At 42.9% G+C, this 274,334-nt stretch overlaps 7 protein-coding genes across 15 annotated transcripts; 3 read left to right on the top strand and 4 right to left on the bottom strand.

Moving 5' to 3' along the window:
• The first annotated feature begins 26,464 nt into the window (after positions 1–26,464).
• Positions 26,465–33,639, top strand: LOC121580900 (testicular spindle-associated protein SHCBP1L). 2 transcript variants are annotated; one of them, XM_041896066.2, is made up of 10 exons: positions 26,465–26,992; positions 27,130–27,279; positions 29,389–29,603; positions 29,697–29,750; positions 29,905–30,123; positions 30,223–30,328; positions 30,470–30,623; positions 30,780–31,030; positions 31,214–31,333; positions 33,323–33,639. In XM_041896066.2, exons 1-10 carry the CDS (start codon positions 26,603–26,605, stop codon positions 33,581–33,583), a joined length of 1,920 nt encoding a protein of 639 aa, XP_041752000.1. In that variant the 5' UTR covers positions 26,465–26,602; the 3' UTR covers positions 33,584–33,639. The 2 variants fall into 2 exon arrangements, with proteins under 2 accessions (XP_041752000.1, XP_041751999.1); XM_041896065.2 differs by having other exon boundaries at positions 26,466–26,992; positions 29,697–29,783.
• Positions 33,640–34,082: 443 nt separating this feature from the next.
• On the bottom strand, positions 34,083–50,661 carry LOC121580901 (ATP-dependent RNA helicase A protein). The gene is made up of 28 exons (XM_041896068.1): positions 50,567–50,661; positions 49,911–50,036; positions 49,667–49,807; positions 48,060–48,183; positions 47,809–47,969; positions 47,319–47,467; positions 45,881–45,927; positions 45,529–45,665; positions 45,270–45,359; positions 44,952–45,113; positions 44,700–44,777; positions 42,953–43,144; positions 42,569–42,710; positions 42,325–42,407; positions 41,960–42,116; positions 41,735–41,832; positions 41,403–41,616; positions 41,121–41,215; positions 40,950–41,023; positions 40,680–40,832; positions 37,841–38,001; positions 37,593–37,704; positions 37,275–37,436; positions 36,902–37,029; positions 35,822–36,051; positions 35,507–35,622; positions 35,191–35,391; positions 34,083–34,836 (listed from the first exon to the last, which is right to left on the bottom strand). The coding sequence occupies exons 2-28, from the start codon at positions 50,019–50,021 to the stop codon at positions 34,530–34,532; spliced, it is 3,825 nt and encodes a 1,274-aa protein (XP_041752002.1). The 5' UTR covers positions 50,022–50,036; positions 50,567–50,661; the 3' UTR covers positions 34,083–34,529.
• Positions 50,662–52,862: 2,201 nt separating this feature from the next.
• LOC121580902 (ras GTPase-activating protein nGAP-like) lies at positions 52,863–152,412 on the bottom strand. 6 transcript variants are annotated; one of them, XM_041896070.2, is made up of 18 exons: positions 151,654–152,412; positions 103,432–103,556; positions 101,215–101,323; positions 84,491–84,597; positions 81,008–81,120; positions 75,743–75,896; positions 75,457–75,555; positions 74,617–75,171; positions 74,225–74,369; positions 73,867–74,011; positions 73,133–73,369; positions 72,734–72,935; positions 70,071–70,270; positions 68,235–69,258; positions 67,912–68,055; positions 67,466–67,659; positions 67,055–67,142; positions 52,863–53,643 (listed from the first exon to the last, which is right to left on the bottom strand). In XM_041896070.2, exons 1-18 carry the CDS (start codon positions 151,778–151,780, stop codon positions 53,476–53,478), a joined length of 3,936 nt encoding a protein of 1,311 aa, XP_041752004.2. In that variant the 5' UTR covers positions 151,781–152,412; the 3' UTR covers positions 52,863–53,475. The 6 variants fall into 6 exon arrangements, with proteins under 6 accessions (XP_041752004.2, XP_041752006.2, XP_041752005.2 ...); XM_041896072.2 differs by having other exon boundaries at positions 70,071–70,249; XM_041896071.2 differs by having other exon boundaries at positions 84,491–84,594.
• A 700-nt stretch (positions 152,413–153,112) lies between these two features.
• LOC121580906 (ankyrin repeat domain-containing protein 45) lies at positions 153,113–155,742 on the bottom strand. 2 transcript variants are annotated; one of them, XM_041896080.1, is made up of 6 exons: positions 155,689–155,742; positions 154,370–154,561; positions 154,068–154,235; positions 153,731–153,825; positions 153,486–153,624; positions 153,113–153,283 (listed from the first exon to the last, which is right to left on the bottom strand). In XM_041896080.1, exons 2-6 carry the CDS (start codon positions 154,470–154,472, stop codon positions 153,252–153,254), a joined length of 537 nt encoding a protein of 178 aa, XP_041752014.1. In that variant the 5' UTR covers positions 154,473–154,561; positions 155,689–155,742; the 3' UTR covers positions 153,113–153,251. The 2 variants fall into 2 exon arrangements, with proteins under 2 accessions (XP_041752014.1, XP_041752013.1); XM_041896079.2 differs by lacking the exon at positions 155,689–155,742 and having other exon boundaries at positions 154,370–154,900.
• LOC121580903 (kelch-like protein 20) lies at positions 154,936–163,506 on the top strand. Of its 2 annotated transcripts, XM_041896076.2 has the most exons (11): positions 154,936–155,081; positions 155,710–155,774; positions 159,097–159,670; positions 160,163–160,321; positions 160,518–160,728; positions 160,933–161,116; positions 161,382–161,525; positions 161,642–161,775; positions 162,119–162,327; positions 162,492–162,598; positions 162,700–163,506. In XM_041896076.2, the coding sequence occupies exons 2-11, from the start codon at positions 155,752–155,754 to the stop codon at positions 162,782–162,784; spliced, it is 1,830 nt and encodes a 609-aa protein (XP_041752010.1). In that variant the 5' UTR covers positions 154,936–155,081; positions 155,710–155,751; the 3' UTR covers positions 162,785–163,506. The 2 variants fall into 2 exon arrangements, with proteins under 2 accessions (XP_041752010.1, XP_041752011.1); XM_041896077.2 differs by lacking the exon at positions 155,710–155,774 and having other exon boundaries at positions 154,937–155,081.
• Positions 163,507–165,137: 1,631 nt separating this feature from the next.
• On the bottom strand, positions 165,138–167,649 carry LOC121580905 (centromere protein L). The gene is made up of 5 exons (XM_041896078.2): positions 167,577–167,649; positions 166,849–167,017; positions 166,424–166,675; positions 165,777–166,322; positions 165,138–165,679 (listed from the first exon to the last, which is right to left on the bottom strand). The coding sequence occupies exons 1-5, from the start codon at positions 167,645–167,647 to the stop codon at positions 165,605–165,607; spliced, it is 1,113 nt and encodes a 370-aa protein (XP_041752012.1). The 5' UTR covers positions 167,648–167,649; the 3' UTR covers positions 165,138–165,604.
• Positions 167,650–167,733: 84 nt separating this feature from the next.
• On the top strand, positions 167,734–192,551 carry dars2 (aspartyl-tRNA synthetase 2, mitochondrial). The gene is made up of 17 exons (XM_041896082.1): positions 167,734–168,439; positions 168,575–168,674; positions 168,817–168,883; positions 169,026–169,127; positions 169,225–169,320; positions 169,437–169,560; positions 169,650–169,696; positions 169,844–169,950; positions 170,117–170,186; positions 170,412–170,591; positions 170,719–170,826; positions 176,397–176,459; positions 176,901–177,053; positions 181,099–181,317; positions 181,690–181,800; positions 191,390–191,465; positions 191,859–192,551. Exons 1-17 carry the CDS (start codon positions 168,256–168,258, stop codon positions 192,044–192,046), a joined length of 1,995 nt encoding a protein of 664 aa, XP_041752016.1. The 5' UTR covers positions 167,734–168,255; the 3' UTR covers positions 192,047–192,551.
• The last annotated feature ends 81,783 nt before the right edge of the window (positions 192,552–274,334 follow it).

Here is a 274,334-nt window from a genome sequence, read left to right as displayed (position 1 = left end):
TCGTCACCGGCTTACTAGCTACTGCCGATCCGATTCTCATCACTCCACTTTTCATGTCTTGTCTTGTCAATCACACACACCTGGTGCTCATTTCCGTAATTATTATGTGTATAAGTGTTCCCCTGGTCTTTGTGAGTGATTGTTTCATTGTGAGAGGTAGTAGCGCGTTTGAGCTACTCTTCCATTTGTTGTTGCCAAGGTGGAATATTTCCCTTGTGATAGTTTCGTTTTGACGCTGGGTGCGTTTTATTTATGTAAACTGAATAAACTCTGGACTTCGGTGTTTTACCTCCTGCGCCTGACTCCTTCATTCACACCTCGTCACACACTGTTGTTCCAATTAAGCCCAACATGCTCCTATTAAGCCCAGTTTGCATTGAAACATATAGTGTTGATATCCCTAATATTCAGTGAACATGAGCATAAATGTTTTTTGTTCAGATTTAAGTTGACTAAAACACAAACAAACTAGTTATGCATAATTTGCATCTAGCCATGGTGCCTTTACCAAGATTAGGAACAAAAAACCTCTGTATTCTCTCCAAGACGTTTGGAATGGACAGTTGGTCGTTGATGCGGACAGAAAATATTAAGAACAGGGTTGAGGGATATCAGGGATAGTGGTAGACAAAAATGCAAACAAATGAGGGACAAGAAGATGACTACTCATGCACTTTTGGGTGGGGGCATTTTCATATTGTTGTGTTTCATTCATCCTGGTGATTCTGTTTTTTAGTCCACCACCTGTATCTTTGTAATACAACAGTAGAGATGGAGATTTGAAACTGTCTTCAGATTTTAGGAAGACAAATTGAACTAATTAACAATAATAGCAATACAGCAAATGTGGATCAGCTTTCAGATAATTCATTGAAAGTTCTGTGTGTTATTGTCTTTTTTTTCTTCAACTAATCATGTCTTGATTGAAGTCTATGATTAGTTGAATAGTTGAATCAGGTTGACAAGAACAAAAGTCCACATTGATCTCTGTGGATATGATTGGACACCCCCTGTTATGAGTGCTATTTTCATGCTGAATAGTAATGATCAGTTTATTTTTTATAACTTTAGGGGAGATTAATATAATCAAATTTTACATAAGAAATGTCAGTTTGTAAGTTTTGAACATTTGGAAATGTATTCAAATGTATTAAGAGGTGGGCTTATTTGGAACACCTATGGGCTTAAAATGGGTACATTCGGTACCCTTTAAGCCCAGTCCAGACTCATCAAATATTTGTATGTCTTATTTTAAAAAATTGTAAGTAAAGTCCTAAAACTTCACGAGAGATTAATCTGTCAATTTATCTCCAAAATTGCCCAAAATTAGGGCAATATGTTAGAAATGTCTAAACTTAGATTTTGGTGGGCTTAATAGGTACACTTACCCTAATCAAAAAGGAGAGTTAGGAAACATATATTTTCAGTTGTAGGCCTAACCTATTATCTCATTGATTGCCCATAATTTTGTCAAATTAACATACTTGCACAATATGGTCACCAAATGGCATCAATGGCATCTCAATAGCAATGAATCTCAACCGTTATTTTGTAGCATTCTGTGCCATAAACTCTGTTATCGAAGTGTTTGTTTACCCTAACTTTTTCTTAGGCAGTGTGCAGCAGAGCCATCCCAAAACAAAATCTAGAGCTGCCCTTTAGAACCTAGATTTTCTATTGAAACCAAGTGAAGTCTAGTTTAAAAAAATACTAGTAAGCTAGAGATAAGCAGGAGGGTTATTTCGAAATACCCCGAAATGTTCCATGGGGGCATGCTTATAACTAACTATAAGTTAAGTATAACTATAAGAAATCTAAGATGTGTCAAATAAATGATATCCAGCTCAGTGCTAGCTAAGTGGCTAGATGTCATGATTAAGCTTCTTGGTTACAGCAGAGACATTCAATCTCCTCCTGGATCAAGATCCCTGTTGCCTAAATTGTTTTGTGCATCACTAGCGCCCCTTGTGTGCACATTCGGTAATACCGTATACCCTGATATGGTACAGAAACAGTATGATGCATGAAAATCTGGATCCTGCCCAACCCTATGCCTAAGTAATGGAAGGGGAAAACTGAACCGAAAGTAATGTTGATCTGCTGTAGGGTCAGGGAGCAAGGTTAAATATACTCTGCTCGGCAAGAGTCTGGTATGACATACCAAGAATAGAAGTGTGGATGTAGTCACCAGTACTGTAGGTAGGTAGTTGTACCACAGTGTACAATTTCACTGACTATCAGATGGAGACAAAAAATGTAGGGAGTTATTCTATATTTCAACACCCTGTGACCCCTAGCTAACTCAGAATGCAGCAATGTTAAAATATGTTATGTTGAATGATATTGACTTTGTACCTGATATGTTGGAAAAATAAGATAATATGAATTTAAGATGAAGTTGCAATTTTTGTCACATAGCACTGCACAACACAATGATAGTTATCATCAACTTACATAATGAAAACTTTAGTCAGTGCCCAACAAACCTATAATTGATTATCTCATTGCTCTAGGTGATCAAAATACCTCCCAAACTACATTTACAATCAATTAAAAAGCAATATGAACACATTCAATTGATCAAACGGTTTACTGCATTTGTGTTTGTGTTGGATTTAGTTTGAAACTCCAGTAGTTTGGGGTACTGTGAGTTCTCTTTTCTCACTGTGGCATGACCCTCTACTCTGCTTTCAGTGCTGATTGGATATATCAATTCTAAAATCAGCTAAAAATACTTAAAGTAGCCTATAAGTTATTTATGTTCCAGCTCTGATTGCAAACTAGGCTATCATGATGTCAATATAAATATAAAAGAAGCATGTCAGTGTGACTCATTTAAATATGTTGCTGGAGAGGTTCACTCAGTGTGTATTAAGGCTACTAGCAAACAAATGGGGGCCTGATCTACAACTTATTATCAAATCAAATCAAATTGTATTTGTCACATGCGCCGAATACAACAGGTGTAGACCTTACAGTGAAATGCTTACTTACAAGCCCTTAACCAACAATGCAGTTTTAAGAAAGAATACCCCAAAAAATCACTAAAGAATACAGTTTAAATAATATGAAATAAAAGTAACAAATAATTAAAGCGCAGCAGTAAAAATAACAATAGCGAGGCTATATACAGGGGGTACTGGTACCGGGTCAATGTGCGGGGGCACCGGTTAGTCGAGGTAATTGAGGTAATACAGTGAGGGAAAAAAGTATTTGATCCCCTGCTGATTTTGTATGTTTGTCCACTGACAAAGAAATGATCAGTCTATAATTTTAATGGTAGGTTTATTTGAACAGTGAGAGACAGAATAACAACAAAAAAATCCAGAAAATGTCACAGTTCCCTCAGCCAGAACCCAAAAGCAGACCAGGACAAGGAGAGTTGAACGAAGGTGAGGGTTTATTAGATACGACAAAAAGGTGCAGAATAATCCAGGGACAGAGCGGGCGGCGTGGTTGAGTAGTTGGGGGTGCAGTACTGGGTCCAGTGATGGCTCGGCAGCCGCCGACCATCAGGCAGAGGTGGGGTGAAGGTTCCGGACGTGTGACTGCAGGTGGAACAAAAACGGAGGTAAGAACACAAAAACTCAACAAAGTACAAAATAACAAAACTCACGCTAGAAAGCTCTACACTGATACACAGAACACCTACTGTTCATGGCTAACGATCCGGCAGGAACTGGATGTTTGGCCAGAGCCTAAAAAGGGTGATGATGAGGGCCAGGTGTGCAGATTGCTGACGGGATGCAGGTGCGGAAAACCAGAGAGCTCCCCGGAGCGTTCCCGAACCCTCGGGAAACTGGAGACTACGAACACAAAACACTAGTCCACAGACAGGACCCGACTCAGACTGCCGGAATCGTTACAGAAAAACGCATGTCAAAAATGTTATAAATTGATTTGCATTTTAATGAGGGAAATAAATATTTGACCCCCTCTCAATCAGAAAGATTTCTGGCTCCCAGGTGTCTTTTATACAGGTAACGAGCTGAGATTAGGAGCACACTCTTAAAGGGAGTGCTCCTAATCTCAGTTTGTTACCTGTATCAAAGACACCTGTCCACAGAAGCAATCAATCAATCAGATTCCAAACTCTCCACCATGGCCAAGACCAAAGAGCTCTCCAAGGATGTCAGGGACAAGATTGTAGACCTACACAAGGCTGGAAGACCATTGCCAAGCAGCTTGGTGAGAAGGTGACAACAGTTGGTGTGATTATTCGCAAAATGGAAGAAACACAAAATAACTTTCAATCTCCCTCGGCCTGGGAGTTGCAATGATCATGAGAACGGTGAGGAATCAGCCCAGAACTACACGGGAGGATCTTGTCAATGATCTCAAGGCAGCTGGGACCATAGTCACCAAGAAAACAATTGGTAACACACTACGCCGTGAAGGACTGAAATCCTGCAGCGCCCGCAAGGTCCCCCTGCTCAAGAAAGCACATATACAGGGCCGTCTGAAGTTTGCCAATGAACATCTGAATGATTCAGAGGACAACTGGGTGAAAGTGTTGTGGTCAGATGAGACCAAAATTGAGCTCTTTGGCATCAACTCAACTCGCCATGTTTGGAGGAGGAGGAATGCTGCCTATGACCCCAAGAACACCATCCCCACCGTCAAACATGGAGGTGGAAACATTATGCTTGGGGTGTTTTTTCTGCTAAGGGGACAGGACAACTTCACCGCATCAAAGGGACGATGGACAGGGCCATGTACCGTCAAATCTTGGGTGAGAACGTCCTTCCCTCAGCCAGGGCATTGAAAATGGGTCGTGGATGGGTATTCCAGCATGACAATGACCCAAAACACACGGCCAAGGCAACAAAGGAGTGGCTCAAGAAGAAGCACATTAAGGTCCTGGAGTGGCCTAGCCAGTCTCCAGACCTTAATCCCATAGAAAATCTGTGGAGGGAGCTTAAGGTTCGAGTTGCCAAACGTCAGCCTCGAAACCTTAATGACTTGGAGAAGATCTGCAAAGAGGAGTGGGACAAAATCCCTCCTGAGATGTGTGCAAACCTGGTGGCCAACTACAAGAAACGTCTGACCTCTGTGATTGCCAACAAGAGTTTTGCCACCAAGTACTAAGTCATGTTTTGCAGAGGGGTCAAGATGGATGCTCTCGATGGTGCAGCTGTAGAACCTTTTGAGGATCTGAGGACCGAAGCCAAATCTTTTCAGTCTCCTTAGGGGGAATAGGTTTTGTCGTGCCCTCTTCACGACTGTCTTGGTGTGCTTTGACCATGTTAGTTTGTTGGTGATGTGGACACCAAGGAACTTGAAGCTCTCAACCTGCTCCACTACAGCCCCGTCGATGAGAATGGGGACGTGCTCGGTCCTCTTCTTTTTCCTGTACTCCACAATCATCTCCTCTATTATAAACTGGGTGGTTCGAGCCCTGAATGCGGATTGGCATGGAATTATTACGTTGTCTTAACCTTTGTTAAGCTGAGCAAGATGGCGCCGACAGACATGGCAGCTCTGCTTCTAGCTCCTAAGCAACTTTGCAGTATTATTATTATATATTTTTACCCCCTTTACTCATATCCAATTGGTAGTTACAGTCTTGTCCCATTGCTGCAACTCCTGTACGGACTCGGAGAGGCGAAGGTCGAGAGCCGTGAGTCCTCCGAAACACAACCCCGCACTGCTTCTTGACACAATGCACGCTTAACCCGGAAGCCAGCCCCACTAATGTGTCGGAGTAAACACGGTACACCTGGCGACCGTATCAGCGTGCATGCGCCCGGCCCGCCACAGGAGTTGCTACAGCGCGATGGGACAAGGCCATCCCGGCCGGCCAAACCCTCCCCTAACCAGGACGACGCTAAGCCAATTGTGCGTCGCCTCATGGGTCTCCCGGTCGTGGCCGGCTGCGACACAGCCCAGATCTGTAGTAACGCAGCTTGCACTGCGATGCAGTGCCTTATACCGCTGCGCCACTCCGGAGGCCCAGTATCATTATTTTTTGTGTGTTATTTCTTACATTATTAGCCCAGAACGTTTTTTGTGTTATTACAGCCGGAAATAACTTTTGGATATCAGAGTGGCGGTAACTCACCAGCATTACGACCAGGAATACGACTTTCCCGAACTGGATCCTTTGTTCGTACCCCCCAAGGCAATTTAACTTATCCCAGAGGCTGCTCCAAGATGCCGCCAGGGAGAAGAGGTATTCAGAGTGGACTTCTAGTCCAACTCAGGAGGCGTGCACACCATCCACCGCTTCCGAGTATATTACTCTGGACAATAAAGTAGACGAGCTCAGGGCGAGTCTGTCCTTCCAGAGAGACATCAGGGACTGTAACATACTCTTTTTCACAGAATCATGGCTCTCTCGGGATATACTGTCCCCGTCCATACAGCCAGCTGGGTTCTCAGTACATCGCGCAGACAGGAATAAAGAACTCTCTGGGAAGATGAAAGGCGGTGGTGTATGTTTCATGACTAACTACTCATGGTGTGATTGTGATAACATACAGAAACTCAAGTCCTTTTGTTCACCCGACCTAGAATACCTCACAATCAAATGACGACCGTATTACCTCCCAAGAGAATTCTCTTCGGTTATAGTCACAGCCGTGTATATTCCCCCTCAAGCCGATACCACGACGGCCCTCAAGGAACTACACTGGACTTTATGCAAACTGGAAACCACATATCCTGAGGCCGCATTTATTGTAGCTGGGGATTTACCAAAGCAAATTTGAGGAAAACGCTACCGAAGTTCTATCAACACATTGACTGTAGTACTCGCTCTGGAAAAACACTCGATATCTGCTATTCCTCCCTTGTTTTGATCACGTGGACTGGGATATGTTCCTGGGTAGCCTCTGAGAATAACATTGACGTATACAGGGACACGGTGACTAAGTTCATCAGGAAGTGTATATGGGATGTTGTTCCCACGGTGACTATTAAAACCTACCCAAACCAGAAACCGTGGATAGATGACAGCATTCGCGCAAAACTGAAAGTGCGAACCACCGCATTTAACCATGGCAAGGTGACTGGGAATATGGTTGAATATAAATAGTGTAGTTATTCCCTCCATAAGGCAATCAAACAGGCAAAACGTCAGTACAGAGACAAAGTGGAGTCGCAATTAAACGGCTCAGACACGAGACGAATGTGGCAGACAATGTGGCAGACAATCACGGATTACAAAGGGAAAACCAGCCACGTTGCGGACGCCGACGTCTTGCTCCTGGACAAGCTAAACACCTTCTTCGCCCGCTTTGAGGATAACACAGTGCCACTGACGCTGCCCGCTTCCAAGGGCTGTGGGCTCTCGTTCTCTGTGGCCGACAAGAGTAAGATATTTAAGCGTGTTAACCCTCGCAAGGCTGCCGGCCCAGACGGCATCCCTAGCCGCGTCCTCAGAGCATGCGCCGACCAGCTGGCTTGAGTGTTTATGGACGTATTCAATCTCTCCCTATCCCAGTCTGCTGTCCCCACTTGCTTCAAGATGTTCACCATTGTTCCTGTACCCAAGAAAGCAAAGGTAACTGAACTAAATGACTATCGCCCCGTAACACTCACTTCTGTCATCAGAAGTTAAGGATCATATCACCTCTACCTTACCTGACACCCTAGACCCACGCAATTTGCATAACGCCCCAATAGAGCCACAGACGATGCAATCGCCATCGCACTGCACACTGCCCTATCCCATCTGGACAAGAGGAATACCTATGTAAGAATGCTGTTCATTGACTATAGCTCAGCCTTCAACACCATAATACCCTCCAAGATCACTATTAAGGACGGGGCCCTGGGTCTGAACCCCGCCCTGTGCAACTGGGTCCTGGACTTCCTTAAGGGCCGCCCCCAGGATGGTGAAGGTAGGAAACAACACCTCCACTTCGCTGATCCTCAACACAGGGGCCCCACAAAGGTGTGTGCTCAGCCCCCTCCTGTACTCCCTGTTCACCCACGATTGCGTGGCCACGCACACCTCCAACTCAATCATCAAGTTTGCAGACTACACAACAGTAGTTAACATGACCTTTATGAATTATGTTTTGATTACATAAATGCTTCAAATTTGACAAAAAGTGACATTAGCTGGTGAAGATTATCTCATAGAACTAAATGTATAAGATAAGCCTGTGTTTACCACAGACCTCATTTTCGGCATTTATCCAAAAACCCTATAAAAAAAACATTCATTTCCCCATAGGCTTTGGACAATGAGTCATGGTGTTCTAGCCTCCTTTAGATCAGTGGTTCTCAACTGGTTTTGCCTGGGGACCCAAAATTGACAATTACATTTTGTAATGTTGTATTGCAGCTTCCTTCTTGGGCAGGCTTCACTTGCAAAATAGACCTGTTTATTTATTATGCGCGCGCGCGCGTGTGTGTGTGTGTGGCCTATCAGTGGGACAACTGGGGGTGTTTCTTCAGTTTGATAAGTTTATTGAAGTCTGGGGTGATGGTTGACAGGGCAACTCGGAGGTCATGCTGGCTGTCCAGTTTGTTTCTGCTTTTAGTTTTCAGCACTGCCATAGCAGAGAAGCCACTTTCACACAGATAGGTAGTGCTGAACGGCAGCATGATTCTGATTGCATGGCAGGCGAGAGCAGGATACTCTCTCACTACGCTGCAGTAGAACTTTGGCAGTGTCATTTCCGGGAAGCGCATGCTCAGTCCGCGATCAGCTCCGCCAGCTGATCCTCTTCGTTGCCTGGCAACGTGACGCTTCCCATCTCCACTCGAAAGGGGTCCGGTATCCAGTCGTCTTGTCTCCTGTTCTCCTCTGGGAAGTAGTAGCAAAACTTTCCCTGCAGCTTAACAATTTGCTGTTTAACGTTTTTTTTCAGTGTGTATCCGTATGCTTTGTTGATCAGATTCTGAATCTCGAAATCAGCATTGGGAAACATGTCAATCCTCCTGTTAGAAACATGATTTGCCCAAACTGTAAACTTAATCTTGAAGACATCCACTTTGTCCCTCCGTTCAAATCGATTGTGCCCTCGTCTCTTTCTTTGACACATTGAGCGAATTCAGATTATCAAAAATATCTGCCAGGTAGGCAACCTTCGCGAGCCATTCCTCACAATCGAAATGTTCAGCCAGAGGTGACTTGTTTTCTCCGAAAGAAACGCAGCAATCTCCGCTTGAAGCTCATAAAAGCGACCCAACACTTTACCCCTAGAAAGCCATCGGACCTCTGCTCCCCATATCCCTTTAGAAGACCTGGAAACACCTGCTTTAAGTGGAACTCTTTTTGGTATAGTTGACACACTTGATCACATCCTGTAGAGTGGCGTGGAGCTCATGCACCATGTCCTTCGCTGCCAATACTTCCCTGTGTAGGAAGCAGTGGTTCCACGTCGCACTCGGTGCTTTCTCGAGGAACCGCTTTACTTCTCCGGAGTGCTTTCCTTTCATGGCAGCTGCCCCATCAGTGGTCACACCGTCGCACCCATCCCAGGCCAGTCCCACGGAGCCCAGGTACATATCCATTGTGTTAAAGACAGCCTCTGCAGTGGTGGTGGTGGGCAAATCAGCACTAAAAAGGAACTGCTCCTCGAAGTTATTATCACAGACGTGTCTGACATAGACCATTAGAATTGCATGGTTAGCCACATATGTGGATTCATCAAGCTGCAGTGCGTAATGGCCATGTGCACTGTGCACAAGATTTCAGTGCACATATCATTCACAGCAGGGAGTTTGAGATCCTCTGTGCTGGTGTGAGCTTTTTGCACATAGCAATGCGTTGGGCCACAAGATATGAAGCGCGAAGTGCCTTTTCTTGTAACGTGCATACGTTCTTCAATGAATCTTGTGAGGCCTCCAGATATTGACGTTTATTTTTATTTATTTTAAGTCAGCTGTCTTATCTTTGTGGCTTGGAAGCTTGGTGTCCAGATGCCTTTTCATTTTGGAGGGTTTCATGCTCTCATTAGCTAACAGCTCGTTGCATAGGATGCACAGCGGTCTACACTCACCCTGCCTGTCTTCTATATATGTAAAACCATATTGGGGGTCGTATTTTCTCTTCTTGACAGAGACCGGGGTTGTCTGCCTTGTTGTTGACATTGGAAGCAGCAGTAAATGAAGAGTGTCAAAGTCGCGTCAATTCAAATCTGGTATTAGGAACAAAAGAGGTCAACACGACTTCTAAGATATACTAGTTATTTTAATTAATGCAAAAACCTTCAATGGTAAATATGATGTTTCGTATATACGGGCTCTTTGAAATACCTCGCAGGGCATTATCAGAGAACTAACACATTGTTTCAGATTCAATACTCAAATACTCTGACAGAGGGAATTTCCCACTTCTCTGCTGGCCAATCAGAGTAAAGAACTGAGTGTGGTTTAAACTCTACTCAGCCAATCCGTTGGTTCAGGGGTTGGTCTCATCTCCTCGGCGCCATTTGTTGCACACTTCAGCCAGACACAAGATTATCATAACAACCTATCATAGTGAGAAGAGCCAGCTCCCTTAGACATCAATCCTACGTCCAAGGAAGGCTCATAGATCACAAAGAACCTGTCACGCCCTGGCTCTGGGGACACTGTTATGTTGAGCCAGGGTGTGTAATTCTATGTTTGTATTTCTATGTTGGCCTGAGTGACTCCCAATCAGAGGCAACGAGTGTCAGCTGGTTGTCTCTGATTGGGAGCCATATTTAACTGTCTGTCTTTCACTTTGTGTTTGTGGTTTCTTGTTCCTTTTGATTTGTGTTTGTATCGAAGGACTTCACGTTTCGTTTGTTGTTTTGTTACGTGTGATCATTAATTAAATAATATGTTCACCTTCAACGCTGCGCCTTGGTCTCTCCCTGACGATCGTGACAGAAGAAACCACCAAGATGTGACCAAGCAGCGTGTCCAGGAGCCATCGCCAGGGAGATCTCTAACAGATCTCCTTCGCCTCCTCGACTGGGTCAAGCCGGATGAGGAGGAGAGGGGCTTGACATTGTGGCAGAAGGGCAAACGGCTGGCGAGGGACATGGAGACCTTGGCCACGGGTAGGAGTGAAGCCCAGAAATTTTTTAGGGGGGGGCTAACGCCGTGGACGACGGGCCAGCAGGAGACCGCGTGCAGAGCGGCCCAGCGGATTGGCAGAGGAGGCCGCCAGGTTACGGGGCCACTGGTCGAAGAGGGGGTGGAAGATGTAGAGGCACGGCGAGAGGTACTGGCGTGTGTTGCCAGTCCGGTCGGCCTGTTCCTGATCCCCACGTAGGGCCAGTGGTGTGTGTTCCCAGTACGGTCCGGCCTGTTCCTGCCACTGCACCAAGTCTACGGTGCGCATCGCCAGCTCGGCCCGGCCCATTCCTGCTCCCCGCACCAAGTCAGTGGTGCGGTTGGCCAGCCCTGTCGGCCGTTCCTGCTCTCCGCACCAAGTCTGTGGTGCGCGTCGCCAGCCCAGTCCGGCCCATTCCTGCTCCCCGCACCAAGTCTGTGGTGCTTGGTCAGCCCTGTCCGGCCCGTTCCTGCTCTCCGCACCAAGTCTGTGGTGCGCGTCGCCAGCCCAGTCCGGCCCGTCCTGCTCTCCGCACCAAGTCTGTGGTGCGCCGCCAGCCCAGTCCGGCCCATTCCTGCTCCCGCACCAAGTCTGTGGTGCGTATCGTCAGCCCTGTCCGGCCCGCTCCTGCTCCCCACACCAAGCCAGTGGTGTGCGTCGTCAGTCCAGCACGGCCCGCGCCTGTTCCCCACACCAAGCCAGTGGTGTGCGTCGCCGGTCGACCGCACGGCCCGTGCCTGTTCCACTGGTGCCTGGTCCGGCACCGGTCAGATGCGCGTACGGAGCTAGAGCAATCCGCTCCATCAGTGTAGCGTCCAGCCCGGCCAGCGGGGCCAGACCGGACCAGGGGTACTTTGGGGGTTGGAGAGGGAGTGGGGATCAGGCCCGAGCCGGATCCGCCGCCAAGGCGGAGTGCCCACCGGTCCCTCCCCTGTGGTATTTAGTTGGCGCGGTCGGAGTCCGCGCCTTTAGGGGGGGGTACTGTCACGCCCTGGCTCTGGGGACACTGTTATGTTGAGCCAGGGTGTGTAATTCTATGTTTGTATTTCTATGTTGGCCTGAGTGACTCCCAATCAGAGGCAACGAGTGTCAGCTGGTTGTCTCTGATTGGGAGCCATATTTAACTGTCTGTCTTTCACTTTGTGTTTGTGGTTTCTTGTTCCTTTTGATTTGTGTTTGTATCGAAGGACTTCACGTTTCGTTTGTTGTTTTGTTACGTGTGATCATTAATTAAATAATATGTTCACCTTCAACGCTGCGCCTTGGTCTCTCCCTGACGATCGTGACAGAACCAGTATAGTCTAGCATTTGAAGACACATCCTTATCTAATTTTACCCCCTAAACCAGCTCTTCACATCAATCACAGCCTTGCCAGGTGTCACAGCCTACATTAGCCCAGTCAAGAATGCATTCTTTCTAAGTTAGTCATCCCATCAATTTAGGAGAATAATAAATCCCCAATAGTCCCCCTTTTCACACCTAATAAGGTGTGATTCAAAAAATAAGAAAACACAGATTGTCATTCATTATAATACAATACAAACAAAAAATCACACTTTTATTAATAGGTCATAATGATACTAAAAATAAAACCCTCAGTCCATCTACACCCCACTTGCAAATTGTTACCAGTCATCAAAGAACTTCAAACCATCACATAAGGAAAGACAAACATTCACATGATTAACTTGATTAATAAAGTATAAAACACAGGATTAATAGAACACAAAACATAAGACTATTAAAACACAAACAGAGAAGTATATTTTGGCCCCCTTTAGACACCGTCTAGTGTCACTCCACCAAGCCTGGTAGGTCATATCCTCCATTCCTAGGTTGGAGTCCAGGATTGGGCCATATCTCACCATCTGTTGGGAAATCACCTTCTCCATCTCCTTTCTCACCAAACCTCAGACACAGGAAATAAGACAACATCCACAAAGAACAAGTATACCCATAGAAGCTATAACTTCACCCAGAATAGTTACAACAATAGTTTTCCATTTACCAAATATGTTATCAAACCAACCGTTTATGGAGCTATCAATACCAGATCTCTCAGCCAGTTTGTTCGTCAGTGTAGCTTACTCCCTGAAGCTCTTTTGTCACGGACCCGTCCGGTGCTATATTGTTTGAGGATGAAAATACAGCACATAGATCCAAACAGAACACAAACTCCGCCCTCTCAGCCAAAAGCATATCTAAAGCTATTCTATTCTGCCTTGTCATTAAGATAGTTGCCGCTGTCTGCTCATCTAATCCCTTTATTGCATCACAAGTGTGGTTTATAAATCTTTGCTGGTTATAGTAAATATAATTTATCCAATCTACGTTTTTATTAATTGTTGACCACCAAATAATACTTAATTCAAACTCAGCTGCGATCTGATTCCTAGCTTTGAGTTTTTCTGGAACCTCTCGAGGTACTCCTATCCCATCAAAGGATCCTTTCATCAAAGGATCCCGGGAGGAGGTCCTACTTTCTACGTGACAACTCACCAGTCTCTGACACGTTTGATTATTTGCGTATGTAGGTGAGTTCACAATCAGTTATCACCACACAACCATCAGATGTCAGCACGGGCCTGGTTTTAGTTCCTAAAATCCTCTGGCTGCAACAAAGAGGAGAGATTAGTCATGGTCTCTTTCAGTTGTGATATTCTTTGTGTAGGAGCAGAGCTAAGATGCCCTACTATGTATCCTATCTTACTAGTCCTAGAAAAACAATTAGAATCCCCTGAGACTTCAAACGTAGGCAACCTAGGTCGGAATGACCTTGTTATCGGGGGATACAGATAGTTCAAGTTACTACAAGACTCTTTCACCACATTCCCAGGTGGCTTGCATGGAGGATAAACCTGTTTTTGCGTACTTCAGACTTTCAGACAGTACCTACCCTTCTATGGGTCGCACTGCCATTTCTGGTAATTCCCTACCCTCACAACACTACACCTGTCCCCAAACTGTGCACGGAGACCTACACATCCCCCACGCTCTCGACATGAGCAACTACATTGTCCCAGGATGTACACGGCAACACACATACAGTGATGTCCTCCCCTAAAGTCCCTAATCTTCCCCTTTCCCTACGTCTAGCTGTCTCCTATGCCTTCATAGACTGTGCTCAGGTATTATTTTATCAACTTGTTTTAGGTTAACTACTACTTTCGGCTGATCAGAAGGGTTTGAGTGTGTTAGGAATATGGCCCCCACAATCAGACAGCTACCTACCGTCAGAGACCTGTGAATCCCCACCCTCGCCCTGAGAACATGTCAGACGCCAACCCATTGCTTCACCTTCTACCAAACTCACACAGGGATGATCAGACAGGGTAAGGGAATCTTCGTTAAGGAGCCAACCCCCGAGCCCTAATGGTGATCGGATCTTTCTCCTAACTCTGTGTTTGTTCATCAGGTGTAACTGGGTTTACCTTTTTGCAGTGTGTGACATGCACCCAGATGGATCTAATAGGACTTGATAGGGCCCTTCCCAACAGGCCTGCTTCCAGTTTTTCTTCTTTTAGGGACTGGATCCACACCCAGTCTCCTGGTGAGATAGAGTGGGTCACCTTCTCCTTTAGTTCACCTGTGGGGCACAAAACCTCTGACATACGGGTGTGGTTAATAAACTATCTTCACACATACATGTTGAGCTCTCAATTTCTATTGTTGTTTTTTTATTTTTATTTAATCCTATCATTATTATTTAATCCTATCACTATTATTTAATCCTATCACTATTATTTAATCCTATCACTCCCCCTTTTTGACACATGATTTTGTCACGGTTTCGGCCGAGGCTGCCTCTCTCCCTTGCTCGGGCAGGCTTCGGCGTTCGTCGTCTCCGGAATACTAGCTGCCACCGTTGTATGTTTCTGTGTTCGTTTGCTTTTGTCTGATTGTTGTACACCTGTTATCGTTTAGTGTAATTAGTGTCCTATAAGTTCTCGTTGTGTTTGTCTAGTGTTGTGTGTGATTGTTTTACTGTCGTGCCGGTAGGCTGGATATTTACTGTTTGCTCGGTTGAGCTATTTTGCTCCTTAGTTTTGGAGTATTGTGTCGCACCTGTTTGTGCGCTTGTGTTTTCGCCTACGTGCGGAGCTTTTGCCTCAGGGCAGTTATTTCATGTTTGTTTGCTGTGCATCACTAAAGTCTGTTGGACTAACGTACTGCGTCCTGCGCCTGATTCCACCCACACCCACCTACATCTACCTTGACAGAATCACACACCATACTCGATGGAATCAGCAGGAGCCGCAGCAGCACAGGCGACGTTGGAGGACAGGGTCCGTGAGCAGAATGACCAGATCCTGCGGATGGGGTCCGCACTGCAGGAGGTGATCACCACCATCCGAGGCTGGGAGACCCGAGGGACTCCTCCACCGCCATCCTCCCTGCCCGCACCATCGGCCACTCAGCCCATTCCCGCTCCGGAACCCAGAGGAGTTCGACTCTCGCTCCCGAGGGCCTACGATGGGACCGCGGCCGGGTGTCAGGGATTCCTTCTCCAGGTGGAGCTGTACCTGGCCACCGTGCACCCGGCGCCTCGGGACACGAGAGTGTGTCCGCCCTGATCTCCTGCCTTTCCGGGAAGGCGTTGGAATGGGCCAACGCAGAGTGGAGGAGGATCGACGCTAACACCATCACCTACGACGAGTTCTCCCGCCGCTTCAGGGGCGGTGTTTGACCATCTCCCGGAGGGGAAAGCGGCGGGGGAGCGTCTGGTCGGCCTCAGGCAGGGGAAGAGGAGTGCCCAGGAGTTCGCCTTGGAGTTCCGTACCCTAGCGGCGGATGCAGGGTGGAATGAGCGGGCTCTCATTGATCACTACAGATGTAGTCTACGCGAGGACGTCCGTAGGGAGCTGGCCTGTAGGGACACCAGCCTCTCGTTCGACCAGTTGGTCGACATGTCCATCAGGCTGGATACCCTGCTAGCTACCCGCGGACGTTCGAGGGGGTCCGTCCATTTCACCCTCCAGCGCCTCCGAGCCGTGCCCCATGGAGCTCGGGGCGCTGGCGCTAGAGAGAGGAGGGGTCGAAGCTTACGAGGGGGTCCATCTCCTGCACCAACTGTGGTCGGGGAGGACACACCGCGGCTAGGTGCTGGGGATGGCCTCCTCGGGGAGAGGACGACAGGTCCCGCACTGGGGATTCCTTCCAGGTGAGTAGGCGCCCCACTCACCCAGAGCTCTCTGTTGCACATTTCTGTATATCTGTGCGTTTTCCACAGGTAGCACCTCATTCCCAGCATAAGGCGCTGGTAGATTCAGGCGCGGCTGGGAATTTTGTTGATAAGAAGTTTTGTTTAGCCTTAGGGATTCCCCTTCTCCCTGTGGACGTTCCCTTCCCCGTTCATGCCCTAGATAGCCGTCCGTTGGGTGCGGGCTTGATCAGGGAGGTCACTGCGCCACTTAGGATGTGTGCGCAGGGGGGTCATCAGGAGATGATCCAGCTATTTCTGATCGACTCGCCTGCGTATCTGGTGGTGCTGGGCATGCCCTGGTTGAGTACCCATAACCCATCGATTTCGTGGCAGGAGAGGGCTCTGATGGAGTGGTCTGCCCAGTGTGTGGGTCGATGTTTAGGCGTTTCCATAGGGGCTACCTCGGTGGAGAGTCCAAACCAGGTGCCCGCATTGCACGTTCCCCCTGAGTATGGGGATTTGGCTATTGTGTTCAGTAAGTCGAGGGCGACGCAGTTGCCTCCCCATAGGCAGGGAGATTGTGCGATAGACCTCCGGGCAGGAGCTGCGCTCCCACGGAGCCATGTGTATCCTCTGTCTCAGGAGGAGAAGAGAGCTATGGAGACGTACATAGACGAATCTCTGAGACAAGGATACATACGGTCTTCCACTTCCCCTGCGTCCTCGAGTTTCTTTTTTGTGAAGAAAAAGGATGGAGGATTACGCCCGTGCATTGATTACCGTGGTCTCAATCAGATCACGGTGAAGTACAGTTATCCACTCCCGCTGATTGCGACCATGACGGAGTCATTGCACGGGCGCGTTTCTTCACTAAATTAGATCTCAGGAGCGCATAACTAGAGCGCATTAGGGGGCGATGAATGGAAGACAGCCTTTAGTACCACCTCGGGCCATTACGAGTATCTTGTCATGCCATACGGGTTGATGAACGCTCCTTCAGTTTTCCAATCATTCGTGGATGAGATCTTCAGGGACATGCAGGGGCAGGGGGTGGTCGTGGTACATCGATGACATTCTCGTGTACTCACCTACCCGAGTCGAGCATGTGGCCCTGGTGCGCCGAGTGTTGCGGAGACTGTTGGAGCACGACCTGTATGTCAAGGCAGAGAAGTGTCTGTTCTTCCAGGAGTCGGTCTCCTTTTTGGGTTATCAGTTGTCTGCGTCAGGGGTGAAGATGGAGGTAGACCGGGTGTCAGCCGTGCGTAATTGGCAAACGCCAACTACTGTGAAGGAGGTGCAGCAGTTTTTGGGGTTTGCGAATTATTACCGGAGGTTTATCCGGGGGTTTTGGACAGGTGGCAGCTCCCATAACGTTCTCTTTTGAAGGGGGGTCCGGTGCGTCTGCAGTGGTCAGCCGAGGCGGACAGGGCGTTTGGGAGGCTGAAGGACCTGTTTACCTCGGCTCCGGTGCTGGCGCATCCGGATCCCTCTTTGCCATTTCAGGTAGAGGTGGACGCGTCAGAGGCCGGTATAGGAGCCGTGCTGTCGCAACGGTCCGGGCGCGCCACCTAAGCTCCGCCCCTGTGCCTTTTATTCCAAGAAGCTCAGTCCGGCGGAGCGAAACTATGACGTGGGGGACAGGGAGTTGTTAGCCGTGGTACAGGCCCTAAAGGTGTGGAGGCACTGGCTTGAGGGGGCTCAACACCCTTTCCTCATTTTGACGGACCACCGTAACCTGGAGTACATCCGGGCAGCGAGGAGGCTGAACCCTCGCCAGGCGAGGTGGAATATGTTTTTGACCCGTTTCACATTTAAGATCACGTACATCCCTGGGTCACAGAACGGTAAGGCAGACGCACTGTCTCGGCGGTATGACACGGAGGAGAGGTCCGTGGAGCCCACTCCCATACTGCCGGAGTCTTGTCTGGTGGCACCGGTAGTGTGGGAGGTCGATGCCGAACTCGAGCGGGCGTTACGCACCGACCCTAGTCCACCTCAATGCCCGGAGGGTCGGAAGTACGTTCCGCTCGAGGTTCGGGATCGTTTGATCTATTGGGCTCACACGTCACCCTCCTCTGGACACCCTGGTATCGGGCCGGACAGTGGACTGTCTTAGTACCAAGTACTGGTGGCCCACGTTGGCGAGGGATGTGAGGGTTTATGTTTCCTCCTGCTCGGTGTGCGCCCAGTGTAAGGCGCCTAGACATCTGCCTAGGGGTAAGTTACTACCCCTGCCCGTTCCACAACGACCATGGTCTCACCTCTCGGTGGATTTCCTCACTGACCTTCCTCCTTCACAGGGGAATACCACTATACTGGTCGTTGTGGACCGGTTTTCTAAGGCCTGTCGTTTGCTCCCTATGCCGGGCCTTCCTACTGCCCTGCAAACCGCCGAAGCACTATTCACCCATGTGTTCCGGCACTACGGGGTACCCGAGGATATTGTGTCTGATCGAGGTCCCCAATTTACCTCCAGAGTCTGGAGAGCTTTTATGGAGCAGTTGGGGGGTCTCGGTGAGCCTCACTCGGGTTACCACCCGGAGAGTAATGGGCAGGTGGAACGCGTGAACCAGGATGTGGGTAGGTTTCTTAGAACATACTGCCAGGACCGGCCGGAGGAGTGGGCAAGGTACGTTCCTGGGCCGAGATGGCCCAGAATTCCCTACGCCATTCCTCCACTAACCTAACCCCCTTTCAATGTGTGTTAGGTTACCAGCCGGTTCTGGCACCTTGGCAGCAGAGCCAGATCGAGGCTCCTGCGGTGGATGAGTGGGCGCGGCGCTCGGAGGAGACATGGAACGCTGCACACGTCCACCTGCAGCGGGCCCTCCGACGTCATAAGGCGAGCGCCGATCTCCACCGCAGTGAGGGACCGGTGTACGCACCTGGTGATCGAGTCTGGCTCTCTACCAGAAACCTGCCCCTCCGCCTGCCCTGTCGGAAACTGGGTCGGCGGTTTGTAGGGCCATTTAAAGTCCTGAGAAGGTTGAACGAGGTGTGTTACAAATTACAACTACCTGTTGAGTATAAGAGTATTAACCCCTCGTTCCATGTGTCTCTTCTCAGGCCGGTGGTAGCTGGCCCACTCCAAGAAAGTGAGATCAGGGAGACTCCTCCGCCCCCATTGGACATCGAGGGGGCACCGGCGTACTCCGTACGGTCCATCTTGGATTCGAGACGTCGGATGGGGGGTCTCCAATATCTAGTGGAGTGGGAGGGGTACGGCCCGGAGGAGCGGTGCTGGGTGCCGAGGGAGAGACATTTTGGACCCGTCTCTCTGACGGAATTCCATCGTGGGCACCCGACGCACCCTGCTCCGCGTCCTCCTGGTCGTCCCCGAGGCCGGAGTCGGCGCACGTCTGGAGCCGCGCGTCAAGGGGGGGGTACTGTCACGGTTTCGGCCGAGGCTGCCTCTCTCCCTTGCTCGGGCAGGCTTCGGCGTTCGTCGTCTCCGGAATACTAGCTGCCACCGTTGTATGTTTCTGTGTTCGTTTGCTTTTGTCTGATTGTTGTACACCTGTTATCGTTTAGTGTAATTAGTGTCCTATAAGTTCTCGTTGTGTTTGTCTAGTGTTGTGTGTGATTGTTTTACTGTCGTGCCGGTAGGCTGGATATTTACTGTTTGCTCGGTTGAGCTATTTTGCTCCTTAGTTTTGGAGTATTGTGTCGCACCTGTTTGTGCGCTTGTGTTTTCGCCTACGTGCGGAGCTTTTGCCTCAGGGCAGTTATTTCATGTTTGTTTGCTGTGCATCACTAAAGTCTGTTGGACTAACGTACTGCGTCCTGCGCCTGATTCCACCCACACCCACCTACATCTACCTTGACAGATTTGCCCATGTGTCAATATTACCACCTTTCTAAACCATTTCTTATGTAATTTATCATCCTATTGCCATGCCTTTCATTTTGGGGATTATCTTTTGCTTCTTTATTGCTCCTCCCACTTCCTTTTTCTTTTATGGCAGCTAAATCCAACTTTCATCCAGTTCAGAATCAATTAGTAATCCAATCAATCAATCTCTTATCTTGTAAAAACACTTATGTTTAGTTCAAACTCTGTTCTACCCAGGCTCTCCCGGGCTTGACCTGAAGACTAATTGTTGGACATGACAAGTCTATTTTTTAGGTCACCTAAGTCTTCTGTCTAGCAACAAAGAATAAAAATCTCTATGTTCATGATTAACCCAGTTATATCTAATTGCCCACCAAAAAACTTCATCATCTTTAAATCACTACCAATGTCATATCCCTCGTTACTCTCTACCATTTGGATAACATCCCTGATGTATGTATGCCTCCTTAAAGTTCCAAATGATTTTACCATGGGCTGCCATTGCCTTCCCATAGATAAGATCACTTAATTTACCCGTATGCAGTACATAATGGAGTATCCAAACTTTACAGCACTTTCTCATTACCAAAAAGCTCATCATTTTTTTTTTGTTTTAACGGTTTTGGCGCTTCAAATATAGCAGTTTTCCTGGATGAGTTTAACATTCGCCCCTCCTGTGTTATAGTGTATCCTAGGTAAATGACCTCGCTCTACCAAAGTTGAAGTTTCTTTTTGCTCACTTTGTGTCCCTGTTCTGCCAGGAAGGTTAACAATTGGATTGTATCCCTCTTACATCCCTCCTGAGTGGGATTAGCCAATAGAATAACATCTACATAAACTAACATTTGCTTCCTTCCCTATGTTCAAACTTTCCCAAATTCTTAGTTATAGCCTGGGCTAAGATTGTAAGACTTTCCGAGTAGCCTTGAGGCATCCTAGCCTAAGTCCATTTCCTTCCCTGAAAAGTAAAGCCAAACCACCCCTGACTATCCGGATGAACTTGGATACTAAAGAAAGCATTAGCTAAATCTATCACTGTAAAATAGGAGTTCTCTGGTTTCAATTGGTTCAGCAATGTATGTGGATCTGCTACACATGGAACTCTGGGAATGATATTTCCATTAAACTAACTGTAAGTCCATGACCATCCTCCAGTCGGCGCTAGGTGCCTCCTTTCTAACAGGAAATATTGGAGAGTTGCATTGTACCACATCTCCAAGAATTATCACCCCTCCCTTAAGTAAATGCTCAAATGTAGGTGTTATCCCTTTTATTGCTTCTGGTTTCATAGTATATTGCTTTTGGTATGGTCTATTATCGAATCGAGGAATCACTTGTACTGGAGCTACCCCCTTAATTAGTCCTACATCTGCTGTCCTTGTGACCATAATTTGAACGGAATTGCTTCTAACTCAGCCTCCTGTTCCTGAGTTAAGAAAATCTATTCCTGTCATCCGTTAAAACTTATCTCCAGATGGACACTGGGCTGGGTTTTTGCTCTCCAATTTAACTGTCTGCTATATCTCCCAGTGGAGTGGCCATACTGATCCCCATTTGGTGTATTCTGCCAGTCAGTAATGTTTTTCCCCTGTTTTATCCATTTACCTAGTGATAACCATTCCTCTGAATGTTCTTTCACTAGGGCAACATGGGGGCTCCACCTTTCTCTGTACAGCCTCTGGCTCTGTGAACCCATTTTAACCCAATTTGAAAAAACAACAATCACAAATAGCCAGGCCTCACTCAATTTGATAGCTCACTTTTATGACCTAAATACTGCCTAACTGAGATGAGCTAATCTCTTTCTCCTAGTTATAATCTAAAGATGGTAGTACACACAAAACATGATAGATATTCCCAGTCTTAACCCATCAATAATTGTTTGTATCATTCTAATTCCTCATATCTAATTCATTAAACCACTCAAAATTCCTCGAGTATACAATGATTATTTAATTGATTACCCTAACTCTGCTACATGTGATCTCATCTCAAATGATCCATTTATCAATTATTTATTCAACGCCCTAGGAAAATCTGTCTCCCCTTCTATTGTTCCTGTCTCCCCTGTAAATGTTATATTTGAGTTTTTAGCCAATACAATCACGGTTACATCAAATGTTCCCTCATTTAATGGTATTTTCTTCCTAATATAACTTCCCTAAATGAGATTAAATCCCCTGCCTTCCTCTACTATCCTTATATCATTATTGGATCAATGATAATAACTGTAATAACTATCAATAATAATTGTAATAACTATTTCACATTAAATCGTGTCTTTTTTCTGATAATGCTATAATTGTAGCCTATTCCATCACTTTACTTTAAAATATACGTTTATGTAACAAATCCATAACCCACTACAGGCTGGCGCTATTCCCCAGCACAACAGCCAATGCATACTTTCATCCTAACCAAAATAAATTATCGTTCTATAATCGTCCAATTATTTTGTATTTTTCCCGCTAACCCATTTCAGTTCGCTATTCAATTTATTTAACTGTTCTCTCTGATTAGGCCCTAATTAATAAAACAAATAGTTGCTATCGTTGGTCAGCATATGCTTAATGACATTCCTACCATCTGAACTATACTGTCTCTCACCCTCCCCTTGCTCCTTCGGGGAGAGCGCATGGTAACCTTATAACATATTTTCATAGACTTTTCTAGAATATTTCTATTTAAGCTATCTCATTTAACCTTTCACATTTCTCAATCCACATAGTAATCTAGGTATATAGCCCCACTGCGAAAGCTTTGTCTACTGTCCCTACCTGTGTTCGAACCAGGGACATCGCCAGTCACTCCACACCATCTGCGATGCTCTCAAAGTAACTACTCCCAGTTCATAGAGCAAGTGACGTCACCAAATGAAAATCGCAGTAGCTTTCACCTCAGCAAAAAACTCTCTCTCCTTTTGATTCCCTATTGTATAAGTTAGTTTTTCTATTTAACCCATAAACACGCTACAAATAGTCCATTCAACATTACCAAACCAAATACTCATCGTACCCATTCAATCAACACATCAGCCGTGGAATTTACACTCATAAATGCAGATTGTTACTCCATGCCTTGAAATGATAAATAGATTTCCACCAATAGTACCATTAATGATCTCATCTTACCCTCTGACACAAAATGAAGTTCCCTCACTGTACTACGTTAGCTCTACCATGATAATTAGTTCAGTTTAACCCTCTATTTGCTTTGTACTATATTATACATTACGTCTAAAACAACATTACTTATGGTCAGTTTATTCCAATCACATTATCCAACAACGCCACAATCTTAAACTCATATGGGGCGGCTGGCAGTTTAGTTACCAATAGCGCCGCGCCAACAACCGAGAGGTCGCCGGTTCCAATCCCCGAGCCGACCAGGCGAAAAATCTGCCGATGTGCCCTCGAGCAAGGCACTCAACCCCAATTGCTCCCATAAATCGCTCTGGACAAGAGCGTCTGCCAAATTACCAAAAATGCAAATGTAAATATTCTCTACTTTCTCACCCATGACGCACTTCTGCGTTCGGTGAGCAAGTTTAGAACATTCTCTCGTCAGATACCCACATGCGTTCCCAGCCAACTGCCAGTCTTTTCTGGCTCCAAAAGCCACACTTTCGCTCTCTCCAGCCCCTCCCCTCGCAACTCTACTTCTTTTTTGTCCAGGGGGTACAGGCTTTTTGAGGAGCTGTGAGGAGCTGTTTTCTCGTCCCAGCGCGCCTCCAATATTCCGCCGTTACTCAAAGTACTCCAGTCCATTTATTTAAATCAAATAATTCCCACCTAATTAGTTAAAGTTGGTGCACGTTTATAAACCGAATTATTTCGGTCTAATTGTTTAACCAGTATTTTGCACGGTCAAACATCAAACGTCAAATCAAATACTAATCCGAATTGCTTCGACACAACTATTCAAAAGCAGTATTATGCTATGTCAAACACCAAATGTTATATTTCAAATATATCAGTTCAAACGTTTTAGTTCAGTCACACTCATTCATCACTTTTCATTTCATGTTTTCGATTGTCACTGACGGGTTATATGGTTTGAGTAACCACAAATCCAAAATGTATTCCCAAATTATACCGTTTGAACAGCCACAAACGTCTTTTGTTTCCCAATTTGTTTTCTATCAAGGTATACAGGTTTATCATTCACACTTTTATGCATACGACAACACTCGCACTGTCTAACTTTTTATAGTACCTCCTATGGGTGTCTTTTGTTAACGTTTGCACAATTTAAACCTTATTTCCTATTTGTTATTCTCATTATTTACTGTTTTAAAATATTATTTGTATTCACAGCCAAAAATGGTACACAGTTAAGCGTAGTATACAGTTATCACACAGCAAAAATAGTACACAGTTATCGCCCTCACTCACAATACACAGTCATAATCCTATCATACAGTCAAATATGTCACGCAGTCATAAATGACACCCATGTCACACAGTCATAAATGACACACTTATATTCCACTCACAATCTATTTGGGCACACAGCCCCGTCTACTATCTTTAAAAAATACTCCGCTGAACCTAGCCATATCCTCGAAGTTATGGACCTTGCCAGTCGCTAGTATTTATCTAAAATTTTCCGAACCTAGCCGTATCTCAGTTACGGACCTTGCCGGTGTAATTCTTCGAACCTTAGTCGTACTGTCGTAGTTACGAACCTTGCCGATAGCAATTACTTAAACCAATTATTCCCTATATCTAAAATTTCCCGAACCTTAGCCGTATCCTCGTAGTTACGGACCTTGCCGGTGTAATTCTTCGAACCTAGTCGTACTGTCGTAGTTACGAACCTTGCCGATAGCAATTACTTAAACCAATTATTCCCTATATCTTCCGAACCTTAGCCGTATGTCGCAATTACGGACCTTGCCGGTAGATGTCAGCATTGTCTCCTGAACCTAGCCGTCTCTTAGCGGACCTTGCCGGTAGAATCAACACTCTCTGGTCCCATGGTTTTAAACATCACATTTAGCAAAGGTTTGCATGTCACAATATTGTGCTTATCTACTCATAATAGTTTCATAATTTAGTTCACTTACATCAGACAGGTGTTTCACAAAATTAATTTGGATAAAGCCAATGTGCAGATCTTTGGTTATTTAACAACAGGTATCTGCTTACCTTTTTAGAAGCCCGGGCAGTTTGTGAAACACACGGTTCGATGAAAGAGTTGACCAAATGGGCCGGACAGTATCCAGCGAAGTCCCTTCTACCAGATCACGTCGGGGTCACCAATTGTCAAAGTCGCGTCAATTCAAATCTGGTATTAGGAACAAAAGAGGTCAACACGACTTCTAAGATATACTAGTTATTTTAATTAATGCAAAAACCTTCAATGGTAAATATGATGTTTCGTATATACGGGCTCTTTGAAATACCTCGCAGGGCATTATCAGAGAACTAACACATTGTTTCAGATTCAATACTCAAATACTCTGACAGAGGGAATTTCCCACTTCTCTGCTGGCCAATCAGAGTAAAGAACTGAGTGTGGTTTAAACTCTACTCAGCCAATCCGTTGGTTCAGGGGTTGGTCTCATCTCCTCGGCGCCATTTGTTGCACACTTCAGCCAGACACAAGATTATCATAACAACCTATCATAGTGAGAAGAGCCAGCTCCATTAGACATCAATCCTACGTCCAAGGAAGGCTCATAGATCACAAAGAACCAGTATAGTCTAGCATTTGAAGACACATCCTTATCTAATTTTACCCCCTAAACCAGCTCTTCACATCAATCACAGCCTTGCCAGGTGTCACAGCCTACATTAGCCCAGTCAAGAATGCATTCTTTCTAAGTTAGTCATCCCATCAATTTAGGAGAATAATAAATCCCCAATAAGAGGGAGCTGCACATTTTAAAAAGTTGTCCATGATTTTACTCTGACAGCTAGCCTACATGAGTTAAATGACAGCTAACTATCCACATGTGCAATGCCTGTAGAACACGTCTGCATTGTTAGCTGTCAATCAAGCTAGCTGTATTGGATCAGTGTGTGTGTGTTGGGCGAGAACGTTATTGTATTGGTCAGTGAGTGTGTGCAGCGCGAAAACCCTCTGAGTCCGAACGTAGCTAGCCATTTCATCACTGCGGACGCGATGCACGTGTAAAGTCAGCAATAATAACCAATGCAGCGCACGCACGCCTGTGTGTAGCGGTAACGTTGTGTAAGGTCAGCAGCAATAAGCGGTGATATCCTTTCAAAATAAAAGTTTAAGTTAGGCGGTTACCTTTCAAAAATAATAATATTCTTATTTTGAATATATTATTGCCCGCGACTCCCTAGACCGTCTGTTTGCAATCGTCAAAATAGACGGTCTAGAAGGAAAATTGCAATTGACTCACGCTGATACCTGGCTTTATGAAAAAGTTAGCTTGTGAACTCAACTTATTCTGACTTGAGTGTTTTGTGATGGCGCAAGCTACTTCCTGCTGCACCTAGTAGCTCGCTCGTGAACCGTTTCGCGCTCAATTTTTCAAAACCTCAATCTGAACCAACCCTGGCTCGTGGTGCGGGGGAAAAGTCGTTGGTTTTTCGGGTCTTTAGCTAACGGTAAGCAAGCAAGCTAGCTTTATTTTAGAAAACAATCACTTTTATTAGCAAATCTTATACAATGGCAACTTGTGCCCCTGATAATTTTCCTCTTCTGGAAGATGTTCACGATGAAACAGCACAGAAAGCGAACGAGGAACATTTAAAAATGCCTGCCTCAAGTGAGATGGCCCATGAAAAGGCCCAGTCTCATATCAGCACCATTCCGAAAAGTGAGGTGCCAAACCGTGATGATGGTTCAACATCATTCTCTGCTGCTGACACACCTCAAATCGTAAGGAATAAAGTGCCTATGAGAAGGAAACTTTTGACCCCAAATCCTGACGGTGAAGAGCCATTTGATAATATAGAAGAGGCACAAGTCTTGCCACAAATCTTCATCTCCAACAATACATACACCTACGTTGAACGGGTTGCTCTGTTTTGCGATCATATTATTGGCCAGTGTTCGGTAAGTGGCTACAGCTAGCTGGCTAGTAATAACGTTCGCTAACTTTAGCTACCCAGCTAGCTAATTAATGAATAAACTGACAACCGAAGAAGTTCAGTCAAGTATGCTAACACATGTTTTATTTGCATGTTTAACAGGCAGAAGACGTAGATGAAGCTATAAGCTTCTACATAATAGAAAAACTTGCCAGCAAACGCTCCTGGACTGCAGTGTGGAAAACTTCCCCAGAAGTCCTGTTGGTAAACTGCGATATTGGGGACCTGCCATTCGTGGGTGTGCTTGTCGATGTAAGTTAGTGATTTAATTATGGTCCTTCCTATATGGAATCGTTCCACTCCCCACTCGGTTCCCCATTGAACGGACCCTTTTTTCAATTTTCGCCTAAAATGACATACCCAAATCTAACTGCCTGTAGCTCAGGACCTGAAACAAGGATATGCATATTCTTGATACCATTTGAAAGGAAACACTTAGAAGTTTGTGGAAATGTGAAATGAATGTAGGAGAATATAACACATTACATCTGGTAAAAGATAATAGAAAACCAAAAAACATGCGTTTTTTGTTTTTTTTCATCATCTTTGAAATGCAAGAGAAAGGCCACAATATAAAATTGCAGTTTAGGTGCAATTTAGATTTTGCCCACTAGATGGCAGCAGTGCAAAGTTTCAGATTGATCCAGTGAAGCGTTGCAATACTGGACTATTTTGTATCAAGTTTGCCCAAATGTGCCGAATTGGCCAATTGATACATTTTCAAGTACATAACTATAGAGAACATACATTTTGTATTAACATATCATTTTTGTAAGTTAACACACTCCCAGGAATGTCATACATGATGGATCATTAGCTTATACACTAACTTTCACACATCTAGATGGCCGGGCGGGGTGGGTGTGGAGCCAGAGACAGTAGGGGTTCAAACTGTAGAACACAGTTCCTACATTTTAATATAAAAATGGATTTTATCGAACAAAACTATGCTACATTTAATCTCTGGGACCCTTAGGATGACAAATCAGAGCAAGATTACTGAATGTAAGTACATTATTTACGTTCAGAGGTGAACGTATCAAACCAGTTGCCGTGATACATTTTCTGTTGCTGTGCACTCTCCTCAAACAATAGCATGGTATTTTTTCACTGTAATAGCTATTGTAAATTGGACAGTGCAGTTAGATTAACAAGAATGTAAGCTTTCTGCCCATATAAGACATGTCTATGTCCTGGAAAGTTTGCTGTTACTTACAACAGTCATGCTAATCACATTAGCGCACGTTAGCTCAACCGTCCCGTATACAGGACACCGATCCCGTAGAGGTTAAAAATGGTAACTTAAGTGTTAAGGCAAAGATTTTTATAACTAACCCAAGATAGACCACAGCCGGTCGTTTCCAACGGGAACAAATTAGTCATAGTGGGCAGAACAAGCAAGGAGGGGGGAAGAGCCCAGCCCAGCACAGCGTTGTAGCATGTATTTGCATGTTTCCGTTAGGGAACGCCTACTCTGAAGTGCGCATGTGCAATAACTCAATTCGCCCCTGCGCACATTCTAAACAACGCAATTTTTGTTTTACTTTGGCAAAGGGTAAAATCTACAAAACTTAGTCCACTCTGTTCGTAACAGATTCTAATTTTGGGAACAGAAAACCGTATTGAGATCAAATGTTACATCGATGAGAACTTTTGCCTAATGTCGGCCAAAATCCATCTCGCTCCATCTTCTCCCACTACTGGCCACTGGGCTTGCTCTCATCACCATATTTGGTAGTGAGTGGAAACACCAACCAGATGCTTCACACTTATACATCCAGTGAAATATCTGGCTCATTTTTCTATCTGTGGTTAAGGTTACATAAGTGTTATGGTTATGGTTAAGGTAAGGGTGTTTAGGGTGTCCCAGATAGCACTAACCTTGAATTACTGAAACTGCTAGTAGTTTTGTTGTTACATTCAGATACAATTTCAAATATTTAGATACAGGTGGCTCACCATAGAAATAGAATGAAAAGAACGGCTAATGGCTGCCTGGTATTGTGATGCAATAATTTCCATGGTAATGTAAAATGTTAATTCAAATTATGTTAACTGATGTGGCTCATGCAATGGAATGTATTTTTTGTAATGTCAGTTGAGTTGAATCAAATCAGCTTGCTCAGCAATCATTAGCTTACTAGTACCACAGGCACAGTTAACGTTATTTGTTTGACAGGGGCTCCCTCTAACATTAGCGTTTCAAACAAATACCGGTAGCTAGCTACATCTGTTAACAATGGCTCAAGAAGTTACCACTAAGCACACAGGTGTAGAACACGATACCATATCCCCAATTCTGCGATAATGGGGATGCAATGTGTCTGACCCTTTTCCTAAACCTGAACTTTGGCTGTCTAGGTCAACTGTACACCATGCGAAGGAAAAACCCTCCCTCTTCGAGTGTCCGTTTCTGTAGCAGAACCATATTCCTCAAACATTGCCAACCTACCAAGAGAGTTGGTTGAAGATGTGTTGCGGGAACATGACTACTCTGTGCCAATCTTGGATGTCTACCCCATACAAGGGTTGGGAGCTGACGTAGACAACATTGCAGAGTATCTGGAACATGCAAGGTGAATAACATGAGGGATCCCCTCCAAAACAATGTAAATCCAAATCTGATAAATCCAATTTATTCCAGATTTTGTCTTTATGCTTCCCTGCAGGTTTTTCTACGATTTCCTCTGGAGAGACTGGGATGATGAGGAGGAATGTGACGAGTACGCAGGACTCATTGAGAAACGCATACAGCTGTATGCATACCCTCCGTATTCCAGCAGAGCCAACCAAAAACAAGCCACAAAGATTAGATATGATGTTACCGCTGTGTTGAGAATGAAGTTCACCTGGACTATGCTGTGTATTTTTTTGCAGGTATTATGACATTCAGGATGGAACCATCCCTGGTCCAATCAGTGAGCGATACCGGAAGACCCTGGAGGAGTACCGAAGCAAACGACTGGACTTGACAAAGTTCCAGACCAAAATCCGTGGGGAGGCCTTACCAGGGGAGGCTGTGGAGTGCTGGAAAAAGTACTACGAAATGTCAATGCTCTGTGGGCTCCTGAAGTTCTGGGAAGACCTGCGACTCAGGTAAAATATGGTCTTTGGTCCTAGCTTCTCTCAACATCCAACTACCAATGCTGACATAGTGTAAAACAACTAGTGTTGCTGCTCAACTAATGTCTTTAGGAGCCATGGACCCTTCTATCCGAGGATCTACAAACGCAGAAAGGGACAGAGAACATCTGGAAGGATTGTGACACACATTGTTGCCCAGATAATGACAACAGACATGGTTGGTGTGCTGGGTCTGGTGTTATTCACTTCAGTCATGTAATTTCTTTTGGCAAAAAGTATGTTTTGTAACTTGATTTATTGCAGCTTATCTATCTCAGTTATTTCCAAACTTTGTATCTTTATTTCATTGTGACCACAGATCAAGAACTTCTCGCAGGACACTCTGATCCAGCAGCATGACAGTCTGTCAGCCGCTCTGGACTCCTGCTTCTCTGGTGACACGGTGGTGGTCTTCCCAGGAGAGTACCACGCAGTTGCACTGGCATCCCTCACAGACGACATCACAATAAAGGGTAAATACGACATTACTTTAGTTTACATTTATGGCCGTAATAAAATATCTGTATATCCATTAAAGGAAGTAAAGCTAACATTGTGTTAACACCTGACGACAAGTGATACTTAAATGTTAGTTGACCTTCATGCCTCAATGGTTCTATACTCTGCAGGAGAAGGAGAAAGGAAAGAGGTGGTGTTCTACTCTGACCCATCCCATGACAACTTTGTGGCGTCCAAAGCCTCCAAGGTGATGCTCATGAACCTGACATTGGTGCAGCATGGAACCTGTGATGGCATCGTTGTGGTGGAGTCGGGACAGTTGACCCTGGACAACTGCGTGTTGAAGTGTCAAGGCACAGGAGTGTGTGTCCTGACTGGAGCCTCTCTGGTCATGAAGAACTGTGAGATCTCTGGTGCAAAGGTAGAGTTGTCATTTTGAAAGATTGCCTTTGATTTGTATTTGAGTTACATGGCTTATCTGATTGTTGATATAGCCATGTAATTGTGTGGATGTAAATTAGGGGTAACATGCAAAATAGGACAGAAATGCTCTGAGACATCCTAGAAAATGAGCACAGATTTACTTGACATTGATGACTCTCAGGGGGCAGGGGTGGAGCTGTACCCTGGCAGCGTTGCAGAGCTGCATCGGAATGAAATCCATCACTGCAGCAACCAGCTGGCGAAAGACTCAAAAGGCTCACAGGGTGGAATCAATCTCAAGGTATAGTATACAGTACTTGCAGTTACAGCATTATGGCTATTCCATGTGAGGGGAATATATACAGTGGGGGAAAAAAGTATTTAGTCAGCCACCAATTGTGCAAGTTCTCCCACTTAAAAAGATGAGAGAGGCCTGTAATTTTCATCATAGGTACATGTCAACTATGACAGACAAATTGAGAAAAGAAATTCCAGAAAATCACATTGTAGGATTTGTAATGAATTTATTTGTAAGTTATGGTGGAAAATAAGTATTTGGTCACCTACAAACAAGCAAGATTTCTGGCTCTCACAGACCTGTAACTTCTTCTTTAAGAGGCTCCTCTGTCCTCCACTCGTTACCTGTATTAATGGCACCTGTTTGAACTTGTTATCAGTATAAAAGACACCTGTCCACAACCTTAAACAGTCACACTCCAAACTCCACTATGGCCAAGACCAAAGAGCTGTCAAAGGACACCAGAAACAAAATTGTAGACCTGCACCAGGCTGGGAAGACTGAATCTGCAATAGGTAAGCAGCTTGGTTTGAAGAAATCAACTGTGGGAGCAATTATTAGGAAATGGAAGACATACAAGACCACTGATAATCTCCCTCGATCTGGGGCTCCACGCAAGATCTCACCCCGTGGGGTCAAAATGATCACAAGAACGGTGAGCAAAAATCCCAGAACCACACGGGGGGACCTAGTGAATGACCTGCAGAGAGCTGGGACCAAAGTAACAAAGCCTACCATCAGTAACACACTACGCCGCCAGGGACTCAAATCCTGCAGTGCCAGACGTGTCCCCCTGCTTAAGCCAGTACATGTCCAGGCCCGTCTGAAGATTGCTAGAGTGCATTTGGATGATCCAGAAGAGGATTGGGAGAATGTCATATGGTCAGATGAAACCAAAATAGAACTTTTTGGTAAAAACTCAACTCGTCGTGTTTGAAGGACAAAGAATGCTGAGTTGCATCCAAAGAACACCATACCTACTGTGAAGCATGGGGGTGGAAACATCATGCTTTGGGGCTGTTTTTCTGCAAAGGGACCAGGACGACTGATCCGTATAAAGGAAAGAATGAATGGGGCCATGTATCGTGAGATTTTGAGTGAAAACCTCCTTCCATCAGCAAGGGCATTGAAGATGAAACGTGGCTGGGTCTTTCACATGACAATGATCCCAAACACACCGCCCAGGCAACAAAGGAGTGCCTTCGTAAGAAGCATTTCAAGGTCCTGGAGTGGCCTAGCCAGTCTCCAGATCTCAACCCCATAGAACATCTTTGGAGGGAGTTGAAAGTCCGTGTTGCCCAGCGACAGCCCCAAAACATCACTGCTCTAGAGGAGATCTGCATGGACGAATGGGCCAAAATACCAGCAACAGTGTGTGAAAACCTTGTGAAGACTTACAGAAAACGTTTGACCTGTGTCATTGCCAACAAAGGTTATATAACAAAGTATTGAGTAACTTTAGTTATTGACCAAATACTTGTTTTCCACCATAATTTGCAAATAAATTCATTAAAAATCCTACAATGTGATTTTCTGGATTTTTTTCCCTCATTTTGTCTGTCATAGTTGACGTGTACCTATGATGAAAATTACAGGCCTCTCATCTTTTTAAGTGGGAGAACTTGCACAATTGGTGGCTGACTAAATACTTTTTTCACCCACTGTATATACACTCAAATGTACAGGTGGAAATGTCACTGAATTCCATTGTGGTGACGTAGTGTGGATTCTGGGGAAGGAATCAACTTAAGCCTTTAAATCAAGGAGGAACCCTAGATTGTCAGCAGCCTGATAAATACATCTGTGACATCAGTGGCGTTGTAGTACGTATAATAAATGTGGCAGTGAAGCAGAGCCAGAGACCTAATTAAATAGGTGGCTGATGTTCGCTTCACCTTAAAAATAGTGAACAACCTCACTGTTATGTCGGTGTCAACTCAAGTAGAAAACCAAGGATAGATCGGTGACATGAAATGGGTTTTCTACTAACAGGTTCTCCCTCAGCCCCAGCTGAAGCTGACCGACAACCACATTCATAATAACCACGGGTTTGGAGTGACCATTCTTGTTCCTGACAATCTGTACAAAGCGAGTGAGGAGGACCTGGAGCAGACAGCCAGTGGGGACAAGAACGAGACAGATTATCTTTCCAAGGCCCTGCAGAAACTCAGTTTGGAGATCACCACAAACAAACTGGAGTCCAACACCAAGGGCGATATAGGCTTGCTGCGCAAAATGTGGGTGAATTCCTGAGTCTAGGATTGCAGCATAAATGTGTTGTACACAATAGGTAAAACAATTTGAAGTAACCAGACCTCTGACAATTTTATTGGACATAGCTGTTGCTCAGTATCTTGCTATGTAATATAATATATAATATGCCATTTAGCAGACGCTTTTATCCAAAGCGACTTACAGTCATGCGTGCATACATTTTTTGTGTATGGGTGGTCCCGGGGATCGAACCCACTACCTTGGCGTTACAAGCGCCATGCTCTACCAGCTGAGCTACAGAGGACCACATATGTAACATGCATTACTACTTCAGGCAGATTGATTTATGTTTCAAGTGTTGGATTATATTTGTGTTCATATTCATTTCAATGCACTTCAGAGAAAGATCCCAGCTTTTCTATGCACTGGCCCTATAAACAAACGTGCACTTTATATGAACATTTCAATAAAATGTGTTTTTCAAAATTAATTGTGCTCCTTATTGTACATTTACAGAGGAAATGCTAAGGAAATCAGGCAGTGTTGGAAAAAACATTTTATTGAATTTATTACTTAGTAATGGCAGGAAACATATTTGAGCTGTAAATCACTGACAAAATGAGGCTCATGACATGAAATATTTAAAAGGAAAAACCCCACCCCAAAACGCTTTTGGAATTTTACATTAACCAAAATCCAACGAGTCAGTCTACATAGATAATACAGAGAACAGATGATGTATACAGCAAATTACTATTTGTTTTATGGTGCTCAATACAAGTAGATTCAAATACACAATTTCTCTGTGGGCCAATAACCTTGATTTCAAGGGGAGGGTCACAAAAGGCTAAACTAAAACAAAACATTCTTACATAGACTCACTTGTCCTAATATTAGTCAAAAACACTCAACAAACGTCATGTTCCTAAAGGTCATATTATGCATTGTAATGCACAACATCTAAAAAGTTACACTTCAAAATGCCCTAATATCCCTGACCCCCTCTGTATCCACCACCCCTGTTCCCACCTCCATAACCACCACCACCACGGTATCCTCCACCACCACCTCGGTAACCTCCACCACCACCACCACCACCACCACCTCGGTAACCTCCACCACCACCACCTCGGTAACCTCCACCACCACCCCTGTATCCGCCGCCGCCCTGGTATCCTCCACCGCCTCTGTAACCTCCTCCTCCCCTGTATCCGGAGCCTCCTCCGCCCTGGTACCCTCCTCCACCTCCATCAAACCTGCCCATCTTGGGAGGACGTGGACCATCTCCAAAACTGATAAAGACAAGACATGTAAACCAGCTGTATTCTGTATTCAAAACACATTTCAGACATGGAATAAAAAATGAAAATACATTTCCAATGCTGTCCTATTACTCAGTGGAGTAGATTACTGTGCACAAATGTTGACAATCTACACAGAATAAGCTAATTCATTATTGCCACTACATGGCTTCACTACTACAAGTATGTACGGTTTGTCATGTTTATTGATGTTTAGTGGACTAAGGTTGATAGGGCTCTGGTCAAAAGCAGTGCACTATGTTGGGAATAGGGTGCCATTTGGAATGCACCCTAAATGTTCCCATCCCCCCAGAGCTGAGATGTCTAATCACGTGTTTATCTTACCGTTGATTGTTGACCATGAGGTTAAGCCCGGCTGCGGAAGGCTTGGAGATTTGGCGGATGATGTTGAGCATGCGCTCGTTTGTGGGGTCCAGCTGTTTGATGTACTCAGGGTCTTTGGTGACTTCCACAACAAGTGCCTCCATTCCAGCCCTCAAAGCAGCTATGCAGGCAGCCACATTATGCGGTATCTTCAGTTTGATCCTGTGAATACAAATGGTGGTTTTATCGGCTTGATCTCACGATTTTCATGCTCAATCTAAAACCCTTTTTAGTACTGTAGGTACACATGCAGGAAAAAAATAGTAGCTGCACTCACCAATCATCCAGTTCAATGATTTCCCCGTTTGATGTGATTTTCTTGGATGCAAACAAGATCAGCTGGAGTGGGCTGACTAGTGTCATTCCTTTGGCTGAGATAGCTCGAGTCCGGATCTGGTGGAAATAAAAAATTATACAATAATTGGCTGCTTGAAACTTGTACACCAATTTACAATTATTAATGATGATGATTTTTTTTATATCTGAACATATACAAATTTTAGCTCACACAAAAAAGAAAATGGTATACAACCTATGATACACCAGTATATTAATATTGTAGACATTGACTTCTTCTAATTTGAAATCGTACCTTTTCGCTAAAGACGAAGAACGGTGATGGGTAGGTCATGTCCTGGCTGCTGAAGGGGCAGTTGACGGAGCATTTATGGATGAGGGCATTGCGCCCCTCAGTGGTGAGAATCTTCCTCTTCTCCTTGTGGTAGCACACGTTGGGATAGGAGCCGTATGTCAGGAGAGAGATGACCACGTCAAGGTTGTTGTCGGGTCCAACGTTGTTGAACATCTGTGTCATCAAGCACTCTAATGAAAAGACAAACATTTTTTTTTACAATTTCAGATGTGATTGTATATTATGCAAACACTGCAATACTACTGGGTTGTTCACATGGAGTGCATCCCGAATGGCACCCTATTCCAGTGGTGGAAAAAGTACCCAATTGTCATACTTGAGTTAAATGAAAGATACCTTCATAGAAAATGACTCAAGTAAAAGTGAAAGTCACCCAGCAAAATACTACTTGAGTAAAAGTCTAAAAGTATTTGGTTTTAAATATACTTAAGTATAATAATAATAATATAATAATATGCCATTTAGCAGACGCTTTTATCCAAAGCGACTTACAGTCAGTATCAGAAGTAAATGTAATTGCTAAAATATACTTAAGTACCAAAAGTGGAAGTACTGTCTAAATAATTTCAAATTCCTTATATTAAGCAAACAAGTCTGCACAATTTTAATTTGTTTTATTATTTATGGCACACCAACACAGACATAATTTACAAACAAATCATGTGTTTAGTGAGTCCCCCAGATCAGAGGTAGTAGGGATGTCCAGAGATATTCTCTTAAGTGCATGAATTTGACCATTTTCCTGTCCTGCTAAGGATTCAAAATGTACTTTTGGGTGTCAGGGAACTGTATGGAGTAAAAAGTACATTATTTTCTTTAGGAATGTAGTGGAGTAAAAGTAAAAGTAGTCAAAAATATAAATAGTAAAGTACAGATACCCTAAAAAAAAACTACTTAAGTAGTACTTTAAAGTATTTTTACTTAAGTACTTTACACCACTGCCCTATTCCCAATAAAGTGCACTACTTTTGACCAGGTAGTGCACTATAGGGAGTCATTTGAGACGCAGACATAGTTTACCCTCAGGGAAGCCAGAGTTGATGAGGATCTCCTTCAGCTGCACTTTGGCCTCCCAGGTCATCCTCAGTGTGGACATGTTGAGCCTCTTGTGTTCACAGAATCTGGACTCTGCATCCTCACCTCCCATTCTACAATAAAAAGACAAGTTAACAAGCCGTCATAACCTTCATTTGCCAGGTAGTGAGAGGGAATAGGAGTGTATTCCAAAACAAAAATGGGTCATTCAGCTGACATCTCTTCCTACTGCAATGAATGGCATTACGGTGTTCAGTCTGCAATCGTATCAGACACAATTATCAGTTGCATCTGTTTAATTCTAATCCATGAGAGGGGATTGGTTGTTGTTGCATGTTTCTATGAAGCCTGGACTCACCTCACATCGTCCCAAGCCTGGAAGACTGACAGCAGTGCCACGTGGTCTGAGAAGCGGGTGCCAGCAAAGTTTCGGTGAACGTAGCCCAAGCGCTTGCCATCATTGATAAAGGGCTCTGGGAAGCAAGAGGCTGCTGAGATGGTGCACACCGCATCTCCAACACTAGAAAGCAGAGCAGAGACTACTTAAATGATTTCTCGTTGGAAATATAAAACAGTGTAGCGATATTTGTCAATATGGAACAGTATCTTAAGGAAGGATAGTAACTTAGGAAAGGATTTTACTAAATGCATGCATTATTTCTGATGCAGCACTCACTTGAATATGCAGCCCATAATCATCATCTTCCCCAGCCGCGGCTCGATTGGAAGCTTTGCAAGGATCCGACCGAGCGGAGTCAACTCGTCGTTTGTGTCCAAAGCGTCCAGTTCTAGTGAAATATATCAAGGAATCGTAAATGCCAACACTATTGAAGGTGGTTGGTAATGTTTACAACAATGGGGGACACTTCTAGAACACTAGAGGACAAAACAAATCTGTTAAGGTCAAAGCTAAAAACGACTAACCTCTCAGTGTGTGTTCAGCCTCTATAACCGCGTCCAGGGGAGGGGGCTCGATGGCCTTGGAAAGGAAATGGCCAATGGCTCCTAGTCTCAGCAGCTTGATGCTCAGGGCTACCTCGTGGAGAGGAGTACGGAATATCTCAGGGGTCATATGGGTCTCCAGTCTGGGATGAAGAAAAGGGTAGGCACAAAAGCACACATTCATCACTTCCCTAATTCAAATCAAACTCAGTTTTTCACATAAGAGTGAAAAAACAGGGTCCATATTCATATAGCATCTCAGAGTAGTAGTGTTGATCTAGGAACAGTTTTGCCTTTTGTATAATAATGAATACATTTACACGGACAGGGGGGACCTGATCCGAGATCAGCACTCATAATGTGAGAGGCTTTTTGAATACGGGCACAGCAGTATGGCATCTCTTCAACTCCAATGAAGGTTGCATAAAACATTTTAAGGTGAATATCCCCCTTAAATTAAGTGACAAATTAAAGCTAGAATCTTTAATTGAAGCAAACCATCACCCCACCCCGCCTGTGTTTTGGTAAAAAGCTGAGGGATGGGCCTGGAGAAATGTAACCACTCAAATTCATGGACAGAGCTATGGATGCATGGACTGACCATACATGATGTGAACATTATAGTTTTACCCATGTTTTGAGGCTATACAGTTAGGGTGGCCACATGACCCGGATTTTGTGGGACAGTCCTGCATTTTGGCCCTTGGACCCGCAACCAAACAATTATGTCCCGCATTTTATAAACAAATTCAAAACACCAGTAATTTAGAAAAAAAAGGTACATTTGTCCCGTATTTCAGACAGACATTCCAAGCTGTCTCTTGCAGTCCCCTTGCGCTTATGTAAAGATATACATCATAAGAATGTGGTACTGGTGATGTTAAACACTTCTCCAATCGTTGCTTAGATCTGATATTATGTACAACGCAAGACGCAACATACTAGGCAAATGTCATAAGCCTATCATCAACCAATTACATTTCTCCAATCCCGTCGGGCTAAATTCCAGCTAAACTTGGAGGACAGTTGCCTATAACTACTTACAAAAAGCGTGCTTCTGACAAAGAGCTACAAAGGTAAGTAAATAGCCGTATTAGAATAAAATATATAAGGTCATTTCGTCAAACTTGTGAGGCTCACAATGCTCACTAGTTGCTCATTCAACATATTTGCTGCTACTGGCTGAGACCAACCAGAAATGTTTCCATGGTAAAATATTCCCAGATTCTCATAAAACAGACATGTGGTCTCTCGTTTCTGCATCACCAAATTTTGGCCGAGGCAAAAGAGTAGGCTACGTGCACTTCAATTAGCTCCTTCGGTGCAGCAGGAGTAGGTCTGTAGTGCTGCTGGAACTCACCGGAGCGCCACTTCTCACAATGGTGCTCGTTTAGTAAAGTTAGAGCAACGCTTAATCAATATCTTGGAAGATCACATAATGATTCATTAGTATTCTACATAACAGAACCAAATACAATAGCATAGTATTATGTAACTGATACACCAAAAACACCACCTTAGTAATTTCTTATGAGATTTTAGGATGGTTAGCAGAGTAGTCCCCCAAAAATGATAATGTGCTCAAACTCAACAGCGTGCGCCAATAGGCTGAATTTACTTGGATTTAAACAAAATACAGGACAGCTATATAGTTTGTTAACACCGTCTGCTCAAATTCACAGGAAAAGTAATTGAAAAAGATCTAAATGCATATTCCCATGAAATGTATTGAGATCAAATGATAAGCATGCAGATGCAGTTTGGATGTTTCACTGGTAAAACGTGAAGAACATGGCAATCATCCTGTTGACCCGCATTTGGGCATTTTAAATGTGGTCACCCTTTTGTTAACATTTACATTGTTTACAAACATTGGAGTAAAACAAGTTGTATTTTGGGTTCTGATAGGGCACGACAGTTGAACTAAACTCATGAGGCATTTATAAGTTATATTCTGTTTTTAAATCAATGGGTGTATATCATTTATATGTCAGAAAATGTATGTAGCAACTAAGGATTCCAACTTTAATGGTGCCCGTGAGGTCCCTTAAGTGCTTCATTCAGTATGGATATCAACATAAACAGCATTTGTGGAGGTTAATGTTGCTTTTCTCTGCCCTGGTTGCAAAAGGAAAACATCAACCAGCTAGCTAGATATATAGCTAGCTACTTTGCTAAACAATCGAAGGTGCACAATCCATAGCTACAAAGCTAGCTAGCTACCTACTCCATGTTCAGTCAGTGAATCAGGCCATCTCCATGGTAACCAGATACTCTTTCTGCCATACATGCCTTCAAACTATAGTAAAACCTCTTAAGTATACCCTTACCTACGGAAAATGTTTGAGGGGCTCTATGCAACAACCTTAAACAATTCCTGTAGGTAAGGAAACATTTTCCCTTAAGGGAAATCCTTAAGGGAAACACTTAAAACTGCAATATGTAACTTTTTGGGCAACCCAACCAAACTCATAGAAATGTGAGTTATAGATCTGTCATTCTCATTGAAAGCAAGTCTACGAAGCGGTACATCTGTTCTATGTGCAATATTTCTATGTTTCCCGTTCTTAAGTTTGTTTTTGCATCTTTTACTTTTGTACACCAGCTTCGAACAGCTGAAAATACAATATTTTTGGTTATAGAAAATATATTTCACAGCGGTTTAGATGGTACAATGATTCTCTAGACTATACATTGCTTGTTTTGTCACATTAACTTAAATTAGACTAAACATTTGATTTTTAGCAACAAGGAAATGGCGGAGCGATTTCTGCATATTGCACCTTTAAGATGTTTTATGCAACGGGGCCCAGAGACTTACTTGTCGAAGCGTGCTCTGCTACACAGATGAAAGCAGAAGCCAGCCCGGACGCGGCCGGCCCGACCCTTCCTCTGCTCCAGGTTGGTCTTGGAGCCCCAGACCGTGGCGTAGTTGGTCATGTTGTTGTGAGACGTGAAAAGTTTCACTTTCTGCCTAAGAGAAAACACACCATAATGGGTGGTTATTAGTAGCTACACTCCCATGCAATGATAATGAATGTAACTCAAACAGATCATATAAAGTACAGTATATCAAGTGAGAAGCACTTACTTGCAAGAGTCGATGACATATACTACATCATTGATGGTAATACTGGTCTCTGCGATGTTTGTTGACAAGATCACCTGAAAAGGATCAAATATAAATAACAAAAATAATGATAACAGATAAGAAACATTATACACCTATACAGGAAAAACAGTAGGACCCTGACTGACTGACCTTGGTGATGTTTTCAGGCACAGGCTCAAATACCCTCCTCTGCTCCTCTCTGGGGATCTGAGAGTGGAGAGGCAGAATCAGGTACCGTTGACTCCCTGGGTGAAACAAAATTAATAGCAAGTAAATTTACTGGTGTCATTACAATTAAGACAGCATTTCTATGGCAGAAACTTGGGTGATTTAGGACTAAAATGAAAACAATGCTTTTGTTGATATCAACCCAAATTCTTTGACCAACAGTATTTCTATGGGAGAACAGTGATTAGTACTGAGACTACACACCAAAGTGTGGGTTCATCTCCAGGTGTTTCTGCATGGAGTAGATGAGGTTCCAGCCGGGCAGGAAGACAAGCACGGCCCCGGCCACCTGGAGGGTCTCGATGTACTTCAGCAGGGCCTCCACCAGCTCAAAGGGAGTCTCCTTCTCATTCATCTGGGCCATGGAGCGCTTAGTGTCTGGGGTGTACTCTGGCCCACATATCACATTACAGTTGGCCTGTGACAAACAAGAGGAAGAAACATATGCATAGACCACACTTCCGTAGAACAACAAACAGTGGTTCAATTAAATGGTTCTCTGTGCTTATGACTGAGGACAAAGTACTATCTCATACCTCTTCATCTCCTCCTTCCTCATCCTTGTCCTTCCTCTTTCTATCACTCGGAGGAGGAATGAAATGTGTCATCTGAATGCAATCTTCCAAAAAGTACTCTGGAAAAGATTGAAACTTTGTTGGAAACAACACCTTAGAGCTATCCATTACAAGCCCATAAACTGGATCATATAAAGGTTAGATGATTTAAGAAAGTTTGTGAGCTCCATTTGACTGTGCTCTTACCTTGTACTGGGAATGTGCGGCCGAACACCTCGATGACAGGGCAGTTGAAGAAGTACTCTCTGAACATGGTGGTGTCGATGGTGGCGGACATGAGGATGACGCGGACCTCTGGGTAGGTCTGGACCACATCCCTCAACACCACCATGAGGAAGTCAGTCTGTGAAGAGCAAAAAGTAAACAATTACTTAAGTACACCGAGGGATGATTTCCCAGACACAGATTAAGCCTAGTCCTGGACTACAAATCATTCTCAATTGAGATTCTCCATTGAGAGTACTTTTTAGTCCAGGGCTTAGCTCAATCTGTACTATCAGGATAACCTGCCCCTAAGGATTACGATTTGGGGGATCTTCAGATATACGCACATTGATGTCCCTCTCGTGGATTTCATCCACAATCACATGGCTGATCCCGCGAATACCTGCTTCCAGCTTCCGCAGTAACACACCTAGAAATAGAGCAATACACATCAAATTATGCTATAAATTATCAATACAATTTCATTTGTCTTCTGCTATTCTTAACCCGAGCTATTCTCATCCCCAGTTATATTAGCTACATAAAACACCTAAAGTATGAATGACAAACGAGAATAAGAGAGACACTTACCAACAGTGCAGAACATGATGCTGGCATGGGGTCGTGGGAGGATGGATTCAAAGCGGACGCTGTACCCACAGCTCTTACCGACATCCTCTCCTCTCTCGTAGGAAACACGCTCTGCCACAGACACTGCACTGATACGCCGGGGCTGAGGAAGAAGGGAAGGAGGTCACCGTGAAATAGCAGTCAGTCATTCAGCTATCTTCACTTTTATATTATATTTATCTTGTATGTAACAGTCCATGTCCTGGACCTGTGTTTCTGTTTGTAATGTTGTTTAACATTTACACAATGCCACAAACAACATTTCCCAAGGGGACAACAAAGTCATTATCTCATCACAAGCAAGGAAAATATTCAAATACATGAATATTTCATTTTGAGTCTTACCTGGGTTACAATAATGTTACATTCGGACGCCCTCCCACTCTTGATGAACTGATCCAGGATGTACTGAGGAACCTGGGTGGTTTTGCCACAGCCGGTTGCCCCTCGAATGATCACCACCGAGCTGCCCTGAACGGCAGTCATTATCGCCTCCTCAAACTTCTTCACTGGAAGCCCGTCTCGCTCCCCAATGACCTAGGAGACACATTTTTGCATGTCAGTCAGACATAACATAACACTGTCTCATGCAAAATTCTGATATTTTGCATGGCAATATGCAACGACTGTCCAAATTATCACTAATATGTGCCGCTGTGGGAAAAAGTTTGTTGACGTGTGGCTTGATTGAAGCATATTATGCGAGAAATGTGCAGTGATTGGTTGAAACCGCAAGCCCTCTTTTCGTACTGCGGTGATGGGTCAGATTTATGTGATAATATTGCAATGATTTGACTTATGTGGAAATAGTGTGTTGATTGGGAAAATTTGCAAGCCCTCGCAAAATATGTGGGTAATTGTTGATTTTGCACACAGAAAATGTGATCACAGAAACGCGGAATCCTGGAGGGACTGATAACAGGACATAATTTAACACAAAATCAAGATAATCGAGTGATTCCTCACGAAACCAGAACAAAAAAAATACAAAAAAAAAATCAGATTTCCACTACATTTTTTCAATAGCTTGGTCCTTTGGAGGCAGGATTGTTGACATATATTTTACATTTGTATCTAAAAGCATATTAATAAATTATTAATTGAAGTTGGAATATTTGTGACATTTTGGCCTTGCCCAGGCCGCCTCCTTTAAGAGTATTGGCATATCAAAGTTCCAGAGTGGGATCTCTGCTAGTTTTTAAGTTATGGCCCATTTTATACAGAGAAATTGGCATAGTAGGCAATGTAAACAACCACAGCCCTCCAATTACTTGTATCATTGCACATCCTGCAAATCACCAGCAAAGGGTGACCATTTTGAATCCATTTTCACATTCACTCTGTTGTAATGCTTACAAATTGGATAATAACTCTAAAAGTAACAGAGAGCCCACTCTGGAACTTTGATATGCCTGTAGAGTATATTATGCACAATAATAGTGAAACATTAGCCAAATCAGAAATGGTATATTTTCAGTATTCATGTTTATATTATTAAATATTCATAAATTAAAGCTGCAATATGTAACTTTTTGTGAGTTCTAGATCTGTCATTCTCATTGAAAGCAAATCTAAGAAGCGGTAGATCTGTTCTATGTGCGCTGTTTCTGTGTTTTCTATTCTTAAGTTTAGTTTTTGCATCTTTTACTTTCGGTTTTGCACACCAGCTTAAAACAAGCTGAAAATACAATATTTTTGGTTATAGAAAATATATTTCACCGGTTTAGATGGTACAATGATTATCTACAATATATTGCTTGTTTTGTCACAAACTGAAATTAGGCGACTTCTGCATATTGCACCTTTAAATGTAAGATTTTTGTGTAAATCAAAATACTAATATTACAGGGCAAGCGGTAAAGCTTCATGACACACATTTTTGCTTTGTAGCACCTACAAATGAAACATTATGGAGTCAATTATTTCTCAATTATGCTTTAAGATACAAATGTCAAATAAATGTCAACAATCCTACCTCCAAAGGACCATTCTATGGATTACATTTCATGAAAATCCCCAAAACCAGGGTCTGTTTTTGTCCTGGTTTCATGAGGAATCACTCAATCGCAGTTAAGTGAGGGCAACAACATACCTTCTGTAGGTTTTGATCTTGTTCCAATTGATAGGTCAGCTCCTGATGGAGGTCAGTGCTGATTTGCTCTGGGGTGCACTAGGGGGAAATGTAAATGATACTTTTAGATGGGATGGTGGGTCTACCATGACAAAATAGACTGCTTTAGTTTTGAGAAAGAAAGGACAGATTATGATGAGAATAACAGTAGAAAACAGATATATTGTTGCATTTCTTTTACCAAATGTACAGCTAGAAACAAGTCTGACTCACAAATGCTAGTGGTCCATCGTCTATATTGCTGCTGGTCCAGGGGTTCCAGTTGACTTGCGGAGGGGACCAGGGCACCACCCCGGCCAAGCTCTGTCTCTGAGAGGGCTCAAACACAGCCATCTTCCCTTGGACCAAGGACACTGGGGTACTTGGATCAGGTGGCTGGGGACAGGAAAAAGGTTTAACTCATATAATCCTCATATTCAACGTCACACTCATATCAATCACATACAGTACTTTGCTTTTCTGTGTAACAGGACAGATACTAATTGAAACTGTATATCGATTAATAAATGTCATCATATAAATTAGACTTACTGGAGGTGGAATTGCAACACCCAGTTCTTGGGCCATACTCTGCAGCTGATGTTGCAGATCATCCACCACATTCACCTCAAAAGCTTCCAACTGTGAAGACACCAAGGTTCAACCATAGGTTAAAAAGACTTGCTGCATACTTTGTTCTAACCTTGAAACATATGAAATAAGGTGAACAAACACAAAGCATACACCATTAAGACCCTGTCATTATTAAATCAATGTAATATATTTCTCAGCAGTAAAACACGTTACTTACAATTTCCCCCTCTTTCTTCTTAGTAATGCCAGAATAAGGCTCAATGACACCCAGATGGTAAAGTTGACGGACGATAGACAGCGCAGAGGACTGGGCCGCCAGCTTCTTGTTAGAGCCATGCTCACGGGCGATTATCTCTACAAAACAAATGAAAATGTATTTCTTACACTGCGTGTGAAGTCACATACTTGTTATCTCCAGAAAGCTACTAAACTAGGTTGTCATTGTTTACATTTTCTCCAGAATTTGGAAATATCAAATATTTCTGAGACTCATCTCCAAAATTGTAAACAAAGCATTTTACGTCTGACAGACAATTCAGTTTGTGTTGACTGAAAAAGTTGGTACTTACTTCTACCAAGCTGTCTTACAAATAACTGCATCTCAGCAATAAAGCTCCTAAAGTAGAAGCGAGAAAACACCATCATCCATAATGTTACTAAGCCTAATTCTCTTTCTATGAAAAATCTGAATTCAGAATGATGTATAACTGTCATGTTTTTACAGTTGATAAAACATGTATCAATCATTGGACCAACTGACCTCTGAGTTTGAGAAGCCTATTGTCCAGTCTGATGATAACCCTTTCCCTTGGGGGAGCCAGTATGTTATTCTGCCAGACTTCAATCAACAATCAACTTTATCACCTCAGCCACAGAATGCCCCATCCCTAGTGGAACAAGTGACACCAGAAATCAAAACCACACAATAATCTGTCCATTCCATCCCCCATTGTGGATGCAACCATATGACAACTTTAGTGCAGCCTAAAGGATGTCACATGTCTTGACAAGGTAGGTTGTGAATTCTGGCATCAACATCTCCACTACTTTTCATATTCATAATTACTGACAGAGTCCAGTTAAATTCAAATAGGATCAATATTGTACTAGTAAGGTATTAGTTGAGGTCAGAGATCATATAATTACTTTTGGGATTATAGGATCTCTATGGCTGAGGTATAAATAGCTCCAAAATGACTTGAGAAAAATTCACTGAGATCTCTCAGGTGTTAATCGCACACCCAGGAGGGCTCTGTCTCCATATAAGTCCAGCAGAAAAACATACAGTCCCCATAACTAATGTACAGGTAACTGCCAAAATAAAGGAAACACCAACATAAAATGTCTTAATAGGGCGTTGGGCCACGAGTCAACAGAACAGCTTCAATGTGCCTTGGCATAGATTCTACAAACGTCTGGAACTCTATTGGAGGGATGTGACACCAGTCTTCCTTGAGAAATTCCATAATTTGGTGTTTTGTTGATAGTGGTGGAAAACGCTGTCTCAGGCACCGCTCCAAAATCTCCAATAAGTGTTCAATTGGGTTGAGATCTGGTGACTGAGACACACACACACCCTTTAAACCTCCTATGCTCCTTTTCCAAAGTCACTGAGATCGCTTCTTCTTGCCATGGTAGCCAAAATAATGGGCAACTGGGCATTTTTATACATGACCCTAAGCATGATGGGATGTTAATTGCTTACTTAATTCAGGAACCACATCTGTGTGGAAGCACCTGCTTTCAATATACTTTGTATCCCTTATTTACTCAAGTGTTTACTATATTATGGCAGTTACCTGTATGTCTACAGGCAAGCTTTTGGTTTGTCATGAATGCTTTGGAGCAATATTCCTGATAAACTAGTATATAAATGAATCTATGGAAAATCTCATAATCACTAGCCTATTGGAACCAGCCTGGTCACTGCGTTCACCAGAGTTCAGGCTGGTTCCACCAGGCTAAGTGATCAACTTCCAGGCCGAAATATTTTCCCATCCTCCTGACCTGTTGTGGTCAGGCCCAACTTGGCTGTATTTGTAATCGGTTTGATTCTTCTCCTTCTGGAAAAACTGGTTCAGACGGGCCTTGGCGTTCTCTAAAGTCCAGTTGCCATGGAGTCCTGCGTTCAGATCTACCTCCTCAGACTCCAGAGTCTTGATGGGGAAAATAAACTCATCAAAGGTTAAAATCAGGCATTTTTTTTTGTCATTTAGCAGACGCTCTTATCCAGAGCGACTTACAGGAGCAATTAGGGTTAATTGCCTTGCTCAAGGGCACAGACAGATTTTTCACCTAGTCGGTTCGGGGATTAGAACCAGCGACCTTTCGGTTACTGGCACAACGCTCTTAACCACTAAGCTACCTGCCGCCCCATGCGTGAAGAACGTGAATTACTACAAATGCATTGCTTATATTAAATATAATTCAGCATAAATATAGCTAATGGATATGAAACAACAATGCCTTATAAAAATTGTGAATTGACAGGTCCTACCGCCTGTGCCTCTTGCTCATCTCTCTTTGAGTAGTAGTCCTTCAGATTGGCCCCACGATCCCACGGAGCATTGGTGTTTGCACCACCTCCGGAATAATTGCCGCCACCCCCCGAATATCCCAAACCAGTGACACCTGGGACTGGTCCAGAAGGTGCATTCACTGAAGCAAAAGTTAAACAACGAGATGAGTTATGACACCATGGGAATGGAATTAGAATAGGCTTAGAACATAACAAAATCAGCCTAGTACCTTGCTCAGCTTTCACAACCAGGTGAGGAGGGATAGGTCCACTTGGAGGAAGACTTCCAAAGCCAACATTGCCTCCACCACCACCTCCTCCACAGTCAGGCTCACTGAAGTCAGGTCCACTTGCCTGTTAATAGGAAAATTATTTTTAATACGGTAATAAAGTGTCCATCACCAAATGTTTTATCTTGGATCGTAAAAAGTATAGGTCGTTATCAATAAAATGTCACAATATGATTTGGCTGCTGGGGGGCAAAGAGATCCCCTGCTCCGGTAAAACCATTGACAACTTTGTGCTGTTCAAGGGATTGGTTAACTAGCCATATTGATGTGATCTGTTATCAGCTAGCTAGCCAGCTAATTTGTGGTCCATCAATCATTATACAACGGGTGGGTCTAACCCTGAATGCCGATTGGTTAAAACCACATTCCAGCCGGTGTCTATTCCACAAGTTACCATGGCTAAATCTTGTTCTTCTGGCTGCACTGTTTAACGTGACTGTAAATTAGCCGTAGTTGGCTAGCTAGCAAGCAAGGGATAAGAACGTTGCCAGCCAATATGGTAATGGCACATTTAGAACGAACGACTGGGTCGCATCCATAGATACAGAACAAAAATACTTAATGACTGGGTCGCGTCTCTGGTAACCGAACCGATAGAACGACCAGACGGCTTGGGTAGCAACCCTAGATTTGTGTCGGGACTACGTCTTGTGGAAGGATGAAATAGTAGTGATAAATTCGTCAAAATAAAGTTTTTAATGAAAATATGGCAATTATTATTTGAATATGTAGTTTACCCGTTGTATAAAAGTGATAATGCCCTCAAAGCCGGTGTTTGGAGGATATATTGGCACGTTTCTTTTTTTATATATCCTCCAAACACTAGCTTCGAGGGCATTACCACTTAAATGTAGCCTATCATGTCTGTCAGTAGCAATCATGACTAAACACTTAAAAACAATGTTGAAAAGGGGATAACGTTAGCTAACTTCACTAGGTAGGCTTACGTTGGTTGGAGAAAAATGTACATTAGGTCTACTTACCACTATGTTTAGCCAACTGTACAAAGTTTCTACCGGTAGTTTGCAAAGGAAACACTATCAGCCAAAAGTGCATCCATCGGCAAATGCGCCCTTCTGCTGCTCGATAGGCCGCGCCCACAAAGGACAGGAAATTAACCTAAACCACTCATACTTGTCAGGTATAGTTCACTTTTATTTTATATCACTCAAATATCCTATTAATGGTGGCCAATATTGAGATATCGTTAGGCTACGCTCACGTATTTGAATGTTACATGATCAATTGATTTTTACTGATAATGAGAAGTATGTAGTTACTTGCTGTATAACTGATGATAGTGCTAAATAGGGGCAATTGTTTTGGATGGAATAATCGGAAATGTGTAGTTCTGACTATGCTCTTCAAGAGGTGATGATAATATAACCAAATAGTTCACATTTATTTAACAATCCATAGAAAACGGCAAGAAGTTGTCAATGGTTTTAGCAGAGCTGGGGGTCTCCTTGTCCCCCAGCAGCCAAATCGAACGCTCTGCATTGTGACGTTTTATTGATAACCTATTGTGTGAAATTATAATAACTGACCCCAAGGGCTGGGACTTCCGCTGCATTCATTTCCCCAACTCGGACAAGATAATTGACAAAGTCTCTGGCAGCATTTGCCTGGGCATCCTTCTTATTGGTGGAGTTTCCCATTCCAGTGTAGTTGAATCCCTCAATACGAACCTTGGAAGAGGAATTACATGTATATTTTTTATATTTAAAAAGCTACTTCTGTTATTTACCTGATGCTTGCAGATGCAGACATATTTGAAACAATACAACTGACCTCACACAGAAACTTCTGTCGGTTTTTGTTTCCAGCGGCTCGAATGTCATAGTTGGGTGTTAGTTTCTTCTTCCCACACCAAGCATACAGGAAGTTCTTGATGTCCGCCATGGCGGATTTGTGGATCTGTTGGGTTCAGAGATTCATATAATTTTTCCAGAGCAACTGACTGGTATCTAGGATTCAATAACTTTGTTGGTTTAAACACCAGAAAAACCAAGCTCAGGATGTTAGCTTAGTTAACTAGGTCGTTTTTATTATTTTTTCTTAGCTAGCTAACGTTAACGCCGTGATCTGCTATTGGCAAGCTAAAGCTACATGAGCGTGGACGCTGGCTAAATGCAATATTTTAGAGGGATTTACAAGTCCTAACTGCCCGTAAATGTTACCTAAAATGCATGCAGTTAGCTAGCTAGGTCAGACAAATAAAATTATCTAGCTAGCCGGCTAGGCTTATGTTAGCTGAAAGATAGACAAGCTGCTAGCTAACTAGCTAATTCAGGTAGCTAGCTAGAAAGCAAACGTTAGCTCGTTTAGAAGCTCAATCTTCAGTTCTGTACCAGCCAATGTTGCAATGAAATTACGGACATGGCCAGCTAGCTAAATACACTTCACACAATTTAGTACACATTGTATTTGCACTTCGCTTATCTTACCCACTCGAGTTCCACCAGATACTTTTTCAAACGAGCCGGCTAGCAAATACGAACCATTCAGACCGCAGACATGATGGCACTGGGGCACGAGACGGTTAGGCCTGGACTCTGGGCGCATGCGTGGCTAGGACGCATTGGAGACAGCGAGCGCCCCCTGGCGGTAGGCCGATGTCTAGGTTCTGGGTGTCATGTAAAGATCCAACCAGGGGTACTAGGACCCCTGGGGGTACTTGGCCTATCCACAGGAGGTACTTGAGAAGACTCATGAGACCATAGACTTACTGTTAAAATACACACAAGGTGGTACTTAAGGGGTACTCCGGGCATAGCACAATTCAGTTGGTGGTACACTAACCGAAAAAGGTTGGGAGCCACTGCTCTAGTCTATGGAAATCCCAGACCTATGGCAACCGTACAACTGCACACAGTTTATGCTGGAACATTGTTAATGTGGGAGGCAACCCGTCTGCCTAGTGAGACTAGGCGTAAACCTGCCACTTTCCATCTGTCATTGAGGCCCTCTCATCAAGCTTACAAGTATGTTTCACATGCCCCGTTCTACTAACTGTGGTTCACTAATTAAGTCACATCTTCCAAAGTAAAAACAACAACCAAATAAGCTTTATAAGGGGGATAATTATGTAACTCCACAAAAATGTGTGTGCTTTAGCACTGTAGTTGAATTACAAACCATATACCATTCATATAAACGCAAAACATCCACAAAATTATAGGCAGCTTTTATTCTCCACAACATTCAACAATGGACAGATATGCAATCATTGACATAAACCAGTTCATTCAAGGGGAGGGGGACAACAGACTCTTTTAAACAGTAGTTATTGACATTAAATTGTACAAAGTCAGGAGGGTCTTCTTTTGGGATCTTGAAGGTTTGACAGTAAGCGGTACAGAAATAAATACAATTTGCTATTCTGTGGCAAGGTTGTGGATCGAGACGACTAATTTATGAAGATCCAGTAGGCCTTAAGAACCTGAACTCAAAGACCTATGGTTTCAGCTAACAATGGGCAAGCAGCAGTCCCAATATACAGTTGAAGTCGGAAGTTTACATTCACTTAGGTTGGAGTCATTAAAACTCGTTTTTCAACCACTCCACAAATGTCTTGTTAACAAACTATAGTTTTGGCAAGTCGGTTAGGACATCTACTTTGTGCATGACACAGGTAATTTTTCCAACAATTGTTTACAGACCGATTATTTAACTTATATCACAATTCCAGTGGGTCAGAAGTTTACATACACTAAATTGACTGTGCCTTTAAACAGCTTGGAAAATTCCAGAAAATGATGTCATGGCTTTAGAAGCTTCTGATAGGCTAATTTACATAATTTGAGTCAATTGGAGGTGTACCTGTGGATGTATTTCAAGGCCTTCAAACGCAGTGCCTCTTTGCTTGACATCATGGGAAAATCAAAAGAAATCAGCCAAGACCTCAGAAAACAATTGTAGACCTCCACAAGTCTGGTTAATCCTTGGGAGCAATTTCCAAATGCCTGAAGGTACCACGTTCATCTGTACAAACAATAGTACGCAAGTGTAAACACCATGGGACCACGCAGCCATCATACCGCTCAGGATGGAGACGCATTCTGTCTCTTAGAGATGAACGTACTTTGGTTCGAAAAGTGCAAATCAATCAAAGAACAACAGCAAAGGACCTTGTGAAGATGCTGGAGGAAACAGGTTCAAAAGTATCTATATCCACAGTAAAACGGGTCCTATATCAACATAACCTGAAAGGCCGCTCAGCAAGGAAGAAGCCACTGCTCCAAAACCGCCATAAAAAAGCCAGACTACGGTTTGCAACTGCACATGGGGACAAAGATCGTACTTTTTGGAGAAATGTCCTCTGGTCTGATGAAACAAAAATAGAACTGTTTGGCCATAATGACCATTGTTATGTTTGGAGGAAAAAGGGGGTGCTTGCAAGCCGAAGAACACCATCCCAACTGTGAAGCACGGGGGTGGCAGCATCATGCTGTGGGGGTGCTTTGCTGCAGGAGGGACTGGTGCACTTCACAAAATAGATGGCATCATGAGGAAGGAAAATTATGTGGATATATTGAAGCAACATCTCAAGACATCAGTCAGGAAGTTAAAACTTGGTCGCAAATGGGTCTTCCAAATGGACAATGACCCCAAGCATACTTCCAAAGTTGTGGCAAAATGGCTTAAGGACAACAAAGTCAAGGTATTGGAGTGGCCATCACAAAGCCCTGACCTCAATCCTATAGAAAATGTGGGCAGAATTGAAAAAGCGTGTGGATTAAATGTCAGGAATTGTGAAAAATTGAGTTTAAATGTATTTGGCTAAGGTGTATGTAAACCTCCGACTTCAACTGTACTCAAAATCAGCTAATCAAAACCAATTCAGCCCCTAGTTTAAGACAACAAAAACAGAAGTTAAAAAATATAAAAAAGTAGGGTTAGAATAACAGTGTGCATAAAACGGTTTTGGTTTATTTTGCCCTTCCACTCCTATCATGACTTCAGTATGTTTTTAGAGCTATAATTGCTCACTCTGTGCTTTTAGCTATTTATTTAAACAAACCCACTTTATGATATGTACATCTCCTCAATATATCATCTCTTAATTAGAGAATACTTAAAATATGTCTGCATATGGGAATAATAATGTCATTTATAAAACACCAAATCACTATTTAATGACAACAGTTGATCCCCGTTTTCATCTTCAAATGACCCGTCTTTCCAGTAGCATCTCTGTACACAACCAATACAAGATATAAGTTATATACATTAATATCTAGACATTCCATGTAGATGTAAAGTACGTACAGTCAAGAGAGACACAGGTCCTTGGTCTGTGTGCATGGAGAAAGTGTGACCATCATCACACCATCTCACGCTGTTCGACTAACAATCAGCAGCTGCTGTTTTTAAACTCTCCGTTCTCAGTGATCGACAGTTTTGTGGGGTTGGTTGGCGAGAGGCCGTTGCGCAGGTTCTGCATGCTATAGCGCTCCTTCACCTGTGTCAGGGCACTCATCAGCCGAGAGTTGGCTGCATCCAGAGAGCTTATCCTCTTCTCCTGGAGAAAAAGAGAGGATGGGAAGAGGGAGGGAGTGAGTGAGGAAAGCATTCACTTTACAGTGGAGAATAGATGAGCAGGGTAAGCTAAAGGATGACTACTACTCTGTAGATGGTGAAATTCAAGTCTGAAATATACCCATTTTTTGTTTAGCAGCCAAAATTATAGATAAAACTAAAAACTCATATCCAAGCATTGCGTCATGTTTGTTTAAAAAAAAGAACAATTTTAGATATCTATTCGTATACCATTCACAGAGCCTACATGTCAACAGTGGCATGGCTTTTAACAGAAAACTACTGCCAATGTATATTGTGTAAACACATGAGGATTATTTGTATTGAACTATCTTCAAAAAAAAATAACAACTGAAATCCCAGTTATATCCATAACCCTTGGACTGAACTGCCCTGTATGATATCCTTGAATGTTCCCCCTCATAGAAGTAGGAAAACGGACTCGGTTTGCCCTCCTTGTAATCAGCAACATAATAATTTTTTGTCTCTAGCCATGGGCAACCTCATCTAGCCAGGTCCTGGCACTGTTCCTGCAGAACTGGGGGAGAGGAGGGAAGGGGAGAAGGGTTTTGGGAGTGATGGTAGCTAAATTAAGAGGGCAGGGTGAAAAGCAGCCAAAGCTGGGGATAACAGATACATCATCTGCTAAGAGCGAACTCACAACACACAGTCCTGTAGAGACAGAAATAGTGAACACATCTGAATGTAACTGCTTCATAAATACCAGCCCTAATTCAAGACAGACTTTCTCATACTATAATATTGTTTATTTTTAACTATGAGAGCCACTGTCTGAGATTAGATTGACATCAGATATGGAGAAACATGAATTGTAGCAATAGGGGCGTAGTATACCTACAAAAGTAATGAACATGTATTAGATTATGTTCTATATTTATATTCTGACTGATTGGGAAATCAAAAATCTAATTTCAAAAGCAATACCAAACAACAACAACGACCTCTAGTCTGCACAGGAATAAGGACTTTTTTGGCAGGGAGGCAGGAATGGGTGTCAAGTGTGGTTGCTCTCATTCAAGGGTTGCCAGCATTTCCCAAAACCAGAGGACTGACTGGTTTACTTGCCTGCTTGGATTACCTCTGTTGCTTTATTGACCTGGAACTCAGTGGAACATAGTGATAGTGATAAAGTCAACAGGTTCTCTGCTCCAATGCAGAGCAAAATAACTTCATCCCCTTCCAAAGATTGAAAGGGGTTGGATTCCATGTGAATAGTCCTTACTTCATGTCAAGTCTATACTTTGAAAGTTAGTGGAAATTAGATCTCCCCTGACCAAAAGATAACATTGTAAAGAAAAAAGCAATGTCAAGAAGTCAAAGCATTTAAAATATTTATTTTGATAGTGAAATAATAGTTCCAATTAAATATAAATCCTCTTTCCCTGCTTGGTATTGAAAATCTGTTGACGTAAAGTCTTCTGAGGCAACGAGTTGAGATGACAGGCCTTTTAAAAGCACAAAAAGCGAGAGCAAAGATGCCTCTGGTGAGAATGTGAATGTCATTCAAGATTGCTCTGAAAAGCTGTCAAGGATATGACAAGGTAATCAACCCCAAATGTAAAAGGCCATCCACACTAAGGGTGATAACTATAACGATAAATTATACATAACTATAAAACATTGGCGAGCATCCACACTAAAGGAAAGTTTATTGTTTATCGTTCTGCAGTAGCCTACACCTGTCAATCAACTGATCAACACATCCTACTGCACGCTGTAAGGCCTATTAATAAGGTGGTAACACAGACCATTGATCAGTGCTTCAGGGTGTGTTCATTGTCATAGTGACAACTGCAAATAATACTTCAATGTACACTACCAGTCAAACGTTTGGACACACCTACTCATTCAAGGGTTTTTCTTTCTTTTTACGATTTTCTACATTGTAGAATAATAGTGAAGACATCAAAACTATGAAATAACACAATATCATGTAGTAAACAAAAAACTGTTAAACAAATCAAAGTATATTTTATATTTGAGAATCTTCAAAAAGCTACCCTTTGCCTTGATGACAGCTTTGCACACTCTTGGCATTCTCTCAACCAGCTTCACATGGAATGCTTTTCCAACAGTCTTGAAGGAGTTCCCACATATGCTGAGCACTTGTTGGCTGCTTTTCAGTCACTCTGCGGTCCGACTCATCCCAAACCATCTCAATTGAGTTGAGGTCGGGGGATTGTGGAGGCCAGGTCATCTGATGCAGCACTCCATCACTCTCCTTCTTGGTAAAATAGCCCTTACACAGCCTGGAGGTATGTTGTGTCATTGTCCTATTGAAAAACAAATGATAGTCCCACTAAGCCCAAACCACATGGGATGGCGTATGGCTGTAGAATGCTGTGGTAGCCATGCTGGTTAAGTGTGTCTTGAATTCTAAATAAATCACAGACAGTGTCACCAGCTAAGCACCTCCGCACCATAACACCTCCTCCTCCATGCTTCACGGTGGGAACCAAACATGCGGAGATCATCCGTTCACCTACTCTGCGTCTCACAAAGACACGGCGGTTGGAACCAAAAATCTCACATTTGGACTTATCAGACCAAAGGACATATTTCCACCAGTCTAATGTCCATTGCTCGTGTTTCTTGGCCCAAGCAACTCTTCTTCCAACTGTCCTTTAGTAGTGGTTTCTTTTCAGCAATTCGACCATGAAGGCCTGATTCACGCAGTCTCCTCTGAACAGTTGATGTTGAAATGTGTCTGTTACTTGAACTCTGTGAAGCATTTATTTGGGCTGCAATTTCTGAGGCTGGTAACTCTAATGAACGTATCCTCTGCAGCAGAGGTATCTCTGGGCCTGCCTTTCCTGTGGCGGTCCTCATGAGAGCCAGTTCCATCATAGCGCTTGATGGTTTTTGCGATTGCACTTGAAGAAACTTTAAAAGTTCTTGAAATGTTCCGTATTGACTGACCTTCATGTCTTAAAGTAATGATGGACTGTCGTTTCTCTTTGCTTATTTGAGCTGTTCTTGCCATAATATGGACTTGGTCTTTTACCAAATAGGGTTATCTTCTGTATACTACCTTGTCACAACACAACTGATTGCCTCAAACGTATTAAGGAGGAAAGAAATTCCACAAATTAACTTTTAACAAGGCACACCTGTTAATTGAAATGCATTCCAGGTGACTACTTCATGAAGCTGGAAAGCAGTCATCAAGGCAAAAGGTGGCTACTTTGAAGAATCTCAAATATAAAATATATTTTGATTTGTTTAACACTTTTTTGGTTACTACATGATTCCATATGTGTTATTTCATTGTTTTGATGTCTTCACTATTATTCTACAATGTAGAAAATAGTACAAATAAAGAAAAACCCTGGAATGAGTAGGTGTATCCAAACTTTTGACTGGTACTGTACAAACAATGACTACTTCTCATCTGCCCAGACCCGCATGCTCACACCCCCATCCCTAGTGCCTGCATTATTGTTTGCCACTTGGTCTTAAGTTGTACCAATATGTTTTTCTCGGTTGCCCATGCTATTTCAATATTTCAATAATTTGATATTTCCATTGTGTCTATGATGGCGGCTTGATTGACTTCCAAGTTTTTAGTAGAGATTTTTTCCAAATGAGTGATGAGAAAAGAATTGTCCAGACCATTAAGTATCTCATTATACCCCCATATGTCATGTCTTAAAATATGCAGATAGATTGTAATATAAGTTTATTTTGTAATACTTCTGACAGCCAACTGTCCAGCTCCGCCCACAACTTCAGAACTTTACAGCATTCCCAAAAAGCATGGATTATTGAGTCATTATTAGTTTAACACTTGAGACATGACTCTGCTGTTGTGCTGTACAATTTGTGCATTTTGTTCCTTGTATAATAAATTCTATAAATTAGTTTATACTGGATTAAGCATACATTTTCGTTAACTGTAATTTCGGTAGTTATGCTCCAACTTTCCCTCCATCTTATGCCAACATCAGTTCATTTGAAATCTTGTTTCCAATAATTTATATTTTTCTAAGAGATTGTCAGTTGGATATATATATATATATATATATATATATATATATATATATATATATATATATTTTTTGTCATTTAGCAGACGCTCTTATCCAGAGCGACTTACAGTTAGTGAGTGCATACATTTTTTTTATTTTTATACTGGTCCCCCGTGAGAATCGAACCCACAACGCTGGCGTTGCAAACGCCATGCTCTACCAACTGAGCTATGCCTTTAGTTTTCCATGTGGGCAAATGTATCGATTAATTCTGAAAAGCTATCCAAGGATTATTCCATAAGGTTGTGTTTCTAGGGAGTGATATTGGTTCTTGTAAAATACGTACAATTTTCTTCCATATCGCTATAGTGTTCTTAACTATGAAGTTGTTAATGTTCTTAGCTTTATCCTTTGAAAATAGACATGTAAAAAGATTCGGGGGATGAGCATGCACATCTTCAATATGAACCTATTGTTCCTCTTAAGTGCATTCAACTATATGGTCGCAAGTAAAAGCCTTGGGTAGCGAGTTGATACAATTCCAAGTCTGGAAGGTTAAAACCACCCTCAGACTTAGGAAGATGTAAAATGTTCCTTTTTATTCTATGCATTTTATTTTTCCATATAAAGTCTTATGATAGAGTATACTTTTTTAAAGAATGCCTTCGGTGGGGTAATTGGTATAACCGAAAATAGATACAAAACTTTGGCATCCATGCCATTTTAAAGAGGTTTATTCTACCTATAAGATTTATGGGAAGATTATTCCATTTAATTAAATCTGCTTTCATATTGTTGAGTAATGGAATAAAGTTATCTTTATATATTTGTTGTCACTTATTAAGCATCCTATAGCCATGCGGATAAGAGCGTTGGGCCAGTAACCCCAAAAAATATGTTGTTCTGCCCCTGAGCAAGGAAGTTAACCCACTGTTCCCCGGGCGCCGAAGACGTGGATGTCGATTAAGGCAGCCCTCCGCAACTCTCTGATTCAGAGGGGTTGGGTTAAATGCGGAAGACACATTTCAGTTGAATGCATTCAGTTGTACAACTGACCTGGTATCCACCTTTATTTAATATTTGTTGTGGTCCACTTAAAGGATTGCTGTAAATCATGAGTTATTATTTTTCCTATTGCAATTTTGTCATCCCCCCCATGTTAATTTTATAACCTGAGATTTTTGAAAATATTTTTAGCAAAGGGGGCAATGAGTTTTCAATATTGGTCAGGATTATCGGGAGATTTTCTGCAAAAAAGTTTACTTTATATTAGTGTTTACCAATACCTGTTACATTTGAGTCCTGTCTAATTCTTTCTGCAAGCGGTTCAATTGCCAGTGCAAACAGGAGAGGAGAGAGGACATCCCTGTCTTGTGCCCCCTTCTAATGCAATTTCATCAGATAATGTATTATTCATGTATATTTTTGCTTTAGGATATTTATAAATTTTTTGTATTACATTTATTATTTCAGCTGGAAAGTTTTGAATAGAAAAGACCATTCAAGACGATTGAAAGCCTTTTCGGCATCAACAGCCATTATTGATTAATCTATATCTTGTTTTTTGTCCCAAAATGTTGAATAGAATTCTATGGGAAAGCCATCCATTTCTGGTGCTTTTCTCAGTGTGAATGTTTTAACAGTATCTAATATTTATTCTTGGGCGATCTCTGTTTTTAATGATTATTTTTTTGTCCACTGATAGTTGCTTCAGAGTTGTTGAGTCTAAGAAGGCTATAGGATCCATCCCACTGTTTAATTCTGATTTGTATAAATCTTCCTAGAAACTTACAAAATGTGTAATTAATTGCATTGTTGTTTCTAATTATCGCCTTTGTATCTTTATCTTAAAAAATTATAACTGGTTTAGCATGTATTCGTTTGTGAGAGCTATTTACCAGGTTTACTTGCAATTAAGTAGTATGCTTTATTTTACATTTTACATTTTAGTCATTTAGCAGACACTCTTATCCAGAGCGACTTACAGTTAAGTGAGTGCATACATTTTTTCCCATGAGTTTAACCTATACAGTGGGGAAAAAAAGTATTTAGTCAGCCACCAATTGTGCAAGTTCTCCCACTTAAAAAGATGAGAGAGGCCTGTAATTTTCATCATAGGTACACGTCAACTATGACAGACAAAATGGGGAAAAAATTTCAGAAAATCACATTGTAGGATTTTTAATGAATTTATTTGCAAATTATGGTGGAAAATAAGTATTTGGTCAATAACATAAGTTTCTCAATACTTTGTTATATACCCTTTGTTGGCAATGACACAGGTCAAACGTTTTCTGTAAGTCTTCACAAGGTTTTCACACACTGTTGCTGGTATTTTGGCCCATTCCTCCATGCAGATCTCCTCTAGAGCAGTGATGTTTTGGGGCTGTCGCTGGGCAACACAGACTTTCAACTCCCTCCAAAGATTTTCTATGGGGTTGAGATCTTGAGACTGGCTAGGCCACTCCAGGACCTTGAAATGCTTCTTACGAAGCCACTCCTTCGTTGCCTGGGCGGTGTGTTTGGGATCATTGACATGCTGAAAGACCCAGCCACGTTTCATCTTCAATGCCCTTGCTGATGGAAGGAGGTTTTCACTCAAAATCTCACGATACATGGCCCCATTCATTCTTTCCTTTACAGGGATCAGTCGTCCTGGTCCCTTTGCAGAAAAACAGCCCCAAAGCATGATGTTTCCACCCCCATGCTTCACAGTAGGTATGGTGTTCTTTGGATGCAACTCATCATTCTTTGTCCTCCAAACACGACGAGTTGAGTTTTTACCAAAAAGTTCTATTTTGGTTTCATCTGACCATATGACATTCTCCCAATCCTCTTCTGGATAATCCAAATGCACTCTAGCAAACTTCAGACGGGCCTGGACATGTACTGGCTTAAGCAGGGGGACACATCTGGCACTGCAGGATTTGAGTCCCTGGCGGCGTAGTGTGTTACTGATGGTAGGCTTTGTTACTTTGGTCCCAGCTCTCTGCAGGTCATTCACTAGGTCCCCCCGTGTGGTTCTGGGATTTTTGCTCACCGTTCTTGTGATCATTTTGACCCCACAGGGTGAGATCTTGCGTGGAGCCCCAGATCGAGGGGAGATTATCAGTGGTCTTGTATTTCTTCCATTTCCTAATAATTGCTCCCACAGTTGATTTCTTCAAACCAAGCTGCTTACCTATTGCAGATTCAGTCTTCCCAGCCTGGTGCAGGTCTACAATTTTGTTTCTGGTGTCCTTTGACAGCTCTTTGGTCTTGGCCATAGTGGAGTTTGGAGTGTGACTGTTTGAGGTTGTGGACAGGTGTCTTTTATACTGATAACAAGTTCAAACAGGTGCCATTAATACAGGTAACGAGTGGAGGACAGAGGAGCCTCTTAAAGAAGAAGTTACAGGTCTGTGAGAGCCAGAAATCTTGGGTTGTTTGTAGGTGACCAAATACTTATTTTCCACCATAATTTGCAAATAAATTCATTAAAAATCCTACAATGTGATTTTCTGGATTTTTATTCCCATTTTGTCTGTCATATTTGATGTGTACCTATTATGAAAATTACAGGCCTCTCTCATCTTTTTAAGTGGGAGAACTTGCACAATTGGTGGCTGACTAAATACTTTTTTTCCCCACTGTAGTTGTTGGCTCTCTTCAGAAGTAAAATATTGTATTTCTGCTTAAGTTCAGACATTTTATTTCCTCTTTAACTTGTAAAGATTTTTTATGGGCTTTTTCTAAGATTGTGATTTATTTTTAGTTTACATATTTAATAAAATGTGGGTCCAGTAGATCCGCTCTGTTCATTCTCCAAATTCTGTCGCTAAATGTATTTTCTATTGATGTAATTAAGCATGATACCGGAGAATGATCCGATATCACTATATCATTAATTTTTGAATCCAGTAAATAATTGAGTACACTTTGGAAATAAAAATGTAGCCAGTTCTTGAATAACATTAATTACTTTGAGAAAAAAAGTATAGTCTTTTGTAGTTGGGAATAGTAATCTCAATTCAAGGTACAATTCAACATTAGAAAACGGCCTTCTTGGTCCATATGCTGGGATATAAGGGGAAATGGTGTATTCTTATTTATCAGTATGCCTACACTTCTGCTGTTACTACAGTAGGTGGCAGCGTAGGCCTCTCCAACCAAGCTCCTCTTAAAACAATTTATTTATTTATTATGTAACTCTGCTGACACTCATATGTTTTTTCCCCCCGCATCAGGGACCCGTGGACATTTCATGTGATAAGTTGGATTTTGTTGGTCTTTACTTGTATAGAATCAAACCTAACCTCATCTGTTCCGTCTGTCATTGAAGAACCAAGTAAAACATTTGAACAGAAATGACATGAGGGCGGTGGGCATTCCATATAATGGGAGGATTATAGTATAAATAAATAGTTATTGTATACATTACGTGTATAGAGTGTGTGGGCATGTGGGCTGAGCAGACATTTAACAAAATCAATAAAAATAAAACAAAGTACAGTGCATATTCGGAAAGTACTCAGACCCCTTCACTTTTTCCACTTTGTTAAGTTACAGCCTTATTCTAAAATTGATTTTTTTTTAATCTACACACAATACCTCATAATAACAAAGCGAAAACAGGTTTACCTTATTTACATTAGTATTCAGACCCTTTGCTATGAGACTCGAAATTGAGCTCCGGTGCATCCTGTTTCCATTGATCATCCTTGAGATGTTTCTACAACTTGATTGGAGTCCACCTGTGGTAAATTAAATTGATTGGACATGATTTGGAAAGGCACACACCTGTCTATATAAGATCCCACAGTTGACAGTGCATGCCAGAGCAAAAACCAAGCCATGAGGTCGAAGGAATTGTCCGTAGAGTTCCGAGACAGGATTGTGTTGAGGCACAGATCTAGGGAAGGGTACCAAAAAATTTCTGCAGCATTGAAGGTCCCCAAGAACACAGTGGCCGCCATCATTCTTAAATGGAAGACGTTTGGAACCACCAAGACTCTTCCTAGAGCTGGCCACCGGCCAAACTGAGCAATCGGGGGAGAACCGGCAGGGATGTTCTTGTCCCATCGCGCACTAGCGACTCCTGTTGCGGGCCGGGCGCAATGCACGCTGACATGGTCGCCAGGTGTACAGTGTTTCCTCCGACACATTGGTGCGGCTGGCTCTCCCGAGTCCGTACGGGAGTTGCAGCGATGGGACAAGACTGTAACTACCAATTAGATACCACGAAATTGGGGAGGAAAAAGGGGTAATAAAACAACACATTACAATAACCTGTTTTTGCTTTGTCATTATGGGGTATTGTGTGTAGATTGATGAGGGAAAAAAACGTTTTAATCCATTTTAGAATAAGGCTGTAAGGTAACAAAATGTGGAAAAAGTCAAGGGGGCAGAATACTTTCCGAATGCACTGTACATCTGTACTTGAGGCGCCATGCCTTTTTAGGGCTTTTTAGCTCAGACTCCTCTCCTAATGTACTAAAGACTGTGGATGCATACATTGTACATACATCCTTCCTTCTCTCTCTCCCAAACCAAATCCATCCCTCTCCACCACCCCTCCCAGTTCTCCCCTCCAAGCCAAGATTATCACTACCTTCCCTCCTTTACCCACCCAGGCCCAGCCTCAGTCTTTTTACCCCTACCTTCTTCTCATACACATCTACACCCCTCTATACATACACCACATACACCCCACGCCTCCAGCTTTCTCACTTTCTCCCGCCCTCCCACACATATCCACATTCCTCCATCCCTCACTCTCCCATTCATATGCAGACACATACCCACACATACTCCCCCTCACACCCACTCACATCCATAGAACCATTATTGACTTACATGCTATATATCCTCTTTTATATTGTCCTTTCAGTGTCGATGTATCTCATTGGCATCAGCTAATTCTATTGTTACTTCCTAGAGAAGAACATCTACTTGGGGACAACAGTCTAAATTGTATTGGGGGAGGGGGAAGGAATATTGTCTCAATTTACGATAAGCTGGTCGATAAATCAACTTTTTTAAACAACAGATTCTAACAGTTAATTTGTTTTGGTGAGCATTGAGAGCATTTGAACTATGTTTTCCTGGATATCCTTCAGTTGTTTGCTGCTCTCATTTGCGTCTCCAAGTTCTTTGTCTTTTCATCTAAGAGAAGCCATGGCTTGTTGGGTTCGAGTCTCAGCGTCGCTTTATTCACAGATTGGTTCACTGTTGTATATAACTGACCGCTCACTCTCTCCCGGTTACTTGGTGATATATTGATCTATCGATTTTAAATGCTTAATTTAAACTATATTGTCTGGTTTCTTCATATAACCACAGTCTTGTCGGAACAAAACGGAGCTACTCTTCCCATGCGTCCTATCGGTACGCGCATTTAAATGTAGCAATTCAACAGCAAACGCTATTTAGCCTGTGCATCTTTTACATCATGTCATTCCTTGCCTCGTTGCTGAAATGGTTTGCAAGTGATTTCCATTTTTCTAATGGTTGTCAATTCCTTTGGATCTTCTTTTTCACTGTGCTCATCTCTCAACCATTTGCAATGCATCAGTGCAACAATGTTATCACCACTGGCCAAAGTGGTCACACCCACGCACTCTCTCTTCTCAACTTTCCCAGACAGTTCATTTGTCCTAGGCCTATTTTACATTCGGCAATTAGCAAGAGCAAGCCTGCTTCTCTTCAAGAAAAGGCTATTAGGCGTTGAATTAAATAAGGCAAAAAATAAACGTCCTATAGCTTTCCTGGGATTTCAGGAGAAGAGGAATAGCGGAGAGGCTTGTGTATCCTATAGCCTATGGCCTATTGTGCACGGGAACAGCTGGGAGAGAGAGAGGCTAGAGTTGTGTAGCCAAAGTAAGAAGCAAAATATTAGCTAGATCTTAGGCAATTCATTAGCTAAATAGTAGGGCTATAAATATTAACCAGTCAAAGTGCAATGAAATGGCAGATCTGTGCGTTCCTCCAGGCTGCGCTCTGCAGTCCCCGGGCACGCAAAGCTCCCCTAACCGTTGCGTAAATTTCTGAAAAGTATGCACACGTACAAAAATATAGAAATGTATAAACTTGGCGCATGCCATATGCATGTTTCCCGTTATAAATCAGACCTGTCGGAAAACTGTGTGCGTGAACGAGCATTAAAACTCCACCTGGAAAATGCCTCCATTCATCTTTTATGGTGACAATAACGCCCTTTATTTGCTGTATCATTTGGAACTATTGCCATTAGGCCACGGCATGCAAAATACTAATTGTTGTTCAATATTTAGTTTAATCAATAGATTATTGGGTTTCTATGTCCTGCCTTGGTATATACAGTGGGGGAAAAAAGTATTTAGTCAGCCACCAATTGTGCAAGTTCTCCCACTTAAAAAGATGAGAGAGGCCTGTAATTTTCATCATAGGTACACGTCAACTATGACAGACAAATTGAGAAAAAAAAATCCAGAAAATCACATTGTAGGATTTTTAATGAATTTATTTGCAAATTATGGTGGAAAATAAGTATTTGGTCACCTACAAACAAGCAAGATTTCTGGCTCTCACAGACCTGTAACTTCTTCTTTAAGAGGCTCCTCTGTCCTCCACTCGTTACCTGTATTAATGGCACCTGTTTGAACTTGTTATCAGTATAAAAGATACCTGTCCACAACCTCAAACAGTCACACTCCAAACTCCACTATGGCCAAGACCAAAGAGCTGTCAAAGGACACCAGAAACAAAATTGTAGACCTGCACCAGGCTGGGAAGACTGAATCTGCAATAGGTAAGCAGCTTGGTTTGAAGAAATCAACTGTGGGAGCAATTATTAGGAAATGGAAGACATACAAGACCACTGATAATCTCCCCTCGATCTGGGGCTCCACGCAAGATCTCACCCCGTGGGGTCAAAATGATCACAAGAATGGTGAGCAAAAATCCCAGAACCACATGGGGGGACCTAGTGAATGACCTGCAGAGAGCTGGGACCAAAGTAACAAAGCCTACCATCAGTAACACACTACGCCGCCAGGGACTCAAATCCTGCAGTGTCAGACGTGTCCCCCTGCTTAAGCCAGTACACGTCCAGGCCCGTCTGAAGTTTGCTAGAGTGCATTTGGATGATCCAGAAGAGGATTGGGAGAATGTCATATGGTCAGATGAAACCAAAATAGAACTTTCTGGTAAAAACTCAACTCGTCGTGTTTGGAGGACAAAGAATACTGAGTTGCATCCAAAGAACACCATACCTACTGTGAAGCATGGGGGTGGAAACATCATGCTTTGGGGCTGTTTTTCTGCAAAGGGACCAGGACGACTGATCCGTGTAAAGGAAAGAATGAATGGGGCCATGTATCGTGAGATTTTGAGTGAAAACCTCCTTCCATCAGCAAGGGCATTGAAGATTAAACGTGGCTGGGTCTTTCAGCATGACAATGATCCCAAACACACCGCCCGGGCAACGAAGGAGTGGCTTCGTAAGAAGCATTTCAAGGTCCTGGAGTGGCCTAGCCAGTCTCCAGATCTCAACCCCATAGAAAATCTTTGGAGGGAGTTGAAAGTCTGTGTTGCCCAGCGACAGCCCCAAAACATCACTGCTCTAGAGGAGATCTGCATGGAGGAATGGGCCAAAATACCAGCAACAGTGTGTGAAAACCTTGAAGACTTACAGAAAACGTTTGACCTGTGTCATTGCCAACAAAGGGTATATAACAAAGTATTGAGAAACTTTTGTTATTGACCAAATACTTATTTTCCACCATAATTTGCAAATATATTCATAAAAAATCCTACAATGTGATTTTCTGGATTTTCTTTTCTCATTTTGTCTGTCATAGTTGACGTGTACCTATGATGAAAATTACAGGCCTCTCTCATCTTTTTAAGTGGGAGAACTTGCACAATTGGTGGCTGACTAAATACTTTTTTTCCCCACTGTACACTGAGTGTACAAAACATCCTGCCATGACAGACTGATCAGGTCACTCCAGGTGAAAGCTATGATCCCTTATTGATGTCACTTGTTAAATCCACTTCAATCAGTGTAGATGGGGAGGAGACAGGTTAAAGAAGGATTTTTAAGCCTTGAGACAATTGACACATGGCTTGTGCATAGGTGCCATTCAGAGGGTGAATGGGCGAGACAAAATATTTAAGTGCCTTTGAGCAGGGTATGATAGTAGGTTGTATCGTTGTAGTGTGAACACTCCTGTCCACTTGAATTAAAGCGATTTTGATTTTTTTATCGTTATAGTTAGCATTCTTGGTGTGGATGTCCCTTAAGACTGAATGAATGTTTCCATGGAGAATATAATATTATTCGTAAGGGGATGGAACTGAATGGATCTAAGCATTGTATTATTCAAACCCTTAGCCCTACATAGAGTACAGACAAAATATGTACAGTGTGTTCTGTTACTATACCTGTGCATCAATGATCTTCTGCTTGGCGTCTATGACAGCCTGCATCTCTGCATGGTCTCTCTTCAGCTCCTCCTCTACAGCCATTAACCTGTGAGTGACAGAGCATAGCCATCTCAGACGAATACACACCAAAAGGGGAGGACATAGCATGCCATTTGAGATGCAACCTATCTTTGATCAGAGCCCTGTGGACCCTAGTAAAAAGTAGTGCACTATATAGGGAATAGGGTGCCATTTGGGACACAACAATACAACACACTAGAAGCATGCCATTAAGCAGTCAATCTGTGATTTTGAAAATGTATTAATTATTTTGTTAGTTCGTTCATTCAATCAATCATTCATTCACAGGAATTATGACTGGAGCACAGGCTCCTTGTTGTAAGCAAAACCATGCCTAGTATTGCCTACCTGCAGATGATGCTCTTCATCTGGTTGTCCTTCTCCTCCTGCTGCCGCCGCAGCCTCTCCTCGCTGTCCTCCAGGCGGGCCTTGTACTCCATCAGCAGTTTCTGCATCTGCTGCTCCTGGGCCAGCAGACGTCTCTCGTACTCCTCCAGACACAGACTAGACACCCGCAGGCGCTCCTTCAGCTTGGAGATCTCCTGTTCATTCAGGAGGGAGAGAGGTGAGAGAGACAGAAAGAGACATGGAGGGAAAGAGAGAGCGAGAGAGTTGGAGGGGATGATCGTGTTAGTCATGCCTAAGACAAAGCCAACCTCTGTCTGCCTACACTGGCTTAGCAGGCTCATGTTTTGGACTTGGTAATGAAGAAGACAGCCAGCACTAGCAAATATACCTTTATAACTTGGCCATGTTTTGGCCATCATTGGCTGTGACTCTGGCTGTCTCTTTACCTTCTCGGCGTTCCTGCTGTCCTGGCTGCTCTGATCTGCTGGGGCCGCCTCCTCCTCCTCGTCTTCGTACTGGCCGTTATTCAGCACCCACGCTGCTGTCCTCTCTACCGGTGACATGGTGACTGGCTCTACTGGAGACGCCACCTGCACCACCACCATCACCACAGATACCGATATGTCAATCAAATCTACCCTGAGTGGCCAATATGACTGGCCACACATTATTTAGGAGACATTTGTCCTTGATAATAATAACATAATATATCAGGGTGTCGGAGCTGAGCTTGTGTATCTAAGTGTAGTTCTGTATGCCAGACCAGTACCTGCTGTGGTGTCCGCTGCTTGGCCACGCTCCTGACGGGGGGTACAGGGCTCTCCATGGAGCAGGTGGACTGCTGCCGTGAGTGGCTTCCAGTGCCTGCGCCTGGCTGGCCCTGGATGGGGATAGGCATGGGCTCCGTGTTGATGGAGCTGCTGCTGCGTAGAGAGGCGCTGTGGGGCAGGGAGCGGGGCGTCCGGGCCCCTGCACTCCCCCCGCTGCGGCTCTGCTGCTCCACCCTCACGATGTGGGCTGTGCCCGTGCTGTTCTGCCTGGGCACTGCCACAGCGTGGGCCCCTCCCTGGTTGTCCGGCAGGGTGTGGCGGCAAGGCGTGGAGCAGTCCTCGCTCTGCGTGCTCCGCTGGCTGAACTCCTCCAGGCTGCTATTGGATGGTACCCTGCCCCCCTTCCCCCCCTGGTTCCCGCCTCCGAACTCAACCTCCGAGTTGCTGTGGCTGCGGGAGCTATCGGTGCTCAGGTTCTCTGAGCTGGAGCCCGGCTGAAGGGAGTGCACTGAGTGGGAGTGGACCGAGTGTGTTGTGGAGTGTACTGCTGTGTGTTGTTGTTGTGGTTGTTGTGTCAGGTTGCTGAGGTGATAGACAGGATTTTGGAAAGAGAGGGGCTGGAGGCTCCTCTGCTGGCTGAGGGAGGGGTGCAGGGGCCGACGCACCTGGGGCGCGCTCTGGGGGAGGTTGTCCCGTAACGAGGGCTTTTGATGTAGGACTTGGTGTGACTGTGGGGTGGTAGCCTGGTGGGGGTGTCCGATAGAGGCCTGGGAGCCCACCCTGCTCAGCCTGGGTGGAGCCTCGTGGAGAGGGAGGGGTCCCTGGCCACTCTGGACCATGTGAGAGTCCTGGAGGTCCACCAGGGAGATGCTGCGTCCGTTGGGCAGAAGGTTCTCTCTCTCCTCCTTGTCCGAGAAGCTTATGCTGTGGGCGGATGACTGCTGGCCCAGGAGAGGGTTCTTCCCCCGGTGAAGGCCGTCTATAACATGCTCCTGGACTGGGGACTTGATGCTGCGAACCTCACTGCAAGACATGGACAGTAAACACACAACACATTAACAGAGTTCTGAAACCAAAGCTAGGACCAGTCCCAAATGGCATCCTATTCCCTATGTAGTTAACTACTTTAAACAGGGCCCATAGGGGCCTAGTCAAAATGAGTGCACTATATATGCCTAGGGCAGGGGTAGGCAACCCTGGTCCTGGAGTGCAGCAGCACTTCATGTTTTTAATTTAAGCTACCTGGAAGACCAGGTGTGTTGAATTTAGGCAATCACTGAACTGATCAAATAACTAAGTAGCTCAGTTTGGTGCCTAGTTGGAACAAAACCCTGCACTACCTGCAGCACTCCATGAACAGGGTTGCCTACCCCTGGCATAGGGTATAGAGTGCCATTTGGGACACACAAGGTGAAATGTAGGCTACCTTCTTTTCCTTTCAAGTTTAACTCAATGTTCCTTTAGCACCAATATTGACTCTGATTCACTTTAAAGCCGGAAAAACGTCCATCTCAGATTCCCTCATTATCTCTACAGCCGCTAAAAATAGGAAGTCTCTAGCTGCAGCTTTATTTAGAAAGATCCTAGCAGTGAGTCATCTCCCAAATCAATGCACCATAAAACAACCTATCCATATAAACTGCATGAACATATACCAACATCTCTCAACTTTATGTATGAAAGCTGAATCTCTAGATTAACTGGCACAAAATCACCAGACGAAACAGCCTTTGAAAAGAACTACAGCCAGAACTACACCACAGAATTAGACCATGCATGGCTGGGTGGTGATTGGCAATATGGTTGCAGCGGTTGTGACCATTTTGGAGCCCTACCTGTCGGCCGGATCTTCGAATATCCTCTGCAGGCCTGAGGAGACGCTGCCGCTGATGTTGTGTGAGGAGCTGTAGTCCTGGAAGCGTCGGAGCTGCTGCTGGATGGGTGTGGGGCTGGACAGAGAGCGGGCTATGTCCCCCAGGATGCGGGGCAGGGGGCCCAGCTTGGCTACGGTCGCCTGCAGGAAGGAATTTTCACCCTGGGTTGCACGTTACCATGACGAGGGGCAGCAGCACCAGGCCACGTCACCCAGCATTGTGGAATGAGGATGGCAGAAGGTTTGGAGGACAGAGGATTGGTGGGTTGGTTTGTTGGTTGGTTGGTTGGCAATGAGAAGCACCATAATGCATTGGTGTTGTCGGGACAGTGTAACCATGGAGACACAGTGTGTGTCGGGCGGAGTAGAAGGGTGGAGTGGAAAAGGAGGGAGGGGTGGGGGCGTAGAGGCAGAAAAAAATTGAGGAGAAAACATAAGGAAATGAATACATTTGGGGTAAAAAAATATAAAAACAACACATGCCACTAAATAACAGCCATTCCAAACACAGCAAACATGCATCAAGGGCAAACTAATGAAGAAGGTTGTGAGGTAAGAGTAAGATGTAAGGAGTATTGAAATGAATACTGTAAAAACCTAGGGTTCACAGAAGAATAAACATACAGTGCCTTCAGAAAGTATTCACATCCCTTGACTTTTTCTAAGTCAAAACTGTAACTAGGCCACACAGGAACATTCAACGTCATCTTGGTAAGCAACCAGTGTATATTTGGCCTTGTGTTTTAGGTCATTGTCCTGCTGAAAGGTGAATTTGTCTCCCAGTGTCTGTTGGAAAGCAGACTGAACCAAGTCCGTTTATTAATATCCTAAAAAACTCCCTAGTCCTTGCTGATGACAAGCATACCCATAACATTATGCAGCCACCCCCATGTTTGAAAATATGAAGAGTGGTACTCAGTGATGTGTTGTGTTGGATTTGCCCCAAACATAACGCTTTGTATTCAGGAAAAAAATAAAATGTATTTGCCACATTATTTGCAGTAATACTTTAGTGCCTTATTGCAAACAGTATGCATGTTTTGGAATATTTTTTACGTCTTTTCACTCTGTCATTTATGTTAGTATTGTGGAGTAACTACAATGTTGTTGATCCATCCTTAGTTATCTCCTATCACAGCCATTAAACTCTAACTGTTTTAAAATCACCATTGGCCTCATGGTGAAATCCCTGAGCAGTTTCCATCCTCTCCGGCAACTGAGTAAGGAAGGGTGCCTGTATCTTTGTAGTGACTGGTTGTAGTGATACACCATCCAAAGTGTAATTAATAACTGCACCATGCTCAAAGGAATATTAAATGTCTTTTTTTTTTTTTTTTTACCCATCTACCAATAGAACCATTGGAAAACCTCCCTGGTCTTTGTGGTTGAATCTGTGCTTGAAATTCACTGCTCGACTGAGGGACCTTACAGATCATTTGTATGTGTGGGGTACAGAGATGTGTTAGTCATGTAAAAATCATGTTAAACACTATTATTGCACACAAAGTGAGTCGTTAAGCACATTTTTTATCCTGAACTTATTTAGGCTTGCCATAACAAAGTGGTTGAATACTTATTGACTCAAGACATTTCAGCTTTTTTAAATTAATTTGTAAACTTTTCTAAAAACATAATTTCACTTTGACATTATGGGGTATTGTGTGTAGATCAGTGACAAAATCTCAATTTAATCCATTTTAAATTCAGGCTGTAACAACAAAATGTGTAAAACGTGTGAATACTTTCTGAAGGCACTGTAAACATGTAAAATAAACAAACATGCATTAATAAATAAATAAATAAATAAATAAACACAGGGTACAGTGTAGGAGCCTTGCAGGATTAAGGTTAGGGTGAGTGGTGGCCGGGTGCAGAGAATGAGTGGGTGACATTACCCTGCTTTAAAACTTCTAGACTCTACATTTTCATTTTTAGGGAACGTCATAGTGAAAAGCGGTAGGGGTAAAAACATCCTGGACTGTGTAATTAGTTTTCCTCTTCTCATAAAGTCACTAACCCTTTAGCCACGAGAGGCTTAATATGCAAGTCAAGTCAATGTGGTGTAAGCTGATTAGGAAGACTTTTGTCCTAACACCACTTGATATCATTAGATCATAGCTCAGTTATATGATTAAGACCCATTTACCCACATTTCATCCACAAAACCATTACAATCAGTATTTTTCAGAATCATAAATGTGTTATTTTAGATTAATAACCGCTATAAAACTCCCGTCCAAGCCTGCAAACAGTGGAAAAAAAAGATATTTGTCGTAATGATAGCACACATTCAGATGTGCAGACCCAAACCCACTACGCACCACTGCAAAGCATCATTTGCAGCAGAGCCTCTTAACAGATACCTACTAAGGGCCACAATTAGGAGCCTGAGCATGTCATTAAAGTACAACAAGCGTTACGCTTCAGGCTTACAGAAGATATAGTTGTGTCCCAAATGGCACCCTATTCCCTATATAGTGTGCAACTTTTGACCAGAGCCCTATGGGCCCTGGTCAAAAGTAGTGAACTATAAAGGGAATAGGGCACCATTTGCGACCCAAACTATGTTTTTGGAACATCTGTTAACAGACGTATCACTGCTGCCCACTCCAAGGTCTTCCTTACCTTGTCCAACTGGGACACCACATCCCACAGCAGCGAGTGGAGGACTGACAGCTCCCGGCCAAGGTCGATGTAACCTTCAAATCCCGGTGTATTGGAGATGGTCTCTGGGTTGGAGATCTCTGTGAGGAAACGCATCATACCTGCCCACTCGTGCTCCAGGAAGTCGTTCATAAATGCCATGTACTCCTCTTTGTTACCAAACCTTTGGACACAGACAACCAACATTGGTTTAACCTGCTTTCTACTCAGCTAGGATTGGCATCTTGTAAACTTGTAAAGGTGATCAAGTGAGTTCAGAGAAATTTAGTCCAGGGTGTGCACACAACCAACAATTAGGGTGCCATTTGAAACGCAGCCGTGATATTATCTACCACGCTACCAGTAAAGGGGTAAACCTACTTGGCGAAGTTAGCCAGGTTCTGAATGACCTTGGCGATGAGGGTGAGGGTACGGGAGGTGCGGTCATCGGGGTACTCCTGCATGAGGCTGAAGAGTGAGGGTGACATGATGGCGGGACAGAGGAAGCGGAGGAACAGGGAGGCGCTGATGAGGCGCTTGCTGATGTCCTGGTTCCCTCGGGACAGACACTGCTGCTTCCACGCTGCAAACACCTCCTTTAGCTCCCGCGGGAACACACTAGGGAGGCAGAAGAGAGAGTCAGGCTCCTTCTCAATTCATCCTCTCTCCTCACCTCGTTCTCAGAACGCATTGGAGAAGAAGGTCTGAGGGGACCCTCTCCTCCAATATGGTTGAGAAGGACGCCAGGAGATCGGATGCGAGGAATTCCAATAAGATTAATTGAGATCATAAACAGTTTCAGTCATCACAAACAGACACATACACCACCAGAAATAACCAGCAGGTGGCAGCATGCACTTTACATCATCACTATATTGAAGCCATGCCAGATGTATCACCCAACTCTATGACAATCTCTTTTAGAACAGCAAGACTAAGCAAGTCCCCAAAAATTGGAGTCATCAATGTTTACAGATATTCTTCTTTATTCACACAATGCTGTAGCTACCCATTTACAAGGAGCTAGAACTTTTGACTTGCCCTAAGTGGAGGCAAACCAAGGCCCTTTGGCTATATGTGACTTCAGGGTCAGAGTGCTGAGAGGCTGATCTCACCAGTAGGAGTTGATGATCTTGCAGAAGGCCAGCTCGCAGCACATCTTCAGGTTGCTCTGGTGCTCAGGGAGCTCACTGGCAGAACACTTCCCCGGGTCCACCTCACAGTTCTCATCTGACTCATACAGTGCTTTGATGAACTCTCCTACAGTATTCAGGAGAAAACACAGACTGGGTTGAAGAACAGTAATACGCCATGGACTAAGAACATGGAATAGTTTGCAAACCAGTCTACCGCAGTTGCACCGCTCTTTGCTACCAAATGTGACGCTGTCTTCAGAACTGCAAGTTGTAATGTTTACATTTGTGAGGTCTCCACTTTCTAAGGTCTCTTATATAATTAACCCTCCCCTCTCACCTAGTGCGTCATGCAGGTACTTCTGTCCCACCAGTTTGAGGAACTCCTCTATGGCCTTGGTGGCCAGCGTGTTCTCTCTGAAGATCAGGACATCGTGGTCTGCACACCGGTCCACCTCTGACATCACCAGATCTGTCAGGAAGTCCTGGGGTGGAGGAGGAGAGCGAACTTTGATTTACTGAGATTGCAATGTCTGCAGAGAAGGAAAAACTGCAGTACGGTACTTAATGTCCTAGAGGTGCTAATATGAATGTAGGCAAATAGATGGACACAACTGAATGGGATACCCCGAGGAAGTTATAGCCAGTAGAGGGAGGGAGGCACAGTGGGAGAGATGATGGAGAAGTAGTCTGTTCAGAGCAGAGATGGAGTTTCTAAAGTATAGGAATTACCTTGGCCCGTCCGGTGCTCTGTAAGATATGAACAAGGGCACAGGCCATCTCCTCCTTGTTCTTCACACTGATCACCGGCTCCAGAACAGAACACAGCATGGTGTAGTTGTTAGTGATGAACTCTGCAAACTCCTTATACTGCTCCATGGGCAGGATGGAGATGGTCTGGAAGCGGGACTTGATCCGGATCGACGGCCCTCCTCCTTTGCCCTTGCTGGTGGTGGGGGTGCTGACAGGGTACCACTTCTCCACAAACTGCCTCCCCGTCACCCCCCCGATGGGGATGTTGACCAGGCCCACGTAGTTGTTCTTGTCCTTCTTCTTCTTCTTGTCCACGTCCTTGTAGATGTGCACGGTGATGCTACGGACAGAAGGCAGGCTGTAGAACTCAAAGTGTTCCCCCCAGAACAGGCAGTCAGCCCGGGTCTTGCTGGTGGTGCGCGCGTATAGAACGTCATCCAGGCACAGTTCACAGAAATACTTCTTCTTTGGAGGCAGGTCCTTGGCCTCGATGATCCATAGCCGGAGGACGTTCTCTGCTCGTCGGCAGTTGTCCTGGGAAGACATCAAATGAGTATTGAATCCCAATGAGGGGGAACATTGACCCTTAATAACACAGTTATAACTAAACTGATATTGGTAAGAAAATGTAACTAAAAAACAAGAAGTGAAGAAGAGTGGGTCACCTTCAGAAAATATAGAGGGCATCAATATTTCTGTGTCCGAAATTGTACCCTATACCCTATATAGTGCACTAACCTTGACCAGATGGACCCTGGTCAAAAGTAGTGCACTATATAGGGAAAAGGGTGCCATTTGGGACACAGCCTGTGGTCTCACCTTGTTTGGCTGGACCGTCCTCCTCAGGTTCTCCATCCATTTGTCTCTCTCTGAGGCTGAGGAGCAGCTGAAACACTTACTGCCTCCTGAGTAGGTCACCTGGAGAGGACAGAGACAGAAGCATGATGAGCATAACTAAAGGCTTTTTAATGCATTACATCACCTAGGAGTCTATGGCTAGGCAGCAGGCAGCTAGCTGCCTTTGTATTGAGGCACAGCGAGCACTCATTAACAAGTATTATTATATTTACAATAGCTTTATCAAAGTAGTTGAACAAGATGTTACCTCGAAGCAGAACTCCTGTCCCAGTATGCTACTGTGGAGAGGCTTGACGTAAACATCTTCCTCCATTCCCAGATCCAGGGCTTCTACTGCACTTCCCGGGCTGAGCAGGGACTCGTGAGAACACGACTCCTTTAACTTAGGCAGCCCTCGGGATCTGGAAGACAGAAACATGGCATTTGGTTACGGTTTACATCATTACTTCTTAATTCAGAGCATTCACAGCATGGGAGACAATTCTGCTCTGAGGCGCTAAATCCCTAAATGTGTCAAAAGATGTTGGACTCCTCCGCTGACAAGTTGTACTCACCACAGATAAAAAATGGCCACTAGGAAGCTTTAAAACCAACACACTGCAAGTTGGAGGACCCTAAAAAATGTATACTGTGCATGTGATCCCAAAACACAACCAGCTGTTGTCTTTCTTTAAGACTGTCATTCAAGATTTATCCGCACTATTCCAGCAATCACTCACTAGAACATTCCAGGAAGCAGTAATACCTACGAAAAACAAATGAACAGCCAGTTGAAGGAATATCCCCAGAGCATCTCTCTATCTGGATCTCATTCCATTCCTTTTGGGACGGTTCTCTTCTCTTTTCAGTTCCAGTCCACTGTCCTTGGTTCTACTGCCTTTACCATTCAGTCTCAACTCCTTATCATTCTATTTCCATGAAACTGTAAAAAGTGAAGGAGGACCAGCATATACAAGGCCTTTCCAGCTTCCCTTTGTAACTACTTTTCATTTGATTCACAGGTGGTAAACAAGGACCTGGGCTGGCCCATCTGTCGGACCCTTGAGCCTGTTTCCATAGGAATGCCACTACAAGGAGACTTGACTCAAGTGCAGCAGCATGGGATGACGAAGGGATGTGCTGCTCTGCTCACAAACACCTCGGACAAAACTACCTGGGCTTTCCATCAGAGCACAACACTACAGGTAGGGGAGGGGAATGGAAGTCAACAGGTGTTGTTTAGCAAAGCATTCATTTTCAAAGTGCAACAATTATGAAATGCAACACTGCATGATAATTCAAAAATACATAACTAGGGCTGGGAAGATACCAGTATCGCAATACTTGTGAGTGTCGTGGCAAGGAAACAAAATACGAAGCGGATTTAACTTCTGTAGGAAAACAGCCCTAATGTTGGAAACAAACGTCATTATGTTGTCATCCAGAGTCATATTTATTTATTTTCCAAGCTATAGCAAACAAATATTTGACATACAGCAGGTTTTTAAAAGGACCAAAGAGTTAAGTCTGCTTCATGTTTTCATTTTTGCAATGGAAAAAATATAGCGACACTGCTATAATCACAGCCCTAATAATAACACAAAAATAGACCCTTACATAATAGCCAAATGGTAGGAAAGGGAAATGTTAGTCAAAGGATACAATCACTGACTGAATGTGTAGCAATGTAATGCATGCACAACACAAAATGCATAATATATAACAGTAGGCTTACATAATCGCCACATGTCAGATGACTTCTAAGAATCAGGGATCAAGAAATCTAATTCACTTTAGTGACGAGGACCATTTTGTTCGCTGCCATCCCCAAGGGGATGGACATATGTACAAGCATTATCACTTGGATAGATAGTAATTCCCATGGACTGATCATTGCAATTCGATTCAGATCTGTTGTCACTTTCAGCTGTTGGTAATTAAATTAAATTAAATTATAAATTGTTTAGAAGACAACTAAGTAGTCAGTAGCAGTGGTTAATACTAGATATTAATTGAAAGCAGTTAAAGTAGTTTATTCTGAATTACAGGGCACCCTCGAGTGTGAGTGAGAGTAAGAGATTCCAGACAATCAATGTTGTGTTTACGAGCTATCGAAGACAAAGAGACATTTTAGGAGGAAGTAGTCTGGAGGCATTATTGTAATAAAATAAAGCTGTATACCGTAATAAAAATAGATTTTGTCTGGTAAACTTTCAGAGAAGAGAGGCAAATATTAGTAATTATTTTAGGGCCACTTAGTTAGAAAAATCGAACACTTAAAAGAAGAGACATTCAAGGTCCTTCTGAGAGGCCCTTGAAACATGATGTGTGTGTCATTCTACATATAGTATGGTCATTGTTCACAATGAGGTAACAATGATCCTAAGAGGCCAAAGCCTTAATTGATTATGTTTGTCTTTTGAGGCATATGGAATTAAGGCGTCGTTATCCTGATACCATGCTGAGAAAACAAACTGTCTGTCTGTTGCTATTGGCCGCAATGGCCTGGCGAATAGTCTTCATGAATTATGTGGCCCATATGTCTGGGTTAAAGCATCATGGCCTACATACAACTATAAAACAACATCCTACCTACCTCACCAGCCAAGCATCATCACAATACCACTCTTCATTACTTATCAACTTATCTCCTTACAGGACAGTTCTTGCATAAAGATGACCCATACCTACTATGGTTGCATTCCAAATGGCACTCTATAATTCGCATTCCCATAGGGCTCTGGTCAAAAGTAGTGCACTATGTAGGGAATAGGGTCCTATTTGGAACACACACGATGTCTCAGATTTGCAACATTAGTATTTTTAGTTCCCCATATATAAAGGGATAACATTTTCTCCTCATTATCTTGCTTGTACGGTGTCACAACAAAGTTATCAACCAGGTAGTCTAGACTGATATTTTGAAGAACAGAAGCTTATAAGGGGATCATGCAAAAGCTCACACACAAGGGAGTGGGTGTGCTGATGCCTACCATTTGAACAAGTAATAGGAGTGCCAACGGAGGAGAGAGAAAGCAGACTCCTCTGTCCTCTTCTCTCAGTCTGCAGCCGCCTCACTAGTCACTAGCACACATCCATCCATTGTGCGTGCCTGTGTCTTCAGTCTGCTGCAGAGTGCATCTGTGCCCTCGTAATCTTTTGGCATCCGCCTTCTCAACATGCAACATGCCTCGCCAACTGAATTATGTAAACCCAGATTAAGGGTTTGGGAGGAAACAGATCTGCCCTCTCAATCCAGCAAAGGATTCCAAAGATGCATACAACAATGATACTGATGTGAATCATAACCTGATTATTTATTTAAATCTGTACCTGTGAGTCATAGTTTGCCTTTAAGTCGTAAACACATTGTGGGCGTACAGGTAATTTGTTGTGCTTTGAGCTGTCTCATTACACTGTTTAGAGAAAGATGCATTATGTTGAGAACAATCTGTGTTTTTATCAGCACATAAGTGGATAGCCGACATATTGAAATTCGTCGCAGAGCACTTGTGGTGAAAAAGTCAAAAAATTTATGTCCTCTCAGGGAGTCTAATCTTTTTAAAACGAGCTGCTGCCGTCATCCTCAAAGTCTTTTGAAAACTAATCAGGTTGCCTTTCTGAACGCCAGCCCTCACTATGTCCACTGCATTAGGATGGAAACCTGATACGTCCGCTGGGAGGAAGGAGAGGAACGTACTTAGCTCTGACCACACCACCGCTCCGCAGCTCCTTGAATTAACAAAATGCTATCTGATTATGAACTAGTAGTACTTTGAAGCAGAATCACATAGAATTCAACCTGGTATGATATTGCATGCTGTAATTTCTATAATTTAGCAGGTTCAGATGGGACAAAAACAGTGTAGTATTGTATGAAATAACAAAACATCACATTTTACAGCAGAGGAGACATGTCCCATCTACATCAAATAAAAACGAAAGATAGGATTGTCACCAATCAGATCATTATAAATGTAGCAAACAATGCCCTGGTCATTCAGCCCAGCATTCTGTAACCAGGAGGAGACATGCTGCCCACACAACTAGAATGAGTTCTATTTCTATGATGCTGCCCTCCCTACCTGAAGCGCAGTGACTTAGGTAGGTGGGCATTCCTGGCCCTCCTGAGGAGTGAAGAGGTGGCGCTGGTCGCCATGGCGGCCATGCTGATGCTGTAGTATGGTCCTTACTGGGAGTCACTGACGTTAGTTAACGATTGCAGAAAGAGGCTGCAGCTCATCCTCATGCCGACCATTATCCCCCAGTCCTGCTGGCTCTAATGCCTCTAAAGTCCACTTTCACTACTCCGCTGGCTCACAGGGCAGGCAGACGTCACCCACGTGGGCGTACTGCTGTACACAGTGACAGATGTCATGTCATCCCAGGGAAAGCTGACAGTACTATAAGCATGTAGCCTACCAGTTACCCGCTCAGCCACTAGCATAAAGATAGATACAGTACTTATCTCTATGGCCGCTAGCCTGTGTTCATCACTAACTCTGTAGGCTACAATCTGCACAGTACAGTCAGAGAGTGAGTGAGTGAGTATCTCTGTAATGGTACTGACTCTGCATATTCTGCCTGGCGCATGGAGCTGTATATGAACACGGGGTGACTCGGCCCACGCCAGGCAGCAGAGAGACCAGCATGGGGTGACCCCCCTCCTTAGAGCAGGGAGGAAGCCCGCCAGGCAGGGCCCCGCAGGGTGGAAGGAGGAGGGAGGAGGTGACAGGCACCCCCTCCACCTCCCCTCCCCTCCTCAAACCAATACTGTTCAGCAAACTCACTGGAGCATTGAGAACCCCAAACATATCAACATTAGCTATCCACTGTTCAGACCAACGAAAAGGAGGGTAGCACACTGTAACAAAGGATTACATCTGTCTTTGTCTTGGTCTCACATGTATGGATACAACAATGCCTAATTCTACTATTATATTGACTGCATGTGAGGGAGGGAAGAAAGCAGTCAGGCCTACAGTAATGCCATTATAGCACAGGTTTATAATCCTGGAATTAAAGACACATTTCTCGGAATAGCACTCAGGACTGATAATGGATGGGAACATAATGTAAGATGTGGGTATCTTCTTAAAAGGCTGTATAAATGCTGTATAAACCAGCACCTTGGTAATCAATCCCACGCAACAGACAGGGTATTACAGATGAATGTAGTAATTGCACTTTGTGATGCACACCACAATACAACACACACCACAGGAGAAACTCTCTCCATCCTTACTTCTGACTAGCCACCTCGCCCCCACTCGCCTCTCTACATCTCCATAATCATATATCTATTATCATCATCATGAAAGGACATCCATGGCCCATCAGCAATGAACCACATAAGGAAGACCAAGAGCATATACTTTTATGTGGTGAAAATGAATAACCAAATGAAGATCAGTAGCAGGAGCAGTCCCTCAGGCCTAAAGAGGCAGAATTAAGACAAGCCATGTGAACTGTAGATGCAGTTCCTTTGTATTGAAACATTTGAAATATGGAAGGAGATGAGTGAATAGCCTACCTGTCATTTTCTGAAGGTCTCAGGGAGGGCAGTCTGAAGCTGGTGTTGCGGTCCAGTTTGGTCTGACTCTTCGTCCGCTTTATGGATCCCTTCAGACGTTTGCTGAAAAACCCCTAAAAATGTACAACAGAATAAATTACCTTCAGGAGAACTTCTATACTCATAGACACACATTTGTTACTATGTCTGGCTGTGTGTCTACTGTGGGCACCAGCGGTTGTTGCGGCTAGTCTGTGTTTGTATTTGGAGAGGTGCTGTGGTAATGAGTGGCCAATGTGTCACACAGGTCATACTCTATCAGGTCAATTTCAAACTCATTTTTAACGAATGTTGTGTAATGTGTAGCCTACATAATTGCAAAATGACGTTGTGTACAACACTGTCCTTGTCTTAGACTTTTGTATGCTCATTTTGTGAATTAGTAGCTAGTGTGAGTGACCAGCTGACCACAATGAAGTTGGGGAATGAATTCCATTGTAATGCATTGTCATGCTCTGGTGAAACACGGGAAACTGAACAGAGTGTTGGTGGGTTGTGAAACAACCCCACTCAGACTGAATACTATGACGATGTCAGAAAGAGTAGACACATTGAAACCGATAGGGGACTTGAGTCAGAGCTGAGACAGAGACACCTTTAACCGCAGTATTAGTCATATCTAACACCCAATCACTTCCTTGAGCTTTTTCTGCTCATTTTACAGTAACAGTTGAGATATCAAATAAAATATGATCAGGATATATACAGTACGCAATTGTTGTTCTTTTTTTACTTAATTAAATGGTTGAAAAAATACATTAACAGATAAGCAGTATGTCAGAGGCAGTGGAAACGTGTCACTAATTTTGCCATTGTGTAACTTTGTCACTTTGACAGCAGAAGGAATTAGTCAGTGTCAGATATTGTATGTCTTGGAAAAGAAAATCTATTGTACTCCAACTACTGTATAATGCTTACCCTGTATGTTGATATAGGATATGGTAATGCAACACCGAGTGCATATTGTGACCTCTATGACGTTCAGAGAGTATTGCCAAGTCTGCACAGGGAAGCCATGTTACTTATTAGCAAAGCTGCAATAAACACTATGAAGTGCACTCCACTATATTAGGTGTTGAAACGCTCTGTAAAATGACTCACAATGATATACTGTACATGATTTGATGAGATGAGGCAGAGAGAGGCAGAGAGAGAGAGGCAGAGAGAGAGAGAGCAAGAAAGAGAGAGGCAGAGAGAGAGAGGCAGAGAGAGAGAGAGAGGCAGAGAGAGAGAGAGGCAGAGGCAGAGAGAGAGAAAAAGAGAGAGGCAGAGGCAGAGAGAGAGGCAGAAGAGAGAGAGAGAGAGAGAGAGAGAGAGAGGCAGAGAGGCAGAGAGAGAGTGAGAGGCAGAGAGAGAGGGGCAGAGAGAGAGGGGCAGAGAGAGAGAGAGGGACAGAGAGAGAGAGAGAGAGAGGGGCAGAGAGAGAGAGAGAGAGAGAGGGGCAGAGAGAGAGAGAGAGAGGGGCAGAGAGAGAGAGAGAGGCAGAGAGATAGGCAGAGAGAGTGAGAGGCAGAGAGAGTGAGGGGCAGAGAGAGAGAGGCAGAGAGGCGATAGAGAGAGAGAGAGAGAGGCAGAGAGAGAGAGGGGCAGAGAGAGAGAGAGGGGCAGAGAGAGAGGGAGGGGCAGAGAAAGAGAGAGGGGCAGAGAAAGAGAGAGAGGGGCAGAGAGAGAGAGGCAGAGAGAGAGAGGGGCAGAGAGAGAGAGGGGCAGAGAGAGAGAGAGGGGCAGAGAGAGAGAGAGAGGCAGAAAGGCGATAGAGAGAGAGCGAGAGCGCGAGAAGGAGAAAGAGCAAGAGGAGAAAGAGAGGGAGAGAGCGGTAGCGAGGGATTGTTGTACGTCCACAGAGAGGACGAGCACTGGAAGTCTTTGTCAGCTTTTCGACTTTCTCATTCACCTTGGCAGTGTGGAGGAGGTGTCTCAAACGGCTCATTTTCAGTCAGAGACAACAACAGCACAACCCTCTCCCCTCTGCTCCCCCGGGTGCCTGCATTTATAAAGCCTGTCATGTCAGCACAACCGGACAGCAGCCTTCACTTTGACTTGGTCCACAACCAGCATGAGGTTGGGGGATGTTAGTTTCCATCAAGTAGACAAACGCTAGGCTACTCCATAGTGAGGGCTGGGAGTGCCTGGGCCTGTATTCATAAAGTGTCTCAGAGTAGGAGTGCTGATCTTGGATCAGTGTTGCCTTTTAGATCATAATGAATAAGATGACATGGACCTGATTCCACCCGCACTCCCCACTCTGAGACCCAACCTGAACCTCTCTGACGTTCCAATATCGGTGCGCAGGTAAAATAGCTAGTCTAGAAACTGACAAACAAGGAGACAAACATGAGTCACCTATCTGATGCTACTACCCACTAGACCCTTTGGTGAATCTGAAACTATCAACATGTCATCGTCTATCTGTAACTAAATCTTCTAAACCCGTAACAAGAAGCCCTATAACATGCCAAAGGTACGAGTTTCAGTGATGCATGCCATGGCCCAATTCTTTTGGTTATAAATATCATCAAAAGCATGCGTCTGTGTATTCGCAGTCCTTTGAGGCACACTCCCACGTCGTCTCTGATTAGCAAGCAGAGGTTTTCTAAGATGTACATACCGCATCGTAACATACCGCATCATAACACTCTTACATTTACTTCACAACAATGTTATTGAGATGGTTATAGACTTCTAGTCTACCTCTGAAAATAAGAAGAATGCTGATGTATTCTAAGATAATCTATGGCAAGACACGGCTAGATAAGAGATCCTATAAATAGATCCTATAGGTAATTCTATGAATGAACCCTCCTCAGCCCAACACAATAATGACAAGTACTGCTTCACTTTGAGGAGGAGACCATACTGACATGAATCAGAATGTATAGTATGAGAGACAGGGTGGTATAACAAGGTTAAACTCCCTGGTGTATGACGGCTCCAATCAATGCTGACTGGGCTGCGTCCCAAAGGGCACCCTATTCCCTACATAGTGCACTACTTTTGACCAGGGTCCATAGAAGTAGTGCATTATATTTGGAATAGGGTGCCCTTTGGGACGCAGACCCAGAGTCTCCATTACGATGGGATAGGAAGACCATGTTTATAGCAGAGAGTTTTACACACTGACTGAGCAGCTGAAAGCCCATGGCCATCACTGGAGCTCTGGGGAGTTTTAACAGTGGAGATAAAGCCTAACCAACTGCAGGCTTGGCTCTGCTGTCTGCCAATGTGCTTCAAACTTGAGGAGATATCAAAGGAATAAAGTATGGATTGAAATCTTAATGGTGTGCTAATTGCTTTGAACATAACAATGACGGTACAAAGAGACTTAACATGTCTAATGTTTGTGTTTTTTAGAGGGGTTAGAATAAAGCAAAAGACACGTTTCTGTTGGACATCAGTGTACATTGGATAATAAACACATTTTTGAATCATAACAACAGAACTCACTGGTACTTTGAAGGGGGATGTGTTGGGTACGTCCAGCGATATGTTCTTCTCTGAACTCCCCAGGCCTGAGATACTCCGCCTCCTGGGGGACCTCTCAGCAGACACTTCTGTGGACAACAGAGAGAGAGAGGGGGAGAGAGAGAGAGAGGGAGAGGGGGGGGGCAGGGAGAGAGAGACATTATACATTAATAATTTTTTTAAACAGTTATATTAACAAGTACAGGTCAGAATATGAGATGGGGAGACTGATGAGCTACAGGAGGGAAAGTGAGTGATGGAACAGGGGATCGAACCGCTGCCTCCAGGGGTATATCTGGTCCTGGGGGCAGCAGTACTACCACTAGACCAGTCCCCAGCACGAGAGACATTAGTCAAAACAGATAGCTGCCTTGAAACCTGGACTGGTGGATGTTGAGTTCTATGAACACAGATGCTGCGACATTTGGGAGAAGGGAGCCAGAGTGATGTGTGTACATGTAGAGGACAGATAGAACACCCAGACAGAGACGGGCTGTATCAAGCAAGCAATTACCTCAGGCCACAGGCTGCCAAGAGTCTGTGTTGTTCCCCCAAAAGACAAGCTATGGCATTGAATGAATGCCACTAACTCAAGTAAATGGTTAATAGAACAACAAAAAATCCATCTCAGAATGCTATTCAGAGGGGTTTGTAATTCATTAACAATGAGGTTTCAGCTATAAAGTCACTGATTGTGATTCACTGTAATCCTCGTTGAACAGGCAGGCTGAAAAAAACAACATGACAATATGAATCTGTTTCTCTGTAGAAGCCAGTTATTTTTGGTCCGTTCTGACAAACTATTCTGTCTCTCTCTGTACGGTAAGGTTATGGCTTTCTGTGTCAAGGATGAGGATGGACCCCACCCACATTTATTCTTCCCTCCGGTGGTCTCAGTTTACAGCAGCAGGGCAGGGCCATTGTCATGGGACTCCAGCTGCTAGGCCCCAGTAAGCCTGGGTACTGGAGTGTCAGCTCAGCCAAGCCTCCTGGAGCAGTGCCCAGGCAGGTCAGGTTAGAGGCAGGAGGCAGGAGGCTGGAGCAGTCCCTCAACTGACAAAGACCCTCTAATTTCTCTAGTCCCTGGCTACGTCCCAAATGGCATCCTATTCCCCATGTAGTGCACTACTTTTGAGGGAATAGGGTGCCATATGTGACACAACCTTTACTTCCACAGCCAGTGCAGCTTCTGCTGCAGCTGCATACAAGACAAATGCCTGCCAGTGCCTTACCAATGTTGCACAGAGCAAGAATGCAAGCCACATCTTCCAAATACAGAAGTCTCAAACCATCCGTCACATTGAGATCCCTGGCCAATATCCAGAGAGCGATTGATTGGAAGCTAAGTTTAGCCCCATTTTAGAGCAGATTGACCCTGTGCAACATGAATGCTCTGTGAAAGAACGACCCAGAACCACTTGAAGTAAAATAACAAGTTCTAGCAGACAAGATAATGAACTGAGATAACCTCAAGACTAGAGCAACACGTGTCAGATTCCACGTTTCGATCAGGTTGTCCCTAAAGCTAGCCCTAACTGTAATCTATCCTTTATATTCAACTTAGGCACAAGTGAGACAGTATGCAGCAGTCAGCTTTATTCAAAAGGCTACTTTGCAAAGTGCTATATCAAGTTCACTCTCAGACACTGTCCTCTTGGCACCCCTGGCTGCAGCCTGGTCCGTCTTAAACGCTGCATGCATCATAATTCAGAAAGACTGAGCTCTCTGGCCGGGGGTGGCTTGGAGGGAGAGAGACACCCATCAAACGTCATGCACATCCTTACTGCATTATATCAACTATGGACACTGACAAACAGCACAAAGTAAAGATGATCAAAGAAGTTAGGCAAATATTCTGTTCAGTGTTTGTGAAAGACATGCTAGCAAACACATCATATGGAGCATTACACGTATACAGTACCCTAAATGAAAAGACGCTGTGCAAGCAGCAGTCCATACAGAGAAACTTCCAACATAATGGCTTTTTAACGATGGTGCTCTGCACACATGAGAATTAAGCATAAATAATCAACTTAATTCCAAAACAATAGACCCTAATTAGAGAAAAAAGACAGGAGAGTGAATCAGTACCTCGGTCACAGCTGTTCCCCATCATCTGAGGAGGAGATGGACAGGGTCAGCACCCGATTGGCTAAACACTGACCAGCACTATCAGCCAATGAGGCAAAGTCGTTTCCCTTTAACTGTCCATCTTCTGCAGTACTGCGAAGCCATCCCATTGATAATCACTCTGTCTTCGGAAATATTTAGTTTTGTTCCTGCAGTCTGGAATCCCACCTATTTCTCCCTGAACTGACACTCCATGCTTCTCCTGGTCTCCCCATCTCTCTTGTCCCACTCCGCTATCTATCTCCCTATACTCCTCCCTCTCTTCATCCCTCTCACTCTCTCCTCTCGCCAGCAATTCTTAACCTTCACTTCATTAGTCTCTCTCTCCTTTTTGGCATGCCAGCAGCGGAAGAGATTTTACCGCATTTATTCAATCAATTGCTGTAACTGCACTCCACCGTTCCTCTTAGCAGAATCGAACAGAACTGCAAGTACTTCCCTCTTCAGTCTTTCTCTCTCCTCTCTCTCTCGCTCTCTTTCTCCTTTTCGCTCTTTCTGTACCGAAACATCTGCCGGTGAAGCTACTGCAGCTGAACTGCTGGAACCACAGGACGCACAGGACAAATTTAGAGCCACGCTTTAAGGCTAATTACAAAATAATTTGCTGCCTTACTCGACTGATGTAGGACACAACTCTGGGGGCATCATCATGTATGAGAGAACGGAAGAGGGAGAGAATAGAGAGAGAATAGAGAGAGAGCGAGAGAGAGGAAGCGAGAGAGAGAGAGAAAGACAGAGGGAGAGGGACAGAGAGAGAGGCACAGAGCGCTAGAGCAAGCGATTGGAAACCCATAGGGGGGATGGGTAACGGAAGCTTGCAAGATGCTATTTAGGAGGATTATTTACATTTACATTTTAGTCATTTAGCAGACGTTCTTATCTAGAGTGACTTACAGTTAGTGAGTGCATACATTTTTCATACTGATTATACTGTAGATAAGATGTTAGGGTGTTCCTTTTGTTCCCAAACCAAAAATCGATTAACCCTCAAATATAAGACAATGCTTATCATTAGTCGGAAATGGCAATTTCCAAAATTTGAAGATGTTATTTTTTAAAGTTTATTTAAGCAGGAAAAGACCCTTGAGGTTAGAAACATCTTTTTTGAGGGGGACCTGGCAAGAGGTCAGCAGGAAGTAGTCAGCGTGTACACCTAACACAAGAGCACAATACAATACAATAAAAACAATCACAATGGTCAACAACATTATCCTCTATGAGAGCTTTAATTGAAAAAGCGATATGCTCTCCTCTAGTTTTAAAGTATTTTGCAGCTCGTTCCAAGACAAAGGAGCATTATAGGAGGCTTGCATGTAAACAACATCACCATAATATAGCACAGATAAAAAACAGTCCCTTGGACAAGGACTTTCCTTACTGACAGAGAAACACGATTTATTCCTGAAAAAAATGTCAACGTGCTGTTTGAAACTCAGCTTTTTATCTATCCAAATACAAAGATACTTATAAGAGGCCCTTTCAATTTGTTGACCATTTACAGTTAACATTTGCAAGTGACTCCATGTGTCTGCTTTAATGTTTGCCGCAAGCTACAGTGAATCACCACTGTCTGAAAATATAATCAGAAAATTAGAAATGTCCACTATTTAACTGCAAGAGCCAGACTTCTCCTTATGCACAGCAAAAAGATGAAAGACTGAGTTAATGTCCATTTATAAAGCTACTATGCAGCATTCCACACAGATACAACTCCAGACCCTTGCTAAAAAGCTGTTATTTGAACAATCCCTCATTAGTCCAATAACTCAGTGGTAAGAAATCTGCAGTGGTTGGGAGAGTCAACTATGAAAAACAACAACGAACACAACACAGATTTGTGGATCAGCAATCCCCGGTAACAGTGTTTGAACAGTGCAGCAGTGCCTTGTCCTCTACGTTAGAGCTTTAGTACATATTCAGCTGCATAATTCAGCTAGTGAAATCCTAAATTGTTGACTATGTGCATTGTGCAGCATGTGACCCAAGTTACCCAACACTGAAAGTTACTTAAACTGCAGAATTTTCCTCAGGGAATATCATTTCCATAGTCCTTATCATGCAGTAGCAGCAATGGTGTGGGCGTTGCGAGTTAAGTAAAAACCTGGGGCTGGGCTAAATTCAATAATAGCCCAAAGTGCTGCGAAATATGAATGATTGATGATCACCATCCATACTTCAGATATCGCAAGCACAATGAAGTGGTGAGTGGCCAAAGAAGAATTATGTTTTCAAGATATTTGAATCTTTATCCTTCAATCAAATGTATTTTGATCTATTGAAACCATATTATGTTCAATAGCATGTAGGCCTATGCTACATTGTGATTTCTTACCCCATCACGTTTGGAGATAATGGAGCACCTTGACGTAAAAACAGCATACAACTAGCCTACCATACCAGCTACATGCTAACAAGGACAATCTACGATCACTTTTGCCTTTTAGGTTATAGGCTAATGAATGGACAGGGGGGGACCTGATCCTAGATCTGCACTCCTACTCTGAGATGCTTTATGAATACAGGCCCAGATGATTAGGCTAGCGGCTACCTGGTATAAACAGTGTTCTGATAGAAATCTCCCAGTAAGCATCACTTCTAATTACAGTGGGGGCCTAATTTCCCCGCGTGGCAGGCTATGCATTTTAACCCCGCACTTATCTTTTAACAAGATATTGATTTCAGGAAGGCCTGCACCGAATCAATTGTTTAACTGGATTTTCAGGAACGGACGCAGCAGGGGGCAAGGCGTTTCAAATGGCACCCTATTCCCTATATAGTGCATTCATTTGGATGGGCCCTAGTCAAACGTAGTACACTATATAGGGAATAGAGCGCTATTTGGAATGGGACCATGTTGTCTGCAGGCCGCACGGTTCCCCACCAGACTGTCTGACGACTGCCTGCCTCACAGTCAGCTCCTGTAGACAGCCCTGAGTAGTGACCTTGACATACTGTGCTAGATAAAGGCTGCTGTGGCAAGACTGACAGCCAGTCAGCGAGGAAGGAATTGATACATCATTTGATAGAATGCCATTGTAACAATTTATTGTTAATTCATGATATTGTTTGGATAATGCTGAAAGAAAAACCTGAAATAACAGCACTGTCTACTGTAGAATGTTTTGGGTGATGAAAAATAAATGTAAAACATATCAGAGATTTAAATCAGGTGGAGTTGATGACAAAGTACCTAGCTATGTGCTATAGTACCCAAGTATAGTGTCTGTAGACAGGCAGCTATAGGGTTCATTTAGAAAGGATTACAGGGGCACATCCATATAAATTAATTTCTTACATAATCCTTACAGCGCAAACTAAGCACTGATCGTCAAAACATGTCGCAACAGGGAAAAAGCAAAACAATACGAACACCTGTTACACAAGTGACATGGTGGTGTAGGAATGAGCGTCTCTCACTGGTAAGATGTCACATGGCAATAGTGTGAAGAACGTGTGGAATGTGAAACACACCATCTGTTCATTCCCTGTCCAATCATAAACCAGAACAAACACACCTGCACCCTCAGGTCAGCACAGGGGCACATGGCGAAACAATGTTTGCCTTATGACAAGCAAAACCTAGATGTACAAATACAGTGTGAAGGGCTTTATACAAATACACTGAAATCTTTCATTAAGGTAAAGATAGGAGATGTGCCACTGTCTTTGTGCCACATAATAACCATTTTTTTCTTCAAACACTATATCTAGAATGATACAGGAATTACAAGATTGGGAAGTTCCAGAAAATATTATTTCAACCCAAAAACAAGTCCTGACATGTATCCATCTTATGAAGCCATCCTCATCAGAGACCATTGACACAGCCACTTGTTATGAATGGGTGCATCCAATGGGATGTATCCATTGTCCAACTGTAAACATTCTGTATCACAACAACTATTCAAGGAATCCCCATCAACCCATGGAGCCAGTTTTATGTCCAAGTAACACAGCAATGGTCTTGGTTTTATCTGTAATCATTGTTACATAATGGTTTCCATGCCCTGCCTATTTTCACATGAATGCTTTGTGGCCCCTACTGACACTTCTCTGTATTGACATTTTCTTCGATTTATTTTTGCCTGCATTCATTATGAATGTGAAAATATGTCCTTGTGGAAATGGTCACTCTGGTAACAAAATGCAGTAAACATCGGCTGTGAGCAGAGTAATTGACAGAAATGTCATTACAGAGAATTGTTTTCCCCCATGGAGAGAACGTAAGTAAAAGAGTTGACAGAGTTGACAGATTCTACGGGTTGTATACTTGCTATTTGGCAAATATAATTCATAATGATTATAAACAAACTTTTGATTATGGACAAGTGAAGTGAAATAATGAGATTGTCAACAACAACAAAAGCTGCAAAACGCAGCATCATATGATGCAAAATGCATCATACGGATCAGATTTCTGCATTTCGACAGTTACATATCTTGAAAACTTGATTGCTGACATGCAAAACATTTTGGGACTATATCAACAATGGACTAATGAAACAAATACCAAAAGATAGTTTTTGGGTGGAGTTTTCCTTTAATTGTTACCCAGAAATGATTTGATATGGATATAAATATGGCTGCATTTGGACCTTTAAGGTTGCCAGATAACAAACAATAACCTAGGTGTAGGATAATAGATCAATTAAATCATTTGACAGATTACATGACCAGAATATCACGTGTCTGTCAACATGCTACAAAGTAACAACAATGTTTCTACATTGTAGCCACATGATGTTATATTGTATCTTACAAGGTATTGATACCAACAGCGGCGTAGCCTAAACGTTTCTGACCAAACACTAGACAAATTGATTGAACATCCAAAACAAATTAATGTAGGTGTTGTTTTGAGTGGCCAAAAGTAACTGGTTGCGCATGGAAAAGTTCTCGACAGGGTCCTCCTGAGTAGTGGTGCGAGAGTTCTCACACGAATGCTCTTTATGTATTCTACAATTGTTTGGTAAGTAAAAAAATATTAAAACAACTTGAACTTACCCCATATGAATTCCATAGTTTACAATCCAGAAAACACATTCTGCAGAAAATCTACCAGGCAATTTCACAAGATCCTGGTGCTCGCTTAGGCTACCATCTCATCCTTGGCTGTTCTTTCGCCTCCCTTCAAGACATGCAGGAATGCAGAAAAGCCTGAGCCCAAGCCAGTCAACCCCACACAGCCTTTCTCTTCTCTATAAGTCTTTTGAAATTAGCACAACAATAGCAGCCCTTCCATCTGCGAGCTCACATACCGTTCTCAAGACGTGTGGAACTTCCCTGCCAGAGCAAAGCCTCTGCCCCCTCCATCGCCCAAGCAAAAAGGGTGTGTGCGGCATATGATCAGGAGATTATTTATGGTAGATTGTACAAAATTCGAAAACTTTTTCAGTCAGGAGAGTTGATGGGATCACATCCCAAGTTCTTTGCAGATTTGAATGGATATAAACTTGTCAACAACTGTCAACAACTTACTCCGCAGAAATGTCAAGTCAAAATGCCTCCATTCGAGCGTGAAAAGCTGTCCTATTCTGTAAACTTTCACACACATATCATAGCCTTAAAAAGCTTAAGACACAACGGTAGGATTGTCAAACGTTTGCCTGCCGACAGTACTTAGGCAACCCTGAACAGTGTTGGCAGTCAATCTCTTTTGTCTTCACACAGCAAAGACCTTGAAGTCGTCAGCCACTCAGCCTTGTTAAAATACTCCAAACCAGAAGGTGCCAGTAGCGTTGTTTGGCAATGCATGTATGTGTGTGTTGTTAATTCCAATGTTAGCTAGCTAGCTGTGCTAATGTTGCTATTTTGTAGAAAGTAATTGTTGTTCTAGCCAGATGCCCACAGCTAGATAACTACCTAGCAAGATAACAAGGATTTTTATTTGTTTATTCACTCACTTTACATAATCCCATACTGCCAGTGCCAGCCCTTAGCCAAATGTTTAGCTACCTAGCTAATGTTAGCATATTGTTAGCTAGCACAACATACTGTAGCTACAGTTGAAGTCAGAAGTTTACATACACTTAGGTTGGAGTCAATAAAACTTGTTTTTCAACCACTCCACACATTTCTTGTTAACAAACTACAGTTTTGGCAAGTCGGTTAGGACATCTACTTTGTGCATGATACAAGTAATTTTTCCAACAATTGTTTACAGACAGATTATTTAACTTATAATTCACCGTATCACAATTCCAGTGGGTCAGAAGTTTACATACACTAAATTGACTGTGCCTTTAAACAGCTTGGAAAATTCCAGAAAATGATGTCATGGCTTTAGAAGCTTCTGATAGGCTAATTGACATCATTTGAGTAAATTGGAGGTGTACCTGTGGATGTATTTCAAGGCCTACCTTCAAACTCAGCGACTCTTTGCTTGACATCATGGGAAAATCAAAGGAAATCAGCCAAGACCTCAGAAAAAAAATTGTAGACCTCCACAAGTCTGGTTCATCCTTGGGAGCAATTTCCAAACGCCTGAAGGTACCACGTTCATCTGTACAAACAATAGTACGCAAGTATAAACACCATGGGACCACACAGCCGTCATACCGCTCAGGAAGGAGATGCGTTCTGTCTCCTAGAGTTGAACGGACTTTGGTGCGAAAAGTGCAAATCAATCCCAAAACAACAGCAAAGGACCTTGTGAAGATGCTGGAGGAAACAGGTACAAATATATCTATATCCACAGTAAAACGAGTCCTATATCGACATAACCTGAAAGGCCGCTCAGCAAGGAAGAAGCCACTGCTCCAAAACCGCCATAAAAAGCCAGACTACGGTTTGCAACTGCACATGGGGACAAAGATCGTACTTTTTGGAGAAATGTCCTCTGGTCTGATGAAACAAAAATAGAACTGTTTGGCCATAATTGACCATCGTTATGTTTGGAGGAAAAGGGGAAGGCTTGCAAGCCGAAGAACACCATCCCAACCGTGAAGCACGGGGGTGGCAGCATCATGCTGTGGGGGTGCTTTGCTGCAGGAGGGACTGGTGCACTTCACAAAACGGATGGCATCATGAGGAAGGAAAATGATGTGGATATATTGAAGCAACATCTCAAGACATCAGTCAGGAAGTTAAAGCTTGGTCGCAAATGGGTCTTCCAAATGGACAATGACCCCAAGCATACTTCCAAATTTGTGGCAAAATGGCTTAAGGACAACAAAGTCAAGGTATTGGAGTGGCCATCACAAAAAAAAATTGTGGGCAGAACTGAAAAAGCGTGTGCGAGCAAGGAGGCCTACAATCCTGACTCAGTTACACCAGCTCTGTCAGGAGGAATGGGCCAAAATTCACCCAACTTATTGTGGAAGCTTGTGGAAGGCTACCCGAAACATTTGACCCAAGTTAAACAATTTAAAGGCAATGCTACCAAATACTAATTGAGTGTACAGTGGGGAGAACAAGTATTTGATACACTGCCGATTTTGCAGGTTTTCCTACTTACAAAGCATGTAGAGGTCTGTAATTTTTATCATAGGTACACTTCAACTGTGAGAGACGGAATCTAAAACAAACATCCAGAAAATCACATTGTATGATTTTTAAGTAATTAATGTGCATATTATTGCATGACATAAGTATTTGATACATCAGCAAAGCAGAACTTAATATTTGGTACAGAAACCTTTGTTTGCAATTACAGAGATTATACGTTTCCTGTAGGTCTTGACCAGGTTTGCACACACTGCAGCAGGGATTTTGGCCCACTCCTCGATACAGACCTTCTCCAGATCCTTCAGGTTTCGGGGCTGTCGCTGGGCAATACGGACTTTCAGCTCCCTCCAAAGATTTTCTATTGGGTTCAGGTCTGGAGACTGGCTAGGCCACTCCAGGACCTTGAGATGCTTCTTACAGAGCCACTCCTTAGTTGCCCTGGCTGTGTGTTTCGGGTCGTTGTCATGCTGGAAGAATCCAGCCACGACTCATCTTCAATGCTCTTACTGAGGGAAGGAGGTTGTTGGCCAAGATCTCGCGATACATGGCCCCATTCATCCTCCCCTCAATACGGTGCAGTCGTCCTGTCCCCTTTGCAGAAAAGCATCCCCAAAGAATGATGTTTCCACCTCCATGCTTCACGGTTGGAATGGTGTTCTTGGGGTTGTACTCATCCTTCTTCTTCCTCCAAACATGGCGAGTGGAGTTTAGACCAAAAAGCTATATTTTTGTCTCATCAGACCACATGACCTTCTCCCATTCCTCCTCTGGATCATCCAGATGGTCATTGGCAAACTTCAGACGGGCCTGGACATGCGCTGGCTTGAGCAGGGGGACCTTGCGTGCGCTGCAGGATTTTAATCCATGACGGCGTAGTGTGTTACTAATGGTTTTCTTTGAGACTGTGGTCCCAACTCTCTTCAGGTCATTGACCAGGTCCTGCCGTGTAGTTCTGGGCTGATCTCTCACCTTCCTCATGATTATTGATGCCCCACGAGGTGAGATCTTGCATGGAGCCCCAGACCGAGGGTGATTGACTGTCATCTTGAACTTCTTCCATTTTCTAATAATTGCGCCAACAGTTGTTGCCTTCTCACCAAGCTGCTTGCCTATTGTCCTGTAGCCCATCCCAGCCTTGTGCAGGTCTACAATGTTATCCCTGATGTCCTTACACAGCTCTCTGGTCTTGGCCATTGTGGAGAGGTTGGAGTCTGTTTGATTGAGTGTGTGGACAGGTGTCTTTTATACAGGTAACGAGTTCAAACAGGTGCAGTTAATACAGGTAATGAGTGGAGAACAGGAGGGCTTCTTAAAGAAAAACTAACAGGTCTGTGAGAGCCGGAATTCTTACTGGTTGGTAGGTGATCAAATACTTATGTCATGCAATAAAATGCAAATTAATTACTTAAAAATCATACAATGTAATTTGCTGGATTTTTGTTTTAGATTCCGTCTCTCACAGTTGAAGTGTACCTATGATAAAAATTACAGACCTCTACATGCTTTGTAAGTAGGAAAACCTGCAAAATCGGCAGTGTATCAAATACTTGTTCTCCCCACTGTATGTAAACTTCTGACCCACTGGGAATGTGATGAAAGAAATAAAAGCTGAAATAAATCATTCTCTCTACTATTATTCTGACATTTCACATTCTTAAAATAAAGTGGTGATCCTAACTGACCTAAAACAGGGAATTTTACTAGGATTAAATGTCAGGAATTGTGAAAAACTGAGTTTAAATGTATTTGGCTAAGGTGTATGTAAACTTCAGACTTCAACTGTATATAGCTAGCTAGCTAGCTAACTCGGCAGCTAACACAGGCAGCTGTTTCATGGAAACCAGCTAATTTATTGTGATTTAATTATAATGCCAATACTAGCTACAGTGGTTAGCTAGCTTGGAGGAAGTATTTAGTGTTGTGTGCATTGCGTCTGTGCACTTACCTAGCTACCATACCATAGCCTACATTGAATATGAAGTGTGACTGTCTCATCCGTGGATGTACGGAGAAAATGCTCTCTTTTTTCCTTTTTGTTGTCACTCCCCCACGTGGGGGTTCATGCTCTCTGATTTGCTCAAAGTCAAGTTGTTGGCCACTGCTGACCATTGCGATTCTACAAGTAGAAACGGTAGGTTCTTCAGTACCGGGTCGGGACACGCAGCAGGTACCGCTTTTGTTTTAGCAAGAGAAAGAACGGCCTCCCACTGTGATTAAGAACCTATCGGCAGTCTATCGGCAGTGAGATTCTCAGTGTTTAATGCTTTACATAACAGTCATCTCAGTGACGCAACAACCTCAGGTTTCAGCTGACCTAACAATTTTACAGGTGGAGTACCAAAAAAAACAGAAAAACATGTGGAAATGCTTTAATTCAAATACTCTTATATACACAAACAACAAAAAGGTGCAGTGTTTCATAACCTGTAAATTATTTGGTGTTAAGGCAGGGAAGTACCAGAAATGTTAATTACTTTTCTCTAATAATGCAATTCAGTGTCATGTGTCACAAAGCCTAGTCATCAAAACACTGCCAATGGTGGAGGAATAGAATAACATGGTGGAAAGGTATTTCACAGGTGTGAATGTATGCGACCTCTATAATGTCCCTTGTAAAATACAGTGGGGAAAAAAAGTATTTAGTCAGCCACCAATTGTGCAAGTTCTCCCACTTAAAAAGATGAGAGAGGCCTGCAATTTTCATCATAGGTACACGTCAACTATGACAGACAAAATGAGATTTTTTTTCCAGAAAATCACATTGTAGGATTTTTAATGAATTTATTTGCAAATTATGGTGGAAAATAAGTATTTGGTCAATAACAAAAGTTTCTCAATACTTTGTTATATACCCTTTGTTGGCAATGACACAGGTCAAACGTTTTCTGTAAGTCTTCACAAGGTTTTCACACACTGTTGCTGGTATTTTGGCCCATTCCTCCATGCAGATCTCCTCTAGAGCAGTGATGTTTTGGGGCTGTCGCTGGGCAACACGGACTTTCAACTCCCTCCAAATATTTTCTATGGGGTTGAGATCTGGAGACTGGCTAGGCCACTCCAGGACCTTGAAATGCTTCTTACAAAGCCACTCCTTCGTTGCCCGGGCGGTGTGTTTGGGAACATTGTCATGCTGAAAGACCCAGCCACGTTTCATCTTCAATGCCCTTGCTGATGGAAGGAGGTTTTCACTCAAAATCTCACGATACATGGCCCCATTCATTCTTTCCTTTACACGGATCAGTCGTCCCGGTCCCTTTGCAGAAAAACAGCCCCAAAGCATGATGTTTCCACCCCCATGCTTCACAGTAGGTATGGTGTTCTTTGGATGCAACTCAGCATTCTTTGTCCTTCAAACACGACGAGTTGAGTTTTTACCAAAAAGTTATATTTAGGTTTCATCTGACCATATGACATTCTCCCAATCCTCTTCTGGATCATCCAAATGCACTCTAGCAAACTTCAGACGGGCCTGGACATGTACTGGTTTAAGCAGGGGGACACGTCTGGCACTGCAGGATTTGAGTCCCTGGCGGCGTAGTGTGTTACTGTTGGTAGGCTTTGTTACTTTGGTCCCAGCTCTCTGCAGGTCATTTACTAGGTCCCCCCGTGTGGTTCTGGGATTTTTGCTCACCGTTCTTGTGATCATTTTGACCCCACGGGGTGAGATCTTGCGTGGAGCCCCAGATCGAGGGAGATTATCAGTGGTCTTGTATGTCTTCCATTTCCTAATAATTGCTCCCACAGTTGATTTCTTCAAACCAAGCTGCTTACCTATTGCAGATTCAGTCTTCCCAGCCTGGTGCAGGTCTACAATTGTGTTTCTGGTGTCCTTTGACAGATCTTTGGTCTTGGCCATAGTGGAGTTTGGAGTGTGACTGTTTGAGGTTGTGGACAGGTGTCTTTTATACTGATAACAAGTTCAAACAGGTGCCATTAATACAGGTAACGAGTGGAGGACAGAGGAGCCTCTTAAAGAAGAAGTTACAGGTCTGTGAGAGCCAGAAATCTTGCTTGTTTGTAGGTGACCAAATACTTATTTTCCACCGGCAGTGTATCAGAAATGTTCCATACTTCCTTCTCTCCAATTTTGTACACAAATTTGCTTATATCCCTTTTAGTTAGCATTTCTCCTCTGCCAAGATAATCCATCGACCTGACAGGTGTGGCATATCAAGAAGCTGATTAAACAGCATTATCATTACAGAGGTGCACCTTGTGCTGGGGACAATAAAAGGCCACTCTCAAATGTGCCATTTTATCACAAAACACAATGCCACAGATCTCTAAAGTTTTTAGGGAACGTACAACTGGCATGCTGAATGCAGGAATGTCCACCAGAGCTGTTGCCAGATAATGTAATGTTCATTTCTCTACCATAAGCCGTCTCCAACGTCGTTTTAGAGAATTTGGCAGTACATCCAACCGGCCTCACAACCGCAGACCACGTGTATGGTGTTGTGTGGGCAAGCGGTTTGCTGATGTCAACATTGTGAACAGAGTGCCCCGTGGTGGTGTCGTTATGGTATGGGCAGGCATAAGCTACAGACAACGAACAAAATTGAATTTTATCAATGCCAATTTGAATGCACAGAGATACAGTGACAAGATCCTGAGGCCCATTGTCATGCATTCATCTGCCACAATCACCTCCAGTTTGCTGCATGAGGCAAACTGGTTTTCTGAGCCACACTCCTACTTTTTTAAACGTATCTGTGACCAACAGATGCATATCTGTATTCCCAGTCATGTGAAATCCATAGATTAGGGCCTAATGAATTTATTTCAATTGACTGATTTCCTTATAAGAACTGTAACTCCGTAAAATCTTAGAAATTGTTGCATTTATATTTTTGTTCACTATATATACAGTGCATTTGGAAAGTAAGCAGGTTTTCATCAAGGATCTCTCTGTACTTTGTTCTGTTAATCTTCCCTCAATCCTGACTAGTTTCCCAGTCCCTGGCGCTGAAAATCATCCCCACAGCATGATGCTGCCACCACCATTCTTCACCGTGATGGTGGTGAAGCGTGATTCATCACTATAGAGAATGCGTTTCCACTGCTCCAGAGTCCAATGGCGATCTTAGGCTTGTGTGCGGCTGCTCGGCCATGGAAACCCATTTCATGAAGCTCCCGACGAACAGTTGTTGTGCGGACGTTGTTTCCAGAGGGTGTTGCAACTGAGGACAGACGATTTTTACACGCTACGTGCTTCAGCACTCGGCAGTCCCGTTCTGTGAGCTTGTGTGGCCTACCACTTCGCGGCTGAGCCGTTGTTGCTCCTAGACATTTCCACTTCACAATAACAGCACATACAGTTGACCGGGGCAGCTCTAGCAGGGTAGAAAATTGACGAACTGACTTGTTGGAAAGGTGGCATCCTATGACAGTGCCACGTTGAAAGTCACTGAGCTCTTCAGTAAGGCCATTCTACAGCCAACGTTTGTCTATGGAGATTGCATGGCTGTGTGCTCGATTTTATACACCTGTCAGCTAATAGCTGAATCCACTCATTTGAAGGGGTGTCCACATAGTTTTATACTTTCCATTAATCTCAGAAAGTTTCCTCCTCTCTTTTTTTGTTTGCTCTACATGTCAATCAAAATGATCGTTGAATGACCATAGAATCCCAGTATTGGCCTGAAACCTAGCATTGGAGGCACTTTTGTCAAAGAAGAGTATAGATTAACATATAAATAACCCCCTCTCCCCCATTTGAGGGCAGGACAGAGAACATTAAGAGGGTCATGAGAATGAATAACTCCCACAGTTACAGGGTCTGTGTCTCAAATGGCACCCTATGCCCTTATATACTGCATACTTTTGACCAGGGTTCTGGTCAAAAGTAGTGCAGTATATAGGGGATAGTGTGCCATTTGGGAGGCAGACCATGTCCGTCCTCATTCCTCTACACATCAGCTGCTGTCACAATACAACCAGCCCAAAGACCCCTTCCCTATTACCACTGACCCCCCAGCCCAGCCCAACCCAGCCCAGCACCCCTCCAGCCAGCAGCTGCACCCCCGCAGATTCCCTCAGTGAATGCCTTGGCTGGGAAAAGCCCAAGTCAAGGCACTGGGGTCAGCCATGCTACTCAGACCATGTGAGATGGATGGATAGAGGTTAGACACAGGGTGCTTTGTCTCCGTCTATACGTTCTCTAAGACACCTACACCACAGAACATCTCCCGGCCTACGGACGCCAGTAGTAGAACATCACCACTAACCGGCCAAAATGAAATGAAACCCTCACGAAAACAGATACAAGACATTTAACATAGTTATCACTCCATCCTGTTATTATTACAAGGTTACCCTCTGCTAATAACTTGTCATTTTGTTCCCTTTGGGAGCTTACAGCTGTTTTTCACGGACCAAGCAGGAAGAGGTCAGTAGCAGTCCACAGACTCATCATAAGAGAATTAAGTTATTTCAGTTGATAATAATGCTCCCTGCTACAGCTGTGTCATATTTTCAAAAAAGCTCTGCCGTGGTTATGTAACGGATGCTGCTAGCAGTTTTTTATCCACCCCACCGGTGCCTGTGCCATTGTTCTTCATACTTGCAGACTACTCCTTTGTCGCAGAGTATGTTTTACGAACTCAAGGAGGGATACGTAGATGGAGAACAATCACCACCATATCACCCATATCAGGAATTTCAAAGTTTCTCTATGGTCCTGAGCCATTGGAGATAAGATTTAAAAAAAGTCGTAGACTCGTTTAATTCTTGTTGCACCAGTTAGTAATGTTCAGATGAGTCTGTATGCATTAAAAAACCTATAAGAAGTCCTCAAACATAAGTGAATACCGCTCACTGCATACAAATCATCTAACATGTATTTATTTATATCAAGGCGGAAGGCTTCCATCTATAATGAACTTACTGTGTGCAGTATATCCTCTCATTAATGCTAACTGAAAATTAATCCAGTGGAAAAATATCTGCATCCCAAATGACACTGACTATTTAGTGAACTACTTCTGACCAGTGCCCAGTAGTGCACTAAATAGGGAATATGGTGCCATGTGGGAGACATCCAAAGTCTCCCTCTCCCATTAGTCAGTGCATTGTATAACAGATTGGTAACTGCAAGGCTCCTCTCCTTTCTAGTCTGTGGTGTGTCTTACCTAGCATAGAGGCGCCCTCTGCCTGGAACTCAGGGAACTGTCCCTCTGAAGGAACACTGACTGTCCTACGCAGGCTCCTGCCCTTCGACGACTCTGTAGGACCTGGCATCTGAGAATCACACAGAGGGGGAGACAGGAGGCACTGTTAGTACGGTCCGTGCTATCCGGGATCCTTGGGACATCCCTACCCCATTGAAGTTTACATTTAAAATAGCTAAGGTAAGGGTTATGGTTAGCGTAAGGGTAGAGACATCCCAAACATTCAAAATAGCACAGACGCTGTTAGTAGGGCATCATCAACAAATAATGTTTTTCTATTGCATGTACACTACTAGTCAAAAGTTTTAGAACACCTACTCATTCAAGCGTTTTTCTTTATTTTTTACTATTTTCTACATTGTAGAATAATAGTGAAGACATCAAAACTATGAAATAACACATATGGAATCATGTAGTAACCAAAAAAGTGTTAAACAAATAGCCACCCTTTGCCTTGATGACAGCTTTGCATACTCTTGGCATGCTCTCAACCAGCTTCACCTGGAATGCTTTTCCAACAGTCTTGAAGGAGTTCCCACATATGCTGAGCACTTGTTGGCTGCTTTTTCTTCACTCTGCGGTCCGACTCATCCCAAACCATCTCAATTTGGTTGAGGTCGGGGGATTGTGGAGGCCAGGTCATCTGATGCAGCACTCCATCACTCTCCTTCTTGGTCAAATAGCCCTTACACAGCCTGGGTCATTGTCCTGTTGAAAAACAAATTATACTCCCACTAAGCCCAAACCAGATGGGATGGTGTATTGCTGCAGAATGCTGTGGTAGCCATGCTGGTTAAGTGTGCCTTGAATTCTAAATAAATCACAGACAGTGTCACCAGCAAAGCACCCCCACACCATAACACCTCCTCCTCCATGCTTTACGGTGGGAAATACACATGCGGAGATCATCCGTTCACCCACACTGCGTCTCACAAAGACACGGCAGTTGGAACCAAAAATCTCCAATTTGGACTCCAGACCAAAGGACAAATTTCCATCGGTCTAATGTCCATTGCTCGTATTTCTTGGCCCAAGCAAGTCTCTTCTTCTTATTGGTGTCCTTTAGTAGTGGTTTCTTTGCAGCAATTCGACCATGAAGGCCTGATTCACACAGTCTCCTCTGAACAGTTGATGTTGAGATGTGTATGTTACTTGAACTCTGTGAAGCATTAATTTGGGCTACAATACCTGAGGCTGGTAACTAATGAACTTATCCTCTGCATCAGAGGTAACTCTGGGTCCTCCATTCCTGTGGCAGTCCTCATGAGAGCCAGTTTCATCATAGCGGTTGATGGTTTTTGCGACTGCACTTAAAGAAACGTTAAATGTTCCGTATTGACTGAGCTTCATGTCTTAAAGTAATGATGGACTGTCGTTTCTCTTTGCTTATTTGAGCTGTTCTTACCATAATGGAGAAATAGGGCTATCTTCTGTATACCTTGTCACAACACAACTGATTGGCTCAAACGCATTAAGAAGGAAATAAATTCCACAAATGAACTTTTAAGAAGGCACACCTGTTAATTGAAATGCATTTCAGGTGACTACCTCATGAAGCTGGTTGAGAGAATGCTGGTCCTCTGTAGCTCAGCTGGTAGAGCGCGGCGCTTGTAACGCCAAGGTAGTGGGTTCGATCCCCGGGACCACCCATACACAAAAAAAAATAATTATGCACGCATGACTGTAAGTCGCTTTGGATAAAAGCGTCTGCTAAATGGCATATTACTATTACTATTAAGAATGTGCAAAGCTGTCATCAAAGCAAAGGGTGGCTATTTGAAGAATCTCAAATATTAAATATATTTTGATTTGTTTAACACTTTTTTGGTTACTACATGATTACATATGTGTTATTTCATAGTTTTGATGTCTTCACTATTATTCTACAATGTAGAAAATAGTAAAAAAACAAAACAAACTTGAATGAGTAGGTGTTCTAAAACTTTTGACCGGTAGTGTATACTGAAACAGTAATAGTTTCCCAGTAGCTTAGGATAATTATCAGCCTGGTAAATATAGGATATTTAAGTCTGATCTTTAATTTAAAAAAATTCTGCACACTCAGAAGCCGGGATTGATTTTTAGAGATGCAAGGTGGAGCACCCTACAATCCACACCTTGCTTTGTCCCTCAAAGTGTGTGCGTGCGTAGGTGTAGTGGTAGGAGGAACTTCCTCACCTCTTCCTTGTTGAGCAGGATGAGCTGGCTATCAGTCAGGATGCAGTACTTCCTCTCCCACATACTGGTCTCGGAGTATGGCGACTGGCCGCAGGAAAAGCGGTGTGTGGGTGGTCCCTTCACATCTGCACAGAGGGGACAAGAGAGACACCTCAGAGGGACGAAGCAGGACAGAAGATCCCACGGTAAATGAGGAAAATGTGTTAAACAAGGAACGGGTTATAATGAACATTTCTCTTAACTCTTGAAACTTTATACACCACCTTTTGTATGCAATGATAGGAAGCCATAGTGAAGTGAACTGCTTTTTGCTAATGCCTCATTATGACTTTGATTAAAGTCAGCTAACCAAAAATAGATCATCACGAGACACAGCTGTATTGTTGATCCCACTGACAGAGAGGAATCAGCTTTAGGTAGGAAATTGAATTAACATCAACTCTGTTGAGCCCAGATAAAATAAGGTGAAGTCAACACAGCTCGTCTGTAGAGGGCAGAGTTGTCCTCTGCTAAGCACCAAACAATGGATTTCACTCTACTGCATGTTATTGAAAATACCTTCAATTACATCAGATATAGATTGTAAATATTGAATTAGAATAAAAGAGGGAGAAAATATTATCTACTGACATGCAAAACTGTGGAAGGTGAATCCCTTACCTTGTCATAAAACACAGCCTACTGTAACTAATCACATTAAAAAACATTGTTTAGTTTTTTAAACAATAACCACCAGTGACGTATGTGGCATTTAATTTCCTTGCCCAATAAATAACCATCATACTTGAAACCAAGCTTGATAGCCTACCTAATCTAGCAAAATAATTATATAAAAGTATGTGACATTACAAAGTACGCACTGCCTTGTGTCCATTAAACTGCCTCACTGCTCCTCCAGGATGTCTGGTGCAGGATGTGACCTTTTCCCTACTGGTGAGATGGTTCCGTCCCAAATGGTACACTATTCCCTATATAGTGCACTACTTTTGACCGGGGCCCATAGTGCTCTATATAGGGAATAGGGTGGCATTTGGGACGCAGACAATATTTTAGGATGTAACGGACATAGCAGGTTGAAGAGGTAATTGCAAGCCAAAGGGGGTGGGGGGTTGGGATAAAAAATTGATGTGTTGTATTCAAGATTCATCAACCCGCTGGGTGCATCTACCTGATGCTACAGGCTAGCTGTCTGGGTGGTGCATTGGTACAGAGTAGTTAGGAAGAAAGCAGATCACATAGGTCATGCCCACATGTCACTGAGCATTAGTGGAAAGTGCTATAGGTCTATTGGGGACCCTTCAGGTTTAATCAATCTCCGTGGACTAACAAGGTTGAGTCCAAAGGAGGCAGTATTCCCAGAGGTTTATTTACTATGCCGCAAGCGAGTCAGTCAATGTCTGCGTCCCAAATGGCACCCTATGCTGTTTCACAATCAATGTATTCATTGTTTATGTACAACATATGGGTAGGTGAGCTCAAATAAGACACCCTGTGCCAGTTGGCTAATTGACTGGGGTGGAGTGACTGAACAGCTCAGCTCCTTCTAAATCACTCCAACTTCCCATACAAAGATTACAGACGACGGGAACAAAATAATCCGGTGCAATTTATTACTCCTAATTTCTGACACTGAAATACAGGGACTTAAAGTTCTTTTTAAACAAGATAATCAACTAAGCTTGAGTGTGTCATCACTGGAACGTCTGTCATTAATCTTCAATGCTGAGAAGAATAGAACTGCATCCATGACGTTTTCCCCATCCCATGATAGCGCTGTACTGTGGAATGGTAGACTATACAGAGATGTAGGTGCAGAGTTAACAGGTATATTTCTGGATGCATATGAAATAATATACCACAAAGCTTCACTGCCTAAACACCCAAGAGAACGGAATCTTCTCACACCTGCTACTGTTGAAATGAAGCTAGCTACCGTGTGAAATTGACACATTTCTCAGGGGAATTCAAGGCCACAAAATAGCCTCTCCTAAGCAGGTGTAAAAATCGAATTGTAGTTTCTGTCTGTGTTTCTGAGAATATCCAACTACCACATCCACAGAAACCCATACACTTATCACTAAGTAATTACCAACAGTGTCTATTGAAGAGGAACAGGAACCATGTGTATGCCTCCAACTGAACAGATGACTTCAAATCTGTGCAGAAAAAAACTTTAAAAGATGTCATAGGTCTCCCGAGTGGCGCAGTGGTCTAAGGCACTGCATCGCAGTGCTAGCTGTGCCACTAGAGATCCTGGTTCGAATCCAGGCTCTGTCGTAGCCGGCCGCGACCGGGAGACCCATGGGGCGGCGCACAATTGGCCCAGCGTCATCCAGGGTAGGGGAGGGAATGGCCGGCAGGGATGTAGCTCAGTTGGTAGAGCATGGCGTTTGCAACGCCAGGGTTGTGGGTTCGTTTCCCACGGGGGGCCAGTATAAAAAATGATGTATGCACTCACTAACTGTAAGTCGCTCTGGATAAGAGCGTCTGCTAAATGACGTAAATGTAAATGTAAAATGTGACCATTTAGGCTAGTCAGAAGGCTGCTTTTACAAGTTCATCTGGTCTCAGGGAGGGTACGCCCCTGGCTATTCCCATTACATAACTCCTTCATGCTCGGCTGCAGAAGATTGTTTGCCTGGTTGGTTTAAGATCATTGGCTATCTAACCGTCATCATCCCGTTGTCAGGACTGAGGTCTTTGACTAGAGGCAGGGCAGGTCCTTCAGAGACTCAAACAGGTCTAATTTGATAAGATTTCATTTGCACTCATATAGCTGTAGAATACCCAATAAATATACATGAATTAAGCAACGTCAATGTGAACAACACCAGTCAAACTGTAGGCTAGCAAAGACAGATTTCAATTAAATGAAAAGGGCCGGTTTCCCAGACAAATACAGATTAGGCGCTAAACCTAGTCCTGGACTAAAAAGCACTTTCAATGAAGAATCTCCACAGCATGCTTTTTAGTCCAGGACTAGCCTAATCTGTGTGCGGGAAACCGGCCAGAAGGGTTTAACGCATTTGGGGTTTTATGAGGTGATTGGGACCTTGCACTGTGCGCAGTTTTGTAGGGTGCAACAAAGCAGTTTATTCAATGACAGGACAGGAAACACTATGTCCACCTCACTTAACATTCCCCCTGGAAACAAACAGTCAGAGGGCTTAAGGTCCTATATCTGTCTCAGACACTTTGACAGCTACAGTTGTTAGAACATTGAAAAGCATTAAAGGTCAAAGCCCCTGATTGTGTGTGTGTGCGTGTGTGTGTGTGTGTGTGTGTGTGTGTGTGGGGGGGTTGAGTCATTCAGTGCCAAATACTATGAGCCATGGTGAGCATGCCTCAGTCTGTGTGAATCACGTTTGGCACGATGCAGCACTCCGCTATCACACAAAGCTGTGATTGCTGCTTGGGCTGTGAGAGTCAGGAGAAAAGACATGGGGATAATGAATCAGAACAGCTCCACAGCTCACAGGGAGGGGATGCTTTTGGTTATTGAGTAATGAGGCTGTCACTGTGTGGGTGTCCTGGAGTTGAGCCCCCATACGGCCGTATGCTTGTTTGTGTGGCATATGGGTCTAAAAACAATTAGCAGCGAAGTCTTGCCAGCTGGAAGCTAAAGAACTTTGCCAGTTTGTGACCCGGTGGGGGTCAAAGCAAAGCACACAAATAGCAGCTACAGTGAGAGAAACGTAGGGCCCCTGTGTGTCTACTATACAGGTGTGAAAGACAGAAAGAGAACGAGAATGTGTGACTGGAACTAAGGCAACTGGCACTTGTGGCATCTATGAATACTCTGGTCAGGCCTCAGCCAGGCAGAGATGTACAGCAGCAGGCCCTGACCAGGCCCGTTCCACATGGCCAGGGAGAAATCCAACCCACCAGAGGCCTGTCTGGAATGTCTGGGAGCCAGGGTGAGGTTCTGCCACCTGTCCTGGATGGGGTTTCAGGGGCATGCTTTGGTTGCTAATCACTGCCAATATAGACTAGGTCCTCCTCTTAAACACACACACACACGCAGACGCAGACACAGACACACATGTAACACTTGTTCAAAGACGTCAACAAAACAATGTCCTTTATCTCAAGGGTGAATCACCACTCTGAATAACATAACAATTATAACGTGGGACATAAAACTACATTTTAGACTGCAACTTTGGGTAATAGCGTCATCAATTTCCCTCACTTAATACCCCCAGTGTTTGCCAGTTGTGTCCACACCCAGAGCCTCCGCTGCATAGGACAACAGAGGATGTTTTGTGTGCGGCAACAAGTCTTTAGCTCAAGCCCTACACAGACACATAGAACAACCTATACCTGTTTGTAAGCAATAGCCAGGTCACCATGGTAACCTGTAAATACAAGCAGCTCCTCCAATGACAATGGCCTGACATCCTTCATCCAGAAACCCTGGCCAAGAGGTGGGGAGAGAAAGGAAAGGGGGGGGTAGAACTGAGGTAAAAGACAAACCAGACACAGAAAGAAAGGGGTGTGATATTGAAACTGACCTACTGAACTGTACACGCCGTCTGTCACTACTGAAAAAAACCTCCCAACATCAGAATTGGGATATAACAATTAGGCTTTGGCGATATACCGTACACTGGGGTATTTCGAAATACCGACGGTATGATTTTCAATAACGTTTAAAAAATATATATAATAATTTTGCGGGGGTGAGTGCTACGCCACTGCTTATAACTATAAGAAATCTAAGATTTGTCATAAATTATATCCAGCTCAGGGCTCCAGCTATGCATTTTGTGGTCCTCTGTAGCTCAGCTGGTAGAGCACAGCGCTTGTAACGCCAAGGTAGTGGGTTTGATCCCCGGGACCACCCATACACAAAAAAACAAAAAAAATGTATGCACGCATGACTGTAAGTCGCTTTGGATAAAAGCGTCTGCTAAATGGCATATTATTATTATTATTATATTTGGTTAGCTAATTTACATTTACATTTTAGTCATTTAGCAGACGCTCTTATCCAGCGACTTACAGTTAGTGAGTGCATACATTGTTGTTGTTTTTTTCATTATATTTTTTTCATACTTGCTAGCTAAGTGGCTAGATGTCAAGATCAAGCTTCTTGGTTACAGCAGAGACATTCAATCCCCTCCTGGATCAAGATCCCTGTTACCTAAATTGTTTTGTGCGCCCCTTGTGTGCACATTCGGTAATACCGAATGTGGTACAGAAACGGAATGAACATCTGGATATTGCCCAACCCTAATAACAATAGTTGTATTGTTCTCCTCCTTAACTACCTAGGCTGAAACGGAGGCCTTTGTGTCCCAGAGGACAACAGCTAACTATTCAACAGCATCGCAAATTAGCAACCTTAAATGGCAGCTGGGGATTTAGGGGTTGAGCCTGACTGTCAAAAGGAGGAAATTACTGCAATTAACTGATTTGGAGCGTGATTGGAGATCTGTCTTTATCGAATTGTGTGGCATTCCAGCTGTACACCATGTGGGACCACAGAGAGGAGGTGACTCAGGGGGTTTGTTACAGTATGGAGGGCTATCCGTAATCACAGTAAGGTGTTCATCTCCCTCAGAGCCGCTGCTCCCTGAAGGGGGTAGGAAGACACTAGACAGACAAGGGCTCTTAAATGGCACCCTATTCCCTATGGGCCTTGGTCAAAAGTAGTGGACTATATAGGGAATAGGTTGGCATTTGGGACACACCCTTTACACTGCTGCTTTTCCCAAAAATAAATTGGATAAGGCAGCATGGGCCATAAATATCAATCATGCTTTATCTCTATGGCATAGGTTACAACAGACAGCAGCCTGGTTAATACTAGGCGAGCATATCTACTAGCTTCATGCAAATAATTTCCTTTTAGAGGAGACAAGTAATTCAAGACTGAGCTTTGTGGCCTTTGTTCTAGCCACAAATCCACCACTCCGTCACAGTCACTCATAGATAAGTAGAACCCAGTGCTTATCATCTATTACTTTGCAATAGTACCATTTTGAAATAATTTAAAACGATACAGAGGATATACAGCTCTGGAAAAAAGTAAGAGACCACTGCAAAATTATCAGTTTCTCTGGTTTTACTATTTATAGGTATGTGTTTGAGTAAAAATAAAAACAAAATTTCTCCCAAATTCCAAATAAAAAATATTGTCATTTAGAGCATTTATTTGCAGAAAATGACAACTGGTCAAAATAACAAAAAAGATGCAGTGTTATCACACCTCGAATAATGCAAAGAAAATAAGTTCATGTTCATTTTTAAACAACACAATACTAATGTTTTAACTTAGGAAGAGTTCAGAAATCAATATTTGGTGGAATAACCCTGATTTTCAATCACAGCTTTCATGCGTCATGGCATGCTCTCCACCAGTCTTTCACATTGATGTTGGGTGACTACGCCACTCCTGGCGCAGAAATTCAAGCAGCTCGGCTTTGTTTGATGGCTTGTGACCATCCAGCTTCCTCTTGATCACATTCCAGAAGTTTTCAATGGGGTTCAGGTCTGGAGATTGGGCTGGCCATTACAGGGTCTTGATCTGGTGGTCCTCCATCCACACCTTGATTGACCTGGCTGTGTGGCATGGCGCATTGTCCTGCTGGAAAAACCAAAAGGAAGCAAGTTTTCTTCCAGGACAACCTTGTACGTGGCTTGATTCATGCGTCCTTCACAAAGACAAATCTGCCCGATTCCAGCCTTGCTGAAGCACCCCCAGATCATCACCGATCCTCCACCAAATTTCACAGTGGGTGCGAGACACTATGGCTTGTAGGCCTCTCCAGGTCTCCGTCTAACCATTAGACGACCAGGTGTTGGGCAAAGCTGAAAATTGGACTCATCAGAGAAGATGACCTTACTCCAGTCCTCTACGGTCCAATCCTTATGGTCTTTTGCAAACCACAGCCTGGCTCTTCTTTGCTTCTCACTGATGAAGGGCTTTTTTCTAGCTTTGCACGACTTCAGCCCTGCCCCTAGGAGCCTGTTTCGAAATGTCCTCGCCGTGCACTTCACCCCAGCTGCCGTTTGCCATTCTTTTTGTAGGTCACTTGATGTCATCCTACGGTTGTTGAGTGACATTCGAATGAGTTGGCGGTCATCCCAGTCAGTAGAAAGTCGTTTTCGCCTTCTGCCGGTCTGTAGCTTTGTTGTCCCCAATATTTGCTGCTTGACCTTGTTCTTATGAACCGCCGTCTTTGACATTTTAAGGATGGAAGCAACCTGACGCTCACTGTATCCCTCTACCAGTAAAGCCAGAATTGAACCCTTCTTTTCCTCACTCAAAACTTTCCTTTTCAACTCCTTTGGCATTGTCAATAGTTATTTTTTGATTAATATTACTTTTGAGGTACTATTAGCACAGTTTTTTCCATCCAGCTGGTCCTATTGCAAGAGGATAGTGATGACCACAGCAGTGGTTTTTATACTTTTCCTCATTAAATAAGATTTGGTTCATGTGATCACCTAATCAGTACCTAATTCATTAGACTGAGGTGTGCCTGTGTTGGAATTCAACAGACACTGGAATGGAATGGCTGTCATACATGTAGAGATGCTGATTTAAGAAAAATGTGCAGTGGTCTCTTAATTTTTTCCACAGCTGTATATGTGAATGTATGACCATCTGAACATAAACAACTCATCTTGGCAAAGCAGTGGCACTCCATTTCTATCAGGCATGCATGAGTAAGGAAACATGACAGGAATCGGCTGGCTTAAATGCTGACATTCACAATCGAGATGGGCATGTACACCATACAATGTCCTAAAAATAAGTCTAATTCCATTCTATTAAATGCACAAATTAAAGCACATCGCTACAGGAGTGAGTGAAATTGTTTCACAAGCCCAGCCCACAGACATGCCTGGGTAATGTCCAGATTGAATTCCTATTTTTTCCCCCAATTTCATGATTACGATCTTGTCTCATCGCTGCAACTCCCCAACGGGCTCGGGAGTGGCGAAGGTCGAGTCATGCGTCCTCCGAAACATGACCCGCCAAGCCGCGCTTCTTAACACCCGCTCGCTTAACTCGGAAGCCAGCTGCACCAATGTGTCGGAGGAAACACCACTCAACTGACGACCGAAGTCAGCCTGCAGGCGCCCGGCCTGCCACAAGGAGTCGCTAGAGCGCGATGAGCCAATTAAAGCCCGCCCGGCCAAACCCTCCCCTAACCCGGACGACGTTGGGCCAATTGTGCGCCACCCTATGGGACTCCTGGTCACTACAACCCCAGGCTGTAGTGACGCCGCCACATTGCGATGCAGTGTCTTAGACCGCTGCGCCACTCGGGAGGTTGCTCTGATTTGAACAAAGCAAAATAATAATAATAATAATTTTTACAAAATTTAAACATACAAAAACATATCCCCCCTTATATTTCTGGTAAAATTCAAAACTCTATTGAGGAATTCGAAAGTTCTGAAGTTTATAAAATGTGAAGAAATGGGTAAAAAGGAAAACTGTTCTAAATTAGTCCTACTTAAGGGACAAGCATTTCTAGCAGTCCAAAAACACAGTCACACTCACAATTAATAATTTGTATTCAGTCTGTGTGTTTTCGGTATTTTGTATTATAAATGTTAGTGCAGGGCTATGTGGATAAAAGCTCTTTGACCATTTTGACATTGATGATAGCAAAGGGACATTTGAGAGGTTTCGATTCTCGAAAGACAAAACTTGTTGTGTAAACTTGCGAAATTATCACATCTGGAGCGCTACCTCCGGAGGTCACGCACAACATTCACCCGACAATTGTCCCACTCCGAGCAGGACAGTGTAGACAGAACTGTCTCTTTGATCTCAACACTCCTCCAGTATAAATAGTAATAGCAGAGCAATGTTTTTGAAACAGCTGAAATGTATAGACAGTTTCCTTATATTTGAGACTTGTTTTATTAAGTTTTTACCTGAAATTGCAGTAACAGCCTGTTAAAATCTTTTATTGTTGCAGTAGCAGCCGGCTGCACTGAGTTACAGTGGGGAGAACAAGTATTTGATACACTGCCGATTTTGCAGGTTTTCCTACTTACAAAGCATGTAGAGGTCTGTAATTTTTATCATAGGTACACTTCAACTGTGAGAGACGGAATCTAAATCAAAAATCCAGAAAATTAAATTGTATGATTTTTAAGTAATTAATTTGCATTTTATTGCATGACATAAGTATTTGATCACCTACCAACCAGTAAGAATTCCAGCTCTCACAGACCTGTTAGTTTTTCTTTAAGAAGCCCTCCTGTTCTCCACTCATTACCTGTATTAACTGCAGCTGTTTGAACTCGTTACCTGTATAAAAGACACCTGTCCACACACTCAATCAAACAGACTCCAACCTCTCCACAATGGCCAAGACCAGAGAGCTGTGTAAGGACATCAGGGATAAAATTGTAGACCTGCACAAGGCTGGGATGGGCTACAGGACAATAGGCAAGCAGCTTGGTGAGAAGGCAACAACTGTTGGCGCAATTATTAGAAAATGGAAGAAGTTCAAGATGACGGTCAATCACCCTCGGTCTGGGGCTCCATGCAAGATCTCACCTCGTGGGGCATCAATGATCATGAGGAAGGTGAGGGATCAGCCCAGAACTACACGGCAGGACCTGGTCAATGACCTGAAGAGAGCTGGGACCACAGTCTCAAAGAAAACTATTAGTAACACACTACGCAGTCATGGATTAAAATCCTGCAGCGCACGCAAGGTCCCCCTGCTCAAGCCAGCGCATGTCCAGGCCCGTCTGATGTTTGCCAATGACCATCTGGATGATCCAGAGGAGGAATGGGAGAAGGTCATGTGGTATGATGAGACAAAAATATAGCTTTTGGTCTAAACTCCACTCGCCGTGTTTGGAGGAAGAAGAAGGATGAGTACAACCCCAAGAAACACCATCCCAACCGTGAAGCATGGAGGTGGAAACATCATTATTTGGGGATGCTTTTCTGCAAAGGGGACAGGATGACTGCACCATATTGAGGGGAGGATGGATGGGGCCATGTATCGCAAGATCTTGGCCAACAACCTCCTTCCCTCAGTAAGAGCATTGATGATGGGTCGTGGCTGGGTCTTCCAGCATGACAACGACCCGAAACACACAGCCAGGGCAACTAAGGAGTGGCTCCGTAAGAAGCATCTCAAGGTCCTGGAGTGGCCTAGCTAGTATCCAGACCTGAACCCAATAGAAAATCTTTGGAGGGAGCTGAAAGTCCGTATTGCCCAGTGACAGCCCTGAAACCTGAAGGATCTGGAGAAGGTCTGTATGGAGGAGTGGGCCAAAATCGCTGCTGCAGTGTGTGCAAACCTGGTCAAGACCTAAAGGAAACGTATGATCTCTGTAATTGCAAACAAAGGTTTCTGTACCAAATATTAAGTTATGCTTTTCTGATGTATCAAATACTTACGTCATGCAATAAAATGCAAATTAATTACTTAAAAATCATACAATGTGATTTTCTGGATTTTTGTTTTAGATTCCGTCTCTCACAGTTGAAGTGTACCTATGATAAAAATTACAGACCTCTACATGCTTTGTAAGTAGGAAAACCTGCAAAATCGACAGTGTATCAAATACTTGTTCTCCCCACTGTACATAAAACTACGGAAGCCCATTCCCACCACCATAACAAAAAAATGACAGGTAATAGGCCCATCTACATTTTTAGATATGCAAGTCTAAATTTGGAGATACGCAAGTCAAAATGGTGAAATATGTTTTTTCATTTGTAACATTGTGTTGTGATTTCAGAGGTGGCACCATTGGTCCCAGAGTGGTGGGAGGGATTTGTTTTCCTGGGGCCTAGAGTTTCTCCTGATCCGGTAGGCTAACCTAACCAGGTAAAACTCTGGGTATGACATAGTAATAAATCAGCTGTAAAAAACAGTTTTATATGGGCTAAAATGGGACCAGATGTTTTCTAATCAGGTCATATGGTAAAAAATTAATAAAAGGAAAAACTCCTGGTCAAAGGGATGATGAAAACATTAAAAATACTTTCAAACAAATCATGAGGCGAATCAGTCTAAACAACAGTACTTTGTCCCTCTTTTCAATGCTTTTGTGTCAATAATCAAAAGTGCTGGGGCAAATGCCAGCTCGCCACACATTTGCCAGCGGCCCTGCTGTGCTGATCTCTGCAACGTGGATACATTTTACATTTTAGTCATTTAGATGGAAATCACCACACAATGCTACAAATGAAGAAACATAACCTACAGTGCCTTCAGAAAGTATTCATACCTGTTGACTTTTTCCACATTTTGATGTTTTACAGCCTGAATTTTAAATGGATTAAATTGAGTTTTTTTTGTAATTGGCCTACACACAATACCCCATGTCAAAGTGGAATTATGTTTTTAGAAATGTTTACAAATTAATTAAACGGAAATGTCTTGAGTCAATAAGTATTCAATCCCTTTGTTATGGCAAGCCTAAATAAGTTCAGGAGTAACACTGTGCTTAACCTCTTAAGGATCGGACCCTTTTATTCAATTTTCATCTAAAATGACAAACCCAAATCTAACTGCCTGTAGCTCAGGACCTGAAGCAAGGATATGCATATTCTTGATACCATTTGAAAGGAAAAACTTTGAAGTGTGTGGAAATGTGAAATTAATGTAGAAGAATATAACAGAATATAACACAAAAGAACATGCGTTTTCTATTTATTTTTTGGTTCCATCATCTTTGAAATGCAAGAGAAAGGCCACAATATAATAATGCAGTTTAGGCACAATTTAGATTTTGGCCACTAGATGGCAGCGGTGTGTGTGCAAAGTTCCAGATTGATCCAGTGAAGCATTGTAATACTGGACTATTTTGTATCAAGTCTGCCCAAATGTGCCGAATTGGTCAATTGATACATTTTCAAGTACATAACTATAGAGAACATACAAAAATGAAATGGTAATACAAAATGTAAGTTTACACACTCCCAGGAATGTCATACATGATGGATCATTAGCTTATATACTAACTTTCTAGATGGCCGGGCAGGGTGGGTGTGGAGCCAGAGACAGCAGGGGTTCAAACTGTAGAACCCAGTTCCTACATTTTAATATAATAATAGATTTTATCAAACAAAACTATGCTACATTTTATCTCTGGGACCCTTAGGATGACAAATCAGAGCAAGATTACTGAATGTAAGTACATTATTTACCTTCAGAGGTGAATGTATCAAACCAGTTGTCGTGATACGTTTTTTGTTGCTGTGCACTCTCCTCAAACAATAGCATGGTATGTGTTCACTGTAATAGCTACTGTAAATTGTACAGTGCAGTTAGATTAACAAGAATTTAAGCTTTCTGCCCATATAAGACATGTCTATGTCCTGGAAAGTTTGCGGTTACTTACAACAGTCATGCCTTTCACATTAGCGCACGTTAGCTCAACCGTCCCGTATACGAGACACCGATCCCGTAGAGGTCCCTCTGTGTGCAATAATAGTGTTTAACATGATTATTGAATGACTACCTCATCTCTGTACCCCACACATACAGATAATTGTAAGGTTCCTCAGTCGAGTAGTGAATTTGAAACCCAGATTCAACCACAAAAACCAGGGAGGTTTTTTCAATGCCTCGCAAAGAAGGGCTCCTATTGGTAGACTGGTAAAAATTGAATATCCCTTTGAGCATGGTGAAGTTATTAATTACACTTTGGATGGTGTATCAATACACCAAGTCACTACAAATATACAGGCATTCTTCTTAACTCAGTTGCCAGAAAGGAAGGAAACCGCTGAGGGATTTAATCATGAGGCCAATGGTGACTGCAGAAAATGTCGCAAAGCTCATTGCGAGCTCACAGAACAGCGCTCCGGGCAGCTGAGCGGAAATGGAAGAAAACTAAACTCCCTGCCGACCTGGCATCTTTTCACTCCCTCCTCTCTACATTTTCTTCATCTGTTTCTGCTGCTAAGGCCACTTTCTACCACTCTAAATTCCAAGCATCTGCCTCTAACCCTAGGAAGCTCTTTGCCACATTCTCCTCACTGCTGAATCCCCCCCCCCTCTCTGTGGATGACTTCGTCAACCACTTTGAAAAGAAGGTTGACGACATCCGATCCTCGTTTGTTAAGTCTAATGACACTGCTGGTCCTGCTCACACTGCCCTACCCTATGCTTTGACTTCTTTCTCCCCTCTCTCTCCAGATAAAATCTTGCGACTAGTGACTGCAGGCCGCCCAACAACCTGCCCGCTTGACCCCATCCCCTCCTCTCTTCTCCAGACCATCTCCGGTGACCTTCTCCCCTACCTCACCTCGCTGATCAACTCATCCTTGACCGCTGGCTATGTCCCTTCCGTCTTCAAGAGAGCGAGAGTTGCACCCCCTTCTCAAAAAAACCAACACTCGATCCCACTGATGTCAACAACTACAGACCAGTATCCCTTCTTTCTTTTCTTTCCAAAACTATTGAGTGTGCCGTCTTTAGCCAACTCTCTTGCTATCTCTCTCAGAATGACCTTCTTGATCCAAACCAGTCAGGTTTCAGGACTGGTCATTCAACTGAGACTGCTCTTCTCTGTGTCACGGAGGCTCTCCGCACTGCTAAAGCTAACTCTCTCTCCTCTGCTCTTGTCCTTCTAGACCTGTCTGCTGCCTTTGATACTGTGAACCATCAGATCCTCCTCTCCACCCTCTCCGAGCTGGGCATCTCCGGCGCGGCTCACTCCTGGATTGCGTCCTACCTGACCGGTCGCTCCTACCAAGTGGCGTGGCGAGAAGCTGTCTCCGCACCACGTGCTCTCACCACTGGTGTCCCCCAGGGCTCAGTTCTAGGCCCTCTCCTTTTCTCCCTATACACCAAGTCACTTGGCTCTGTCATATCCTCACATGGCCTCTCCTATCATTGCTACGCTGACGATACACAACTAATCTTCTCCTTTCCCCCTTCTGATAACCAGGTGGCGAATCGCATCTCTGCATGTCTGGCAGACATATCAGTATGGATGACGGATCACCACCTCAAGCTGAACCCTGGCAAGACGGAGCTGCTCTTCCTCCCGGGGAAGGACTGCCCGCTCCATGATCTCGCCATCACGGTTGACAACTCCGTTGTGTCCTCCTCCCAGAGTGCGAAGAGCCTTGGCGTGACCCTGGACAACACCCTGTCGTTCTCCGCTAACATCAAGGCGGTGACCCGATCCTGCAGGTTCATGCTCTACAACATTCGGAGAGTACGACCCTGCCTTACACAGGAAGCGGCACAGGTCCTAATCCAGGCACTTGTCATCTCCCGTCTGGATTACTGCAACTCGCTGTTGGCTGGGCTCCCTGCCTGTGCCATTAAACCCCTACAACTCATCCAGAATGCCGCAGCCCGTCTGGTGTCCAACCTTCCCAAGTTCTCTCAAGTCACCCCCCTCCTCCGCACACTCCACTGGCTTCCAGTTGAAGCTCGCATCCGTTACAAGACCATGGTGCTTGCCTACGGAGCTGTGAGGGGAACGGCACCTCCGTACCTTCAGGCTCTGATCAGTCCCTACACCCAAACGAGGGCATTGCGTTCATCCACCTCTGGCCTGCTGGCTCCCCTTCCTCTGCGGAAGCATAGTTCCCGCTCAGCCCAGTCAAAACTGTTCGCTGCTCTGGCACCCCAATGGTGGAACAAGCTCCCTCACGACGCCAGGACAGCGGAGTCACTCACCACCTTCCGGAGACATTTGAAACCCCACCTCTTTAAGGAATACCTGGGATAGGATAAAGTAATCCTTCTACCCCCCACCCCCCAAAAAAAATTTTAAAAAAAATAAAATAAAAATTTGGTAAAGTGGTTATCCCACTGGCTATAGGGTGAATGCACCAATTTGTAAGTCGCTCTGGATAAGAGCGTCTGCTAAATGACGTAAATGTAAATGTAAATGTAAAGCAATTAACTTTTTATCCTGGATACAGAGTGTTATGTTTGGGGCAAATTCAATACATTACTGAGTACCACCTTCCATATTTTCAAGCATAGTGGTGGCTGCATCATGTTATGGGTATGCTTGTAATTGTTAAGGACTGGGGAGTTTTTCAGGATATAAACAAAAACGGAATGGAGCTAGGCACAGGCAAAATCCTAGAGGAAAACCTGGTTCAGTCTGTTTTCCACCAGACACTGGGAGATGAATTCACCTTAAACACAAAGCCAAATCTACACTGGAGTTGCTTACCAAGAAGACAGTGAATGTTCCTGAGTGGCCAAGTTACAGTTTTCACATAAATCTGCTTGAAAATCTATGGAAAGACTTGAAAATAGTTGTCTAGCAATGATCAACAATCAATTTGAGAGCTTGAAGAATTTTGAAAAGAATAATGGGCAAATAAAGCTCGTAGAGTCTTACCCAGAAACACTCACTGCTATAATCACTGCCAAAGGTGATTCTAACATGAATTGACTCAGGGGTGCGAATATTTATTTAAATGAGATATCGGTATTTGGTTTTCATTTTCAATACATTTGCTAACATTTCGAAAAACATGTTTTCACTTTGTCATTATGGGGTAATGTATGCACTCACTAACTGTACGTCGCTCTGGATAAGAGCGTCTGCTAACTGACTAAAATGTAAAATGTATATGGGTGCAAAAAAACTACAATTTAATCCATTTTGAATTCAGATTGTAACACAACAAAATGTGGAATAAGTCAATGGGTATAAATACTTTCTGAAGGCATGTATGATCATTATGCATTGTATTTTTGGGCGGTGGGAATGGGCTTCCATATAAAACAGCTCAACATCTCAACTCCCAAGTGAATTATTGCCACGTTTTCAGTTGAAATTTGCTTTTACCACAGCCTAATGATGTGCATGATATTGATAAAAATAAGCATGGTTGTTGTAACGTTATAAGGTATGCCTACTGTACTTTTATATTTGTATTACAGGGATAATAGGTCATTTTTGATAGGCTAACGTTACTTGATGAAGACATGTTAGGTTTAGTTAGCAGTAGTTTTGCCTTGAAGATCAAATATAATGAGTGTACGGACGAGAAAATAAATCCTTTAATTGTCTGAACATGTTTGTGAATTGTTGCGCTATTCAAGACAAGAGTGTAATATGGTTTTGTTGCAATAATTAAGAGTGCTGGCCTAAATATAGTTTGCAATGCTTAGCCTCCTGGCTAGTGGCTTCTCTGACATTTACAGTACTTTTGAGCTGCGAAGCAAGAATGTCAACCGAACCCTCTCTTGGCTCATGACAATCCCGTCGCTAATGTGAATTGAAAAGTGTATGTACATATTATGTAAATTGAAATGTTTTCCTGATAGGGCTTATTCTCACGGAATAGAGTTTTGTTCCTGTGGCGAGCTCACTCCAGAACCCAATGACATTGTTAAAGATTTAAATAGGCTGCCATCAGTGAGGTTTCTCACATTTGGATGAGCTATTTTCTTGTTGCAAAAGGGTCAACCCTACGTACTAGGAGAATGGGAAGGGGTGGTGCCTCTGAGGTCAAACGGTTGTGATAATGGTTGCGTCCCAAATGGCAGCCTATTCCCAACATAGTTCACTACTTTCGACCGGGGCCCATAGGGCTTAAGTCAAAAGTAGTGTACTATATTGGGAAGATGGTGCCATTCGGGAATTAACCAATGTCATATCGTATCACTTCAAGCCTATAACCTACTAGAGCATGTGGGTTATCATTCATTGAAGAGGTGTGCAGACACACTCAAGCTTATCTCACGTAGCTATCAAAGACGTTGTTCATATCTGACAAACAAATGATTCCCTTTATTCAGGACATTGTTGCCAGACAGTGGTCCATGATAAGAGAAGTCCCTCTTAATACATACAGCCCCCCCTGCTCAAAGGCCTCACTCCGGCAGATGCCCCAAATGAAATTTGAAAGCCATAGTTGGTTTTCCCAGGACTGGCTCCAACGTTGGCCCAAGCTTTGAAAGGTTAATGAGTTCTTAGGTGCTGCTGCCACAATCTTTTTGTTAAAGCATGGTATATTTATTTGCAGAGTGGCATTTGCATACAAAAGGAGGGGTATGCAGTTTCCCCTCCGCATGCAGCAGGCTCTGCCTTTGTGAGGCTGCTGCTGTTCCTCCAACTGTGGCCCCCAGGTCAGCAACCACAACTTCACAGCACTCACAGAGCAACCAACCTTTAAATGGTAATATTTTTGGGCGGAAGATGCCCACAGCAATCTAATTTAGGTTCAACACATCACAGAACAGGCGGGCGGCACGAGACAAACTGAACGCTTTTAGTTCATGCACATGGATGCATACGGTTTCATTATCGTCCAATTAGCATGAGTTTTAATTTATTTTCATGAGAGGCCTCATCAGACTGCTTGTTGTAAGAAATGCAGGCAGGCCTGTACTGTGACTCTACAATGAGGAAGCCCACATGTTGTTTACTATACCAAGGAGAAGTAAAACATCAAATAGAGAGCACTTTCAGTTACAGGCTAGTACAACAGGCAGTAGGCTCCATGGAGGCTTCCTAACACGTACAATACCAGTCAAAGGTTTGGACAAACCTACTAATTCAAGTGTTTTTTGTTATTTTTACTATTGTGTAGTAACCAAAAAAAGTGTTAAACAAATCAAAATATATTTTATATTTGTGATTCTTCTAATAGCCACCCTTTGCCTTGATGACAACTTTGGCATTCTCTCAACCAACTTCACCTGGAATGCTTTTCCAACAGTCTTGAAGGAGTTCCCACATATGCTTAGCACTTGTTGGCTGCTTTTCCTTCACTCTGCCGTCCGACTCATCCCAAACCATCTCAATTGGGTTGAGGTCGGGAGATTGTGGAGGCCAGGTCATCTAATGTAGCACTCCATCACTCTCCTTCTTGGTAAAATAGCCATTACACAGCCTGGAGGTGTGTTGGGCCATTGTCCTGTTGAAAAACAAATGATTGTCCCACTAAGCCCAAACCACATGGGATGGCGTATAGCTATAGAATGCTGTGGTAGCCATGCTGGTTAAGTGTGCCTTGAATTCTAAATAAATCACAGACAATGTCACCAGCAAAGCACCCCACACCGTAACACCTCCTTCCTCCATGCTTTATGGTGGGAACTACACATGCGGAGATCATCCGTTCACCTGCACCGCGTCCCCTCTGAACAGTTGATGTTGAGATGTGTCTGTGACTTGAACACTGTAAAGCATTTATTTGGGCTGCAATTTCTGAGGCTGGTAACTCTAATGAACTTATCCTCTGCAGCAGAGGTAACTCTGGGTCTTCCATTCCTGTGGCGGTCCTCATGAGAGCCAGTTTCTTCATAGCGCTTGATGGTTTTTGCGACTGCACTTTCAAAGTTCTTGACAATTTCCGTATTGACTGACCATGTCTTAAAGTAATGATGGACTGTCGTTTCTCTTTGCTTATTTGAGCTGTTCTTGTCATAATATGGACTTGGTCTTTTACCAAATAGGGCTATCTTCTGTATACCAACCCTACATTGTCACAACACAACTGATTAGCTCAAACGCATTAAGGAAAGAAATTCCACAAATTAACTTTTAAGAAGGCACACCTGTTAATTGAAATGCAATCCAGGTGACAACCTCATGAAGCTGGTTGAGAGAATGCCAAGAGTGTCCAAAGCTGTCATCAAGGCAAAGGGTGGCTATTTGAAGAATCTCAAATATAAAATATATTTTGATTTGTTTAACACTTTTTTTGTTACTACATGATTCCATATGTGTTATTTCATAGTTTTGATGTCTTCACTAATATTCTACAATGTAAAAAATAGTACAAATAAAGAAAAACCTTTGAATGAGTAGGTCCAAACTTTTGACTGGTAGTGTGTGTGTATACAGTTGAAGTCGGAAGTTTACATACACACATTTCTTGTTAACAAACTATCGTTTTGGCAAGTTGGTTAGGAAATCTACTTTGTGCATGATACAAGTAATTTTCCAACAATTGTTTACAGACAGATTATTTCACTTATAATTCACTGTATCACAATTCTAGTGGGTCAGAAGTTTACATCCACTAATTGACTGTGCCTTTAAACAACTTTTCAGAAAATTTCAGAAAATGATGTCATGGCTTTAGAAGCTTCTGATAGGCTAATTGACATCAATTGAGTCAATTGGTGGTGTACCTGTGGATGTATTTCAAGGCCTACCTTCAAACTCAGTGCCTCATCATGGGAAAATCAAAAGAAATCAGCCAAGACCTCCACAAGCCTGGTTCATCCTTGGGAGCAATTCCCAAACACCTGAAGGTACCACGTTCATCTGTACAAACAATAGTACACATGTATAAACACCATGGGACCACGCAGCCATCATACTGCTGAGGAAGGAGACCCGTTCTGTCTCCTAGAGATGAACGAACTTTGGTGCGAAAAGTGCAAATAAATCCCAGAACAACAGCAAAGGACCTTGTGAAGATGCTGGAGGAAACAGGTACAAATATATTTATATCCACAGTAAAGCGAGTCCTATATCGACATAACCTGAAAGGCCGCTCAGCAAGGAAGAAGCCACTGCTCCAAAACCGCCATAAAAAAGCCAGACTACGGTTTGCAACTGCACATTAGGACAAAGATCTTACTTTTTGGAGAAATGTCCTCTGGTCTGATGAAACAAAAATAGAACTGTTTGTCCATAATGACCATCATTATGTTTGGAGGAAAAAGGGGAAGACTTGCAAGCCGAAGAACACCATCCCAACCGTGAAGCACGGGGTTGGCAGTATCATGCTGTGGGTGTGCCTTGCTGCAGGAGGGACTGGTGCACTTAACAAAATAGATGGCATCATGAGGAAGGGAAATTATGTGGATATATTGAAGCAACATCAGTCAGGAAGTTAAAGCTTGGTCGCAAATGGGTCTTCCAAATGGACAATGACCCCAGGCATACTACCAAAGTTGTGGCAAAATGGCTCAAGGACAACAAAGTCAAGGTATTGGAGTGGCCATCACAAAGCCCTGACCTCAATTCTATAGAACATTTGTGGGCAGAACTGAAAAAGCGTGTGCGAGCAAGGAGGCCTACAAACCTGACTCAGTTACACCAGCTCTTTAAGGAGGAATCGGCAAACATTCACCCAACTTATTGTGGGAAGCTTGTGGAAGGCTACCCGAAACGTTTGACCCAAGTTAAACAATTTAAAGGCAATGCTACCAAATACTAATTGAGTGTATGTAAACTTCTGACCCACTGGGAATGTGATGAAAAAAATAAAAGCTGAAATAAATCTCTCTCTACTATTCTTCTGACATTTCATATTCTTAAAATAAAGTGGTGATCCTAACTAACCTAAGACTAAGAATTAGTCCTAGGATTAAATGTCAGGAATTGTGAAAAACTGAGTTTAAATGTATTTGGCTAAGGTGTATGTAAACTTCCAACTTCAACTATATATACACACACACACACACACACACACACACACCTTATTTACATAAGTATTCAGATCCTTCTCTATAAGACTCAAAATTGAGCTCAGGTGCATCCTGTTTCCATTGATCATCCTTGAGATGTTTCTACAACTTGATTGGAGTCCACCTGTGGTAAATTCAATTGATTGGACATAATTTGTAAAGGCACACACCTGTCTATATAAAGGTCCCACAGTTGACAGTGCATGTCAGAGCAAAAACCAAGCCATGAGGTCGAAGGAATTGTCCGTAGAGCCCCAAGACAGGATTGTATCGAGGCACAGATCTGGGGAAGGGTACCAAAACATTTCTGCAGCATTGAAGGTCCCCAAGAACACAGTGGCCTCCATCATTCTGAAATGGAAGAAATTTGGAACCACCAAGACTCTTCCTAGAGCTGGTCGCCTGGTCAAACTGAGCAATCGGGGGAGAAGGGCCTTGGTCAGGGAGGTGACCAAGAACCCGATGGTCACTGACATAACTCTAGAGTTCCTCTGTGGAGATGGGAGAAACTTCCAGAAGGACAACCATCTCTGCAGCACTCCACCAATCAGGCCTTTATGGTAGAGTGGCCAGACGGAAGCCACTCCTCAGTAAAAGGCACATGACAGCCCGCTTGGAGTTGCCAAAAGGCACGTAAAGGACTCTCAGACCATGAGAAACAAGATTCTCTGGTCTGATGAAACCAAGATTGAACTCTTTGGGCTGAATGCCAAGCTTCACATCTGGAGGAAACCTGGCACCATCCCTACGGTGAAGCATGGTGGTGGCAGCATCATGCTGTGGGGATGTTTTTCAGCGGCAGGGACTGGGAGACTAGTCAGGATCGAGGGAAAGATGAACGGAGCAAAGTACAGAGAGATCCTTGATGAAAACCTGCTCCAGAGTGCTCAGGACCTCAGACTGGGGCGAAGGCTCACCTTCCAACAGGACAACGACCCTAAGCACACAGCCAAGACAACGCAGGAGTGGCTTCAGGACAAGTCTCTGAATGTCCTTCAGTGGCCCAGCCAGAGCCCCGACTTGAACCCGGTCGAACATCGCTGGAGAGACCTGAAAATAGCTGTGCAGCAACGCTCCTCATCCAACCTGACAGAGCTTGAGAGGATCTGCAGAGAAGAATGGGAGAAACTCCCCAAATACAGGTGTGCCAAGCTTGTAGCGTCACACCCAAGAAGAATGTTGAAAAAGTCAAGGGGTCTGAATACTTTCCAAATGCACTGTATAAACTCTTTTTTTAACAGGCAAAAACTGTAAATCCTATGTGAAAGCAGTACAACAAACAACACTCAACAAAACTATAAAAATGCAACAAGCAACAATTTCAAAGATTTGACTAAGTTAGAGTTCATATAAGGAAATCAGTCAATTGAAATAAATTAATTAGGCCCTAATCTATGGACTTCACATGACTGGGAATGACATGCATATGTTGATCACAGATACCTTTTTTTTTATTTTATTAGTAGGGGCGTGGATCAGAAAACCAGTCAGTATCTGGTGTGACCATCATTTGCCTCCTTAGCATAGATTTGATCAGGCTGTTGATTGTGGCGTGTGGAATGTTGCCCCACTGCTCTTCAACGGCTGTGCAAAGTTGCTGGATATTGGGGGAATGGAACACGCTGTCGTACACGTTGATCCATTGCATCCCAAACATGCTCAATGGGTGACATGTCTGGTGAGTATGCAGACATTTTCAGCTTCCGGGAATTGTGTACAGATCCTTGCGACATGGGGCCGTGCATTATCATGCTGAAACATGAGATGATGGCGGCGGGTGAATGGCACGACAATGGGCTAATCACGGTAACACTGTGCATTCAAATTGCGATCGATAAAATGAAATTATGTTTGTTGTCCGTAGTTTATGCCTGCCCATACCATACCGCCACCATGGGGAACTCATTCACATCAGCAAACCGCTCGCCCAGATGACGCCATACAGGCGGTCTGCCATCTGCCCGGTACAGTTGAAACCGGGATTCGTCCATGAACAGCACACTTCTCCAGCGTGCTAGCGGCCTTCAAAGGTGAGCATTTTCCCACTGAAGTCTGTTACGATGCCGAACAGATCAGATCAGGACCTGGTGAGAATGACGAGTACGCAGGTGAGCTTCCCTGAAACGGTTTCTGACAGTTTGTGCAGAAATTCTTCGGTTGTGCAAATCCACAGTTTCATCAGCTGTCCGGGTGACTGGTCTCAGATGATCCCGCAGGTGACGAAGCCAGATGTGGAGGTGCTGGGCTGGCGTGGTTACACCTGGGCTGCGGTTGTGAGGCCGGTTGGACGTACTGCCAAATTCTCTAAAACAACGTTGGAGGCCGCTTATGGTAGAGGAATTAACATTAAATTATCTGGCAACAGCCCTGGTGGGCATTCCTGCAGTCAGCATGCCAATTGCACGCTCCCTCAAAACTTGAGACATCTGTGGCATTGTATTGTGTGACAAAACTGCAAATTTTAGAGTGGCCTTTTATTGTCCCCAGCACAAGGTGCACCTGTGTAATGATCGCGCTGTTTAATCAACTTCTTGATATGCCACACCTGTCAGTTGGATGGATTATCTTGGCAAAGGAGAAATGCTCAGTAATTGGGATGTAAACAAATATGCGCACAAAATCTGAGAGAACTAAGCTTTTTGTGTGTATGGAACATTTCTGGGATCTTTTATTTCAGCTCATGAAACATGAGACCAACACTTTACATGTTGCGTTTGTATTTTTGTTAAGTTTAAATAAGTTACATGTACACAAGGAAGCCATTTTGTTACAGATTAAATTCTCCACTTGTTTTTTTGTTTTTTTTAAAGACTAGGTCTAGTGGCCTACACCTTCAGTCTCTTAAAAAGAGAAAATGTTTCTTATTACACCACAGTGAAGTGTGACTAATTACACAAAAGCCCATCACATTAGTGATCACCAAGTTCTAACCAACCCCCTCCCATATAACCAAACAAACCGTATAAAGAAATTGAGGGAACTAGGCTATCTGGCCCCAATGTTTCAGGAAAATGAAATAGCTTAGAATAATCTGACATTTCTGCTCTTGAATTACAGTTGGCATAAATGCATGCGTGACCTGAGCATACACACTGCAGATGTGCTATGAGGTGAAAGATATCAGGGACCATTTCCATTCATTTCAGCATGACAAACCACCAGGGCTATCATGGACTGCTCAGTTCTCATATACTGATGGGAAATAAAATACCATGGTACAGATCAGAAACGATCTAGCAATTTTCAGGCAAGAGATTTTTTTTCCTTTTCATGTTGGTTGCCAGGAATGGGGGAGAAAAAAATCTTTAATCATTTTCTGAGAATATTACACTTCAGATACTTTCTTTGGAAAATGCAATTAGCATAACTTAAAATAATGTTCACGCACCATGCTCTTTGGTTAAGCATTACAGGATTCAAGTCAATTAAATGGTGAATATCTGCTCCTTTATCGGAAAGGCTGCCCAAAGGCAGATCCCTTACAAGCAATTAGCAGCAGACTCCTCCCCACAGTACAAAAAGGCAAGATATGAAAATGCACAATAGTACACACTTGTTTTGCAGTAAATAATAGCAACAGAAACCTAAATTGGGCACTATAACTTGGTGCTAAGGCTGCAAGATATGGGCAAAATATTGGGATTGCGATTTCACTTGCAATATACTGTAGATCAAAACACTTGGGTGAACTGTTGGAATCATAGAAATAGAATGATTTCTTTTAAGAAGAAAGGAGGGAAGCTGTCATCAAGGCAAAGCTGTCATCAAGGCAAAGGGTGCTATTTGAAGAATCTCAAACATAAAATATATTTTGATTTGTTTAACACTTATTTGGTTACTACATGATTCCATATGTGTTATTTCATAGTTTTGATGTCTTCACTATTATTCTACAATGTAGAAAATAGTAAAAATAAAGAAAAACCCTTGAATGAGTAGGTGTTCTAAAACATTTGACCGGTAGTGTAAGCATTCAGACCCTTTACTCAGTACTTTGTTTTAGCACATTTGGCAGCGATTACAGCCTCAAGACTTCTTGGGTATGACGTTTTCATCAAGGATCTCTCTGTACTTTGCTCCGTTCATCTTTCCCTCGATCCTGACTAGTCACCCAGTCCCTGCCACTGAAAAACATCCCCACAGCATGATGCTGCCACCACGCTTCACCGTAGAGATGGTGCCAGATTTCCTCCAGATGTGACACTTGGCATTCAGCCCAAAGAGTTCAATCTTGGTTTAATCAGACCAGAGAATCTTGTTTATCATGGCCAGAGAGTCCTTTAGGTGCCTTTTGGCAACTCCAAGCGTGCTGTCATGTGACTTTTACTGAGGAGTGGCTTCCGTCTGGCCACTCTACCATAAAGGCTTGATTGGTAGGGTTCTGCAGAGATGGTTGTCCTTCTGGAAGGTTCTCCCATCTCCACAGAGGAACTCTGGAGCTCCGTCAGAGTGACCATCATGTTCTTGGTCACCTCCCTGAACAAGGCCCTTCTCCCCGATTGCTCAGTTTGGCCGGGCGACCAGCTCTAGGAAGAGTCTTGGTGGTTCCAAACTTCTTCCATTTAAGAATGATGGCGGCCACTGTGTTCTTGGGGAACTATAATGCTGCAGACATTTTTTGGTACCCTTCCCCAGATCTGTGCCTCGACACAATCCTGTCTTGGAGCTCTACGGACAATTCCTTCGACCTAATGGCTTGGTTTTTGCTCTGACATGCACTGTCAAATGTGGGACCTTTATATAGACAGGTATGTGCCTTTCCAAATCATGTCCAACAATTGAATTTACCAAAGGTGGACTCCAATCAAATTGTAGAAACATCTCAAGGATGATCAATGGAAACAGGATGCACCTGAGCTCAATTTCGAGTCTCATAGAAAAGGGTCTGAATACTTATGTAAATAAGGTATTTCTATTCTTTATTTTGTATAAATTTGCAAAATTTCTAAAAACCTGTTTTCCCTTTGTCATTATGGGGAATTGTGTGCAGATTGATGAGAACAACAAATAATTTAATCAAAAAAAATAATAATAATAAAAAAAAATAAAAAAATTGTACAAAAATAATAAATTAAAAAAATTTTTTTTTGAATAAGGCTGTAACTTAACAAAATGTGGAAAAAGGGTAGGGGTCTGAATACGTTCCGAATGCACTGTAAAATGGATATAACAGCGAGGAAGAGGAACTGCGCCGCTTGAGTGATGGGGGGCTTGGTGTGTGTGTGGTAAGCAGCTGCAAGAGAAGACGAAAAACAGAGTAAACTATAAAAACGGACGTTACATGCAGCGGAGGGGTGTTTCAAAATATTACATGCGATATGGATCTCTTGCGATATGGATATTGCCCATGTCAATATTGTGATTTCAATGTGAATTCAATTAATTGTGCAGCCCTACTTGGTGCAGCAGTTAGGTTATTTCAATTTCAAAAAAATTGCTAACCATTTTAAACGCTTTAGGTCATCTAATCATTTTGTTGCCTGTTACCCATGTAATGTATTGTACTTAATAAATAAACACATCACTCCAAATAAACTGTAGAGTAAACTCAAATGAGATGTGCCTTCAGAAGGAAGGTCTCTTACTACACTATTGTATGCAATAATTGCCATTCTAAAGAGGAGGATCATGGAGAGCGAGAGAGAGAGACAGAGAGCTCTCCTACCAGGCACTTGGTTCTCAGGGTCAGGCTCATCCTTGATGCTGAGAATCCTACTGATCCTCCGCGATATAGAGGAGAACAGGCCGTGGACAAAGGGGCCATTTTGTTCCTCCACGTCTGAGTGCACCTTCCTGACTGCAGTCTTCTCTGTGCTGCTGCCAGCCCCTGGCTCTGATACAGACCTGTGGTAGGGCATCAGGGAGCGCAGCGACCGCAGCCTCTCCTGTCCACTGTGCTGCTCCGCAGATCCAGTAGTACTGCTGGAGGTGGCTATCCTTCTGGGGAGACTCAATACCCTGAGGTGGATAGGTTCCAGTATGACATGATCTCTACTGTCCAACCTGGTCACCTTTGGTATTTTAGGTGTCACCCTGGCAGAGGTCCTCCAGTCGTACCCGTCCAGTGCCTGCTCTGGAGCGGACTGGGAGCGCTGCTTCAGCCAGGGCTTTCTGTAATGAGGCCAGTGGTAAGAACCATCCATGCCAAACTGAGACCGAGTAGGTCTCTGGCTTAAATGTCTGCTGTGGTCTGGAGACTTTCTCGGTAGACTCATTATCAAATCTAAACAATGAGTCGGTAGATCAAATCTTGTGTTAGCAAACACACAGATGAAGGCCAGCGAATGGCTGCTCAACCTGATGGTTGGTTGACAGCTTTGAGATCTTTTAACTTGCGTAGTAGTAATGCTCCAAACCCTTGAGTAGAAAATCTCTTAAAAAGGTAGACGACGGGTTCCAGTCCAACTATAGTTGAGTAGTGTCGAAGGTCTGAGATTTCAGTATCTTGCTAACTGGCTGATAGTAGCCTTCCTGGGAGGAAGTGGGGTGTCAGATGTATACGTAAGCTTCCTTAAGGCCTGTCCAATCAGATGCTACGATACTGTAGGCCTCAGGTTGTGGTTTTCCGTATTAACAGTTAAGATGTTTTATTTTTTAAGACCGGTATTGTGCTCTTGTTAAAAAATGGAAAGGACTTTGTTTGTCGTCATTACTGCCCCATGATACTCATATGAATTGTTCATAGACGTCACAAACACTCAAGGGGTAGGCGAGATTTCTCAATCATTGATGTGCCATTAAAATGTACATTGTGTAACTTACAATATCAACACAACAGTCTAGACAGCATAAATAGGCGACATATTACTGCAATCTGTGTGCTACAATAAAAACATTCTGTAATTTAAATGTCCTTCACACATTTAAAATTGAAGTGTGAAGAAAACCTCCAGAGGGGTTTTCAGTTGTGTGGCACAATTAACCAATGCTACACTTGAGAGTTAGAATAAAGAAAAAAAAAGATCATGCCTTTTGATCATGCCTTTTGAGGGGGCGGCAGGTAGCTTAGTGGTTAAGAGCGTTGTGCCAGTAACCGAAAGGTCGCTGGTTCTCTAATCCCCGAGCCAACTAGGTGAAACATCTGTCGATGTACCCTTGAGCAAGGCACTTAACTCTAATTGCTCCTGTAAGTCGCTCTGGATAAGAGCGTCTGCTAAATGCCTTAAATGTTTTGACATTTAAGTAATTTTAAAAAATGGAGAGGAGAATTAGTAAGTAATTTAGACAAAATTAATGATTGTCACATCACACATGGAGGGGGTGCCATTAACACCGGGGAACATAACAGTATGCATGATGAGGACGGTCTGTGTCAATGGCTGCTGAAGTACCACATGCTCATCAAGTAGAAAGCAAAAAGTGTAGCACTGACAATTCCACAGTGAAGTGGTCCTGGAAATTTAATGAAAGAACAATTTTTTGTTGAGCGGATGGTCAGGGGGCCGGAACATAATTACAAATAATTTGTAGACTGCAAATTGACCACAAGAAGCCCAAACAGATATCATATTTGACTAAAACATAATCATTTCAAACCTTGCTTATGTTTGTATACGATCACATACTGTACAGTGAGGGAAAAAAGTATTTGATCCCCTGCTGATTTTGTACGTTTGCCCACTGAAAAAGACATGATCAGTCTATAATTTTAATGGTAGGTTTATTTGAACAGTCAGAGACAGAATAACAACAAAAAAATCCAGAAAAACGCATGTCAAAAATGTTATAAATTTATTTGCATTTTAATGAGGGAATAAGTATTTGACCCCTCTGAAACATGACTTAAACATGACTTAGTACTTGGTGGCAAAACCCTTGTTGGCAATCACAGAGGTCAGACGTTTCTTGTAGTTGGCTACCAGGTTTGCACACATCTCAGGAGGGATTTTGTCCCACTCCTCTTTGCAGATTTTCTCCAAGTCATTAAGGTTTCGAGCCTGACGTTTGGCAACTCGAACCTTCAGCTACCTCCACAGATTTTCTATGGGATTAAGGTCTGGAGACTGGCTAGGCCACTCCAGGACCTTAATGTGCTTCTTCTTGAGCCACTCCTTTGTTGCCTTGGCCGTGTGTTTTGGGTCATTGTCATGCTGGAATACCCATCCACGACCCATTTTCAATGCCCTGGCTGAGGGAAGGAGGTTCTCACCCAAGATTTGATGGTACATGGCGCCGTCCATCGTCCCTTTGATGCGGTGAAGTTGTCCTGTCCCCTTAGCAGAAAAACACCCCCAAAGCATAATGTTTCCACCTCCATGTTTGACGGTGGGGATGGTGTTCTTGGGGTCATAGGCAGCATTCCTCCTCCTCCAAACACGGCGAGTTGATGCCAAAGAGCTCGATTTTGGTCTCATCTGACCACAACATTTTCAGCCAGTTCTCCTCTGAATCATTCAGATGTTCATTGGCAAATTTCAGACGGGCCTGTATATGTGCTTTCTTGAGCAGGGGGGACCTTGCGGACGCAGCAGTATTTCAGTCCTTCACGGCGTAGTGTGGTACCAATTGTTTTCTTGGTGACTATGGTCCCAGCTGCCTTGAGATCATTGACAAGATCCTCCCGTGTAGTTCTGGGCTGATTCCTCACCGTTCTCATGATCATTGCAACTCCACGAGGTAAGATCTTGCATGGAGCCCCAGGCCGAGGGAGATTGACAGTTCTTTTGTGTTTCTTCCATTTGCGAATAATCACACCAACTGTTGTCACCTTCTCACCAAGCTGCTTGGCGATGGTCTTGTAGCCCATTCCAGCCTTGTGTAGGTCTACAATCTTGTCCCTGACATCCTTGGAGAGCTCTTTGGTCTTGGCCATGGTGGAGAGTTTGGAATCTGATTGATTGATTGCTTCTGTGGACAGGTGTCTTTTATACAGGTAACAAGCTGAGATTAGGAGCACTCCCTTTAAGAGTGTGCTCCTATTCTCAGCTCGTTACCTGTATAAAAGACACCTGGGAGCCAGAAATCTTTCTGATTGAGAGGGGATCAAATACTTATTTCCCTCATTAAAATGCAAATCAATTTATAACATTTTTGACATGCGTTTTTCTAGATTTTGTTGTTGTTATTCTGTCTCTCACTGTTCAAATAAACCTACCATTAAAATTATAGACCGATCATTTCTTTGTCAGTGGGCAAATGTACAAAATCAGCAGGGGATCAAATACTTTTTTCCCTCACTGTATATCTCTTATGTGTGGGAAAACTTTAGAATAGATTCCCAAAATGTATTTGCTGGTGTTTTTACAGTCTTTTATGTCCAACAATAAAAATATATAAAATAATTGTATTTATTTTCTCATAAAAAGTTGTGTGTGTGGGGGGGGGGGGGGCAGATAAAATCAACCAAAAGTTAGGGAAGCCTGCTACAACTGAATGGCACGGTGTCATAAACATGTATGGGTCCTGCTGAATGCGGTGCCCTGGCTGGGCCCCAGTCCTCTGTGATCAGAGAGGAAATGGGAGAGTTGTCCCACTTGGGACTATGCTAGCTACATGCCATATCTACTCGTCTGCCTTGGTCATCAGTGCTTATTAGAGTGCACATCCTTATCAGGGGCAGGGATGGAGGGAGCCAGGGAGCACAACTTGAAAACAACCACAGCAAGAGTGAGGATCGAAACCATTGATAAGGATGCTTTAGTTTTAGAAGAAAGAAAAGCATGGCCATGTCCCAAATGGCACACTATTTCCTTAGTGCACTACTTTTGACCAGAGCCTTATGTGCCCTGGTCAAAAGTAGTGCACCATATAGGGAATAGGGTTGGGGCACGGAGTCCATGTGACCCACATGCTTGTGTTGTGCAATAAGGTGGTAGCTAGGTGGCATAGCTGAGCAACATTCACCATCATTCATCACATCTAGGTCAGTGCTGACTGCTGTGCTGAGAACCCAAAAGCCTTAGATGCAGAGCAGGGGAGTCCCACCAGGGATGTGTTCACAGCATGAATGTGAGAATTTTTCAGTCAGTGGCAAGAGACAGACAAGATGGAGTTTACAATTTCCTCACCACTGCTTCCTGTTTACTTGAGGGGGGAGGACCCAGCAGCCTCTCTGTCAGAGACCCCTGTGGTGTTACAGCCCCTCCTTCCCTGACAGTGATGGTCTGAGACTATCCTGTAGAAACAGCTTTGAACAACAGGACTGCAAATATATATAGGCTAGGCAGGCAGAAGAAAACTAAGAAAAGCGGCATGGGGTGGATTGAGCTGGAGAACAGTTTGGTATTTTTGGCCTATTTTATTAATGGTCTTTGCTTCCAAAGAAGTGATGGTCCTAAGTAATTAAATATACATACTGAACACAAATATAAATGCAACAATTTCAAAGATTTTACTGAATTACAGTTCATATATAGAAATCAGTCAATTGAAATGCATTTATTAAGGCCCTAATCTATGGATTTCACATGACTATTTCACATGTTGGTCACAGAACCCTTTAAAAATGTAACATTAAATTCTCTGGCAACAGCTCTGGTGGACATTCCTGCAGTGAGCATGCCAATTGCACGCTCCCTCAAAACTTGAGACATCTGTGGCATTGTGTTGTGTGACAAAACTGCAAATTTTAGAGTTACCTTTAATTGTCCCCAGCACAAGGTGCACCTGTGTAATGATAATGCTGTTTAATCAGCTTCTTGATATGCCACACCTGTCAGGTGGATGGATTGTCTTGGCAAAGGAGAAATGCTCACTAACAGGGATGTAAACAAATTTGTGCACAACTTTTGAGAGAAATAAGCTTTTGTGCGTATGGAACGTTTCTGGGATCTTTTATTTCAGCACATGAAACCAACACTTTACATGTTGCATTTATATTTTTGGTCAGTTTATATATACACTGAGTGTACAAAACATTAGGAACACCTTCCTAATATTGAGTTGCACACCCCTTTGCCCTCAGAACTGCCTCAATTCGTCGCCTCTACAAGGTATCGATAATGTTCAAATCAAATCAAATTTTATTGGCCACATGCGCCGAATACAACAGGTGCAGACATTACAGTGAAATGCTTACTTACAGCCCTTAACCAACAGTGCATTTATTTTTAATAAAAAAGTAAAATAAAACAACAAAAAAGTGTTGAGAAAAAAAGAGCAGAAGTAAAATAAAATAACAGTAGGGAGGCTATATATACAGGGGGGTACCGGTGCAGAGTCAATGTGCGGGGGCACCGGCTAGTTGAGGTAGTTGAAGTAATATGTACATGTGGGTAGAGTTAAAGTGACTATGCATAAATAATTAACAGAGTAGCAGCAGCGTAAAAATATGGGGTGGGGGGCAGTGCAAATAGTCCGGGTAGCCATGATTAGCTGTTCAGGAGTCTTATGGCTTGGGGGTAGAAGCTGTTGAGAAGTCTTTTGGACCTAGACTTGGCACTCCGGTACCGCTTGCTGTGCGGTAGCAGAGTGAACAGTCTATGACTAGGGTGGCTGGAGTCTTTGACAATTTTGAGGGCCTTCCTCTGACACCGCCTGGTATAGAGGTGCTGGATGGCAGGAAGCTTGGCCCCAGTGATGTACTGGGCCGTACGCACTACCCTCTGTAGTGCCTTGCGGTCGGAGGCCAAGCAGTTGCCATACCAGGCGGTGATGCAACCAGTCAGGATGCTCTCGATGGTGCAGCTGTAGAATTTTTGTCATCGGCAAACATAATGATGGTGTTGGAGTCGTGCCTGGCCATGCAGTCATGGGTGAACAGGGAGTACAGCAGGGGACTCCTGAGGGGGAATAGATTTTGTCGTGCCCTCTTCACGACTGTCTTGGTGTGTTTGGACCATGATAGTTCGTTGGTGATGTGGACACCAAGGAACTTGAAGCTCTCAACCTGTTCCACTACAGCCCCGTCGATGAGAATGGGGGCGTGCTCAGTCCACTTTTTTTTCTTTTTTTCCTGTAGTCCACAATCATCTCCTTTGTCTTGGTCACGTTGAGGGAGAGGTTGTCTTTTGTTCCACAGGGATGCTGGCCCAAGTAGACTCCAATGCTTCCCACAGTTGTGTCAAATTGGCTAGATGTCCTTTGGGTGGTGGACCATTCTTGATATCCACGAGAAACTGGTGAGCGTGAAAAACCCAGCAGCATTGCAGTTCTTGAAACACTCAAACCGGTGCACCTTGCACCTACTACCATACCCCGTTCAAAGGCACTTCAATCTTTTGTCTTGCCCATTCAACCTCTTAATGGCACACATACAAAATCCATGTCTCAATTGTCTCAAGGATTCTTTAACCTGTCTCCTCCCCTTCATCTACACTGATTGAAGTGGATTTAACAGGAGACATCAATAAGGTCACCTGGTCAGTCTGTCATGGAAAGCGCATAATGTTTTGTACACTCAGTGTATACAGTGGGGAGAACAAGTATTTGATACACTGCCGATTTTGCAGGTTTTCCTACTTACAAATCATGTAGAGGTCTGTAATTTTTTATCATAGGTACACTTCAACTGTGAGAGACGGAATCTAAAACAAAAATCCAGAAAATCACATTGTATGATTTTTAAGTAATTAATTTGCATTTTATTGCATGACATAAGTATTTGATCACCTACCAACCATTAAGAATTCCGGCTCTCACAGACCTGTTCGTTTTTCTTTAAGAAGCCCTCCTGTTCTCCACTCATTACCTGTATTAACTGCACCTGTTTGAACTCGTTACCTGTATAAAAGACACCTGTACGCACACTCAATCAAACAGACTCCAACCTCTCCACAATGGCCAAGACCAGAGAGCTGTGTAAGGACATCAGGGATAAAATTGTAGACCTGCACAAGGCTGGGATGAGCTACAGGAAATAGGCAAGCAGCTTGGTGAGACGGCAACAACTGTTGGCGCAATTATTAGAAAATGGAAGAAGTTCAAGATGACGGTCAATCACCCTCGGTCTGGGGCTCCATGCAAGATCTCACCTCGTGGGGCATCAATGATCATGAGGAAGGTGAGGGATCAGCCCAGAACTACACGGCAGGACCTGGTCAATGACCTGAAGAGAGCTGGGACCACAGTCTCAAAGAAAACCATTAGTAACACACTACGCCGTCATGGATTAAAATCCTGCAGCGCACGCAAGGTCCCCCTGCTCAAGCCAGCGCATGTCCAGGCCCGTCTGAAGTTTGCCAATGACCATCTGGATGATCCAGAGGAGGAATGGGAGAAGGTCATGTGGTCTGATGAGACAAAAATATAGCTTTTTGGTCTAAACTCCACTCGCCGTGTTTGGAGGAAGAAGAAGGATGGGTACAACCCCAAGAACACCATCCCAACCGTGAAGCATGGAGGTGGAAACATCATTCTTTGGTGATGCTTTTCTGCAAAGGGGACAGGACGACTGCACCGTATTGAGGGGAGGATGGATGGGGCCATGTATCGCGAGATCTTGGCCAACAACCTCCTTCCCTCAGTAAGAGCATTGAAGATGGGTCGTGGCTGGGTCTTCCAGCATGACAACGACCCAAAACACACAGCCAGGGCAACTAAGGAGTGGCTCCGTAAGAAGCATCTCAAGGTCCTGGAGTGGCCTAGCCAGTCTCCAGACCTGAACCCAATAGAACATCTTTGGAGGGAGCTGAAAGTCCGTATTGCCCAGCGACAGCCGAAGGATCTGGAGAAGGTCTGTATGGAGGAGTGGGCCAAAATCCCTGCTGCAGTGTGTGCAAACCTGGTCAAGACCTACAGGAAATGTATGATCTCTGTAATTGCAAACAAAGGTTTCTGTACCAAATATTAAGTTCTGCTTTTCTGATGTATCAAATACTTATGTCATGCAATAAAATGCAAATGAATTACTTAAAAATCATACAATGTGATTTTCTGGATTTTTAGATTCCGTCTCTCACAGTTGAAGTGTACCTATGATAAAAATTACAGACCTCTACATGCTTTGTAAGTAGGAAAACCTGCAAAATCGGCAGTGTATCAAATACTTGTTCTCCCCACTGTATATAGGCCTAGAGATAATCAAACACCTACCTTACAAGCTAATCACTTCATACACATAGGCTACAAGCACTTCTATTCACATCTGGAAGTCGTTTCCATGGAGTCACTAAATTTGCATAGGCTGGCAAAGGATGAGTGAAAATGTAAGCACAAAGAAGCATCACATCATCTTTTCAAGTTCTAAGTTAGTAGAGCCCACCCCAGACATAACCAACCTAGCAAGATATCTGTAATGGCAAGAGTGTTCAGAAGGCCCATGGTTTGGACAGCACATATTATAACCTCATTAACAACAACACCTGTGATATGAGTGAGAGAAATCATTCACCTCCACTGCTCAACACCACAGGGCAATGACAGGCATAAAAAAGAACCCCTCTAAATTGGTATAAGAGCAGTGACAGGAAGTTAATAGAATGGAAGTGAGGGAGAAAGAGAAGGGAATAAAAATAGAGGGAGGGACATAGTGAGACAGACATAGTGAGAGAAACATAGTGAGAGAGACAGAGGGGTAGAGTGAGAATCTCTAGTGCGAGCCAGAAACCTGTTATGTTGACAGTTGTTGCCTGATAACAGTAACAGACTGACTTACTATTCCAGTCCCATAACTCGTCTTCCGGAGGCTCTGGCTGCTGCCTCTCCCACTGTGATGTATGGGAACATAGTGTCTCCGATCCGGAGCACAGGAAAAATGACATTAGGCTGCTGGAATGGCTTTATCCAATGGCCACTTTGTCGTCATTATTCGTCCCTGTCCTGGCGGAAATCAGGACTGGACTCAGGACATAAGAGAGCATGAACACCCCCCTGATCTAAAAATATCACCATGCCATTAAGAGGGCAATAAATTATGAATAACAGGGGATAACGGAGGGTGGGGGTTATAGGGCCCTATAAAGTCTGTGGATTCACGGAATCCAGACATTAAAACAGAATTCAACAATATTTAAAGATATACTGAACTTAGTAGGAAATCAAATAAATGTATTGCATTTATTAGAAAATTCATTAATTTGCCCAAGATTATCATAAGAAATGAACAAAATGCATCAGTGAGTGATTCGTGTTTTCCTTCGACTTTCTGAAGAGGCAACGGCAATGCCCCCGTCTGTGTGTGCTCGTTTCTCTAGCACTATGTGTAGGCATTGGCGATGATGCTAATGTAATGACAACAGTCTTCTGGTAGTTGGAAAGGCATTCCCAAAAACCTTCCCAATTAAATGTTAACTACAAAGTAGCCTATACCTACCTGGCAGAATGATAAAACGGAAACCTGGGGGAAAAAAACTATGAAAAAAAGACCTGTGAAAAAACAGAACCAGGCAAAAAATAAAACAGATTTCATAGGGCCCTAGGTTTATGGGGACAAGGCCTTGAAAAATGACCCTCAAAATACAACAGCATCCGTGTTCCAAATGGCACCCTATTCCCTATTTAATGCACTATATAAGGAAATAGGGGACCGAACTATAACGCCCTGGGAACTGTGTCTGGCAGTGTTCAATGTTCCAGGGTTATGGTATTTGACACCCCAACCAGCCAAGAGCCATTCAGTTATTTCCCTTCATGAGGGGAAAAATGTCTTGATGTTCTTATAATAATCCTAAATAGTTTCGTATAAATGATTATCCCGCCACTGGAATTCAACAGCTAGGCTACACCAAAGGGACAACAAAACAAAAAATAAGTGGTCTGGGAAAAGCAACTCAATCGGTACACAAAACTAGCTGAAGTCATCCTCTTAACATATGAGCAGCCTTACGCTTTGAACACACCGACTGCGTCATTGCGTTTTGGTACACCAGAAGTACATTCATTTCCAATGGAACGCTGCGTTTGCTTGCAGCATTGCAGAGGCAGTTGCAGTGCGTTCTGTGTGGTGTATACGTTGGATTTTTCGAACGTATGTGTCAAACTGTATGCAGAAATGGTAGCAGAAGGTGAATGTTGAACTTTTGTTGCACACATATCTAGATTATGCTGCATACTATTTTGCGCAATGACAAAGTCGGTGTGTTCAAAGCGTTAGTTCCTAACCCACGTGTTTTTCCACTCACAGGGGGCCTGAAATAGACAAACGTTTATTTTTGTACAGCACAGGTTAGTTTCTTGTTTTGTTCCGGAGGGGATATCCTGACCCTGTCCCCCATCCCAACCCCCTCATGACAGCATGCCTGCCTCATGGAGCAAGCTGGGGTGGGATGGATGAAAACCAGGAAATTTCCATTTCCTACTCCGCTCTGCCGAGCAATTGTAATTTGGTTGGGCAAACAATGCTAGACGCAGGCTTAGGACTCGATTCAATCCGTATCCCGGAAGTTCAGTGCTATAGCGCGATTGAAATGTAAAGGTAATTTCCGACTGAGATGACATTTGCACCGTTTCCCATGAATGCAGTCTTTGCGAACGCGGGAACATTTCCTTTCAATTTATATTGCACTGTAGCGCTGAACTTCTGAGATTCGGATTGAATTGAGCCCCTAATCTCCCTCTTCTCCCATCACTCTTCTGTACTCACAAAAACCCATTTCAAACCCATTATGATGCTGTACAGCTGTTTGCGCCTCTTGTTTCTAGATAGCATAACTAATGCAGCATTGACCTTGGATTGGCAATGGAGAGAGGACTGATCTTCCAGTTCAGGGAGCATTTTTCTCCTTTGTTGAAGATGACCAATGAACCATGTCTCCTCTCTCCTAGAGAGAAGGGTTTCTATCCTCAGAATGACGCACAACTATGGTGTGAGGTTCATATCTAGCCTATTAGCGGCCTACCAATAAATCTTACAACTATATTATCTTATCAAATACAATTTTATATTCATGACATGAATTTGTAATGAGCGGAAGGAGGAGGGAACAAAGAAATAAGAGGTTCAGACAAAATTGGACAGGGTACTGAAAAAAACATGTTCATGATAGGGATCTAGTGCCCCTAAACTGATTAGGTCACAAGATGACAGATCCAATCCTCCATGTAGACACTAGGCCTATATATCCCTGTATGGTGTGTCATGTGTGAATAAGCTGAAAAAGACAAGGCAGACTCCCACAGGCCCAATCCAACATAAATCAGAAAACCTCTACGGCTGTCTGCAGCCTATCACTAAGCCCCATTTAACAGGCTCCTACCATACGATCAGAAGGTGCTCTAACACACTGGCAAATATCCTTAAGAGCTTCAGTTGCCAAGTTGCCTGCTGCTACTGAACAAACTGAATTGAGCCACCCTTCCCTACACTCCTGACCCTTAAGCAGGATTTTCAAAAGCCATTTCTTTCTGCCTCACTCTGTCTTGGCAAGCCTGCTTCGCCTTGCAGAGCACTGAGGGGTGATGTGCAATTGAAAAAACATTATCAGTAATTCTTTGCGTAGAGTGAAACAGTCAGGGTAAATAACTCACAAAGAGGAAACGTTTCCAGGCGGATTATATCATGTCATAATATTTAGCAGTGCCTGGGCTTGTAATTTTTTCAACAAAACATCCACAAAGTGGTGGAGAAGGAAGATGTGGATGCATGCTTAGCTACAATCTTCTTTCATCAGTAGTAGGATAGTTGAAGACTGACCATCCTTCTCATTCATGGGAGGCTTTGGGTCTGCTGGATGAAGCCATCTAGATGAGCTTGAGACTGGCCTGATTTTCAGGCACAGCCAGGTGATGTATTGTGTGGTGGTCCTAATAGCACTGACTTTGCTGATAACTACTTTATTGAGGAAAAATGCACTTAGTATGACTGAGATATGTGGTTGTCCCACCTAGCTATCTTAAAATGAATGCACTAACTCTAAGTCGCTCTGGATAGGAGTGTCTGCTAATTGACTAAAATGTCAAATGTCCTGAGAAGGCATGTCCCTTTGCCACCCTGATTCAACCTTAGCAGACCTTCTGTCTGCGTCCCAAATGGCAGTATGGCACCCTATTCGTTTTATAATGCACTACTTTTGACCAGGACCCATAGGGCTCTGGTCAAAAGTAGTGCAATATACTGTTTAAAGAATAGGGTGCCATTTGAGACGCACACCAGGAGGCTCCTCAGAGGGAAAGAGTGAGCAGGTGATATCAATATCATATGTCAATTGTATATCCACATTGCGGCAATATGATACCTTAGGTTTTAGGACACCAGGAAGTTGTTTTCAATTTAAAACGCACAGAATGGAGAGTGTGAGCAGGTAAAAGGTTGTTATTCAGTCACAGTCTTTTATAAGACCGGCTGTATTGAATGAAAGGTAAGGTCCAAGCCTATTCCATCTCTCCTGTGTCTGTTTCAACCACCTTTGGAACTGTGAGATGAATCAGGGCAAAGGAGAGGCTTCAGTGCAGTAGTTTGATTAGGTACATCCTGGAAGACTAAAGCTTATTTTGTACACTCTACACTAAACACAGCTCACATTGCAGCTTTACATAGAGGGATCTTTCATAACATTTTTACCTCAAGCAAACCCTAATGATCTACACCCGCATAGCCACATGACATCCATCATTGACGCAGACAGCACTGTGTTGCGTGTGACAAACAGGAACCTTCGAGTTTTCACTTGCATTGATGCCACTAGAGGACAAAGAAAAAAGGTGGTTCAGATGCAAATGGTGGATTTATCTAGGAAATGTGCAATGTAGCCCAGGTCTAGTCCAACTTACTGTAGGCCATGTTAATTTGATTTCAGAACTAAGACAAAAACATTTAGGCCTATCCTTCAAAGATCTGGAATTGGATCAAAAACAGGATGGGGACTTCCTGTGTTTTCAGGTAACGCCTGGAATCCCAGAATGTTGTCTTGCAGCCAATTAGTCTGTGTCGAAGGAAAGGGTGGAGGATCTGTAGATACCTGCCCTTATCTGCAGTCAAACACAGGGAGGCCGTCAACCACTGGTCTTCTATGAATAGGAATACAACTCTGTCTAAAAACAGAAGGCCATATGGGCAAATAGCTCCTCTATGGATAACATGAACTACTGAGGACAAACTATAGACTGACTACAAGCTGGCAGTAATGGGATTGGTTTACGAGTTCAATTTCATTCCCTCCATTTAGGCCATTGCCTAAACCGATAGAGTTTGGGTAGGTAAAAACAAGAAAGAAAAGGTATTGCTAGAAGACAGGGATTCTAAAATAAATCTGTGTTTAAACCTAAACTACAGCCTACTTCGTTCTTCCTCAAATGAGGCTTGGATGAATATGCCCTTCAATATCAGTTACTAACGGATAAACCCTTTCCTCTGTCTTCAGTCAACCTTTAATAGGCTTATGCACAATACCCTTTCTCTGGTTAATGCACCACAAATCCTTATTAACTAATCCTAATCCATATGGTGCTATGTTTGAGATTCAGGGAAGAACAGTTGGATGGACTCTTGCTTTTGAGTAACACAAACTAAACGCATAGGCCTAGAATCTGAAATCTAGGCTACTTTAACACCATTTGTTCCCATAACTGGAAATTGTCATTGTTCTTGTTCTGAGTGTTTACTAGCCTAATTGAAGAAATTGTAGACAACCGCTACAGTGACCCTGAGTGCCCTATGAGAGGCAGCCATGACAACCAGTCTTTCAGCCTGAATATAACTAAAATTGTCAGCTCAGCCCACAAGCAAGAACTAAGGCATAATCGTTCTACCATACCTTGCCATTCTGCCCATTCCACTGTGGCCAAACTCAGTCCAAGGGGTGGACGTTTTGGTTTTTGCCCTAATCATTCAGTTTGGATCATTTGAATCAGCTGTGTAGTGTTATGGCAAAAAACAGAACATGCACCGAGTTTGGGAAACGCTGGGCTAAACATTGGGTTCATTCAACAAAACACTATCAAAACAAATAGCCTAAAAGTCCAATTATTCCCCAGAATCACAGTTCTACAGCCGTCAACCAACTTAATCGAGAATGTAAAAAAAAATTGATAGCCTAGGTGACAAACTTTACTCAAAATGTAGGTTACTTGGCCTATGGTTACACTGGGATCAGCCGGTCTGCAACTTTATAGTTATTTCAGCGTTGGAACGCAGTGACGTTGGAACACTGGTGCCTGCTGTTCTGGAATCCTGGCCACTGAGGTCATTCACAGAGTTGTCTGCTTACATCACAGCTCCGGCGAGTCACTTGAAGCAGGCAGGGGAGAGAAGGGGAGTGGCAAACATCCTGAAAGTGCTGGGACTCAGAGACAGGGCTACTGCTGTCCATGGGCTACAGTACAATCACACTATTCATTATAGCTAGGCTAGTCACTAGCCAGCTCTAAAACCCAAGTTCTCCAGAGAAAAACAAACAAATCTAAAGCTCACCTACGTACTCAACTGTTGACACATTCAATTAGGGCTGTGATGGTAATTTAAAAACTGTAACTGACAGTTATGGATGAAGACCGCCATGAAAATAAAATAACCGTCAAAACCGTTTAAATAGGCCTACATTAAATGTTTTATTTGTATTTACTTTATTTTCATGTAGATAAACTTGAACTAATAGCGGGAGTGTTTACTAAGGATTATAACTTAGTCTGTCTACATCTCTTTTTTCCAACTGTCGTTCGATGCTCGAGCAGCTAATCCGCTAGATGCGTGGGGGTATAGAAACGCTAGCCTATAGGCTATGGCACCTCAGTAAAAAAAGAAATTGGGCTATGTGGACTTTCTTTTATACAATGCACGTTTTCATTGCTTGCTATTAAATAAATAAATAGTTATTCTTTTAAAAAAGGTTGGATGTGTCTGACTATTCATTAATTATTCAACAGCAGTCGACAAGGTTGTTCTGGCTCTTAGGCCTATAATGCACTAATGTGCCAAATGGCCAATGCAACAATCATATCCAACCTGGCATGGTATAATTTGATATGGAATCTTTCCTTAATTTATAGACTAATCAACAATGATATATAGGCTATGGACATGTTGCGTGTATTTGTTTCTATTTTTATGACTGTACATTTCATCTTCATACTATCGCACAGCTGTCTCTATCCCCTTCATACTTTGCTTTATCGTATAGCCTACTTTCAGAAAGGTAGGCCTAGGTTTTTAATATGTTTTAAGGAAAGGAGAAATATTTGCTCGTCTGACATACTCTGGTGGCTTTAATTGACTGGTCTTTTTACTGGGGCGTGCGTGTGTGAGTTGGCTGATTCTCTCTATAGGCCTATATGTCCATTCAGAACGTTTTCTAAAGTAGCCTGCCTGGACTCTCTCTCTTTAATAAGAATCAAATGCTCCTGATTTAATCTTGTAAAAGGCCTATTTTCAGTAAAGGCCCTTTCTCACCGAGTCCGTTATTTTAGTCCGAATAATTAGGAAGAAAAAATATTTATACGAGAACATGTCTTGTTTATGACGCAGGTTCACACCAACTGCGAAATATCATCCTGCCACAATCCGTCAATTATTTATTTGAAACAGGTTTGATTTTTGCGTCTGTTGACCAATCGAAATTATTACCTGGGACACTGCCACTGACAGGTCTGTGGGTTTGTTGTGTGAATTAATCTCTCTCTGCCAGTTTTTTACGTTTGCAATGCATCAGTGCAGCAATGTATCAATTCAGCCAATGTAATCACATCACACCAGAGCTAGGCTACACTTCACTCTCGCCATTCAAACTTCCACGCCAGTTCATTGCCAATGCTGTAGCCTATTTTATAGCCATTCAGCAAGCAAGCTGTTCATTGTATGTATGTATCCAGTACCAGTCAAAAGTTTGGACACACCTACTCACTCAAGGGTTTTTCTTTATTTTTACTATTTTCTACATTGTAGAATAATAGTGAAGACTTCGAAACTATGACATAACATATATATGGAATCATCTACTAACCAAAAAAAGTGTTAAACAAATCAAATTATGATTCTTCAAAGCAGCCACCCTTTGCCTTGATGACAGCTTTGCACACTCTTTGCATTCTCTCAACCAGCTTCACCTGGAATGCTTTTCCAACAGTCTTGAAGGAGTTCCCACATATGCTGAGCACTTGTTGGCTGCTTTTTCTTCACTCTGCGGTCCAACTCATCCCAAACCATCTCAATTGCACTCCTTCACTCTCCTTCTTGGTAAAATAGCCCTTACACAGCCTGAAGGTGTGTTGGGTCATTGTCCTGTTGAAAAACAAGTGATAGTCCCACTAAGCGCAAACCAGATGGGATGGCGTATCGCTGCAGAATGCTGTGCTAGCCATGCTGGTTAAGTGTGCCTTGAATTCTAAATAAATCACTGACAGTGTCACCAGCAAAGCACCCCCCACACCTCCTCCTCCATGCTTCGCGGTGGGAACCACACATGCAGAGATCATCCGTTCACCTACTCTGCGTCTCACAAAGACACGGCGGTTGGAACCAAAAATCTCACATTTGGACTCATCAGACCAAAGGACAGATTTCCACCGCACTAATGTCCATTGCTCATGTTTCTTGGCACAAGCAAGTCTCTTCTTATTATTGGTGTCCTTTAGTAGTGGTTTCTTTTCAACAATTCGACCATGAAGGCCTGATTCATGCAGTCTCCTCTGAACAGCTGATGTTGAGATGTGTCTGTTACTTGAACTCTGTGAAGCATTTATTTGGGCTGCAATCTGAGGTGCAGTTAACTCTAATGAATGTATCCTCTGCAGCAGAGGTAACTCTGGGTCTTCCTTTCCTGTGGTGGTCCTCATGAGAGCCAGTTTCATCATAGCCCTTGATGGTTTTTGAGACTGCACTTGAATAAATTTTAAAAGTTCTTGAAATTTTCCAGATTGACTGACCTTCATGTCTTAAATTAATAATGGACTGTTGTTTCTCTTTGCTTATTTGAGCTGTTCTTGCCATAATATGGACTTGGTACTTTACCAAATAGGACTATCTTCTGTATACCACCCCTACCTTGTCACAACACAACTGATTGGTTAAAACGTATTAACTTTTAACAAGGCACACCTGTTAATTGAAATGCATTCCGGGTGACTACCTCATGAAGCTGGTTGAGAGAATGCCAAGAGTGTGCAAAGCTGTCATCAAGGCAAAGGGTGGCTACTTTGAAGAATCTAAAATATATTTTGAATTGTTTAACACTTTTTTGATTACTACATGACTCCATATGTGTTATTTCACATATACCGGGCGGCAGGTAGCTTAGTGGGTAAGAGCGTTGTGCCAGTAACCGAAAGGTCGCTGGTTCTAATCCCCGAGCCGACTAGGTGAAAAATCTGTCGATGTGCCCTTAAGCAAGGCACTTAACCCTAATTGCGCCTGTAAGTCGCTCTGGATAAGAGCGTCTGCTAAATGACGTAAATGTAAAAAAAAAAATGTAAATGTTTTGATGTCTTCACTATTATTCTACAATGTAGACAATAGTAAAAAATAAAGAACAACCCTTGAATGAGTAGGTGTGTCCAAACTTTTGACTGGTACTGTATATAGGCTACTCGTTCAAGAGCTAGAGAGAGGGGGAAGAGATAGGCCAGTGAAGTTGTGTGAATTGTGCAAGAAGGGAACAGTGAAGAAGACAGAGAGATGTGTCAGTTAGAAGATCATTAATATATTAACGCATCATTCGTATAGCCTTTTTAATAGGCTACATATTATAGGCCCGCTAAAGTGAATCTAGGCGACCACCTGTGCTATAGGCAAACCTAAAAGTCCAAAAAATAAATATCAGATTGATGGGTCCTTTTAGGTGGGTGGGTGTGCGTGCATTAGTTCACTAATTCTCTATGTCCATTTAGAAGTTTCCTAAAATAGGCCTAGCCTGTCTGGACTCTTTAATCAGACAGAATAAAAAAAAACAGTGTCTTGTTGCAAGGTCAGCATATGTGCGAGGAATGACGACAGGTGCCAGTTTCCTCTCTTATTAAAAATGGGGTGCAATTAAATGAAACGTAGCCAAGCTCCTTTCATGATTCATCCTATAGGATGCATAGCTTATATCCTCAGATTTTCAGTCTAATGGTAATAGTGAAGTTGCAGAGAAAAGCCACGAGTTTCTTTTGAGTCTGATATGGCCAATCCTCCCCCCACCCCAACGGTTATGTCGGTGGCCGTGTACATTGGCCTGGCCAATTACCGTCACCACAAATTCCAAGACAATCACAGCCCGACTTTCAATTTGAAATAGAGGATGTCACTTTTTTAAGCAGGTTAGTGGTTTTTGTCATGAATCTTGTTCTGGAGGTAGCTCTGTAGTGGTCACTAGCTAGCACAGCCACAAAGTCATACAATCCGATTTTAAACCTAACCTTAACCACACTGCTAACCCTAACTCCTTAAATTAAGACAGTCAAATGTTTGTTTTCATGAATTTTTACAAAATAGGCAATTTTGACTTTGCAGCAGGCGTAAGTGGAAAATCGCTCAGTTCTGCCTCCAGAACAAGACTCATGACAATAAACATCAACCTGCCTTTTTTAAAGCCACAACGATTAAAACGATTATAGCCTAAGACTAAAATCTGTAATTTCTCAGACAACAACCCAATGTTGTTTGAGTCATTGAGGTATCTGCTGTTATCACTGACTCATCCTATCCACTGAACAGTGACACCCTCAAAGTATTTCATCACATTTCACATCATTCTCATAATCAGACGACACATCATCTAGGCCTATTCATGGGTTACTAAACATGTTGTTAACTGACCCCTTAACATCAACTTTCTTTCCCAGGATATTAACGAATACAACTAAAAATAGGCCTGGTAGAACATTCCCAGGATTCCCTCGAGAACAACTACAGCCTTAAAAAACAGAACTGTGCCGAGGTCAAAATGTTCAATTTTCATAAAGAAAACAGCTCTCTTCTGGTCACTCTTCAAGTAGGCAGCCATCTTGCATATTAACATGACACTGTGAACAACATCATTATGCTTCTGTTCTCCATTGTATCACTCCTGTCCTTTAAAGGTTCAGGGTCGTTCGATGTCATTTCAGCAAGCCATGACACCCACCATCTCAGATTGTTCTGAAATCCTTTCTGTAGTTAGAAACAGATAAGATTATCATTCCTGCAACATTATTTTGTTTAAATATAATTTGATCTCTGAGAAATTAAGCTAATTGATTGCACTCAAATTGGCCATTTTAATTTATAGGATTCATATAAATATTCAATAAATATAGTACCTAACATCCGATTTGGACCTAACTTGTTTCTAACAATAAGTAAGACATGAGGAATCCAAAGAAAATGCCAAAAGCCTCCCACGGACCTCCCACACCCCACACCAATCCCACCCCAACAACGAGCATACAGTTCTTTATGTCTGACAAATAGTATGGAGCTGCGGCTCAGAGTACTGTTCCTTCATTCTATGTGATGTATTCTCAGTGAATTTGGTGATTTTCTTTGTCCCCTGTTCATGGAAATTAGTCATTAAAGTTGTTAGGTTTATGTCCCATCCTCCATTCTGATATTACCAGGTTCTGAACACTAGATGGCGCTGTTCATGCTATTAGGTGATATATTTTTCTACATATTGGTTTCCTACCCTGTAAGCAGTTTATGGACAAGGTATGACAGCAACCCATGCTTTGATTTTGTTCACCTGACCACTTAACTTTTTTGCATTTGTGGCACAAATCCAATGCAAGTTAATGGTACTTTTATTAGCATTTTCGCACTTCATATCCAAATCATCATTGTTTTATACTTTAGGGTGATTTGGACATGAAGTGTGAAAATGTTAATATAGGTACCATTGACTTACACTGGATTTGTGTCACAAACGCTAGAAAGTTAGCATTCGAAACAGTGGACAACAAAACCAAAGCATGGATTTCTGTCATACCTTGTCCATAGACTGATTACAGGGTAAGGAAAGCAAAATGTCATTTTGTAATTTGGGTGAACTATCCCTTTATTTTTTACCTGGAACAGCACCATCTAGTGGTCAGAACCGGGTAATATCAGGATGTAGGATGGGACATAAACCTATCTTTAATGACTAATTTCTCTGAACAGGAGGAAAAAAACATCACCAAATTCACTGGATGAAGAAACAATACTCCGAGCTGCAGCTCCATACTACTTGTCAGACATAGAGAACTCGTTGTTGGGGTGGGATTGGCGTGGGGTGGGGGCGGATCCATAGGTGGCTTTTGACAATTTCTTTGGATTCCTCATGTCTAACTCATTGTTAGAACAAAAGTTTGGTCCAAATCAGATGTTAGGTACTATATTTATTGAATATTATATGAATCCTATCAATTAAAATGGCCACTTTGCAATCGACTATCTTAATTTCTCAGAGATAAAATTATATATTTCAATAAAATAAATGTTGCAGGAATGATAATCTTATCTGTTCCTAACAACAGAAACAATTTCAGAGCAATCTGAGATGGTGGGTGTCGAAATCCTCTTTCTTGTGCTTTTTGATGTGGAACGACCCTTCAATAATAATCTTTGAAAGAGGAGCAGCTAAAAAGCCTAGAAATCAATCCAATCTATACAGGTCATTACAGTTCCATTACCCAAAGCAGCTCTAGGGAGCTTATAGCATGACCAAGGAAATGCAAAGCCAATGCAGGCTTAGACTAATTGTGAAAAATAATTTATGGTTGCAAACGTCAAGAGAAAACGATACAGAATGGAATCCAAGCTTATCAAAATGCTATAAAAATACTATAAAAACATAGTAGCGGAAAGCAAAGGATGCTGTGTCTAATCACAATATTATTGAGCATCCCTTTCTATTCATTGAAGTGAGAGTGAGCTACCATGACAACAGACCCTGCCTATTGGCCCTGTGTGGCTCAGTTGGTAGAGCATAGCATTTGCAACGCCAGGGTTGTGGGTTCAATTCCCACGGGGGACCAATGAAAATGTATCCACTCACTACTGTAAGTCACTCTGGATAACAGCATCTGCTAAATGATTAAAATGTAAACGTAAACAAGACTACAGGATGCAGGCTACAGAGACACATTAGTTCAAATTTTGCTAGCAATTCTTAGATCAAACCCTGCCTGATGTAAAGCCATGCAATCAATAAATAGCATTGCAATTAATCAGGCCAGTAAATTAACACTGGCTGAGAGCAATTACATTATGCACTCATCTTCCTCTGATAACAAGTCACAACCATATTGCATAGTGGTGGTAATGCTCCAATCCTATTAGCTACATTTTCACTAGTGAGGAATGTCATTTTCAGAGGGTCAAAACGCCCATCCATCACCTTGTCAATTCCTACTGCTCCTCATCCAGACCCAACAATAGGATCTGACTTATTCATGTAGATACATAGTAAGGTGCCTGAAAATCCCCCACTACTGGTGGTAGCGGAGTGAATTGCTCCCTGATAATATAGAGGTGTTACTGTTTAATTAACAGCTCTTTCTGTAACTTCTGTGTGTAGTCTATGATGGGGCTTGGGAAATAAGCATGCAAAGTATTGGATATTAGGCTACTGCTCAGACCTATGATTTCATATGAATTGAAAGCATGTCAAGAAGAAGAAATGACCTTCGTGTATCTTTGGTTGTTGTCATATTTCATTTTTTGGACATATGATGCACATGGAATTCTGAATATGAGCCTTTCATGTGTTCTAGCCACTTGACAAAAATATGTCATTCAATCTCTCCATTATGGCTCACCTTAAACAAATATGAAATAAAGTAGGAAGTTAGATATATTTCTGTTGGGTGGCAAATATGTACCGGTGCAATGGCAAATACTCTAATTATACTTACTGTGATTTTGGCATGATCGAGCAAAGGTAGCAAATGTACATAATCGCACAAAAGGCTCAACCAATGATGTCACATTATATATGGGGTAAATTATGTCTATGGTTACTGGGAAGTAGATGCTTGTTCCCTCAAGCCATGTGCCATTTTTTCCAACCACGACACTGGTGCTCTTATTGCAACGTTGGAATTGGATATTGAGATGTCAAAATGCACCTCAGTGCACAATGCAATTAGAAAAGCAGCTTTGAAAATTGGCTGTCCATCTTACCATATACGCGCACCCATCCTTGTTGCTGACATAAAGAATCCCCTAGGATTCGGTCCACCAATGGATCCAAGGAAAGAAGTCCCCCACGAAGAGAATCCACGTCGCCTGTGACTGAGTCGGTCTGCATAGTAGAATCACCTTTCCAATAACTTCCAAGTAGAAACTGTGTCCAAAACGGAAAGTCCACGCGTAACGTTAATCCTCAAAGGGAAGCAATGACGTTAGCTACTTAATTTAACTGCTGGTGAGTTAGCTTTATGTCAAAACATTAAAGTTTAACCGGGCTAAGTTCGCTCACGTTTACTAGCTCACGCTAGCTATTTCATTGTTTGGTACCCCTAGCGTTCTAGCTAGTTAGACGAAAGCCCCCCTATCATGTTTTCTTTCAGACTACTGCGGGCTAGCAATCAAGGTTGTAGTGGTCTACTGGTAAAAATACAGTTTTTAGCTATGGATAGCTACACTGTTGACATTGTCGCCAACGGTCTTGTTCCCATATCCTCCTTACTCAGCAATCAGAGGGTAGAGTGCTGCTCCAATAGGACCACGCGCAGAAAAAGTCCCGAACGTCTAGTACGATCCCCTTGTTATTCCAAGCAAATGTGTAGGTAGCCAAATAATACGTTTGTGCGGCCGTGACGTCAATGATTCGCCCATTCTTGAATACTCGAACAGGTACTCACGAGGTAAGGTTTCTCTTCCCTCTTCCACGGGGGTCACATTTACTATCCAAACTTCCACTTCTATCGCATGCCAGCGCAAGAATTTTGGGATCCAGGAGAGAGCAGAGGATCACAGAGCGAATCGTTTACGCATGGGTTCAAAGCAAAGGGGTGTGCCCTGCTATGTCAGATTCCACATGAACAAGAGTAAGAACAATTATTTAGAAGCATCGATGATGTGCATATATTAGGTACATTTTTTTTATTTGTTATTAGAAATCTTTGAAGTATAGACTCCAGCAATGGCACACACTTGAATAGTATTAACATTGCAGATATAGGTCTGATGTAGGCTGCAATTGAATATATTTTTTGACTAATAAAAACATAATGGTGCAGCAACTAATTTTCAATTTGATACATTGAATTGATACCTAGCTAATTGTCTTATTTGATTACCATTTAAAATGTGCAAAGTTTTCTTCAAGTGCGTGAATTAAACTACCATACCTCAATGATGTTATTGCTAGTTTTATAATTGATATCATCAATAGATTACATATATACTACCTTTCAGCATGTCTTAAAATACTTGTTTATATCAATGATGTATATAAACCATTGGTTTATGTCTTTTCACTCAGACTTCTCTTAACACCAAACTGTGTACTATGTCTCCCCACTGTGGTAAGTATAGTTTTCTCAGTCTGTTGAGAATTCCACCTCAAAATCGTAACCCTGTCATCAACCCAGTCATCTGCTAACTTGCAAAGACAATGCACACATGATAAATGATGGTGGTTCTGATATTTTATTATTTAAAATATTTCGATAGTACATGCAATGGTTGACAAATTCCACTTTGGTTAGTTTAACCGTTTTAGACCTTCTCTGGAGCCTTTGTGAGCATATTTAATTGTGACACATTGTCTATCTTCAGTTTTTGCTTGCTTTAGCTGTGGCTTCAGCTGCAAATATAAATAAAAAGGCATCACTCTCAAGTCATAGATATTCAGTCAGTATACATACACACAATGTCAAAGTGGGTAGCATAGGTTTAGGATATTATACATCCAGGATGAATAGTGTGCTGTGTAGATAAGGAAAAGAAACAAAAGAGGTAGACTTGAATTACGATCCTGCACAAAATCATTTGATAGTCATACTCACGTTGAGTCGTGAGCTTGGACAGAATGGGATTAATAATGTCCTCAAGATGCCTCCTCTGCTCAATGAAGTCTTGGATAGATGGGTTCTTGGCATTCTGGATCCAATCCGACTTTACTGAGCAGGTGTTTGTACATATATTCTAAGTAGCGAGAAAAAATAACTTATTTTTTATAGTTGTAAAAAGGACAAGAGAGAGATATCTACTGGGAGTATAATAGTTTATAAAGTTGATGTAAGTGTGTTACCTTATCCTCCTTGTTGAGTTTCCCTTGAACCTTCTCTGGGTCAGCAATGGTGTCTCTCACATGTGTTACGTAGGACTGCAAGTCCTGCTTAGCCTCTGGAGTGAGTGAATAATTATGTTTTTACATGCAGCACATGCTATGAAAGGAAGTTTATCTCATCTCTCTCTCTCTCTCTCTCTCTCTCTCTCTCTCTCTCTCTCTCTCTCTCTCTCTCTCTCTCTCTCTCTCTCTCTCTCTCTCTCTCTCTCTCTCTCACACACACACACACACACACACACACTACCTCATCCAGAAGCCTATACAAGTGCCTGACTCTCATACTTTCAGTCTATCTCACCTGCCCAGGTAAGATATTCTGCACAATCCATTTTAGAATAACGGGAGGCAACTTCCATGGCCCTCTCCCTGCGGAAGTTCTTCGCCTGCATATCGGCACCAAGTTCCACCAAAGTTTTCACTGTCTCAAGCTGGCCCCAGAGGGCTGCACAATGCAGTGGGGAATAACCTGTATTTGAAAATCAAAATGACTCTTGATATTGTGTATTACTACTAGAGATGTGATCATTTAAAGTGTAACGTGTGTGTGTGTGCGTGCAGTAGTCTAGTTCGAATTATATGGTTGGAACTTGGAACACCTACCTCTTGCAGTACACTCGTTAACTTGAGCTCCATGCTTCAAAAGTTCCCGTACGGTGGTGCTTCTTCCAAGCATACATGCAGTGAAAAGTGCATTTCTACCCATCTCATCCTTTTCCCAGAACAAATCCTCTAGTGGCTCTTCGTTGCCAGAGTTGCACTCGTTTTCCAAATGTTTTTGTAGACCTTCGATATCTCCAGTCAAAGCATAGTGAAATACAGAATTTTCTTCAATTGACTGCATTGTTCTGGTATAGCGTAGTATACAACGGTTCATTGGCAAAGTAGTTTTGCTAGATACATAAATTACACGTATTGTTTCCATGGATACAAGGGTCACTCATTTTTCCTTCCCTGCTAACACAAATCCTTAAAAGGAAAGGAAAGGAAGACTACCTGTTTTGTCATTTGATTGGTGTGGAAAGTGTAACGTTATATGCACAAAAGAAAACCTGTAGAAAGTGTATATTCCCCACAAACATTTACTTATTCTTATGTTTTCCTGTGCAATGCGCACATCGGAACTATGTGCCAGTAGAACCAGCCAATAATCGTTCCGAGGGGGACCTTGCTGTGAAATACACAACAATGCAAATTTCCTGTTGATTGGAATTGTATGGAATGTCTAAAGAAATCGTAGCTTGCGATTCTGCAAGGTAGCTTTTGAAATATTGGCGATCTGTCACTTTGCTAGACGTTCGAATGGAAATATAAGGTAAATATTTGTTTTCGACCTGCATCGTTTCTTGATCCAGTAACGATAGCATTTCTCCATGGAAAAGATTTGTGGTTAGCTAACCTAGCCAGCCCGCGTTAGCTCTAGCGGGAAGCGGCTAGCTAACGTTAGCTGCTTTCCTGAAAGTTGGCTAGAGTAGGTAGCTTGCTAAATGCTAACATTTGATGTCTGCGAGATATCTTTTTCGTTTTTAGAATGAAATGCAGTCTGCTAGCTACATAACCCTCTAAATATAATAACTAGCTAGCTAGTAAGCGTCAGTTTTTCCAAGCTTAGTTTGTGGCTTTGTCTAACAGTAGCTTGTTTAGCTAGCTAGTTTGTTGGCTACAGTAGCTAGATTTCAATCTCATCTGTATCAACAGTACCTAGCTATTAGCCTATCGGCCTACTAGTTGGTCAGCTATCTACCAAGGCGTTAAGAATTGGGTACACATTTTTCTAGCTAGTTGTCTTAACTAGTCATTACTTGCATATCACGGTAACCTCAATATGGAAAACGCATTGCTTTCCCCCCCTGTATGTTACACTAGTAGTGGCTTGTGTGCTCTAACATCCCTCCCTATAATAAATTGGAACTTATCTCTACCTTGTTGTTCCACTCACAAAGGTTGGCAAAAAGTTGTGGGACCAAAGGTTGTTTTTCTTGTGCATGGACGGAAAGCCAATGCGCAGGTATGTGATGACCAGAGTTATTTTTTGTGTGGCTTGAATGTTTTTTTGTAATTTTTTTGTTAAAAATACATTTTCATCCTTTGACATCCAATGACAATTGTGTCCTGGTTTAGTTAATAATTCTTCATGACAAATTACAGAAATGTCAGTGTTTTTTAAAATGATTTATTATGTAGGCTAGGTTTGTTGTAAATTGTAAAATCAACATGTATAAGTAATGTAATATGATCGAAATGAATGGGGGTTGAGTTCTGTATGCTTCTATTATATAAGTGGAGTAGTTGTCCTCACCTATGACTTGGAAATGACCTCAAAGTTCTCGTTTGAATATTTGCTACTACCACCAAGATCCCCGCGATATGCAACTTTTCAGGGAAGTCAGGAACCAATATACACAATCAGTTAGGAAAGCAAAGGCTAGCTTTTTCAAACAGAAATTTGCATCCTGTAGCAAATTCCAAAAAGTTTTGGGACACTGTAAAGTCCATGGAAAATAAGAGCACCTCCTCCCAACTGCCCACTACACTGAGGCTAGGAAACACTATCACCACTGATAAATCTACAATAATCGAGAATCGACAATAAAGGGTCATCGCCCTCTTCAAAGGGGGTGACACTCTAGATCCAAACTGTTACAGACCTATATCCATCCTGCCCTGCCTTTCAAAAGTTTTTGAAAGCCAAGTTAACAAACAGATCACCGACCATTTCAAATCCCACCGTACCTTCTCCGCTATGCAATCCGGTTTCGAGCTGGTCATGGGTGCACCTCAGCCACGCTCAAGGTCCTAAACGATATTATAACCGCAAACGATAAAAGACAGTACTGCGCAGCCGTCTTCATCGACCTGGCCAAGGCTTTCGACTCTGTCAACCACCGCATTCTTATTGGCAGACTAAATAGCCTTGGTTTCTCTAATGACTGCCTCGCCTGGTTCACCAACTACTTCTCAGATAGAGTTCAATGTGTCAAATCGGAGGGCCTGTTGTCTGGACCTCTGGCCGTCTCTATGGGGGTGCCACAGGGTTCAATTCTCGGGCCGACTCTATTCTCTGTGTATATCAATGATGTCGCTCTTGCTGCTGGTGACGCTCGGATCCACCTCTATGCGGACGACACCATTTTGTATACATCTGGCCCTTCATTGGACACTGTGTTAACAAACCTCCAAACGAGCTTCAATGCCATACAACACTCCTTCCGTAGCCTCCAACTGCTCTTAAACACTAGTAAAACTAAATGCATGCTCTTCAACCGAACGCTGCTGGCACCCGCCCACCCGACTTGAATCACTACTCTCGGCGGGTCTGACCTAGAGTATGTGGACAACTACAAATACCTAGGTGTCTGGTTAGACTGTAAACTCTCCTTCCAGACTCACATTAAGCATCTCCAATCAAAAGTTAGATCTAGAATCGGCTTCCTATTCCGCAACAAAGCCTCCTTCACTCATGATGCCAAACATGCCCTCGTAAAACTGACTATCCTACCGATCCTTGACTTCGGCGATGTCATTTACAAAATAGCCTCCAAAACTCTACTTGGATGTAGTCTATCACAGTGCCATCCGTTTTGTCACCAAAGCCAAAACGGCTATAATACCCACCAAACCCACTGGCTCCAGGCCATCTATAAATCACTGCTAGCCAAATCCCCATCTTATCTTAGCTCACTGGTCACCATAGCAACACCCACCCGTAGTATGTGCTCCAGCAGGTATATCTCACTGGTCATCCCCAAAGCCAACACCTCCTTTGGCCGCCATTCCTTCCAGTTCTCTGCTGCCAATGACTGGAACGAACTGCAAAAATCTCTGAAGCTGGAGACTCTTATCTCCCTCACTAACTTTAAGCGTCAGTTGTCAGAGCAGCTTACCGATCACTGCACCTGTACACAGCCATTCTGAAATTAGCCCACCCACCCAACTACCTCATCCCCATATTGTTATTTATTTTGCTAATTTGCACCCCAGTATCTCTATTTGCACATCATCTTTTGCACATCTATCATTCCAGTGTTAATACGAAATTGTAACTATTTTGCATTATGGCCTATTTATTGCCTTACCTCCATAACTTACTACATTTGCACACACTGTATATATATTTTATGTTGTATTTTTGACTTTGTTTTGTTTACCCCATATGTAACTCTGTGTTGTTTTTATCGCACTTCTTTGCTTTATCTTGGCCAGGTCGCAGTTGTAAATGAGAACTTGTTCTCAACTGGCTTACCTGGTTAAATAAAGGTTAAATAAAAAATAAAAAAAGGTGTCTTGGGGTTGGTTAGCCAAGTCTTTCTCAACTCCACGATGTACATCACATCAATGGAGTTGAGCGGAAACGACTGTGGCCGGACTGAACCTCCGACTACATCAAGTTGCTGTCAGTCGATACTTATATATATTTTTATTCTTAAACCCTTGTGGTGTACCTATGTTTGTTCTCTGTAGCTGCGTGCCTTTCATTGTTTGCTGAAATCCATACTTTTTAATAAAACTTTCTTCAATTACAACCACCGGCTGTTTCCTCCTATCAACTGACAGCAACTCGATGTAGTCGGAGGTACACTCCGCCCACAGTCGTCGCAACCCAACTCCACAGAGATGAGAAACCCAGCTAGGGGTTGGTGAAACTGGGAGTGCTAGGCCTGTAGCCAGTATCACTTGCATTAATATCCAAACAGCTGTGGCCCCATGTTTCAAGGCCAATTTGAGTCTTTGTGGTTTGACAAGTTCATCCACGTAGAATCAACTTTCTTTTTAAAGAAGGATCTTATTTGGACCGGTAAGTATTGATGTACCTTGGACCTCCTGTAAAACTAGATTTGAAAGACAGTCCTCTTTTGTTCTGTGTAGTAGCCAATGCTCCCTTTACATTGTGTAGGAGGTCAGACAGTCTCCTGTTGCCACTGCAAATTGAGCTATAATTGGAAGAGCTGATTACTGTTTGGCAACAAGAATTGCTGAGGCAATTGCTCGGGGGGTAACAGATGCAAGCTGAAGAGGCCTTGAATTACACCGTAGACGATCGAAGTCATAGCCTAGTTAAAAGGGGATGTTTTTGTCTTGGTACTTGGTTCTTTCACATATAGACCTCAACTGTCCATAGTTCAGACATAGCTGATGTCTGTTTAGCTTAAGGAATTAGGCTATTATGTCAACTTTGATTCTGGCTCCCACCAATACCAACATTGACAGTACCAACAATACCAATTATTAACTTGAATTAGGTTTTGTGGTGGCAGTTTTTTGTGATAAATCAATGTTGAATTGTGGATGTTTATCCCTGATCTGTCTGGCTTTATGTGTCTGTTCTGCAGGGGTACGAGCGCACGCCCAGACAATACCGGAATGGACATCACCGCACGCTGCACACTGGGTGACCCCAACAAGCTCCCAGAGGGTGTGCCCCAGCCGGCACGCATGCCCTATGTGTCGGACAAGCACCCTCGCCAGACGTTAGAGGTCATCAATCTGCTACGCAAGCACAGGGAACTGTGTGATGTCGTGTTGGTGGTCGGCGCCAAAAAGATATATGCCCACCGGGTGATCCTGTCGGCCTGCAGCCCTTACTTCAGGGCCATGTTCACAGGCGAGCTGGCCGAGAGCCGGCAGACTGAGGTTGTGATCCGGGACATTGACGAGCGGGCCATGGAGCTTCTCATTGACTTTGCCTACACCTCGCAGGTTACTGTAGAGGAGGGCAACGTGCAGACGCTGCTGCCCGCCGCTTGTCTGTTACAGCTGGCCGAGATTCAGGAGGCTTGCTGCGAATTTCTCAAGCGTCAGTTGGACCCCTCCAATTGCCTGGGTATCCGTGCATTTGCTGACACCCACTCCTGCCGCGAGCTTCTGCGGATAGCTGACAAGTTTACACAGCACAACTTTCAAGAGGTAAGGTGGTCTCTCTTTTGCATACATATGATTCTCTGTGCACTCACTCTCTGAGGCACAATCTTTAATCTGTTTATTTGATCATTTAGAAAATGTCGCTTATCTTACCTCTCTGCTTATAAGAGGAACATTTTTGTTTTAGGATTAGTTTAGCTATTCAATTGAAAATCCACACTGGTTACCCTAATTTTAGCCCCACAGCCTGACAATAAAGTTAACCTAATCCCTTTTCTACATTGTGTCTTCTGTTTTCTTTACACACAGTTGAGTATTTCCATTAAGTTAAATCCCCATGTTATTTTTATCCTCAGGAAATAACTGCCATGGAACTTTCAGAATTTTCAAATGTGAATTAGATGCTGCTGCCAGTTTAACTTTACTGCCTTACCATGCATAATTCTATTGAGCACAGACCCTGTCTTTTTTTTGGCTTTTAACAGGTTTCAACTGATGAAAGGATGACTGAAGTCGTTTTGCTTACTTTGCCCTCAGGTGATGGAGAGTGAGGAGTTCATGCTGCTTCCAGCCAACCAGCTGATAGACATAATCTCCAGCGACGAATTGAATGTGCGAAGTGAAGAGCAGGTTTTCAACGCAGTCATGGCCTGGGTCAAGTACAGCATTCAGGAGCGCCGGCCACAGCTGCCACAGGTGATACCTGCAGTGTAAACACTTGATCAGTTCATAGTATGAGTTAGAATGTTATTTTCCATTACTCAATAAACTTTATACACATCTTTTAGTTTTAATTCAGAAAGGAAATGTAAGACATAAGACTAGCGACAGTGTAAAACCGAAAATGCTTGTGTGTTTGATCCTTGATTCAGGATATGTTTTCTGGTTGTAGGTTCTCCAGCACGTTCGTCTTCCTCTTCTGAGCCCTAAATTCCTGGTGGGAACGGTGGGATCAGACCCTCTCATCAAAAGTGATGAGGAGTGCAGAGACCTGGTTGATGAGGCAAAGAACTACCTCCTCTTGCCCCAAGAGCGACCTCTAATGCAAGGGCCAAGAACACGGCCCCGGAAGCCCATCCGGTGTGGAGAAGTGCTGTTTGCAGGTTAGTGTCTTAGAACTGTTTAACCTTACAGCATTCTTTCAGTACGTGTGTCTGATCACATCTGCTTTCAAAAGGTTTTCAAAATAACAGTCATGCCTAGTTTGGCCAACATAATGTCCATTGAATATACAAAATATTCCAAAGGGTAGGGTTAGAAGAGACAAAGTCCTACAAAGTGTTTTATTTCCTCTTTCATATTCGAAGTTGGAGGGTGGTGCAGTGGGGATGCCATTTCCAGTGTGGAGCGATACGACCCACAGACCAACGAGTGGCGCATGGTGGCTTCCATGAGTAAGAGGCGCTGTGGAGTGGGGGTCAGTGTCCTTGATGATCTTCTCTATGCAGTCGGCGGCCATGACGGGTCTTCATATCTCAACAGTGTGGAGAGGTTAGCATTTCCTTCCCTGTTTCTAAAACAATGTCCATATGTCACCATCTCGTTAATGTTTATTTATAGGGCCTCGTCCCAAATGGCACTCAGTCTCCTACTGTATATAGTGCACTACTTTTGACCAGGGTCCATAGGGTTCTGGTCAAAGTAGTGCACTATATAGGAAATATTGGAACACACGCCAGATCTTATCAAGAGGCTTATCTTCCTTTCATTGTTTAACCTCCTTATCTTACTGTACTGAACTCACTCTCCACAACAGGTATGACCCCAAGACCAATCAGTGGAGTAGTGATGTGGCTCCCACCAGCACGTGCAGGACCAGTGTGGGTGTGGCTGTCCTGGGAGGGTATCTGTACGCAGTAGGGGGCCAAGATGGAGTATCATGTCTCAACATTGTTGAAAGGTTACTATACAGTGTGTTCTATCATGCTGAGGCAAAGACAAATCATCTTGCATCCTAAAATATCACAGAAAGCTGACTCCTCTGAGTAATGTGACTGTATGCATTATCTGTTACAGATATGACCCCAAGGAGAACAAATGGACGCGCGTGGCCTCGATGAGCACCAGGCGCCTGGGTGTAGCCGTGGCTGTACTGGGGGGCTTCCTCTATGCAGTGGGAGGCTCTGATGGCACGTCCCCTCTCAATACAGGTACAGATGAATTACTTAGAAAACAGTACAGTAGCTTTCATTGGTCAGCATGTCACTAAAAGGGTGTATACTACTTTATTTATTTATACTTATAAGTCACATGAGAAGCTTCAGAGATCCTAGGAAAAGAGATCCTAGAATCACATAAATGTCCACAAAGTTCCCTACAGAGATCTGGATCGTATTAGTTAGGAGGGACTACCTGAACATGTCCAATAAGAAACACTTGTTATTGTTTTCTTGCTACGTTTTGCTACAGTGTACCCTAATGAATATGACCCTGCTCTAACCCCCCCCCCCCATCTTACCCATGCGTGTTTGCGTTGCTCTTTTGTGAGCACAGTGGAGAGGTACAATCCTCAAGAGAACCGATGGCACACTGTCTCTCCCATGGGCACCAGGAGGAAACACCTAGGCTGTGCAGTGTACCAAGACATGATCTACTCTGTAGGTGGTCGTGACGACACCACCGAGCTGAGCAGCGCTGAGCGCTACAACCCCAGGACCAACCAGTGGTCACCTGTTGTAGCCATGACTTCAAGGCGTAGTGGGGTCAGTCTGGATCTCTTACATTTGACTTTTGTTTGGTTTGGGTGCTTTATTTTAGGATAAGCATGCAAAGTGTTGGGATGAACTAGATGAAATTTGGAAGAATAGGAAATTAATCAAATGTTGCCTTTCACCTGTTGATGTTTGGAGCATTGGTTGTCTTGCAGGTTGGACTAGCGGTGGTAAATGGCCAGTTAATGGCCGTGGGCGGCTTTGACGGGACAACATATCTTAAAACAATAGAAGTCTATGATCCTGACGCTAACACATGGAGGTAGGTGACTGCATGTAGCAGGTTACTTAAGACGTATTACCCTAAGAGTGCTTGTGTTGAACCTGAGAGAACCTTTTATTCATTTTCTTCTCGTCCTCCAGACTCTACGGTGGAATGAACTACAGGCGACTTGGAGGAGGGGTTGGTGTTATCAAAATGACTCACTGTGAATCCCACATATGGTAACACCTCCAGTTTAAAGGCCTCACCGTCACTTGTGCCTCTGAAAGAAACAATGTTTATCATGCAAGGAAGGAAGACTGAGACTATACTAAATGTAACTCATCCACAGCCGTGTAATTGGCAAGCTAAGGAAATGTCTTGAGTGACTCTACAAGATGTCAAGTCTGGAAGGCTTCTCATCTAGTAGCCTATGGTTCATCGCTCTATTATGTACTTCCTGTATTATGACTTGACACGCCAAGGCCAAGAGGAACCAACTGAATAGGCCTGCATCAATCACATGAGGAACTATTATTTATGACATCACGGAGGCAAACACTTCATTTCCCCTTTTTCTGTTATTGAAATGGGATTCTGCAGCTGCACTTTAGGAGACAGTTCAGACTTGCTGTGTGACCTGTTATACTATACCAACGTTGAGTTTCCATTTAAATATTAAATGGGGCATGATGAAGAATCTTCAAAGAGAACTGTTGTTTAACTGAAAATGTAGGATGTGGTCGCATCGCTTCTCCTGATCCTCATCGTGAATAGTTGATGAACTTGTTAGGCAGTTGTTTGAATCTCCTCTAAATTGAATGCACTGTGATTATGATTATTGTCTAATATTTTTTCTATTTTTTAGCTGTTTTTATTAGAGGTGGACACTGAGCATAACCTGGAGTTCTACATTCACATCTGGGCGTCAATTGTAAAATTAAAATATAAAATTGTTGGTCGACTAAGTTGTTAGCACTGTGCTGCTTACACAATATTACACTGATTATACCAAGTATTAGGAACACCTTCCTAATATTGAGTTGCATCTCCCCCCCATACCCTGTTCAAGGGCACTTGAATGGCACACACAAAATCCATGTCTCAATTGTCTCAAGTCTTAAAAATCCCGTCTCCTCCCTTCAACTACACTGATTGAAGTGGATTTAACAAGTGACATCAATAAGGGGTTTCACCTAGCTTTCACCTGGATTCACCTGGTCAGTCTGTAATGGAATGAGCAGGTGTTCTTAATGTTTTATATACTCAGTGTATATAACTGATTCATACAAGATTGTTGTTGCCAATTTAAGGTTGTGTGACAGTGGATATTATTTTAGGAGCAACTCTTTGACACATCACTTGTGCTTTTAACATTATATGACACATTTCTGAGACAGTCTTGCACTTTAATCTATTATAGATTATTCTTGAGGAATGAGTTGCATTGCGGTTGATCTAAGACACAGTAAGGCATAATAAACCGGTTGATGTATTATGCATTTTAATCTCTTCATTGGTGAGCATTCAAAACATGGATGGACATTCAGTAATATGCTTCATTGAAAAAGGACTATCTTAACCTTATCAGAAATTCACTACTTTCATTTATCTACCTGCTCGGCCCTCATATTTAGCCTCACATTGAAGTGTTTTACCATTGTATTTTCAGGACAACCATGGCTACAAGCAGAACACAAAACAATTTGACATGAGCAGTTGCATTTATGAGTTTTATTCACAAATGTCAATCAAAACACAAGGTCCGCCAAGCAAAAACCGTACAGAAAATGAATTCATAAGATTGCTGATAGTATAGAAGTTGTTTTCTCAGTTGGAAATAAATATCCAACTATTCAGTGACAACTGTGTGAGCTTATTATAGACACTATGTCCTGGGATGTCCAATAATCTATGTAGAAGAACCTTTACCTTCTAACGACGCTTGTGTGGCTTGTGAGCAAAGAAGTGTTCATGTTTGTGGGTGTCTCAGCTTTTCATAGTGGGGTCATAAATTTGTAGCTCAAACTGTTCAGAATTTACAGACATCTTTGTGAGAACTATCTTCCTTGTCTCACAAACACTGCTACAGCTCAGCCGCTGTTAATCGCAGAAGAAATAGACGAATCCAATGCACAAACCCAGAAGTCTGTTTTAAAAGGGGTTATGGCACTAAAACACGCCAGCGTTACCGTGGGACTCAAAGCATTTTAATGTCTATATAAATCCCATGTTACCATTTGTCACTGCCATTGAGCATAAACATATTTGATCATGTGTTCTGCTGAAACTATCCCTATGCGTATGTATATCACCCAAATGTGTCATTCTGTTAGTGCTCACAAGTAATTATTAGCTTATACCGGTCATTCAGTGGTAGATCAAATGCTACCTTCTGAAAATGAATGTGTCCCTCTTTCACGCACAAGTATGGAAGCGTTTTGGGGGCAAATGTATATGAAGAAAGATGAGGGATGCTTTATTTCTGCTAAAGGTCTGAGATTTCTCTTTATGAGCTGTAAGCCTTGATAAAACACAGGGCATTTTACCGTTATTAACTGTTGTGGATTTGTCTGTGTACTGACAAAATAACCCATTCTGTTAATAAAAACCTTTTTTATTTCCAACTTTAATAAGCTCAAAAACAATCTGTATTTGAAAAGTATTTACAGGTTCTGTTAACCATTTAGGAAATTACTGCACAGGGATTACAAGGCTAGTTCTCTGGAAAACTAGACTTTGTTAGTTTGCATTTAGCCACCTGATTCACTGTACTGTATATCTGGATTATCTTCAGGAGAACTTCTGCCCAAGTTACTTGATGGCACTGGATTTACCATGTCTCAAACCTGATTATATAATCAATTATCACCCTTACACTTAAGCTTGTAGTGAATATCTATAGAGAACACAAGCAGCAAGAATGGTTATTTTGAAATGTATGCACTTGCCTTTCATACAATACAGCTACTTATGATATTTACAGGAACATAAGTGTAAAACGGTTTAATTTCATATGGACAGTAATTGTGGGGATTACATGTCTTTTACAAGCACAAATGTTGATTAGATGGGCATCTTCAGGAGGGCACATTCTGTCAGCAGCTGCAGGATGGTGGTGATGTAGGTAGGGCTTGCAATCTGTTAAGGAAAAGGGATCGCAGATATGTTTCAGTCATAACATTTCATTAGGATCTAAAGTTCTAGATACTTCTCCAGATGTGTGCATGATATCTACCTTGATTTTTCCACTATGGTGAGAAGAACCCAAAGCCGTGGAGACCTGCATCAGTGACCCAGCAGACAAGTCTATCCTGAAGTGCCTGAAGAAGTGTGACTGCAGCACTTTGATGAACCTGGTGACCTCCTCGATGCTGACATCTGTAATGTCATCCTGCCGCACGCTGTCCCATAGCTCCCAGGCATCTTGTGGGTGGATGGTGTACTTCACGTCCATAGGGGGTAGTGTTGGGAGAGTCCAGACCAGTTTCAGGTACTGGATGTTGATGGTGGGGTGGCACCCAGTCCACAGGGCTGCGAGCCACTGGAGGTTGGTAGAGTTGATACCAAGAGGGCCGAAACAACAGTCAAATGTCTTTTCAAACCAGGATTTGATCAACACTGTGAGAGACTCTGGTCCCCTGGTACAGAGCAAAGGCAAACTGACAAATTCCGATGGTAGTGATCGGAGATATTCCAAGTCACCGTTGACGCAGGTCAGCCAGCCACTCCACACAACCTTCTGAGCGTCATCTTTTGCAGCGAACGCTTGTTTGGAGAGAATCTGTGAGGAAGAGAACAACAGATGATGTTGAACACCAAAGTCGGATTTCACAGAAGAATATAGTATGTACTGTAAATTACATTTTGAGAAAAAACCCTTACCTGTATGAAAACCGTCTCCGCATCTTCATCCATCTCTGCCAACCCCAGGACCACCGAAAAATTGACCTTGAAGCCCAATTCCTGGCCAACTTCAATCGCCAGGCCCTGTTGCTTCTCTGATACAATGAAAGCTGATAGCTGCTTTGAGTAGTATTTCAACTGAGTGTGTCTGAAATGGTACAAAGGTGTGACGTACGACAGCTGCCATTCCTTCGTCACCAGGAGTGCCACTTGATCTGGGTCAACCTGTTTCTAGAGAGCAAAGAGAGAAGTCAGATGGATTCAAATATTACACACTCAAGGGATAATGTCTGAAAATATCAAGTAGGGCTAAGGATCAAGCCTACAGATTAGTCGTGTCAACTTTACACAATGATGTTGAAGAGTTGTGAATACAACCACAATTATTGGTTTTAGCTACTTACTGTGATATCACGTGATTTTGGAGTTCTTCTACTTCTTGGTGTTCTTAGAGCTGTCAGATGGCCTGATGTGTACTCAAGATTAGTTGCTTCAACACAGCTTTGCATGGATCTCCTGTAACTCTTACTCCTTCGTTGTGCCAAGACATTGTTGAGTGGGGTCTTTACAATGCTGTAAAGAACATATCATGTTCAATCAATTCACAGTTAGATTTAATATTTGGCTGTTTTGGCTTCCAGAGCCAATTCGCCCTTTAAACAGAACATGTGGTCCGTGGACTAACGAGTATGCCCTTTAGTCCAATATTGGGCTAGAGGCACCCATAGCTGTATGGATCTGTGCAAAACTGCTAAATTACAGTAAGTATATATTTTATTTGAAGGATTCTTTCTCGCTGATGAAAGATAAGGACCATTTGTTTCGAAAGCCGTATTGCACTTGATGATTATTAACGTTTCTAAACATTAAAACACAGCATTGGGATTGTAGTTCACATGGGCTAGTCGTGGGAGAAGCTAACCGCAGAAAACTGTAGTGTACAGAGAAGGCAGAATGCCGCCTAGAGTTTTCCAGAGCTAGTTTTGGCTAAGCAGCTGCTGTTTTGATTCGGTCTGGTTTCCTCGCCGACCAACAGCTTAGTTAGCTATCTTTTTTATAACGTTAACGTCGATAACAAAGCTGTCTAGCGATATTTATTAATAATAGATAAGCGATCGCAATAGTTTTGTACCTGTTCCGTTCCTCCATGACTGAAAAGAAAATAACAACAGGAAGTGGATTTTGAACATCGCGCTTTCCCATGATGCAACTGGAATCTTGATAAGGAAAAGTAGTCAATTACAGCATCATTCAACATTGACGTCAAATCTATGCGTCGAATCCTTTCATACACTTGAAGATTCAAAGGCTGTTCAATATATTGTATCTATCTACAAAGATTGTAATCGATCCTTTCGTAGTTTGACTACTTTGGTCAGAAATAGAACGCTCCTTCCCCGTCATGTGTTACACAAATTGAGCACAAAATCACTAATCTGTAAGCACAACGGATGGACACACTACAAGTAACAAACTGTCGATACCAAGTACATCCATACTTATTCAGACTTGTGCTTCCTACTTCAGCCTGAACGTGGACGAGGCATGGAAGGAATTAGAGGACGCTGGTGCAGCGAGTTTTAGCTACCTAACGCCGTCGTTTGGACCATATCGACATGATGCAACTAAAGTTAAATTTTTCACATCAAGATTGCCAGTCGCTTTGATCGGGCATAAATCGTATGAGGTTTATGTAGCTAGCACCCATATACAACAAGCAGCCAGCTTGCAATACATATCTTTACAAGGTTAGATAATAGCTAAGAGCTGGTTAGTTAGCTACAGTACTGTTAGCTAGCAAGCTATCTGAAATGGCCAATAAAAGCAGAGCATTGGCACAGAGGATGCTTCTCCTCTGTAGACAGGAGACCAAGGCATATTCACTATGGCGAAGGACAACAATTCCGATTGCATGCCAAGGACATCTGATCAAACCCAGCATTATGCATTTGAGATTTTCTCTCAATGTCAACAAACACTCAACGTGCACAACAGGTTTGTTACTACTGGGCTGGACCAAAAGAGTACAACGTGGGTGTCCAGGACCAGGATGGAAGAACACTACTCAACGAATAATTATGTCTATGCTTAATATAGAGCAGGCATAACACTAACTTTATGTCTCTCCAGGTTCTAGCAGCTTGTCCCTTCGGAGTCACACTTGTGGGGAACTACGGCCTGCTGATGTAGGAGATGAAGTCACTCTGTGTGGCTGGGTTCAATACCTGAGGTTTGACATGTTTCACTGTTTCAAGCACTTTATTCTTCTCACATACTGTTTCTATTCATATTTAAAGTAGCCTATATCATCACATGGAAATAATTGTATTGTGCTAATTCTAACAGTGTACACATGGTTTTGCTCCAATCAGACAGGATTTATTTCTTATCATGAGAGATTTCAGTGGCTTGGCACAAATTCTTATCCCTCAAGACGAGGTAAGACTGTTCTACACTTTTATTAATTATTCCAAAAACACTGCTGTATTTTGCATTTCTGTTATTGAAATTCCGATGTATATGTCATATATTTTAACGTTTCTATATATTGACTATATATTTATTTGTAATTTGTGCCTAGGCCAAACTTAATCTGAAAACAGCCTTGTGTGATTTACCACCTGAATCAGTAATCAAGGTGAAAGGCACAGTCAGGCTTCGACCAGATGGACAAGATAACAAGGTGAGACTGATGACAAGACAAGTGGCAGTAACATTTACCGTCAGTGTTATTGTGAATGACTCCATTCTGATATGTGTCGCAATTTTGTAAATTGAAGGAGATGCCCACAGGAGAGATTGAGGTTCTTGCAGAGAGTGTGGAGATTCTAAATGTCTGCCGTAAGCTGCCCTTTGAAATCAAAGATTTTGTGAAAGTGAGTATGTGATTAAATACATTATTTACGCATAATAACATCACACACAAAAAACTAACATATTTATTGTTAGCATTATTATTTCAGTATTGATGAGCTTTACTCTTTGTTTACAGAAATCTGAATCCCTTCGGATGCAGTATCGCTATCTGGACCTTCGTTCGTCACAAATGCAGTATAACTTGAGGCTGAGGTCCCAGCTAGTGATGAAGATGAGAGAGTACCTCTGCAATGTGCATGGTACGTGTCCTTGAGTTGCCTCTCCAGTTCCTATCCTACTGTACAGAAGTGTATTTGTTTTCATAATATGTTTGTTTCCATGATTCTAGGGTTTGTGGATGTTGAAACTCCCACCTTATTTAAGAGGACTCCAGGGGTAGGTCCTCTCCATTGTACTCCACACAACATTTTACTTTCTCCGAACACTATTTTGGAGAAATTATGTGTATTATAGAGTAGGAGCTCCTCTATGAAATTATTTATAAAGGAGTCAGTCCTCCCCTCATGTATTTGTATTTTCCAGGGTGCAAAGGAGTTTGTGGTGCCTTCAAGAGAACCTGGTCGATTTTACTCCCTGCCTCAGAGTCCTCAGCAGTTTAAACAGCTTCTCATGGTGGCTGGCATCGACAGGTAAACAAAATGCATCCGTTGCACTGAATAACCAGTTACATTGTTACACCTGATGCCCTGTGTCCATTGTTTCATAGATCAACAACTTTGGTTTTGAGCATATATTTTTTGTGAAAAAATGTTTTGCCTTTGAATTGTAACTCTCTAATGTACATTTATCTTGCAGGTACTTTCAAGTGGCCCGGTGCTACAGAGATGAAGGTTCCAAACCAGACAGACAGCCAGAATTTACCCAGGTAATGCAGTGATTAGCTCTGAGAAGAGACATGATCAACTATTTCTTAGGGCAGATAGAATAACTTTGGCAGATGAGTGTTGAACAGCTTTAATGGGGTTCTTAATTTGACACCCACACAGCTCACTCTGTTAAAGGTCGTCGCTGGAAACACACAAACACACAGATAATTCAAGTTTAATTCTGCCCTCATTCCTCTACAATGCCTCTTATCTATCCTCCCTAGGTGGACATTGAGATGTCCTTTGTGGATCAAGCTGGAATCCGAGGGTTGATTGAGGGCTTGGTCCAGTACTCCTGGCCCGTGGAGAAAGATCCTGTCTCCACACCCTTCCCCTGCATGACGTATGAAAAAGCAATGAAGGACTATGGAGTGGACAAGCCAGACACACGATTCGCCATGAAGGTTTGCTCAAAATACTTAGAAATTATTTTACATTTTGGGGGGTATTTTTAAATGCTACAATCTGATAGTGAAGTAAGAATATCCTGCTTCAGTGTTCTAATTTGAAATGTGTTTCCTACTTTTATAGCTCATGGACATCAGTAAAACATTCCACAACACAGAAATAGAGTTCCTTAAAGACGCCCTCAACCAACCAGGAGGCTGTATCCAGGCAATATGTGTCCCGGATGGAGCAGTAAGTACAGTTAAACAGAAATCAAGGATTCTGGTAGACTGTTCTAATAGATTTTGTTAGCCTATTACTTTTGTTAAGATTTGTGCATCAAATAAAGATTGTCTAACTTGTTGTGATATAGTGCCCATAGAAAGTCTATACCCCCTTTCAAAATGTTCACAGTTTGTTGTTTTATAGCCTCGAATTACAATGCATTAAAATAGTTTTTTCACCATTGATCTACACATCCTACCCCACAACTTCTAAGTGAAAACTATTCTCTTTTTTCTTGTTGAAAATCTATAAAAACTGAAATAGCTTGGTTGGAGAAGTGTCCACCCCCCTTGTAATAGCAATCCTAAATTAGCTCAGGTGTAACCAATCACCTTCAAAATCACACACCAAGTTAAGCAAACACTCAACCATGAGCACCAATGAGCTTTCAAAAGAACTCTGGGACAAAGTTGTGGAAAGGCACAGATCAGGGGATGGGTATAAAACATTTAAAAGGCCTTGAATATCCCTTGGTGCACGGTCAAGACGATTATTAAGAAGTGGAAGGTTTATGGCACCACCAAGACTCTGCCTAGATCAGGCCTTCCCTCCAAACTGGATGACAGAGCAAGTAGGAGACTGATCAGAGAGGCTAACAAGAGTCCAATGTCAACTTTGAAAGAACGACAGGCTTTTATGGCCAAGACTGGTCAAAGTATGCATGTGACAACAATATAACAAGTGCTCCACAAATGTGGCATGTATGGTAGGGTGGCAAGAAGGAAGCCATTACTCAAGAAATTTCACCTTGAATCCCATTTGAAGTATGCAAAAAAACATTTTGGAGTTTTGTGGACTGACAGAATTAAAATGGAACTTTTTGGCTTAAATGCAAAGCGTTACGTTTGGCGCAAACCCAACACGGCACATCACCCATAGAACACCATCCCTACTGTGAAGCATGGTGGTGGCAGAATCATGTTACGGGGATGTTTCCCATTGTCAGGGACTGGGAAAGAAGGGATGGTAGGGAAAATGAATGGAGAAATGTACAGAAAAGTCCTTGAGGAAAACCTGCTTCCCTCTGCAAGAATGCTGAAACTGGGACGGAAGTTAACATTTCAGCATGCCAACGACCAGAAGCACACAGCCAAAGCTACAGTGGAGTGGCTACGGTATGACAAGGTACATGTCCTTGAGTGGCCGAGTCAGAGCCCCCACCCAAATTCAATCAAAAATGTGTGGCATGACTTGAAGCTTGCTGTCCATCAACACTCCCCAAGGAACTTGACAGTGCTTAAACAGTTTTGTAAAAAAAAAATATTTTGGTATTTGTTATTTTATTAGGATCCCCATTAGCTGTTGTGAAGCAGCAGCTACTTTTCCTGGGGTCCACACAAAACATGAAACAGGACATAATACGGAACATTAATAGACAAGAACAGCTCAAGGACAGAACTACATATATAAAAAAATGGCACACATACACACAAAATATCTACGTCAAATAAGGGAGAGGCGTTGTGCCGTGAGGTGTTGCTTTATCTGTTTTTTGAAACCAGGTATGCTATTCATTTCAGCAATATGAGATGGGAGTTCCATGCAATAATGGCTTAATATACAGTGGGGAAAAAAAGTATTTAGTCAGCCACCAATTGTGCAAGTTCTCCCACTTAAAAAGATGAGAGTGGCCTGTAATTTTCATCATAGGTACACATCAACTATGACAGACAAAATGAGGAAAAAAAATCCAGAAAATCACATTGTAGGATTTTTTATGAATGTATTTGCAAATTATGGTGGAAAATAAGTACTTGGTCAATAACAAAAGTTTCTCAATACTTTGTTAAATACCCTTTGTTGGCAATGACACAGGTCAAACGTTTTCTGTAAGTCTTCACAAGGTTTTCACACACTGTTGCTGGTATTTTGGCCCATTCCTCCATGCAGATCTCCTCTAGAGCAGTGATGTTTTGGGGCTGTCGCTGGGCAACACAGACTTTCAACTCCCTCCAAAGATTTTCTATGGGGTTGAGATCTGGAGACTGGCTAGGCCACTCCAGGACCTTGAAATGCTTCTTACGAAGCCACTCCTTCGTTGCCCGGGCGGTGTGTTTGGGATCATTGTCATGCTGAAAGACCCAGCCACGTTTCATCTTCAATGCCCTTGCTGATGGAAGGAGGTTTTCACTCAAAATCCCACGATACATGGCCCCATTCATTCTTTCCTTTACACGGATCAGTCGTCCTGGTCCCTTTGCAGAAAAACAGCCCCAAAGCATGATGTTTCAACCCCCATGCTTCACAGTAGGTATGGTGTTCTTTGGATGCAACTCAGCATTCTTTGTCCTCCAAACACGACGAGTGGAGTTTTTACCAAAAAGTTATATTTTGGTTTCATCTGACCATATGACATTCTCCCAATCCTCTTCTGGATCATCCAAATGCACTCTAGCAAACTTCAGACGGGCCTGGACATGTACTGGCTTAAGCAGGGGGACACGTCTGGCACTGCAGGATTTGAGTCCCTGGCGGCGTAGTGTGTTACTGATGGTAGGCTTTGTTACTTTGGTCCCAGCTCTCTGCAGGTCATTCACTAGGTCCCCCTGTGTGGTTCTGGGATTTTTGCTCACCATTCTTGTGATCATTTTGACCCCACGGGGTGAGATCTTGCATGGAGCCCCAGATCGAGGGAGATTATCAGTGGTCTTGTATTTCTTCCATTTCCTAATAATTGCTCCCACAGTTGATTTCTTCAAACCAAGCTGCCTACCTATTGCAGATTCAGTCTTCCCAGCCTGGTGCAGGTCTACAATTTTGTTTCTGGTGTCCTTTGAGAGCTCTTTGGTCTTGGCCATAGTGGAGTTTGGAGTGTGACTGTTTGAGGTTGTGGACAGGTGTCTTTTATACTGATAACAAGTTCAAACAGGTGCCATTAATACAGGTAACAAGTGGAGGACAGAGGAGCCTCTTAAAGAAGAAGTTACAGGTCTGTGAGAGCCAGAAATCTTGCTTGTTTGTAGGTGACCAAATAATTATTTTCCACCATAATTAGCAAATGAATTCATTAAAAATCCTACAATGTGATTTTCTGGAATTTTTTTCCTCAATTTCTCTGTCATAGTTGACGTGTACCTATGATGAAAATTACAGGCCTCTCTCATCTTTTTAAGTGGGAGAACTTGCACAATTGGTGGCTGACTAAATACTTTTTTTCCCCACACTACCGGTCAAAAGTTTTAGAACACCTACTCATTCAAGGGTTTTTCATTATTTGTACTATTTTCTACATTGTAGAATAATAGTGAAGATATCAAAACTATGAAATAACACATATGGAATCATGTAGTAACCAAAAAGGTGTTAAACAAATAAAACTATATTTTATATTTGAGATTCTTCAAATAGCCACCCTTTGCCTTGATGACAGCTTTGCACACTCTTGGCATTCTCTCAATCAGCTTAACCTGAAATGCTTTTCCAACAGTCTTGAAGGAGTTCCCACATATGCTGAGCACTTGTTGGCTGCATTTCCTTCACTCTGCGGTCCGACTCATCCCAAACCGCTCAGTCGGGTGATTGTGGAGGCCAGGTCATCTGATGCAGCACTCCATCACTCTCCTTGGTAAAATAGCCCTTACACAGCCTGGAGGTGTGTTGGGTCATTGTCCTGTTAAAAAACAAATGATAGTCCCACTTAGCGCAAACCAGATGGGATGGCGTATCGCTGCAGAATGCTGTGGTAGCCATGCTGGTTAAGTGTGCCTTGAATTCTAAATAAATCACAGACAGTGTCACCAGCAAAGCACCGCACCATAACACCTCCTCCTCCATGCTTTACAGTGGGAAATACACATGCGGAGATAATCCGTTCACCCACATCGCGTCTCACAAAGACACGGCGGTTGGAACCAAAAATCTCAAATTTGGACTCCAGACCAAAGGACAAATTTCCACCGGTCTAATGTCCATTGCTTGTGTTCCTTGGCCCAAGCAAGTCTTTTCTTCTTATTGGTGTCCTTTAGTAGTGGTTTCTTTGCTGCAATTCGTCCATGAAGGCCTGATTCACACAGTCTGCTCTGAACAGTTGTTGTGGAGATGTGTCTGTTACTTGAACTCTGTGAAGCATTTATTTGGGCTGCAATTTCTGAGGCTGGTAACTCTAATGAACTTATCCTCTGCAGCAGAGGTAACTCTTCCATTCCTGTGCCGGTCCTCATGAGAGCCAGTTTCATCATAGCACTTGATGGTTTTTGTGACTGCACTTGAAGAAACTTTCAAAGTTCTTAATTTTCCGTATTGACTGACCTTCATGTCGTAAAGTAATGGACTGTCGTTTCTCTTTGCTTATTTGAGCTGTTCTTGCCATAATATGGACTTGGTCTTTTACCAAATAGGGCTATCTTCTGTATATCCCCCCTACCTTGTCACAGCACAACTGATTGGCTCAAACATATTAAGAAGGAAAGAAATTCCACAAATTAACTTTTAACAAGGCACACCTGTGAATTTAAATTGAAATGCATTCCAGGTGACTACCTCATGAAGCTGGTTGAGAGAATGCCAAGAGTGTGCAAAGCTGTCATCAAGGCAAAGGGTGGTTACTTTGAAGAATCTCAAATATAAAATATATTTTGATTTGTTTAACACTTTTTTTGGTTACTACATGATTCCATATGTGTTATTTCATAGTTTTGATGACTTCACTATTATTCTACAATGTAGAAAATAGTAAAAATAAAGAAAAACCCTTGAATGAGTAGGTGTTCTAAAACTTTTGACCGGTAGTGTAATACTGTACGCCTTCTTGAATTTGATCTGGATTTTGGGACTGTGAAATGACCCCTGGTGGCATATATATATATATATATTAATAATAAATAATATAATATGCCATTTAGCAGACGCTTTTATCCAAAGCGACTTACAGTCATGCGTGCATACATTTTTTTGTGTATGGGTGGTCCCGGGGATCGAACCCACTACCTTGGCGTTACAAGCGCCGTGCTCTACCAGCTGAGCTACAGAGGACCATGTCTAGTGGGGTAAGTGTGTGTGTCAGAGCCGTGTATAAGTTGACTATGTAAACAATTTGGAATTTTCAACACATTGTTTCTTTATAAAAATAAGTGATGCAGTCACTCTCCTCAACTCTTAGCCAGGAGAGACTGGCATGCATATTATTTATATTAGCCTTCTGATTACAATGAAGAGCAAGACGTGCCACTCGTTTCTGGGCCAGCTGCAGCTTAACTAGGTCTTTCTTTGCAGCATTTAACCACATGACTGGACAATAAGATAAGACAAAACTAGAGCCTGCAGGACATGCAGAAGTTGGCAGAGACCTAATCACAGCTGTAATTGCTGCCAAAGGTGCTTCCACCAAGCATTGACTCAGGGGGGTGGAGACTTATCCAATTTATGATATTTCAGTTTAGTATTTTAAATATTTATAATTTGTGTATGGTGGTAGATAAGTGGTGGGGATCCTTATTTAAATGCATGAAACTCTGAGGCACTGACACAACAAAATGTGAAAAGAGTTTAAGGGGGTATCGACATTTTATAGGACATATGTGTTCTTTATTTCACTCCAGAAACATTTGAAGAGCAAAGATCACGAATCCCTGAAACAAACTGCCAGGACCCAGTTCGGCCAGGTATGTAACCTCACGCTTTAAAACCCCCTGCTGCTTTTACAGTACACTCAGCAAAAGAAAACAGACTGTCTTCATGAATATTAATCTGGAATATGATCAATAAGCCAAGATGACTGAAGAAAATGTTGAACGAAGCACATGGTGTAATTGCCCTGAGGCGAGGGTAGACCTCACCAATCCTAGAGTTGTGCAATCCTGAAAATCTTGTAGGACCCCCTTTTTATAACGAAGTGAGATGATTGATAAACACACAACTAATTTGTGACTCCATTACGACTAATGATTTATTTGGTTTAGCAATTCATGGTTAGAGAGATATGAAAACCCGATGACTGCTTGGCATTCAAGTCTGTCGGCGCCATGCCCGGAGGCTAGCTGCATCAGAGGTATGCCAATTAAGCCTGGTATTTTTTTTGTGTCTTTTTTTTCTTTTTCTCCTAGGAAGTGAGTGTAGTTTTGGTGAAGGCAGATGGTGCATTGAAGTCTCCCCTCAACCGACTCATGCCTGCCTCAGCTAAACAGCAGCTGCTCCAGATGGCACAGGCCAGACCTGGGGACCTGCTGCTCATCTCTGCTGGGACGCAGGAATGTGTGGTGAGTTACAATCTGATTTGGTCACCCTGGCTGTGTCCCAAATGGCATCCTGCCTATATAGTGGACTACTATTGACCGGGGCCCAAACCGAAATCAGTAGCACAGTATAATTCATACACACAACACACTGCAAGGTTTGATTTGTCTTATTTTTCAGAATTAAAAGCTTGAAATGTTTTTATTTTTTCTCATGCGTCATTGGGCCTGGGTGCAGATGATATACCAAAAATGATGGTTGTTTTGTTCAAATGAAAAGGTCTTTCATATGCAGTGTCTTCGGAATGTATTCACACCCCTTGACTTGCTCCACATTTTGTTGTGTTGCAGCCTGAATTCAAAATGGATTATATTGAGATGTTATATTGAGAGGTATCACTGGCCTACACACAAACCCCATAATGTCAGTGGAATTATATTTTTATAATTTTTTACTCCTTAATTAATGAAAGCTGAAATTTTAGTCAATAGGTATTCAACTCTTTTGTTATGGCAAGCCAAAACAAGTTCATGAGTAAAAATGTGCTTAACAAGTCACATAAGTTGCATGGACTCACTGTGTGCAATAATAGTGTTTAACATGATTTTTGAATGACTACCTCATCTCTGTACCCCACACATAAAGTTATCTGCAAGGTCCCTCAGTCAAGCAATGAATTTCAAACACAGATTCAACGACAAAGACCAGGGGTGTTTTCCAATGCGTCGCAAAGAAGGGCACCTATTGGTAGATGGATAAACCATTTTTTACAAGCAGACATTAAACATCTCTTTGAGCATGGTAAAGTCATTAATTACAGTTTGGATGGTGGATTAATACACCCAGTCACTACAAAGATACATGCGTCCTTCCTAACTCAGTTGCCGGAGAGGAAGGAAACCGCTCAGGGATTTCACCATGAGGCCAATAGTGACTTTAAAACGGTTACAGAGTTTAATGGCTGTGATAGGAGAAAACTGAGGATGGATCAACAACATTGTATTTACTCCACAATACTAACATAAATGACAGCGTGAAAAGAAGTAAGTCTCTACAGAATAAAAATATTCCAAAACATGCATCCTGTTTGCAAGAAGGCACTAAAGTGAAACTGCAAAGAAATTGGCAAAGAAATTAACTTTATGTCCTAAATACAAAGTGTTATGTTTGGGGCAAATCCAACACAACACATCACTGAGTACCACTTCATATTTTCAAGCATGGTGGTAGCTGCATCATGTTATGGGTATGCTTGTCATCAGCAGGGACTAGGGTGTGTTTTTTAGGATAAAAATAAATAGAATAGAGCTAAGCACAGGCAATTTCCGAGAGGAAAACCTTGTTCAGTCTGCTTTCTAACAGACACTGGGAGTCAAATTCACCTTTCACCATGACAATAACCTAAAACACAAGGCCAAATATACACTGAAGTTGCTTACCAAGACGACATTGAATGTTCCTGAGTGGCCTAGTTACAGTTTTGACTTAAATCAGCTTGAAAATCTATGGCAAGACTTGAAAATGGCTGTTTAGCAATGATCAACAACCAACTTGACAGATTAAGAACTTTAAAAAGAATAATGTGCAAATATTGTACAATCCAGGTGTGGAAAGCTCTTATAGACTTACCCAGAAAGACTCACAGTTGTAATCGCTGCCAAGGGTAGTTTAACATGTATTGACTCAGGGATGTGAATACGTACAGTACCAGTCAAAAGTTTGGACACACCTACTCATTCAAGGGTTTTTCTATATTTTTACTATTTTCTACATGTAGAATAATAGTGAAGTCATCAAAACTATGAAATAACACATATGGAATCATGTAGTAACCAAAAAAGTGTTAAACAAATCAAAATATATTTTATATTTGAGATTCTTCAAATAGCCACCCTTTGCCTTGATGACAGCTTTGGACACTCTTGGCATTCTCTCATCCAGCTTCATGAGGTAGTCACCTGGAATGCATTTCAATTAACAGGTGTGCCTTGTTAAAAGTTAATTTGTGGAATTTATTTCCTTCTTAATGCGTTTGAGCCAATCAGTTGTGTTGTGACAAGGTAGGGGTGGTATACAGAAGATAGCCTTATTTGGTAAAAGACCAAGTCCATATTATGGCAAGAACAGCTCAAAGAAGCAAAGAGAAACGACAGTCCATCATTACTTTTAAGACATAAAGGTCAGTCAATCCGGAACATTTCAAGAACTTTTAAAGTTTCTTCAAGTGCAGTCGCAAAAACCATCAAGCGCTATGATGAAACTGGCTCTCATGAGGACCGGCACAAGAAAGGAAGACCCAGAGTTACCTCTGCTGCAGAGGATAAGTTCATTAGAGTTACCAGCCTCAGAACTTGCAGCCCAAATAAATACTTAATAGAGTTCAAGTAACAGACACATCTCAACATCAACTGCTCAGAGGAGACTGCGTGAATCAGGCCTTCATGGTCGAATTGCTGCAAAGAAACCACTACTAAAGGACACCAATAAGAAGAAAAGACTTGCTTGGGCCAAGAAACATGACCAATGGACATTAGACCGGTGGAAATCTGTCCTTTGGACTGATGAGTCCAAATTGGAGATTTTTGGTTCCAACTGCTGTGTCTTTGTGAGACGCAGTGTAGGTGAACGGATGATCTCCACATGTATACATTTTTACATTTACATTTTAGTCATTTAGCAGACGCTCTTATCCAGAGCGACTTACAGTTAGTGAGTGCATACATTATTTTTTATTTTTCATACTGGCCCCCCGTGGGAATCGAACCCACAACCCTGGCGTTGCAAACGCCATGCTCTACCAACTGAGCTACATCCCTGCCAGCCATTCCCTCCCCTACCCTGGATGACACTGGGCCAATTGTGCGCCGCCCCATGGGTCTCCCGGTCGCGGCCGGCTACGACAGAGCCTGGATTCGAACCGCGATGCAGTGCCTTAGACCACTGCGCCACTCGGGAGTATAGTTCCAACCGTGAAGCATGGAAGAGGAGGTGTGATGGTGTGGGGGTGCTTTGCTGGTGACACTGTCTGTGATCTATTTAGAATTCAAGGCACACTTAACCAGCATGGCTAGCACAGCATTCTGCAGTGATACGCCATCCCATCTGGTTTGGGCTTAGTGGGACTATCATTTGTTTTTCAACAGGACAATGACCCAACACACCTCCAGGCTGTGTAAGGGCTATTTTACCAAGAAAGACAGTGATGGAGTGCTACATCAGATGACCTGGTCTCCACAATCACCCGACCTCAACCCAATTGAGATGGTTTGGGATGAGTTAGACCGCAGAGTGAAGGAAAAGCAGCCAACAAGTGCTCAGCATATGTGGGAACTCCTTCAAGACTGTTGGAAAAGCATTCCAGGTTCCAGCTGGTTGAGAGAATGCCAAGAGTGTTTAAAGCTGTCATCAAGGCAAAGGGTGGCTACTTTGAAGAATCTCAAATATATATTTGGATATTTTTTTTTACACTTTTTTGGTTACTACATGATTCCATATGTGTTATGTCATAGTTTTGACGTCTTCGCTATTATTCTACACAGTAGAAAAAATAAAGTAAAAATAAAGAAAAACCCTTGAATGTGTAGGTGTGTCCAAACTTTTGACTGGTACTGTATGTAAATTAGATCATTCTACATTTTCTAAAAACATGTTTTCACTGTCATAATGGGATATTGTGTGTAGATGGTAGAGGGAAAAAATTAATTCAATCCATTTTGAATTCAGGCTGTAACACCACAAAATGTGGAATAAGTCAAGGGGTATGAATACTTTCTGAAGACACTGTAGCTGTGGAGCAATAGTGTACTTTTGTCTAAAGGATGTGGAAGGAATTGCAATCAAATGTCAGAATAGAAGAAAGCGAAGAGGTGTGTCAAATCCACCCATGCAATAGTCAATTGTCAGGCGTCAGAGGCTTTTGTGACCAAGTAGTTGAAAGCCAGTGCATTCTGAAAATAAACAATGTTTTTGACATGAACAACACAGAACAACCTTTTACATTGCTTTACGTCAGTTTTTCACGGTGAATGCAGCTTTCACTCTCCTGATTTCCATGATTTCCTCCCACAGCGCCCTTTGTTGGGCAAGTTGAGGCTTCAGTGTGCTGAACTCCTAGAGGGCTCCGGTGTGGCTGTTCGAGACCCCTCAGCGTTTCACTTTCTGTGGGTGGTAGACTTCCCACTGTTCCTGCCAAAAGAAGAGGACCCTGATCAGCTTGAGTCAGCCCACCATCCTTTCACTGCACCTCTCCTTGAGGATACTCATCTCCTGTATTCACAGCCTCACAAGGTTAGGGTCATATATAGTAGGAGGAGGGTTTTCTCCTTGGGCACATATTTATAGAGAAGAACCCTCTCATCAGCTTGTTTCTGTGCCCTTCCTTGCTGTTTGGTACAAATAGAAAACTCTTAAAGAAAGTGTTGTTGGACATAGCTGTCACTGTGCTATTTCCAACCTGGATGTGGTCCAAACAAGAAGTTTCGAAATTCAAAACGATGTATTCAAGTAAAACTAATAATAAAATGTATTTATTAGTGTAAACTACTCACCATAAATCAGTCTATCAATATAAACAAACTTTACATCAGAGTATCCTGTACTGTTACTTCCTATGCACTGAGACCATATCATTCATCTATTTCTCCTGTGTCAATATGGCAGGTACGTGGCCAGCATTATGACCTGGTCCTGAACGGGTGTGAGGTTGGAGGAGGATCCATTCGTATTCACAAGGCCTCTGATCAGCAGCATGTGTTGGAGACGATCCTCAAGGTAATGAACTTGGACTGGATAAGTAAGAGTACCAGAATACTGATTTCCCAAACACACAGTCATTTATATCAGGCTGAGGAGGATATGCAAGCACAGTTACCATTAGTATACCGTATTTCGAAAGGCGCTGCATTGGAAAGCAGACGTTTTACGGGCTCCTGACCAATTGTGCTCTTTTGTGTATTTTTTGGGGGCGCTGATCGTAACCTTTAGTACATAATGTTTCCGCCATCGTTTCCTATGACCGAAAAGAGCTTCTGGACATCAGAACAGCTATCACTAACCTCGATTTAGACGAGGAATTCAATGGGTCGGAGGCGAAAGACATATAGATTTTTCCGGACCAGGTCCAAATCCCTGACACTCGTTGGAGGAGGAGACGGCGCTATAGAGGCCGGCGCGTGTGCACCCTGATGAGTCTACAGCGGTGAGTGAATAAATCGCATCTACCATCTGTTCTATTGCCGAATGTGCAATCGCTGGAGAATAAACTGGATGAGCTCCGTTCGAGACTATCCTATCAAACGGGACATAAAGAACTGTAATATGCTATGCTTCTCAGAGTCATGGCTGAACAAGGACATGGATAATATACACTACATGACCAAAAGTATGTTGACACCTGCTTGTCGAACATCTCATTCCAAAATCATGGGCATTAATATGAGGTTGGTTAATCCTTTGCTGCTATAACAGCCTCCACTCTTCTGGAAAGGCTTTCCACTAGATGTAGGAACATTGCTGCGGGACTTGCTTCCATTCAGCCACGAGCATTCGTGAGGTTGGGCACTGATGTTGGGCGATTAGGCCTGGTTCGCAGTCCGCGTTCCAATTCATCCCAAAGGTGTTAGATGAGGTTGAGGTCAGAGCTCTGTGCAGGCCAGTTAAGCTCTTCCACACCGATCTCGACAAACCTGTATGGACCTCACTTTGTGCACGGGGGCATTGTCATGCAGGAAAGGGCTTTTGTTGCCACAAAGTTGGAAGCACAGAATCCTCTAGAATGTCATTGTATGGTGTAGCATTAATATTTCATTTCACTGGAACTAAGGTGCCTAGCTCGAACCATGAAAAACAGTCCCAGACCATTATTCCTACACCAAACTTTACAGTTGGCACTATGCATTTGGGCTGGAAGCGTTCTGCTGGCATCCGCCAAACTCAGATTTGTCAGTCGATCTGCCAGATGGTGAAGTGTGATTCATCACTCCAGAGAACGCGTTTCCACTGCTTCAGAGTCTGATGGCGGCGAGCTTCACACCACTCCAGCTGACGCCTTGGCATTGCGCATGGTGATCTTAGGCTTGTGTGTGGCTGCTCAGCCATGGAAACCCATTTCATGAAACTCCCGACAAATAGTTATTGTGCTGACGTTGCTTCCAGAGGCAGTTTGGAACTCAGTAGTGAGTGTTGCAACCGAGCATAGACAATTTTTACGCGCTTCAGCACTCAGCTGTCCCGTTCTGTGAGCTTGTGTGGCCTACCACTTCGCGGCTAAACCGTTGTTTCTCCTAGACGTTTCCACTTCACAATAACATAATTTACAGTTGGCCGGGTTAGCTCCAGCAAAGCTGAAATTTGACCAACTGACTTGTTGGAAAGGTGGCATCCTCTGACAGTGCCATGTTGAAAGTCATTGAGCTCTTCAGTAAGGCCATTATACTGCCAATGTTTGTCTATGGAGATTGCATGGCTGTGTGCTCGATTTTATACACCTGTCATCAACGGGTGTGGCTAAAAATAGCCGAATCCACTAATTTCAAGGGGTGTCCACATACTTTTGTATAGATAGTGTACATCTAGCTCCATCGGCAGGACAGAACGGCAGAGTCCGGTAAGATCGGGGGGGTGGGGTGTGTCTCTTTGTCAACAATAGCTGGTACACGATCTCTAATATTAAGAAAGTCTCGAGGTTCTACTTTCCTGATTTAGAATACCTCATGATAAGCTGTAGACCATACTATTTATCAAGAGAGTTTATCTGTATTTTTCGTAGCTGTCTATTTACCAGACCAAACTGGTGCTGGCACTAAGACTGCACTCAACGAGCTGTATAGAGCCATAAGCAAACAAGAAAATGCTTATCCAGAGGCAGCACTCCTGGTGGCCGGTGATTTTAATGCAGGAAAATTGAAATCTGTTTTACCTCATTTCTACCAGCATGTCACCTGTGCATTTGGCTCCATTTGGCTAATCTGACCATAACTCTATCCTCCTGATTCCTGCTTACAAGCAAAAACTCAAACAGGAAGTACCAGTGACGGGCTCAATACGGAAGTGGATGCTAAGCTACAGGACTATTTCGCTAGCACAGACTGGAATATGTTCCAGGATTCATCCGATGGCATTGAGGAGCTTGCCACATCAGTCACCGGCTTCATTAATAAGTACATTGACGACGTAGTCCCAACAGTGACCGTACGTACATATCCCCACCAGAAGCCATGGATTACCAACAACATCCGCACACTGAGCTAAAGGCTAGAGCTGCCACTTTCATGGAGCGGGACACTAATCCGGATGCTTATAAGAAATTCCGCTACGCCCTCCGACGAACCATCAAACAGGCAAAGCGTCAATACAGGACTAAGATCAAATCCTACTACACCGGCTCTGACGCTCGTTGAATGTGGCAGGGCTTGCAAACTATCACAGATTACAAAGGGAAACCTAGCTGAGAGCTGCCCAGTGACGCAAGCCTACCAGACGAGCTAAATGCCTTCTATGCTCGCTTTGAGGCAAGGAACACTGAACCATGCATGAGAGCACCAGCTGTTCCAGACGACTGTATGATCGCATTCTTCATAACCGATATGAGTAAGACCTTTAAACTGGTTAACATTCACAAGGCCGCAGGGCCAGACGGATTATCAGGACGCGTACTCGGCGCATGCGCTGACCAGCAGGTAAGTGTCTTCACTGACATTTTCAACCTGACTCAGTCTGTAATATCTACATGTTTCAAGCAGACCACCATAGTCCCTGTGCCCAAGAACGCCAAGATAACCTGTCTATATGACTACCGCCTCATAGCACTCACATCTGTAGCCATGGAATGCTTTGAAAGGCTGGTCATAGCTCACATCAACACCATCATTCCAGAAACCCTGAACCCACTCAAATTTCGCATATCGCCCCAACAGAGCCACAGATGACGCAATCTCTATTGCACTCCACACTGCCCTTTCCCACCTGGATAAATGATACACCTACGTGAGATTACTGTTCATTGACTACAGCTCAGTGTTCGACACCGTAGTGCCCTCCAAGATTATCACTAAGCTAAGGAGCCTGGGCCTGAACACCTTCCTCTGCAACTGGATCCTGGACATACTGACGGGCCGCCCCCCAGGTGGTGAGGGTAGGCAACAACATATCCGCAACACTGACCCTCAACACAGGGTCCCTCAGTGGTGCGTGCTCAGTCCCCTGCTGTACTCCCAGTTCACCCACAACTGCTTGGCCACGCATGATTCCAACATCATTAAGTTTGCAGACGACACGACGGTGGTTGGCCTGATCACAGACGACGAGGAGACAGCCTATAGGGAGGAGGTCAGAGACCTTGCAGGGTGGTTCCAGGACAAGAACCTCTCCCTCAACATGGGCAAGACAAAGGAGCTTATCATGGACTACAGGAAACTGAGGGCCGAACACGCCCCCATTCACATCGACAGGGCTGTAGTGGAGCGGGTCGAGAGCTTTAAGTTCCTCCGCATGCACACCACACCTCTACCCCCTCAGGAGGCTGAAAAGATTTGGATGTGCCCTCAGATCATCAAAAAGTTCTACAGCTCCACCATTGAGAGCATCTTGACTGGCTGCATCACCGCTTGGTATGGCAACTGTTCGGCATCTGAATGCAAGGCGCTACAGAGGGTAGTGTGTATGGCCCAGTACATCACTGGGGCTGAACTCCCTGCCATCCAGGAGCTCTATACCAGGCGGATTCAGAGGAAGGCTTAAAAATTGTCAAACTCTAGCCACCCAAGTCATAGACTGTTCTCTCTGCTACCGCACGGCAAGGAGTACCGGAGCGCAAGTCTGGGATCAAAAGGCTCCTGAACAGCTTCTATCCCCAAGCCGTAAGATTGCTGAACCACATTTTGTCTTGTTACAGCCTGAATTTAAAATGTATTAAATTGAGATATGTTGTCACTGGCCTACACGCAATACCCCATAATGTCAAAGTGAAACCTTTACACATTTATTAAAAATGAAAAGCTGAAAGTATTCAACCCCTTTGTTATGGCAAGCCTAAATAAGTTCAGGAGTAAAAATGTGCTTAACAAGTCACATAATAAGTTGCATGGACTCACTCTGTGTCCAATAATTTTAAAACAGGATTTTTGAATGACTACCTCATCTCTCTACCCCACACATACAATTATCTGTAAGGTCCTTCAGTCGAGCAGTGAATTTCAAACACAGATTCAACCACACAGACCAGGGAGGTTTTCCAATGCTTTGCAAAGAAGGGCACCTATTGGTAGATGGGTAAAAATAAAATAAAGCAGACATTGAATATTCCTTTGAGCATGGTGCAGTTATTATTTACACTTTGGATGGTGGATCAATACACCCAGTCACTACAAAGATACAGGTGTCCTTCATAACTCAGTTGCCTGTGAGAAAGGAAACCACTCAAGGATTTCACCATGAGGCCATTTGTGTCTTTAAAGCAGTTAGAGTTTTTAATGGCTATGATAGGAGAAAACTGAGGATGACTCAACATTAGATATTACTGCACTGTCGGAGCTAGAAGCACAAGCATTTTGCTACACCCGCTATAACATCTGCTAAACATGTATATGTGACAAATAACATTTGATTTGATTACTACCCTAATTGACAGAGTGAAAATAAGGAAGCCTGTACAGAATATAAATATTCCAAAACATGCATCCTGTTTGCAACAAGGCACTAAAGTAATACTGCAAAACATTTGGCAAAGCAATTAACTTTTTGTCCTGAATACAAGGTGTTATGATTGGGGCAAATCCCATACAACACATTGCTGAGTACCACTCTCCATATTTTCAAGCATAGTGGTGGCTGCATCATGTTATGGGTATGCTTGTAATCGTTAAGGACTGGGGAGTTTTTCAGTTTAAAAAAGAAACGGAATGAAGCTAAGCACAGGCAAAATCCTAGAGGAAAATCTGGTTCGGTCTGCTTTCCACCAGAAACTGGGAGATGAATTCACCTTTCAGCAGGACAATAACCTAAAACACAAGGGCAAATATACACTGGAGTTGCTTACCAAGAAGACGGTGAATGTTCCTGAGTGGCCGAGTTAGTTTTGACTTAAATCTGCTTGAAAATCTATGGCAAGACCTGAAAATGGTTGTCTAGCAATGATCAACAACCAATTTGACAGAGCTTTAAGAATTTTGAAAAAAGTAATGTTGCACAATCAATCAATCAATCACATTTATTTAAAAAGCCCTTTTTACATCAGCAGATGTCACAAAGTGCTATACAGAAACCCAGCCTAAAACCCCAAGGAGCAAGCAATGCAGATGTAGAAGCACGGTCACTAGGTAAAATTCCCTAGAAAGGCAGGAATCTAGGAAGAAACCTAGAGAGGAACCAGGCTCTGAGGGGTGGCCAGTCCTCTTCTGGCTGTGCCGGGTGGAGATTATAAGAGTACATGGCCATTAAGGCCAGATTGTTCTTCAAGATGTTCAAACCTTCATAGATGACCAGCAGGGTCAAATAATAATCACAGTGGTTGTAGAGGGTGCAACAGGTCAGTACCTCCAGGTGTGGCAAGCTCTTAGATACTTATCCAGAAAGACTCGCAACATATATTGACTCAGGGGGTTGAGGCACTGGGGTCTAAGGCACTGCATCGCAGGGCTCAAGGCTTCACTACAGACCCGGGTTCGATCCCAGGCTGTGTCACAGCCGGCCGTGACTGGGAGACCCATGAGGCGGCGCACAATTGGCCCAGCGTCGTCCTGGTCAGGGGAGGGTTTGGCCAGCTGGGATTTCCTTGTCCCATCGCGTTCTAGCGACTCCTTTTGGTGGCTAGCTTCCGGGTTAAGCGAGCAGTGTGTCAAGAAGCAGTGCGGCTTGGCAGGGTTGTGTTTCAGAGGACGCATGGCTCTCGACCTTCGCCTCTCCCGAGTCCGTAGGAGAGTTGCAGCGATGGGACAAGACTGTAACTACCAGTTGGATATCATGACATTGGGGAGAAAAAGGGGTTAAAGTACAAAAACTATATACAGTGCTATGAAAAAGTATTTGCCCCCTTTCTAATTTTCTCTACTTTTACATATTTGTGATACTGAATGTTATCAGAACCTAATATTAGATAAAGGGAACCATAAGTGAACAAATAACACAACAATTACATATTTATTTCATAAACAAAGTTATGCAACACCCAATTCCCCTGTGTGAAAAAGTTATTGCCCCCTTACACTCAATAACTGGTTGTGCCACCTTTAGCTGCAATGACTCCAACCAAATGCTTCCTGTAGTTGTTGATCAGTCTCTCACGTCGCTGTGGAGGAATTTTGGCCCATGCAGAACTGCTTTAACTCAGTGACGTGGGTTTTCAAGCATGAACTGCTCGTTTCAAGTCCTGCCACAACATCTCAATTGGGATTAGGTCTGGACTTTGACTAGGCCATTCCAAAACTTCAAATTTGTTGCTTTTTAGCAATTTTCCTGTAGACTAGATTGTGTGTTTTGGATCATTGTCTTGCTGCATGACCCAGCTGCGCTTCAGCTCACAGACGGATGGTCTGACATTCTCCTGTAGAATTCTCTGATACAGAGCAGAATTCATGGTTCCTTCTATTAAGGCAAGTCGTCCAGGTCCTGAGGCAGCAAAGCATACCCAAACCATCACACCACCACCACCATGCTTGACCTTTGGTATGATGTTCTTACTGTGGAATGCAGAGTTTGGTTTTCGCCAAAATCTGGTGGTCCTCCATCCACACATTGATTGACCTGGCTGTGTGGCATGGCACAATGTCAGAGCAAAAGGAAGCAAGTTTTCTTCCAGGACAACCTTGTACGTGGCTTGATTCATGCGTCCTTCACAAAGACAAATCTGTCCGCTTCCAGCCTTGCTGAAGCACCCCCAGATCATCACCGATCCTCCACCAAAATTCACAGTGGGTGCGAGACACTGTGGCTTGTAGGCCTCTCCAGGTCTCCGTCTAACCATTTAGACGACCAGGTGTTGGGCAAAGCTGAAAATTGGACTCATCAGAGAAGATGACCTTTCTACAGTCCAATCCTTATGGTCTTTTGCAAACCTCAGCCTGGCTCTTCTTTGCTTCTCATTGATGAAGTACTTTTTTCTAGCTTTGCACGACTTCAGCCCTGCCCCTAGGAGCCTGTTTTGAACCGTCCTCGCCGTGCACTTCACCCCAGCTGCCGTTGGCCATTCTTTTTGTAGGTCACTTGATGTCATCCTACGGTTGTTGAGTGACATTCGAATAAGTTGGCGTCATCCCGGTCAGTAGAGAGTCGTTTTCGCCCTCTGCCAGTCTGTAGCTTTGTTGTCCCCAATGTCTGCTGCTTGACCTTGTTCTTATGAACCGCCGTCTTTGACATTTTAAGGATGGAAGCAACCTGACACTCACTGTATCCTCTGCCAGTAAAGCCAGAATTGAACCCTTCTTTTCCTCACTCAAAACTTTCCTTTTCAACTCTTTTAGCATGGTCAATAGTTAATTTTTGATTAATATTACTTTTGAGGTACTATTAGCACTGTTTTTGCCATCCAGCTGGTCCTATTGCAAGAGGATAGTGATGACCACAGCAGTGTTTTTTATACTTTTCCTCGTTAAATAAGATTTGGTTCATGTGATCACCTAATCAGTACCTAATTCAGTAGAATGACGTGTGCCTGTGTTGGAATTCAACAGACACTGGAATGGAATGGCTGTCCTACATGTAGAGATGCTGATTTAAGAAAAATGTGCAGTGGTCTCTTAATTTTTTCCACAGATATATATATATATGTGTGTGTGTGTGTGTGTGTGTGTGTGTGTGTGTATATATATACAGTGAGGGAAAAACGTATTTGATCCCCTGCTGATTTTGTACGTTTGCCCACTGACAAAGACATGATCAGTCTATACTTTTAATGGTAGGTTCATTTGAACAGTGAGAGACAGAATAACAGAAGCAATCAATCAATCAGATTCCAAACTCTCCACCATGGCCAATACCAAAGAGCTCTCCAAGGATGTCAGGGACAAGATTGTAGACCTACACAAGGCTGGAATGGGCTACAAGATCATCGCCAAGCAGCTTGGTGAGAAGGTGACAACAGTTGGTGCGATTATTCGCAAATGGAAGAAACACAAAAAACGGTCGATCTCCCTCGGCCTGGGGCTCCATGCAAGATCTCACCTCGTGGAGTTGCAATGATCATGAGAACGGTGAGGAATCAGCCCAAAACTACACGGGAGGATCTTGTCAATGATCTCAAGGCAGCTGGGACCATAGTCACCAAGAAAACAATTGGTAACACACTATGCCGTGAAGGACTGAAATCCTGTAGCGCCCGCAATGTCCCCCTGCTCAAGAAAGCACATATACATGCCTGTCTGAAGTTTGCCAATGAACATCTGAATAATTCAGAGGAGAACTGGGTGAAAGTGTTGTTGTCAGATGAGACCAAAATGGAGCTCTTTGGCATCAACTCAACTCGCCGTGTTTGGAGGAGGAGGAATGCTGCCTATGACCCCAAGATCACCATCCCCACCGTCAAACATGGAGGTGGAAACATTCTGCTTTGGGGGTGTTTTTCTGCTAAGGGGACAGGACAACTTCACCGCATCAAAGGGACGATGGACGGGGCCATGTACCAACAAGGGTTTTGCCACCAAGTACTAAGTCATGTTTTGTAGAGGGGTCAAATACTTATTTCCCTCATTAAAATGCAAATCAATTTATAACATTTTTGACATGTGTTTTTCTGGATTTTTTTTTGTTATTCTGTCTCACTGTTCAAATAAACCTATCATTAAAATTATAGACTGATCTTTTCTTTGTCAGTGGGCAAACGTACAAAATCAGCAGGGGATCAAATACTTTTTTCCCTCACTGTACATACTGTATTACCTCAATTACCTTGTACCACTGCACATTGATCAGTACTGGTACTCCTTGTATATAGCCATGTTATTTTATTGTTACTATTTCCCTTTTTATTTAGCAAATATCTTTCTTACTTTTTAACTCTGCATTGTTGGGAATGGGCTCGTAATCAAGCATTTCACAGTGAAGTCTACACCTGTTGTATTCGGCGCATGTGACCAATAAAATGTGATTTGATTTAGTACCGAAATAAACAACTGATTAGGATCGGGAATCACAGTGCTCATATTGTTGCTGCCTCTAGCTGCAAGTTTCTGAGGTGCATGTTCTCCTAGCTTGCTGCAAGGTCAGTCTGTAATATTTATTATCACTGGTAATAAGACAGTATTTACTACTGTAGCTGTAGGATAGATTCTACTGTCATAATCCTTCCAGCTTAGCGATGAATAAAAAAGGGCAGACTTAGTGAATCCCTCTGTAGAGTTAGGAAACCCCCTGACTTTGTTCTGTCTTTCAGGAGGATCCATCTCTCCTTTCTCACCTGTTAGAGGCACTGGACTCTGGGGCTCCCCCTCATGGTGGGATTGCATTGGGTAAGTCAGCCATAATAACCATCATAACTGACACCAGACACACTCAGCTTTGCGTTTCTCATGCTTTCATATTTCACCATTTTGTTCTATGCCCCGTGTAGCTCAATTGGTAGTGCATGGCGCTTGCAACGCCAGGGTTGTGGGTTCGATTCCCACGGGGGGCCAGTATGAAAAAATTTATGAAAAATGTATGCACTCACTTAACTAAGTCGCTCTGGATAAGAGCGTCTGCTAAATGATTAAAATGTAAAATGTTCTAAAGAATCTTAGTAGTAGACTTAGTAGAACTAAGTAGGCCAGGCCCCTTGTCCTCCTGCAGCCAAATGTAATACCTCATTTGTGATTCATAATTTCTTTCCCCTGACTAAAATCCCTGGTTCATTTTTCCTCTAGGTTTGGACCGCCTTCTGTCTATTATCGTCGGAGCCCCCAGCATCAGAGACGTGATTGCCTTCCCCAAATCATTCAGGGGCCATGACCTGATGAGTCGTGCTCCAGATTTCGTCTCTGAAGACGAGCTGAAACCCTACCACATCTCTGTCAACTGGCCAGCAGGAGGCGAAGGGAACCAGGAGAAATAGACATTGCTGCTGCTGCTACACCTTTGTCCTGAAGCTGAGACTCTGACTCATATTACAGATGGATTTACATTGAGGAGATGCAGGACGACATAGTACCGTGACATATATGCGATTCTCCTGCTGACATGCTGTCACTTTAGGTTTGCTCGCATCGGTATAAATTCTGTGTCGGCCGAGTGGGGAAAGACTGTGGTTTCGGAGTTGGTATTCTCATTCCCGCGTCTCTGCAACTTAAACCCAGTTTACACCTTTGTCCTGAAGCTCAAACTCTGACTCGCATATTGATGTTTCCACTTGGCTCCAGTTTCCGGTTGAAGTCTTTTCCAGTTGGCTCCATTTCTCAAGTTGCACTTTTTTGCCAGTTTGTAGTTGTCCTCAGGGGATGCTCCTCTGCTAGCCAAAATATAGTCAGTATCGATGTGAGACTGTCCTGAAAGTGACATAATATATGTACACTGTAGACAGGAGACACTGTCACAAATAAATTGTCATGTTTTTTTTCTTATTTACTCTCATGCTACAAAGTACAATCCTGTATACGTGCTATATAATATGTTACTCAGACTTTGTGTGAAAACATAGAAATGTCCAATAGGCGGTAGCATTGTTCCATTTGATCTTGTACAATATTTTCCTCTCATACACCCTTATCTAGGACAGCATGACATTAACTGAAGCAATTAAGGTTACATACATTTCTCAAGGGTACTACAGTACCTTCTAGTACAGTAAGCCTCACATATGCTGAACCTTCAACCTACAGATCACCTTTTACAACGCTTACCACCTAGCTACTAAATCAATACAGTGTCAATCAGCTCAGATTTTCATTATTTTTTTCATTCATTCCCCTTCAGACTGCAGAGTTATTTTAGTGCCACGCTGATGTAACCTCTATGCCAGTGTAAACTGCCACTTTTACAATAACAGCTGCCTGCCCACGCCGCCTGCCTGCCACCTTCGCTAGGAGACAGTTGCTAACTCTGCCGGGTACCACACAGATGTTCTCATTAGTGCACAAACTACAGCCAACACTACAGCTTGTCCTGGATGCCATTTTGTCTGTCGTCTGAGGGGTTGAAGATGGTGCTGGTGGTAGAGTGAGGCTTTCCCCATGCCTTGGCAATTATAGAGTGAAGTTCAAAGACTAGTCTTTCTTTTTTAGTGGGATTTTTTTGCTGAGAGAGATGGCTGAGGATAGAAGGGCTTGCTTGTCTCTCCACAGTCAGTGTTGAGAGGGCAGTTAAAAGGACGAGAGCTGATGCAACCCTCAGAGCCAACCCACACTAGTTCCACATTGTGATGTAAAGGCTATACCTTTTCATGTCTGTGCAGTGCAGAGGAAAGCACTTGATGTAAAATGAACAGTATTGCAAGGGCTACTACTGACAGTAGGCACATTGTCTTGCTGCACATTTGTACAAAACGTTGAAGCTGTGAATTGTGAATTTATTCACAGTCACTGCCGTTCCAAATTAACTGTGGTCCATGTGTCAAACATAAAAGGACAAAGAGAGGACAATTATGTTTACCCACTGAAAAATGGTGTGAGCTTGCATGTTTAAAGTAACACTGCATAAGCATGACTGGGGCATAATTATAATGAATTCCAGAAGCTCAGCTACCATCGTTCTCAATTTAATGAGTCTCTGTATAATTCCAAACATTTTGTAATCTCTTGGGACAAGCGGTCTCAATAGTGTAACCCAGGTTGATGTGGTCTGGGGGGGTTTCTACCGGTATCTTGGAGACAAGCCCAGGGTTAATGAGCTCTCTGGCACTTCCTTTGTCCCTAATGGGCATTTGTTATGGAAAGCACTTGACCGAAAATAAACTGGATTTAGCATGCACAGTTAGATGTCTTGGCCATGAAGGGAAATTCCTGCAGAAAGAGGATTGCATTGTGTGATTTTATGCTACATCCTACTGTACATTTATTTTGACAGTTTGTGGATTCATTTTAATTAGGTTGTAATTAGTCTATAATGAATGTATTATCTTGTAGCCATGCTAAGCACATATCAGTATCAGTAATAATTGGGTTGTTCCATGAAAATATTGCCTTTTGCATCCATTTTGATATTTTAAGTAGAAATTGTGCACCAATATTGCATTTTAAAAGCCTGTTTATAAACTCAGCAAAAAAAGAAACGTCCCTTTTTCAGGACCCTGTCTTTCAAAGATAATTCGTAAACATCCAAATAACTTCACAGATCTTTATTGTAAAGCGTTTAAACACTGTTTCCCATGCTTGTTCAATGAACCATAAACAATTAATGAACATGCACCTGTGGAACGGTCGTTAAGACACTAACAGCTTACAGACGATAGGCAATTAAGGTCACAGTTATGAAAACTTAGGACACTAAAGAGGCCTTTCTACTGACTCTGAAAAACACCAAAAGAAAGATGCCCAGGGTCCCTGCTCATCTGTGTGAACGTGTCTTAGGCATGCTGCAAGGAAGCATGAGGACTGCAGATGTGGCCAGGGCAATAAATTGCAATGTCCGTACCGTGAGACGCCTAAGACAGCGCTACAGGGAGACGGGACGGACAGCTGATCGTCCTCGCGGTGGCAGACCACGTGTAACAACCCCTGCACAGGATCGATACATCCGAACATCACACCTGCGGGACAGGTACAGGATGGCAAGAACAACTGTCCGAGTTACACCAGGCACGCACAATCCCTCCATCAGTGCTCAGACTGTCCGCAATAGGCTGAGAGAGGCTGGACTGAGGTCTTGTAGGCCTGTTGTAAGGCAGTTCCTCACCAGACATCACCGGCAACAACGTCGCCTATGGGCACAAACCCACCGTCGCTGGACCAGACAGGACTGGCAAAAAGTGCTCTTCACTGACGAGTCGCGGTTTTGTCTCACCAGGGGTGATGGTCCGATTCGCGTTTATCGTCGAAGGAATGAGCGTTACACCGAGGCCTGTACTCTGGAGCGGAATCGATTTGGAGGTGGAGGGTCCGTCATGGTCTGGGGCGGTGTGTCACAGCATCATCGGACTGAGCTTGTTGTCATTGCAGGCAATCTCAACGCTGTGCGTTACAGGGAAGACCTCCTCCCTCATGTGGTACCCGTCCTGCAGGCTCATCCTGACATGGATTGTACAATATTTGCACATTATTCTTTTTAAAATTCTTCAAACTTCTGGTTGTCTTGCCATAGATCTTCAAGCCAATTTAAGTCAAAACTGTAACTCAGGAGCATTCAATGTCGTCTTGGTAAGCAACTCCAGTGTATATTTGACCTTCTGTTTTAGGTTACTGTCCTGCTGAAAGGTGAATTTGTCTCCCAGTGTCTGTTGGAAAGCAGACTGAAGCAGGTTTTCCTCTAGGATTTTGCCTGTGCTTATCTCTATTCCATTTATTTTTATCCTGAAAAGCTTCATATTCCTTGCCAATTACAAGAATACCCATAACATGATGCAGCCACCACCATTCTTAAAAATATGAAGGGCGGTACTGATGTGTTGTGTTGGATTTGCCCTAAACATCATAATGCTTTGTATTGAGGACATATTTTTGGCAGTTTTACTTAAGTGCCTTATTGCAAACAGGATGCATGTTTTGGAATATTTGTATTATGTACAGGCTTCCTTCTTTTCACGCTATCATTTAGGTTAGTATTGTGGAGTAACTACAATGTTGTTGATCCATCCTCAGTTTTCTCCTATCATAGCCATTAAACTCTGTAACTGTTTTAAAGTTACCATTGGCCTCATGGTGAAATCATTGAGTGGTTTCCTTCCTCTCCGGCAACTGAGTTAGGAAGGACACATGTATCTTTGTAGTGACTGGGTGTATTAATACACTACCCAAAGTGTAATTAATAACTTCACCATGCTCAAAGGGATATTCAATTTCTGCATTTGTTTTTTCTGCACCTAGCCCTTCTTTGCAAGCATTGGAAAACCTGCCTGGTCTTTGTGATCGAATCTGTTTGAAATTCACTGCTCGACTGAGGGACCTTACAGGTAATTGTATGTGTGGGGTACAGAGATGAGGCAGTCATTCAAAAATCATGTTAAACACTATTATTATACTCAGCGTGAGTCCATGCAACTTATAATGTGACTTGTTAAGCACATTTTGACTCAAGACAATCTCTAAAAACATAATTCCACTTTGACATTAAGGGGTATTGTGTGTAAGCCAGTGAACCACAATCTAAATTTAATCAATTGCATTGAAATTCAGGCTGTAACACAACAAAATATGGAAAAAGTCAAGGGGTGTGAATACTTTCTGAAGGTACTGTATAGTCCTTTTTTTATTTAACCTCTTGAGATGGGATTCTTTTTAACCAAATTACACTTCTCAAAAGGCACCAAATTGATGGAACAACCCAATAGCAAAGATTGTTTAAGCAATTTTATCTATAACATTTTCAGTATCCATTCCTTCAGAGATTGAGATTGTTCTCTCTCCTGCCATCCATCACAATGTTTTGAGGCTTAAATGATAGATTGTCTGTCATGTCAGTGGATGTCAGTTTCTGTCACAGTATGCTAAGTCCTCTCAAGCACAGTCACAGGAACTAGACGGCACCACGACGCTAATGTATTCTGTGGACAAATATAAACAAATTGAATATCTGGACATTATATTTACCAATGAGAACTGAGTTCCAGAGCAGTGGGTAATTCGTTGTGTGATGTGGGATTGGATCATTGATTAGGCATGGTTAGACACAGTGGAAAAGAATGGCAGCTTTTAAATCACCATGATGTAACCTGAAAGAGACATTGTATAATTGCAAGTCTATGTAGCAATTATAAGCAGTATAAGAACAGATCAGAGTAACTCAAATTGTGATTGTATCAAACTACTGATCTGAATATGCTTAGAGGTTGCTTAAATTCTAGGACCATTTACTTGGATGCTTCTGGAATAATCTGTAGTCATTCAATCTGTTTTGTGCATGTCCACCATTTAGTAATACTGTATGTGGTCCTCGGGGAGACAAAGAGCTATTTTAATGGTTACAAACATTCCCCAGGATGTCGGAATAGTAATGTGATCAAAACAGGAAATATGGCCGCAGAGGTAACTCTGGGTCTTCCATTCCTGTGGCGGTCCTCATGAGAGCCAGTTTCATCATGCCCCCCCCCTCCCCCACCACCACCTTGTCACAACACAACTGATTGGTTCAAACACATTAAGAAGGAAATCAATTCCACAAATTAACTTTTAACAAGGCACACCAGTTAATTGAAATGCATTCCAGGTGACTACCTCATGAAGCTGGTTGAGAGAATGCCAAGAGTGTGCAAAGCTGTCATCAAGGCAAAGGGTGGTTACTTTGAAGAATCTCAAATCTCAAATATATTTTGATTTGTTTAACACTTTTTTGGTTACTACATCATTCCATATGTGTTATTTCATAGTTTTGAATTAACACACATGTTATTTGTACTAAAGAATAGTACAAATAAAGAAAAACCCTTGAATGAGTAGGTGTGTCCAAACTTTTGACTGGTAGTGTAGATCTTTCATTATAATCTAGAGCAGGGGTTCCCAACCTTTTCCCCAAGGGTCCCCTTTTCACTATAGCCTATATTAAACACACCAGCTTTATTTTGTTTAATTTGAGGGACCTAGGAACATTTTGTTGTTTTGAAGCTAATTTCCTGCAATTCTTCCTAGTTTAACAAGACTCATGGCATCTTTTAGGTAGGCTATTTAATGATAATAGTAATAATAATAATGGATAAGAAAATAAAGTAGACCTGATTTCCCTAAATTATTCCGCTACCAAATACCGTATGTTTTATTGTTATAATTTATATGAACCCGCAATTAATTACACATATTCTCTTTTACAGAAAGTAAATAGATCCATTTATAGCGACAGAGTCGACTTTAGAAGGTCGTGGCTCAGCTTCTGAATGTCATAGACAAACCAAAGATATTCCCATGTGCATCAGTCGCATCTTCCTCTGGCATTTTACCGCTTGTTTCTAGCATAAAGCATCTCAGATTTAAAAAAAAAAATGTTACCCCTCAAATAAAGGAAGTTCCCCGCGCCTAGGTAGGGAACCCCAGAACTAGATGGTGTTATACATTTGTTTTATTTTATTGTGGGGAATATTCGTTTTTTGTCCTAGTTGAATGATAATAGTAACCTCTGTATCTTGTGGAAGAGATGTTTCAGACTGAAGTTGAAATAAATTAGCCATTGGCCTTTAGTGCACTGATTGATACTATTGTTAATATTTAACTCTTAGAATAATACAATGTTTTGCTTTCTGTCTCTCTTCTGAAGATTAAGGAGGAATGAAGAAAACAATTATGGCAAATACACATCAATACATGTCCTTTTCAAATGATAGAGTGAGTAATAAAACCCCCTTCATTCACTATACTCTAAATGTCTATTGATATCATGCAGATGGGTGGTACCCATTTCTCTCCTCTTTAAAATCTTTGTCCAAGATATTTCCCTGCCATTTAGGTGATGATTTATACTGTATGTCTCAGTTGACATTTTCTGTTTCCTTTTCTGAAAGAGGGCTGACAGTAATTGTATGGTATCCTATAGTATAAGTTGTCACATACAACCATTGACTGAGTGCAATGGAGCGCAAATATACCAATGATGCTGTTCTAGTGCAAGGTTTCTCTATTATCATTACGGCTATTGTTCTTATATACCCTGGGGACAGTATTACACCATATTACAAGCAATAACACTTAGTGCACTGGCTATATTAGATGTATTAAAATCTGCAAAGCATCATGGGATTGCTCTGCTATTTAGGCATCACATTGAGTAAATATAAAGCATGACATCCTGAGTCCCTTGTGCCAAGTGCTGTTAGGCAGCTTAATAATGCCAGCAGGTCTTAAGGCAAGCATCGATGCCACATTGTAATAATAAACTGAGCGTGGGCAGAGCAGGCAGGCAGGAACACATCAGTGATGACTTCCGAGGTCACCCTGTTTGTGGAGTTTCAAATCAATGTGTCTCAGTTTTCCACCTGGTTATACAATGCAGAAGTTTAGACACAACATCTGCCACTTTATATGTGAAATGTAAATCATCAAAGTGCTTTGAGAATAAATATTCTAGTTGAGAGGGCTGAGGTTTAGAATCAGTAAATGACAATTCCCATGGTTGGGTAACTGATGAATCATTGTCAACCATTGGAAATGCCTTGCATATCAAAACTTTAGGTTTTCAAGGCATTTTCAATAGTTGACAATGATTCATCAGTGTTAGCCTACCAATGGGAATTGTAATTTACTGACCTGAAGTGTCAGGCAACATTTGGATAAAAGCATGAAAAGGCATAGCCAAGTGGGGAGTTGTTAATATAGTGAACTGAATCATCTTTTGGCATAGACAAATGTTTATAATTCAAATCAAAGTTTATTGGTTGCTTACACAGTTTAGCAGATGTTGTAGCAGGTGAAGCGAAATGCATGTGTTACTAGCTCCTAACAGTGCAGTAAAAAATGTCAAACAAAATAATAATCAAATAATAGTACACAAATAATCATCAAGAAATCACAAATGTCAGCATGAATCTAGGTAACAACCCAAATAACACTTTCAGTGTTATTTGCTCATATACAGTACACCAAAATATATACTAAGAAGGAAATATATTAGATATACAGTGGGGAAAAAAAGTATTTAGTCAGCCACCAATTGTGCAAGTTCTCCCACTTAAAAAGATGAGAGAAGCCTGTCATTTTCATCATAGGTACACATCAACTATGACAGACAAAATGAGGGAAAAAAATCCAGAAAATCACATTGTAGGATTTTTTATGAATTTATTTGCAAATTATGGTGGAAAATAAGTATTTGGTCACCTACAAACAAGCAAGATTTCTGGCTCTCACAGACCTGTAACTTCTTCTTTAAGAGGCTCCTCTGTCCTCCACTCGTTACCTGTATTAATGGCACCTGTTTGAACTTGTTATCAGTATAAAGACACCTGTCCACAACCTCAAACAGTCACACTCCAAACTCCACTATGGCCAAGACCAAAGAGCTGTCAAAGGACACCAGAAACAAAATTGTAGACCTGCACCAGGCTGGAAAGACTGAATCTGCAATAGGTAAGCAGCTTGGTTTGAAGAAATCAACTGTGGGAGCAATTATTAGGAAATGGAAGACATACAAGACCACTGATAATCTCCCTCGATCTGGGGCTCCACGCAAGATCTCACCCCGTGGGGTCAAAATTATCACAAGAACGGTGACCAAAAATCCCAGAACCACACGGGGGAACCTAGTGAATGACCTGCAGAGAGCTGGGACCAAAGTAACAAAGCCTACCATCAGTAACACACTACGCCGCCAGGGACTTAAATCCTGCAGTGCCAGACGTGTCCCCTTGCTTAAGCCAGTACATGTCCAGGCCCGTCTGAAGTTTGCTAGAGTGCATTTGGATGATCCAGAAGAGGATTGGGAGAATGTCATATGGTCAGATGAAACCAAAATAGAACTTTTTGGTAAAAACTCAACTCGTCGTGTTTGGAGGACAAAGAATGCTGAGTTGCATCCAAAGAACACCATACCTACTGTGAAGCATGGGGGTGGAAACATCATGTTTTGGGGCTGTTTTTCTGCAAAGGGACCAGGACGACTGATCCGTGTAAAGGAAAGAATGAATGGGGCCATGTATCGTGAGATTTTGAGTGAAAACCTCCTTCCATCAGCAAGGGCATTGAAGATGAAACGTGGCTGGGTCTTTCAGCATGACAATGATCCCAAACACACCGCCCGGGCAATGAAGGAGTGGCTTCGTAAGAAGCATTTCAAGGTCCTGGAGTGGCCTAGCCAGTCTCCAGATCTCAACCCCATAGAAAATCTTTGGAGGGAGTTGAAAGTCTGTGTTGCTCAGCGACAGCCCCCAAAACATCACTGCTCTAGAGGAGATCTGCATGGAGGAATGGGCCAAAATACCAGCAACAGTGTGTGAAAACCTTGTGAAGACTTACAGAAAACGTTTGACCTGTGTCATTGCCAACAAAGGGTATATAACAAAGTATTGAGAAACTTTTGTTATTGACCAAATACTTATTTTCCACCATAATTTGCAAATAAATTCATTAAAAATCCTACAATGTGATTTTCTGGATTTTTTTCCCTCATTTTGTCTGTCATAGTTGACGTGTACCTATGATGAAAATTACAGGCCTCTCTCATCTTTTTAAGTGGGAGAACTTGCACAATTGGTGGCTGACTAAATACTTTTTTTCCCCACTGTATTAGAGTGAGCTATGTCATGAATCCAGTATATAAATACCAATACAGGCAGTGTGTATAACAAAATAAAATACAATGTACAGTAGTAGATATATTAGAATGAGCTACAGTGGGGGAAAAAAGTATTTAGTCAGCCACCAATTGTGCAAGTTCTCCCACTTAAAAAGACGAGAGAGGCCTGTAATTTTCATCATAGGTACACGTCAACTATGACAGACAAAATGAGATTTTTTTTTCCTGAAAATCACATTGTAGGATTTTTAATGAATTTATTTGCAAATTATGGTGGAAAATAAGTATTTGGTCAATAACAAAAGTTTCTCAATACTTTGTTATATACCCTTTGTTGGCAATGACACAGGTCAAACGTTTTCTGTAAGTCTTCACAAGGTTTTCACACACTGATGCTGGTATTTTGGCCCATTCCTCCATGCAGATCTCCTCTAGAGCAGTGATGTTTTGGGGCTGTCGCTGGGCAACACGGACTTTCAACTCCCTCCAAAGATTTTCTACGGTTGAGATCTGGAGACTGGCTAGGCCACTCCTTCGTTGCCCGGGCGGTGTGTTTGGGATCATTGTCATGCTGAAAGACCCAGCCACGTTTCATCTTCAATGCCCTTGCTGATGGAAGGAGGTTTTCACTCAAAATCTCACGATACATGGCCCCATTCATTCTTTCCTTTACACGGATCAGTCGTCCTGGTCTCTTTGCAGAAAAACAGCCCCAAAGCATGATGTTTCCACCCCCATGCTTCACAGTAGGTATGGTGTTCTTTGGATGCAACTCAGCATTCTTTGTCCTCCAAACACGACTGAGTTGAGTTTTTACCAAAAAGTTATATTTTGGTTTCATCTGACCATATGACATTCTCCCAATCCTCGTCTGGATCATCCAAATGCACTCTAGCAAACTTCAGACGGGCCTGGACATGTACTGGCTTAAGCAGGGGGACACGTCTGGCACTGCAGGATTTGAGTCCCTGGCGGCGTAGTGTGTTACTGATGGTAGGCTTTGTTACTTTGTTCCCAGCTCTCTGCAGGTCATTCACTAGGTCCCCCCGTGTGGTTCTGGGATTTTTGCTCACCGTTCTTGTGATCATTTTGACCCCACGGGGTGAGATCTTGCGTGGTGCCCCAGATCGAGGGAGATTATCAGTGGTCTATCATGTCTTCCATTTCCTAATAATTGCTCCCACAGTTGATTTCTTCAAACCAAGCTGCGTACCTATTGCAGATTCAGTCTTCCCAGCCTGGTGCAGGTCTACAATTTTGTTTCTGGTGTCCTTTGACAGCTCTTTGGTCTTGGCCATAGTGGAGTTTGGAGTGTGACTGTTTGAGGTTGTGGACAAGTGTCTTTTATACTGATAACAAGTTCAAACTTGTGCCATTAATACAGGTAACGAGTGGAGGACAGAGGAGCCTCTTAAAGAAGAAGTTACAGGTCTGTGAGAGCCAGAAATCTTGCTTGTTTGTAGGTGACCAAATACTTATTTTCCACCATAATTTGCAAATAAATTCATTAAAAATCCTACAATGTGATTTTCTGGATTTTTTTTTCTAAATTTGTCTGTCATAGTTGACGTGTACCTATGATGAAAATTACAGGCCTCTCTCATCTTTTTAAGTGGGAGAACTTGCACAATTGGTGGCTGACTAAATACTTTTCCCCCCCACTGTATGTGAAGAATACAGTATAATTCAGCGTTTCCCAAACTCGGTCCTCGGGACCCCAAGGGGTGCACTTTTGGTTTCTGCCCTAGCACTACACAGCCGATTCAAATAATCAACTAATCATCAAGCTTTGATTATTTAAATTTGCTGTGTAGTGCTAGGGCAAAAACCTAAACGAGCACCCAGGGGGGGCCAAGGACCGAGTTTGGGAAACCCTGCAGTATATCCTCCTAAGACCCAACAATTCATTTCTGTCCTCTCTAGTGTACATCAGCTCTAGGTCCGTATCTCTGAGGCCATACAGGCCACTGTATTAAGTCCTGGATTCCCTTTGAGAGGACATTCTGGGCTTTTCAGTGATATAACGTGTGGGAGTGTAACCTTGACAACTTTATCTTCCTAGTAAAAAAAAAAATGGCTGACGTCAAAATGTGCACATTTTATGGAAACTTTAAAAGAAGTTTGTGTAATTATTAATTACAATATTTGTGAGTTTGATATTGAAATTGTTTCTAGTAAGTGAATATCTTAGAAATTGTTAAGTGAGGTGTCAGGACTGTATCATATTTTTTTCCACATGAAATAAGAGCTAAGTAAGAGCTTATTAAGAAATATCCTCTCTAGTGGACACCTGGATGCCACAACTATGTTTTTCACCTACTGTACCCATTGACTGTAATGTACTTTTTTTCCTTCATATTTACAGTGAGGGAAAAAAGTATTTGATCCCCTGCTGATTTTGTACGTTTGCCCACTGACAAATAAATGATCAGTCTATACATTTAATGGTAGGTTTATTTGAACAGTGAGACAGAATAACAAACAAAAAATCCAGAAAAACGCATGTCAAAAATGATATAAATTGATTTGCATTTTAATAAAATAAATAAGTATTTGACCCCTCTGCCAACAAGGGCAAAACCCTTGTTGGCAATCACAGAGGTCAGATGTTTCTTGTAGTTGGCCACCAGGTTTGCACACATCTCAGGAGGGATTTTGTCCCACTCTTCTTTGCAGATCTTCTCCAAGTCATTAAGGTTTCGAGGCTGACGTTTGGCAACTCGAACCTTCAGCTCCCTCCTGGCTAGGCCACTCCAGGACCTTAATGTGCTTCTTCTTGAGCCACTCCTTTGTTGCCTTGGCCGTGTGTTTTGGGTCATTGTCATGCTGGAATACCCATCCACGCCCCATTTTCAATGCCCTGGCTGAGGGAAGGAGGTTCTCACCCATGATTTGACGGTACATGGCCCCGTCCATCGTCCCTTTGATGCGGTGAAGTTGTCCTGTCCCCTTAGCAGAAAAACACCCCCAAAGCATAATGTTTCCACCTCCATGTTTGACGGTGGGGATGGTGTTCTTGGGGTCATAGGCAGCATTCCTCCTCCTCCAAACACGGCGAGTTGTTGATGCCAAAGAGCTCGATTTTGGTATCATCTGACCACAACACTTTCACCCAGTTCTCCTCCGAATCATTCAGATGTTCATTGGCAAACTTCAGACGGGCATGTATATGTGCTTTCTTGAGCAGGGGGACCTTGCGGGCGCTGCAGGATTTCAGTCCTTCACGGCGTAGTGTGTTACCAATTGTTTTCTTGGTGACTATGGTCCCAGCTGCCTTGAGATCATTGACAAGATCCTCCCGTGTAGTTCTGGGCTGATTCCTCACCGTTCTCATGATCATTGCAACTCCACGAGGTGAGATCTTGCATGGAGCCCCAGGCCGAGGGAGATTGACAGTTATTTTATGTTTCTTCCATTTGCGAATAATCGCACCAACTGTTGTCACCTTCTCACTAAGCTGCTTGGCGATGGTCTTGTGGCCCATTCCAGCCTTGTGTAGGTCTACAATCTTGTCCCTGACATCCTTGGAGAGCTCTTTGGTGTTGGCCATGGTGGAGAGTTTGGAATCTGATTTATTGATTGCTTCTGTGGACAGGTGTCTTTTATACAGGTAACAAGCTGAGATTAGGAGCACTCCCTTTAAGAGTGTGCTCCTAATCTCAGCTCGTTACCTGTATAAAAGACACCTGGGAGCCAGAAATATTTCTGATTGAGAGGGGGTCAAATACTTATTTCCTTCATTAAAATGCAAATCAATTTAGAACATTTTTGACATGCGTTTTTCTGGATGTTTTTGTTGTTATTCTGTCTCTCACTGTTCAAATAAACCTACCATTAAAATTATAGACTGATCATTTCTTTTTCAGTGGGCAAACGTACAAAATCAGCAGGGGATCAAATACTTTTTTTCCCTCACTGTACGTCCTAATGACCACTACAGAGGACAATTTTGCACTTACAGTAAAAGATTAACAACAATATTTTGTTCACATTTTTTTCTTGGTCACATGTTTTTCGGGTCTCAGGAGGATTTGAATAAGAATCCGGTATAGTGCCTAGTGAAAGTCTACACACCCCTTGCACGGTCTTCACATTTAGCTGCCTTCAAAATAAAAGATTACATTTTCAATTAAATGGTTGTCCCCTACAGATCTATAGAACCTACTCCACATGTTCAAAGTGAAATAATTAAAATTTAAAAAATGACAATGTCTTGATTGCTTATGTCTTCACACCCCAGAGTTAATGCTTTATGGAAGCACCTTTGGCAGCCATTACAGCTGTGAATCATTTTGAATAATATTCTACCAACTTTGTATAACTCTTAGGGCAACATATGCCCATTGTTTTTGCTCAAGCTCATAAAATTTATTTCGGAATCATTGATGGACAGCTCTATTCAACCCTTGTCTGATTTTCTAGCAAATTTAAGTCAGGACTGAGATTAGACCACTCAGGAACACTTAGCAGTTCTTGGCAAGCCATTCTGGTGTGTCTTTGGCAGAAACATTTGTGTAATTTGTCTCGATTAAAAATATGAACTCTATCCCAGGGTTAGGTTTTTACAAGATTTAGTTTGTTTCAGGTTTTCCTATAACTTTTTACCTGGGCTTTGCCCCTTTCATATTTATTTTGATCCTGAAAAACTCCCCAGTCCCTGCTGATGACAAACATACCCATAACATAAGGCTGTCTCCACAATACTTGAAAATATAAGTATTAACTCTGGGGTGTGAAGACACATGCAATCAATACATCCTCAATTTTTATTGTTTTGTAATTTGGAACATTTTCTATAATTTTTCTTTCACTTTGAAAATGTGGAGTAGGTTGTGCAGATCAATAGGAAACAAATCTAATTTAATCTCTTTTTAGATGTAATTTTAAAGCAGCAAAACGTGAAGACTGTGGAAGGGAAGACTGTATAAAACATTCCTCATCAATCTACACACAATACCCCATAAAGACAAAGCGAAAACAGGTTTTTAGAAATGTTTGCAAATGTATTAAACAGAAAAAACAGAAATACCTTATTTACATAAGTATTCAGACCCTTTTCTATGAGACTCGAAATTGAGCTCAGGTGCATCCTATTTCCATTGATCATCCTTGAGATGTTTCTACAACTTCATTGGCGTCCACCTGTGCTAAATTAAATTGATTGGACATGATTTGGAAACGCACACACCTGTCTATATAAGGTCCCACAGTTGACAGTGCATGTCAGAGCAAAAACCAAGCCATGAGGTCGAAGGAATTGTCCGTAGAGCTCAGAGACAGGATTGTATCGAGGCACAGATCTGGGGAAGGGTACAAAAAAGTTTCTGCAGCATTGAAGGTCCCCAAGAACACAATGGCCTCCATCAGCTCTTCCTAGAGCTTGCTGCCCAGCCAACCTGAGCAATCGGGGTAGAAGGGCCTTGGTTAGGGAGGTGACCAAGAACCTGATGGCCACTCTGACAGAGCTCCAGAGTTCCTCTGTGGAGATGGGAGAACCTTCCAGAAGGATAACCATCTCTGCAGCACTCCACCAATCAAGCCTTCATGGTAGAGTGGCCAGACGGAAGCCACTCCTCAGTAAAAGGCACATGACAGCCTGCTTGGAGTTTGCCAAAAGGTACCTAAAGACTCTCAGACCATGAGAAACAAGATTATCTGGTCTGATGAAACCAAGATTGAACTCTTTGGCCTGAATGACAAGCGTCACGCTTGCACCATCCCTATGGTGAAGCATGGTGGTGGCAGCATCATGGTGTTTGGGATGTTTTTCAGCGGCAGGGACTGGGAGACTAGTCAGGATCAAGGGAAAGATGAACGGAGCAAAGAACAGAGAGAACCTTGATGAAAACCTGCTCCAGAGCGCTCAGGACCTCAGACTGGGGCGAAGGTTCACCTTCCAACAGAACAATGACCCTAAGCACAAAGCCAAGACAACGCAGGAGTGGCTTCGGGACAAGTCTCTGAATGTCCTTGAGTGGCCCAGCCAGAGCCAGGACTTGAACCCGATCGAACATCTCTGGATAGACCTGAAAATAGCTGTGCAGCGATGCGATGCTCCCCATCCAACCTGACAGAGCTTGAGAGGATTTGCAGAGAAGAATGGGAGAAACTCCCCAAATACAGGTGTGCCAAGCTTGTAGCGTCATACCCAAGAAGACTCGAGGCTGTAATCGCTGCCAAAAGTGCTTCAACAAAGTACTGAGTAAAGGGTCTGAATACTTATGTAAATGTAATATTTCAGTTTTAGTAAATTTGCAAAAATGTCTATAAACCAGGTTTTGCTTTGTCATTATGGGGTATTATGTGTAGATTGATGAGAAAAAACAACTATTTAATCAACATTAGAATAAGGCTGTAACGTAACAAAATGTGGAAAAAGTCAAGGGGTCTGAATACTTTCCGAATGCACTGTATAAATATGCGTTGTGTATAAACAGTGTAACAAAAATGCAATGTATATACACTGTACAGTATATTAGAATGAGCAAAGTGAAGAATCCAGTAAATTAATACACAATGTGAAAAACAGTATAAAAGAAATAGTCCAGTGTTTAATGTATCTTTATACAGAGGGGTAAAATATTATTGACACCCTCGATAAAGATGAGCAACAATGACTGCACGAAACAAATAATTCACACACTGAGCCATATTGTATGCTCAAAAATAATTGGGAAATCACATTCCTCGCCGGTCAGATCTAGACTCTATGTACATAGGGCAGCAGTCTCTAAGGTGCAGGGCAGAGTACAGGGCGGTAGCCGGCTAGTGACAGTGTCTAATCCTCACTCTAATATTTGCAGTGTGAAATTAGCTACAATAGTCTGCCACTGCATGCCATTTGAAAGAATAGAGAAAATAAAAGTGTTGTTTATTAGACTGGGGGAATTGTGAGTCTGGTTTATATATGGTTCTAAACGGCGCTGCAGAGGCAGGGAGTGTGAGGGGAGACATTTTCTTCGCTCAGACAGGTCATGGTAGGTTTCACTTTATGGTGGAGCATCCTTAGGAGAATTCTTCTCAGGGAAATACCAACATCTTACATTTTGCAACCAAGCTATGCTCTGTGACCTGAGGTAGAATCATACCAATAAGCACTTTTTACTTTTACATTTTGGTGAAATAAGATATATTATATTGTTGGAAGCATCCATATTACCAATGTGATGGAGTTGTTATTTTTATTGAGTATACATGTGTATTATGCATTTACATTACTCAGATGGATCCTTTTAATAGTATGGATTTTCAAATGGTTATCAGCAGTGCTTGACTTGGACTAAAATAGGTGCCGGTACTGTTTGTATTCAGGTGCAGGAGCTCCACAATACTTTTGAGCTAATATTCTATAAGAGGAACAGGAGCTCAAGCAGTAGAACATGTAAGGTGCCGGTACTCAGTTCCGGTGAGCTCCTCCCCAAGTCAAGCACTGGTTATGAAAAATACATTAACAAGATATAGAAACAGTACTGAAGTCACAATCAGAACAGCATGTCCTTGGTTCTTGCACATTATTTCCATTTAGTTTTTGATGTAGAGACTTCCTACACTTCCTACTTTCCCATGAATCTTGTCAACATTCAAATGTATCAAGGAAAATTCTATACAACCTTTGAAAAACGGTTTCCAAAAGGGTTCTTTGACTGACCCATAGGATAGAACCCTTTTTGGTTCCACGTAGAACCATTTTGGGTTCCATGTAGAACCCTCTGTGGAAAGGGTTTTACATGGAACGCAAAAGGGTTCTACCTGGAACCAAAAAGGGTTCTTCAAAGGGTTCTCCTATGGGAACAGCCGAAGAACCCTTTTAGGTTCTAGATAACACCTTTTTTTCTAAGGGTGTAGGACTCTGAGTCATTACATGTTGAGCCCATCTTTGATATTAAGCAGTGGGAATATTCCATGCTCTAAGTTCCTCATGTAATACCTTGGAGACAAACCGGATCTGAGAGAATGAGCTTAGGCTTGGGCCTCCGCCCTCCCTCTTTAATAGTTTAAAGACTCAGTGAAATGGCTGGTGAGCTGGACAACACCTCCCTGAGCTAGTGTGTGGTCCAACCGATACTTGCAACTGAATGCGTCACTCAGGCACTCTCTCTGACCACGGTGGATCAAACCGTGTGTGTGTGTGTGTGTGTGTGTGTGTGTGTGTGTGTGTGTGTGTCTATGTGCCTTGAGAATCAGAGATGGGGTGCCCCCTCATGTTAATGCAGTGTCAGTAGATGGAAAAGGATTGGTTTCAGATGTAATGTCAGTTGTTTGATGTCATTTAATTAGTGCTTGCGTGGTTGCTCAGACGTGAAGAAGGCTGAGTGAAACATCACAGATATGGAAATGGGGCCCTGCCCTGCAATGATTTGTAAACCTGCTGTTTGAGAATACAGATGACTATTCATTGGTGGCGGGAGCAGAACCGAACTGCAAGGGGTTTAACAGTGGAACATGAGGGGTGGAAAGTCCACCCTGCATTGGTATGTTATTCCATGGCAGGGTTCCAACGGACTGCAGTTTCCTTCCTGAAGTGTGTTAAGCCTCAAAGCCTCTTTGAATTCAATCACTCATGTAGCTGGTGGCAGGCTAGCAGGGCTTTCCATGGATTTCAATGTGGGGACCAAAGGCCGACAAGGCGCATTTTCAATCTCTGCAGCTCACGCTGCTGTAAAAGTCGCATAAATAATATATAGAATGCATTTTTATCACCACTGTTTTCTGCTCTCTGTGCATGCAATGACTTGGTTGAGAGGACAGGAAAAGGATATGCATGTTGAGAATCATCAACACCACGCCATCTTCCTCTACTATCAAACCAACTGCATGTGCCTCCCTCCAGCTTAAATTTGTTTCTCAGTTTCATCAGTACTACACACAATCATTTCTGACATGGTATGCTGACGACCATGAGTGAATAGTTATTAGTACCGGCATCTACTGACAGTGATGAACTGTCGCACCCTATTCCCCTTGTAGTGCCCTACTTTTGACCAGGGCCTATATGGCTCTGGTCAAAAGTAGTGCACCACAAAGGGAATAGGTTGCCATTTGGGACACAGGCCATGTTCTCGCTGCCATATGCAACACATTCTGTCTCTGTGGTGCTATGATGGATGTCGCCACCATCCTGAAATACAAAAGCGCAGGACACATCCATTATAATAGAGTTCAATGAGATCCTATCTGCTAAGCTTCCTCTTCTATTTCTTTTTAATAACTGCACATTATGTTTTTTTCTGATTCGTTTCTGATTTCAGGTAATTTTATTCATAGAGATTTATGCAATGCCTCTGACATGTTATACAAAAAAATCTAAACAGTGACTAATGTCCTGGGAATGTTGTGAGATTCTATTCACAACATTAATCTGACTGTGTGCGTCTGAAATGTCATCCTATACCCTATATAGTGCAATACCTTTGAACAGAGCCCTATGGGCCCTGGTCAAAAGTAGTGCACTACGTAGGGAATAGGGTGCTATTTGGGACGAAGCCAGTGTCGGAACAGGTTGGCAGCTGGTATTAGAGCTCTGTTAAAGCAGCCAGTCACACCTTATCTGTGTTAACCTTGAGCCTGTACTTCACAATTCACAATTCCTCCCCCTCGTTTTCTGTCAAGTTGCTCTTAAGCTCTTATATAAAAACTGAATATTTGATAGAAAATGTATATCTATGTATTTGACAGAAAATGTATATACTGTAAGTGTAGGCCTACTAGTCGATGATTATAATACAGGTGTACTATGAGAATCAATTGAACATACAGATGTAGGATCTTAATTTGATCACCCTGTTGCAGGATAACTGTATGCACTCACTAACTGTAAGTCGCTCTGGATAAGAGCGTCTGCTAAATGACTAAAATGTAAATGTAAATGTAAAAAGGCTTCTGAAGTTTGTAATTTCCACTTTGAAATTTGAGACCTGACATTCCCTTACGAAAAATGTATCAACCCCTACAAAAATGTCAATTCATCCACACAATAATTCACATTTCCTGTTGCTACAGGATTAAATTAAGATCCTACATCTGTACCAATATTGAACATGTTTCCAAAGAAAGTGAGGGAATAGTAAACCCCCCCTTGATAAATGCAACAGCTGCACCTGGTTGAGGAGATTGCCACTGTTGGAGGTACTGGACCAATTTCAATGCCATGTCCCATCATGCACTCTGTCCAGGGATTAGTGTGACCTTGTGCATTTTGCATAATTTTTCTGTGGGCTGTAATTACAAGACTGTTTTAATCCCCCTAATTTATCCTGCTGCCCTTTTCCTTGTGAGGCTTGACCTCTATCAATGATAAAGAGCCCACCTACCTTCCACTCTCAATAATGCTTCTACATTTTAGTAATTTAGCAGACAATCTTATACAGAGCGACTTACAGTAGTGAGTGTATATATTTTTGTACTTTCTCGTACTGGTCCCCCGTGGGAATCAAACCCTCAACCCTGGCTGTGCAAGCGCCATGCTCTACCAACTGAGCCACACGGGACCCCACAGTCGGACCTTCACTGATAAACCAACTCATGCAGCTTTAGTTTCAACAGCCTTTTGTCCCCCCCTACTCTCGGTGTAGTGTGAACATGGACCATTTACCTGTCTGTGGAGCTTGACAAACCCAAATCCATCCAAAATATGTTTTATTTATAGTATTGACCTGGCTGTCTCTGGATGGTCCCTGTAGAGTTAGGAGGATTTAGAGGAGCTTTAATGAACTATGTAATTTTAATGTGCAATGTCAGTAAGATAGTAAGGCCTGTTTATGGATAACCACGTGAACTGTGGATGTACTGGAGGTGAATGGCTCTTCTCTAATAGACGATTGCATCTATACCTTTTGTGAACCTAACGTTGGAACTAGAAAAATACATGAGGTCAGATTGAGGCCAGATCGTCCAAACAAATGTCCATACACTGTAAAACATCAACGGCATACTTAATCTATTCATTGGATATAAGCAGTGACTGTCCTGTTGCTGGGATGTAATCTCAGTTTTCTACTGCGTCTTCTTGTTCTCTTTCTGCTTTTGCAGTGCATGTCTTGGTTGTTGCAGTTCTCTGTGTTGATGTGATGCTGTGCAGAAGTGCAGCGTGGGAATGGAGATAGAGGTTGCTTGTTGTGTTGACAGAGACTTGCTCCTAAACAAGACGTGAAGAACACTCAGGGACACGCTCGCTGCTGATGGGTGGCTGGGGAGACGTAAATACCTTTCAGTAAAGCCCTTACCGGATAATAATCCAAGAATTGGCTGCCTGTACCTGGAGAAGAAAGACTATATTACCTGATATTCACAATAATCAAAAGGCTCTTGCTCTTCCTCCTCCGCATTTCAGAGTAGCTGGTTCAGGGTTTAAACCAATCAGTGCTTACATGGCAGTAAGCAGCAACACATTTTCAAGCAGAATGTTAGATTTCTTACACGTTTTATTTTTTACACATTTCATATTGGAAGTCACTCAGTGTGTGACTGTTGAATGTAATTTGCTAAAATAGCAATTTAGTGGAGGTAGTTTGAAACTAGCGTAGTCATTCATTCCCTTTCATTGAAAACTGAGGGGTCATTTCATGGTCTGAAGTGGAATGTCATGTATTTTCAGAAATTATCATTTTGTTTTGTTGGTACTTGGTAGGTTATGAAAAGCATTTTCGGAAATACAGAATCTCATATATTATTGTGAAAATATCAAATTGAACTAAATTCTGAATGTTAAAAGTAAAAATAATCTAAATGGTTAAAAGCAATTGAAACGGTGAGAGTGATTAATAAACTATTAAACTCTTCTAATATTCGGCCTCTCAGCCAAATCCTCAGAGACTATACCATCAACTCCCGCTGTCACACTGATGATACCCAGGTTTAAATTAACACCTTACCGGACACCATGACCTCTGTCCTAGCAAAACTCAGCAGCTGCCTAGAGGACATCAGGGTGTGGATTAAAAAGACAATTTATTCCAGTTGAACAGCAGCAAGACTGAGGCTATGCTTATTGGGACACCCAAGCAGGTCACCAGTGCTGGAAACATTTTCCCTAAAATTAACGTCCAGGCCATCCATCTGTCCTCTGTCATCTCCAACCTGGGAGTCAAGTTTGATCCTTCTCTGTCCTTTGATGCCCATATAAAACAAATATGTAAAACAACCTTTTACCATCTAAAAAACATTTCCTGGATCAAACCATCGCTCTTCCGGCCAGATGCAGAGAAACTCATTAACGCCTTCATCTTCTCTAGGATCGACTAAGGCAACACGCTGTTTGGGGGCCTTCCAGCCAAATCACTACAGAGGCTTCAACTAATCCAGAACAGTTCTTGCCCCTCGCCTTTGGAATGCTCTACCTGACCATCTGCGAGCCGCTCCCTCAATCGTAGCTATTAAAATGGACCTTAAAATTCACTTCTACAGACTTTCTTTCACGTAATTCTAGTCCCAATCCGAAATGTATTTTAAACCCAGTAGTCCACTTTTACCTGCTTTGATTCTTTATTAAAAAATGGTTTTAATTATACAGTGCCTTGATTGCCATGATTCATACCCCTTCACTTATTCCACATTTTGTTGTGTTACAGCCTGAATAAAAAATTTATACAATTATTTTTCTCTCTCACCCATCTACACACAATACCCCATAATGACAAAGTGAAAACATGTTTTTATAAATTTTGGCAAACATTTACATACAGTGAGGGAAAAAAGTATTTGATCCCCTGCTGATTTTGTACGTTTTCCCACTGACAAAGAAATTATCAGTCTATAATTTTAATGGTAGGATTATTTGAACAGTGAGAGGCAGAATAACAACAAAAAAATCCAGAAAAACGCATGTCAAAAATTTTATAAATTGATTTGCATTTTAATGAGGGAAATAAGTATTTGACCCCCTCTCAATCAGAAAGATTTCTGGCTCCCAGGTGTCTTTTATACAGGTAACAAGCTGAGATTAGGAGCACACTCTTAAAGGGAGTGCTGCTAATCTCAGTTTGTTACCTGTATAAAAGACACCTGTCCACAGAAGCAATCAATCAATCAGATTCCAAACTCTCCACCATGGCCAAGACCAAAGAGCTCTCCAAGGATGTCAGGGCCAAGATTGTAGACCTACAGAAGGCTGGAATGGGCTACAAGACCATCGCCAAGCAGCTTGGTGAGAAGGTGACAACAGTTGGTGCGATTATTGGCAAATGGAAGAAACACAAAATAACTGTCAATCTCCCTCGGCCTGGGGCTCCATGCAAGATCTCACCTCGTGGCGTTGCAATGATCATGAGAACGGTGAGGAATCAGCCCAGAACTACACGGGAGGATCTTGTCACTGATCTCAAGGCAGCTGGGACCATAGTCACCAAGAAAACAATTGGTAACACAGTACGCTGTGAAGGACTGAAATCCTGCAGCGCCCGCAAGGTCCCCCTGCTCAAGAAAGCACATATACATGCCCGTCTGAAGTTGGCCAATGAACATCTGAATGATTCAGAGGAGAACTGGGTGAAAGTGTTGTGGTCAGATGAGACCAAAATCGAGCTCTTTGGCATCAACTCAACTCGCCATGTTTGGAGGAGGAGGAATGCTGCCTATGACCCCAAGAACACCATCCCCACCGTCAAACATGGAGGTGGAAACATTATGCTTTGGGGTGTTTTTCTGCTAAGGGGACAGGACAACTTCACTGCATCAAAGGGACGATGGACGGGGCCATGTACCGTCAAATCTTGGCTGAGAACCTCCTTCCCTCAGCCAGGGCATTGAAAATGGGTCGAGGATGGGTATTCCAGCATGACAATGACCCAAAACACACGGCCAAGGCAACAAAGGAGTGGCTCAAGAAGAACACATTAAGGTCCTGGAGTGGCCTAGCCAGTCTCCAGACCTTAATCCCATAGAAAATCTGTGGAGGGAGCTGAAGGTTCGAGTTGCCAAACGTCAGGCTCAAAACCTTAATGACTTGGAGAAGATCTGCAAAGAGGAGTGGGACAAAATCCCTCCTGAGATGTGTGCAAACCTGGTGGCCAACTACAAGAAACGTCTGACCTCTGTGATTGCCAACAAGGGTTTTGCCACCAAGTACTAAGTCATGTTTTGCAGAGGGTTCAAATACTTATTTCCCTCATTAAAATGCAAATCAATTTATAACATTTTTGACATGCGTTTTTCTGACTGATCATTTCTTAGTCAGTGGGCAAACGTACAAAATCAGCAAGGGATCAAATACTTTTTTCCCTCACTGTAAGTATTCACACCCGAGTCAATAATACGTTAGAATCACCTTTGGCAGCGATTACAGCTGTCAGTCTTTCTGGGTAAGTCTCTAAAAGCTTTGCACACCTGGATTGTACAATATTTGCACCTTATTATTTTTAAAATTCTTCAAGCTCCATCAAGTTGATCATTGCTAGACAGACATTTTCAAGTCTTGCCATAGATTTTCAAGCCGATTTAAAACTGTAACTAGACCACTAAGGAACATTCAATGTCATCTTGGTAAGCAGCTCCATTGTACAGTGGGGAAAAAAAGTATTTAGTCAGCCAACAATTGTGCAAGTTCTCCCACTTAAAAAGATGAGAGAGGCCTGTAATTTTCATCATAGGTACACGTCAACTATGACAGACAAATTGAGAAAAAAAATTCCAGAAAATCACATTGTAGGATTTTTAATGAATTTATTTGCAAATTATGGTGGAAAATAAGTATTTGGTCACCTACAAACAAGCAAGATTTCTGGCTCTCACAGACCTGTAACTTCTTCTTTAAGAGGCTCCTCTGTCCTCCACTCGTTACCTGTATTAATGGCACCTGTTTGAACTTATACCAGTATAAAAGACACCTGTCCACAACCTCAAACAGTCACACTCCAAACTCCACTATGGCCAAGACCCAAGAGCTGTCAAAGGACACCAGAAACAAAATTGTAGACCTGCACCAGGCTGGGAAGACTGAATCTGCAATAAGTAAGACCACTGATAATCTCCCTCGATCTGGGGCTCCACGCAAGATCTCACCCCGTGGGGTCAAAATGATCACAAGAACGGTGAGCAAAAATCCCAGAACCACACGGGGGGACCTAGTGAATGACCTGCAGAGAGCTGGGACCAAAGTAACAAAGCCTACCATCAGTAACACACTACGCCGCCAGGGACTCAAATCCTGCAGTGCCAGACGTGTCCCCCTGCTTGAGCCAGTACATGTCCAGGCCCGTCTGAAGTTTGCTAGAGTGCATTTGGATGATCCAGAAGAGGATTGGGAGAATGTCATATGGTCAGATGAAACCAAAATAGAACTTTTTGGTAAAAAGTAAACTCGTCGTGTTTGGAGGACAAAGAATGCTGAGTTGCATCCAAAGAACACCATACCTACTGTGAAGCATTGGGGTGGAAACATCATGCTTTGGGGCTGTTTTTCTGCAAAGGGACCAGGACGACTGATCCGTGTAAAGGAAAGAATGAATGGGGCCATGTATCGTGAGATTTTGAGTGAAAACCTCCTTCCATCAGCAAGGGCATTGAAGATGAAATGTGGCTGGGTCTTTCAGCATGACAATGATCCCAAACACACCGCCCGGGCAACGAAGGAGTGGCTTCGTAAGAAGCATTTCAAGGTCCTGGAGTGGCCTAGCCAGTCTCCAGATCTCAACCCCATAGAAAATCTTTGGAGGGAGTTGAAAGTCCTTGTTGCCCAGCGACAGCCCCAAAACATCACTGCTCTAGAGGAGATCTGCATGGAGGAATGGGCCAAAATACCAGCAACAGTGTGTGAAAACCTTGTGAAGACTTACAGAAAATGTTTGACCTGTGTCATTGCCAACAAAGGGTATATAACAAAGTATTGAGAAACTTTTGTTATTGACCAAATACTTATTTTCCACCATAATTTGCAAATAAATTCATTAAAAATCCTACAATGTGATTTTCTGGATTTTTTTCCCTCATTTTGTCTGTCATAGTTGACGTGTACCTATGATGAAAATTACAGGCCTCTCTCATCTTTTTAAGTGGGAGAACTTGCACAATTGTTGGCTGACTAAATACTTTTTTTCCCCACTGTATATTTGGCCTTTTGTTTTAGGTTATTGTCCTGCTGAAAGGTGCATTTGTTTCCCAGTGTCTGTTGGAAAGCAGACTGAACCAGGTTTTTCTCTAGGATGTTGCATGTGCTTAGTTCTATTCTGTTTCTTCTTATCCTAAAAAGCTCCCTAGTCCTTGCCGATGACAAGCATACCCATAACATAAAGCCACCCCCATGCTTGAGAATATGAAGAGTGGTACTCAGTAATGTGTTGTGTTGGATTTGCCACAAACATAATGCTTGGTATTCAGGACACATTGTTTGCAGTTTTACTTTAATGCCTTATTGCAAACAGGATGCATTTTTGGAATATTTTTGTTCCTTCTTTTCACACTGTCATTTAGGTTAGTATTGTGGAGTAACTACAATGTTGTTGATCCATCCTCAGTTATCTCCTATCACAGCCATTAAACTCTGTAACTTTTTTAAAGTCACCATTGGCCTCGTGAAATCCCTGAGCGGTTTCCTTCCACTCGCCAACTGAGTTAGGAAGGACGCAGTGTATCTTAATATTGATGCACCATCCAAAGTGTAATTAATAACTTTACCATGCTCAAAGGGATATTCAATGTCTGCTTTTTTATTTTTACCCATCTACCAATAGTTGCCCTTCTTTGCGAGGCATTGGAAAACCTCCCTGGTCTTTGTGGTTTAATCTCTGTTTGACATGTACTGCTCAACTAAGGGACCTTACAGATAATGTGTGGGGTAAAGAAATGAGGTAGTCATTCAAAAATCATGCTAAACACTATTATTTCACACAGAGTGAGTCCATGCAACTTATTATGTGACTTGTTAAGCACATTTTTCCTCCTGAACTTATTCAGGCTTGCCATAACAAAGGGGTTGAATACTTATTGACTGAAGGCATTTCAGCTTTTAAATCTTCAATGAATTTGTAAAAAAGTCTAAAAACAGAATTCCACTTTGACCTTATGGGGTATTGTGTGTAGGTCAGTGACACAACATCTCAATTTAATCCATTTTAAGTTCACAACAAAATTTGGAAAAAGTCAAGGGGTGTGAATACTTTCTGAAGGCATTATATATATATTTTTATCCCTAGTAGAGCTTTGAGTTAATTCAGTAATGAAAAGCGCTTTACAAATAAATATTATTAATTATTATTATTATTATTATTATTAAAATATTATTATTATGATTCTATATAGAATAACCCATATAATTGATATGCTGCTTGAATAAATAATATTCAGAGGTGAATTTTGAATGGAGTCACGTGTAACTACAGGTCGTTATGGTCGAAGTGGATACTGTACTGTGGTTATCCAGGCCTCGTCCCAAATGTCACCCCATTATGGAATGATTTCAGTGCTAGTGTATTTGAATTCTATATTTTAGAATTTGTTATGTAGAAATTGAACCATTGAATTCATCAATTGGACTTGTATTTCATGATTTGAAACGGAATATTCAAATTCAATATTTTATATTCAGTTTAAAAATGGGAAATATTGCATTAATTGTCTGTGTATCAAGTTTACAAACTAGAATTTAGATTTTTTCATATATTCAACTTCTCAGATGCATTCAGATTCAGTTTTCAAATTCAGTTATCACAATTCAAAACCAGAGACAACAACCTGGTATTTTGCCAGCCAGGAAAGGTGAAAGAGAACAGATACAATCAAATGCTCTCTGTGGTAAAAATAAGCTACCTTCAGAGCAAGGAAACAACTACTTCAAGGTCTTGAGCGGATGTCACCGATTGAACGCTACAAGCGTGCAAAGTTAACTATTTCACATTGGCTATATTAGCACAACAGCACTGTATGGTTTTGTGATCATGCAAATACATAAATATGTTGCAGCCAGCTACCATTTATGTGTCTGTAACGTGTAGATTCAGTCATATTCCAAGTCAAAGCAATGATGAATAACTCAGTCTTGACTGAGATAGTCAACTGTCTCTCTGTACTAGAAGCCAGCTTTTCCAGCTGTATGGTGCTGGTCACTTTGAAGTATGGAGCATTGACCAGCAGCAGAGTTTTGATAGAAGTTGTTTTGATGTGCTGTGCTGTGCTTAGACCTTCAGCAGCTCTCCTTCGCAGAAGGATGGAGAAAGCTTTTAAAAGTAAAAAGGTAATTAGGAGTCATTCATCTATTTCTGGAAAACTAGAATCCCCTTTTCTCCAAAGTCTATGGCATAAAACTATCAGAAGGAAGTGAAGTAGATGCAGGCCATTATTGTTGAATATCAAAGAGCCAGCTCCAGTCACTGCCTTTCCCCTTGAATGTTCAGAGGCAGCATGCCCATTGAATCTGAAGCCCTGGCTAAATTATTGGGTGCGCAACGAAATTTGAATGTGGGCCCTTAGCTTTGTAAATGCAAAAGGCCTTTACCATTGTTGACACACTTCCCACTGGGCACACTGTTTGAATCAACGTTGATTCAACATAATTTGTCAACATTTTGTAATGTGGAATCAACTTGGAAAGTGTCATTGCATTTGAAACAAGTCATCAACCAGTACTGTTTTCATCTAATTTCAACAAGCGTTGTAAACATTGGAATCATTCATCCTAGCTAGAATTCGAAACATATAATATTTTGCAAATTCGTACCATGTTGTACATTTTGCAAATCCGTAACATATAATATGAATTGTAATTTGTAACATATCATATGAAATTGGTGTGGACAGCCACAAATGAATACATACCATATGAAACGTAACATATCATACTAAATGGAGTCTCAGATTTACATACAGAATAATACGAAATGCTCTGAGACCAGGTTGCAGGATATCAGATGGCAAGGCATATGAACTAACAGGTTATAGAGCAAACAACTCAATTATCACAACACATAGGTTGAAATATGGCAATTTTTTCCTGGCTTGCCTTCCCAAGTGATTTTACCCACGCACCGCTACTGATAGTAAGTAACACAGCAGGAGAGCAATGCACATCAACCCCAATTAGTTCAGACATAGACACTGTGATTTCTTCTCTCCAAAAGCAGTAAACCTGAGGACAATTCCACATTACATACAGAAATGAACTAGTGGCATTGTACCATTAACAATTTTCCCTTGGTTTGACATTTTGCATACATCCAGACAGTAAATGGGTGTTTACATAAAGTGCGAAGACCAAGGAACACCATAAGCCTTTAAGGCAGCACGTAATTGAAGGTAAAGAATAAAGGAAAACCAGGTAAATTAAACTTCTCTCGTACATCTGAAAAAGCACATAGTCCTTGAGAGTCAAACAGATCTCTAAGTGTAAATAAACCCTTCTTGCTCCATTGGGAATATGTAACTGGTCGTCTACCTAATGGAAGGTTGTGATTATGAAGAAGTGGTGTGTGACAATGCCAGATCACATGAGAATTTGTCTGCCTCATTGCTAATTTCCATATCGACAGAACATTCGAAAATATGGGTCCATAATGGAGTGAAGCTTGTTTCAAAGGGATATCTGAGTAAATAACATCTTGCAGTCTGCTAGGTAAAACAAGCTTCCCTTCAATAGAGCGCCAAGCTGTATGACTAATTGGGTCTATCCATATTGGAATTGTTCGCAGTACAAAAGCCCAGTGATAAAAAGGTAAAATTCGGAACCTCCCATCCAGTGCCGGCTCCATGGATAAGCGACATAAGTGCTCGCTTAGGGCCCCTGCCCTAAATTCAAATGGGGTAACACATTCATTTTAATTACTGAAATGTGAGACTGGAAGGATAGTCCATTTATTTAAGTCACATTCAATCAATCGTTTCAAGTTTCTTGTAAATATCAATGCCAAGATATCTAATGGTTTCAACACAGGATATACCAGCTATCACAGAGTAATGGGAATCGTTAATGGACAACAAAGCAGACTTTTGGCAGTTCATTTTATACCCTGAGAAGCTGCAAAATGTATACAATAAATCAAGTACAGAGGGTAGAGTTTGCGAGATGTTGTCCAAAACAAGAGGACATCATCTGCATACAGTAAAAAAAATGGGGAGAATCATTGATGGTAATCGGTTCAATAACATTGGATTGCCGTACTGCTTGGGCAAGAGGCTCAAGTGAGAGAATGGAGAGTAAACTGGATAGAGGGTCACCCTGTCTAACCGCTCTAGAAAATGGGAAAGAAGGGTGAGCAATTAGTTCCAGTCATCACCATTGCACCTGAATTAGCGTACAAAACTTTCATCAGGTTTCTAAATGTATCACCCTGGTCTAAATGGCCCAGTACCATCCATAAGTACTCCCACTGTAACCTATCAAAAGCCTTTTCAGCATCTAATGATAAGATAGCAGGGGAACCATTTGAATCGGGAGCAGAATTAATAATATGTAATAGTCTTAGATTGTCAGAGGCAAGGCGACCCTTAGCTAATCCTGTTTGAATTCCATGAATTGGTCTAGCCAGATACTTATTCAGACAGTGTGCTAGAACCTTTGAAAATATCTTTACATCTGAATTAATAAGCGACAAAAGACGATAACTAGAACACAATACAGGACTTTTGTCCTTCTTCAATAACAGTGAAATGAGAGCTGTGTTTACAGATTTCATTAACTAACCCTTTTGAATCGAGATATTAATCATATTCAACAGCAGAGGGCCCACTTCCTTCCAGAAAAACAAATACAGTGCCGTGAAAAAGTTTATGACCCTTTCTGATTTTCTCTCTTTTTCGGCAGGCATAATGGGACCCATGTCCTCCAAAAAGTTGACTCAAGTTTGCCAAAAAGCACCCGGAAGCACCTGGATGATCATCAAGACTCTTGGAAGAATGTTCTATGGACAGATGATTAAAAAGTATAACTTTTTGGACGATATGAGTCCCATTATGCCTGGCGAAAACCAAACACTGCATTCCACAGTAAGAACCTCATACCAACGTTCAAGCATGGTGGTGGTAGTGTGACGGTTTGGGGATGCTTTGCTGCCTCAGGAACTGGATGACTTGCCTTAATAGAAGAAACCATGAATTCTGCTCTGAATCAGATAATTCTACAGGAGAATGTCACGCCATCCGTCTGTGAGCTGAAGCTGAAGCACAGCTGGGTCACACATTCCTCCAAAGCGACGTGAGAGACTGATCAACAACTACAGGAAGCGTTTGGTTGGAGTCATTGCAGGTAAAGGTGGCACAACCAGTTATTGAGTGTAAGGGGGCAATTACTTTTTCACACAGGGGCATTGGGTGTTGCATAACTTTGTTAATGAGATAAATTAAATAAGTATGTAATTGTTGTGTTATTTGTTCACTCAGGTTCCCTTTATCTAATATTTCAGTTTTGGTTGAAGATCTGATAACATACAGTATGCAAAAGTAGAGATAATTAGAAAGGGGCAAATACGGCACTACACATCCACAGGCATTCCATCTTATCCTCATAATTTTCTTAAATTAATTTATTTTACAGATTCCCGTAGTTCATTCATAGTTATAGGGGCACGCAGATCATCAGCCTCTGACAGCTTCTGAAGGACAAGAATGTCACGAAAGTCCTTACATTTTTCTGTATCGAGCTGTAACTCAGATTTTAAAAGATTCTCATAATAATCAGAAAATATTGAGTTAATTGTTAACGGATTGGTAATAATGTCACCTTGAGGAGATTGAATTGAAGATATTGAGGCCAGCTGCTCATTAGAACAGAGTTTAATGGCTAGAAGATGTGATGGACGGCTACCATTAAAATAATGGTTTTGCCTTGACCTCTGAATTAAAAATGTGAATTTAGCTTGCTTCTTAAAAGACAGAGCTGGAGAGCATTTGAATCACAGAAGGAGGATTGCTGAGCTAATTCAAGAGAAAAATATTGGTTTTCTAAATCAGATATTCTCTTCATTCTAGATTTATTCAGATGGGATGCAAAATATGTTGTATTGTCCTTTATAATCCTTTAATTGCCTCCAAGACAATTCTCATATCATCTACTGAATCAATATTGAAGGAAATAAACTCTTTCATTTTGGATCTGAACTGAGCACAGAAGTCTTCGTTCTGGAGCAGGGATATATTGAATTTCCAATGAGGTGATCTGGGATTGGGAGTAGAAGTCAACAATACAGCACCGATCAGACATTGGAGGACCTTGGAAGCAGTTGTTTATGAGCTGCTCATGCTTGGATTGGCTCTATCTACACATGGGTTGATTATTGCGTTCATGTCTGCTGCTATGACCAACTGAAAATCTGATAATTGAGTCAATATACTCTATTAAATAGTGAAATGAGAAAGGTTTATATCAAATGTGGTTGGAGCATATACAGAGATAAAGGCAATTTTCATACCAGATAATATACACTGAACAAAAATATAAACGCAACATGCAACAATTTCAAAGATTTTACTGAGTTACAGTTCATTATTTGTTCACTTATGTTCCCTTTATCTAATATTAGGTTTTGGTTGAAGATCTGATAACATTCAGTATCACAAATATGCAAAAGTAGAGAAAATTAGAAAGTGGGCAAATACTTTTTCATAGCACTGTATATCACCATAGGCCATAGTCCTTTGTAAGTGCCATGTGGAAAGGAAAATAAAAATGAAATAAAAAGAAAGAAAGATTCACGATTCCCAGATAGAAAATCACAGTTGAAGAATAAGACTAAATCAAATCAAACTTTATTTGAAGTGCATTTAAAGTTTGATTTGATTTAGTGCTATTCTTTAACTTTTTGGTTGAGATGGAGATGTGAATCCAACATTTCAATCATTAATTTGAAGACAAACTGGATAATAAATTGTGAACACAACCAAATATCAACATTTGAAGGAGATGTATCTTCTGCTTGATAGTATACTGTATACAGTGCATTCGGAAAGTATTCAGACCACTTGACTTTTTCAACATTTTGTTAAGTTACAGCCTTATTCTAAAATTGATTAAATTGTTTTCCCCCCTCATCAATATACACACAATACCCCATAATAACAAAGCAAATATATTAAAAATAAAAACTGAAATATGACTCTTTACTCAGTACTTTGTTGAAGCACCTTTGGCAGCGAGTCTTCTTGGGTATGACGCTACAAGCTTGGCACACCTGTATTTAGGAAGTTTCTCCCATTCTTCTCTGCAGATCCTCTCAAGCTCTGTCAGATTGGATGGGGAGCGTCGCTGCAAAGCTATTTTCAGGTCTCTCCAGAGATGTTAGATTGGGTTCAAGTCAGGGCTCTGGCTGGGCCACTCAAGGACATTCAGAGACTTGTCCTGAAGCCACTCCTGCGTTGTCTTGGCTTTGTGCTTAGGGTCATTGTCCTGTTGGAAGGTGAACCTTCGCCCCAGTCTGAGGTCCTGAGCACTCTGGAGCAGGTTTTCATCAATGATCTCTCTGTACTTTGCTCCGTTCATCTTTCCCTCGATCCTGACTAGTCTCCCTGCCGCTGAAAAACACCCCTGCAGCATGATGCCGCCACCACCATGCTTCACCATAGGGATGGTGCCAGGTTTCCTCCTCTAGACGTGACGCTTGGCATTCAGGCCAAAGAGTTCAATCTTGGTTTCATCAGACCAGAGAATCTTGTTTCTCATGGTCTGAGAGTCTTTAGGTACCTTTTGGCAAACTCCAAGCGGGCTGTCATGTGCCTTTTACTAAGGAGTGGCTTCCGTCTGGCCACTACCATAAAGGCCTGATTGGTGGAGTGCTGCAGAGATGGTTGTCCTTCTGGAAAGTTCTCCCATCTCCACAGAGGAACTCTGGAGCTCTGTCAGAATGACCATTGGGTTCTTGGTCACCTCCCTGACCAAGGCCCTTCTCCCCTGATTGCTCAGTTTGGCCAGGTGGCCAGCTCTAGGAAGAGTCTTGGTGGTTCCAAATTTCTTCCATTTAAGAATGATGGAGGCCACTGTGTTCTTGGGGACCTTCAATGCTGCAGAAATGTTTTGGTACCTTTCCCCAGATCTGTGCCTCGACACAATCCTGTCTCGGAGCTCTACGGACAATTCATTAGACCTCATGGCTTGGTTTTTGCTCTGACATGCACTGTCAGCTGTGGGACCTTATATAGACAGGTGTGTGCCTTTTCAAATCATGTCCAATCAATTGAATTTACCACAGGTGGACTCCAGTCAAGTTGTAGAAACATCTCAAGGATGATCAATGGAAACAGGATGCAGCTGAGCTCAATTTCGAGACTCATAGCAAATGGTCTGAATACTTTTTTTTATATATTTGCAAAAATGTATAAAAACCTGTTTCCACTTTGTCATTATCAGTATTGTGTGTAGATTGATGAGAAAAATAAATATTTCATCCATTTTAGAATATGTCTGTAACGTAACAAAATGTGGAAAAAGTCATTGGGTCTGAATACTTTCCGAATGCACTGAATGAATAACATATTCAGAAACATTTTTCAGAAAAATGGCGCCGACAGAGAGGGCTGCCTTGCTTCTAGCTCTTAGGAAACTTTGCAGTATTTTGTTTTTTAATGTATTATTTCTTACGTTATTGGCCAGAATTGTTTTGGTGTTATTACATACAGCCGGAAAGAACTATTGGATATCAGAGCAGCGGTAACTCACCAGCACTACCAGCATTTCGACCAGGAATACGACTTTCCCGAAGAGGATCCTTTGTTCGCACCCCCCAGGGCAATTGAACTGATTCCAGAGGCCGACCCAAAACAACGCCGGCGGAGGAGAGGTACTCAGAGCGGTCTTTTAGTCCGACTTAGGTACACACCACCGAGTATATTACTTGCTAATGAAGAGTCTCTGGATAATAAAGTTGATGAGCTCAGGGCGAGGATTTCTTTCCAGAGAGACATCAGGGATTGTAACATACTCTGTTTCACGGAAACATGGCTCTCTCTGGATTTACTGTCTGAGTCGGTCCAGCCAGTTGAGTTCTCAGTTCATCGCGCAGACAGGAATAAATATCTCTCCGGGAAGCAGAAGGGCAGAAGTGTATGTTTTAAGATTAACGACTGTAATTGTGATAACATACAGGAACTCAAGTCCTTTTGTTCACCCGACTACAAACAGTGTAGTTATTCTCTCCGCAAGGCAATCAAACAGGCAAAACATCAGTATAGGGACAAAGTTTAGTCGCAATTCAATGGCTCAGACACGAGACATATGTGGCAGGGTCTACAGACAATCACGGACTACAAAAGGACAACCAGCCACTTCGCGGACACCGACGTCTTGCTTCCGGACAAGCTAAAATACAGTGCCACCGTCGCGGCCCGCTACCAAGGACTGTGGGCTCTCCTTCTCCGTGGCCGACATGAGTAAAACATTTAAGCGTGTTAACCCTCACAAGGCTGCAGGCCAAGATGGCATCCCTAGCCGCGTCCTCAGAGCACGCACAGACCAGCTGGTGTGTTTACGAACATATTCAATCTCTCCCTATCCCAGTCTGCTGTCCCCACATGCTTCAAGATGTTCACAATTGTCCCTGTACCCAAGAAAGCAAAGGTAACTGAACTAAATGACTATCTCCCCGTAGCACTCACTTCTGTTATCATGAAGTGCTTTGAGAGACTAGTCAAGGATCATATCACCTCTACGTTACCTGCCACACTAGACCCACTTCAATTTGCTTACTGCCCAAATAGATCCACAGACGATGCAATCGCCATCACACTGCACACTGCACTATCCCATCTAGACAAGAGGAACACCTATGTAAGAATGCTGTTCATTGACTATAGCTCTGCATTCCAATCCATAGTACCCTCCAAGCTCATCATTAAGATCAAGGCCCAGGGTCTGAACCCCGCCCTGTGCAACTGGGTCCTGGACTTCCTGACGGGCTGCACCCAGGTGGTGAAGGTAGGAAACAACACCTCCACTTTGCTGATCCTCAAGGGTGCGTGCTCAGTCCACTCCTGTACTCTCTGTTCACCCATGACTTTGTGGCCAAGCACGCCTCCAACTCAATCATCAAGTTTGCAGACAACACAACAGTAGTATGCTTGATTACCAACAATGACGAGACAGCCTACAGGGAGGAGGTGAGGGCTCTGGGAGTGTGGTGCCAGGAAAATAACCTCTCACTCAACATCAACAAAACAAAGAAGATGATCGTGGACTTCAGGAAACATCAGAGGGAGCACCTATCCACATCGACGGAACCCAGTGGAGGTGGAAAGCTTCAAGTTCCTCGGCGTACACATCACTGACAAACTGAAATGGTCCACCAACACAGACAGTGTGGGGAAGAAGTCGCAATAGCGCCTCTTCAACCTCAGGAGGCTGAAGAAATTTGGCTTGGCACCTAAAACCTTCATAAACTTTTACAGATGCACAATTGAGAGCATCATGTATCACCACCTGGTACGGTAACTGCACCGCCCGCAACCGCAGGGCTCTCCAGAGGGTGGTGCGGTCCGCCCAACGCATCACCGGGGGCAAACTACCAGCCCTCTAGGACACCTACAGCACCCAATGTCATAGGAAGAACAACAAGATTATCAAGGACAACAACCACCCGAGCCACTGCCTGTTCACCCCACTATCATCCAGAAGGTGAGGTCAGTACAGGTGCATCAAAGCTGGGACCGAGAGACTGAAACAGCTTCTATCTCAAGGCTATCAGACTGTTAAATAGCCTTCACTAGCACATTAGAGGCTGCTGCCTATATACATAGATTAGAAATCACTGGCCACTTTAATAATTGGAACACTAGTCACTTTAATAATGTTTACATATCTGCATTACTCATCTCATATGTATATACTGTATTCTATACTATTCATTTTACATTTACGTCATTTAGCAGACGCTCTTATCCAGAGCGACTTACAAATTGGTGCATTCACCTTATAACCAGTGGGATAACCACTTTACAATATGTATTTTTATTTATTTTTAAATTGGGGGGGTGGGGTAAGGGGGGTAGAAGGATTACTTTATCCTATCCCAGGTATTCCTTAAAGAGGTGGGGTTTCAAGTGTCTCCGGAAGGTGGTGAGTGACTCCGCTGTCCTGGCGTCGTGAGGGAGCTTGTTCCACCATTGGGGTGCCAGAGCAGCGAACAGTTTTGACTGGGCTGAGCGGGAACTGTGCTTCCGCAGAGGTAGGGGGGCCAGCAGGCCAGAGGTGGATGAACGCAATGCCCTCGTTTGGGTGTAGGGACTGATCAGAGCCTGAAGGTACGGAGGTGCCGTTCCCCTCACAGCTCCGTAGGCAAGCACCATGGTCTTGTAGCAGATGCGAGCTTCAACTGGAAGCCAGTGGAGTGTGCGGAGGAGCGGGGTGACGTGAGAGAACTTGGGAAGGTTGAACACCAGACGGGCTGCGGCATTCTGGATGAGCTGTAGGGGTTTAATGGCACAGGCAGGGAGCCCAGCCAACAGTGAGTTGCAGTAATCCAGACGGGAGATGACAAGTGCCTGGATTAGGACCTGTGCCGCTTCCTGTGTAAGGCAGGGTCGTACTCTCCGAATGTTGTAGAGCATGAACCTACAGGATCGGGTCACCGCCTTGATGTTAGCGGAGAACGACAGGGTGTTGTCCAGGGTCACGCCAAGGTTCTTCGCACTCTGGGAGGAGGACACAACGGAGTTGTCAACCGTGATGGCGAGATCATGGAACGGGCAGTCCTTCCCCGGGAGGAAGAGCAGCTCCGTCTTGCCGAGGTTCAGCTTGAGGTGGTGATCCATCATCCACACTGATATGTCTGCCAGACATGCAGAGATGCGATTCGCCACATGGTTATCAGAAGGGGGAAAGGAGAAGATTAGTTGTGTGTCGTCTGCGTAGCAATGATAGGAGAGGCCATGTGAGGATATGACAGAGCCAAGTGACTTGGTGTATAGCGAGACTAGGAGAGGGCCTAGAACTGAGCCCTGGGGGACACCAGTGGTGAGAGCACGTGGTGCGGAGACAGATTCTCGCCACGCCACTTGGTAGGAGCGACCGGTCAGGTAGGACGCAATCCAAGAGTGCGCCGCGCCGGAGATGCCCAGCTCGGAGAGGGTGGAGAGGAGGATCTGATGGTTCACAGTATCAAAGGCAGCAGACAGGTCTAGAAGGACAAGAGCAGAGGAGAGAGAGTTAGCTTTAGCAGTGCGGAGAGCCTCCGTGACACAGAGAAGAGCAGTCTCAGTTGAATGACCAGTCTTGAAACCTGACTGGTTTGGATCAAGAAGGTCATTCTGAGAGAGATAGCAAGAGAGTTGGCTAAAGACGGCACGCTCAAGAGTTTTGGAGAGAAAAGAAAGAAGGGATACTGGTCTGTAGTTGTTGACATCAGAGGGATCGAGTGTTGGTTTTTTGAGAAGGGGTGCAACTCTCGCTCTCTTGAAGACGGAAGGGACATAACCAGCGGTCAAGGATGAGTTGATGAGCGAGGTGAGGTAAGGGAGAAGGTCACCGGAGATGGTCTGGAGAAGAGAGGAGTGGATAGGGTCAAGCGGGCAGGTTGTTGGGCGGCCGGCCGTCACAAGTCGCAAGATTTTATCTGGAGAGAGAGGGGAGAAAGAAGTCAAAGCATAGGGTAGGGCAGTGTGAGCAGGACCTGCAGTGTCATTTGACTTAACAAACGAGGATCGAATGTCGTCAACCTTCTTTTCAAAATGGTTGACGAAGTCATCCACAGAGAGGGAGGAGGGGGGGGTGGAGGAGGATTCAGCAGGGAGGAGAAGGTGGCAAAGAGCTTCCTAGGGTTAGAGGCAGATGCTTGGAATTTAGAGTGGTAGAAAGTGGCTTTAGCAGCAGATACAGATGAAGAAAATGTAGAGAGGAGGGAATGAAAAGATGCCAGGTCCGCAGGGAGTCTAGTTTTCCTCCATTTCCGCTCGGCTGCCCGGAGCCCTGTTCTGTGAGCTCGCAATGAGTCATCAAGCCACGGAGCAGGAGGGGAGGACCGAGCTGGCCGGGAGGATAGGGGACATAGAGAGTCAAAGGATGCAGAAAGGGAGGAGAGGAGGGTTGAGGAGGCAGAATCAGGAGATTGGAGGGAGAAGGATTGAGCAGAGGGAAGAGATGATAGGATGGAAGAGGAGAGAGTAGCGGGAGAGGGAGAGCGAAGGTTGCGACGGCGCATTACCATCGGAGTAGGGGCAGAGTGAGTAGTGTTGGAGGAGAGCGAGAGAGAAAAGGATACAAAGTAGTGGTCGGAGACATGGAGGGGAGTTGCAGTGAGATTAGTAGAAGAACAGCATCTAGTAAAGATGAGGTCAAGCGTATTGCCTGCCTTGTGAGTAGGGGGGTGAGAGGGTGAGGTCAAAAGAGGAGAGGAGTGGAAAGAAGGAGGCAGAGAGAAATGAGTCAAAGGTAGACGTAGGGAGGTTGAAGTCACCCAGAACTGTGAGGGGTGAGCCATCCTCAGGATGTATCTTAGTCTATGCCGCTCTGACATTGCTTGTCCATATATTTATATATTTTTAATTCCATTGAATTACTTAGATTTGTGTGTATTGGGTATATGTTGTGAAACTGTTAGATATTACTTGTTAGATATTACTGCACTGTCGGAGCTAGAAACACAAGCATTTCACTACACCTGCAATAACATCTGCTAAACACATGTATGTGACCAATAACATTTGATTTGATTTGATACGTATAAAAGACTATATCCAAAGGTAAAAGCTTATTATTAATATCATGAATTTGGCATCCTATTTTTTTTTATTTAACTTTTATTTAACCAGGGAAAAACACATTGAGACGTAGGTCTCATTTGCAAATGTGCCCTGGGAACAATACAGAAAATAAAATTATACACAATTTAAAACACAAAATTAAATAAAAAGCAAATATTATATACACAATAAACAATCAAACAAAACAAACACATTTATCAATGTAAAAAACACTTTCTCCTAAACTGACCCTGAGACAACAACACATCCAAATGAAACATTACTTGGAGATTATTCCACATGATATGGACCTGGTAGGAAAAGGCAGATTTACCCAACTCTGTGGATACACGTGGAGTCTCCAGCATTAACCAACCCTGTGATCTAGTGTTGTAATCCAAGTTTTTATATTTCAACAATGATGTTAAGTAAATTGGTAGTTTATTGAGTAAGGCTTTATAAACAAAAACAGAAGAATGAAGTGACCTATGTATTTTTAGCGAGGTCCAACCAACTTTATGATATGCAGGATGCAGTGGTGAGTGTCAAAACTGTCAGATGTTATAAAACGAAGTGCGCTATGATATAGGGCTAATGGTAACTACTTCTAAACTTCCAAAGATCCAATCAATGATGGATCTATTTTCACGTTGTAGCCTACATAAACCCGACCTCACTCCGAATTTGCTTTCACATACAGCTTGTGTAAGAACAGTTAGAGGAGTTACTTTCAACTATTCAATGTTATTTACATTTTACATTTACATTTTAGTCATTTAGCAGACGCTCTTATCCAGAGCGACTTACAGGAGCAATTAGGGTTAAGTGCCCTAATTATTTAGGTAGGTTACGCAAATGAGTATGGAAGCTGATCAATGGCAAACTGTGTAGACATGATAGCTCAGATTAATCGACCGCAGCTTGTTTCTAAAGCCAAGCAGGGTACATAGCGGTAGGCATCTGGATGGTATACTTCTTCTCACTGAAGTGTATTTCCCCTAATATACCAGTAGGAGTCACTGTTCAGGCGGAAGTCGTTTGACTGTGGCTTCCCATTTTATTTCAATATACCTCTTTATTTAGGTTGATGGCATGACGTTAAAACAATGACATTGATTCAAACATACCATTTTACTATCAACATTGAAACAATTCTTGTTTTAGAGGGCACTGGTTTTTCGACATAAGAAGCAGCCTTCCATCACAACTGTTGGCTCTACTGAGGTTCAGAGACAGTGTTTGATGGAGCAAAGAGGAGGAGTGTTTGGGAAAATTAGTCACATACTGTTTTCTGAGGAACTGTGGGGGAAAAAAGTGCACTAACTGAGACCTGTGCACCAGCTCCCTCCAGTGATGGGAAGACAATTAACTAGGCCCAAATGCTGTTTGGTACAACATGTCTAAATCATAAGATGAAAGGGAGTGTGTGTCTGGGGTATAAACACTGTGGATTGACAGGTCTTTGTACAAGGAGTAAACAGCCCCTTAGCACTGCAGTCATTTTGTTACTTTTACTTACCTTTTAGGCTTTTATCACTGCAAGGGACTTACCTGCGCCATTGTACATTGGTCCATTGTACAGTGAAAGTACAGGCTCCTCATCCCAAAGATCTTGGCAATTTGTTTTGCAGAAGTTTAGAAACTGTATTAAATTCTCTCAAACTACCCAACAACAAACCAAGCAAGAAGCACACACTTTCCCCTCGCAGCAGGCCTCTGTGCAGGCGACTTTCACAGTGTGTAATCCGACATGGTGCTTGAGCATCTCAGCTCTGCAAGGAAATATCCCCTGTGCCATTTTATTCCAATAACCTTGATTTAAACCTTGTTTAGCTACAGCTATTGAAGGGCTCTGAAAGCAATCTGCCAGTGCCATTTTGCGACCGGAAAATTGTAAGTCCAATTTAATAGATGCAGGAAGCAGGTAAAAATGCCCTTCATTAGAGACACATAAGTAAGCTTTGGAGATCCGTCCGTGTTATGCTAAATACTGTCTGTGGGATGAAACCTCTGCAGAATAAATTACAGTGTAGCTGTAATAAGTGATCTGTGGATACCATTTATTGTACGCTGCTGAAGCAGGACTATAACTGACATCATTAATAACGGCACTGGTTACTTCACATGAGACTTAGAATTGAAATAGGTGTCTTCTGCTGCTGCAGACAGAGCACATTGCCATTGCCACTCTCAATGACTGCATTGCATACAGTAGTAGGAGATAGCTGGAACGACCTTCTATTACCTTGCTGGGATGCTGGCTAGTACAGAGAGCAGTGTATCATTCACAGCAGCTCTGGCTGGCTTCCTTGTGCCCCAGTCAAATGGCTAGCTAGCTGGACAGTCACCTCTGCCTCTGTAAAGAGTGGGTGCCATTAATATGCCCAGCTCTGGATCTCTCTCTCTCTGCTTGGAGAAAGAGCTAAGAGCAAATCTCATTTGGGATGAACATTTCAGCTCTAAGTTTTGTTTTCATCCATGTCGATTAAAGATAGAAGTGGGACGTGAATTATTAGTTCCTAAAGGTAATATTGGAATGTGTACAAGTTCTATAATTTCTTCATTACATTTACATTACATTTACGTCATTTAGCAGATGCTCTTATCCAGAGCGACTTACAAATAGGTGCATTCACCTTATAGCCAGTGGGGGGGTAAGGGGGGGTAGAAGGATTACTTTATCCTATCCCAGGTATTCCTTAAAGAGGTGGGGTTTCAAATGTCTCCAGAAGGTGGTGAGTGACTCCGCTGTCCTGGCGTCGTGAGGGAGCTTGTTCCACCATTGGGGTGCCAGAGCAGCGAACAGTTTTGACTGGGCTGAGCGGGAACTATGCTTCCGCAGAGGTAGGGGAGCCAGCAGGCCAGAGGTGGATGAACGCAATGCCCTCGTTTGGGTGTAGGGACTGATCAGAGCCTGAAGGTACGGAGGTGCCGTTCCCGTTCATCACTCAAAAGCATTTGATATGCAAGAGTGGATGCTATGAATCTGGCAAGAAGAGAAGCAAGCAATCAGCTTTGCACAGCGCATCCCTCCTAATAAGTTAAAAATCTATTTGAAGTCAAGGGGTAGGCCTTGCTAACCTACATGGGGTAAGGGTGGAAGGCACAGCTGGAAGTAGAATGAACAGAATGCAGATGAGTCATTGCATTCTCTTTTGTTTGTTTGTTTGGAATGTTTGTCCATCCACTGATACTGATCCATCCCAAATGTACGTTTAGAAAAGAACAGAACATCCGCTTGAAGGCAATCAGACAGACCAACATGAAGAGTGAACTAAAGTTCACAGGCTGCGTCCCAATTGGCACCCTATTCTCTTTATACAGTACAACTTTAGACCAGGGGCCATAGAGAGTAGGGTGCAATAAACAACCCCTGCTGGACAGAGGTTTTTGAGAATATTTTCTGTCATGCAATGGAAGTTAGAAATAACTATTGTAACTGGACTAATAAGGTGGTTTTATGGTGGCTTCTCTATGCTTAGCTTACACATGGGCAGTAAGGGGATTTAATGGAAGTGGCCAGATATTTGCTTATTCTACACCAGTGTAAACACCTACATGATTTCCAATATTTCCATATAAGACTGTCAGGAGGGAAATTCCAAAAGAAATGCAACACTGTTGAATTCAAGTATAAGTTCAATTTATTATATAGTGATATTCTTTATACAGCAGAAAGCATTATGTTAATGGCCTACATTATTTATAAGTTCATACTCATAAGTAATGGAAAATACCCTATTTGTCTTCACAGTTTTTACAGTTTGTTATTCTTTAGCTTGGTGGTGAGAAAAACCACCTGTTGTTCCAAGCAAATTAATTGTTTGTATATGAATGTGGTAATTAGGTTTGCAAGTCAGGTGCCCATTAATCCTTAAGAGTCTATTGACGCTCCTGTGGGTCAATCTAAGTAACATAATTAAAAAATCCCCATCCCCATGTCGGCCTTCCGCATCTGTGGTGGAAGGTGGCCGAGCTACAGCGGTGATTGTCACACCATGAGACATCCCGAAAATCAGTCTTCTCACAAAAATGTCTAGCGTCTGAATGGTTTTCCAACTCTATGGAAAGATGAGACTCTCACGAACACGATGGTGTTTTCCGTTTTGCTCTATGACCCCCCACAAGCCCCACGGAACTCGTCTGAAGTCGGTAACGCTGATGTGCCAACTTCTGTCTGTAGCGTCCGAACCATTTGGGCTGCAAACTAATATGACCCCACTATGGAAAGGGGACACTCTCACAAACACAATGGTGATCTCCGATGGTGTTCTCCAAGTGTCACAAGACTCGTCTGAAGGTAACCCATACAAACAAATGAAAATATGGAGGTAGTTTTGTGGCAACAAAAAGAAGGGGTTAAATACGTGTCCAAAAAACCCACAAATACTTCCTGAACTTTCTTATATATCCTAGATATAGGACAGCCACGTCAAAACTTTATTCCTTATTTTTGACATTTATGAATGTGTTAGTCAATGCGTTTCTATTGGCCAAATTCATATACATATATTTGTATAGCTAAAGGGGTGCTAAAATTCTAAATGAAATAGCTAAATGATCCATGGTATGACAATCTTAAAAGTCTAAGCCCCCCGGCTTAGACTTTTTTAAGGGAGATGAAATAAAAAATATTGTATTTATTTCAGTTATAACTCTAAAGGAACATATGTTTCTCTCAATGCAGTGTGAATGGCATATATTCCCAATTGGCATACCGGTATATCACTCCTCACCTCTCCACCATGATACAGTAGCTGATATGCGGTGAGCGTTCTGGCACAAAATGGATGCCGTGTGGGTGCTACACATTGGTGGTGGAAGAGGTGAGTTCCCTTACTATGTAAAGTGCATTAAACACCTACTGTAGTTGGAAAGGAGCTATATAAATTCAATCAATTATTATTATTATTATTATTATTATTATTATTATTATTATTATTATTATTATTATTATTAATGGTTGGCAGTTATGTTCTGTGTCCAAGTCTACACTATATATAAAAAAGTATGTGGACACACCTTCAAATTAGTGGATTCAACTATTTCAGGTGTATAAAATCGAGCACACATCCAATCTCCATAGACAAACATTGGCTGTAGAATGGCCTTACTGAAGAGCTCAGTGACTTTCAACGTGGCACTGTCATAGAATGCCACCTTTCCAACAAGTCAGTTAGTCAAATTTCTGCCCTGCTAGAGCTGCCCCGGTCAACTGTAAGTGCTGTTATTGTGAAGTGGAAACATCCAGGAGCAGCAATGGCTCAGCCGCGAAGTGGTAGGCCACACAAGTGCACTGAACAGGACCGCTGAGTGCTGAAGCGCATGGCGCGTAAAAATTGTCTGTCCTCGGTTGCAACCAAACTGCCTCTGGAAGCAACGTCAGCACAATAACTGTTCGTCGGGAGCTTCATGAAATGGGTTTCCATGGCTGAGCAGCCACACACAAGCCTAAGCTCACCATGCACAATGCCAAACGTTGGTTGGAGTGGTGTAAAGCTCGCCGCCATTGGACTCTGGAGCAGTGGAAACACGTTCTCTGGAGTGATGAATCACTCTTCACCATCTGGCAGTCTGATGGACGAATCTGGGTTTGGCAGATGCCAGGAGAACGCTATCTGCCCGAAGGCATAGTGCCAACTGTAAAGTTTGGTGGGAGAGGAATAATGGTCTGGGGCTGTTTTTCATGGTCCGGGCTAGCCACCTTAGTTCCAGTGAAGGGAAATCTTAACGCTACAGCATGCAATGACATTCTAGACGATTCTGTGCTTCCAACTTTGTGGCAACAGTTTGGGGAAGGCCCTTTCCTGTTTCAGTATGACAATGCCCCCGTGCACAAAGCGAGGTCCATACAGAATTGGTTTGTCGAGATCGTTGTGGAAGAACTTGACTGGCCTGCACAGAGCCCTGACCTCAACCCCAGAAAACACCTTTGGGATGAATTGGGACACTGACTGCGAGCCAGGCCTAATCACCCAACATCAGTGCCTGACCTCACTAATGCTCTTGTAGCTGAATGGAAGCAAGTCCTGGCAGCAATGTTCCAACACCTAGCGGAAAGCCTTCCCAGAAGAGTGGAGGCTGTTATAGCAGCAAAGAGGGGACCAACTCAATATTAATGCCCATAATTTTGGAATGAGATGTTCGACGAGCATGTGTCCATAACCTTTGGTCATGTAGTGTACAAAGCATGTTGGACCAACCCATCTATGCCTTCCTAGCAGTGTGAGGGCATTTCTCAGATGTAGTGCAGCCTGAACTGATTGGTTCCAATTTTCTGATGAAGTAATTTATTTTTATTCATTAAAGTCCACTCGGCGCCGTACTCATATACAATTCCCTTTTAAACCAATCTATGCAATACAGTTAGTGATTCTGCACAAGTTATTTTCTGAGGATCTCTGTTGCCTCATTAACTTCACTACTTGTCTGAGGATCAGAGGCTAAGACTTGCTGTTATATGACGAGAGATGTAGGGGAAAAACATCAAACCACAAGGAGGCATGTGTTTCCTGCTCATTCTGGTCTGTGGATTCATGTCTGTTATAAGAGGGTTCTTACAAATGAAGTGAGAAGTCATGAAGCTTGGCTTTAAAACAGACAGGAACACTTTTTTGACAGCTATTGTTATGACAAAAACATTACATTTAAGATTTGTTTTCCCATGTATTACTGTAATTAACTAATATTGTGGTAGCTAAGTGTAGCAGATGGTATCGTGGCAGACGATCTATTGTCCTTGATTGTATCTTACAAAAACAGATCAAGACTTTTCTCCTGACACAACAGCATGTTATCGTTAGTTACTACCGTAAATAGACACAGCCAAGGCAAAAGTCAAAACACTTCAGCTGAGTTGACTAGGTCTGCATACCAAATGGCACCCTATTCCCTACATAGTGCACTACTTTTGACCAGAGCCCTATAGGCACACTGGTCAAAAGTAGTGCACTAAATAGGGAGTACGGTGCCATGTGGGATGCAACCTACAGGTATAGGATCTTCATTTGAGCCAGTTTGCTACAGCGGGAAAATAATCCTGCTGTCAGGGTTGAGTGCAGAGGTAACGTGGAATCACACGCAGGACACACAGAGATTCGAAACAGATGTCTTTAGTGAAGTCCGAAAATACAAGCCAAACACGGCAACAGGCCACAGGCGAAACATACGCACACTTGGTAAGAACCACAGTAAATGCGCACAACGTGCAGGACTCTCTCAAACAAAACGAAATACAGAGAGCACAGAACAGCGAACCAACTACTACACGTGACATCGAACAATTACACACAACACCTGACCAAACACAAGAGAACTAAATAGGACGCATAATGAACACTTAACAATGAACAGGTGTAACAAACAGACAAAACCAATCAAACATAGAAACATAGAACGGTGGCAGCTAGTACTCCGGAGACGACGACCGCCGAAGCCTGCCCGAACAAGGAGAAGGAGCAGCCTCGGCCGAAACCGTGACAGTACCCCCCCCTTGACGCGCGGCTCCAGCCGTGCGCCGACCCCGGCCTCGGGGACGACCAGGAGGACGCGGAGCAGGGCGCGTAGGATGACCACGATGGAACTCGGTCAGAAGAGACGGGTCTAGGATGTCCCTCCTCGGCACCCAGCACCGCTCCTCCGGGCCGTACCCCTCCCACTCCACGAGATATTGGAGACCCCCAATCCGGGCGTCTCGAATCTAGGATGGACCGAACAGTGTGCGCCGGAGCCCCCTCGATGTCCAACGGGGCGGAGGAGTCTCTTCTATCTCATAGTCCTGGAGTGGACCAGCTACCACCGGCCTGAGGAGAGACACATGGAACGATGGGTTAATATTCTTGTAATCAATGGGCAGTTGTAACCTGTAACACACCTCGTTCAATCTCCTCAGGACTTTGAAAGGCCCCACAAACCGCCGACCCAGCTTCCGGCAGGGCAGGCGGAGGGGCAGGTTTCTGGTTGAGAGCCAGACTCGATCTCCAGGTGCGTACACTGGCCCCTCACTGCGGTGGAGATCGGCGCTCGTCTTCTGTCGACGGATGGCTCGCTGCAGATGGATGTGTGCAGCGTTCCACGTCTCCTCCGAGCGCAGCACCCACTCATCCACTGCAGGGGCCTCGATCTGGCTCTCATGCCAAGGTGCCAGAACCGGCTGGTACCCTAACACACACTGGAAAGGGGTTAGTTTAGTGGAGGAGTGGCGGAGTGGCGGAACATATCTCGCCCACTCCTCCGGCCGGCCCTGGCAATATGACCTCAGAAACCTACCCACATCCTGGTTGACACGTTCGACCTGCCCATTACTCTCCGGGTGGTAACCCGAGGTAAGGCTCACCGAAACCCCCAACCGTTCCATAAACGCTCTCCAGACTCTGGAGGTAAACTGGGGGCCTCGATCAGACACTATATCCTCGGGTACCCCGTAATGCCGGAAGACGTGGGTAAATAGAGCCTCAGCGGTCTGTAGGGCAGTAGGAAGACCCGGCATGGGAAGGAGATGACAGGCCTTCGAGAACCGATCCACAACGACCAGGATGGTGGTATTCCCCTGTGAGGAGGGAAGGTCTGTAACAAAATCCACCAAGAGGTGAGACCAGGGTCGTTGTGGAACGGGCAGGGGTTGTAACTTACCCCTGGGCAAGTGTCTGGGCGCCTTACACTGGGCACACACCGAGCAGGAGGAGACATAAAACCTCACATCCCTGGCTAACGTTGGCCACCAGTACTTTGTGCTAAGGCAGTGCACTGTCCGGCCAATACCTGGATGCCCAGAGGAGGGTGACGTGTGAGCCCAATAAATGAGCCGATCCCGGACCTCGAGCGGGACGTACGTCCGACCCACCGGACACTGTGGAAGGCTAGGGTCGGTGCGTAATGCCCGCTCGATCTCTGCATCGACCTCCCATACCACCGGTGCAACCAGACAAGACTTAGGTAGTATGGGAGTGGGCTCAACGGACCTCTCCTCCGTGTCATACCGCCGAGACAGGGCATCTGCCTTCCCGTTCTGGGACCCAGGGATGTAAGTGATCTTAAACACGAACCGGGCTAGAAACATAGTCCACCGAGCCTGGCGAGGATTCAGTCTCCTAGCTGCCCGAATGTATTCCAGGTTACGGTGGTCAGTCAGAATGAGAAAAGGGTGTTGAGCCCCCTCAAGCCAATGCCTCCACACCTTTAGGGCTTGTACCACGGCTAACAGCTCCCTGTCCCCTACGTCATAATTACGCTCCGCCGGACTGAGCTTTTTCGAATAAAAAGCACAGGGGTGGAGTTTAGGTGGTGTGCCGGACCGTTGTGAGAGAACAGCCCCGATACCGGCTTCAGACGCGTCCACTTCCACTTGGAATGGTAAAGCGGGATCCGGGTGCGCCAGCACTGGAGCCGAGGTAAACAGGTCCTTCAGTTTCCCAAAAGCCCTGTCCGCCTCAGCTGACCACCGCAAGCGCACCGGACCCCCCTTCAGAAGGGACGTTATGGGAGCTGCCACCTGTCCAAAACCCCGGATAAACCTCCGGTAGTAATTCGCAAAACCCAAGAACTGCTGCACCTCTTTAACCGTGGTTGGGGTTTGCCAATTACGCACGGCTGACACACGGTCAACCTCCATCCTCACCCCTGACGCAGACAACTGATAACCCAAAAAGGAGACCGACTCCTGGAAGAACAGACATTTCTCGGCTTTGACATACAGGTCATGCTCCAACAGCCTCCTCAATACTCGGCACACCAGGGCTACATGTTCGGCCCGGGTAGAACTGTACACCAGAATATCGTCTATGTACACGACTACTCCCTGCCCCTGCATGTTCCGGAAAATCTCATCTACAAAGGATTGGAAGACTGATGGAGCATTCATTAACCCGTATGGCATGACAAGATACTCGTAATGACCGGAGGTAGTACTAAATGCTGTCTTCCATTCATCGCCCTCTCTAATGCGCACCAAGTTATATGCGCTCCTGAGGTCCAATTTTGTGAAGAACCGTGCCCCGTGTAATGACTCCGTCGTAGTCGTAATCAGCGGGAGTGGATAACTATATTTCACAGTAATCTGATTGAGACCGCGGTAATCAATACACGGGCGCAAACCTCCATCCTTTTTCTTCACAAAAAAGAAGCTCGAGGACGCGGGTGAAGTGGAGGGCCGTATGTATCCCTGTCTCAGAGACTCGGCAATGTATGTCTCCATTGCCCTCTTCTCCTCCTGTGACAAAGGATACACATGGCTCCGCGGGAGCGCAGCTCCTGCCTGGAGGTCTATCGCACAATCCCCCTGTCTATGAGTTGGCAACCGCGCCGCTCTCGTCTTGCTAAACACGAGTGCCAGATCCTCATACTCGGGGGGAATGTGCAATGCGGGCATTTGGTTCGGACTCTCCACCGAGGTCGCCCCTACGGAAACACCCAGACATAGCCCCTCACACTGAGCAGACCACCCCTTAAGAGCCCTCTCTCGCCACGAAATAGTAGGATCATGGGTAATCAACCAGGAAGCCCCAGCACCACCGGATACGCAGGAGAGTCGATCAGATAGAGCTGAATCGTCTCCTCATGACCCCCCTGCGTCTCCATCCTAAGTGGCACTGTGACCTCCCTAATCAACCCGGATCCTAACGGACGACTATCTAGGGCATGTACAGGGAAAGGATTATTTACCGGAAGGAGGGGGAATCCCTAACTCTACACAGAATTTGCGATCTACAAAATTCCCAGCTGCGCCTGAATCTACTAGCGCCTTATGCTTGGAACGAGGTGCAACCTGTGGAAAACAAACAGGTATGGTTATGTGTACGACAGAAAGCTCTGGGTAAGTGGGGCGCCTACTCACCTGGGAGGACTCCCCAATGTGTGGCCTGCCTTCTCCTCCACCAGGAGACCCTCCCCAGCACCTAGCCGCGGTGTGCCCTCCACGGCCACAGTTGGTGCAGGGGACGGCCCCCCTCGGGCTCCTTCTTCTCCTTCCTCTAGCGCCAGCACCTCTGAGCTCCATAGGGCTCGGCTCGGAGGTGCTGGAGGGTGGAATGGGCGACCCCCACCTGGAACGCCCGCGGGTAGCGAGCAGGGTGTCCAGCCGAATGGCCATGTCAACCAATTGGTCAAATGAAAGCGTGGTATCCCTGCACGCCAACTCTCTGTGGACGTCCTCCCGGAGGCTGCAGCGGAAGTGGTCTATGAGTGCCCGCTCATTCCACCCCGCATCTGCCGCTAGAGTCCGGAACTCCAGTGCAAACTCCTGAGCGCTCCTCATCCCCTGCCGGAGGTAGAATAGACGCTCCCCCGCCGCCTTCCCTTCCGGTGGATGGTCAAACACTGCACGGAAGCGGCGGGAGAACTCCGCATAGGTGATAGTAGCGGCGTCTATTCTCCTCCATTCGGCGTTGGCCCACTCCAACGCCTTGCCGGTGAGACAGGAGATGAGGGCGGAAACGCTCTCGTGTCCCGAGGGCGCCGGGTGTACGGTGGCGAGTAGAGTTCCACTTGCAACAGGAACCCCTGACACCCGGCAGCGGTGCCGTCGTACGCCCTCGGGAGCGAGAGCCGAATCCCACTGGGTTCCGGAAGTTGGACAGGCGGGCTGACCGATGGTGATGGTGCGGTAGGTGGGGGTGTGGGTACCCCGCTGGTCTCCCATCGATGGAGGGTGTTCATTACTCGGTCCAGGGCGTGCCCGATTTGGTTGATCCTGTCCTCCTGTCCACGAAGGCGCTCCTCGATGATCTCTGTGGGTGCGGGTGCTCCTGCTGATTCCATAGAGATGGTGTGTAATTCTGTCAGGGTTGAGTGTAGAGGTAACGTGGAATCACACGCAGGACACACAGAGATTCGAAACAGATGTCTTTAGTGAAGTCCGAAAATATAAGCCAAACACGGCAACAGGCCACAGGCGAAACATACGCACACTTGGTAAGAACCACAGTAAATGCGCACAACGTGCAGGACTCTCTCAAACAAAACGAAATACAGAGAGCACAGAACAGCGAACCAACTACTACACGTGACATCGAACAATTACACACAACACCTGACCAAACACAAGAGAACTAAATAGGACGCATAATGAACACTTAACAATGAACAGGTGTAACAAACAGACAAAACCAATCAAACATAGAAACATAGAACGGTGGCAGCTAGTACTCCGGAGACGACGACCGCCGAAGCCTGCCCGAACAAGGAGAAGGAGCAGCCTCGGCCGAAACCGTGACACCTGCAGCAACAGGAAATATGAATTATTATGTGGATTTTAATAAATGAACATTTCTTTAGGGACTGATCAATTTTCCGTAATGGAAAATCAAGTCTGAAATTTCAAAGGGGAAATTGCTAACTTTAAACCTCAAATACACTACAAGTTTTGAATTTCCCCTTTGAACTACACCGCCTTGGGGAAAAGTTATCCTGCAACAGGGTGATCAAATTAAAATCTGTAGGTGCACGTCAAGAGGGTGGAGTGCCTGGCACAGTGGAGGGATGGCAGTGAGGTATAGAACTTTCACAGCTCCCACTGTGATTAGTGACTGCATCAATGCTCTTGTTTCTCACAAAGTATACCCAAGAGTTACAATGTTTTGCAGGCAACAAGAAAGAATAGCCATATTACTGATTAATCCATCTCACATGGCACCCCACATGGACTGCAGGGGGACAGACAGTCTCACGAAGGCTCAAACTGTTTTGAATAACCTTTTCGCATCCCCAACATTGCAGAGGGAATGGTAAAACCATCAATTTGATCTGAACGTCGCTGGAGGGAAGGGGCCTCCAGCGAAATGGATTAAATCAAGATTGTGTGTCACTGGCCTACACACAATACCCCATAATGTCAAAGTGGAATTATGTTTTTCTACATTTTTACAAATTCATTAAAAATGAAAAGCTGACATTTCTTGAGTCAATAAGTATTCAAGCCCTTTGTTATGGCAAGCCTAAATAAGTTCAGGAGTAAAACTCTGCTTAACAAGTCACATAATAAGTTGCATGGAGTCACTCTGTGTGCAATAATAGTGTTTAACATGATTTTTGAATGACTACCTCATCTCTGTACCCTACACATACAATTATCTGTAAGTTCCCTCAGTCGAGCAGTGAATTTCAAACACAGATTCAACCACAAAGACCAGGGAGGTTTTCCAACGCTTTGCAAAGAAGGGCAGCTATTTGTACATGGGTAAAAAAAAAAAAAAAAGCAGACATTGAATATCCCTTTGAGCATGGTGAAGTTATTAATTACACTTTGGGTGTATTGATTCACCATCCAGTCACTACAAAGATACAAGCGTCCTTCCTAACTCAGTTGCTGGAGAGGAAGGAAACCGCTCAGGGACTTCACCACAATGGTAACTTTAAAACAGTTTTTAATGGCTGTGATAGGAGAAAACTGAGGATGGCTCAACAACATTGTAGTTGCTATAAAATACTAACCTAAATGACAGAGTGAAAAGAAGGAAGACTGTACAGAATAAAAAATATTTCAAAACATGCATCCTGTTTGCAATAAGGCACTAAAGTAAAACTGCAAAATGTGGCAAAGAAATGAACATTATATCCTGAATACAAAGTGTTTATCACAACTTTTCCAAGATGGCGTAGCAGTGCGGTCGCTTTTATTTAATCGTCCTGTGTAAATATCCCGTTTCTTGTTTTTTTTGTCTATTTTGTATATATTTCTCAATTTTTACTTTCATTCTTTAACTAAATATACTTTCCTGCAACCCGCCTCACCCAACGTGGAAAGGATTCTATTATTTCTTTATAACTTTCATCAAGAACCTTAAGCTGAAACGAGTGTAGCCGCAATCTGAATGGCTACCTGCTATTAGTTACCGTTAGCGTCTTCACCACTGTCCGTGGCCTACACTATCCACCAGCCAGCTCTAGCTCTAGCCTGGACAATTCGTCGGCCAGTCTGCACAGCGTGCTATCGACCCAGCGTGCTATCGACCCAGAGCTTATTGGACTTTCTGCCGGAATCACTGGACCCTAGCGCCGGATCTTCACAACCAGCTAGCTAGCTGCAACCTGTTGTTGGCTGATTACCATTGCCCTATAGCAAGCACCAGTTAGCCTTGTGCTAGCCTCAGGCCCATTCTCCCGGCTATCTACCTCTCTGTCAACCGGACGGAACCTCCTAGTGTTGACACTGAACCCCGCCGATCCAACACGACTGGTTTGCCAACGAAATAGTCTGATGTGGTTTCAACAGGCTTCCTGTTGCGACGACCACGAAGATCCATCTGCCAGCCCCGGCCCGCTAGCACACGCAAACTACAACTGTGCTCCCTGCTAGCTGTGCTGAAGCACCAATTTGAACTGCTCTCGGACTCACATATTGCTGTTCACTGGACCTTATGATCACTCAGCTGCACAGCTGATGCCTGCTGGACTGTTCCTTTACACGGTACCCTGTCCTGTTTATTCTGTTTAGTCTTAGCCCAAACGTTATCGCTATTTCCAGTTGTGTCTTAGCTCTCTCTAATAACACCTGTGACTGCTTTATGCCTCTCTCCCATGTCAATTATGCCTTGCCTATTGCTGTTTGGGTTAGTTCTTATTATACAATTTCACTGTAGAACCCCTAGTCCCTCTCAAACTGCCTCATATAGTTCCTTTGTTCCACCCCCCATACACGCCAAGACCGGCTCAATCGATGCCTCCAATGACGCTATCTCTTTCATTGTTACCCAACGCTTAGGGTTACCTGAACTGTACTCATATCCTTCCATATCCTTTTCTGTACATAATGCCCTGAATCTTTTCTACAACGCCCGGAGAACTGCCCCCTTTATTCTATGTAATAATATAATAATATAATATGCCATTTAGCAGACGCTTTTATCCAAAGCGACTTACACTCATGCGTGCATACATTTTTGTGTATGGGTGGTCCCGGGGATCGAACCCACTACCTTGGCGTTACAAGCGCCGTGCTCTACCAGCTGAGCTACAGAGGACCACGCACTAAAAGACCAGTTCTTAAAGCCTTTAGTCGTATCCTTATTCTAGTCCTCCTCTGTTCCTCTGGTGATGTAGAGGCTAACCCAGGCCCTGCAGCCCCCAGTATCACTCCTACTCCCCAGGAGCTATCATTTGTTGACTTCTGTAACCGTAAAAGTCTTGGTTTTCTGCACATAAATATCAGAAGCCTCCTTCCTAAGTTTGAGTTATTCACTGCGTTAGCACACTCCGCCAACCCTGATGTTCTAGCAGTGTCTGAATCCTGGCTTAGGAAGGCCACCAAAAATTCTGAAATTTCCATCCCCAACTATAACATTTTCCGTCTAGATAGAACTGCCAAAGGGGGTGGAGTTGCAATCTACTGTAGAGATAGCCTGCAGAGCTCCATCATACTATCCAGGTCTGTGCCCAAACAGTTTGAGCTTCTACTTCTAAAAATCCACCTTTCCAGAAATAAATCTCTCACTGTTGCCGCTTGCTACAGACCCCCTCAGCCCCCAGCTGTGCCCTGGACACCATATGTGAATTGATTGCCCCCCATCTATCCTCAGAGTTCGTACTGCTTGGTGACCTAAATTGGGATATGCTTAACACCCCGGCCATCCTACAATCTAAACTAGATGCCCTCAATCTCACACAAATGATCAACGAACCTACCAGGTACAACCCTAAATCCGTAAACATGGGTACCCTCATAGATATCATCCTGACTAACTTACCCTCTAAATACACCTCCGCTGTCTTCAACCAGGATCTCAGCGATCACTGCCATATTGCCTGCGTCCGTAACGGGTCCGCGGTCAAACGACCACCCCTCATCACTGTCAAACGCTCCCTAAAACACTTCAGCGAGCAGGCCTTCCTAATTGACCTGGCCCAGGTATCCTGGATGGATATAGATCTCATTCCGTCAGTAGAGGATGCCTGGTTGTTCTTTAAAAGTAATTTCCTCTCAATCTTAAATAGACATGCCCCATTCAAAAAATACAGAACTAAGAACAGATATAGCCCCTGGTTCTCCTCAGACTTGACTGCCCTTGACCAGCACAAAAACATCCTGTGGCGTACTGCATTAGCATCAAATAGCCCCCGCGATATGCAACTTTTCAGGGAAGTTAGGAACCAATATACACAAGCAGTTAGGAAAGCAAAGGCTAACTTTTTCAAACAGAAATTTGCATCCTGTAGCACTAACTCCAAAAAGTTTTGGGACACTGTAAAGTCCATGGAAAATAAGAGCACTTCCTCCCAGCTGCCCACCGCACTGAGGCTAGGAAACACTATCACCACCCGATAAATCTACAATAATCGAGAATTTCAACAAGCATTTTGCTACGGCTGGCCATGCTTTCCACCTGGCTACCACTACCCGGCCACCAGCTCTGCACCCTCCGCTGCAACTTGCCCATGCCCCCCGCTTCTCCTTCACACAAATCCAGACAGCTGATGTTCTAAAAAGAGCTGCAAAATCTGGACCCCTACAAATCATCTGGGCTAGACAATCTGGACCCTTTCTTTCTAAAACTAGCCGCCGAAATTGTCGCAACCCCTATTACTAGCCTGTTCAACCTCTCTTTCGTAACTGTCTGAGATCCCCAGAGATTGGAAAGCTGCCGCGGTCATCCCCCTCTTCAAAGGGGGTGACACTCTAGATCCAAACTGTTACAGACCCATATCCATCCTGCCCTGCCTTTCAAAAGTTTTTGAAAGCCAAGTCAACAAACAGATCACCGACCATTTCGAATCCCACCGTACCTTCTCCGCTATGCAATCCGGTTTCCGAGCTGGTCATGGGTGCACTTCAGCCACGCTCAAGGTCCTAAACGATATTATAACCGCGATCGATAATAGACAGTACTGTGCAGCCGTTTTCATTGACCTGGCCAAGGCTTTCGACTCTGTCAACCACCGCATTCTTATTGGCAGACTAAATAGCCTTGGTTTCTCAAATGACTGCCTCGCCTGGTTCACCAACTACTTCTCAGATAGAGTTCAATGTGTCAAATCGGAGGGCCTGTTGTCTGGACCTATGGCAGTCTCTATGGGGGTGCCACAGGGTTCAATTCTTGGGCCGACTCTTTTCTCTGTGTATATCAATGACGTCGCTCTTGCTGCTGGTGACTCTCAGATCCACCTCTACGCAGACGACACCATTTTGTATACATCTGGCCCTTCATTGGACACTGTGTTAACAAACCTCCAAACGAGCTTCAATTCCATACAACACTCCTTCAGTAGCCTCCAACTGCTCTTAAACACTAGTAAAACTAAATGCATGCTCTTCAACCGAACGCTGCTTGCACCCGCCCACCCGACTAGAATCACTACTCTCGACGGGTCTGACCTAGAGTATGTGGACAACTACAAATATCTAGGTGTCTGGTTAGACTGTAAACTCTCCTTCCAGACTCACATTAAGAATCTCCAATCCAAAGTTAAATCTAGAATCGGTTTCCTATTTCGCAACAAAGCCTCCTTCACTCATGCTGCCAAACATGCCCTCGTAAAACTGACTATCCTACCGATCCTTGACTTTGGCGATGTCATTTACAAAATAGCCTCCAACACTCTACTCAGCAAATTGGATGTAGTCTATCACAGTGCCATCCGTTTTGTCTCCAAAGCCCCATATAATACCCACCACTGTGACCTGTACGCTCTTGTTGGCTGGTCCTCACTACATATTCGTCGCCAAACCCACTGGCTCCAGGCCATCTATAAATCACTGCTAGGCAAATCCCCGCCTTATCTTAGCTCATTGGTCACCATAGCAACACCCACCCGTAGTCTGCGCTCCAGCGGGTATATCTCACTGGTCATCCCCAAAGCCAACACCTCCTTTGGCCGCAATTCCTTCCAGTTCTCTGCTGCCAATGACTGGAACAAATTGCAAAAATCTCTGAAGCTGTAGACACTTATCTCCCTCACTAACTTTAAGCATCAGTTGTCAGAGCACCTTACCGATCACTGCACCTGTACACAGCCCATCTGAAATTAGCCCGCCCAACTACCTCATCCCTATATTGTTATTTATTTTGCTAATTTGTACCCCAGCATCTCTATTTGCACATCATCTCTTGCACATCTATCATTCCAGTGTTAATACTAATTGTAATTATTTTGCACTATAGCCTATTTTATTGCCTTACCTCCATAACTTGCTAAATTTGCACACACTGTATATTATATGTATTTCTGTTGTATTTTTGACTTTGTTTTGTTTTACCCCATATGTAACTCTGTGTTGTTGTTTTTATCGCACTGCTTTGCTTTATCTTGGCCAGGTCGCAGTTGTAAATGAGAACTTGTTCTCAACTGGTTTACCTGGTTAAATAAAGGTGAAAAAAATAAAATAAAAAATATGACCCAGATGCAGACACAGGAGGTGGATAGTTCGATTCTCAGAATATTTATTATCACAAAGGGACAGGCAAAAGGCAGGTTGAGGGCAGGCAGAGGTCTATAATCCAAGGCAGAGTCAAAAAGGGACAGAACGGCAGGCAGGCTCATGGTCAGGGCAGGCTGAAAGGTCGGAACTGGGAAGACTAGAAAACAAGAACTTGAGAACAGGAGAAACGGGAAAGAGCGGACCAGGCTCTCTTCCAGGTAAGGCGACAGCGGCGGACGAACATCTGGGCAGAGGGTATGCTGACTTCTTCCTCTTGCTCGAGGAAGAGCGGGGGCTGATATCCCAAAGAACACTTGAAGGGCGAGAGACCAGTGGCTGAGCAGGGAAGGCATATTCCACCCACACGAGTTGCTGGCTCCAGGTGGTGGGGTTGGCGGAGATGAGGCAATGAAGAGCCGTCTCCAGGTCCGGATTTGCTCGCTCTGACTGGCCGTTAGACTGGGGCTGAAAACCAGAGGACAGGCTGGCCGACGACCCAATGAGGTTGAAGAACGCCTTCCAGAACCGGGACGAGAACTGAGGACTGCGATCGGAGACCATGTCAACCGGAAGTCCATGGATCCGGAAGACGTGCTGCACCATGAGCTGGGCCGTGTCCTTGGCAGAGGGTAACTTGGGAAGGGGAATGAAATGGGCGGCTTTGGAAATCTATCCACCACCATAAGGATAGTGGTGTTGCCATCTGATGGAGGGAGACCAGTGATGAAGTCCAGGGATATAGGAGACCAGGGGCGGTGAGGAACAGGGAGTGGTTGAAGGAGGCCAGCCGGAGTTTGTCGAGGAGTCTTATTCTGTGAGCACACAGTGTAGGCGGCGACGAATGCGGAGACGTCAGGAACCATGGTGGGCCACCAAAAACGTTGTCGGATGAAAGTCAGGGTCCAACGGGAGCCAAGATGGCAGGTCAGTCTAGAGGAATGTGCCAATTCCAGGAACCGGCTAACCAGGCTCTCTATACCCCAGATGACTGCAGCCGCTAGACAGGAGGTAGAGAGGATGGTCTCGGGGTCAGACGGTGTAGCAATGTGGCTATACAGGCATGAGAGCGTGTCAGGCTTCACATTCTTGGACCTAGGGCGGTAGGGGATAGTAAAATTGAACCGAGTGAATAACAGTGCCCATCGAGCCTGCCTTGAGTTGAGGTGCTTAGTGGTGCGGAGATATTCCAGGTTCTTATGGTCAGTCCACACTAAGAATATATGTTCTGCCCCCTCTAACCAGTGCCTCCGCTCCTCCAATGCCATCTTGACCACGGGTAGTTCTCAATTTCCCATGTCATAGTTCCTCTCAGCGGGTTTAAGACGATGGGAAAGGAAAGAACAGGGATGCAGCTTTTGGTCCTGGGCAGAACGCTGGGACAGGACGGCCCCCACTCCGACGTCCGGGGCGTCGACCTCCACCACAAACTGACGGGACGGGTCCGGATGGATCAAGATGGGAGCTGTAGTGAATCGATGCTTGAGGTCCGAGAACGCCCGGATGAAACGGCGGTAGAAATTAACAAACCCCAGGAAACATTTTAGCTGCACTCTGGTTGTGGGTTGAGGCCAATCCACCACCACTCTCACCTTGTCAGAATCCATCTGAATATTTCCTGCAACGATGACGTATCCTAGGAAGGAGATGGTGGAGCGATGGAACTCACATTTCTCTGCATTAACAAAAAGCCTGTTCTCCACGAGACGCTGAAGGACTCAGCTCTTGAGCTGAACGGGATAAGATTGTCGCCCCCTGGAGAGGCTTGAAAGCTGAGGAGATGAGTGGTAAAGGGTAACGTTTTTTAACCGTGATGTCATTAAGGCCCCGATAGTCGATACACGGGCGCAGGGTTTTGTTCTTCTTCTCCACAAAGATGAACCCAGCGCCGGCGGGGGAGGAAGATGGGCGAATACTCCCTGCAGCAAGAGAGTCCTCAATGTACCTTTCCATAGTCTTGGTCTCCGAACCCGAACAGGGAATAAAGCCGCCCCCGAGGCTGTGTAGTTCCTGGGAGAAGGTCGATAGCGCAGTCGTAGGGTTGATGCGGAGGGACAGATGTAGCAAGGTCCTGGTACTCTGCGGGAATGGCGGAGAAATCCAAGGCTTCTCCCAAGCCCACAGGAGACGTCCCGGGGCAGGTTGCGCCGACTTCAGACAATGCGCATGGCAGAACGGGCTTCAACCCATGATAAAACCAGTAGCCCAGTCGATCAGGGGATTGTGCCTCTGAAGCCATGAAAACCCCAGAACCACGGGTTCATGAGGAGATTCAATGAGCAGGATATGCATAGACTCACTATGATTACCTGACCCTCGCAAGTTAGTAGGAACCGTATTGTCGGTGACTCTGCCAATAGAGCGCCCATCCAGCGCTCTGATGTCCATGGGAATGGAGAGGGGGTGTGTGGAGATTCCCAGCTCCGACACCAGGGTAGAGTCCATAAAGCACTCGTCGGCCCCAGAGTCAATGAGTACCCGGAGAGATTTGTACTGGTCACCCCACAACAGCGTGGCATGGAGAGGGGTACGAGAAATGGAAGATTTGAAACTCCCCGTACGGCTCATCAGTGTACTCGTACCTACTGATGAGCCTGGTCTTTTAATGGACAGGTAGATATGTAATGTCGGGGACTTCCGGGATTCCTCGGATGCGAGGTGGGAGCCGTGGATGAGCGAGTGTGACCGGGAACAGACCTCCTCTCCCTCCTACGTTCTCGCAGCTGCCCATCGATCTGTATGGTCAAGGCTATGAGAGAGTCGAGGTCCATGAGAAGCTCCTGGGCTGCGAGCTCGTCTTTAACCACCTCCGATAATCAATGAAGGAACGTGTCGAACACAGACTCCGGGTTCCATGCACTCTCGGCGGACAAAGTGCGAAAATCCACCACATAGTCTGCCACACTACGGGAGTCTTGACGCAGTTGAAGTAGCTTCCGAGCAGCCTCTCTCCGGGACAATGGCGAGTCGAACACCTTTCTAACCTCCGCCACAAACTCCTCCAGACTGAGGCAAGTGGTGTATTGTTGCTCTCACACCGCCATAGCCCAGGCGAGTGCCCTCCCAGACATCAGCATTATCAAGTATGCTATCTTCGAGTAATCCAAGGTAAACGAAGAGGGCTGCAGCTCGAAGATGATGGAGCACTGGGAGAGAAACGCCCGGCAGGTTCCCGAATCTCCAGCGTAGCGTTCCGGAGGAGGTAAGCGGGGTTCTGGGGAATCCGGGGTAGGCTGGGGAGAAGTGCCGCTAGTAGCGGGGTTACTGAGAGTCTGGGGGGTTATCGTAGTGGCTTGCTGCCTAGTAGATCATCCGTGGAATTGCTCCAGCAATGCATTGAAAGCGTGATCACGGGGTTCCGCCAAGGTCTGGAGTCCTTTCATAAGGTTTTGAAGTAGCTCCTCATGTCTTCCAATGGTGGCTCCTTGGGAGGAGACAGCGTTGCGAAGCTGGTCAGAGTCTGCTGGGTCAGCCATGGCCAGTTCGTCCTATCACGACTCAGGATATGACCCAGATGCAGACACAGGAGGCGGATAGTTTGATTCTCAGAATATTTATTATCACAAAGGGGCAGGCAAAAGGCAGGTTGAGGGCAGGCCGAGGTTCATAATCCAAGGCAGAGTCAAAAAGGGACAGAACAGCAGGCAGGCTCAGGGCAGGCAGAAAGGTCGGAACCCGGGAAGACTAGAAAACAAGAACTTGAGAAACGGGAAACACGCTGGTAAGACCTGACAAAACAAGACGAACTGGCAACAGACAAACAGAAAACGCAGGTATAAATACACAGGGGATAATGAAACAGATCAGGGTGTGACAGTGTTATGTTTGGGGCAAATCCAACACAACACATCCCTGAGTAGCACTCTTCATATTTTCAAGCATGGTGGTGGGTGCATCATGTTATGTTTTTTTGTTGTTGTTGATAAAATAAACGGAATATAGAGCTAAGCACAGGCAAAATCCTAGAGGAAAACCTGATTCAGTCTGCTTTCCAACAGACAATGAGAGACAAATGTACCTTTCAGCAGAACAATAACTTAAAACACAAGGCCAAATATACAGTACACTGGAGTTGCTTACCAAGATGACATTGAATGTTCCTGAGTGGCCTTGATACCGTTTTGAATCAAATTAGCTTGAAAATCTATGGCAAGACTTGAAAATATCTGTCTAGCAATGATCAACAACCAACTTGACAGAGCTTGAAGAATTGTAAAAATAATAATGTGCAATTGTACAATTCAGGTGTGCAAAGCTCTTAGAGACTTACCCAGAAAGACTCACAGCTGTAATCGCTGCCAAAGGTTATTCTAACATGTATTGACTCAGGGGTGTGAATACTTATGTAAAGGAGATATTTCTGTACTTCATTTTCAATAAATTTGCAAAAATTTCCAAAACATGTTTTCACTTTGTCATTATGGGGTATTGCGTGTAGATGGGTGAGATTTTTGTATTTATTAATCCATTTAGAATTCAGGATGTAACACAACAAAATGTGGAATAACGGCGTCAGCATGCTTCAGTTGGAACGAGTGTGCTCACATACTCCCTTAAAGGACCTTCACTTGAAAAATGAGAAAAAAGCGGCAATAGTACTGTTTGTCCATTTTGAGACGTCGTAGCCAGTATACACTTCCTCAAAATAATCTGAATTAATCTAAGATAACTCAAGAAATCTGTCGTTGATTTTGCCGTTTTTATCGAGGAGATCTTATTTGCGCAATTTTGCGTCCAACTATGATGTTTGGTGCAGTATTTCTCAAGTGAAAAAATGTGCATGAGGACGAGTCGTCTCTCGTTGAATGACAACAGCCACTTCGTTGAAGAATCCCTACTGTTGACCAATCATCAACGAGGGGGCGTAGACTTCGGCTACCGACTTCGGCTACCGACTTCGGCTACCGACTTCGGCTACCGACTTTGGCTACCGACTTTTTTTGGTGTGCCCGAACAGCAGAAAAAAATGCTTGCCGAAGTCCAAAACGAACAAAAACTTCACAAAATGTCTTCATGATATAGACTGTTCCGAACTGTTACTTTCTGAAGGCACTGTATGTGTGCACACTTTTTTTATGGGTTTTATAGTAAAGACTTGCGAAGCAAACGTCCCATTCTAAATCTTCGTCATACTTCTTCGTATTATTATTTAAGGCCCCATTGTGACATCATCACTTCCAACATTCCATTCACTGTAAATGCAACAATACAGCTACTATGACCACTTTGCTACAACTTAGACAAAAAGCTATTCAAATCTTGCGTTTGAACAAAAGTATCTTATTCCAATAAAAAGTTACAGCTGTTTTAGGTACCGTATCAACAATATTTTCTGTAACGTTTTATAAACAACAGACATTTTGCCACTTCCCCAACAAGTTAGAGAAAAAGAGTGACAAAAAGTAATTCAGTATTGTCAGCTAACAGGTCTCTCATGTCTCATCATTGAGCAGCCCAACCGGAGCCATTGCTATGGATACTCACAGACGCAGAGGAGTACATGTGGCAGCGTAGGCAAAAATGATGATGAGGTTGAAGAGGGTGAGGCAACCAAGGCAACTACTGACCACAATTACTGACCACAACTACTTACCACGTCCATACTGTAGGGCCCAAAGAACCTGCAATACAACCACAAAACTACACAACTACTGACCACAACTACTGACAACACAACTACTGACCACAACTACTGACCACAACCACACAACTACTGCCCACAACTACTGACCACAACTACTTCCCACATTCATAATGTAGGGCCCAAAGAATCTGCAACACAACCACACAACTACACAACTACTGACCACAACTACTGACCACAACTACACAACTACTGACCATAACAACTGACCACAACTACTGTCCACAACTACTGCTATGGTTTGCACTAGCTCTGGTCCAGTTCTGGTCCTGGGCTTAGCTAGCTCTGGTTCGCACTAGCTCTGGTCTGCACTATAAATTATAACTACTTAAATGTGCATAAATTAGCATACAGTGAGGGAAAAAAGTATTTGATCCCCTGCTGATTTTGTCCGTTTGCCCACTGACAAAGAAATGATCCGTCTATAATTTTAATGGTAGGTTTATTTGAACAGTGAGAGACAGAATAACAACAACAAAATCCAGAAAAACACATGTCAAAAATTTTATAAATTGATTTGCATTTTAATGAGGGAAATAAGTATTTGACCCCCTCTCAATCAGAAAGATTTCTGGCTCCCAGGTGTCTTTCCAAGGATGTCGTCTTTAGCCTGAATCCCAAAGCATGAATGATTCAGAGTTGCTTTGCTTTCCTAAGAATGTTGTCCACATGATCCTGCCTTTTATTCCAATCGTCTGACAGAAGATCTCTTTGTCCTGTCTTTTTCTTTCAGTTTTCACACGCAACTACTGTAGTTTAGACATTCTTTCGATCTAACTGCCCCGCAATCCAAAGTAATAAGGTTGATATGGTAGTCTATAAAATTAATCAGACCATTTATTTTACTAAATGTAACTTTAACTATATGTAACGGCTTTGCTTTAAATAGTAATGTAAAACTTTTTAAACTTCTACCACTACCACAAAAATACTTTCAAAGAGTTAAATCAAGTCCCACCAATTGTACTTAATGTACAATAACCTACTAGTTTAACTGCAAAAATGTATACTTTTTTTATGTGCCATGAAGAACAACCAGTCATGATGTTTAATCTACTTGTCAAACAAATCAATTCAAAAAGTAAGTTACCTTCGCACGTTCATCCAAAATAATTCCAGCATCCAAACAGTGCAGTGTGCACCTGCCACCTTTCCTTCAATTCACAAGTGGCTGAAACTATCTCACAGGAGAACGCATCTGAGTGAGCGAAACAGCGCCCCTCTGTCTTACTATATGTAGCCCATGTATCTCATGCTGTCCGGCCAAAAAGAGTATGACATGCCATACTCTTTTTGGCCAGACAGCCTCAGATACATGGGCTACACATACATGTCCTCTGCCTCTGCCCCGACGATGATGGCAGTATTATCAGCAGTACGTGTCTTTTTACTAAAGAAATGCGTTAGCTTAGGTAATTTTTCTTTTTAAATTAAATCATAGTTTTTTCTTTTTCTTTTTTCTTCCCTGCTCTGAAAGCTCCTCATTGCTGCAGCTTAATTCAATGAAAGTCACGTTTGCAATCATATTGCTTGAAACAATGCACGGAAACTCTGTCAGGGTGGAATAGTCCATTATATGAACCAGTCCGTGGGTGATTAATGATACTTGTTTCTACTATTATGAGAAAAACTTGGATTATATTAATATTGATATGAAATATATGTATATGTTGGAATAAATTATTTATCTATTAGTAATTATTATTCGGCTGTATGAATTCATAAACTTTTTTGGAGGCCTTTTTTGTCAATAATGTGGTCAGGATTTTGCTGCTGCTGAACCAACCTGCTGAAGCGAGACAGAATGAGTGATGAGCTGAGCAGCCCATGACAGTTGGGGGGCCTCGAGCAGAGCATGGCGTGGCCTCAAGTGGAGCATGGGGTGGCCTCAAGTGGATCAATTATATATATACAAATATTTATTTTTTATTTTTTATTTTTATGATGCCCTTTGATAATGTGAGGCCTGAGGTAATTGCCTCTTCTGCCTAATGGTAAGTCTGCCACTGTCCAAACGATTATCATATTTTTCTGCTTTGGCGCAATTTGAATACAAGGGGAACTGGGTAGGGGTATGATAATTCTGTGTGACTTTCTGTAAAACTGAATATTCTGTCAACTGCTCAGATCCACATGGGGTTTGGTAACACTGCCTCTATCCTTCTCTCAGGCTCACGTACCTGTCAACAGTAGGAGTGTAAATTAGAAGTATCACCTTTGTGCACAAAAATACCCACTTAGCCAACCTACCACTTTTAGGTTCACTGGTTTTCCCCCCAAGTGCATTACATGTAAAATGCACATTAAAAGAGAACAATACAAAATCTAGGTTCCCTTGTGTTCTTTTGGCAGCACAAATTAATGATTTCATAACTCTGCTCTCTAAGTACCCAGCGACGACTGCAACAACACAATGAGTGATAATGACCTTTGTTGTATTTGTTTTCAATTCAGAGCCCCTATTAACCTGTCTCCTCAGTGTCTGTAGTTACCTCAGTCTATTACGGTTCTTGATGTTGATCATGCTACTCCGAATAATCATCTTGGTAACACTTTTCATTAAGGTAGGCTACCCTTTATAACACATTTACAAATCATCAAATAACCATTAATAATGTAATTGTAAACACTTTATAAACCCTTTTATTTATTTATAAACCCGTTGCTCAGTAGATCACCCCCCTGCTGATATCAGCACCCAATCAATCACTTCCTGTTGATCTGCTCCCACTAGGACCTCCACCATTTTGCTCCACCAACTCTCCTCTGCTGTTAGGCCTACAGGTTATCATCTCCTTTATCCCTCTGCTTGAGCCATCAGAGCCCTCCTCATATTCCATATACTGTGCACTCGTACCCAAAGCCATATACTATAGATATGTATGTACGTATCCATAATGGCTCTGCTCATACATACCCTACATTGCCCTAAGCTCCTGATATTGTACATATGCCCAAGTCTTATTAACAGATACAGAAAGAATGATAGATGGGCAGATAGATAGCACAGAAGTGCTAGTTTCAGAATGGGAGATTGAACCGCTGTCTCCAGGGGCATGTGTGGTTTGGGGGCTGCAGCACTACAGCTAGACTAGCCACCGGCACATCCCATGTTTATTTCGTAGCTGTGCCATACTGATTACTGAAACTCTCCACTCAGCATCTTGGTTTTGATGTGCTGTTACCTGCTACTTCTAATTACTGTTGGGTTCTATTGTATGACTTACATCTCAATGCCCTAGACAGGCACTCCCTCAACCAGTCAATAAAATATACATAGTCTGCACCCCAATGGCACGCTATTCCCTATTTAGTGCACTACTTTGGACCAGGGCACATAAGGATCTGGTCAAAAGCAGTGCACTATACTGTATAGAGAATATAGTGCCATTTGAGATGCAAACATACTAATACAGAGGCTCTAGCGCATACTGGCTCTATAGAAAAAATACAATATTTAACACAATGCGTTTAAAGTACTCTAGGCCTAATAAGTACTTTCAACACAAATATGCCACAGCCAATATACATATCTCAGACCTTCAGTCTAATGTACACCACAGTGCCTTGTTTCCATAGAAAGAAGCCGCTCAAGCATTTAGTGCCTATTTCTTTGGTGCCAGGATGGGAGACGCGTATTTCTTCTGAGCAACGTGGTTATCCAAAAACCCTAATGGGAGTTCTTGATCTCCCAACATCGTCAAGAATACTAAATTCCCTTCTGGGCAAAAATGAAATTACATTTCCATTTTATATCCTTTTTTTCTTGCACTCCCTCACCTCCCAGCTGACTTTGTGATACACTCCTGCATGCAGTTTGATGTACTGTGAAATAATTCCTACATACTGTAGGCTCTGGCAGTCCCAGTAATGAACAGTAGGTGAATGTGAAGGTCATGCAGCATGATAATTCCAATGAATTCATTGTTGTGCTCATAATGAGAAAGAGGGCCCCTGGATTACAAGCCAACCCAGATAATGTCACCTTCCTGCTCTAGCCGTACTGTGAAGAAGAGTGGATCAGGGTCGATTTCAGAGGGCTGGCCCACTCAAACTGAGCTGAACCCAGTCAAATTGACACTTTCACTGGGTGGACAAGAATTGAACCTACAATATGTTTGTTTACATTGCTTTACGTTGCTTTCCCTACACGTGTCATATAAAGAACAATTGGTCAATATTTTGATGTCCTACACATATACTACTGTAGGGAACACCAATGAGTTAGTCCAGCGTTTCCCAAACTCGGTCCTCGGAACCCCAATGGGTGCACGTTTTGTTTTTTGCCCTAGCACTACACAGCTGATTCAAATAATCAACTTATCAAGCTTTGATTACACTGAACAAAAATATAAACGCAACATGTAAAGTGTTGGTCCCATGTTTCATGAGCTGAAATAAAAAATCAGAGAAATGTTCCATTCGCGCATGATGAGGAGCATTTCTGTCTATAATAAAGCCTTTTTGTGGGGAAAAACTGATTATGATTGGCTGGGCCTGGCTCCCCAGTGGGTGGGGTTTCCTCATATGAACTGTAACTCAGTAAAATCTTTGAAATTGTTGCATGTTGCGTTTATATTTTTGTTCAGTACATTTGAATCCGCTGTGTAGTGCTAGGGCAAAAACCAAAACGTGCACCCCTTGTTGTCCACAGGACTGAGTTTGGAAAACTCTGAGCTAGTCTGTTCCTGTTGTGTTTATGAACTGGAGTGGAGAGTATTAACCAAACCAGCATACTATACTGAAAACCAAAACACATTTATTGAGTAAATAAGGCATGCAAATATTGGGTATACTGTAGCTATAATAAGACAACCCACAGATAGCGTAATGATTATCACTATGGTGATAATGCTCTATGCCTATTCCTCTATTTGACTTCCTGTAAGGTGAAGCAACATGCAGTATTTTCATTGACATTCTGAAGCTACCTCATTCATTCAATCAATGTTTGTAATCAATGCGTGCCTAATTCTATTTGCTATTAAGGCATAAACCGTTATATAAGGGGGTGTAAAATATTACAGAATGTCTCTATGTAAACCATCCCCGGGTTCAGAACCATTTGAGGAAGTAATTGGGACAGATGTTGTTTCTGTGGAGACTGGTTTAGGATCAGTTTGAACTCCAGAGCTTGTAGGTGGAGAAATGTGTGAGAATGGAAAGCATTTGGCTAATGTAAAAGGAACATGATTCGATTTCCTAAGCATTGGAAATGGGAAGTAGAATACTGCATCCTACACACTCTCTCTCTGTATCTCATAGCTCCATAGTTGTGTACAAAACTCGCCAAAGGAAACAAGAGAGGAATAAGACAGGTAATACAATGAAGGGACAACTCAACTCATATCCCAATACCCATTGCATTAGCAACCAACATCTTATCATCTTCATTTATATCACTCTTCTTGGTCATGAATCAGTGACCATTAATGACTGAGACATCCATTACCATTTCTGCTGTGGTGTTTTGTTTGATTGCAGCTCATATTTGCTCTGCCCTTCTCTGTTTATACCTCAATCTCTGTCTGGCTGAAGAAATAATCCTGCTGTAATGCTGAGTGTTTGTAGATAGAAGCTCCTATTCTTGAGCAAATACATACAGCTGTACCATAGGCTGGCTTTACTCTGACTAAGTGGACTGAATTTTTATGCATAGATATTCATGGTGGCTTGTCTGAACACTAGAGGGCATTATTTTCCCTTCAAATACTTCAAGAAGTGTACTCTCATCTAACATTTTCACATTCAATTTCAAGGAAACTTTTCTCAATTTTAAGGGTAGGAAAGCCTTTGCACACACACACACACTGAGATTGACTGAATGCCGACTCCAGGCATAAGCGACATAAGCGGTTATGGAACTCAGTCAGGGTCTCAACTTACTATTGAGAGAAAGAATAGTAGAATACACTACGTGGAATTTTGAAATTTGGTTGTGCATCAGCAGTTTTTCTCTTGTTATGTCAGTCACCTAATTAGCTGACAATTAGCCACGTATATTTTTTTTAGATTGGTAGTTAGTCTAGCCAGCTATCTAAACTTGTAATAATCATAGCCGAATACCGAGGCGCCCAGGAGCCCTGACCTCCAGGTGGCCCCCATTGATTTTGTTAGTCATTCTCACTCAGATATCATATTAACATGGCATAAGTCATGGAAATATTTGTAGAATTGTAGGAAATCAGCTATAAAACTGCAAAGATGTCTCTCCAACTCATGGCATGCTCTAGAGGTGGCACCACAGGTTCAAAAGTGGTGTGGCAAAATGTGTATGTTTATTTTCTGGGACCTGGAGAGGTAAAACTCTGGGTCTTATTCGTAGGCTATGACAGGGTCCAATGTTAGTTTTTTCTCTCACTGGCCCAACTGGGCCAGTTGGCCAAAAATCTACTGGCCCGAACAACATTTCTACTGGCCCGGACATGGTGTAGTTTTTAAATGCATCGGGGTCATGCAGGGCCTATAGGTTGGCATGCATTCTGTCTATATGCAGCTATTAATAGGCTACATTTGGTTATTATAGTATGTATTAAAAAGCTGTTTATTATAATTTAGTAATGCAAGTCATTACTCTATCCTTTAAAATTGCAATCATTTTTGTTTGTATGTCATTTTGAGAATATTTTTTTTACATCTCAAAATAGGACGCTGCCCCTTTGAGACAATTGTGTTCCAAAAGAGGTATCGACCTAGCTACAGTAGGCTAGACAATCCTAAAGGCAATGTTAAAGTGTATTGTTGTAGCTTTATTTTTTGCAGACTATCAACAGTAGCCAGCATATTGCTAGTATGTTTACTATTGAAGGTTTACATTTGTAAATCACTTTCTCTAAAATAAATAAGCTCAGCGAGTAGATTGATGGCCGTTTCTTTTTGCTCAGGACAGCAAAAAGAAGCGTATGCTGTGTGAACATAGCTATCAAGTTCTGTACTGCTTGAGTGCTTGAGAAGTTGTGACTCGTGGGAGCGTAGTGGTGCTTAAATGAACGGCCTATCATATCACTCAAATACTGTACAAATAGCATGACTTCTGCGTGTAGTCTTCAATGGTTTTAAATGGTAGACTGCGACAGAGCAGGTAAATGTTGAACTGGACTGCATAAATGAGCTGAGAAGTTACTGACCCGGTTGGTGCTGCTGATTTGAAAGTGGTGTGGCAGTGCCACACTAGTTTGAAAAGTATTGGGGTAAATGCTGTCTCTCCACACGTTTTCCAGCGGTTCTGGCGTGCTCTGATTGAGGTCGACTGACCAAAAGATCACAATGTAAAAAATTGTTTTGCCTCAATCACCTTCACTAATCAGCACTGGCTATGTGGTAGATTCTGCCTATCATCCCCACCCCAATGGGTAGAATTGCATTACATTTGTTATAAAATAGCAAAATGTTCTCTCCACCCCATGGCAAAATATGTAGAATTGCAGGAAATTAACTTTAAAATGAAAAAATGTATTTACGCCACAAACGTTTTGTCGTGAGGGGGGCCCCCAACCAAATTTAGCTTAGAGCCGGCCCTGACTGGATAGCAACTTCACAACAGCTGCTTTCTGCTTTCAGACTCAGAGTAAATTAGATTAGGCACTTGAGTTGGTAGAAAGGCTTCATAATGCACTGTGTATGAGGGAAAAACACATCTGCTACATCAGTGTTTGTAGTTTTGATATAAGTCATAGACACACACACACAGCTGTGTTGCATTAGCTGCCAGCTCCTGCTATTTGAAGGAAGTAGACACTTGAGAAAACAGTGCCGGGCAAGAATGAAATCAACGGAAATTAATAGAAAAGTGCATTATTGATATTTAAATACAAAATAACTAACTGTATTTCAGCCATGAACCACTTCAAACTTTCTCTCAAACACGAGTAACAATTGTTACAGTGGAATCAGGGAGGTAGCCATAGCAATCACTAGTGGTACTCTGGAAATACCCAAGAACATTGATGCACTCCTCTTTTAAACTATTGTTTAATCAGAATCTGTGCATGTACAGTGGGGAAAATAAGTATTTAGTCAGACACCAATTGTGCAAGTTCTCCCACTTAAAAAGATGAGAGAGGCCTGTAATTTTCATCATAGGTACACGTCAACTATGACATACAAATTGAGAAAAAATATCCAGAAAATCACATTGTAGGATTTTTAATGAATTTATTTGCAAATGATGGTGGAAAATAAGTATTTGGTCACCTACAAACAAGCAAGATTTCTGGCTCTCACAGACCTGTAACTTCTTCTTTAAGAGGCTCCTCTGTCCTCCACTCGTTACCTGTATTAATGGCACCTGTTTGAACTTGTTATCAGTATAAAAGACACCTGTCCACAACCTCAAACAGTCACACTCCAAACTCCACTATGGCCAAGACCAAAGAGCTGTCAAAGGACACCAGAAACAAAATTGTAGACCTGCACCAGGCTGGGAAGACAATCTGCAATAGGTAAGCAGCTTGGTTTGAAGAAATCAACTGTGGGAGCAATTATTAGGAAATGGAAGACATACAAGACCACTGATAATCTCCCTCGATCTGGGGCTCCACGCAAGATCTCACCCTCTGGGGTCAAAATGATCACAAGAACAGTGAGCAAAAATCCCAGAACCATATGGGGGGACCTAGTGAATGACCTGCAGAGAGCTGGGACCAAAGTAACAAAGCTTACCATCAGTAACACACTACGCCGCCAGGGACTCAAATCCTGCAGTGCCAGACGTGTCCCCCTGCTTAAGCCAGTACATGTCCAGGCCCGTCTGAAGTTTGCTAGAGTGCATTTGGATGATCCAGAAGAGGATTGGGAGAATGTCATATGGTCAGATGAAACCAAAATAGAACTTTTTGGTAAAAACTCAACTCGTTCTTTGGATGCTGAGTTGCATCCAAAGAACACCATACCTACTGTGAAGCATGGGGGTGGAAACATCATGCTTTGGGGCTGTTTTTCTGCAAAGGGATCAGGACGACTGATCCGTGTAAAGGAAAGAATGAATGGGGCCATGTATCGTGAAATTTTGAGTGAAAACCTCCTTCCATCAGCAAGGGCATTGAAGATGAAACGTGGCTGGGTCTTTCAGCATGACAATGATCCCAAACACACCGCCCGGGCAACGAAGGAGTGGCTTCGTAAGAAGCATTTCAAGGTCCTGGAGTGGCCTAGCCAGTCTCCAGATCTCAACCCCATAGAAAATCTTTGGAGGGAGTTGAAAGTCTGTGTTGCCCAGCGACAGCCCCAAAACATCACTGCTCTAGAGGAGATCTGCATGGAGGAATGGGCCAAAATACCAGCAACAGTGTGTGAAAACCTTGTGAAGACTTACAGAAAACGTTTGACCTGTGTCATTGCCAACAAAGGGTACATAACAAAGTATTGAGAAACTTTTGTTATTGACCAAATACTTATTTTCCACCATAATTTGCAAATAAATTCATTAAAAATCCTACAATGTGATTTTCTGGATTTTTTTTCCTCATTTTGTCTGTCATAGTTGACATGTACCTATGATGAAAATTACAGGCCTCTCTCATCTTTTTAAGGGGGAGAACTTGCACAATTGGTGGCTGACTAAATACTTTTTTCCCCCACTGTACTTACCCCAATTGTCTCAGACGTCAGTTCAACATCTAATTTTGATTTACATTTGGTTGAGTTGTCAACTAACCTGAATTCAACGTGAAATCAACAAAACATTTCACCGGATTTAGGTTAATATATTTGTCACGATCGTTACAGGAAGCGGACCAAGGCGCTGCGTGATAGACGTACATACTTTATTCAGTACTAAACACGAACAAAACAACAAACGAAACGATACGTGAAGTCCTAGGTTATACACAAAACCTTAACGGAACAAGATCCCACAACCTAACATGCCAAAAGGCTGCCTAAGTATTGGCCCCAATCAGAGACAACGAGCTACAGCTGTCTCTGATTGGGAACCACCCTGGCCAACATAGAAACTAAACGATCTAGAACAAAAACCAATGAAAACTAAACATAGAAAATCCACACCCTGGCTCAACAATTAAGAGTCCCCAGAGCCAGGACGTGACAATATTCCCTTACGTTGATGACTTTCCCTTACGTGGAAACAACGTTGATTCAACCAGTTTTTGCCCAGTGGGACGGTTCAAAGCCTTAGATTGAGATTTAATAAACTAGCTAAACCATAGATCATGACAGTGTCCCTGAAATACTTGGCTTTTATCTTATCTAAAGTGCACCGCTCAAGAGTTGGTGGTATTCATTAATGTTAAAAATACTGCAAATAGATCAAAAAACTAAGTGATTTTGTTCAGGTTTAAAATAGCCTGCAGTTGGACAATTTGAGGATTTAGGTGAAAAACATGTCCAGTTGTAACTCAGTCTGGATCTGCATCCTAAATGGCACCTTATTATCTATTTAGTGGACTACTTTTGATCAGGGCCCATAGGTCTCTGGTCAAAAGTAGTGCACTATAAAGGGAATAGGGTGCCATTTGGGACATAAACTAGATGATGTCACCTGAGGCTGCAAGCAAGTGGATAATACATCTGAGTTGGCCGGAAACCTCTGGTCTGACCAAACCTGATCAAAGAGGGAGAACAATGGAAGGTTCTCTCCTCTCCGTGCATGGTGGTGTCAGTCAGCAGGAGAGTGGGCCATCATTTGAGCTCTAGAGAGCTGAATTCAACCACCACAGCTGCCGTCTCTGCTGGGTTAGAGGTTATGTCGGTTGCCAGGTATGCAGCATCCCCTCAAAGTTTTATTCAAAGGATTCTCATGTTGCTCCATCGATCCTTCCCAGGCCTGCGAGGACACATGCTGTGCAGCCTACCCAGCTAGAAGTATAACCCACAAAAGCAGACAGGGACTCTTCTCTTCCATTTCATCACAGCCAAGGCCCTCTGCAGAGGTTTTCAGTGTAGCAGGTTATTTTGACCCAGGTGCAGTGCTCTATTGTGCTCTATCACAAGAGGTTGCTGAGTTGATCTACAGACATTGTAAAAACATCTGGTTCCCTGTCTAAATCTTTTTGTTTGTCATTATACAATAAAATATATTCATAACAGTGAGCCTTAGGGGCTGATAGACGTAACACAAAGGAGCATGCAGTAACATCATTTGACATCACTTGACACTTTCGGTTGATTTTCAGGCTCTGCAAATACGTGCGGTGGGAAATGTTAATTTCACATTCAAATGCATAATCTTGTGAGGATTCTGGCAAGACTGGCATGCCGTGAATACGAAAAGAAAAAAAATATTCCCATTTCTCATTTATGAGGAGTAATTACAGAAACAGCAATACGATGGAGGAATCCTGGATGGGAATATATGATGAATTATTGAGAACAGCATGATCTTTCATCTCTTTCTGTAATCACTATAACTTTCTTTGTGTATTTGTCTCAAGGAACATCTGCTCCCGATGACGCTGCACTGATGAAACCTGATTTGTTTACACACAAATGAGACAAGTGTCTTAAACTACTCATATTTTACGTAAATACAGTACTTTTTCCATTGGTGTGCTGCTGTCTCAGGCACACCAAAGCACTTTTCCTCCTGTTCTCTTCAATCTCAATCTCAACAAATCTCAAAATCGTTAACCATTTGCTCTCAGTTATGAACTTCGCAATTCTGTTTTAAATCTGTTATTTGGTCAACAACTAAATGTCTGATGGAATTGTGTTGGCTAAAAGATAAACCATCTGTCCTGAAATCAGGCTTTGTATTTGGACTCACTCACTCAACCTCTTTGTTGTATTCATTGTATGTTTGAAAGAGTGACAGCCTGTCATTAGCTGCTCTCTTGCTCTGACAATCTAAATCAATTAAAGCTTTTCAATTGTAATTTCAAACTGTATACACCTTTAGACTTGAAATGGCTGCCTATAGATGATAGAATGCTGGGTTATTAATAGTTATTTTGAGAAGTGCATGAAAACAATGCATGTTTTGTGTCCCAAATGGCACCCTATTCCCTATATAGTGCACCATTTTTTTTTTACCAGAGCCCTATGGGCCCTGGTCAAAAGTAGTGCCTTACACAGGGAATAGGGTGTCATTTGGGATGCATTCAGAGAGGAATTGAAATGGAAACTGGAATGTTATTGTGAGATGGTGAGAGACTCTCTTCTCCCCCTTCCCCCATTCATTACTCTTCTTCTGTCCTCAGAAGAAGGCAGTTGGATAATTTTAAGAATAAGACTTGTGATGGAATGATTAAGGTCAAATAAATTACTCCGTTTACTCTACGAATAGAGAATAATCTTATGGGTATAAACAACAAGGCCTCAAGTCTTTGTGTGTATGGTATATGTACTTATCTGTTCCTGCTTTGAGAGAAAGTCCCCCCTTGGTCGGGAAAAATAAAATGGATGAAATATGGTCTGTTAAATAACGATATAAGCATAAACCTACTTTTGGCATATCTAGTCCATGCTCAAGGCATCGTTCTGCTTTGCTTGTGAAATTAGAGTTGTTTATAATCTGGCTATTCAACACCTTCTTGTTTTAATGAGCTTAGTCTGCCTTTATTCTATTCCTTCATCAACTGCTTCTGACAGCTCAACGGTCGCTGGATGTCAGGATGCTGTGGAAAGCCATGCAGAGATCCTTTGCATTCACTTACTATTTATTCAAAGGAAATATTTTGGTGATGACAGACGCCGCTGTTGTATTTTGGTCTCTCTTGCTATGGAGAGGAAAAATGGTCGATATCAATGAGGGAATTTTCACCATCAGTCAATAAGACTACATCAATAGTCTTAACAGGCAACATATACTCGAAACTGCACAATGAATAGGACAGCATAGAGTGAGAAAATGTTTCACTGTATAATAAGAGGGTGTGCCATACTTATTGGGTCATTGTGAAGATCTCAATGTGAAGAACATGCACTATCTGCCCTCATAAATAGTCTATTTGTAGAGGTACATTTATCATAACAGTCACACTGTTATCAGCATAGCCACCACATCGCCTAGCTGTCCATTTCAAAGTCATACATTGCCTGTAGTGATTATTGATTTCAAAATCCATCCAGGAACAATAATTGAAAAGGAAATCAATATTATGAGAGACTGGATAGAATGCATTGCAAACCCCATGGTTTTATTTCTTTATGGGTTATCGAGAAAGATGCCATCTCATAATTGCCTCACCTCACAAGCTTATGATATGGGGCCCAATACTCCTAAAGATGATGTGGGAAGGATGTATTTTATAAGTTGTTACAATCTAAGTCAGCTTTACTTCTTTGATCTATAGCCAAGAGTATAGGTAATATCTTGAAATTGGCCAGAATGAATTCAAGCCCAATTTTAACAGCTTTGGACAATTGATTTTTGTACAATGTATAGATCAGTCTCTTATTTTGATCTATCATTCTCATTCCCTTCTACAGTGGTCAAGTTTGATGGTGTTTTTTTAAACCTAAAACCTGAGGCTTATTTGGTTTTCAGTGGTTCGGCCACTGGTTTAGGCATAGAGATACCAAATATGGAGTGGAAAATTCATTGCATTGTTTCAGTCCCTCACGTCTCTGCTAGACTACCTGGTCATTACACAATTAATCATTTGAATATTGGCATTATAAGCTAAAAGTATTGTTTCTTTGGATTAACGTTTCTCACTTGACAGAGCAGGGCCATTTTGTTGAGGTACATTTCCTCAACAAAAAAATGGGTTTTCCTCATTGTTTTCCTCAACCCCCGCTCCGACATTTCATATTCTCTCTGTTTACTTTGGTTTCAAGTTCAGATTGCTTTTGTTATTAGCTCAGTATGAGATCGGTGACACTGACCGTCATGGCACGAACTTCTTAACCTGTGACATTCTAAATCCTTTCCATTTTGTTCACATTGACCTTGAATTACATCTTAAAAGCCACTGAAATGATTCCAACTGTCCCAGTATACTCCAAATGAACAAATAACAATCATCAGAAAATAACAATTTATTCTGAAATTTGTGCAGAATGTCTCTGAGGAAATCTATGGCACTGTATTTATGGATGTGCACATATCTCTGCTCCATAGAGAGCTGAACCAAATCCCTTTGTTACATTAGTGACTAATATAAATACGTTTCATCATGTGGGTAGGAGGGCTCAATCTCTCTAATTAGAGTGCCACTATAATCACAATACATTATATTTACCACAGCAATAGGCTACATATGCTTGATTTGTAATGATGGTAACACTTAGTTGTAATTATAAACTGGGCAGTTTGGCTCCTGGATGCTGATTGTCTGAAAGCTGTGGTATATCAGATAATATACCACGGGTATGGCGCACAACTACTTGTTTACTGTTATATTTATTTTGGTAACCGGTTTATAATAGCAATAGGGCACCTTGGAAGTTTGTGGTATATGGCCAATATATCACTGCTAAGGGCTGTATACAGGCACTCTGCGTTGCGTCGTGCAGTGGCTTGCGAAAGTATTCACCCCCCTTGGCATTTTTCCTATTTTGTTGCCTTACAACCTGGAATTAAAATTGATTTTTTGGGGGTTTGTATCATTTGATTTACACAACATGCCTACCACTTTGAAGATGCAAAATATTTTTTCTTCTGAAACAAACAAGAAATAAGACAAAAAAAATTAAAATTTGAGCCACCTTTTGCAGCAATTACAGCTGCAAGTCTATTGGGGTATGTCTCTATAAGCTTGGCACATCTAGCCACTGATATTTTTGCCCATTCTTCAAGGCAAAACTGCTCCAGCTCCTTCAAGTTGGATGGGTTCCGCTGGTGTACAGCAATCTTTAAGTCATACCACAGATTCTCAATTGGATTGAGGTCTGGGCTTTGACTAGGCCATTCCAATACATTTAAATGTTTCCCCTTAAACCACTCGAGTGTTGCTTTAGCAGTATGCTTAGGGTCATTGTCCTGCTGGAAGGTGAACCTCCGTCCCAGTCTCAAATCTCTGGAAGACTGAAACAGGTTTCCCTCAAGAATTTCCCTATATTTAGCGCCATCCATCATTCCTTCAATTCTGACCAGTTTCCCAGTCCTTGATGGTGTTCTCGGGGTGATGAGAGGTGTTGGGTTTGCGCCAGACATAGCGTTTTCCTTGATGGCCAAAAGGCTCAATTTTAGTCTCATCTGACCAGAGTACCTTCTTCCAAATGTTTGGGGAGTCTCCCACATGGCTTTTGGCGAACACCAAACGTGTATGGTTATTTTTTTCTTTAAGCAATGGCTTTTTTCTGACCACTCTTCTGTAAAGCCCAGCTCTGTGGAGTGTACAGCTTAAAGTGGTCCTATGGACAGATACTCCAATCTCCGCTGTGGAGCTATGCAGCTCCTTCAGGGTTATCTTTGGTCTCTTTGTTGCCTCTCTGATTAATGCCCTCCTTGCCTGGTCCATGAGTTTTGGTGGGCGGCCCTCTCTTGGCAGGTTTGTTGTGGTGCCATATTCTTTAAAAATTTTAATAATGGATTTAATGGCCAGCCCCCTAGCAATTCGAGTTACCCACGAGCTTCAGACCCTCGCCATATGAGTGACAACTAGCAAGATGCTCATGATGCACCCACAGCAGAGCGAGAGAAAAAGCAATGACGTGGTGTACATATCTGCACATATGTGACGTGATACACCATTTTCGGGAACCACCTTTGGCTAATGAGCGCTACTTTCAGAACTACTGGATTAAAAGTTTACAAAAGTACCGGAGAATCCCTTTAAAATGGTAAAAAAAATAACAAAAATAGCTTTTTAGCAAAGAGCAATTTCTCAAGCAAGAACTTTGCTAGGTCTGTCTGGGAGTGGTCTGTGGGGAGGGGAAACTGAAAACTAGCTGTTATTGGCAGAGAGGTTTGGAACTCTCTTTCCTATTGGTCTATTAACTAATTTATCACTCAGTGATGTCACTAGGCAGGCCAAAACTCCATCTCACCAAAACAGACTGAAATCTCAGGCGGTCTTTTCAAAGAGCTCTTACACTAAAGTGGCATTTTCATCATTTTCACAATTTCACATTATTATTCCAACCTCATAGTGTGGAAATATATATAAAACACAGGGAAATCTAGTTTTTGACTGCACTGGGCCTTTGAAGTAGAAATGTACATTCTGTACAGCAGTTCAGTAGCCTATAAAAGTAATATTTCCAGCAGGAGTGACTAATGTAATCTCTGTCAGTTCCCCAAAGGCCTTCTCTCGCCCCCTCATTGCTACATTTTAGCAGACACTCTTATCCAGAGCGACTTACAGTTAGTGAGTGCATACATTATTTTATTTCCATACTGGAATCGAACCCACAACCCTGGCGTTGCAAATGCCATGCTCTACCAACTGAGCTACATCCCTGCCGGCCATTCCCTCCCTTACCCTGGACGACGCTGGGCCAATTGTGCACCGCCCCATGGGTCTCCCGGTCGCGGCCGGCTACGACAGAGCCTAGATTCGAACCAGGATCTCTAGTGGCACAGCTAGCACTGCGATGCAGTGCCTTAGACCACTGCGCCACTTGCTACACATGCTGAAGTGGTGCTGCTCTTTTCTAAACTACTGTATACATTTGCATTACTGCTGTCATTTTACATATCTGCCTTTTAAAATTAGTCTGAATGAATAAAGATTTCACTTGACTTCCTTATTTTGGGACTGATTACAGTAGTGAAGATATGGAATGAGCCATTCTTTTAAACCCAAATGCCACGTTGAAGTTAAAGTTTAAAGCTTTCGTATAAATGTCAGAGGAAGATCACGCTCCTGCAGATGATTTATCTCGTAAGACAGAGAAAATTAATATTTCTTATCTGAAAATTTTCTTAATGTTTCCAAACTCCCTTCCAGTATACATTGATTTACTGTACCATGCCACGCATCATCAGCACTTTGACTATGAGTATGAAAAGTTATAGAGGTCACCAAATCAATATAATCCTGCTTTGTATTATATGGCCAGTGGATTGTACATTTGAATTGATTTGCTCAAGTATTCAATTTAAAGAAAAAAGGCTAATTTAAAAGACCAGTACAGTGGCAGACTCTCATTGGTTACGTAAAGCTCTTAAACTGTTGCTCACAATTGAAAAGGTAGCACAATGCTCCTCTTACAATATGAAAAACTCAATATCAAGTACTTGATGCATAGTGTTCAACCAGACATAAGCAACAGGAACTTGCCCTTTGTTTATATTGGGGGAAACATAGTGGATTATAGTGAGAGACATGACGGCACCCATGTTGACACATTTAAAAATATTCACAAGAGCATGTCTGAGCAATCAGAATAAACCCAATGCCTTGGGGGATCTCATGAGTGGAGCAATGGGTCAATATCATGCATGATAGCTGTGGGTTCCTGCCCAGACAGATTCGCCCTGTCAGATTTCACAATTTTGTCTGTCCCCTATGGAGTTTTACAGTGGGCACACATGCAGTGTTTTTGTAAGCCAACATTTTGGTATCTTTTGAAAGTTAAATTCAAAAGTTTAGTTCAAACGTTGACTTGTTTACTGAGTTAAAGTATAGTGAGCATAATTCATGACATTCTACACCTTGTGCCTGGTGAAATGAATCCTACAATCCATCTACTGTGTTTTTCTGTGAGGAATCCTCAGTCTTCAAAGTCTTTTTAAACCCTATTAAAAATAATTTGTGAATTTTACAATGGGATAAAATGAGCACATCACAAGTATTACAGAGTTTTATCACCTAATAGCGACCTAGGTTGAACAGTGTACCTGGAGATATCTAGGAGTATGACACTTTCACGTAGGATTCACGGTATGTTGCCTGTATAAAAAATCGGGCAATGTTTTTAAGAACCAAATTTTACATTCCCATTTTCACCACATTCTTGCTGGGGTAAATAAGCCTTTTATACCTCCCTGTGCACATGCTGGCAAGTTTAGGAGTGGGAGTAGATGTGGGCCGATGTTGATGTTCTATTGTATTTTAATAAATCAATTGAATATACACCATCACAAAGAAATCCACTATTCATTAATTTAGGCAGGTCTTAAGAAACATTATCAGACTAATAAAATGTATTCAACAGAATGGCATATTTTGAGTTGATCTATGCTACTGGTCTGTGCAACCCATAGACTACATGGCTGTGTCATGCTGACAAAATCAATAGTTAGTTATGTTGTTCATTAAAGAGACAAGACACACCTACCCTGATCACGGTCAACACAAATATACAGTGCCTTCAGAAAGTATTCATACCCCTTAACTTTTTACAAATTTTGTTGTGTAACAACCAGAATAAAAAATGTATTACATTGAGTTTGTTTTGTCACTAGCCTACACACAATACCCCATAATGTCAAAGTGGAATTATGTTTTTCATTTATTTATTATTTTTATTAGAAATGAAAAGCTGAAATGTATTGAGTCAATAAGTATTCAACCCCTTTGTTATGGCAAGCCTAAAATTGTCTTAACAACTCACATAATAAGTTGCATGGATTTTTGAATGACTACCTCATATCTGTACCACACACATACAATTATCTGCAAGGTCCCTTAGTCGAGCAGTGAATTTCAAACACAGATTCAACTACAAAGACCAGGGAGATTTTCCAATCCCTCGCAAAGAAGTGCACCTATTGGTAGATATGTAAAAATAAAAAAGCAGACATTGAATATCCCTTTGAGCATCGTGAAGTTATTAATTGCATTTTGGATGGTGTATCAATACACCCAGTCACTACAAAGATACAGGCGTCCTTCCTAACTCAGTTGCAGGAGAGGAAGGAAACTGCTCAGGGATTTCAACATGAAGCCAATTGTGACATTAAAACAGTTACAGAGTTTGATAGGAGAAAACTGAGGATGGATCAACAACATTGTAGTTACTCCACAATACTAACCTAATCGACAAAGTGAAAAGAAGGAAGCCTGTACAGAATACAAATATTCCAAAACATGCATCCTGTTTGCAACAAGGCACTAAAGTAATACTGCAAACAATGTGGCAAAGGAATTAACTTTTTGTCCTGAATACAAAGTGTTATGTTTGGGGCAAATCCAATACGACACATTACTGTGTACCACTCTCCATATTTTCAAGCATAGTGGTGGCTGCATCATGTTATGGGTATGCTTGTAATCGTTAAGGACTGGGGAGATTTTCAGGATAAATAAATAAACTGAATGGAGCTAAGCACAGGCAAATCCTAGAGGAAAACCTGGTTCAGTCTGCTTTCCACCAGACACTGGGAGATTAATTCACCTTTCAGCAGGACAATAACCTAAAACACAAGGCCAAATCTACATTGGAGTTGCTTACCAAGAAGACAGTGAATGTTCCTGAGTGGCCAAGTTACAGTTTTGACTTAAATTTACTTGAAAATCTATGGCAACACCTGAAAATTGTTGTCCAGCAATGATCAACAACCAATTTGATAGAGCTTGAAGAATTTTGAAAAGAATAATGGACAAATGTTGCTCAATCCAGGTGTGGAAAGCTCTTAGAGACGTACCCAGAAAGACTGTACAGCTGTAATCGCTGCCAAAGGTGCTT

This window comes from Coregonus clupeaformis, chromosome 14, assembly GCF_020615455.1.
Source record: "Coregonus clupeaformis isolate EN_2021a chromosome 14, ASM2061545v1, whole genome shotgun sequence".
NCBI lineage: Eukaryota > Metazoa > Chordata > Actinopteri > Salmoniformes > Salmonidae > Coregonus > Coregonus clupeaformis.
This window is presented reverse-complemented; position numbering and strand designations above follow the sequence as displayed.

Excerpts from the sequence above, each read along its gene's own strand:
- LOC121580901 (XM_041896068.1), bottom strand. The coding sequence starts at position 50,021 with ATGGCGGACATCAAGAACTTCCTGTATGCTTGGTGTGGGAAGAAGAAA. Across the intron at positions 43,145-44,699 it reads AAGATCAAAACCTACAGAAG|GTCATTGGGGAGCGAGACGG; the intron begins GTATGTTGTTGC and ends TGTGTCTCCTAG. Across the intron at positions 41,617-41,734 it reads AGGAAGGAGGAGATGAAGAG|GCCAACTGTAATGTGATATG; the intron begins GTATGAGATAGT and ends TGTTTGTCACAG.
- LOC121580903 (XM_041896076.2), top strand. The coding sequence starts at position 155,752 with ATGGACGGAAAGCCAATGCGCAG. Across the intron at positions 161,776-162,118 it reads CACGTCCCCTCTCAATACAG|TGGAGAGGTACAATCCTCAA; the intron begins GTACAGATGAAT and ends TTGTGAGCACAG. Across the intron at positions 162,599-162,699 it reads CCTGACGCTAACACATGGAG|ACTCTACGGTGGAATGAACT; the intron begins GTAGGTGACTGC and ends CTCGTCCTCCAG.
- dars2 (XM_041896082.1), top strand. The coding sequence starts at position 168,256 with ATGGCCAATAAAAGCAGAGCATTGGCACAGAGGATGCTTCTCCTCTGT. Across the intron at positions 169,128-169,224 it reads CAGATGGACAAGATAACAAG|GAGATGCCCACAGGAGAGAT; the intron begins GTGAGACTGATG and ends TGTAAATTGAAG. Across the intron at positions 170,827-176,396 it reads TATGTGTCCCGGATGGAGCA|AAACATTTGAAGAGCAAAGA; the intron begins GTAAGTACAGTT and ends ATTTCACTCCAG.
- LOC121580906 (XM_041896079.2), bottom strand. The coding sequence starts at position 154,691 with ATGGAAACAATACGTGTAATTTATGTATCTAGCAAAACTACTTTGCCA. Across the intron at positions 154,236-154,369 it reads TAACGAGTGTACTGCAAGAG|GTTATTCCCCACTGCATTGT; the intron begins GTAGGTGTTCCA and ends TTTCAAATACAG. Across the intron at positions 153,284-153,485 it reads GTCCAAGCTCACGACTCAAC|CTGAAGCCACAGCTAAAGCA; the intron begins GTGAGTATGACT and ends TTATATTTGCAG.
- LOC121580905 (XM_041896078.2), bottom strand. The coding sequence starts at position 167,647 with ATGGGAAAGCGCGATGTTCAAAATCCACTTCCTGTTGTTATTTTCTTT. Across the intron at positions 166,676-166,848 it reads CAAAATCACGTGATATCACA|AAACAGGTTGACCCAGATCA; the intron begins GTAAGTAGCTAA and ends TTTGCTCTCTAG. Across the intron at positions 165,680-165,776 it reads ACCATAGTGGAAAAATCAAG|ATTGCAAGCCCTACCTACAT; the intron begins GTAGATATCATG and ends TTTCCTTAACAG.
- LOC121580900 (XM_041896065.2), top strand. The coding sequence starts at position 26,603 with ATGGCAACTTGTGCCCCTGATAATTTTCCTCTTCTGGAAGATGTTCAC. Across the intron at positions 30,124-30,222 it reads TGGGAAGACCTGCGACTCAG|GAGCCATGGACCCTTCTATC; the intron begins GTAAAATATGGT and ends TAATGTCTTTAG. Across the intron at positions 31,334-33,322 it reads AGGGTGGAATCAATCTCAAG|GTTCTCCCTCAGCCCCAGCT; the intron begins GTATAGTATACA and ends TTCTACTAACAG.
- LOC121580902 (XM_041896070.2), bottom strand. The coding sequence starts at position 151,780 with ATGCAGACCGACTCAGTCACAGGCGACGTGGATTCTCTTCGTGGGGGA. Across the intron at positions 81,121-84,490 it reads CATCCCCCTTCAAAGTACCA|GGGTTTTTCAGCAAACGTCT; the intron begins GTGAGTTCTGTT and ends GTACATTTTTAG. Across the intron at positions 75,897-81,007 it reads AGACCTTCAGAAAATGACAG|ATCCCGAGGGCTGCCTAAGT; the intron begins GTAGGCTATTCA and ends TCTGTCTTCCAG.